The 288,358-nt window shown below is 43.2% G+C and overlaps 1 protein-coding gene, 1 long non-coding RNA gene and 1 other non-coding gene across 6 annotated transcripts; all 3 read left to right on the top strand.

The window, feature by feature from the left end:
- Positions 1–26,346: 26,346 nt before the first annotated feature.
- On the top strand, positions 26,347–35,772 carry LOC122683301. Its single transcript, XR_006337677.1, has 3 exons — positions 26,347–26,469; positions 27,429–27,512; positions 35,664–35,772. It is a non-coding gene; the product is annotated as an uncharacterized LOC122683301 (long non-coding RNA).
- Positions 35,773–92,045: 56,273 nt separating this feature from the next.
- On the top strand, positions 92,046–271,075 carry GADL1 (glutamate decarboxylase like 1). 4 transcript variants are annotated; one of them, XM_043886404.1, is made up of 15 exons: positions 92,046–92,157; positions 127,060–127,232; positions 131,940–132,066; positions 134,794–134,884; positions 138,221–138,327; positions 139,012–139,127; positions 145,524–145,603; positions 145,728–145,782; positions 150,600–150,716; positions 155,626–155,690; positions 155,985–156,066; positions 186,710–186,909; positions 196,852–196,903; positions 205,573–205,662; positions 269,251–271,075. In XM_043886404.1, exons 1-15 carry the CDS (start codon positions 92,061–92,063, stop codon positions 269,422–269,424), a joined length of 1,626 nt encoding a protein of 541 aa, XP_043742339.1. In that variant the 5' UTR covers positions 92,046–92,060; the 3' UTR covers positions 269,425–271,075. The 4 variants fall into 4 exon arrangements, with proteins under 4 accessions (XP_043742339.1, XP_043742338.1, XP_043742340.1 ...); XM_043886403.1 differs by lacking the exon at positions 269,251–271,075 and adding an exon at positions 238,629–239,009; XM_043886405.1 differs by lacking the exon at positions 269,251–271,075 and adding an exon at positions 219,704–219,847.
- On the top strand, positions 202,836–202,938 carry LOC122683356. Its single transcript, XR_006337706.1, has one exon. It is a non-coding gene; the product is annotated as a U6 spliceosomal RNA (small nuclear RNA).
- Positions 271,076–288,358: the final 17,283 nt, after the last annotated feature.

The raw sequence follows: 288,358 nt of genomic DNA, 5'->3' as shown, positions 1-288,358 counted from the left end.
TTCTCAAAATTTAGCTCTGAGCAAACTAGAAGAGAAAGACACTCAGTGTTTTGGAATGAATCAGTGAATTGTCCATTCTTTCTCCAAGTTCAGAGAACCCTATTTATGTCTGTTATTTTAGTTGAGATAATGAACACTTCTAAAAGGATAATTTAGTTTCTCAAGTTTCCTGTAGGTTGTTTTTTTTTAACTTAGGCATTGAAATCAAATCTGTAATAATATTTTAAAGTAATTATCCTCCAATAATTATCCTCATTTAAAAAGTCAAAGTTGTAAAATTTATATAGTGTACTTTATGTGGATGCAAAGCTTATTATTACCTGCTAGTCCTTCTGAGGACTCTGGATCTTCATGCCAGTTTCAAGAACTGTGGTTGTCAGATGAAAATAGCCAGTGCACTCCAAAGGGTTGAGATTTCAACAGAATGCAGGCCTCCGCAGTCTAGATGCTCCTCTGCTTTGGAACCCCAACTTGTCTTTCCGTGAATCACTTAGCTCTTTATCCTGGAAAGCTGCACCAGGGAGACTCTTAATCTTATCTCTGAGGTTGCCTGAGCAACCATCACGCTCCAAGAATTTGCTTGGGCCGCTTCATTAGAGAACAGATCCGAGACGCCCTAACACAGTTGTACAGACACAGTCTTACTGAAGGGTGTGAGCGGTGCCTTGGGGCACAGGCGCCTTTGACCCCACTCCTGTCCCACAGCGAGAACGATGCTGGCGAAGACCTCCGTCTCGTTCTCTGTCTCTTTCCGTACAGACTCATCAGGCAGGTGCTTGTATGCTGATACAGCAGCTCTATGTCTTTGCAAAAAGCTGGTATAGGTAGCATTTTGTTTCCTCAGTCCATCCCTGCTTGCCTCATTTATTACAGTATGTCATTTGTGTATTATGATGATAGGAATTGTAGATGCCGATGGTAGCTTCCATTATGGAGGTCTTGCTCTGAGCACTTTATTTACCCTCCTCCACTGAGGCTGAAAATAAGTTGTAATGTTAATATCCTTGTCCCCATTTGGAGGTTCAGAGACTGGGTTAAAATTTGCCCAAGCGGTTGGAAGCAGCCAGGCTAGGTTCAGACCTTCAGGTGCCCGACTCCCAGGGGCACGAGGGCCCAGCTTCCCTTTAGTTTTGGGTGGTTGGTGGCTGGGGGAGGTCTGTGGCCCGTCCTGAGTACCCTGCCCCTGTGCCCGCAGGCTCCCCTCTGGCCATCGACTGCACTCCTTTCCTGGCCTGTCTCTGTGACCCTCCTGTTGCCTGGAGGAGGAAAGTGGAGTGGCCCCCACCGGGAGCTCGCCCGCTGCTCCCTGCCGTGGATGCTGGCGGCTGATGCTGGCGGAGCTGGTACCTGGAGGCAGGTGGGCGGGGGGTCAACTTGCCCAGTCGCCTCAGAAGTCAGCAGGGCAGATGCAGCCTCTTCAGGCTTAAAGAGCTCATGACCTGGAGAGAGGAGTGTGATCTGAGTCTCCGGAGCTCTGTCTCCTTGTTGGAGGATCCTGAGCACCTCGCGGGGCCCCTCGGAGCCTCGGTTTTCTTGTTGAAAACAGGAGCCAGTGACACCTGACTTGCCTCCCTCTCTGGGTTACTATGAAAATCAAACTCCTTAACTCTAGAGAGAGTGCTTTGTGAATTGTACGGCTGCACCAACCGTGCGTGATGTTTATCACAGCAGGGTGGTCTCCTCACAGAGCACGCTGCCGTGTGGGAGGGGCTGGTGCAAGGTGAAGGACGGGACGTGCCTTCCTGAGGGTGCTGCTGGGGGCGTTTCTCAGAGAGATGTGTGTTCGGGCGCTGTCACTGCTGGGGAGCAGGGAGGGATGGTGGGTGGGTGACGCACCAAAGGTGGAAAGGCGAAGGTGTCAACAGAGGGATTCTCACTAATCGTGTGTGTCTGTGCTTGTGTGCTCGGCCACTCAGTCATGTCCAGCTCTTGGCGACCCCGTAGACTGTTGCCTGCCAGGCTCTCCTGTCCGTGGGATCCTCCTGGCAAGAAGAATACACGAAAAGGGTGTCACAGCACATGTGTCTTTCACGCGTTCCATCATCAGAATGCTTTCGGAGGCCTGCACTGGGCACAGCACACACGTTTTTTCTAAGAAAATGTTTAGATAACTGTTCACATAAAGTAGTTTATTTATATACAAATATCCAGACAGATACTTAGAAAAAAGATAAATGTGTGACGTTCAGTTGGCCAACACCACGATTTCCAAATAGGTTAAATTAATTTAAAGTTAATTGGATGAGTGGGGTTGCAGGACCGCCCTGTGTTGTGAAACCCGGTGACTGGTCTTGGGGGGAGGCCAGCCCTCAACCGTGTCGGCTCCTTCCCGCATTCCTCCTCGGCCTCATGCAACTCCGTCCTCACTAGCCCCCCAGGAAGCTGATTTTCTTTTTGAGCAGGAGCCACGGAGGAGGGTGCCCTTGACTTGTCGCTGAGCTCAGAGCCTCGGCACAGATTCTGTGCTGGTTTGTCCCCCCAGGGGGTTTCTTCCGCACCCTTAGGTGGGTCTGCAGCGCCTAAAGGGCAGTGTGCCCGGAAGGTTTGCTCAGGTCCGTCCTCCTGCTGGAAGGATTGACATAGTGCAGCCAAGGCTAGAGCTCAAGAACCCTCTGCGTTTCTGAGCCCAGGCTTTTCTTGCTCATGAACCAGAGGCCCTGTCTCGGGTCTGCCTCCCTACCATACTTTTGTAACCTCAGGGGCTTTCCCGCTGGCATCTCACTGATTTTTATGAACAAGGTGGTAATCCAGCCGTGTCTTCTGCTACCCACAGATTCCAATATTTAAGCCCTGACTATGGCTGGCTGTCCAGACATCTGTTTTCTCCCCGTATTAGTCAGAGTAGGCTAACTGCTATAACAAACAATCCCCACATTTTGGTGGCCTAGCATAATTGTATATCTGTGAAGTCCAATTGGATGTTCCTGGCCAGTGAGCAGCCTTCTGAGTGGTCTTATCAGGATCCAGGCTACTTCAGTTCTGTGGTTCTGCCTCCTGTAAGGCCTTCATTCAGCCGTGGGGCAGGAAGGAGGTGAGGTGCTGCAAGGGTTTGGGGGGGTAGAGGGGCATCTTCAGGGACCTTGGAGCCTGTATCCCTTGTATGTGTGCGTGTTCAGTCACTCAGTCACATCTGACTCTTTGCGACCCTATGGACTGTAGCCCCCCAGGCTCCTCTGTCCATGGAATTCTCCAGGCAAGAGTGGGTTGCCATGCTCTCCTCTAGGGGATCTTCCTGACCCAGGGATCGAACCAGTGTCTCCTGTATTACAGGTAAATTCTTTACCACTGAGCCTCCAGGGAAACCCCCGTATCCCTTGGGCCCCATCCATATCAGTGCCTGTCAGTCCAATCTCTAGCTGCCAGGACCACCTCTCAAATCTTTCCCAGGGGACAGCAGGTGATGGTGACATGTGGTAAGAATATTGGAAATGTGGGGCGGGGCAGATGAGCCAGAAGGCTGGTGACAGAGGTAGCAGTCCAACCACGAAGGGACATGTGTGACCAGCCAGGGGCAGTGAGCATCAGCCTCTAGGCACCTGGAAAGCCATTAAGGAATTTTGATGATTAAGCATTTAAAGTTTAAGGAACATGCACAATCCTAAGTATGTATGAGAATATACATCATGATATAGATGATATATATATCATCTGTCTTCAGAGAAACTGTTACTCAGAGTTCCCATATGCAGTTTCACATGAGTGAATTTCAGTTAAATCACACAAATTCCAATGGCTTAGCTTGAGCCCAGTGCGGACACTGCCCCAGGCCAACAGCTGATCCGTGATAGCTGGGGTGGACCACCAATCTCTGAGTATCCAACACAGTCACATCTGCCTCCATATTGACTCTTGGGTCGACTAACTGGGGACGGACAAGCCAGCCATACACAGTGAGAATTACACACTTTTGTGCGCTAACCTTTAAACGGTGACCGATAGTGAGAGGCCTCAGAAGTCCTCGAGTAGTGTGGATCCTTCCTTGCTCCTCTGAATCCTGATTCCATTGCATGTGCTTCTGTCTTGCTTCCAGTCAGATCCTAGCTTTTCTCTTGTCCTGATTCACATCTCTCTCTCTCATCCTCAGTGCCAGGTTTTTCTTGTTATTTGTTAGGCTTATCCAGGCTTGTCCTGGCTCTAGAGTTGTACCCTCCTCATACTATTTTGGATGACCTACCCACCTCGGTGCCTTGAGGCGTCCGTCAGCTGACCCAGGCTGCATCCATATTGAATAATTCAGACAGAACTCAAGAACACTTGACCTAGGGCTCAGAGGCAAGTTTTGGCCTGGCTTTGCCATTGAAATTCAGTGATACCGCACAGGATGCTTCAGTTGTCTGGATTCAGTTTTATTTAAAACAACTGTAAAAAAAAAATATAGTGTAGGCTTAATTATCACAAGGGCTTTATATTATTTAGGACTCATATTAATAATTACAAGTGATGTGTGTGTGTATGTGTGTTAGTTGCTCAGTCATGTCTGACTCTTTGTGACCCCATGGACTGTAGCCCGTCAGGCTCCTCTGTTCATGGAATTTTTCAGGTAAGAGTACTGGAGTGGGTTGCTCTGCTCTCCAGGGGATCTTCCCAACCAGGAATTGAACCCAGGTCTCCTGCATTGCAGATGGGTTCTTTACTATCTGAGCTACCAGGGAAGCCCCACAGATGATAGAAAACCCAATCCAAACTGGTTTGAGTGATTAAGTGGACTTCACCAGCTCGTGTGACCAAAAGGCACATGGTTTGAGGTGGTTTCAGACATGGCTGCATTCAGGGTTCAAACAGTGTCTCTTGGGGGTGGTTCCCATCACCCCTTGGCTCTGTTGGCTGATATACTCGCTTTATTTTCAATATCCGAGTGATGGAAGGAGAACTGCAGTGGCTTCAAGCCTAGTATTTTCTCCTTTTCAAGTTGAAAGAGGAGAAGAATGAAATGCTTTCTCAAGTTAAAAAAAAAATCTAGTTGTTTTCTATTATTTCGGAGTGATGTGCTCATCCATGATTCCATCATAGTGGAGTGGTTTTACTGTGGGGATTGGCTTGACCTGGGTCACGTGCTGCACCCCTTAGGCTGGTGGCATGACCCTACGTAACCTCTCGGACTGAAGTAGGTGACCCAGAGGTCTTCAAACAAAAGCAGAGACTGTGGGAAGAAGGGGATGGAAGCTGGAGAGACAAGGAGAAAACATCTCTGCAGGTTCCTTTTTCCTCTGGGAGTCTCTTGGTTTCTAGCTCTGGCTCATGCTTTTGCTGAACTGTTTCTAAAAGGTTTAGATCGGTGATATTGTGGACTCCACATTGGCGTTGGAATCAGAAGCCCAGGGGTCGAGTCCTTTGTGCCCCAGCTATGTGACTGAGCAAGGTACCCCTCTTCCCAGAGCCTCAGCATCCTTACCTACCAAAGGAAGATTCTGGACACAGTCCTCCCAAATACTTTGTCGGCTCTAATATGGTGGTTTCTTTGAAACTCCATATTGTTCATTTAGGGCTTCCCTGGTGGCTCAGATGTTAAAGAATATGCCTATAATACAGGAGCCTAGGCTTGATCCCTGGGTTGGGAAGATCCCCTGGAGAAGGGAATCGCTACCCACTCTACCTGGAGAATTCTATGGACAGAGGAGCCTGGTGGGCTACAGCCCATGGGCTCACAAAGAGCTAGACATGACTGAGTGACTAATGCACACACATTGTTCAATTAAATGCCCATCCAGAAGGGAGAGGCAGTCAAAAATAATTTCCCCACTGGAATGAAAGCTTTAGCAATGAAAGCTGTCAATGTAAATTCCTTCCTGTGTGCTGTTTTCCTTCTTGTACTTAATAGAACACCAAAGCACTATATTTTAACTAGGAGTTTTACTGCTCTCTTGGTTAATCTTGCAGTGAAATTATACTATTGCATTTGGGACCACATCCCATATTCCCATAACAACAGGCTGGATAAGCCTTAAGTACAGAAAAGCGATGATGGTTAATATAAAATTTACTGGAAACCCATTCTTCTAAACACTTTGCCCTTCCTTTAAAAAAAAATTGCTTTACTGAAAAAAATTTAATCCATCTGATCATGATTTAGTTTCTATTGACTCATCATTTTTCCTTTGCAGAAGTGATTTAACTTCCAAAAAGTATTTAAGGAGTAACTTGACCATTTTTTCCTGCCAGCAAATAGAAAATCACATTTTATTTTTCCTGCGAACAAATGGATTTTAAACTTGAAGTTTCTAGTCCAAAGATATGAATGCTTGGGCTGTGGCATTGGGTTTAAACAGAAAAAAATGTCTTCTTCTCTTGGTTCAGCAAGGAAGCAATGGTAAGGCACTGGTACCTCTGTAGTAGTTGTTGTTCATGGCTGTGTGTCCTGAAAGGGGGGTCCCCTGCCACGTTCAGAGCATCACTGCTGGAGGGGACATTCTTGTCCTCCTCACACCTGGGAGACCTTGTGGGATTTCCTTCTGTTTTGTGTCTGGGTGTACACGTGGCCACCATCACCACCAGATAATAAGAGCAAGCACTCCACGTGTTGTTACCCACACACCTGTGCTCGAGAAATGAGCCTGTGAAGGTGGGTGGGGAAGGTGGGTGGGTGGGGAAACTGGCAGGGAAGACACTAGAAAGAGGACCAGCCTGTGGCTCAGAGACCTCGGATCAGGCCGTGCCCCAGCATTGTCCGGCTGTGGGATGCGCTATAGGTCGCTGACCCCATTTGTGGTTTAGTTTCCTCAGATGAGGACACTAGGCTATATCTGTAGTTCTTAGTTCATGAATGGAGAATGAGCCTCAGTTCAGTTCAATTGCTCAGTCATGTCCGACTCTTTATGACCCCATGGACTACAGCTTGCCAGGCCTCCCTGTCCATCACCAACTCCCGGAGTTTACTCAAACTCACGCCCATCGAGTCGGTGATGCCATCCAATCATCTCATCCTCTGTCGTCCCCTTCTCCTCCTGCCCCCAGTTCCTCCCAGCATCAGGGTCTTTTCAAATGAGTCAACTCTTCACATCACGTGGCCAAAGGATTGGAGTTTCAGCTTCAGCATTAGTCCTTCCAATGAACACCCAGGACTGGTCTCCTTTAGGATGGACTGGTTGGATCTCCTTGCAGTCCAAGGGACTCTCAAGAGTCTTCTCCAACACCACAGTTCAAAAGCATCAATTCTTTGGTGCTCAGCTTTCTTTATAGTCCAACTCTCACATCCATGCATGACTACTGGAAAAACCACAGCCTTGACTAGACGGACGTTTGTTGGCAATGTAATGTCTCTGCTTTTTAATATGCTATCTAGGTTGGTCATAACTTTCCTTCCAAGGAGTAAGCGTCTTTTAATTTCATGGCTGCAATCACCATCTGCAGTGATTTTGGAGCCCCCAAAAATAAAGTCAGCCACTGTTTCCACTGTTTCCCCATCTATTTGCCATGAAGTGATGGGACTAGATGCCATGATCTTAGTTTTCTGAATGTGGAGCTTTAAGCCAACTTTTTCACTCTCTTCTTTCACTTTCATCAAGAGGCTCTTCAGTTCTTCTTCACTTTCTGCCATAAGGGTGGTGTCATCTGCATATCTGAGGTTATTGATATTTCTCCCAGCAAACCCTTGTGTTCCTCCAGCCCAGCGTTTCTCATGATGTACTCTGCATATAAGTTAAACAAGCAGGGTGACAATACATACCCTGACGCACTCTTTCCCTATTTGGAACCAGCCTGTTGTTCCACGTGTATGTATATATATATATATATGTATATTCTTTATTAGATTCTTTTCCCTTATAGGTTGTTATAAATATTAAATATAGTTCTCTGTTCTATACAGTAGGACCTTGTTTATCTGTGATGTATATGGTAGTGTGTATATGTTAATTCCAAACTTTTAATTTATCTCTCCCCTTTCTCCCCTTTTGTCAACATGTTTGTTTTCTATGTCTGTGAGTCTATTTCTGTTTTGTAAATAAGTTCACTTGTATAATTTTTTAAGATTCCACATATAAATGATATCACATGATATTTTAATTTGCATTTCTCCACTGATCAGCAGTGTTGATCATCTTTTCGTGTGCTTGTTAGTCATCTATACATCTTTAAAATATATATATATGTTATATATATAACATATATATATAGGTATATTCAGGTCTTCTGCCCATTTTTAAGTTGGGTTATTTCTTTTTTTGATAAGCTGCTTATATATTTTGGATATTAACCCCTTATTGGTCATATTATTTGCAAATATTTTCTCCCATTCAGTAGGTTTTCTTTTTGCTTTGTCAGTGAATAAAGAATATGTGGAATATATGCATGATGAAATATTACCTAGCCATAAAACAGTCAAAATTGTGCCATTTGCAACAACATGTATGGACTTAAAGGGTATTATGCTTAGTGAAATAAGTCCCACAGAGAAAGACAAATACTGCTACCACTTATATGTAGAATCTAAAAACTAAAGCAAATGAATGAATATAACAAAACAGCAACAGACCCACAGAAAAAGAGAACAAATTAGTGATGACCAGTAGGAAGAGGGGAGGAGGAGGAACAGGATAGGGGTAGGGGGTTAGAAGGTAAAAACTACAATGTATAAAATGAATGAGCTACAAGGTGTATTGTACAGCACAGGGAATATAGTCAGTATTTTATAATAACTTTAAGTGGAGTGTAATCTACAAAAATATTGAACCACTATGTTATACATCTGAAACTAATATAATTCTGTAAATCAACTATACTTCGGTTAAAAAAATAAAATTTTCAGTTGGATTCTTAGTTCAATCTCCATGACTTCCTTGACCTTTTGACTGTTATTTATTGATTCAGTATCTCTGAGCCAGATCAGGACTGTTGTCTTCTTACTGTGGATAAGATACACGCAGACAGTATCACACAGATACTACTGAATGGAAACAGTGTCCTGTTGGGTTGGCTCTGGCCTTGCTGGGGACGCTTCTGTATCAGAGTCCTCTTCTCTGAGGCCACTGGGCATGGGCAGGAGACTCATGCAGGAAGCAGATGTTTCAGGGCTGCCCTTGACCCTGAGCAGGACCCTTATGTGTCCACAGCTGACACTTGCCCATCCATATTTCTAGTGACTGCCTACACATTTACTAAATGTCCTTTCTAGTTAGTAAGATGGAATGGTTATTTTTCCAGTTTGGTTGAAGGCATAATCCAGATGATAGAGAGGAGGACTGGTTGGCTGAAGATAGCTGACTTCAGAAGTCCTCTGAGCAGGAATACATCAACGTGGGCTTTGTGTAGATAACACCATAGAAGAAAATGCCTTCCTGTGTCCTGCTGCTTGGCACTTGCCCTTCTCTCCTGGGAAGGCCTGTTCCTGCCTATGTAGACGACAAGGCAGTGAGTCATAACGGTATCTAAACTTGTGTCCAAAGCTGACCACATTGCTGTGTCCAGTACATGAAAAATAACATTTCATTCCCCATCATTGGTCTCTGCCCTAGAATTCAGGTAGTTACTGTCCTTTCTGCGTTCACCTGCGTTCACTGTCGCTCATACTTCCAAGAGTATGTTCATTGGTTTAAATAGCTTTGTCATATATATGGATGCTTTGAGTGAGTACAGTTGTTTAGTAGTTTAAATCCAGTTTCATTTTGATAGAAGGGAATTGTTCAACTATGAAATGAGTAAGTACCCTTTTCATATGCCCTGTGACAAACACATTGAATAAAAAGTGCTGTGTTTATATGGTGTCTGTTTTCCTGAGTAGGAAGCTCATTGTTTCATTGATCATCTCATCAAAGTCCGGTTAATATTGTTCCAAAAATCTCTCCACTTTCTTGAGTAGTTCCTTCCTCTTTTCTCCAGTGGCCTTTCTGCTCATTCCTGACTCCCCTGCAGCCCCCACTTCCCAGCCCTAACTCATAGTTTTCCTCTACTCACTTGCTCCATCCTTCCCTTGTCCTTTTTTCTTTGTAGTGGCTGCCCCTGTAATAGGGTTTGACTTCCTGGGCAAGTGCTTTGCCAGCATGTCAGCTGAAGACCTCTGGGGAAATTGCTCTGGTTTATGGCTGTGTGTGCCAACAAAGGTCTGTCTGGTCAAGGCTATGGTTTTTCCAGTGGTCATGTATGGATGTGAGAGTTGGACTATAAAGAAAGCTGAGCACCGAAAAATTGATGCTTTTGAACTGTGGTGTTGGAGAAGACTCTCAAGAGTCCCTTGGACTGCAAGGAGATCCAACCAGTCCATCCTAAAGGAGATCAATCCTGGGTGTTCATTGGAAGGACTGACGCTGAAGCTGAAACTCCAATCCTTTGGCCACATGATGCGAAGAGTTGACTCATTGGAAAAGACCCTGATGCTGGGAGGGATTGAGGGCAGGAGGAGAAGGGGACGACAGAGGATGAGATGATTGGATGGCATCACCGACTCGATGGGCGTGAGTTTGAGTAAACTCCGGGAGTTGGTGATGGACAGGGAGGCCTGGCGTGCTGTGATTCATGGGGTCGCAAAGAGTCGGACATGACTGAGCGACTGAACTGACTGAACTGATGGCTGTGTGTTGTGTAACTGACATATAGATCAGATAAGGAAGAAGACATCAGTATTGCTTGTTTCCCATAACAAATGTTTAGCATAAGAATCTAAACGTATATTATTGCATTTGTTTTTAGCATCAAAGATTATTACAGTAGAGAACAAGATGTAAAGAAACAGTGCTGGGTTCACAATCCCACTCCTGGGCATACACACCAAGGAAACCAGATCTGAAAGAGACACGTGCACCCCAGTGTTCATCGCAGCACTGTTTATAATAGCCAGGACATGGAAGCAACCTAGATGCCCATCAGCAGACGAATGGATAAGAAAGCTGTGGTACATAAACACAATGGAATATTACTCAGCCATTAAAAAGAATACATTTGGATCAGTTCTAATGAGATGAATAAAACTGGAGCCCATTATACAGAGTGAAGTAAGCCAGAAAGATACACACCAATACAGTATACTAACGCATATATATGGAATTTAGAAAGATGGTAACGATAACCCTATATGCAAGACAGAAAAAGAGACACAGATGTATAGAACAGACATTTGGACTCTATGGGAGAAGGTGAGGGTGGGATGATCTGAGAGAACAGCATTGAAACATGTATATTATCAAGTGTGAAACAGATCACCAGCCCAGGTTGGATGCATGAGACAAGTGCTCGGGGCTGGTGCACTGGGATGACCCAGAGGGATGGGATGGGGAGGGAGGCGGGAGGAGGGATTGGGATGGGGAACACATGTAAATCCATGGCTGATTCATGTCAATGTATGGCAAAAACCACTACAATATTGTAAAGTAATTAGCCTCCAACTAATAAAAATAATTGGGGATAAAAAAAAAAAAGAAACAGTGCTGGGTTCAGACTGACATGGTCTTTCCAAAGACTCACTGTGACTTATTCCTTTCCAACCTGCCTCTGACTGTCTAAATTTACAATGACCTTTCCCCAGTGTTTTCTGTAAGGTTGACCCCTGTCTCTGAACCATTGTGGCTTCTTTAGGATCATCTACAGTGTAGAGACCTGTTGGCCATTTGGGCCCTACCCCTCAAGCTGCAGCTGGGCCCTTCTGGTGACTTCTGGGTGTCGAATCCCTTTCCAGCCACTGCTGTGCTGTGTTAGGGGATGGACTTCAATTTCTGAGAGCTGTAATTGCATCCAGTGACAACAAGGGTGTTTGACTTTCAGAGGAGCCTCTCCCCAAAGCTTCGTGTTTCTGCAGCTTAACAACACATGAGCCATTGTGCTCTGCTTTCCCTTCCCCATGGGTCCGTATTTTCCTGCAACACCATCTCATTATGCAGCTTTATATTTTTCCTATTCAAGAGACTGTTTGCCCTCATCAGCACCAACTTAGTGATGTGTCCACTTTGATTTTAAAATGATTTAGCCCAGTATGGCTGACGTCTGCCCATTTCAGAAAACAACAAAGACATTACTTCTTTTCTCTGATTTCTCAAAGAGGCCCTGCCCCAAAAGAAAACCCACCTAAATTATGGTTTCCTATATACATTTTTAAAAAGAGCAAAAGAAAAATATATGAAGTTATAGGTAATTGGGATAAAAAAAACATAAAATTACAAATATGTGAATCCTTCTTCTCCTTTCCACTACCATCAAAGGGTGAAAGACTCCATCCTGGGACTTCTGCAGTTATGCAGAGACCAGTGTGTTTGTCAGAGCAGCCTTGCTTACAAGTAGGAGAACCCTGACTCAAATGGGCTCAACGAGATCTGTCATCTGACAGCCTGGAGCTCCATGGGCAGGGCGGGCCCGGGGGAGGACACTGGGGTCCAGCCCTGTGCCTCTGGGCTCTTCTGCTCTGCTTCAGGTTGATGCTCACCTGTTACAGGGTAGTTGTCAGTGGCGACTGTGACAGCTGCTGCTGCTTGGAGGTGAGAGGGGGAGATGCCGCTGAACGGAGGAAGGGAGGAGACAGCAGTGGGGAGGTGAGGGGGGCAAAACAAGGACGTGGGTGCGGGAGGAGGGGGCTGCACAGACCGAATTACAGGAGAATTGTCTGGACTTAGGAGGAAGAGGAGAGGCCCTTTAGAACCTTAGCTATGCATGTGAATGATACTGATGGTAGGAGAAATGGGGAAGAACACTTGAAGGAAGTTTATCTTTGGGTTGTGAATACACACTCCTTTGGCATTTTCACAAAGGACTTTAGATTTTCATTGATTTTCAATTACTGTGGTTGCTGGGGTAGGGCAGCTACTCAGGGTTGGTTTGCTCAGCACTTCCACCATCCTCTGTTACAGAAAGGTTAACCGTATCGTTTATCATCCAAACAGGCGCTCGAGGCTGACAGGGGGCCCTGTTAGTGATTGCGCCGGTACTCCCCGTGTAAAGCAGGACTGTCCCAGGCAAACTAAGACATGGTTTGTACCAGTATCTGGTATATGGTTGTCGTTAGGAATGCTGCTATAGTCCTGAGAAGTGAGGTGCTCCAACTCCCAGCCTCCTCTGCGCCCAGTGGGGTCAGGTTTTGTGGCTCTGGTCTGTGAGGAGAGCCGGAATCCCCTGCAGAGGTCTTGCCTCCCTCAGTGAATGAGCAGTAGGGGAAAGCCGTAGTTTCTCTGCCTCCCTCCGGCATGGACCACGTACGTGGTGCCCAAAGCTGCATTTGCATGAGCGTTAGGATGGAAAGCAATGCCAGGACGGTGAAGAGAAAGATGGGAGGAAGGCGGCACTGGTGGCTTCCTGGGCCGGGTGCGCAGGTCTGCTCCACTCACCTCTTCACTTCCTGTGCCAGGAAAAAATGAACTCTTACTTGTCTAAGCCAGTCCACTATGATTTCTGTATCTCATGCCCAACTCAGTTCTGCTGATACATGGGCTCGTGTTTTTTTGGGTTTTGGTTTTTTAATGTCAGGTAAGATGGAGCTATAAGGTAAGGAGGCTTATGTGGCAAACACATAAATGCCATTTCTGTTGTAAAGGAGCTATCCATTAGTTGAGAAGACCACTTAAATCTTTCCCTGCAGTTGTGTTTTATTAAATTGTGGACATTTTCAAACACACACAAAAGTAGAGATAATAGTAGGATGAGCCTCAAAATATCCATAACTGAATTTCAGCGATGATCGTTTAATTATTATTGTGGGTGTTTTTCTAAAGCAAGTTTTAAAGTTATCCACAGCTGGAGAAACAGATAGGGAAAATTTTGAATAATTTGCTGAGGTAACAAGGAACTCTCATCGAAAGTGAAGTTAACTCATAGACTGTTGCCTCTGGGCAATGCTGGGCCGTGTGAATCTCTGCTCAAAACACACATACAAGTAAACACTGTGTCGTGGTCTGCCGTGTAGATGAAGAAAGGAGCAGAGCCCTGGAAGGCCTCACGGTCTTCACCAGGCTTGTGACCCTAGACACCCGCCTTCAGCCCTGTAAGCTCCCGTTGACTCCTTTGTGGATGACAGTCACCTCACGGAGCAGTGGAGAGAGGTGAACAAGGTACTAATTATCAAGTCTGCGTACAGTGACTGACACGCGTGAGTGCTCAGTGTTGCAGTTTAGTTGCATCCAACTCTTTTGTGACCCCATGGACTGTAGCCCACCAGGCTCCTCTGCCCATGGGATTCTCCAGGCAAGACTACTGGAGTGGGTTGCCATTTCCTCCTCCAGGGGATCTGCCTGACCCAGGGATCAAACTTGCGTCTCCTGCTTGTCAGGGGGATACTTTACCACTGAGCCATCTGGGAAGCCCATAAATGCTCAACAGTTGGTCACTATTACTGTTATGCTGTTGACATGACCCTATGGCAGAAAGTGAAGAAGAACTAAAGAGCCTCTTGATGAAAGTGAAAGAGGAGAGTGAAAAAGTTGGCTTAAAGCTCAACATTCAGAAAGCTAAGATCATGGCATCTAGTCCCATCACTTCATGGGAAATAGATGGGGAAAAAGTGGAAACAGTGGCTGACTTTATTTTTTAGGCTCCAAAATCACTGCAGATGGTTACTGTAGCCATGAAATTAAAAGACACTTACTCCTTGGAAGGAAAGTTATGACCACCCTAGACAGCATATTAAAAAGCAGAGACATTACTTTGTCAACAAAGGTCCATCTAGTCAAAGCTATGGTTTTTCCAGTAGTCATGTATGGATGTGAGAGTTGGACTATAAAAAAAACTGAGCGCCGAAGAATTGATGCTTTTGAACTGTGGTGTTGGATAAGACTCTTGAGAGTCCCTTGGACTGCAAGGAGATCCAACCAGTCCATCCTAAAGGAAATCAGTCCTGGGTGTACATTGGAAGGACTGATGTTGAAGCTGAAACTCCAATACTTTGGCCACCTGATGCGAAGAGCTGACTCATTTGAAAAGACCCTAATGCTGGGAAGGATTGGGGGCAGGAGGAGAAGGGGATGACAGAGGATGAGATGGTTGGGTGGCATCACCGACTCAATGGACATGGGCTTGGGTGGACTCTGGGATTTGGTGATGGACAGGGAGGCCTGGTGTGCTGAGTCGGACACGACTGAGCGACTGAACTGAACTGATTGCTGTTATTATAATTAACTTGGTTTTAATTTGCGTGAGTTTCTTCTTTTTTCTTCTAGGCTGAGTGGTGAGTGGGAAAGTCTATAGAACCACCAAAAAATAAGATAGAAAGGTGTCCAGTTGCATAAGCCCCATGAAATGACATGTTATAGAAAGCAGGTTGACAGTCAGGACTCCGCTTCCCATTCTCAGGGACTCAATTTCTTCTCCCAAATAGTAGGGTCCTGGGGGGTAAAGACGGACACCTGGCTGCCAGTCTCTCTCTCTGTTCCAGGCTCCAGAGGTTGTTGAGTTTGCTGCAGCGCTGAGTGCCAGGGGGATGCTAACTTCTCAGATCAGAAGGAAGTTTCTTATAACTGGATCATGAAAAGAAATCATTTGGTTTTGGACATTTAGAACTATTTGAACAGTCATTTTGGTTGTGAAATTCTCACACAGACTGAGTCAGAAGTCCTCAAAGTGAATGTGCTAGAGTTCTGCGGTCCTTAAATCTCAGTTGGGGATATTTTCTAGCATGTTCTGGGGAATGAGATGCGTGTCTCCCCTTCATGGTGATGGGAGGGAGGGGTGTACCACGTCCGCAGAGAGCCCACATGTGTCTGGGCAGCAGGCCTGCCCCAGTGCCAAGTGCATCTTCCATGGATTGGCGGGCATCTGAGTTTGGTTCCCTGGAAACAGACCAAGCAAGACAAGGATGGGCTGCGTGTGAGGGCTGCACTTTGCAGAGAGAGGGGGCAGTGAGGGAAGCGGGGGGAAGAAGGAGAAGACGCTTGGTAAGGATGTGGCGGCACCTGGAGTCTGGTTCCTGCCTGATCCCAGGGGAGCCCCGAAGCAGGGTGTGCACCCCTGACTTGAGCCCATCTCAGGGCGAGAGGACTGGCCTCTTGTACCCCCAGGTCAGCCGGTCAGTGACTCTGGCGTGTCCCCAGTGGGAGGGGCAGGTGTAATCTCTCACGCGCTCCCCTCTGTCTGAGGGCACTTCTCCAGCGAGTTGGTGGGAGGGGGAACTGTGAGCCGTTAGCAGCATTGCTCCCAGCCGCTGGGGAGGGGGTGTACCAGCCTCACCAAGGGGATCTCGGAGGGACCCCAGCAGAGCCCCCACAGGTGACATCTCATGTGATGTCTGCTCTGTGCCCTTCATGCTGCTTGGCCTGAGAATTTACTTTGAACAGAGGGGTTAAACCTCGAAAGATGTTCCTTCTCAAGTTTAATTAGTACGTGGGTACTCTCCTGAGGGGAAAGTTTTCTTAGCTTCCGTGATTGGCTTTAGTTGTTTTTATTATAACTTTACTTAGATATATATAAACCCAATAGTTTCAATAAATGTCTTATGCTTACATTTCCTAAAAAGGCATGAAATCAAAAGAAATTGCAAATGAATTTCTTAAAGTATAAGGCCATTAAAAATCAAATTGAGACTATAAATCCAATGATGGATGGTGGTGTTTGGCTGAAACTAAATTCACTCGTGACTGCTCAATGGCCCAGGTAGTCTCACGTTTCACACGGCCTCTGCTATCGGACGCTGGGCGCAGGGCCCACTTTCCATCACTCTCTGTAACAGAATTCCCCTAAACCCTGGGCTGCGGGGATGGTGAGGTTCTCTACCCTTACCGTGGTGAGAAGGAATTAGTCAGCGTTTCCGTGTAGTTGGTCTCTGTTCTGCCAGCAGTCCACAGTCGTCAGAGGCGTACCTCTTGGCACCACTGTGATCACAAACCCAAATTCAGACAGGTCGTTTGAATGCCGCGGCTGTCCTTTGTCGGTCAGTCATCCATAACGCACTTACACAGCTTTATCAAAATGAAAGTGTGGTATTTTAAAAATCATTTGAAGAGCTCTTGTAGGGCACTTAGCACTTGATATTAAGCAGCAGCTCTTTCCCGTGAAGAGGAACCGTGTACATGTAAGTGTGCCTGTGTGCTGACGCTGGGGACACCCGAGAACGCGCCCTTCAGGGTCCTGCTGCTCGGAACAGGAGGATGGAGATGAGGCCGGTCGGCCGTGGAAAGCGAACAGGCAATAGTCTGCAGGGCCAGTGGGTGTGCCCTGGGCCCTGCATCTCATTACAGCATTGGTGATTTAATGATGCCCCTTGGGCAAACCACTGATGGAACACAGTGAAAACCCAGGGAGCCGTGTGTGCACGAATGCGTAGTTGTTTCAGTCATGTCCGACTGTTTGTGACCCCATGGACTGTAGCCTGCCAGTTTCTTCTGTCCTTGGGATGCTCCAGGCAAGAATACTGGAGTGGGTTGCCACGCCCTCCTCCTGGGGATCTTCCCAACCCAGGGATCGAACCTGAGTCTCTCGTGTCTCCTGCATTCTTTACCACCAGTGCCACCTAGGAAGCCTCAGGGAGCTGTGACCTCCTGCACAGAGAGTCCAACAAGTCTGCTGGGAGACGGGGGCTCCTGGTGCATCCTGGCTGATGGTGAGTGAGCATCACCATGGTGCCTGCAGGCTTGTTCCAACTGCAGAAGCTCAGGGACCCAGAGAGGTTGTGCCACTGCCAAGAAGGGTTCCTGACTCCCTCACCTCCACGTGCTCCCTGACAACAAATCCCATTGCCTGAAGCAATCTGAGCACCACCTGAGCTAGCGGCTTCATGGAGCCAGAAAAGGAAGGTTTCCTGCTGTCATAGCTTCGGTGAAGTCTGCTCCTGGATTCAGGAAGAACTGCACTGAGTCAGAGAGTCGCCTGTGAGCCTTGGGGGTTAAGGAGAGCTTTGGGGGAGGGGACAGGCCTAAAATCCACTCTGTCAGCATGGAGGTCAGAGCACAGAGGAGGCCAAGCGGGCACCTGCAGGGTCCCCCTCTTCCAGATCAGCCTCTAATTTAACTTTGGAGAAAGAGGATTCCAAGAGGGTGACTTGTTCAAGGTCTCACACGTTCACTGAAAGACTATTTAGGGACCAGTGTCCCCTACAGGCTGGATACCTTGCCATGCACCAGATACACAACCGATAGTCATAAGCCCTCAGGAAGCTTGGGGTTTCAAAGGGAGAGGCAGGTGAGCAAGCAGACGGCAGTGGTGCAGTGACCGCGGTGGCTGGGGCGGGGGGCGTGCGTGGGAGGCCCTCAGAGGGAGCTCCCCAGAGGAGGCGGGCAAGCCCCCAGTGAATGCATGGCTCCTGTTGCGTTTCTGTGCTGTCCTCACTGCCCAGAGCTCGGCAGGGAGTGGGAGGCCAGGGGCTTAATGCTCCCCAACAGTGAATGAGCAGCAACTGGAGATCCCAGGAGGAACTCCAGTTTCTTTCAGGAGCATCAACTGAAAGAAGGAAGCTCCTAGCCACATTCTCAGACAGTTTCTTCTACTCCAGTTCCACACCATGACCAGAAGGCCACCTAGCTCTCCCTTCACAAGAATCGGTAACTCTGTGGGTTTCTTCCATGTAAATCCAACCCTCTGCTGATTTTTAAGACCAAGACCACCCCAGCTGTCTTATCTCACAGGGTTTCCCAGTGACTCAGCAGTAAAGAATCCACCTGCCAATGCAGGAGACATGGGTTCAATCCCTGGGTCAGAAGATCCCCTGGAGAAGGGAATGGCTACACACTCCAGTATTCTTGCCTGGAGAATTCCATGGACAGAGGAGCCTGGCAGGCTATAATCCATGGGGCCGCAAAGAGTCAGAGGTGACTTAGCGACTAAGCTCTCCACCCTTACCTCACTGCTCCCAGTAGGACCCTTCCATTCATTCAAATTGCAGGTGTCAAAATGATTCTGCCTGGTACCTAACTCTAACATTTATCTGGAAGTGACTGAATCCACGAGGTGGGATGTGCAGTACCTGAGAAGAACCTTGCTCCTTAAAATGTGGTCCCTGGACCAATAGCATCAACTTCACCTGGGAGTTTCTTAAAAATTGCGAAATGCTAGTCGCTAGCCCAGAATCAGACTGAAGTCCAACAAGATCCTCAGGTGATTCTTGTGCATGTTAAACTTTTAAGAATATTCTAAAGAGAGAGTGTAAGTAGAATTAAATTCTAAGTGTTGTACCAGTGGTTTAGATTCATTCGTAAGATGGCATCACATTGCTCACTTTTATTAATCTTAAATCTTAAAAAACCCCGAAACTTGCACATACAGAGTTTTTTGATCTTTGCCGATTGACAGTTACAGCCTTTTGATAGTTAATTTGAGTAACACAGGCATTATTCCTACCTTTGTAAAAGCATACTCAGGATTCAAAAAATGAATTTTAAAACCAGCAAATAGAAATATATTTTCAACACAAAAGCATGTAAACACATTATAAAATGTTTAGAAAATAATTGATGTATTCAAAATATAAATGCTAAATACACATGAACAGATTACAATTAATAAACACAATATTATCCAAAAGCACATTGCATGAGAAAGGATAATGAATCATGAAAATTTTGAAAATGTCATTTGCTCTTTGTAAACAAATTAAAGAGCTAAGTCTGAAAGCAAAATCAAGGCAACACGTGTTAATCCTGTGGATGGCGGAATTGTGAGCACATCTTTGGACAAATTTCTCTAGCTACTGCCATGGCTCTGGCGTGTTCTTATCAGGAATATATCCCTGGTGGCTCAGCTGGTAAAGAATCCGCCTGCAATGTATGAGACCCCATTTCAATTCCTGGATCGGGAAGATCCCCTGGAGAAGGGAAAGGCTACCAACTCCAGTATTCTTGGGCTTTCTTGGTGGCTCAGTTGATAAAGAATCTGTCTGCAATGCGGGAGACCTGGGTTTGATCCCTGGGTTGGGAAGATCCCCTGGAGAAAGGAAAGGCTACCCACTCCAGTATTCTGGCCTGGAGAATTCCATGGCCTATATAGTCCATGGGGTCACAAAGAGTCGGACACGACTGAGCAACTTTCACTTTCATCTTCAAATAACTTTATAATTGTGTCTCCTGTTTGAGGGAAACTCCTTGGACAGCTTTTGGGAATCAGTCATATATATGTGTAAAATTGATGTTTATTTATATACATATATATTTATATGACTTTGGTTATGTTAAAAACATGTCTAGAGAGACAGAGAAGAGGGTTGAGAGAGAGTTGTATTTTTTTTGTCTCAAAGAAAGCATTTGGGGTTTATCTGTGTTGTCTTTGATTTTATCTTGTACTCCTGATACTCTAAGTAGAGTTAGTTACCTGTTCCAATTTCAAAACTGTCAGATTTATACACCACTTGTTCTGAAAGCGTTTGAACTAGATAAGAATTATTCTTGTGAATGAGGCTTTACTTTATCAATTGTTATTTTCTTCCTCTCCTTGAGGATTCTGGAGCTTTAGCAAAATGCTTTCTAAACAGGAAAGCATTGTTCAACACGAAATTTGAATGCAGCAGAGAACTCTTTCAATATGCAATCAATATGCAAATCACTTTCAGAATTATTTAAATTTTAAAGCAGTGGTGTTACACTAGTAAGAAATGCCAGAATTTTTAGTAGCATATATCAGAACACTGAAATACCAGAACCAGAACGACTGTAATCAACAATATTGACAAATCAGGTGGAGGTCACTGTCAACAGACTTACTGAAATAGAAGAGCAAGAGACCATGGGAGAAAATGACATTGTGGAAACTCTTTCCCCAGCTTTAACTGAGCAGAAATTTTCCATTTATTCACGCTGAATGAAAATAAAGTTTTTGAGACAAATCACTCTAATTTTGAATTCAAGTCTAAGATGCCTAGAGCAATGACATATGCCCATGCTTGCCACAGGGAAATCTGATAGGGAAAGTCATTTATCTTCAGTCCAAAATTTATCAATTCATATTTATAACCAACTTCAACCAGACTAGTACCTGCAGGAACCAAACTTAGGTTAAATGTTTTTTTATCATAGAAAATGTTTATGAAAGTCGCTATTTGTGTTCCTTTCCTATATTCTTCTGATTATCTTGGTATTTTTATGGAGTATAATGGTTTTCTAGAAATGAAACCTTATTGCATTTACCTTTAGGAAATAGTTTAAATTATAATGGTATGACTTATAGCCTTCTTCCAAGGTCAAATTTAGCTGCAAATTGAAGGTCTGGTGAAGGTCGCCAGTGTTGTGGGTGTTGATATACATCTCTACTGTTCTCTTCATAGAGTTATGGGGAAAACCCTTGGGGTGACTAGGAAGAGCCTGTGACTTCTGGGTTTCCTTTCTTCCAGGCTCTGCTGGTCTCTCTGTGTCCCACTGGGGACCACTGGAGGCGGAATTAGTTAAAGCCATCAATCCGGTGACCACATGGTCTGCTTCTGAATCCCGCATCTGCTGTTTACGCTCTGGGTGGCTTGGGGCAAGTTTGTAAACCCTCTACTTGCTCATCTGTCAAGTGAAGAGGACCCCCCCACCCCCGACTTCTCCCCTCAGGGCTGGTTATGGATTGAATGATAACAGTGTAAATCATATGCTAAGTGCCCTATAAGTGGTTGTTACTATTATACAAGCCAGGAGATGGTGATTAGGCCCTTCTTTTCCTTCTCTCTGTCCCCAGGAAGAACTGAGGGAAAAAAGCAACATTTTTCATCCGTATCTTTTCAATATTTATTTCGCTGCGTTGGGTCTTAGTTGTGGCACATAGGATCTTCGATCTTCATTGTGGCATGCATATCTTTAGAAGAAACAGGGTGTGGCAGAAAGGACGCCAGTGTTGGAATCACACAGATGGAAGCTCTACTCCCCTCTCTTATTAGCTGTTAATCAAGAATGTATCATTAATGCCGTCTCAACTTCAGTCTCCTCATTTGGAAGGAACAATAATATCTACCTCAGAAGGACTTGAGGGATATTCAATTAGTTAATAAAGTAATTAGTAAAGAATGTATTAGAAGTAGTCATGTTATTCAGTCATGTCTGAGTTTCTGTGACCCCATGGACTGTAGTCCACCAGGCTTCTCTGTCCATGGGATCTTCCAGGCAAGAATACTGGAGTAAGTTGCCATCCCCCTCTCCAGAGGATCTTCCCTACCCAGGGATCAAACCCAGGCCTCCTGCATTGCAGACAGATTGTTTACCATATGAGCTACAGGGAGGTTGGTGCAAATGTAATTGTGGTTTCAGATCGTGTATTTTAAATCATTATAACTAGGCTCAAACACATCTTTATTAATCAAAATAGGAACTATTACAATCAACACATTTTTGCCAGTGAGAAATAAGTTTGTGTATTCCAGTAGCATAAAGATCCATGCTTGGGGATTCGATTAACTCTTGGAAAGCGTTTTCTGCATTTTGCTGGTTGTGGGAGTGTTTTCCCTGCAAAAAGTTGTTGAGATGCTTGAAGAAGTGGTAGTTGGTTGGCAAGAGGTCATGTGAATATGGCAGATGAGGCAAAACTTTGTAGCCCAGTTTGTTGAGCTTTTGAAGCGTTGGTTGTGCAGTTGGGCATTGTCAGGGAGAAAAACTGGGCCCTTTTTGTTAGCCAATACTGGCTGTAGGGGCTACAGTTTTCAGTGTATCTCATCAATTTGCTGAGCATCCTTCTTGGTTTCACTGGGTTTCAGAAATGGTTTCACTGGGATTCAGAAAGCTGTAGTGGATCAGACAAGCAGCAGACCACCAAACAGGGACTGTGACCCTTTTTTGGTGCAGTCTGGCTTTGGGAAGTGCTTTGGAGCTTCTTGGTCCAACCACTGAGCTGGTCGTCACTGGCTGTCTTTCATCATGTGTCACTGTCCAATCGAGAAATGGTTCATTGTTGTTTCACAGAATAAAAGAAGATGACACTGCAAAATGATGATTTCTTTGATTTTTGATCAGCTCAAGAGGGACCCATTTATTGCACTTTTTCACCTTTCCAGTTTTCTTCAAATGCCACAGGACAGAAAGGTCAAAGTTGAGTTCTTTGGCAACTTCTCATGTAGTTGTAAGAGGATCAGCTCTGATGATCGCTTTTAGTTGGCCATCGTCAACCTCAATAGCCAACCACTGTGCTTCTCATCTTCAAGGCTCTCATCTCCTTTGCAAAACTTCTTGAACCACCACTGCACTGTATATTTGTTAGCAATTCCTGGGCCAAATTCATTGTTCATGTTGGAAGTTGTTTCCTCTGCTTTATGACCCAGTTTGAATTCCAGTAAGAAAATTACTCAGTTTTGCTTTTCGTCTAACATCATTTCCATAGTCTAAAATAAATATAAGATAAACTGCAAGTAATAAATCATTAGCAAAAAATCGTAAAGTGAGAATGTGCATTAAAATGGTGTATAGCATAACCACATTTATTTATTCATAAGAATATATTCCAGTATCAAAGGGAAATTTCAACAATGCAAAAACCACAATTACTCTGCACCCACCTAATAGCACTTACCTGGCTAGTTGGTCAAAATGGTCAACAAAGGTCAATTTTCCTCCTTTTCTGTCCTCACAGACATATTCCATGATTCATTTTGTTCTGGTTTTTGCTTCTGCAGATAACCTTTCATCACTCTCCAGTTTCCTTTTCCTCTATAAACTTACCTACCCTTCATCTATTTCTTTAAATCCCAGCTCTACTCTGGGCCAACATGGGTGTCAATTCAGTTCAGCTGGGGCATTAGCCAGTCTGGAAGTTAGATCTTCCAGCAGAGATCTGCATTCAAGAGAGCGGGAGAGAGGAGGAGCCTCTGGATGTGTGTGTGTGTGGTGTGCGGGGTGTGTGTGTGGCAGAGGGCGGTGTGTGGTGGGTGTGTATGTTTCATCTATCCACACATTGAACCGAAATTCACTGAGGTCTCCCCATTACACTGAAGGCGTGCTTCACGTGGTCTCACCAAACACATGAAGTTTCTAGGAAGAAAGCCAGAACCTAGTCCTGGTCCCTAGCCTGGCAGTATTCATATATACTAATGGTGGGCGTTGGGGGGAGTAGACATTCATAAACAGGTACTTAGAAGGCAATACGATACACATAAAGGGCGTGCAGCAGAATTAGGGAGGGGCTGCTCATCCATATGTTGGAGCAGCTGGTCACATCTTTAGAGGAAGCAGGGCTTTCCTGAGGCTTGCAGGATACACGAGAATTCGCCCAGTGGGAAAGGGGAGGACAAGGACAAGGTAAATTGTAATGTTGGGGCAGCTGGGTCAGCAGGAAGCAGAGCACCAAAGCAAGACACGGCTTCATGGCAGCCTGGCCACCGAAGGAGAGAGAGGAGAAAACCTGGGCCTCTGGAGAGATCAAGGGGCAGAGTGAAGCTGTACCTGGGAAGCCACAGTGTCGGATGTTCATGAGAATGATCTCTCCAGATTTGGACTGTAGAATTCTCTGAGGCTCCCCTTAACTCTCTCACGGTGATCTCTCCCTCTGCCATATTTTCCCTCAGGCTCTTTCTCTTGATATATGATCAGCACAATTTTTAATTGGTATAGAATTTTGCCACCAAAGTCTGAAAACCCATTTTCATCCTTTAAGGGATTTCTACCCTTGGGGCATTAGCTCCCTCCCCCGAGGCAGTTCTAGAAGGCCCTGTACCCTTAATGAAGGCAGGAGAGGAAAGAAAGGGCAGTACTGAAGGGAAAAAAAGATCGATTTTTATATCTTAAAAAATACAATTAAGAGAAAACACCATCAAAAATAAAACAAGCAACGGAATCACAATTTTCATTTCCTCTTTAGGGAAAGCCATTGGTCAAAAAAGAAACAGCAAATGCATACAAAACAAAATGTTTTTGGAGTTAATAAATGTAAATATTAATTAACATTTTATCCTTTGACCTTAATAATTTGCATGTCAGTCTATGTGAGAGAGGGTAAGTTTTGTTTTTATCCCATCCTTAGTTTTGTAGTTTTAAGCATGTATCTTGCAATCTTTCTAAAGGCATCCAACCAGTTGGGCTCACACAGCTGAGAGAAAATGAGATAATAAAATTAGAGTGAATCAAAGACCCGACTAAGGTTAAGTTAGAGATGTCAAGTGATGCTGCCTTTTCTCCAAAAGAAATGAAGGCTGTTTGCACTGCTCTGAGATAGGAAAATAGAGACATTCCTGGCAAGTGATATGTTATGTCACCAAATGTGCGTTTACTGTCTGTGTCTGTTTTATATTTTCACTCAACATTGACATTGTGCCGATTAAGGCCTCAGGTGAGTGTTAACTTCCTCTATGTGGTCTGTTGACCCAAATGCCAGTAGATCAAACATTTCATCCCATCTTGTAAACACTTTGGGCAAGTAGAATTCCAGGACTGAGATTCATGTTTTCTAACTGGAGAGCTGACATTCAGAGAGCTTCTGTGTCTGTGGTCTGATAAGAAGATGAAAAGGTTGGGATTCGTCTCACGTGAGGGTGTGTATGCACTCTGAGCATCACTATGAGGTCACACTGCTGTTCCTACTTGAATGGTACCTCAGAGACCAAGGTTGTGGTTTCACAGGCATCCTTTCACTTCTCTGCCTTCGGTTCCTTCATTTGTACAATGATAAGCCTGGCTTGGGCCAGGGGTTAGAAACACAAGTACCTCCATGGGCAGGACAGATGACAGGACCATAAACATGTATATTACAATGTACCACAGCATCGCTGCTTGTTCTCTTCACACTCACAAAAGCAACAGTGTTGAAATTCCAGTCTCTTTCACAGATCGTTAATCTTTTCATTGGCATCCTTTCCACACGCCAGTCATGGCTCTTCTCGTAGCTTGTTTTCCTAATGGAAGATTAAGTTGTATTCTTTTGCGGCAGACACACTTTGTTGGCGTGTTAAACCCAGGAATCTTTATGTCCTAGAAAAGTCTGTCTTTTTTTGGAAACATGTAACGCTTTGTTTTTTTTCTTTTCCATTCTTGAAAAAGGCATGAATGTGATGATGCATTTTTCTTTTTTTGTTCTACTATAATAAAAGCAGTGATGGCACTGGGATGATACCTGTGAATGACACTGAACCTCAGAATGGGGAGTGATTGGAGGTGTGGGAACTGTGGCCAAAGGAAGTGTGTCCTCTGGACCTTCCTTCCCTCTCTGCCGCAGGTGGCTGCCCCTCAGTATCATTCGATTGTTGACCTCTGCGAATATTAGTCCAGGATGGACGTGTGTGCTCAATTTATTTTCAAGAACTATAAATCCTGATTATTTTACATGGAATTCTCCTGAGTTTTAGAGGTTGGCCACAGAATTTAAATTTAAATAAACATAAATGATAGCAGTGTTTCATGTCAATGACTCAGGCCAAACGTGAGAAGACTATGAACCTGATGCCCATAAAGCTCTGAGAGTTTGGAGCAAAATGATCTTAAAGTTCTTTTACCCCTAGAACTTTTTCTTTTTAGACAGATATTTATATACCCCTTACTGTTCTCTAGGCACACTTAATGCACTTTACATGTCCTAACTCGTTTAATCTTCACAGCAGCTTTGTAAAGTTGGTGCCATTATCTTCGTCTTACAGATAAGGGGCTGAGACAGAGGAGTTGAGTGACTAGCCCAATGTCCCAGAGCAAATAGGTGGTAGCCCCAGAATTCCAGCAGCGGTCCTCCACATCAGAGCCCCAGCTCTCTTCCTTTATCCAGGTAAGCTTCTGTTTTCTAAAATGTCTCCTTAACAAACGTTAGTTTATAAATTTTTTGTGGACAATGAGCGTATTTATTTGGATTTGTATGAAGTGAGAAGTCTGAAATAGTTTTATTTGTATGTGGAAAAAAGATCCATTAGTTTAGGTCAGTTCAATACCCTGCTCACCTTAGTAGGACTGACAAGAATGAGATGCTGGTTAGAATCTTCCAATCGGATCTCATTTGCTAATAAGTGACTGACCTCTGGTTGGCTACTCATGATCCTCAGAGGAAGTGATTAATACTTTGCTTTTCTGCCTGCCTGGGTTTTCAGAGATGTTAATACAAATGGAAATTCAGCCATCTATTTAAGCAATCTGTCATAGCAAACAGATTTCTACAGCTTTTTGGTTAAAGAGGTTTTTGAATGTGTGTATGAGCAATATATGGGCTGACTTTTTATTTCAGCAAATATAAAGATGTATTATCACTTGAGGTTTGTTATTAACCTCTGTTTCACCTCCGTTAATATTTACTCTGAAGGTCAATAAATCTTGATATTCACTTCAACAGAAGCCAATATCTTCAGATTATGAGTTGTTAATCTTGGCCAAACTGAAAAATTGTGTGAATATTTTTCTTTTGCTAGAGAAAATGAGGACATTTTTGGTCTCCTTTTTCTTCAGGCTCTCTTAAAAGGGAAAGTTCTTTTTTATCTGAATCTTCAAACACCTTTCCAGATTTAGCGTTGGGAGTTGAGGGTATGAGTTTTAAGATGAATTTTGTAAGGGTCTCTGTCCCACTGAAAGTACTGCAGGAAGGTAGGGGTTAAACAAATCTTATTTTAAACCCTTCTGTGAAATCCTTTGATATTAGGGGAACTAAGAGAGGACTGTAGCCAAATCATCACTGCCCATCTTTGCGTTGTTTACTGACGTTGCTCAATTTGAGTCCTAACAAGTGTAATGCATTTCTAGATCCTGCCAGCCAAAAACTATGTAGACAAATAGCTGCATCTGCTCCATCTCAGGATACAAAACAGCAAGTGTGAAAAGATACAGGTAAGTGTTTTTGCTTTGCTTTCCAAACCATAAATGCTGGGCTTGAAGTGTACAAGAGAAGCCATTGGTTCACAGTTTCAAGGGAGGGATTTTAGTCTCATAATCTGCAGAATCATGCCTAAGCAACAAAGAAATTCATGACAAAAGGAGATGAAAAATCATGGAAGAAGTTAGAGGTCGTCTTAGCTGATGGCTGGTGGTTGCTGCTCAGGATGATGGGAGAATGTAGCATTTGGAAATAGCTATGCAGAGGGGAAAGGGGCATCTCAGGGGTTGATTTAAGGGGAAAAAATGTCCAAGATTTTCTGAGATGTTTGATTCGGGGATGGAGGGTAGGGGAGACAGGAAGTAAGGATGGGGTGTGTGTGTGTGTGCATGCTAAGTCCTTCAGTCATGTTCGACTCTTTATGACCCTGTGGACCATAGCCTGCCAGGCTCCTCTGTCCAACAGATTCTCCAGGCAAGAATAATGGAGTGGGCTGCTGTGTCCTTCTCCAGGGGGTCTTCCCAACACAGGGATTGAACCTGGGAGAGGAGCCAGGAAGTAAGAGTGGGGATTTGTAACATGTGGTGGGAAACTGGTGAGGCCAAGCCCCTAGAACCTTGTTTCTCAAAGTGTGGTCCTGGGACCAGCGGTATCAGCATCACCCAGGAACTGATTAGAAATGCCCAGTATCGGCCTTTCCGAGAGTTGTGAAACTCTGGGGGTGGGGCTCAGCAAAACATGATTGGATGAGTGGTCCAGTTGAGTGTGAAACACACAGGTTTGAGATCCACTGCTCGAAGGCCCAGATTTATCAGTCTCATCTGTACACTGTAATTCCTTGGGGAGTTTCCAAAATAATGATGCCTGGGTTTTACCCCCAGAGGTTCCCATTTAATTGGTCTGGGGTATGGCCTGGACATCAGCATATTTTATAGCTTCCAGGATGATTTTAATGGGCAGCCAGGAGAATTACTCTAGGGCATGTTCTAGTCCTGAATTACTTCTTCAGATTTAATTCTCTCTTTTTCACATCAAATATTTTATAATGCTTCCTTTACTATCCTGAAATGAAATTTACATGAATATTATTTCTCATGCACATATTTTTAACTGAACATAAAGGAGAAATAACAGAAACATAATTTGTTACAATGTGCATTTTGAACATTTTAATTCATGAATCTGACTACACTTACAGGGAAGGAAGCAGATGTTCAGGTTGAGTTATTATCAAGTGACAGTTGCAAATGCAGATTGATCCAGGTGTGTTGAATTGGCAACTCAAAAATCAAACCATAGGTGACATTACTGCCGGGGTTGGGGGCAGGGAATTTTGAAAGGAACAGACCTTGGTAAAGTTTCTAACAAAAGCATCATCCGTTTTCTATTTCTCTGAGACCATATTCAAAGTGTGTACTTAAAAGAAGGTGGGCTTCCTAGGTGGCTCCAAGTGATATAGAATCTGCCTGCCAATGTGGGAGACACAGGAGAGGGGGGTTTGATCCCTGGATCCGGGGGATCCTCTGGAGTAGGAAACAGCAACCTACTCCAGTGTTCTTGCCTGGGAAGTCCCATGGACAGAGGAGCCTGGTGGGCCACAGTGCCTGGGGCACAAGCGTGGGGCAGGACTGACACGCAGGCCCTGTGTTGCAGTGGATGCCACGGCCCCTCGCTAGGCTGCTCCTCCAGGACTGAAGCACCTGTTTCCCCAGCTGCTGGCAGTGCTGACGGCTGATGGCCTTTAGCTGTGGGTCCTCTTTGGGTCTTGCCCTCAGCTGAAGGAAGCTGCCTAGCTCAAGGCACAGACTCCATTCACAGGCTGGTCAAGGCGGGGCTGTAAGTGGGGCAGCCCCCCACCTCATTCAGGACAGCTCTGAAAGGCCGTCTTGGCTGTAGATCTTCTTGTTGGGTTGACTGAGATCTTTGCTTCAACTGTACTGTATTGCAGCTCAGCTTCTCTCCTGACCATCTCCCCCACCCCACCCCACTCCCACCCTGCCCCACTCCCCTGCGCTCAGCTCCTCAGGGGTGTTGATTTTGAGAACAGTCTGCAATAAACTTGCTGCTGTAGGTCTGTCTCAGAGCCTGCTCCCTTGGGAACTGATAAGTAATACTGTCCTTAGGGGAAAGCTGAGTCCTTTACTAGTCAACTGGGTTACGGTCATCACAAAAAGATTCTTGTTTAGTGTTTTATCCCATGAGAGCAGCTTCACTGAGACAGGCTGGGACAAAACTGGAACTGCATTTGGCAGAGGGATGGTTGGGAGCTCCAGAGCGGGCAGATGGGGGAGGGCGAGGTGGGGAGAATGGATCAGGCATTGGAGCTGTGAGTGCTCAGAACAGATTCCAGGGAACTGATCTGGTAGAGACTCCACTAAATGCAGAGGCAGGGTAGCCTTAAGCAGAGATGTAAATGAGGCAACATTTGTTTTCCTTTTCCCCAGTATTGCTTTTCACTCCACGGAGTCTGAAGCTATCAGAACCTACTCCCTGGAAAAGATCTGATAAGCTATTTACCCCTTAGTGTGAATCTAAGTCAACAGTTTTGTTTTTTCTCTTTCAGAGATATTTGCATTTTAAGTATTGTTATGGAATAACAATTGTGGTCCTTGATTAAAAGGAATTTCAAGAAATAGTGCTTACAGAGAAGGATTGGGGGTGGGGAAAAGGGAGTCTTTCCTCTTCTCACCCACTTAAACCCAGTTCTCATTGTGGGTAACATAAAAGTAAAAATGGGGTACCCTGGCAGAAATGTCCATTAGCTCTTTGGGGATGAGTCATTCATGAATTTTATTTCCCCATCCCCTTGGAATTCGATGTATAATTTCAAAGAAAAGCTCCATCATTTTGATGAATAGAGATAGATTTCTAAAGATAGAACAAGTCTGAGCATCTTCAGTGGTCTGGACATGTTAGAATCATGAGTGTGGGTTTTGAAAAAAGTATAAAAATGTGAGAAAACAGCTGTAAATTTTATTTATTTGCAAAGTTTATACTAGAAGATGTGCTGTCTTGGCCCAGTAATTTTGTGTCTCTGGCCTTTAATTGCTTTGCCATGAAACAGATCATTATTCAGATTCCTCTCATGAAATTCTTTATCGTTCTTCTCTTCAATCATCTTAATGAAATAGAAGGAGAAATGAAAAAGTGAAAGCAATGAGAGCAGCTTTAAGAAGTGTCTGTAAAGGACTCCGTCCTCTTCAGCAGCCCTGTCATTCACTGTTTCATTCAATCCACAGAGACTGCTTTCCTACACAGTGCTAGGCTAGTAGTCCTCACTCTGTCCAGAAGCAGAACAAATAAAGAGACACTAGTTTATGACCTTGCGTAATTCCAGTGGAACAACATCTTTCTTGATCTGCTGACCCTCAGGGCAAGACGTTATTTACTGCTCGAGTTAGTTGTGTCCTTGGCCATGAATTAACTATGACTTTGTGCCTCAAGTGCGGCTTGTGTGCAAAGTCCTCACATGCAGTTGGCCAGTGTTGTTTGCATAATGTATTGACTGTGCATATTTAAGCAACACCTTGGTGGATCATTAATACCAGGTACGGTTACCGAAATGAAACCCTTGAGAATTTCTCCCCATAGTAATCTGAAGTCTTGCCAGCTTTCACGCCTTTCCTGAAAGCAAACTGATGGTGTTCCTTTTACCTCTCTTTTTAAGTTCTTCCAACAGCTTCGATAGTTATAAGTAATTTGGTTAAGCTTTCTGAGCCATGCACACAATATATTTTTTAAATGTTTATTTATTTGGCTGCGCCAGTTCTTAGTTGCGGCATGTAGGATCTTCGTGTTCATTGCAGCATGTAGAATCTTTTAGCTGTGGCCTGTGAACTCTCAGTTGTGATGTACCGGATCTAGTTCCGGATCTAGTTCCTTGACCAGGGATTGAACCCAGGCCCCCATGTATTGGGAGCTCAGTCTTAGCCATTGGACTGCCAGGCAAGTCCCAAACACAACTTTTCTTAGTGAAATGAGGCAAGATCTGAGGGAAGAAATCCCAACAGCAGGACATTATGATTTTCTGAGAATGTTCTTTATCCATAAAACAATTTGATACAGGTGCTTTGACGGTGCAAAGTGACAAGGTTAGTAGGTGTGACTTGCAGGTGTACCCAGCCGAGTTCCCTCCTGTGGGCCCCTCCCCTTCTCTAGGCCGGGCCTGCAAGGAATGAACAGGACACGCGTGGATCCCTGTCTAGGGGAGCTCCCGTTCTGAGTGGGGAGAGAGACTTAATGCAGCAAATAAGGAAACTGTGGGAAGAAGAGAAAAAGGAGAATTGAGGAGAACCTAGGGTGCTGAGGTGGGGAGCGCCTGAGGCGTCAAGAAGCGATGCAGGTCAGTTTCACGGAAGAGGCGACATTTCAGGGAGGGGGATGTACAGGAGGTGAGGGCGAGAGCCAGGGGATCGCGGGCCCAGGGCTCTTTATGCACGTGGCTGATGGCAGCCTGTGGTGTCCGGGAGCTTCAGCTGAGACAGCGGAGAGCAGGGGGAGAGAGGGGGGCGGGAGGAAGGGAGGGAGGGAGCAGGGGGGGAGAGGGGGGGCGGGAGTGGGGGAGAGAGCAGGGGGAGAGAGAGGGGGGCGGGAAGGAGGGAGGGAGCAGGGGGAGAGAGGGGCGGGAGGGGGAGTGGGGAGAGGGGCGGGAGGGAGCAGGGGGAAGGAGAGGGGGGCGGGAGGGGGGAGAGGTGAGGGGAGAGTGGGGAGGGAGCAGGGGGAGGGAGAGGGGGGCGGGAGGGGGGAGAGGGGAGGGAGGAGAGGGGAGGGGGGAGGGAGCAGGGGGAAGGAGAGGGGGCGGGAGGGGGAGGGGGAGGGAGCAGGGGGAGGGTGGGGGGGCGGAGGGGAGGGGGTGGGGGGAGGGGGAGAGAGAGAGGGGCGGGAAGGAGGGAGGGAGCAGGGGGAGAGAGGGGCGGGAGGGGGAGTGGGGAGAGGGGCGGGAGGGAGCAGGGGGAAGGAGAGGGGGGCGGGAGGGGGGAGAGGTGAGGGGAGAGTGGGGAGGGAGCAGGGGGAGGGAGAGGGGGGCGGGAGGGGGGAGAGGGGAGGGAGGAGAGGGGAGGGGGGAGGGAGCAGGGGGAAGGAGAGGGGGCGGGAGGGGGAGGGGGAGGGAGCAGGGGGAGGGTGGGGGGGCGGAGGGGAGGGGGTGGGGGGAGGGGGAGAGAGAGAGGGTGGGGGAGGGGGAGAGAGAGAGGGGCGGGAGGGAGGGGGAGAGAGAGAGGGGCGGGAGGGAGGGGGAGAGAGAGAGGGGCGGGAGGGAGGGAGGGAGCAGGGGGAGAGAGAGGGGCGGGAGGGAGCAGGGGGACGGAGAGAGGCAGCAAGTGGGGAGAGAGAGGGGCGGGAGTAGAGAGAAGGAGCAGGGGGAGGGAGAGAGGGGCGGGAGGGGGAGGGGCGGGCGGGAGGGTGCAGTGGGGTGGAGACGCCTGTGGAGATTGTAGCCACTACTGCGAGGCGCCGGGGAAGCCACTGCTGGCCTTTGAGCAGGGGAAGAACAGGACCCGAGTCACGGTTTGGAAGCGTCCCCTCCATGGTTCTGTTGAGAGCTGGCCGTAGGGGTCTGGCAGAATGGGGACTGTTGCATCAGTGCAGGAGAAGGAAGGTGGCGGCCGGCACCGTGATGGTGGAGGGGGATGTGGTGAGAAGTTGTCAGATCGCGGTGGAACCACAGGGATTTCTGACAGATTGGATGTGGAGCCCCTGGCGGCTCAGACAGTAATAAGAGTTGCCTGCAGTGCCGGAGACCTCGATCCCTGTGTTGGGAAGATCCTTTGGAGAAGGAAATGGCAACCCCCTCCAGTACTCTTGCCTGGAGAATCCCATGAACATGAGATCCCAAAGAGTCGGACATGACTGAGCGACTTCACTTTCACTTTTCACTTTTCATGACAACGTGGGAAGCTTCCCAAAGTGTTGTGCTGTGGAAGAATTGGATAGCTGGAAGGATGAGGTTTCCATCAACTAAGATGTGTAGGTGATGCAGGGTGCAAATATTTTAAGAAATCAGTTTGGACATTTTCAGATTGTCGTGTCTGTTAGACTTCCACATGGAGACAATGAGATATATGAACCAGCTAGAAGTCTGAACTAGAAATGTAAATGTGGGATTTACATTGAAAAGGTTTCTCTCTCATTCCTCATGATTATGACTGTCATTGTTACTCTACTTAATAATAGAAGCAGAGAAAAAGAGAGGAAGAAGCATGGTGTTTTTGACCTCATTTTCCTAAAATTGGCAGTTTGATTTGAAAAGTAACACTATTTTGACAAGGGTTGCTCTGTTATAAAAAGAACTGTCTAGTTGGATCATGGAAAGAAAAATTAGAATTATTGGGTGGCTACAGTTTATGTGACAGATGCTTTACTGAGAGAATCTGATAATTAAAAACTCATGTCTTTCGAGACTCATCCTGGACAAGCATGACAGGTATTTTGATTTACCAGCTAAAGTGGCGGCTCCATATGGCAGTAGCGTCAGCGTGGTTTACGAGCCACGTCGTCCCCATCTGCGTGGAAGGCGCTCTCCTGTGTGTCCCTCACGCACACAAGGCTGCCACACTCACACTCTGACACCGGCCGTGTGGGTTTCTGCCCACACCATGCAGCTCTCTGCCACAGCAGCGGGATGTCCTCAATTCCATTCCATTCTGACACTGATTGGAGTCAGTGTTGGCGCCACAGGTTAAGGGCTCAGTCCTACAGGACCGCCCTCAACCTCAGAGGTCAGCTGTGTGTCCCTGGTTGTCGCTGGGGCTTCTGACCAACTTGCCATAAAGCACAGGTTTCCAGACTCCTTTCTTGGGGTTCTGTCATTTGCTAGAAGAGCTCACAGAATTTTGGGAAACACATACTTACATTTATTGATTTATTACATAATAAAGGCTGTGATGAAGGAAGCAGATGATCAGACGGATAAAGAGAGGTGGGGTGAGGTCTGGAGGGGTCCTAAGCAGAGAGGCTTGTGTCCCCAGTGAGCTGGGATGCACTGGCCTCTGGGCACATGGACGTGCTCAGTAAACTTGGAAGTGTACCAAGCTCAGACTTTGGGGATTTTTATGGGGGCTTCATCGAGGAGGCACAACCATTGGCTCAGTCTCTGATCTCTCGCCCCTTCCCAGAGGAGGAGGGGTAGGGCTGAAAGTTCCAAGCTTCTCACTGTGGCTTGGTCTTTCTGGTGATCAGCCCCCATTATGCAGCCCTCCAGGAGTCGCCTTATTAGGACAAAAGTTTCCTGTCACCCAGGAGACTCCGAAGGACTTAGGAGCTCTATGTTAGGAACTGGGGTGAAAGTCTAAATAAGAGAAGGAAAGGTTCTCCTAGTAGCCTTATCATCTAAGAGATTACAAGGATTTCAGGAGTTCTGTGTTAGGAACGGGGTGCAAAGACCAATGATATACTCTCTATGATTTCACACCATCCTTTGAAATACTGTTTCCTTGCATTCTACATGAAGTAATTAGCATTTGTAAAAATTCACATCCATTGAGATTTTAATCATGTTTTAAAACTCAAATCTATATAAAATAAACTTGTTCCATAAGCATTCACCTGAAGACATTGAGAAGAGATTTAGCCCAACTTTTAGAGCAGAGGAGGTTAAATTCTGCATCTATTTGAAGGATTTTCTAACAAACTGATGTGAGTTATGAGAGAGAGCCCCTGGTATCAATATAGCCCCTGGTAACAGGGCCTATATAGATGTTTACTAATTAGTTATTAAGGAATTTTTTGCATCTAGAATGATTTTACTTCAGTTGTCCAGATATATGTGTATGTGTGTGTGTGTATAAAAGAGAATTATGCATCATCATTGTGCCTTATAATTTAATTTACAGCACTTTGCAAGTGCTCCTGTTTTGCTGAAACACGAGTGGACACTAAGTGGGATGGATTTTTATTACACTCTTGGCACATCCTACATTTTGTAAATTCATTAGTCTGTTTTTCCGTCTCGTTTTTAAGAAGTCACTGTTTGCAGCTGTCTTCTGCAGCAGTGATCTCCCTACTGGAGGCTTCATTGTGATGCTTTTAAAAATGAAACTGACTCCGGAGAGGTCAGATTCTGTTTTCTCACCATTTATCCAACCTAAAGAGATTTCTAAAAGAATCTCTAGCCATTCTTTTATGATCAGAAGGAAACTTGAGTTACCTCTTTCTCCTTTTCACTCCAGAAAGAAGAGCAATTCTGGCTGGGTCATATCACCTCTGGAGCCTTAACTATGGATCAAGTGAATTTAAACAATCTCTTAAATAAATCATGGAGGTGCTACTTACTTTCTTTGGCAACAGTCAAATCCTAGTGCATGTGGAAAACTTACATAATTCATCTAAGACACCCCGCAGTTTGAATCATCACTTTGCAGTTTTGTTCGTTCTTGGCTTCTCCTCATCGTTGATCAGTTGTTTTCTCATTTAGCTTCCCACTGGGAAGGACAAATGTTTTTGTATCACTGTCAAAGTTAATTTCTATGATGGAACTTCTCAAAGCATCCGGGCACGTCATCATCCGAAAGAGTGGAGGATGGTGGGAGAAGAAGCAATGCTGAAGACAGTGCTGGGGCCTCCGGAGAGGCTGCCCCACCGCCATCCACTCTAGGCTTCTCCTGCCTTTCCTGACCATGTTCTGCAAGGTCCAAGCAATCCTTTGTTTCCTCTTATAAATGCCTCTTAAAATAAAGGAATTGACTTCCCTGGCAGTTCGGTGGTTCAGACTCGGTGTTTCCTGTGCTGAGGACGTGTGTTCAGTCCCTGGTCGGGGAACTATGATCCCATAGGCTTCACAGTGCTGCTAAAAAAATTAATAATAATAATTACCACAGTCTGATAGTGTCAGAAGAGCCACGACCCTGGAGTCAAGTAGATCTGCATGGCCATCCGGGTCTTGGGCAAGGGGAATTCATCCTTCTGAGCCTCAGTTGTCTATCTTTAAATTAGAACCATGATAACTAATTCAGTGCTACTCTGAGTATAAAGATAATGATGCCTGTAACGTAGCTACAGCACAGGAGGTTTTCAGTAACCATTAATGAACTCCATGCGTGAGTGTGTGCCCACTTACTTCAGGCGTATCTGACTCTTTGTAACACAGTGGACTGTAGCCCACCAGGCTCCTTTGTCCATGGGATTCTCCAGGCAAGAGTATTGGAGTGGTATTGCCATGCCCTCCTCCAGGGGATCTTCCTGACCCAGGGATTGAACCCAGATCTCCTGCATTACAGGCAGATTCTTTACCGTCTTGAGCCACCAGGGATGCCCGATGACCTCCATAGGTACGAGTATTCTCAGAAGAATTATATTCCAGAAATATTACAAGAGTAAACCTCAGAATGGGTCAATTTAGGAAATACATCATTCTAGAAGAGTATGTGCATCATACATGTACAGTTTTGAGAACAATGGCAGAAAAAACGAGTGCGGCTATGTACTCTTGTGTTTGGCTTCTTCCACTCAACATAATATTTATTGATACTGACTCAACATTGCTTGTGTTGAGTGGATCAGTCAATTCACCAATTGAGTGTTTCTTGATGAAATATTGTAGATATTTACATTAATTTGGCTTTGTAATTGACAGAGCTGGTTGAATGCATTTTTATTGACTTATTTCTCTCCATCAATACTTTTCACATTTGAGAAGAGCATAGGGTTGTTCTTGTCCCCTGTTCTTTTCTCTACCCCTTTGACAGTGTTTATTCTTCTTGGCAAAACTTTCATGACGTTGAATGTTGATAATGTCGTCATCAAGCTTCACCCTTCAACACAGATATCATTACTAGTTTTGCTTTAGGATAGTGGGAGGGCCAGTGTCCTCACAGAAGGTCATCAGTTTAGGGTGAAGCAAGTTTACTGCTGGATTAATGAAACCTCTTCTTGGGTATTTTCCTGCTTTGGCAAATCTTCTCTAAGCAGTGAGAGCAGAAATGCATGTGGGGGTCTGAGTACAAGAATGCAGAAGCTGTGCTTGCATAGGTTTACATTTCATTTTTTTCTTCCTTTTTCCCAAATCTTTTCAAGTGCTGCCCAGAACTTGTCATTATAGAACCAGTTTGTTTTGTTTGCTTCTGCATAGATGATTAATTTCCTTCTTCATAACAATAGGAGTCAGAGTTCTAAAAGTCAAGTGGTGTTTCCACAGTGTTTATCATGAAAAACAGCACTTCTCTCCACCCAGGAGTCCCACTCGCCAGAGGGAACTGGTCTTAATTCTTTCTTTTACTTTTTCTTCTCCTATTTACCTCCTTTTCTAAATCATATGCTTAAACTGATATTTATGAGTTCATTAATTTTAAAAAATTGTTTACTTACGTATAGTTATTTTACAATGTTTTGTTAATTTCTATCATTGTTCAATCACTAAGTTGTGCCTGACTGTGACCCCCTGGACCGTAGCACGCCAGGCCTCCCTGTTGCTTAACCATCTCCCAGAGTTCACCCAAGTTCATGCCTATTGAACCAGTGATGCTACCCAACCGTTATCTTATCCTTTGTGACCCTCTTCTTCTTTTGCCTTTAATCTTTCTCATCATCAGGATCTTTTCCAGTGAATCAGCTCTTTGCACCAGGTGGCCAAAGCATTGGAACTTCATCATCAGTCCTTCGAATGTATGTTCAGGGTTGATTTCTCTTAGGATTGACTGGTTTGATCTCCTTGCTGTCCAAGGGACTCTCACGGTCTTCTTCAGCACCACAGTTCGAAAGCATCAGTTCATCAGCGTTCAGCCTTCTTTATGATCCAACTCTCACATCTGTGTATAACTACCAGAAAGACCATAGCTTTGACTGTATGAATCTTTGTCTGGCAAAATGTTGTCCTTGCTTTTTAATGTGCTGTCTAGGCTTTTCATAGCCTTCCTATGTGTCCCACAGTGTTCGTTCCTACTATACAGCGAAACGAATCAGCTGTGTATATACATAGACTCCCTCTTTTCCAGGTCTCCTCCTCATTTAATTCCCACAGAGCACTGCATAGGGTTCCCTGGCCGTGCAGCGGGTTCCCGTCAGTTCTGTTTTATACAGAGTGATGGATGTATGTCAGTCCCAGGCTCCCCTTCATCCCGCCTTCCTTTTCTCCCCTTGGTGTCCATGGGTTTGTTCTCTATGTCTGTGTCTCTGTTTTGCAAATATGTTCATCTCTACCATTTTTCTAGATTCCACATATATGTGCTAATATATGATGTTTTTTCTCTTTTTGACTTTCTTCACTCTGTGTGATGCTCTCTAGGTCCATTAATTTTATATTCCACATGTACTTTCTAAATTCTCCTCCCCCATCTTTCTTAATATGGTTATATCACAATTCCTGGTTACAGTAGCATTTTGTATTATTAGAGCTTTGTAAACACTGTTCATAAACTAGCTATGAATTATCCTGTATTATATATCTTCTTTCATACAGATTTTCAGGATTTTTTTTAAACAAGATAATAGTTGCTATGATTTTGTTACCTGTAAAGCATTATGGATGTGAACTAATTTTCTTGAAGCATTGTATCAGACATTTGTCAACACTGAGTCACACCTGCCACCCTTCAACCCTCAGTCTTGTAGGATCTTTCTTCAACTGCTGCATACTTGTTACCAACATTACTCAAAAGACCTTAGTGGTACCCACAGACACAAAGGTAAAGGTTTCCCTGTGCAGAACTCCCTCGCTGGTTAGTATCAAATAAGACAGGGCCTCGAGGACTTAACGGCTAACACTTTTCAGTACAGACAAGTTCTTCTCTTTGTTTAAGCTGTGCTCTCATTGCTCAGCCCGAGCATCTGGTCCTGAAGGCCACCTCCCTGCACATCCCTTTTCCAGCCCCCTGCTCTCTCGGCTCTTTTGGCCCTGGGTGGGGTGCAGGTCCAACTCCAGTTTTACCACCCATGACTGAAGTGAGTGGGCTTATGCAGCTCATCTGCCTTGATGACCCCCACAGCCACTGGGCATCTACCATTAAGGGGGTCACGGATGCTTAGATCCCCTGTGAGAGTTGTAGACTCTGACTTAAGCAAAGGAAAATAAAAACAGTAAGTTAATCTTAGGCTTTCTGCTCATCTTTTGGTTTTGGATTTAGCTGGATCCTTAAAGAACGCTTGCATCTGAGTTTTAGTCATATCCTTCCTCTCCCTGTCTATTATCTTGTTTTCTAATGATTTATTCTATTTTAACAACAACTCTCCCTGGCATATGTTTCATGGTGTAAGGGCTGTGTTCTTAGTCTCCCAGGCAGTTACTGCTTGGAAACCACAAATGCTTGCCTGTCTCTACAAACCTGACTCTTGCTGGTAGGAAGCACTGTTGTGCACTGGGTGTGTTCATACCCACTCAGCACATAGACTGAATGATTTTTTTGTTGGTGGTGGTGATGTTCTTGTTGGTGTCTTTATTCTTGTTGGTGTCTTTCTCATCCCTCAGGGCAGTGCTGAGAGCGAGCCATCCCCCTTGACAATGGGAGAAGGTGGTGGATAAAGGATGCTTGACAGGTGTGTTGGTTAGCTGTGATACGACCCAGCACTATACAATGATTATTACTTTTTCAGTCCACAGATACACTTTTGGGCTAAGTCAGATGTCTAAGTTGAACCTGGCTAGGCATGGCTCTCCTCCATGTATTTTTCCTCCTCCTCCTGGGACCAGTTGCTAATATAAGCATGTTCTTCTCATAACTGTGCCAGAGAACTGTAGGGCAAGCCCAAGAATGCAGATGCTTTTCCAGTTATTCTGTGCATGATATCTACTCACTTCACATGGACCAAGACATGTTAAGTGTCTGCACATGGTTAAGTGCAGAAACCAGGTGCATGGAAGGATAGCCTACTACTAAAATGAGGAGGCAGAGGCAGAGCTAGAATTTAAGTCTAATCACTGCCAGAACCTGTGCCCTTGCCACCATACCACTGATGGCAATTCATTTTGAGATTTTAGAAGCGAAATAATGTGAAAGAAAAGACAGCTTAATAGACCTCAGCAAAAATTTAACAGCCTTGTCTGAAATCCCTAAACTCATTACCAGTGGCTTAAGTGCTCAGAAAGTTAAAAAGTGACAGGAGGAAAAAAAAAAAAAAAGGTTCCCAGTCTTTCAGCTCCCACCCAAAATACAAAACAATCTACCAAGATAGCACTCGCTAAAATCTTGTTTAATTATCCAGAAGTTTGATGAGAGAGAATGTTTCATAATTTATAAGTCAATTCTTATTTAGCCAAATTAGGTCTTTAATTCTTGTGTATTATAGCAACTGTAAAATACAATTACGTGTTACATAGGAAACAAACCCATAAAGCAAAATGAACCAATCAATATAGCTCATTCCCCATAGAATTCTATTTGTGGTTTTTAACGAGCCAAACTCCGGAACTAAGAATCGATATCCATTATGATTCTTGTAGGAAGGAATGGTGGTCACATCCTATCACAGCCAGAATTACCAACAGAAAGCTTCCCTTAGCCTGTTTCTCTGAGGCCGAGGCAGCAGCCTGTGGCGATGGTGCTTGACTGATCTTGTTACGGCGACATTTGCTACTATAAATAATTTAACAGGTGCACATTTATCTCTGTCAAAGTCTTTCACTTTGATAGAGAGAAAGGATGTATTTGGTGGAAAGATAGGCTCAACTCTCTGACTCACAAAGCCAGGGCCTCCCAGAGGTGGTATGACAGCATCTCGGGCGCAGAGGCCAGCCGTGACCCTGGGACAGTGAACTCAGAGAGCAGGATATTTTACTAGGCGTATATAACAGCAAAGGCTCAGGTTCCAAATCATGGTAAGGGACCAGGAATCTCTGGTGGTCCTTCTATTGGAGAAAAAGGCAGAAGCAGGGAGAAAGGAAAAGAAGGGAAGGGGGGAGGGAAAAAGTAATGGAAGGAAGAAGAGAAAGAGGGCAGGATGGAGGGAGGGAGAGAGGGAGGAAGGAAGGACGATGAGAGGGAGGAATGGAGGGAAGGAAGAAAGGATGGAAAAGGGAGGGAGGGAGGGAGGGTGGAAGGAAGGATGAAAGAAGTAAGGGAAGGGGTCAGAAACAGGACAAAGAGAAGAGGGCAAAGAGTGACTGAGACCCTATGGTTTGTACTAGACCCCTAGAAGGAGACTGACTGATGAGTTGAGGAGCTAAACAATGAACCTGATCTGTGCAGGCTTTGGGAAAATAAAAACTAGCCCTTATTCAGTACTTGCTGGGTGTTCAGACTGTATAACATCCTGACAATGGAAACATCTCTTCTGTACCATCCAGTATGGTGGCTGCCTGTCATACATGGCTGTTAAGCACTTGAAATATGACTCATACAACCAAAGACCTGAATTTTAATTTCATTTTCATTAATTTTGTGGAAATCAGCACATGTGGCTGATGGCTACTCTATGAGACAGCACAACGGTATATTAAGACTATACATGCATGAATTCACTTCATCCTTACAACAACTATTATCTTCTCCACTTTGCAGATAGAGGGGTGAGGCACAGAGAAGTTAGGACCTTGCCTGAGGTCACACAGCTGGTAAGCCTAGAGCCATGAATCATAGTCCTTGTGCTTTATATTGACCTTTAGTCCCAAACAAAGCAGATTTTTACAGGAAGAGACAAAATATTGTGTTGTGATGACAAAAGTGGAGCCAACAGACGTGTACAAGCTCTTTGGGATTTGAATGGAAGGAGCCATGCGTGTCCTAGGGCACCTTACGTGGGAGACATCTCAGAGCCCCACTGCCCCGGCTGCTGCTTCCTTCTCTGGAACTGACCGCTCTGAATGAATTGGACATGGCTTTTCCCCAGGGTTTCTCTTGGAATCTCAGTCTTGCAAGGGTAACATGAGGATGGTGGAGGAATGGGGAATATGCGGTCAAAAGCATTAGAGAAGAACCACGTTCCTCTCTTTGAGGCTCACATGTGTGTACTCATCTTAGGGGTTCTGGCTGCGTGTTCTCCTCTGTCTAGTGTTCCTCTCACTTATTTGACCTCTAAAACGTTTTAGGAGTGGGTGAGTGGTATATTGATTGGCTGAACACATATTAGAAAAGGTTGAATTATAGCAATTTTGAATTTTGCCCTGGACCTGAGGGTAGGCAGATGTAGGTATATGTGCTTAGGCCTTAGTACGTGGGCTACTGCTGGATGGACCGCTGGCTCTCTGCTGCTGCTGCTGCTGCTGCTAAGTCACATCAGTCGTGTCCGACTCTGTGCGACCCCACAGACGGCAGCCCACCAGGCTGCCCCGTCCCTGGGATTCTCTGGGCAAGAACACCGGAGTGGGGTGCCATTTGGCTCTCTGGGTCTTGCTAATTGCAGACCTTGTCACGTCTCAGCCTCTGTAATCATGTGAGCCAAGGGCCTTATCGTAAAGAGTGGGCTCACGTGATTATGGGCATTGAGACGTCCAAAGATCTACAGTTGGCAAACTGGAGACCAAGGAGAGCCAGTGGTGTAGGTGAAATCCAGCCCAAGCCCAGGGGCCTGAGAACCAGGAAAACTGATGATGTAGGTTGCAGTCTGAGGGCAGGAGAAGACTGACATCACAGCTCAGGCAGGCGGGCAGGAGCAGTCCCTCTTACTCAGCCGTGGTGTTCTCTTCAGGCCTTCCCTTCACCGGGAGAGGCCCACCCACACTGGGGAGGGCCACTCGCTCTACTCTGTAGATTCAGATGCTAATCTATTCCAGAAAGACCCAGAATAGCCTTTGACCAAATGTCTGAGCACCACGTGGTCCAGTCAAGTTGATATGTAAAATCAGTCATCACATGTAAGACAAACTTATTTTTAAACAGTGTGTAAGTTATATTTTCTGCAGCCTGCAGGCATATTTGCAGATGAAATTCCTGTAAATTTAATGCAATATTAATCTGAAAAGGAAAATAAATTGTTTTCTTTGTTTTTCCAGACTTTTTGGGTGTTCCATAGTGCATTCATAATTAAACCCATTGTTTTAAATGTAGACACAGTTTACCTGAAAAGGTATCTAGAGATTGAAGGAGAATATATTGATTTGATTACTTTGCCAACAAAGGTCCGTCTAGTCAAAGCTATGGTTTTTCAGTCATGTATGGATGTGAGAGTTGGACTATAAAGAAAGGTGAGCACTGAAGAATTGATGCTTTTGAACTGTGATGTTGGAGAAAACTCTTGAGAGTCTCTTGGACTGCAAGGAGATCCAACCAGTCCATCCTACAGGAAATCAGTCCTGATTATTCATTGGAAGGACTGATGCTGAAGCTGAAACTCCAATCATTTGGCCACCTGATGTGAAAAGACCCTGGATTGGAAAAGACCCTGATGCAGAAAAATTGAAGGCAGAGGAGAAGGGGACAACAGAGGATGAGATGATTGCATGGCATCACTGATTCTATGGACATGAGTTTGCGTAAACTCTGGGAGTTGGTGATGGACAGGAAGGCCTGGCATGCTGCATTCCATGGGGTCACAAAGAGTCGGACGGGACTGAGTGAACTGAACTCATATGATTTGATGGTAAAGCTAACATATTCTTTAAAGATAAGGTGGTGGTGGTTGTTGTTGTTTTGTATCCTGAGTTTGCACTCTATGGCCTTTTTTCTTTTCTGAACTCCCTTAAGACATTGATAAAAATCACATTCCCTACCCACTAATTTTCTAGTTTTCCTTTCTCCTTAATTTGTCAAAACCTGCTCCTTGGACAGTAATCTGATAACTGCATTAATTTGATCATTTGGACTATTGGCAAATACCTGTTGGAATTTCACTAGTGCCTGGCCCTGGGTCCCACACTGGGATTCAGAGAAAATTGAGACCTTGCCAGTTCTAGTGGCCTTGTAGGGACCCACCTGTGTCGTCATGGAGAAAGTTCTCAGGCAAGGTTACCCCAGAGGATGACACATGGAAAAGAGACAGTGTTCTCAGTGGAGCGGAGGTCAGACAGCTCAGAGGTTTCCCACAGGTATCCGGGGAATGCTGCGTGGCTTTCCCTGTGTGAATGCTTCGGGTCAGCTGGAGACCTGCCTGCCATGCTGGCCTGGGGCTGCGGGCCCCGGAGGCCGGGGCTGGGGGAGGGGAGAGTGACGCTCAGGATGCTGGACAGACCCAGGCCCGCCCCGCGTGCTGGGAAGCTCAGGAGAACTGCCTGATGGGGCCAGAGTGCTGGTGCTCTCTTGGGAGAAACCCAACCCAGTCTGCCCCCTAACACAAGGCGACATGTAACTTATCATCCAAACCAGAACACTGAGAATCAAATGAGGAGCTCACAGAAGCTGTACCGTGAACATAAGCAGTGTCTGTAAACCATGACTTTCCTGGGGAAATTGGGTACCTGGTCCCCCTGCCTTGGCATGAGTTAGACTTTTATGCTAATGGCCGTTCACCACCTACTTGGAGAGGAAGTAGTGTATAAAAAGAGTAGGATTCAACAAAATTCAGAGTCTTAGTCCCCAGCACCAGAGATCCAGATTCAGTATGTCCAGGATGGTATCTAGAACATGCATTTTAATAAGTTTCCCATGTGATGGTCTGAGGATCACACCTTGAGAAATGCTGAGTCTCCTTGGGGTCAGGGTTGAGTATGAATGTGGACCTTTTCATTCCTGTCTGTGTAACTTTGGGAATGTGACTTTTCTAGTCCTTAACTTCCCCAACTGCAAAATGGACTTAATATTGACCTCATAGAGGAGTCTGTGGATTAGAATAATCAGAGTTAAAGCACTTAACACAAAGTTCGGTGCATTAAAAGCCGTTGAAATATATGAAATGGCCATTTCTGTAGTTCAAAAACATGGAGTGTCAGTGATTTCATATGGTTCAGTCGAACAATTGAGAGGGAAATATTCTGAAGGCTTCTTGAAGTTTGTTTCACTGGGAATTTATCCTTAGGTGTTCAGGTAGGCAATACCCAGGGTAGGTTCTTCCATAGAGGCAGAGGGAACTATATACTGCAGAGGGGATGTTTTGTCTCCCGAGCATCTCAGCCTGCTCTGACCCAGGGCAACATTTCCCTAACTGTAGCTCTCAGGCAAGTCACCTGGAGTTCTCGTTGTAATGAAAATTAAAACCCAGGGTTGGCTAGAAAACAAATTCAAACCCAGGTTGGTGGGAAAGGGTGGGAGGTGGGAGGGAGGTTCAAGAGGGAGGGTACACATGACTACTTATGGCTAATTCATGTTGATGTATGGCAGAAATCAAACCAATATTGTAAAGCAGTTATCTGAAAAAAAGCTCAACCTTTTGAGCTTGAACCTGTGCAAATCGAACGAGCACCCAGATTATGCTGCTGCTTCTGCTGGTGGTCCAGGGACCTCACTTTGAGACGTAAGGGTACAGCAAGCTCAAAGGGACATCAATTTTTAAAGCTGTCCCCCCGGGGTCTTAACTCTCCAGTGAACAAAAATGCAGTGCTCCTCTTCCTAAACTGAATGATACGAATGAACATCTCTTAAGGGCATCACGGTGTCCTTAAGTTAATTGCTTTTTTGGAAGTATTTTTAGCAAAATTACTGTGCATCTATCTTAACACAAATCCAGGAATTTGAATATATTCATGTTCTGATAAATGAAGTCTTCCTTTTTAAAGAGTGCCTTTTTTCTTATTACTATGCAGAGAAGTATGGAAATTTAGAGCTTAAGTGCATTTATTCATTCATCAAACATTTCTTTACCCTAACCATGTGCTCTGAACTCTGACAGGTTTTGGAATAAAGAGAGAAAATCAGAAAGGGACTCTAGAGAAGGTTCCAGAGCTAGTGAAGATGCTACTGGGTCCAGATTATAGAATTCCTGACCCATAGTGTTTCTTCCTTAATAGAGCAGTTATTCTGTGGCAGGATTTCAAAAGTAAAATTCTGCAAACCCAAATTCTATTTTTCCCATTCTTTTTCACTGAGTGCATTGTCTAAATGCTCTGTCATAGGAAGAAATGGCCAGGAGATATGTACATTTTCCTTTATGGAATCAGTTTTTCCAACTATAAGATGAGAAATTGGTTTAGATAATTTCTAAGACCACTTCCAACTACAAAATGTATAGTAAAGCAGGGATGGGAGTTTTAGTCTCAATCTATATCTCCTCTTTGAATTTTGGGCCAGTTTTGAGCTTGGGAATTCATTCAGTTTTGCTCACCCACCTGCATCCCAGGAGGGCCAACATCAAGGGGTGGGTGCAGGATAACAGATTCCACCGTCTACCTATGTTGCTCCTGAAAGGTTTTAAGCTGAGGGCATGAATCATACTCCCCACTGACTGACCTGTATCTGAATGTGGACTTAAATTTTATATCCTGTCCTAGATTAATGTTCTGTGTACATCTGAGAGGTCTGGCTCACCGGCCACTCCATAAACAATGGGGAAGGACCAGCCCCTGATGGCCAATGGTGAAGGTCGCAGGCATGATGATGTAGTGTGGCCTGTCTCTCTGAGTACAAAATGGACCTGCTATCTGATTAGTCAGACTGGGTCCTTCTGGGTCTCTGAAAGATCACTACTGTTCCATCTATTTTTTTTTTTTCATCTCCCTCATGAGGTCAGTGACTTACTTGACTCACTGACTTGCCACAAAAGCCAGCCAATGCCTTTGTCCTTTTGAGGACCCAAGATGAAGCTTCCTTTATTGATTCATACCTGCATTCATCACCAGTTTTATCTCAACTTCTTGTCTGTATTATTTTATCATAATGTACCCCCAGTAGCCTGGATGGATGGAGGGATGGATAGATAGATAAATGTGAGGTGATTTCTATGTATCAAACTCAGTTTTACAAAGACCTTTACCAGCCTGCAAGACACATGCTATGGTTCCTTGGTGCTGGGATGTTTATCAGACATGGATTTTAATTATGAAATGAACCTTTTCAAAACCAGGCGGTGAGCTGGTGCTTAAGACCATGGAGCCACACTTCCCTGCGTGAGCGTCATCACAGCCTGTTCATTAGAATTTATCTGAGGGCAGAAACATCAAGACTCATATAGCATGCAGAGGCACATGAGGAGCACTTCTGGTTTTAATTACCTACAGACTGATCGTCCTTTACCACATGACTCCTGGCATGAGAACTAACAGTCTTAGCTTCAGAAGGAGCCTCACTGTTCGCACTAATCTATATCCTTCACTTGATGCTTCAGTGTTTCTGTCAGCTTCCTGTTGGAGACCAGGCTGACTTCTTTCCAGCATCCTCCGCACCCCCAGTACACCCGGTGCCCCGCATACAGTCATCGCGCCAGAGTGAGTTTTTACTGCTGAGGCCTTTCCTGCCATCCTCCACCCGCTCTCCAAACCTTGAGATCCAGCTCTCCATTGCTTTTCTTTATTTCCTATTTTCTGGCTACGAACTCTTTTTTTCCAACCCCCAACTTGGATGTCCATTTCCAGTCTCTGCTAGATTCAGTCAGTCTCCTGGCGTTCTGGGTCTCATGCTCTTTACATTTTTATGAAGTTTTAAATTTTACCTCTGCCCAGTACTCTGGCCTTTCTGGTTCTCATGAAGATTTCCTGCCCTAGCCATTGGTCCATAAGTTGGTCCCCTTAGCAGGTGTCTGGATACACTCAGCCAGAGGGATCAGATATATATATTTTTTAAATTTATTTATTTTTAATGGAAGGACAATTGCATTACAGCATGGTTTCTGCCAAACATCAACATGAATGAGCCACTGGTATACATATGTCCCCTTGCTCTTGAACTTCTCTCCTACATCTCACTCCACCCCACCCTTCTAGGTTGTTACAGAGCCCTGATCTGAGTTCCCTGAGTCATGCGGCAAATTCCCATTGGCTGTCTATTTTACATATGGTGGTGTATGTGCTTCCATGCTACTCTCTCCATCCATCCCACCCTCTTCCTCCTCCCTGCCTTCCATGTCCATATGTCTGTTCTCTCTGTCTGCATCTCCACTGCTGCCCTGCAAGTAGGGCCATCAATGCCACCTTTCTAGATTCCATATATATATGTGTGTGTGTGTGTGTGTTAATATATGATATTTGTTTTTCTGACTTACTTCACTCTGTAGGGTAGCTCAGCTGGTAAAGAATCTGCCCGCATCACAGGAGACTCTGGTCTGACTCCTGGGTCGGGAAGATCCCCTGGAGAAGGGATCGGCTGCCTACTCAGTATTCTTGGGCTTCCCGGGTGGCTCAGACAATAAAGAATCTGCCTGCAATGAGGGAGACCTGGGTTTGATCCTGGGTTGCGGACATCCCCTGGAGAAGGGAATGGCCGCCCACTCCAGTATTCTTGCCTGAAGAATCCCATGGACAGAGGAACTTGGCAGTCCATGGGGTTGCAAAGAGTTGGACACAGAAGAGAGACTTTCACTCTCAGTCTCTAGGTTCAACCACTTCATTAGAATGGACTCAAATGCATTCCTTTTTATGGCTGGGTAAAATTCCATTGTATATATGTTCCATTCATCTGTCGATGGACAGGTTGCTTCCATGTCCTAGCTATTGTAAATAGTGCTGCAGTAAACATTGGGTACATGTGTCTTTTTCAACTTTGGTTTCCTCAGGGTATGTGCCGCGTAGTGTGATTATTGGGTTATATGGTGGTTTTATCCCTTGCTTTTTAAGGAATCTCATACCGTCTTCTATGGTGACTGTATCAATTTACGTTCCCACCAACAGTGCAAGAGGGTTTCCTTTTCTCCACACCCTCTTCAGCTTTTATTGTTTGTGGATTTTTTGGTGATGCCATTCTGACCAGTGATGACTCATTGTAGTTTTGATTTGCATTTCTCTAATAGTGATCAGTGTTGAGCATCTTCTCATGTTTTTATTAGCCATCTGTATGTCTTCTTTGGAGAAATGTCTGTTTAGATATTTTGCCCACTTTTTGATTGGGTTGGTTTTTTTCTGGTATTGAGTTGTATTGGACAAGATAGAAAGCCCAGAGGTAAACCCACACACCTATGGGCACCTTATCTTTGACAAAGAAGGTAAGAATATACAGTGGGGGAAAAGATAGTCTCTTCAATAAGTGGTGCTGGGAGAACTGGGCCGCTACATGTAAAAGAATGAAATTAGAACACTTCCTAACACCACACACAAAGATAAACTCAAAATGGTTTAAAGACCTAAATGTAAGACTGGAAATTATAAAACTCATAGAGGAGAACATGGGCAGAACACTGTATAACATAAATCATTGCAAGATCCTGTATGACCCACCTCCCAAAGTAATGAAAATAAAAAACAGAAACAAGTGGGACCTAATTAAACTTAAAAGCTTTTGCACAACAAAGGAAACTATAAACAAGGTGAAAAGACAACCTTCAGAATGGGAGAAAATAATAGCAAATAACAGTGCAATCAAAAGTGGGCAAAAGACCTAAACAGATAGTTTATCCTATCAATCCCTTGAAAGGTTCTGACAGACCATGCCTGATAACTTCAGTGGCAGAAGTATCATTCCACCTTCAGAGAAACCAGGGCTTCCCAGGTGGTGCTGGTGGTAAGGAATCTTCTTGCCGATAAGGAGACGCAAGATATATTGGTTCGATCCCTGGGTTGGGAATATCCCCTGGAGTAGGAAATGGCAACCCACTTCAGTGTTCTTGCCCGGAAAATCCCTTGGTCAGAGGAGCCTGGTGGGCTACAGTATGTGGGGCCACAAAGAGTTGAACACGGCTGAGTGTAGTGTCTCTAGTAACGAGATAATGTATGTGTAGTCCCTAGCACGATGCCGCACATAGTAAACGTGTTCATCCACTCTTCTGGAAAATCATTTTTCTAATGTATGTTAAAATCAAATTAGCCTTGGCAGCTGCTTAGATTATTGACTCCTATGGAATTTACAGTAAGAGAAAATCTTTAAGTTAGTGTTTCTCCAACCAGGAGAGGAGGACTATAATCATCTGTATCTTACTAGGGCCCTAAGTGCGCCTGGTCCACAGTCATTCTTTCCCTCCCACACATGTGTATCAGCCACAGGCTTTGGCCTTTTCTGCATCTTGACTCTCCTGATTGGTTGTTTGATAATAAACACTATTATGTTTCAGCTTGCTAACATAGCTTCTGTTGTAGCATGTTGAGATGTCTTCCAATAATCACTCTGTCATCAAAGGTATTCAAAGGTGGTCCTTTAGACTTTACGTCCCCTGTCACTTTGACCAGCACAACTTGTATATCTTCATCTGTTGTCCTGAGGAACAGGAGCATCTCGAACAGGAGTCCCTCAGCTTCGGCTGAAGAGCTGCCCCAGCCCAACACAGGCTCCTCCTGCAGCTGGATGTTCAATCTGCTATCAATCCACCCTGCCAAGCTCTCGCCCGAACTACTATTTTCACCTTCTTTACAGAGATCACAAGAGACTTTGACAAATGCTCTGCTGGATCCAGAGGACTTATATCTCGGGGGTCACTGACAGGCCTGTCAGGAAGCCATAATATAGAAGGTGGGGTTTTCAGCAACCCACCCTTAGTGGGGCCTGGCAATCTCAGCTTTTTCCTTTTGTTCTTCTTTATTTTTTTTTTCAGATTTAACTTTCACCATTTCAATAATATGTCCTGGGATCTCACAAATCTTGGTATTGAGATTGGAATTGACAGTTCAATGAATCAACTTATTTTGAAGAGTAGTTGGGTGTGAGGTGTGTCCCTATGAGCACTCTCTCTCTCCTCTAACCTCCTGCCTCTCACTTCTCTCTTTTTCTTTTCTTGCTTATATATGTATTTACATACTTGAAATTGGAAAATTTTAGACAAACAGAAAAATAGAGAAACTAGTATGTAAGATCTCCCAACCTTCTCATTACAAGCTTCAAGGCATATTTCTCTGCCAATCTATTTTTTTCTGTGCCCCAGTACAGTTCTCCCCCAGCCGTCAATGAATGATATCAGATTTTTTCACTGCAGTATTTCAGCAACATCTGTGTCCAAAAACAGAGTTAAAAAAATGTTTTACAGATAAAATGATAATCCTTAGCAGCATCAAATATCTAGCTAGTAGTAAAATTTTCTGGATTTTTTTCAGAAACATTTTTTCTTACACTTCGTTTGAATCAGTATCCACGCAAGGTCCTTACATTACATTAAGTCTCTCAAGAGACATAAAATTCTCTATTCTTCTTTTCCTTGGCATAATATTGTTGAATAAGTCAGGTTTTTGTTCTGTAGAATTTCTCACATTCTGGGTATTTTGTAACTCATGGGTACAAAAACACAAGTTCATGTTCCTCTTTTCCCCTGTATTTTCTCTAAACTGGTTTAGCTCAGTTCAGTTCAGTCACTCAGTTGTATCCGACTCTTTGTGACCTAAAGGACTATAGCATGCTAGGCGTCCCTGTCCACCAGCAGCTCCCGGAGCTTACTCAGACTCATGTACATCGAGTTGGTGTTCATCAAACCATCTCATCCTCTGTCGTCCCCTTCTCCTCCTGCCTTCAATCTTTCCCAGCATCAGGGTCTTTTCCAGTGAGTCAGTTCTTTGCATCAGGTGGCCAAAGGATTGGAGTTTCAACTTCAGCATCAGTCCTTCCAGTGAATATTCAGGACTGATTTCCTTTAGGATGGACTGGTTGGATCTCCTTGCAGTCCAAGGGACTCTCAAGAGTCTTCTCCAACACCACAGTTCAAAAGCATCAATTCTTCAGCACTCAGCTTTCTTTGGAGAAGGAAATGGTAACCCACTACAGTACTCTTGCCTGGAATATCCCAGGGACAGAGGAGCCTGGTAGGCTGCCGTCTATGGGGTCGCACAGAGTCGGACATAATTGAAGTGACTTAGCAGCAGCAGCTTTTTTTATAGTCCAACTCTCACATCTATACATGACCACTGGAAAAACCATAGCTTGGACTAGATGGACCTTTGTTGGTAAAGCAATGTTTCTGCTTTTTACTATGCTGTCTAGGTTGGTCATAACTTTTCTTCCAAGGAGCAAGCGTCTTTTAATTTCATGGCTGCAGTCACCATCTGCAGTGATTTTGGAGCCCCCCAAAATAAAGTCTCTCATCGTTTCCATTGTATCCCCATCTACTTGCCATGAAGTGATGGGACCAGATGCCATGATCTTAGTTTTCTGAATGTTGAGCTTTAAGCCAACTTTTCACTCTCCTCTTTCACTTTCATCAAGAGGCTCTTTAGTTTTTCTTCTCTTTCTGCCATAAGGGTGGTATCATCTACATATCCGAGGTTATTGATACTTTCTTCCGTCAGTCTTGATTCCAGCTTGTGCTTCATCCAGCCTGGCATTTCACATGATGTACTCTGCATATAAGTTAAGTAAGCAGGGTGACAATATATAACCTTGACATACCCCTTTCCCTGATTTGCAACCTGTCTGTTGTTCAATGTCTGGTTCTAACTGTTGCTTCTTGACCTGCATACACATTTCTCAAGAGGCAGGTCAAGTGGTCTGGTATTTCCATCTCTTGAAGGATTTTCCACAGTTTGTTGTGATCCACACAGTCAAAGACTTTGGCTTAGTCAATAAAGCACAAGTAGATGTTTTTCTCAAACTGTCTTCTTGATCCAACGGATGTTGGCAATTTGATCTCTGGTTCCTCTGCCTTTTCTAAATCCAGCTTGAACATTTGGAAGTTCACGGTTCACGTATTATTGAAGCCTGACTTGGAGGATTTTGAGCATTACTTTGCTAGCGTGTGAAATGAGTGCAATTGTGTGGTAGTTTGAACATTGTTTGACATTGCCTCTCTTAGGGGTTGGAATGAAAACTGACGTTTTCCAGTCCTGTGGCCACTGCTGAGTTTTTCAAATTTGCTGGCATATTGAGTGCAGCACTTTCACAGCATCATCTTTTAGGATTTGAAATAGCTCAACTGGAATTCCATCACATCCGCTAGCTTTGTAGTGATGCTAAGGCCCACTTGACTTCACATTCCGGGATGTCTGGCTCTAGGTGAGTGATCACAACATTGTGGTTATCTGGGTCATGAAGATCTTTTTTGTATAGTTCTTCTGTGTATTCTTGCCACCTCTTCCTAATATCTTCTGCTTCTATTAGGACCATACCATTTCTGTCCTTTACTGTGCCCATCTTCGCAGGAAATGTTCCCTTGGTATCTAATTTTTTTGAAGAGATCTCTGTTCTTTCCCATTCTATTGTTTTCCTCTATTTCTTTGCATCAATCACTGAGGAAGCCTTTCTTATCTCTCCTTGCTTTTCTTTGGAACTCTGCATTCAAATGGATATATGTTTCCTTTTCTCCTTTGCTTTTCACTTTTCTTCTTTTCTCAGCTATTTGTAAGGCCTCCTCACACAACCATTTGCCTTTTTGCATTTCTTTTCCATGGGGATGGTCTTGATCCCTGTCTCCTATACAAGGTCATGAACCTCTGTCCATAGTTCTTCAGGCACTCTATCAGATCTAATCCCTTGAATCTATTTCTCACTTCCACTGTATAATCATAAGAGATTTGATTTAGGTCATACCTGAATGGTCTAGTGGTTTTCCCACTTTCTTCAATTTAAGTCTGAATTTGGCAATAAGGACTTCATGATCTGAGCCACAGTCCACTCCTGGTCTTATTTTTGCTGACTGTATAGAGCTTCTCCATCTTTGGCTGCAAGGAATATAATCAGTCGATTTCGGTATTGACCATCTGTTGATGTCCATGTGTAGAGTCTTCTCTTGTGTTGTTGGAAGAGGGTGTTTGCTGTGACCAGTACGTTCTCTTGGCAGAACTCTGTTAGCCTTTGACCTGCTTCATTCTGTACTCCAAGGCCAAATTTCCCTGTTACTCCAGATATCTCTTGACTTCCTACTTTTGCATTCTTGTCCGCTATAATGAAAAGGACATCTATTTGGGTGTTAGTTCTAGAAGGTCCTGTCAGTCTTCATAGAACCACTCAACTTTAGCTTCTTCAGCATTACTGGTTGGGGCATAGACTTGGATTACCGTGATATTGAATGGTTTACCTTGGAAACAGAGATCATTCTGTCATTTTTGAGATTGCACCTAAGTACTGCATTTCAGACTCTTTTGCTGACACTATGATGACTACTCCATTTCTTCTAAGGGATTCTTGCCCACAGTAGTAGACGGTAGTTAGATTTGAACATCTGCTCTGATTCCAGTTGTGATTTTTGGCAAGAATATTCCATAGACAGTGTTGGGTATTTCCTGTTATATGACAGCATAAGGCACATAAAACTGGCTGTCTTTCTTCATGTAATGTTAACAGTCTCTAAGGGTAGTTTTTCCCTCTTTAAAACCTGAATTGTATTTTATAGTGCATATTTTTATTAATATTTATATGAATATATCTCATGCACCTAGATCTCTGAATGACCTCTGATCATAATTAAGGCCTTTACTTTCAGGCTGTCTCAGTCCGTAAATACAGTTTGTCTTCATCAGGACCTTAGATCTTATTTGAAGAATCCAGCTAAGGCTTCTTTTTCACACCTGAGCAGCAGTGGCATCAGCTAGGTGTTTGTGAGAATCCCAAGCCCCATCCAGCACTTCTTAACCAGAATCTGCATTTTCATCAGATGCCCATGTGATTTGTAGACACATTAACACTTGAGAAGCTCTGTACTAGTCCACCAGACCCGTCTACACACACACACACACTAGACAAAAACGTGAGTCCTGGAGACTTCTGGAACCCCAGTAGATTTCAGTCTCTTGAGTGGGACCGAGTTCCGTTGTGATGTGACTGGACTATCTAAGGGCTGCAGATTCTGTCACTTGCGTCCTTCATGTTTCCTTTCTCCTCCCTAGCATTCTCACTATCAGTTTCCACTCCTTCTTGGGTTTGAGATTCAGCGTTCAAAATGTCTCAAAATTCTGAATCCTTTCAAAAATAAAGAAGCCTGTGAAATAGCTCTTCATGTCCTCAGTGTGGTATCGAGGAGAAAACACCAAACTGTGTGTCAGGAGATGTGAATTCTTGTCCAGCCTCTGGTGTGATTCTGAGCTAGTCATGTAAGTCTTGGGCTCCATTTCCACATCTGCAGAAAGAGGGGTTGACCTGAGCGCTTCCTAAAGCCTCTGTGTTCCTGGTGATGACTTTAGGCCAGGCAGTGTGAGGAGATGCCGGTGGGCAGACTTGAGAGCCTTGCTCCTTCTTCTGCCACTTGCTGGCTACTTGTCGTTGGGCAGACTGTGTGATACTGCATGCCTCTGCTCTTCCTGGGAGAGATGTGAATAAAATGCATGCCTACCTCATATGGCTTTTAAGAGAATGAAGTGGCTTCTTATTTATTATGTGGGTAGAACCCTACCACATCATAGGTAGCATAGGAAGCAACCAGAGGAAGCACGATGCAAACATTTCTTAATTTGTCTTAAAGTAGTAGAACTGGACATGGAACAACAGACTTGTTCCAAATCAGGGAAAGGAGCACGTCAAGGGTGTATTTTGTCACCCTGCTTATTTAACTTATATGCAGAGTACGTACATCATGCCAAATGCCGGGCTGGATGAAGCACAAGCTGGAATCAAGACTGCTGGGAGAAATACCAATAACCTCAGATATGCAGATGACCCAACCTTTATGGCAGAAAGTGAAGAAGAACTAAAGAGCCTCTTGATGAAAGAGAAAGAGGAGAGTGAAAAAGTTGGCTTCAAACTGAACATTCAGAAAAGTAAGATCATGGCATCCTATCCCATCACTTCATGACAAATAGATGGGGAAACAGTGAGAGACTTTATTTTTTAAGGCTCCAAAATCACTGTAAATGGTGACTGCAGCCATGAAATTAAGACACTTGCTCCTTGGAAGAAAAGCTATGACCAACCTAGACGGCATATTAAAAAACAGAGATGTTACTTTGCCGACAAAGGTCCATCTAGTCAAAGCTATGGCTTTTCCAGTGGTCATGTATGGATGTGAGAGTTGGACTATAAAGAAAGCTGAGCACTGAAGAACTGATGCTTTTGAACTGTGGTATTAGAGAAGACTCTTGAGAGTCCCTTGGACTGCAAGGAGATCAAACCCAGTCAATCTTAAAGGAAATCAGTCCTGAATGTTCATTGGAAAGACTGATGCTGAAGCTGAAACTCCAATATTTTCATCACCTGACGTGAAGAGCCAACTCACTAGAAAAGACTTTGATGCTGGGAAAGATTGAGGGCAGGAAGAGAAGGGGATGACAGAGGATGAGATGGTTGGATGGCATCACCAACTTGATGGACATGAGTTTGAGCAAGCTCTGGGAGCTGGTGATGGACAGGGGAGCCTGGCTTGCTGTAGTCTGTGGGGTCGCAGAATCAGATAGCACTGAGTGACTGGACTGAACTGAATGGATACTCTGATCATCTGAGTGTGTCTTCTCTGGGAAGGACACCCCTTGCTTCCTGCCTGCTCAGCTGCAGATGCAGAGAGGCAAGTCCAGAAGATGGGCTTGCATGTATTCACTCTGCAGACACTCGTTGAGCTCCTCCAAGGCGTGAGCTTCTGGTGAGCATGGCAGGCACGGTGTCTGCACTTAAAGAGCACGCCCGGCAAATGAGGCAGCTGCTGGGAGTCAGCTTCCTCTGTCATCCATATCATGACCCCCACATGCCCTCAGGAATATTCATTGGTGTTTGGTGTTTACATGCACCTGGATCACATGCACCTGGATATGATCTTGTTTATAGAGCATTCTGAGTTCTGTTCCATAGAAGCTCCAATGTTTACTCCAGAGGCACAGATTTTGAGCCCATAATCACTCTTTGAGTCCAGGTCACAGATTTTGAGCACACAGCCTGGACTCTCCCACTCTCAGTGTTGGGAGGGACAGTTTTCAGGCTTGCTACCCATAGCAGAATGAATTCTGTGATGTTATGTCAGTTAACTATTGTGCATTTAAAAGAAAAAGAAACAATAAACTTAGAGATTTGACACAACAGTCATTTGTTTAACTTATGACTCTATGGGCTGACAGTTTAGTTGAGGCTCAGCTGGGTAGTTCTGGTCTTGGCAGGGCCCCTTCACCTGCCTCCGTGATGAACTGTGGCCAGGTGGATGGGTTTGCTGATGTTGGTTGCGACATTTGGATTCGTGCCGCTCTGGTCCACGTGCTTGCCCATGTCCTGGGTCAGCTGGGGCGTGTTCATATGGCAGAGTCAGGGGCCACGGAAGTGAGTGGCAGGATGCAAACTTCTTGCAGCCTGGGCTCAGACCTGCAGAGTATCACTTTTGCCACATTTTATTGGCCAAAGTCAGACACAGAACTCAACAGGAGGTGAAATAAACTTTATCTCTTGATGGGAGGAACTGCAGAGCCACAAGCCAAGAATCAGTAAAGGGTCCTGGCCGTTTTGGCAAACAATGCCCCATGAATGGCTTAGGTGGATTTCTATCTGAGAACCAGGGACTGGAAATAAATTGTTCCTATGATGTCCTGCTGCCTTCTGCCTGCATCCAAGTAAATAACCTGTCAGCCAGCTAGTGACCAATCACTCTGAGAATGAATCACTTGAGAGTGGAAACCAGTCTGAAATATAACATGTGCAGAACCAAGCCGGAGAGTTTCTGAAGCTGAGCATTCAAAGCTAAAAACTCATCCTTACCTTTCCAGGAGACCAGACATGTTTTAGGGGATAGAAGCAAGACCCGGTCTCTTTGTATTCATCCTTGAATTATTTTAAGCATGTCACAGGGACTGCATAGGATAGGTCCCCAGGGAGCCCACCTCCCTTTGTGTATTATTTCCTCCTAACACAACACGCTTGTCAGCGCAGTGCAGTGTAACCGAGAAATGGCTGTGGGAATGCATGCAAAAGAGCATTTTATATCTTGATGCACCAGGACTCAAAGTGAACGTCATTAAGCCATTTAATTTTGAAACCAACTCTTGCGAAGCTTGTTTCATCACTGTTAAAGTTCCATCGCCCTCCTGTTGAAAGTGCTAATGTTTTCCCCCCACCAAGTGTAAGGGGGCTCTCACATGCACTGTGACTGGAGACAGAAGCCTATCAGGCTGTTGGGGAACTGACTCTGCTCGAGAGCCTCACTGCTGCACTGGTTTTGTTACAGTTGTCTACTTGAGACCTTCATTCTTGATTGGGTGCAATGATCATTTTATTATTTTTTATATCAATTTGGTGGCAAATTGTGCAAAGGATGCTATTTCGTTCTTCCTTCTTTCCTTCTCCCCTCCCACCTCCACTCAAATAAGCAGGCAGATGCCATTCCAGGGGTGACTTTTACTTTGCTCCTATAAGAAAATGTTTATCACATGTTGACTCATTTTTTTGTGGCTTTTTAAAGACCTTTCATTAATCAAAGTTGACAGGTGTCTCTCTTTAGGATCCAGGCTGCTGTTCTGTTCTGTGTGCCTTCTGGACATGAAAATGTACAGAATTTCCTTAGAGACACAGCCTGGTGGGACGGTTAGACTTTTGGCTGGTTAGAGGCCTGATTTAGAATCCCAGCACTGCTTTTACAAGCCATGTGACCTTGGCAAGGTTCTTCACATCTTAAGCTTCAGTTTCCTTATATGGGAACAAGGGTAGTATATGCTCATTGGCTGACTGTGGTGATGAATAAGATAACGCATGGAAGATGCTTAGCTGGTACATTGTTTGATGTCGTTTCTTCTGTGGTGGCCCTGCTGGTGGTGCAGTGAGTCCTCTGTCTTTGAGTGAGGTCACTGGCTGGGAGAGAGGCTCAGCCAGGACCCACCTCGAGCAGTGTTTTTAGAGATATCGCAAATGTCAGATGATAAACTTTAATTCAGATGATGCAATGCCATACAAATGACTGAAAGAGAGACAGAGAACACATTTCCTTCCCCTGTCTTCCTTTCCTCCTCCTCCCATCCCTGCCTTTTCTCTCTTCCCTCCCGCCCTTCCTGCCCAAATGTTAATTAAGTGCCAGGTGTCAAGAGTTGGCAACTGAGCAGGCACGCACCATGAGGCAAGCACTGGGCCCAGGGTGCCTCCCGATGCCAAACAGTCCCTTCAGGGCGCTTCAGACACTCGGTTCCCGTTGGAAAAGTCAGCCAGCACAGCCTGGAGGGTGGGGGGAACCATATCCTTGAGCTGGGCAGGGAGGGGCGTGAGGAAGAATCAATGCTAAAGTGAAAGGTTTAAGATGAGTAGGATCTATCGGATAACGAGTGAAGGGCAGCCTGATGGGCTAGAGCAGAGACACAGGAAAGGAGAAGAAGGGCCTTTGGGAAAGACATGTGACGAGCCCTGTTGCAGGCGAGAGGAGCCGGCCCCGGGAGCTGGCCTGCTTGTGCCCCCCGGGGCGGTGGGGGTCCCCACTTAGAGCAAGCTTATGCCACTGCCTGACTGGGGACGCCCCAGGAGAGGTGGTAAAGGGCCATGGATGTGGCTGCTGGGAGAGCCTGGAGACCGGTCTTAGACGCTCAGATGGAGGAGGGGAGGAGGTAAAGGTCAGAGGAGGGACATGCAGCTGCCAGATGGGTCAGGAGAGCCAGCAGAGCAGGCAGAGACTGAATTCCGAGGCGCAGGGGCCTGCAGGGGGCAGAAAAACTAGGCAAATCCGGTAGAGAGAGTTGCCAAGCAGGAGGTGTTCACAGCAACTCTGGAAAAGATTGCCGCAGGCTTGGATAGAAATTTAAGTTTTTGGAAAAGGCTCAAGGTATAATGAATGGTTAAGGTCATGTAGTTGAGAAAAATATTTTTAATAAAGTATTTTCTTAAGATTATTTTTGACATGGACCATTTTTAAAGTCTTTATTGAATTTGTTATAATATTGTTTCTGTTATTTAAGTTCTGGGATTTTTTTTTTTTGGCTGCGAGGCATGTAGGATCTTAGCTCCTCCACCAGGATCAAACCCTCACCCCCTGCATTGGACACACAGAGTCATAACCAATGGACCCCCAGGGGGGTTCCCAGAACAATGTTTTTAAAACAAAAATTCCTTGATGGCAAGGGCTCCGGGTCTTTTATTTTTATCATAGCATGAGGTGTAGTACCTAAAACATAGTAGATACCCAACTAATGTTGAGGAAAGAATGAAGATCTGAAAAGTTTTATTCTATGCCTATAGGAGATGCCATGGAAAATAGGGGAAAGGCTTTGAATCCACGCATATTTATTTTTCTTTTATGAATTTTTCTTTTTTTTGGCTACACCATGTGGGATCTTAGTTCCCTAACTGGGGATCGAACCCATGCTCCTGGCAGTGGAAGTATGGAGTCTTAACCACTGAACCACCAGGGAATTCCCCACTCATATGGGTTTAAACCTTAGCTGGGCCACATACCACTTAGGTGACACCAGACACCAGAAAATAATTTCACAGCTCTGAGCCTCAGCTTCCTTGTCTCTGAGACAGAGATGATGTTGACCTACAGAGCTCTCCTGAGAATTAAGTGTCATCCTTGTTTGTAGATTGCCAGACACGATGTAGGTAGTTCAAGAGTGACAGCACCGATTTTTAATATTAACCATATATAGTCATATGGCCAAATAGCCAAACCATTAATATATTAATAAAAATCAGAGCTGTCACTCTTGGGGCCGACAACCTTTTTTGCCTTAAATTGAAAACCATTTACTGACTTCAAGAACAACTTTAGAAAAAGAGATTTAACGGGCTTGACCTATTTAAACATCTTTAGAAAAACTCTTCTTCAAAGAACTCACACATTTAGAGAAATTTCCATTTTTAAGATTTAGGTATTTTGTATTCCTTAGTCACTCTATTAGATAGGATCCTATCGGAAGACAGACAAAGAAAGTTTAATATGAAAAATTATGAAAAGGGAAGTGGCTAGAAGAGGGAAGTAAAAGAACTCTTAAGGGCACCCTCGGACTGAGAGAGGTACCCAGGAATGAACAGAATCTGTTGGGTGGCGGGTGTCCTTCACAAGGCTGGGATTCGTACCTTGTCGGCAAGGGTGTGGCTGGAGTCAAGTGGAAGGTGGAAAGTTTGCTGTGTTGTTGTGTCCAGAGTCAGTGAAGTGAGGCTGAGGCTGGCAGGCATACCTAGGAGGGCAGGGAAACTCACCAGACAGCTTCCAAGGAGGGTAAGGGGTGGGTGTCGTTGACTTCCTGGAAAGCCAGCTGATGGATTCACTAGAAAGGTTCTGGGAAGCTACTAAAATTGTGGTGGGATGCTGTTTACACCCTGAGAAGAAGTTGTCATTGGGAAATGACCTGAAAATGAGCTGGGTACCCAGGGAACTTAATATTAGCTGCCCTCAGGAGTGTTTTTTAACACCCCATGAGCAGGTAACTTTTGCTGCCAGGTATGGGGACGTGACCGCAAAAAGCCACCACCCACTTTGCAGGAGCACAACCAGGACACCCCTTCCTTCTCCTCTGTTCTCTCAGTGCTCTCTGCTGACTAAACATCATCCTGGCTGTCTAAGGGGAGGTGCCCATCAGGTCTACCCCTCACCACAAAGCAGGAAGAAAGGGTGGCTTTGGGTCTAATTATCTATTGGTAACTGGCCCAGGCAGGCGGGAGGAGAAGAGATAATAGGAAAATTCAGCACTGTTTGTTCTTCAATAAAGAAAGGATGAGTTTATACAGAGATCATATACCTACATCTTCCTATATCTCCAGACAGATTTCTCAGACACTGCTTATAAAATTCCTTTAACTTTATTAAATAATTCTTACAAAGCAATCAAATGAAGGATGCTGGTACAGAGCACAATCTGAACTGTGTAGGCAGTACTGTGTTAGGTTTATTTATATGATTTTAGCTATAATTTATGGATAAATATTAAATACGCTGTGCATTTAAGCAAATGATTGCAATTGGATTTTTTAGACTTTATGAGCTGTAACAATATTACTTTTCAGAAGCAGTCTAATTTTTAGAAAGGTAATATGAAAACTTCAAGATTATCTTAATGCAGCAGCGTATCTTGAAAAGCTTGTTTTGTTTCATTCAGTTCCAGCAGGTATTTATTACCCGACTGTCAGCATCGATTCCCCAGAAGTATACAGGTAATCTTTAGGGAAGGAGTCTCAATGAAGACCAGTAAGGGAGTCGGGTGGGGGCTTCCCAGGTGGCACCGGTGGTAAAGAACCCACCTGCCAATGCAGGAGACGTAAGAGATGTGGGTTCGATCCCTGGGTTGGGAAGATCCTCTGGAGCAGGACATGGGAACCCACTGCAGTATGCTTGCAGAACCCTCATGCACAGAGGAGCCTGGCGGGCTACAGTCCATGGGGTTGCAAAGAGCACCCAGCTGAAGTAATGAGCACACACACAAGGGAATGGGGGTACTGGATGGGGAAGGGGAGGCAGGCCAGCAGAGTGTGAGCTCCGGGGCATCACAAGGCAGCAGCTTTAGCTCTGGGCCCTCAGTCGTCCTCAAATCTGTCGCTTTCTGAGACGAGGGAGCTGAGGCTTTATGCCCCTGCTCCCATAGCAGAAAGCGCGTTCTTCATTCTTAGGGCTTCGAGCTCTGATCACACAGGCAAAGCGGGTGCCAGTGGGTTCAGAGGAGCAAACAGAACCATTGGAGGCGAAAGCACATCAGTGTCCCCGGATGGGGGTGTGTGTGCACACACACATGCAAAATGCACTCACACCTTGACGATAGTGCTGGTTGTTCTAGACCACTGCAGTAAGTTGAATATTGCAATAAAGCGAGACATGAATTTTTTAGTTCCCAGTGCGTATAAAAATTATGTTCCCATTATACTGTAGTCTATTAAGTGTGCAATAAAGAGCATTATGTCTGAAAAATGTACATACTTTAAAAAAAAATACTTTATTGCTGAAAAATGCTAACCATCATCTGACGATGCAGTGTTGCCTTCTGTTTGGAAAAAACGTGGTATCTGTGAAGTGAAATGAAACTTAGTGCAATAAAACAAGGTCTGCCTGTAACATAAATAAATGCTAAAGGGGGATGTGAGGAGATGGGAAGAGGGTGACATATGCTTGCCACCACTCTATCTTTGCCCTCCACTCCTGCCTTCGGGCTTCCCTAGTGGCTCAATCAATAAAGAATTTGTCTGCAGGAACCGCCCCCCCCCCCGCCCCCCGCCCCTGCAGTGCCGGAGACCAGAGTTCGATCCCTGGATAGGGAAGATCCCCTGGAGAAGGAAATGTCAACCCACTCCAGTATTCTTGCCTGAAAAATCCCATGGACAGAGGAACCTGGGGGGCTGCACTCCTTGGGGTCACAAGAGTCGGACCCAGCTTAGCGACTCAGCCAGGAGCACCACCACCATTCCTGCCTAACTAGCTTTAGCATACGACTGTTGACCTTGAAAAGCTGAAGGGTTTGATAAGGACTTTTAATTCAGTTCAGCATAGGGAATTTTTTTACAAATGTGGTAAAATTTTTTACAAATGTGGAAATATTTACAAATGTGGTAAATAAAATGGGGGCAATCAATGAGAAATCAGTATAAAATGGACTGGAAATTATCTATTGTATACCAAAGGTAGACAGTAATTGTTAGCTTAGGAGAAAGGTTTTTCCATAGAGTGGTTTAACCAGAAAACAGCAGTTGAGAAACTGTAACTGGTTAAATAGAGTTTCAGAGATAGCTGTTTATCTACCCACTATCCAGTCTTCCTTTTTATAAGACAACCCCGATATTATCAGAGGAAACGGAAAGCCCAGATTTAAAAACAAAGGTTTTAGTCTCCTCTGAAACCAAACATGGTCTAATTCTGTCTCCTCTGAAACCAAACATGGTCTAAATTCTGACCAAGAATGGACCATGCTTCTGAAAAAGTTCATTGAAGAAGGGGCTGACTCAGCTGCCAGGGCCTTTCTGTCTCTTGCCCATCCATTGCTGCCTTCCTTCCTCAAACCTGCAGGTGATACTGGAGGAGATTCAACCATTTGAAGATGCTGAGGTACTTAGGAGATCTGAGGATGACCAAGTGGGAAAAGAGAGGACCCTGAGTCCCTGAGGACATTGACAGGAGCTGCCCTGTCAGCCCAGGGATTCATAGCTCCAAAGTTATTATTGCTGAGAAAAAGATAACCCTGAATTTAAGTCATTTTGGGTTCTCTATAGTGGCAAAATGCAACTTCTTCATGGTATGATTATTTTTCAAGAACCTTAGCAGTGAAGGGGTGAGAGGGTGTGTGTGGTCACTAAATGTCAACAGAGAGTCAAAAGGAGGATGTATTGATTTTGGGGGTTCCCAGAAGCTGACTTTGAAACAGATTCAGGTGCAAGAAGTTTATTTGGTGAAGGAATCCCAGGAAATAGAGAAGTATTATAGTGAGACAGGAAAAGAAGGAAGCTTTAAAAAAGAATGTATTTTTAGGCAAGTTACTTTGGGGCAACTGGCACTTAATCCTATTGGAGGACTCTTGGTAAAAATATAGAATATATGCCTTAAAGTTTATCCCACCTGAATGCAAACTAGTACAGCCATTATGGAGAACAGTGTGGAGATTCCTTAAAAAACTGGAAATAGAACTGCCATATGACCCAGCAATCCCACTGCTGGGCATACATACCAAGAAAGCCAGAATTGAAAGAGACACATGCACCTCGATGTTCATCGCAGCACTGTTTACGATAGCTGGGACGTGGGAGCACCCTGGATGTCCATCGGCGGACGAATGGATAAGGAAGCTGTGGTACATATACAGAATGGGATATTATTCAGCTATTAAAAATAATGCATTTGAATCAGTTCTAATGAGGTGGATGAAATTGGAGCCTATTATACAGAGTGAAGTAAGTCAGAAAGAGAAACACACAATGCAGTATATTAACACATATATATGGAATTTAGAAAGATGGTAACGATGACCCTATATGCAAGACAGCAAAAGAGACACAGATGTAAAGAACAGACTTCTTCTATGGGAGAAGGTGAGGGTGGGATGATTTGAGAGAATAACAATGAAACCTGTATATTATCATATGTGAAACAGATCACCAGTCCAGGTTCGATGCATGAGACAGGATGCTCAGGGCTGGTGCACTGGGATGACCCTGAGGGATGGGATGGGGAGGGAGGTTCAAGATGGGGGACACATTTACACCCATGGCTGATTCATGTGGATGTATGGCAAAAATCACCACGATATTGTAAAGTAATTAGCCTCCAATTAAAATAAATTAAAAAAATAAAAGTTTATCCCACCTGATGAGTTAGGGAGCTGGGATATTTATATCCCAATTACTATTAATCACCAACAGAAGGCTACTCTGGAGGTAGTTCATTAATTCCATGGAACTTTTGTTTTGGCCACATTGCATAGTGTGTGACATCTTAGTTTTCCAACAAGGGATCGAACCTTCACCCCCTGTGTTGAAGGCACAGAGTCTTAACCACTGAACGGCCAGGGAAGTCCCTCATGGAAATTTTCAACTTGCTGATTGAAAGGATAATAGGCTCTGGTGGCCAAAGTAGGCCTCGAAAAGAAGAGGCAGGTGTCAGACATTTGAATTGCTGAAATGGAAGGAATTCAGGATATTTTGGTGGTGTTCTCAGTATCTGTTACACAAAGGTGTGTTCAGTTTTGAGCATTAAAAACCTGACTGTGTTTATAAGTGAAAGTGAAGCAGTCCACAGAAAGGGAGAGGTTTAAGATTTAGGAAGGAGCAGGACTGATTCATGTGGCAGAGTGTCAGAGGAGGGCTGCTCTCTTAAACTTCAATAGGAGAAAGAAATAGCTCTGGAAGAGATCACCCACGTTTAAAGGCAGAAAAGGATGGAAGTGGATACAGATAATACTTTAGGTTAAGAGTGACTGAGGTCAACCTTATGTCATGATTTCAAATTGTTAATGCACCATGAAGTCCCCTTTTCTAAAGTTGTGAAGACTTGAAATGACCAGCGAGGGGCATGAGCAGGGATGCTGACCAACAGCAGGGCTGCATGCTAAACCCAAGCTAACATTCACGTGTGCTGTGCAGCGGGACAGTCTGCTGACCAACGAGGAGGTGGTGGTTTGAAAAGGACACAGGCAGCCCAGTTGAAGTTGAATGACCAACATTTTTAGTGGAGCTAAGATTTATATGTGGAGATGTTTGTTGCAGTGGGGTTCTGGTTTAAAACCAGGTTAGTTGGATTGATTCACAATAAAATATTTTTAAGTAAAGTTTAGTAAAAAGACAAAGGAGGAAGAGAGTTTGGCATCTTAGAAGACTGAGTTAAAGGATTGTGAAGTCAGGCAGACTGGTAAGAAAGTGCTCAAGAAATTGGGAGTGTTTCTGAGATGAAAGAATGATGGTGAAAGAGGAGATTTTAGAGATGGAAAAATGGGATGTTAGGGATGGTTCAATCTTGACAGATACGGTCCAGGAAGTGACCATGAGATTGGGTTGACGGACTTGAGGAGCAGTGAAGACTGTGGTCCAAATGGAGAATAGGGACAGATACAGGGGCTGGCACGCTGTGTACCTTGACATGCCCCTCTCCTCACTCGCGGCAGGCATATCCAACCCGTCGTGGCAGTGATGGTGTTATAATCCTTCTCAGACACCTCTGTACGTGGTGTGTCGGCAGCCCAGAACTTGGGTGTTTCATGCAGAAGGTGATAAATGCCGATTTGGACTCTGTGTAGCTCTTGGTACAAAGGTGTGTTCTACTGAAAGCCCCTGGACTATACATCTGGAGGTGTGGATCCTTCCTGAGTCTATTTCTGGTTTAATGACGCTGTGTAGGTGACTTCAGTAATTTGTACACTTGTATTTGGGGGTAATTACACCTACTTTGTTTATTCCACTGGGAAGTTGTCAAAAGACTGCTCTTAGAAAAAGTCGAAGATCTGGTACAGATACTTATCACAGATATCATTAGCCATGTAGAAAGCTACAAGTGACATAAAATGGAGCAAATATGGAACCGATAGAAGGTTACCCATGGACTCAAAATACAAGGTAGATTCTGTGTTATTTTCTGCTAATCTCTACTCCCTGGGTGTTTTTCAGTTCAGACTAAAGCATTCATTCAAAGTGACTCTTTCATAACGATTAAAAGAAAAACAAAACAGGACTTCAGTTATCTAAAGAACTGTTTAAAAGAAAGTTGAAAGTTAGGAATATTACATAGTGTTGCCCCATCACGCAGAACTGGATCACTGCAATATTTCCTGTTTCTTATATTTTTCTACAAGCTTCCCATCTGCCACAGAGACCCAGGAAGTCCTGCCCCATTGCTTATGATCAGGCATAAATCAGACCTGTTGAAGTTCATGGTTTGGCCCTACCTGACCATTCCCATGTCAGCTTGACCACTCTGTTACATTCTTCCAAGGAGAAAGTGACGTGTTATTATTCACAGTATTTTCCGTCATTTGTCTCTCCTGCCAGAACTCACACACAGGCAGAACTTTGTTCCTGTGTGCTGTGAAAGGATTCCCCCTGTGGTCAAAACAAGCTTGTTTGTTTTTTCTCAAATTTATCTGGAAAGGATGTTGTTACAGCTAACCTTCTGCAGTGTACATGTTCAGGGTGTGATTGAATTCCCCAAATGAGCCCCATTGACAACAGCTGCAGAAAGATACGTCAGCTTGTTTATTCTTAAAAAGTTAATGCTGCTTTCTGCTTTCTCTCTCTCTCCTGCTCCCCCACCCCCAAGTAAGTAGGATTTAGTGAGTGACACATTCTTTAGTTAGCTACAACTCCTAATAACTCAAGTAGCTTTGTGGTAACCAAACTGACCTCAGTACCTGACTCTCCTTCCCATTCTGTTTTCCCAGCACATTTCCTGGGATAATGTGTTTAGTCAGGAAGAAGAGTCCCTGTATTTTTCATTGTATTACCAATCTCCTGTGACCTCGCAGGTAAAATTTAGTAGCATTGAGCTCTAGTAGCCACTTATGCTTCTGGAGTATCGTTATTCTTACAAATTGTTCATCATTATGCTTTTATGAGAGAGCTATTATGTGTTGTAAATAGCGCAGGCCCAGCAACGATGGCCTTGTGGCCACAGCGAGGGCACTGCCAGCTGCATGCACAGAGGTTTAGGGGAAAACAAGCTCTCCACCCTGAAGCACCCACGCCTGGCCGCTGAAGGACAGGTGCACATTACTTGGATGGCTTAGCACCCACGTGGAAAAAGCACCGGGGTTTGGAAACCAGCCAGGTATAGTTTGGATCCCAGCATCTTCCTGACTTTCTCTGCACTTCAGTTTAAAATTTTAAAAAGGGAGATAAGGACTTCCCTGGTGGTCCAGTGGTTAAGGCTCCATGCTTCTAGTCCAAGGGGCATGGGTTGATCCCTGGTCAGGGAAGTTCCACATATCTCGTGGTGCAGAGCACCCCCGCCCCCACCAAATATTCCTGCCTTGTGGGGATTTGAAGTGTTAGAGCCAGTTTGGAAACCAACATAGAAATTTTAAAAACTGAATAATTTTTTATTGAAATAAAAAATATATGAGTGTCCTTCAAACCAGAAAGCCCACTTCTGGAATTTATCCTCTAGAAGTAAAAGGATGTGTGTACTCATGTGTCTGAGAGCAGTATTTCCAGTGGCCACGAAGCTGTCAGGGGACAGATGAATGAGTGGGAGCCTCTACACCCTGGAGTTTTGTGTGGCCTCAGGGTGAGGGAGTGAGAAGAAGAAGAAAAATAAAATGCAGAAAGGGTGACTGATAGGTGTTATTTTGTACATTTAAAAACCCTCTGGTGTGTATGCATGTGCGTGAGTGTGTGTGTGTGTTTATAACTGACATGCGTGTGGGAACACAGATGGGAGTGGGCTCCGTCGGGAGAGGAGAGCTCTGTGAGGGTGTGGCAAGGAAAAAGCAGAGCAGGGAATTGACAAAAATGGAGAAAGGAAAGACCACGCTGGCAATGTGTAGGTCTCCTGTGGATTAATTATAAATTCTTGTGTGTTTGTTTTTCTAGGTAGTCTTTTTGCTTTTAAACAGTTTCTTTTTTGGTATTTAGAAAGGGTTTATATTTTTGTTCTAGTCTTGACCTAAGTATTAATAGTTTTCATACATTCTTACTTTCCCTTTTTGTTAGCTTTCTGTTTGATTTGTCATCTTTAAATGATATCCTTTGTACCTCCCCTGTCACCTAGGTGATGATAGATGTGCTTATTTTACTTTCCTTTTTTCCTTCCCATCTCTAATTGTTTAGTTGTACTCTTTCAACTTTATCAAAACAAAACATTTACAAACCATCTCCCACCTTTACCGTAACCTTTGTTTTTGTCTCAGATCCACAAATATGTATGTAATGTATGTCTGTTGTCTATGTGTATTTATAGATATATAACACACATACATTTAAGAGAAGATTGGAAAAATGTCAAAAATTTGAAAATATATACATTGATTCACACATATATTCATACATATATATAGATTTTGAGTGTATATACATATATTCAAAATTTGGACCTTTTTCCAGTCTTCTGTTGGTCATCTTCTAGTAGATTTTTCAAGGATTTATGAATACAGCGTTACTTAAATTCCTACATGTTTAAAATTGTTTTTCAATAGCTTTGATTCTAGAAACATGCCTGATTTAAAAACAGAAAATCCTTGGTCCACTGTTTCTTTCAGTTTTAAGAAAATGTCGATCCAGTTTCTTCTGCTTTTCATGTTGCTGACACAAATCTGAGATTTTATACTTGCCAGTGACTCCATCATTTTGCCAAGAGGCTCATGTAATTTTTTGTTTCTCTCTTAAAGTCTGAAACTTTTCCAAGTTGTGGTTTGGAGCTGATGGTCCTGAACACGTGGTGGACCTTTTCAGTATGTCCATTCCTGAATGCTTTTCTCTTGGAGTTTTTTCTTGGATTAAACTCTTACACATGAGTTAGATCCCCCCCAACTCTGCTTCCTTCCTTCATGTATTTTACTTATTCTTACTCCAAGAATACTTACACTTTTTCTGAGATCCTTTGCTTTTTTCCCCCTTTATTTTAACTTTTTATTCATTTTCTCAATGTTTCTTAATTTATTTTTAAATCAAGTTGATTTTCCTTTGGAGACTTTGTCATTTAGTCTATTTCTACATACTTTTTCTTTTTATTCAGATTATTTCCTGATTTGGTTGTCTTTTGCACATATTCCTATTTCCTGTCCATTCTCTCATAGATTCCATATTTGCGGTGTCCTCCTGTATCTGCAAATAACTGTTAATGGCATATGACTCATGTTGAAATATTATGCAGTTTTATTCTGCTTTTCCTTTCTTTAGAGTATTTTTATCAATTTTTTCCCATTTTCCTTATTCTTATATAGTAACTTTACATGGTGTTGCCTATTTTCTGTTTTTAAACGTCTTAGGTTTAACCAAGTGATTATTTTTAAAAATGTAGCCGAGGGGTTTGAATGGGCCAATAGCTTTCTTAGTTTTAGAGTGCCCTCTTCTGTTAGGGCAAGGAAGTGCATTTTCCTTAATAGGTTGCATCTCTGTGGGAGGACTGAGCCATACCCTGATTCCGTTTTTCTATTCATGACTTGCTTTTCCAAGAGTGAAGGTGCAAGATGCTAGTCACTAATCTACTCTCATCTTTGTCATCTTTTCCTAATTACCTTCCCCAAATAGGGAAATAGGGAGGCACAGAGAAGACAGCAAGTTCACTGCGTGAGCAGCAGTTAAACCTGGGAAGCTGCACTTGGACAGCCTTGCCTAAAGGCCAGCTTTACTTTCTGATGTCATCTTTTAGTGTATCTATTTATTTGACTCCCCCCTCACTCATCCTCCTCTCTATCCTCTGCACCTAGGACACTGTCCAGCACATAATAAGTGGTCAATAAATAGTCGTTAATTGAAGGAACAATGTAGAAGACCCAGGTTCTACCCCTGGGTTGGGAAGATCCCCTGGAGATCTTTTCGAGGCTCCCCACTCCAATATTATTGCCTGGAGAATTCCATGAACAGAGGAGCCTGTCGGCCTACAGTCCTTGGGGTCGCAAAGAGTCTGACATGACTGAACAAGTAACACACACAAAAGCGACTGAACACAGCTAAACAGACGAGGGAAGAGGCAGGGTTAGGGTGTCTTGTGAGAGAAAAGAAACGTCTCAACAGTAGATAAGCGTCAACACTGTCAAATATTGTTGAGAGATGAAGTCAAACCAGCACTTTAGAAGTAGCCGCTGGGCTTGGTAATAAGGAGGTTGCTGGTGACTTGGCAGAAGCAATGTTCAGTGAGGTGTTAGGAGGCCAAGGAGAGAAAGATTCGTGGAAGGAAACAGTGTGTGTGAACAAGTGTCAGCAAGTTCTCTAATGGAAGGAGAGTGAGAAGGGGCGACAGCGGGAGCGGCAGGGCCCGGAGGGTCTCTGCACTCTAATGGGGAGGCGCCAGCAGGGAGGGGCTGTTGGAGGGTGCAGAGAGGATTGGGAAGCTCCTATAGCCAGTTATGAGCCAGCAGCAAAGGCTGTAACCTGGAATACAGGCGGAGGGATTAGCCAGAGACAGATCACCCGTGTCTCTTCCACTGTAACAGGAGGGAAGGGAGAAGGCTGGGTGGGAAGAGCTTTAGGCAGTCTTGGAGGCTGACAGCAGGAGACAGGGGGTTCTCTCTGGTGGATGAATTTTTCTCTCTTATTTTTTAGCTTACTGGCTAGTGGGGATGGGCAGACAGAGATTTGCTCAGCCATATCCGACTCTGCGTGACCCCATGGACTGCAGCCCGCCAGGCTCCTCTGTTCATGGAGTTCTCCAGGCAAGAATACTGGAGTGGGTTGCCATTCACTTCTCCAAAAGCTCTCGTAGTCCTTAACAAACGGTCACGCCCCACACTGTAAAAATACAACCGCACCATGATTGCGAAGAGCTGCGCTGGTCTGCATGGTTTTGCGATTTTGTGTGATTATAGACTCGGCAATCACGGAGAAGCACAGAGAAAAGGAGGGGTGTGGGGAGGGCAGCAGTAAGCTGCCGGTGTGTGCACCAGACCTTCGTAACCTGCAGAGCGGGGATAGCGCTTCCTGGTGTGAGGGTGGGCCCAGCGGGAGCTGAGCCTGAGGCAGGCACTGCTCTGATAGGTCCTGTGGGCGTGTCTGACCCAGCATGGAGTGGAGCTCCCAGACGTTCCCCCAGCCCTGCATCGCCACCACTGTCCTGCCCACAGGAGCTGACTCTGATGGCCAGCTACTCTGGGGTCCACTCTTACCTGATGGAGAGCCTGATTCTGGCCATCTAATTTGTATTTATAAGGTGTGTGTTTGAGAGAGTCATTCAGTTGTGTCTGACTCTTTGCGACCCTATGGACCCTATAGACCCACCAGGCTCCTTTGTCCATGGAATTCTCCAGGCAAGAATCCTGGAGTGGGTAGCCAATCAGAAGAGGCAGTCAGTCAGGTGATAAGCTCCTCAGTTCAGTTCAGTCACTCAGTCGTGTCTGACTCTTTGCGACCCTATGGACTGCATCACACCAGGCCTCCCTGTCCATCACCAGCTCCTGGAGTTTACTCAAACTCATGTCCATTGAGTCGGTGATGCCATCCAGCCATCTCATCCTCTGTCGTCCCCTTCTCCTCCTGCCTTCGGTCTTTCCCAGCATCAGTAAGTCAGTTCTTCACATTAGGTGGCCAAAGGACTGGAGTTTCAGCTTTAGCATCAGTCCTTCCAATGAATATTCAGGACTGATTTACTTTAGGATGGACTGGTTGGATCTCCTTGCAGTCCAAGGGACTCTCAAGAGCGTTCTCCAACACTACAGTTCAACAGCATCAATTCTTTGGTGCTCAGCTTTCTTTATAGTCCAACTCTCACACCATACATGACTACTGAAAAAACCATAGCTTTAACTAGACGGACCTTTGTGGGCAAAGTATTGTCTCTCCTTTTTACTGTGCTGTCTAGGTTGGTCATAACTTTTTTTCCAAGGAGCAAGCATCTTTTAATTTCATGGCTGCAGTCACCATCTGCAGTGATTTTGGAGCCCAAACAAATAAAGTCTGCCACTGTTAGTTCACTGTTCCCCATCTATTTGCCATGAGGTGATGGGACCGGATGCTATGATCTTAGTTTTCTGAATGTTGAGTTTTAAGGCAACTTTTTCACTCTCCTCTTTCACTTTCATCAAGAGGCTCTTTAGTTCTTCTTCTCTTTCTGCCATAAGGGTGGTGTCATCTGCATATCTGAGGTTATTGATATTTCTCCTGGCAATCTTGATTCCAGCATGTGCTTCATCCCGCCCAATATTTCTCATGATGTACTCTGTATATAACTTAAAATAGCAGGGTGACAATATATAGCCTTGACATACTCATTTCCTGGTTTGGAACCAGTCTGTTGTTCCATGTCGAGTTCTATCTGTTGCTTCCTGATCTGCATACAGATTTCTCAGGAGGCAGGTCAGGTGGTCTGGTATTCCCATCTCTTTAACACTTTCCCACACTTTGTTGTGATCCACACAGTCAAAAGCTTTGGCATAGTCAATAAAGCACAAGTAGATGTTCCTCTGGGTCTCTCTTGCTTTTTTGATGATCCAGCGGATATTGGCAATTTGATCTCTGGTTCCTCTGCCTTTTCTAAATCCAGCTTGAACATCTGGAAGTTCACGGTTCATGTACTGTTGAAGCCTGGCTTGGAGAATTTTGAACATTACTTTGCTAGCGTTGTGAGATGAGTACAATTATGTGGTAGTTTGAACATTCTTTGGCATTTCCTTTCTTTGGGATTGGAATGAAAACTGAACTTTTCTTGTCCTGTGGCCACTGCTGAGTTTTCCAAATTTGCTGGCATATTGAGTGCAGCACTTTCACAGCATCATCTTTTAGGATTTGAAATAGCTCAACTGGAATTCCATCACCTCCACTAGCTTTGTTCATAGTTATGCTTCCTAAGGCCCCCTTGACTTCACATCCAGGATGTCTGGCTCTGAGTGAGTGATCAAACCATCATGATATCTGGGTCGTAAAGATCTTTTTTGTATAATTCTTCTGTGTATTCTTGCCACCTCTTCTAATATCTTCTGCTTCTGTTGGGTCCATACCATTTCTGTCCTTTATTGTGCCCATCTTTGCATGAAATATTCCCTTGGTATCTCTAATTTTCTTGACGAGATCTCTTTTCCTTCCCATTCTGTTGTTTTCCTGTATTTCTTTGCACTGATCACTGAGGAAGGCTTTCTTATCTCTCCTTGCTGTTCTTTGGAACTCTGCATTCATATGGATATATCTTTCCTTTTCTCCTTTGCCTTTCGCTTCTCTTCTTTTCACAGCTATTTGTAAGGCCTCCTCAGACAACCATTTTGCCTTTTTGCATTTCTTTTTCTTGGGTATGGTCTTGATCCCTGGCTCCTAATGTCATGAACCTCCATCCATAGTTCTTCAGGTACTCAATCAGATCTAATCCCTTGAATCTATTTTTCACTTCCACAGTATAATTGTCAGGTCATACCTGAATGGTCTAGTGGTTTTCCCTACTTTCTTCAAATAAGTCTGAATTTGGCAATAAGGAGTTCATGATCTGAACCACAGTCGGCTCCTGGTCTTGTTTTTGCTGATACACCCCTGGTAATTAATTACCTGGCTTAGACTTGAGCCCGCCTACCAAGTCTGTGAGAGCTTGCAGCGTCCCACAGGGCATACCCCCCGATGGCAGTGTGGGGCGGAGGACCTTGTTTTACAGTTTTCTCAAGTGGACACTGACCAGGCTAGAAAAGGAGGGGTCCTGCCTGGCGGGACTGAAGTAGTGACTGGTGTGCAGGAAGACCAAGTATTAATAGATTCTGGCTGACTTGGTTACCTTTCTGGAAGGACTGAGGAGTTGGTCTGCTCTCTGGTCTAATCCCTGCCTCACCCTCCCCTCCTTTAGCACACGCCTACACTTAGCTCACACATCAGAACTGGAGATCATTGGCTTGTAGAGGGCAGAGGAGACAGGTTGGCCTCATCCTCATTTGAGAGAGTGATGGAGCTTGGAGAGTCAAGTGGTCTACTTGCCTGATGGCCTTCTAAATACAAACCACCCTTCTGGGTGGATACACCACCCACGGCAAGTGTTTCCTTGACAGCTAAAGAGGAAGCAGGACTTGAATTTTGGACAAGCTGAAGGCTATCTGCCAACCTTAATCAGAGGGATAGGTAATAATCAGCCCCATAGCAGGAATTTATTTATCGCCAAGGTCCAAAGCTGTAATTTTTTGCTGTATTTCATCTATCTACATCTCATTTTTTTTCCCTGAACCATTTTAAAGTAAATCTCACAGTTATATAATTTTACCTCTAAACATTCGTGTATTGTTCTAATTTTTAAACTCTTTTAAAAGTAATCAGAATGTCATCATCATTCTTAAAAGAAAAAACTGATAATATTTTGTTAATATTATCTAATACTTGAGTACATGTTCAACTTTTCCAAATTGTCTCAAATATTTCTTTTCAAACTTGGTTTATTTAGCCCATGGTCCAGACCAGACTTTTATATTGCATTTGGTTGATGTGTCAAAATTTTAACTGAAATGTAGGACTTTTATCTCAGATTTCATTATTTAGAGTATATCAAGGTTCCTTTGAAACTGGATTTCATTTTCCAAATTATTTGTGATTGCTTTCATTACTGAAACAATGTGAAATCATGTGTCTTCATCCAGGTTATTGGTTAAAAAGTAAATGAAGGAAAAGTGACCCAATGTGAATCTCCCTAGGCTGATCATAATACCTGAATTGTCCAATCACAGTGGATCTACCTAACTGCAGTGTTACCTAGCCTTCATCTTGGCTACTAGGATCTTTTGGAAATTTTTGTAGACTTTATCTCCAGAATCTAAGGCGCCATTTGGGGTCATGCTTCCAATTTCTATACCTGAAATTTTAGCAGAAAATCATGAACGTGTCTTAAGAACCATGATGGGGCCTCCCAGGTGGTGCTACTGTGTGAAGAATTTGCCTGTCAATGCAGGAGACACAGGAGATGTGAGTTTGATCCCTGGGTTGGGAAGATCTCCTGGAGAAGAAAATGCAGCCCACTTCCATATCCATGCCTGGGAAATTCCGTGGAGAGAGGAGCCTGGGGGGGCTGTAGATTCTTTACCAACTGAGCTATCAGGAAGCACTGTAGAGACAGCTGAGCCGCTGAACAACGAGAGCATGGTCAGGGGAGGGGGAGACAGGGGTGCGCTCGTGGCCCAAGGCGGTAACGGGACACGGACCCTGAAACACTGTTCTCTTTTTCAGCTGAGAGGGAACGGACATATACCCTGTTAGTTTCAGGTATAGGATGTAATGATTAAATATTTGTATAGATTACAAAGCCATCACCATAATAGTCCAGTCAACATCCATCACTGCATATGGTAAAAAATAAACAAACAAACAAAAACCCGTTTTTTCTTATGATGAAACTTTCAAGCTCCACCCTGCTGGCCACCCCCAAGTGTGCACTGCAGTATTATAACCATAGTCAGCTGGCTGCACGTTAGAGTCCCGTGACTTACTCACTTTGTAACTGGAAATGTACACCTCCTGACCCCCTGCACCCACCCCCTAGTCCCCCCAATCCCACCTCAGACAGCCACCAGTCTGTCTTCTGTATTTATGAGCTTGAGTTTTTTGGTTTGTTTCTTATTTGTTCTTTAAGGTTTCACACATAAGTGAGATCATCCAGTATTTATCATTCCATGTGTTACTTGTTTCATTAAGCAAAATGCCTTCAAGGCCCATTCATGTTGTCACAAATGGAAGGACTGCATTCTTTTTTGTGGCTGTGTAACATTCCATGGTGTATGTATACCACATCGTCTTTATCCCTTCACTGATGGAGCATTTTTTTCTCATTATTTCAAGATAATGGTAGACAAAATTCATGTAGATTAATATTACTATGTTTTAAAGTGTCACCATTCACTAAATAGTCCCTACCTAAATATTGTGATTAGCACATTAGTGAATGTACCCCTTACAGCTGACTGAGCATTCCTTCCCAGATAGTGATGGAGCCAAATCCAATGACGTACCCATAAGGGCATGGTTCAGGAACATGTGAAAGGCCTGTTCTTAAACACAAGCAAGATGTAAGTGGTGATGGATATTATAAAGTAGACAAGTTTATCAGTCAGGGTCCTGGTGAGAAGCCAAGGCCAGCACCATCCACACGGGGACAATTGAGCGTTTACTAGAGGGATGGCTCGCCTCATGCCAGCAGACATTAGGGACCAGTTAAGGATGGAGTAACACCCTTGGGCTGGCGACAGTGAAATCCTTTGTCATCCTTGTCCTGCCTGAAGAAGCAAAGCTGGAAGATGGTTACTGGAACTCAGAGAGACTGGCTGTTTGGAGGGCCATGGGGCGGGAGCCACATGGGTCATTAGTGGGGAGACGCGGCCTGCAGGGAGCCAGCAGGGGTGGGGCTCGGGAAGCTCACACTCCGCACCCCTGCCTGTCTCCCACCAAAGCCCCTGCTTGGTGAATCCAGCTAGATACCGGCAGGCAGGCGGGGAAGCCCAGGAGAACTATCCGCCCAGGCCAGCCCCTGGGCACGCAGCAGGGTAGGGGGAGGGAGGGGGGGATCTGGGAAGAGGGGTGAAAATGCCCAGCGCGGTGAGGTAGGTGACAAAGCAGTGTCACCCCGATGGCCTGCACCTCTTCCCCGAACCTTTCTCTCCGAGAAGGGCTGGCGCGGGGTGGGGGCGGGGGTGGTGTTGCGTTACTCAGGCCCAGGCTCCTTTCATAATATCGATGCCACTAGACTGTTCATACTAGGAATTTTTCAGGATCACAGTCTTATCTTGAATCTTTTATTTACTTTCTTTGGAACATATCCAAGATTGTGTGATGTTTTCTAAGGACTTTTGCTACCCTTTAACACTGGAAAAGACATACACAAAAAGGGAAAATTCCAAAGCTTCAAATTTACACTACAGAGTTTAACAAGAAAGTGTGCTGAGGTCTAGCATGCATTACAGATTTGACCTCTTTATTTCTCTTCCTCAGCAGATTAGTCTTGGTCCTTTCAGATCTTAAATTCGCCATGGTCAGCAATTTTTGGCAGAAAGATACAAACTCCCTTAAACTTCTTTGCTTTCCAGAAATTTCTGTGTCAGTTAACTTTTGTGTAGCTTATAGCAACAGCCACAAATGCAAGTGCATATCAGTTCCTGATAGGAATTTGAATAAATCGGGCTGGGTGGAAACTATACTTGTTACCAGTCAAGTGCTAAGAATTTTACATACATCAGCTCTTTGCTCACCACAGTTCTGTGGGGGCAGGCAGAATTACTAACCCTATTTCTCAGATGAGGAAACTGAGGCACAGGGCAGGTAGTGCAGAAACAAAGAAAGTGGTGGCTACTCATTGTAAACATGTAGGAATCTGGATCATAACCCTGTATTTTTTTTTTAAAGCTTGAAATCTGAATTTAATAGGAGGAACTCTCTCAAGGGGAAAAAAGCAGTTATTTAGAAACATAAAAATATTATGCACAGGCTTCCTGATGGTCCCGTGATTAAGAATCCACCTGCCAATGCAGGGAACACAAGTTCAATCCCTGGTCTGGGAGGATCCCACATGCCGAGGGGCAACTAGGCCTGTGTGCCACAACTATGAAACCTATGCGCTAGAGATCGGGAGCAACACCTCCTGAAGCCCACTCCCTCTCGAGCCCACACTTCGCAAGAAGTGAGGCCATTGCAATGAGAAGTCCATGCACCGCAACTAGAGAAACACCTGCATGCAGCAATGAAGACCCAACACAGCCAAAAATAAAAATAAATAAATATTAAAAACACAAAAACCTTATGCAAGCCCAGGAATGCACCTCTGTGGGCCGGCAATGGCTTCAGACAGCCCAGTTGCCACCTCAGGTCAATGATTCTAGAAGCCACATAATCCAGCAAAGCTCAAATGTTTTTAATCTAGAATACAGAGAACCCTGGGCCTCCCAAGTGGCACCACTGGTAAAGAGCCCGCCTGCCAATGCAGGAAACTTTGGAGCCGCAGGTTCCATCCCTGGGTCAGGAAGATCCCCTGGAGGAGGGCACAGCAACCCACTCCAGTGTTCTTGCCGGGAGAATCCCCATGGATGGTGGGCTACAGTCCATAGGGTCACAAACAGCCAGACACGGCTGAAGCGACTTAGCACAGTGCAGCACGGTGAATCCTGGTAAATTGATATGAAGCCCCTCTGGCTGGGGAAGAGCAGAAACTGACCCACCAGGCCACCCCCTTTCCTCAGCAGAGGATCCCAGGTCTCAGGATAAGTTAACTAAAAGTTGCCCAGAAAAACCCCAGCAAGCAAGGAGCCTCATTTGCATCACACCCTGGAGGCCAGCCACCTGGCCTCTCCTTTTCAATTACCCTCCTTTACGTAGCGTTGCCAGGAGGAATCTAATTTCACCTTCAATCATTCTTTCCATTACTTTTATTTGGAAAAATAAATAACCATCCCTTTGCTGAGTGTTCGGGCTGAAATTGGGGAACCACTACCCAGCTGGAAGGAAATGTTTGGTTTGCCGTGTTCATTTACCTTTCTTAGTTCCTGTTTTTTGTAATGTCAAGTTTGAAGCCAGCAGACACAGGGACAGCTGCGCTATAAATACACCGAAAAACGACTTCATGTCCCTGAGACTCAGTTCCCACACAATCACACCTATCTCTTTTCAAAGCTTCTTTGGCCTCAAAGAAAAAGCCAGTAGTGATTAAAGCAGACAAATGACTAATTTGGGGGAAAGTAGTTTGAGAGACAAGGGCTTTTAAAAGGGAAAGTTGATTCTAAAATCTTCACCATCAACTCTAATTGGCAGCTCTTTCTCTCCTCTCTGTGACTCTTCTGAGGCCGCCTGAGACCTGTGGCTGTCTTGACCCTCCGGTGTGTGGGCCGAGCTGGGAATGGGGGACAGCCAGCCTGCTGGGCAGAGTCCTGTAGAACAGTGATTCGAGGTGTGTGGTCTTGGCGCCCGCTTGCGTCAGAATCGCCAGGGAAGAGGAGGGCCTTGTTTACAAGGCAGAGTTTCAAGCTGCCACCTTAGACCAAGACCAACTCTAATAATCTCTGGAGTCTCAGCAGTGGAATTTTAACAAGCTACCCCAGGTGATTTGTGGGCAAACTATAAACAGAATTATTATGACAGACAGCGTGGAATAAAAACAATAAATGTGCATTCTTGTGCAAGAATGTCGCCTACCTTGTCAGTAAGCAAAGGATGGTGCAGCCATCAAGCCAGCAGCCCACAGGGGACTCAGGATGGAGAACAGGGAACTGGGCCTGGAGGGCTGGGGTGCATATCCTCAGAATCATTTCCATGAGCCCAGACTCTTGAATCTTCCCATACACAGAGAAGCACGAAATTCATTAACTTGAGATGGCCTGCTTTTCTTCAAACAGGAATCTTTTGATATTTTGACTACCTGGTTTTTGACTACCTGCAAAATCCCCTATATGTCTTGGCTCCTCCCTTACCCCTTCAGAGCAGTCCCTCGGAACAACTGAGAGGTTGTCTCCTTGGCTCAAGTCCTCAGTAATTCGGCCAAAGAGAACATAATTCTCAACTCTTGCGTTGAGCATTTTTTTTTCAGCCTACATGCATTTCTTTTTTTTTAAAGTATGTATTAATATTTATTTGGCTGTGCTGGGTCTTGGTTGAGGCACTCTGGATCTTCACTGTGGCAGGCGGGATCTTTAGTTGCAGGATGTGAACTTAGTCCCCGACCAGGCCCCCCGCACTGGGAGCGGGAGTCATAGCCACTGGACTACCAGGGAAGTCCATGACATGCATTTCTTACGTGTTACACGTGACTGTAAATGCTTTCCATAGGCCATCTCATACTCCCCAGCAGTCCCCTGTGAAGTAGGCACTGTCATCCTCACTTTCCAGGGGAGGAAGCAGAGGCACAGAGACCCTTCATAAATTTCCCAAGATCACACAGCTGGTTAGGGGCAGAGATGGGAGCTGGACTCAGGCACTTTGGCTCAGAGACCCCTCTCTCCACCTTCACTCCATGGCCTTCCTCACCCTGTGGCCCCAGGATGGAAGTCAAAGTGTTAGTTGCTCAGTTGTCTCCGACTCTTTGCGACCCCATGGACTGCAGCCCGCCAGGCTCCTCTGTCCAGCGGATTCTCCAGCCAAGAATACTGGAGTGGGTGGCATTCTCTTCTCCAGGGGATTTTTGAGGTCTCCTGCACTACAGGCAGATTCTTTACCATCTGAGCCACCAGGGAAGCCCTCGGGTGCTGGTTTCAAATGTAGGTTCTGGGCTCGTCTCCCGGAGATTCTGACGTGGTGGATCCTTGGGGAGTGCCACCCGCCTTTGGGGGCTTCACAAGTCTGGGGAGGAGCTCACCTGCTCCCCATGCCACCCCTTCCAATATGAGGTTCTCCAGCGACATTCCCTCGGGTCAGCTTCCCTCCAGCGACGCCTCTGAAACCAGCTGTGCTCTGGTCCCTCCCTCAGTCCCAGATGGTGGTCTCACTGGAGCACGACCCAGAGCCCCCTCCCCTGCACTGTCAGGCTGGCTCTTTTCACCAGCTCCTTCCCTCTCCTTGAGAATGTGCTCAGGTCCCCACTCCCCCACCACAGTCTGAAAGCAAGACAAAGGTGAAACCCCATCACCATGCTTCTGACTCTCTGCTCATCTTTAGCATCCAGCTTTCTGGATTACCAGTTCACCTTGGCCATCTCTACCTCTTCAAACCCTTGGGTCATTCCTCAGCCCACTGTGTTCTGGCTCTGGCCACCACCACCCCTGATGAGGCTTTGTCTGCGTCACTCTGTCCCCTGTGGATGTCTTCCGGCTTGGCCTCTGCGAGCAGGTCTGGGTGACTACTCCTGACAGCCCCTCACTGTTCTTTCTGTCGTCTAGACTTGACTGTCCCGCTTCTCCACTGTCTTCTCTTTCTCCTGTTGCTGCCTCCTCCCCTCCTGTCTGCCCCTTACACCCAGGGGCCTCTCTGAGGTTCTGTCCTGGCCTTTCTTTCCTCCTTCTCCTGGTGATAATCAGTCTTGCCTATGTCTTCATCCACCATCCATGAAATCTTTGTCTAGGATCTCCTTCTCATTCTCTTGCTCCTGGAAACGCCCTATTTTAAAGCATTGTTTGCAGACCTCACGGCTCTTTCACATTTACCCCAAACACTTCATTATTGATGCATGTGTGACTATGAGCTCAGTCGCTTCAGTCCTGTCTGATTCGATGCAACCCTGTGGACTGTTGCCTGCCAGACTCCTCTGTCCATGGGGACCCTCCAGGCAAGAATACTGGAGTGGGTTGCTATGCCCTCCTCCAGGGGATCTTCCAGACCCAGGGACTGAACCTGCATCTTCTGTGTCTCCTGCACGGCAGGCAGATTTTTTTACCCACTGAGCCACCTGGGAAGCCCTCATTACTGATGCATCTTACCCCAAACATGATTTTAGCTCTTTGTTATATTTTACTCTCTGTTGACAGCTTCATAATCCACCCAGTCTCCCAAGTCAGAAAGCTGAGTCAATTCTGTCTCTCAGATGCCCACCTTTAATGCACGACTTGAACTTTCTAGAAAATGCCTTCTGACTGCCTTATCCCTTAGTTCTGGTTTAAAAACAGCCTCAGAACCGCTCTGCCCATCTCCAGCTCTTCTTACCTTGTCTGTCTTTAGTATGTTACCAGATTTGACTTCCAAAGAAGCAAAGTTGATAATGTCCCCCGTTGAGTTGACATTCAGTCTACAAGTTCAGATCTGAACGCCTTGACGTGAAGACAGTACTTTGCCCAACCCCTTTCTCAGATCCCCACCGCTCTGTTACTCTCCCTCTCACCACCTCCCCACCCTGTCCTGGCCACCCTGAACTGCTGCTCATTTCAGCGAACCTCTGATTTTGCACAAGCTGATTCTTCTAATAGCTATTTCTTTTCTTCATTTGGTAAACTCTGCCTCATTTTCTAAGCCCAGCTGAATGCTGTCTCCTCTGGGGAGCCCGGTTTTCCCAATCAGGGTCCCGTTAACGCCTGCTCTGGCTGCTGTAGGATTTGACTCACCCCCGAGACAGTGCTTACCCAATGTGTCCTAATTCTTTCTCCACCTCTGTCTGCAGTCCTCCGCGGAGAGTGTCAGCACACAGGCCTCTGGCTGGTCTCATCTGTGTGTAGCCTCAGGGCCTGCCCACGGTAGGTGCTCACGAAGTGGTTCTCTAACCAATGGCAGCTTCTCTCTGGCACCCAGAGTGCAGCCGCCGTCAGTTACTTACTTCCCTGAGGTCCATTAGGTTTGGCTCAAGCACTCACTTGCCAGGTTGCTTAGGCTTTCTCCAGCGGGGGAATCCTGAGGCTTACAAGGCAAAGTAATTGGTACTGGGGGAGGGTCCTGCACCCCAGCTGGCGGGGCTCCTTGTCCTGCAGGCAGACTAGAATCGTCACTCAGACTCCACTGGGACAGGCAGGAAGGTCGGGCCTGTACAATTTGCCTCTCTCTACAGAGGTTCCTGTATTGCCAGTTCCTTCTGCAGCCCACCCACCTCCAACTCCCAGCACCTGGGCCAAGGCTACTTACTGCAGCCTGCCTCCCCCACACTTGTGGCATCCCCAGCCCCATTTCCTTTCACGCCCAGAGATCAAGTTCTCTGCCCTCTTGGTTTCTCCAAATATCAAATTAGTGGCCCTGAAGGCCTGTTCCAGGCACTGCCAATTCACATAAAGGGGGGCTTGTCAGGGGACAGCAGACAAGGGTTAAGGACAGTGGCTGCTCCTCAGTCTCCATGAGGGAAGGCAGGCCCACTGCAGCCAGAAGCTTCTGATTTTTCAAGAGATGCTGAAAATGAGATTTTCATGAGAGACAGTTTTGCTCATGGTAGGAGCCAAAGACAACATTTTTATAGGCCAAATTCAGCTGGTAGCTAGTTCGTTTGTGACCTCTGACCTAGGCCTTTCTGTCAGAATTTTAGGGTCTGTCTCTCTGTTAGTCCGTCCCCTCGTCAGCAAGTTTTCATTGGTCCTGGGAAAGGCAAGAGAGCTACTTACTCCCACCAGAAGATGGTTCTCTCCTTGACGCAGCGCGGTGCTGGGGACTTCTCAAGGTGGCTACAGGAGACAACCATAGCAACAAAGCTTAGTTCATTTCTTCATAAGTCACCTCATAATGTTTGGTTGTTGTAGTGGAGAGATGAAGGGTAGGCCAGGTTGCATCCTTTCTTCTCAGGACCATTGCTGTATTTTAACAGTGAACTATCTGTGGGAAGGACCATGTTTTTAATCTGTCTTAAGTCAATAGTAAAATATGATAATGACAAATCATTAGAAAAGCAAAATAAAAAGATGTAGGCAATGCTAGTCCTGATTTGATTTTCATATTATTTGATACATCAGACATAAAATTAGTCTGTCAAATTGCTTTAAAGCAATGGTTCTCCACAATTGGTCCCATGGGACGCTTGTCAACATCTAGAGACGTTGGCTGTGCAGATTGAGAGAGGGATGCCCCTGACATCTAGTGTGCAGAGGCCAGCGATGCTGCCCCCCAGCCCAGAAGGCACAGCGAGGCTCCCACAGCCACCTCCAGGTCCACGATGTCAGCATTGCTGTTACGTTGTTTCCATTACATTTCCTAAGTTACTCCTTGCTTTTCTCTCTGAACTTACTCCCTGGAATAGTTATGAGTACTTCTCAGACTGGCACTGGTCTTCAGGTGGTGCTTCAAGAAAGAACATTCTAGAGGTATTGCCACTGTCTTTTTGATCAAACCCAACGTGTAAACCAATGGGGAGAGATTTCCAGAAAACTTAGTGTATTAGCCACGGGTCCTAATAGTGGGTAGAGGAAGCCACACTGGTTACAAAAAGAAATTTATTTTTTAAATGACGTAACTAACCATAATGTAAGTCCTCTAGAGTACAGTCATGAGTGGCCAGGATGGAAGAAGGAATCCAATATTCCAGGTCACTTCACAGGACTTCACTGACATACACAGCTGCCTTTTTTCTCTTGGCTAATAATATTTTAATCAGTTTAGCAAGATTTCTCATGATAATCATTAGTTTCTCACCTCTGATCAATAGTGCTTGTTAAGAATATAGATTTCAGGTTCCCATCCAAGACGTAGGAATGGGAGAGGAGGTACGTCTAATTGGAGAGCAAATGCTGAGAGAAGGGAGACCACTGTGGACCTTTCCCCCACCCCCACTTCTGAATCCAGTCACAGCACATATCCTGCTGCTGTGTTCACTCAGCAGTCACTTATCCAGGCCCTGGTCCGTGCCTGATGATGTGCTGGGTTTGAGGCATCAGCAGTGGAGACGGTAGAGAGAGGCCCCTTCTGTGCACGGCTGGTACCTGCTCACTTCTCACTTTCCCCCTCTCCTGCCTGTCTCTCCTCCCAGCTCTCACTGTGCCCACCCCACCCCGTCCAGTGGCAGCACTGTGCCAGCCCTCACCTGGATTATTAGAAAGACTGTTCTCACCTCTGGTTTCACCTTCCATCCATCTTCCATAATGCCACTCCATCTCTCTATCTGTCCCCAGATTAAAACTCTTCCCTGGGTCTCTGTTGCCTCCAGGAGAAAGTCTAAGCTTCTCAACCTGGTCTACAGGGTCTTGAGGACCTTATCTCTGGGCACCCCCATCTCCCCACTTAGCCTTTCTGAGAAGCATTGACCCACTTATTGATGCCAGCACTTTGCACATGTCCGTCCCTCTGCCTGGAAGACTGTCATTCCACCTCATTTCCTAATATGTTGTACTTGCAATCATTTCTCGAAAGGCAGCTCTTCACACCAGTAATGGCTAACATTTATGAGCTGCTTGCATATGTGCGTGCGGAGTCTCTTCAGTCGTGTCCAGCTCTTTGCGACCCTGTGGACTGTAGCTCATCAGGCTCGTCTCAAATGGAATTCTCCAGGCAAGAATACTGGAGTGGGTAGCCATGCCCTCCTCCAGGAGATCTTTCCAGCCCAGGGATTGAACCCTAGTCTCTTATGTGTCCTGTAATGGCAGGTGGGTTCTTTACCACTAGCAGCACCTGGGAAACCCATGAAGTGCTTACTATGTCCTAAAATATCCCAGTATAGTAGGCACTGTGCTAAATATTTGTTTTATTTACTCTTTATAGTGACTCTCAATGAAAAATAAGCTAATTTTTGTGATTTTCCAATGCTTGTGAAGCACGTGGTGGATGTGAAGTTCAAACCAGGTTGATTCTAGAGCCCATCTAGAGTCGCTTCTTATTTCTCATCTCTTGGGAAGCTGTCCCCACGGCTGCCCTATCCCAGGTAACGATATCCTCATTTTCAAACACTCGCTGCCCCTCCCGGAAGGAAGATTATTATTTTCTGGTCCTGTTGGTTTCAGGCTTGGCCATGTGACTCTCTTTGCCCGATAAACCATCAGCAGAGACAGTTGCTGCTGTCCCTCTAACAGAGGCAGAGATATGATTTGCCTGTTAATGGTCCATAAGAGGCTGCTCCAGCATCCCCGGTCCTGGCTGGGTGATGAGGAAAGCTGCTCTAGATGCATGATGGCCATTTAGCAGGAATGAGAGGTAAATCTTAGTCATCATCAACCACAGGGATCTGAGGACTTACTTGTTACCAAACAAAACCAGGTCAATCTGACACAGTTGCTGCCTGCTCACCACTCCTTCTGTAAATGCTTTTGTACCTACTTTTAAAACAAATTCTCTGGATACTGTTACTTATTTAGGACTGTGCTGAGTCTGCGTTGCTGGGCGGGCTTCTCTCTGGTTCCGCTGTGTGGACTTTTTCACCGCAGTACCTGCTGTCTGGTTGCGGAGCGCAGGTTCTGAGGCACTTGGGCTTCAGTAGTTGCGGCCCATGTGCTCATAGTTGCCGCTCCCACGCTCTAGAGCAAGGCTCAAGAGTGGGGCCACACGGGCTTAGTTACCTAGAAGTGTGTGGGATCATCCCGGATCAGGGATGGTGTCTCCTACATTGGAAAGCCCCGGATCAAGGATGGTGTCTCCTGCACTGGAAAGCGGGCTCTTTACCACTGAGCCACCAGGGAAGCCCTATACCTACTTTCGTTGCTGCCTCTAACATGACACATTTTGATTTAACTATTCACACATCTATTTCCCCTGCCAGACAGTGTTGTTTGAGGGACCATGTCTTACTTGTGAGCTGCTTTAACTCAGTGCCTGTTACATCATCAAAACTCAAGAAGAGTTATTTAAATGAATGACTGAAGAGTGGACCGATAATGACTGGTTCATCATCAGTTAGCTGCAGGAACCACGTTCGGTGTCAGATGACTTTTAGTATCCCAATGTCAGTTTCCAAATCCCTTGTCCTAGCTCTAGCAAGGCAGATGTTTTTTTATGAGGATAAAACTGAAGTATGTCACACACTGCAAAAAGAAAGAGCTCTTGAAATCCATGAGTTTGAATCCTAGCTCTGCTTACTAAGTATGTCGCCTTAGACAAAGGCCTGGTTGAAAATTTAGAAAATGGAAGATTTTATAAAACGGAAAATTTATATGTTGAAGAGAAAGAAAACTGTCCTTCTAGGTTCTTCTAACTGATCTAAGAATTAAACCGATATGAGACATGTGAACAAAAGAATGTCAATTTTAATTTCCTATATATGAGAACCCCATGTACATGAGCGTTGCAGACACAGAAAGGTAAAATGCAGTACATATACCATTCTGATCTAAGGAATGGAATAGGAGCCTGAGGCTTCCAGGAGTGTGGTTCACAGGAGGAGCAGAAGAAGAGCAGATACTCGGGGGTTAGTGTTGTCCTGCCATACAGATGAAGCCACTTAGGTAACATTTATCCTCAGTAGAAACTCTTCTCTGGGAAAAATCCCCGATTTAAGTTCTCCAAGGTAGTTAAGGGAGGGGCAGTAGTTTCCTTTGAACTCTCAGGGTCTTAATTGCTTTCAGCTCAAAATAAGTACCTCGCAAACATGGCACATTTGGGGAAGGCTCACTCTGAGCCCTGCAGTTGTTTCCTAGGATCACAGGCCAAGTGCGCAGCACAGCTTGACTCACTAGGATAGGGACATGACATTTTTGGGGGGACTGTCCCGCATCTATCCTTCCCTCCTCTGTGTGTGGGATCACTTTTTTGAGTATGGTAATTGTGGGGGCACTTCAGCACCCAGGGAGGATATCCATCCTGTACCCTCATTGGATCCAGACTGACCAACCCGGGGCACTCATCTGATTGCCGTGATCAAGTGACATTAAGATAAGAAGTTGTATTCTCTCCAGGTGCTTGAGGGAGAGTCTCATGGGGGCAGTGGGTCTTCCAGGGAGGACATGGGCAGATGGACAGAGGAGCCTGGCGGGCTACAGTCTGTGGGGTCACAAAGAGTCAGATACGACTGAATGACTAAGCACAGCGTAAGAGTTCTTTGATTTATCTAAGTCATGTTCCTTAGGTTTCTAGCGCCAAAGTGTGCTGATTGTAATCTAAATGCTGTTTCCTGGCAGTTTTGAAGTCTGCTTGAAATTTATGAAACGAACGAATGCTCTTTCATGAAAAATACCTGCCTGACCCAAGCTCCTCACTGTCGAGTCCAAGATGCACATGCATTCAGATCGTCCTGTTACTGTCTGTCTGGAAGTATTCTTGGCTCTCTAACACAGCTGCTTTCTCTGTCTCTCTTTCTGTATCTCTCTGTGTGTCTCTGTCTCTTTCTCTTTAAGTTTACTTGTGACAGGCACCATGTCAAATGTTCTTACAACCATTTTTGGCACCGTTTTGTGGCTGCCTACCCAGTGTCCACTCTCTGCCTTACCCTGGATAGCAGAATCTCTAAAATGCCCGGGTTAACAGACACGCACACACGCGCGCACACACACACACACACACCCCCGGCTTCTCTTGCAGAAGGAATATATATTGAGTTTTACATGGACATCGTTGGATGAGGCTTCCAAGGAGGTTATTTTGAGGAGCCTGACTCAGCTGTCAGGCTTCCTTCTGCCCTTTCCCCTTCCTTCTCCCTGTTTGGACATGAGTCAGCCTGCAGTTCTGCAAGCCATTTTGTGTCCATGGCAAAGTACTGAGGCTGAAACTTGTGTTAAGGACACTGGAGCGGAAAACGAGAAGGCTTCAGGCCGGAGATGAAAACAGGGAGCTACAATACCAAACATAGGACGTCAAACTCAACTAACCTTCCTGTTAAGGGAGAAAACAATCTGATTTTTTTTTTTCTACTTAATTTGGGCCTCTACTGATAGCAACCGAAAGTAGTTCTTTACCAATACATAGATTATCATGCAAAAATCCTATAGAATTTATACTATTAATCTTGTTTTACAAAATAGAGCCTTAGGCTAGTTGTAAAGCTTACCCAAGTTACTCATTCACTGGACAGTATTGGATTGACCATGTTGGATCATTATTGACCCTGGGTCCGATGGGTCAGCATTTGAATGTAGTGTCTGTTTGACAACGAAGGCTGAATTCCTAATTATTACATTTTACTGCCCCTGAGCTGATCATGCCACCAGAATTGTAGACCAACACAACCCATGGGCCTCCTTGAGTAGGTGTGACTGCTGGAAGTTTTCTCATTGGAAAAGATGCTGTGGATCTTCTTTCTTCTCTCTCACAGCCTCTCCAGCAAAAGGGAAGTTTGTCAATTCTGAGTAAATTATCCCAATGGCCACCCATCTCTGTGTCTAGAGATACTTCCTCTTTCTTTTCCTGAATGTAAACTCCTAATTCCTTGGAGAATTCCTAGGGGGAGATCTGTTGTTAAGATGAAATCAAATTCCAGGAAAAGTGTGTGTCACAGAGTTAGTGCTCAACAATTGATGAATGGATTTGTGAATGAATGAACGCTGTTTTCATGGCAGTCTTTCTTAAGACCAGTTTTGGGCCCTGCCTTGTTATGAGATGTGGATGCTCCTCTGTAAGGAGCCGTGATGGCTGCGGCACAGTCCAGTTTCTTGCAGCACCAACTAGCCTGTCTGTGTACCCTCCAAGGACCCGTTTTCCTAAAAGGTTTTGGTGAGAAACTCTTACCACCGGCTGTGGAAAATACCTTTGCTAATCAGTGCAACTGAGTGTAGACCCTGGGCACAGGCTTCGTAATTATAGAAAGCTGCCTTCCAGTCATGGTTCTGAAATGCTTTCCCTCTGTGTTTCTGGGCAGATTACTAAAGCCGAGCCTCTGTTTGTCCATATGGTACAAGGGAATAATAGTGATTCCCATTCATATAAGGATTATAGAAGGAAATGTATGAGCAGCATTTAGCAGGGTGTCTAGCTCATAGTACATGTTTAAAAATAATAGCTACTATCATCGGAGAAAATGGTCACTACTGGTTGGAAACATTTCTTAATCCTTCAAGTCGAATTAGCCCTCCTCTCAGCTCTGGCTCCTCAGTGCCCACTTCTTTCATAGAACATGAACTAGATGAGAAAAAAATAACTGCTCCTAAGCCTGTCTCTCTCAACTACTCTACAGCATTCTGAGGGCAGGATTTTTCTTGAAATCCCTCGTTACTGGCACAGAGAAAGTGCCAAGTAACTGAAGAATGAAAGCAAGAAGAAATATAACATAATGCCTTTGCTATAGAAATGAATATGGAAGTTTATTTTTGCTCCCAAAGGCATATAGTTTATGCCTTTGCTATAGGAAATAAATATAGGAATTAAAATGGGAGATAATCCATTAAGAGGTGAGTTTAGAGAGCAGTTTTTGACTTTTAATCTGAGAAATCTGAAATGGCATATTCCCTGGTTGGGGCAAGAGGGGAAGAGGGAACAGTTCTATAAATTGGCATTTCTGCAATCCACTGAAGCCCAGTTGGTCCTGGCATGCTTCACACAGAGAGAGATGTAATTTAGCAGAGGCTGACACTGGTCACTGCTCCAAGCTGGGCTAGAGAGGGCCCACTTATTACAAAGCTAAAAAAAGTAAATGAAAAACTTGCCAGAGTGTATACTCCTTTCCATATTTTTTAATAGAGTCACCAAAGGTTAACTCCTGAAATTCTTATTTATGCTTCCATGACTAGCTCTCAGTACTTTTGTCAGTGGAGCTACATACAAAAGAGTAGATGGAGGGAGGGGGTCTCAGAAACTTCATAAAATTTGTCTGCAGGGTCTTAACTTTAATATTTTTAATAACTGTAGTCTTGGGTATATTAGGAATCATCAGTTCTTTTGAGAGAAAAGGGCTGCACTGTCTTCACTGATACAAGCTTTAAATATGCGGCTAGAGGAAATAATTCACCTAAGAAACCACTCTAGGCTCTGTGCAGAAGTAAACCAGGTTTGTTTTTTTTTTTTTTTTTTCTTTAAGGCCCTTGAAGGATCTGGATTATGAATGCAGGTCTGTAATGTAGTTGTCATCAATGTTCTTTGAATTAGCATTAACTGATTGCTCCTATCATCTCAATGGCCTTACTTAAAAGCTCCTAAGGGAATTTAAACATAACACTTGTTGGAGGGATGGCAAAAAAGCAGCCCTCACTGATGAGATTTAAATTTACAATAGGAACGTGGCTGGAGCCCAACTTTCAGGGGCTTGCTGGAAGAATAAGTGTTGTGAACATTTTAGTCTAAACACCAAACAAATAGTGGGCCTTTCGAATCCCCTGCCTTCTTTTGCTCTTTTTAACCCCTGGACAACAAGGTGCAGACTGCCTTTCCTTCTTCAAACTTGGAATGTTGCAGAGGCAAAAGGGTGAAATCCGATCGGGGTAAGGCATTTGCTTATGGAACTCTTAAATGTCAAGGCAGGCCTGAATGAATGAGGAGCGGCTGCCCTAAAATAGGTTCCCTGCGCTGGTGGCCTGGAGTGGTCATCAGATTTAGCTTAGGGCTTCTCTCGCCAGATCGGACCCTACGTGGTGGTGACTCCCAAAAGATGGAAGCTGGGAAGGTCATACTCCAAGGCTCACTCCCTCAGGCCCAATCTCTACCTCGGGGCGGGGGGTGGGGGTCGGGGGTCCGGGCGTGGCGAGCGGGCAAGGTTTGCTGCGGGGTAGGCCCTGCCAGTTCCTGTGCGGGCAAATGCCCCACGCCCCCACACGCGTCCCCCGGCCCTTCCCAGCTCGGGCAGAGAGACCCTGGCCCCGGGTCAAGCAGGCGGCAGGTCGCCAGCAGCTCGGCAAGTATTAATACAGAGGTGCGGGAGCCTCGGGCGGCCGAGCTCAGGCAGCGCGAGCGCGTCCCCGTCCGTCCCGAGCGGTGGCTCGCGCCCAGCAGCGGCTGCGCGCGCCTGCGGGTCCCCACGGGGGGCGCTGCCTCGGCAACTGCGGCCGCCGAGGCCTGGACTGCAGGAGCCGCGCCCGGCCGCCCTGCGCGGAGCAGCCATGAGCCACCTCCCGGACCGAGAGCGCGCCCCGGACGGTAACGACTCGCGAGGTCTGACCTCCCGCTGTCGGTGGATCAGGGGTCCCGGAGGAGGGTTGTTTCCCCGTAAGGCGGCTGGTGTGGGTGTTAAGTCCACGTCTTCCTGGAGTTTTGCCTCCTTTCCTGCTCTTTTGGGAGTTCTCTTCAGAATTCAGAATGAGACAAGTTCACTTTGCTAAAGCTCGCAGAACCGCGCTTGAATAGCCCTGGGCACTGGGCGGGCTTTTGAGATCAAGCGCAGAACAGGTTTCACCGCTGGGTTGCCGCGGGTATCTCTAGATGCAGAGGGTGCCCCTTCCCTTTAAGAAATGACTGTGCTTCTACTTGGGAAGTGCCCGGCATCACCCCTGCACCACCCCCCACCCCCCACCCCCCACCACCCCGCCTCCACAAACAGGCGTTAAAAGAGGCTACCTCATCTTATAGTGAGTGAGCCCTCGTGTTCTTGCGGGTGGGGGACCCCGACTATTAGTTGTTCAAAGAAGGCATCATGAATTGTGCAGCAGAATTCCCCAAACCGATTTTAGAACTCGGGTATCATTTAGTTCGTCTCGTAAAATGATGGTTATATGATTCTGCCAGAGAAGAGTCTCGGGTTGCTATGAACGGATGATGAAATACTCTGAACTTTTTTCCCATCAGAGTTCACCTATTCACCTTTTCGCTTGTTTGCTAAAGGTTTCAAACTTGATCCCTTAACTGCCTCGGTTTACCCCTGGTTCGGAACCCCTGCCCTGAAAGGTCATCTTTACTGCTATTTGCTAGTTAGTTATTGACCTTTTAGGAAGAACGTTCCTCCAGGAATAACTCATCTTTGCATCAATAACCCTTTTGGACTGTACTGAACACTACTTAATGAAGTTGCTTTTTAAGAGGAAACTCTCTAGGGGCTTGGTGAGGCAGGTGCAACAGTGCAGGGTTCCCTGCAGACGAGTCATGAAGGGCGGGGATTTTCACACAGTAATCGGTAAGACAAGAATCACGGTGCTGCAAGAAACATTTCATTCCTCCCTTTCAGAGTCCTGGGCAAAGTTACCAGCATCGCTACCCTGGATCCTCTTTTGAAAATATTTTTTTAAGTTGCATTGTTACTGTTATTCTTACAAAACAGAAACAGACTCACAGACCTCAGGAAGGAATTTAAGGTTGCCCTGGGGAAGAGTGGGAGGAAGGGGTCAGTGAGGGAGTTTGGGATGGACATATGCACACATACCTAAAATGGCTAACCAACAAGGACCTGTTGTATAGCACAGAAAACTTGGCTCAATGTTATGTGGCAGTCTGGATGGAGGAGAGAATGGGGGAGAAGAGATGCATGTATATGTATGGCAGAGTCCCCTTTCACCTGAAACTTTCAGCTCTACTCCAATACAAAATGAGAAGTTTTGTTGTTGTTGTTGCATTATTACTGTTTTCAATAACAGTAACATAAAAACTGTCACTTGGCTGGAACTTTTTTGTAAAATGATTACTTTCATGTTTCTAAGATCAACACACAGTGCAATCTAAGGAAGATAATTATTTTAAAAACGGATTGATACTTTAGGCTGATTTTTAAAAAAATTTCCTAATAATATAGCAGGTTTCTTTATGTGAGGGATGGACACACAGGATAGTTGTATCTGACTGCCTTAGCCCTGCACGCTTTTGTTTGTTTTGTTTGAAACCTTAATTCCTGTTTTAAAGCCACAAGCTCTTTAGACCTCTGATAGAAACTTCTTAAGTATCTAGTCTTCCTAAATTAAGCATATGTACTTATAACCAGGCATGTCTGTACCTTATGAGGACTTCATTGATTGCTATATATGAGTAGTGAAGTGTAGAGTTTGACCTTAAATCTGAATTTCAGAGGATACCAAAAGGCTTTAGGCTGCTGTCAGTCCAGTTATCCTTGAGCAGGTGACAAGGTGGTAACATGTCCAGTAAAGCCTAATTGTCCCAAATGTTTGCCATGACATCTTAAAAGAGGACAGGATATGTATCTGTCAGACTTTGTAAATTTCAAAGTATGTTTGACAAGACTGTGAAAGTGATCTGTGATGAGTATGTTAAATGACATACCTTGTTAAACAGACCGTCTGGTTGAATATCTGTTACAGACACTATACATTATGGAAGAACGTCATAGGGAATCCTGTTACAGATAAATAATTCTTATTCTGCTCCACATGTTTTGATCCAGTTTACAGTCTGCCCATAGTACATCCCAGAGAAATTTAGGCAATTAATTATAACAGATTTGAAGTTTAATTCCAGTAGAAATTAAGAATTCTTTGGACTCAACTCTATTTTCCCTTCTGGTTCGAATTTATAAGACAAACCTCCTACATAATTTAGGTCTGCAAAGTCATAGTTTCTTTCTTATGCAGCTTTTGATTCTTATTTTGATTCTTCACTTTCAAACTGGAAGAAACTTTTAAGTTTTAATAATAAGGGGCAGAAACCTTTTCCATTGAAAATCTGACTTTTATGGAATGTTGTAAGTCTGGTATATTGGAATAAAATTGAAACCATGATATTCAGGAACAAAATTTCTGTGTAATTTTTTTGCCTCTTGTATATTTCTTTGTTTTCTTTCTCTCTATAAACTTTTCACTTTTTATTTATTCCTTTTGATTATAATTTAAATGAAACCCACTGCAGGTAAAATTTATCACCCAGTATCTGATCCCTCCTTTAAGGTAAGAAGTGCTCATATTTATTGAACACTTACCTGCTAGGCTGAACTACAAGCACTAGCTTCTCTAAGCCTCACTAGCAAGGAGAACTATTATTGTCTGCTTTTATTGTAATTATAACTTTTTAAAAATAAAACTGCGGCTCTGGGCGGGTGACTGTCAGCTGTGAGTGTTCAATCCATTCCCCTAACACCTAACCCCGGGTCTGTGCTGCCTCTCCTGCTGGACCACAATGTTGAATGTCCACAGGTGGAACGCTGGCGAGACCCCTGGAAGGTGGCGCTAAGCTCACTGAAGTGACAGGAGCGTTCTTCCCTTTCCCTTTGGGTGGGAAAGATGGGAGGAAACACCGTGGGTATTCAGAGATCTGGCCGCAGCAGCTCCCTCTCTCCCTCTGGCCGGGATCGGGACCTGTGCTTTGCCCCGGGGGCAGAAGCCCTCTGGTTATTGGGAATGTAGGACAGCTGTACCTTTCTGAGGCAGAGGCAGCGCCCCACAGACACTGTACAGCCCTGCTCTGGAGCAGGTGTGGTCGGGGTCCCGCTCTCTCAGGCTGCCCAAGATGGGTCCACGTTACAAGGTGGTGCCCTTGTAACCAGAATGCTCTGCTCAGCATTCTGCAGCAACCTAAATGGGAGAAGAATTTGGAAAGAATAGATACACATATATGTATACCTGAACCACTTTGCTATATACTTGGAACTAACACAACATTGTTAATCGACTGTACCCCAATATAAAATAAAATTTTTAAAAAGACAGCACCCTGGGAGCAGGCGACCTGCACTAGAGCAAAGCCGATCTCTGTGGGGAGCTGTGGGGGCAGAAGAAGAAGGATGCTCAGCGAAGGCTCTGATGTGTAGTGTCTCTCAACCCATGATGCAAACTCTGTATCTCGGTTTCTTCATCTGTAAAATAGGGATGAGGATATCCACTAGTTGAAATTACTCTGAGCATTTCCACTGACTGAATGTCTGGCAGGTAGCAGGCTCTCCATAAACTTATTATATTCAGAAAATTGAATATAGAGTTTAATGAGGTAATTAGAATCTGTTAGCAAAGTGCAACTTTCCAGAAAGATGGGGTTAGTGTGACATCCGTTCAGCTATACAACACTAACAGACACAGTCTACCTACTGATGCGGGGAGTCTGCCAGATGTGTGATCAGCCACACACAGGGTGTGTGCATGTGTGTATGTGTGTGTGTGTGTGTGTGTGTGTGCACGCACGTGCTTTGGATGCTGTGTCTTTGCAACTGGAGCTTTCATTTTGTGCAAAGAGTGAGGAGAAGTTAATTTATATATTAAAACAGAAAAGTGAGTTAGGAGTCCCAGTGAATCATGGGAGAGTACTTTTCAGAAAGCAGGTTGCTCCTGGAGTTACCCTCACAATTAACTTTGAAAACATTGATTCTTGCTCAGTGATTTTTCTATTGTATTGAATAATTTCATAAATTCTGTTTTGTCTGCATTGAAACACTTTACAGAGTTTTTTGTAATTGGTTATATCTCTGTTTCTTACATAAAGTCCATGAGAGCATGGACCACATCTTTCTATTTACTGAATCCCCAGCACCTAGCTTGGAGGCTTCCCTGGTGGCCCAGATGATAATCTACCTGCAATTCAGGAGACCTGGGTTCAATCCCTGGGTCTGGAAGATCCCCTGGAGAAGGAAATGGCAACCCACTCCAGTATTCTTGGCTGAAGAATCCCATGGACAGAGGAGCCTGGCAGGCTACAAAGAGTCGGACATGACTAAGTGACTAACACTTTCACTTTTCACAGCACCTAGCTAAGTGCCTGACAAACTGTAGGTACATATATTCAACATATATCTGTTGAATAAAGAAATGTGTGAGTGAATAAGAAAGTGATGGGTGGTAACAATGTGTGATTCCTGAAATACATCTGTCCTTATTTTTGCATTTAAGCTTGAATTCATACTCACTTTTTCCTCCTCCAGGTTGTTTATAATTGTGAAAATTTGTAAGTATTTACATGCCAAACAATAGGGAGTTAAAAACATAAAAATATCCCTTTGCTGGATGGCATAAATCAATTATGATAGGCTTTAAAATGCTATGTGATGGCATTCTGTTTTTGGAAAATCATTACCTGTTGCAAAAGGATCTAGGTGGAAAGGCAACAGAGGATTAATAGATGTTGCCTCTGAATAGATGGAGTAATAAATATTCCTTAATTCTTTTTCCTTGTTTATGTTTCCGATTCTTATGTAATGAACTTGCTTTCTTTTATAAGGAAGAAACACGATACAAGGACTGTGTACCATAAAACAATTGGGAAGTTAGGTTTGACATAGATACACAACCATGAGTAAAATAGCTAGCTAGTGGGAAGCTGCCGTGTAGCACAGGGGGCTCTGATCGGTGCTCTGTGATGACCTAGGGGATTGGACGGGGGCAGGGAGGCTCAGCAGAGAGAGGATATATGTGTACGTATAGCTGATACACTTTGTTGTAACAGCAGAAACTAATAAAATATTGTAGAGTAATTATACTCCAACAAAAAAATACCATAGACCACTCACACTGCATCACCTCATTCCCTGACACTGGACACTTAAGTTGTTTTCTCAACTGACTTTCCAAATTTGTCTGCCCAACTCTTTTTGAACATTTAAATCAGTTTCTGCCTTTCAGGGTTACAAAGTAGCATAATTGTTTTAAAGAGATGAGCAGTTGAAAAAGAAACTCAAAGTAGGGGAAAAAAAAGCAATTTAATGCCAATGACAAAAGATACTAATTTCCCAGCTTGTGGTATTGACTACATTGCTTTGCTGCAAATCATAGTTAACTTTTGCTCTCCCCTGTGCCCTTGGCTTTCCTTCCTTTGTTGTGTAAAGATTGTGGCAGTTCATGAATACCTAATTAGTCAGTGCTCCCTAGCTGTTTTGTGTCTGTACTTGAGGTGCTTTCATAGTGGCTGCCGTTAAGTATCCTTTCTTTATTTGCAGAGTTAGTTCCAGGAAAAAGAACTTTATAAAGCAGGGAAGGTGGTCTCGTTCCTTTCTTGGGGGGGTGGGGGGAAGTCACCATTCTTTGGGAATAGAGCTGTGAATAAGTAACTTTTAAGCTTACATATTTTTTTCTTTTTAAAATTGAGATAGTTGGTACATAACATAAGTTTCAGGTGTACAACTTAGTGATACATAATTTTTAAAGGTTATGCTCCATTTATAGTTGTTATAAAAATATTGACTATACTCCCTCTGTTGTACAATGTATGTAAGTCCCCAACATATGAACCTTCAAATTCCAAGCTTTCAAAGGTGCAAACCTGCATTCCATCACTCAGACAGGAGTGAAGCTGCAGCCGGCCCTCCCTCTCCTGTTGCCGACGACCCTTCAGCTCCACCATCTCCCACCTCCTCTCCCTCCTCCGGTCAGCAACTCTTCTTGCCCTTTCACTAGATGCCAGCCCGTGAGCCAGCTGCTATACTGTCCTGCTGTACTCTTCAAAGTATTACACTGTGAGACTAAATATGTTTTCTTTACTTTTTGTGTTTGTTTTTTATGTATTATTTGTGTGAAAAGTAGTATAAACCTATTACAGCACAGTACTATATAGCCATTTGTGTTAGTTGCGGACCTAGTCTAAATTTGTTGGAGTTTTGAACAAATTGGACTTATGAACACACTCTCAGAATAGAACTCATTCATCTGTGGGGGACTTATTGTATAGTTGTGGATTATTTATTTTATATATAGCAGGTTGTATCTCTTAATACCCTCCTCCTATAATGCCCCTCCCCCCTTTCCTCTTTCCACTTGTGACCGCCAATTTGTCCTCTGCATTTGTGAGTCTATTTTTTTGTTATATTCACCAGTTTGTTTTATTTTTTGGATTCCACATGTAAGTTATATTATACAGTATTTGTCTTTCTCTGTCTGACTTATTTCACTCAACATAATGTCCTCAAAGCCCATCCATGTTGTTGTATATGTGCCTATTGCAAAATCTCTTTCTTTTTTATGGCTTAATAGTGTTTCATTGTGTGCATGTGGATTATATGTTATAACATCTTTATCTGTTCATCTGTTGATGGACACTTAGGTTGCCTTCATGTTTTTTTAAGTATAAATTCAGACTACTTTTTAAAATATCCTCACCAACATTTGTTTGTGTTCTTTTTGCTTATAGTCATTCTCACAGGTGTGAGGTGATATCTCATGTGTGTTTTTTTTAATGTTTTATTTGGCTGCAGCATGTGGGATCTTCAATCTTTGTTGTGGCATGAGGGATCTTTAGTTGCTCTGTGTGAACTCTTAGTTACAGCATATAGGATCTAGTTCCCTGACCAAGGATTGAACCTGAGCCCCGCATTGAGAGCACAGAGTCTTAGCTACTTGTCCACCAGGGAGGTCCCTAATGTCCTTTTAATTTTCATTTCTTTGATGACTAATGATATTGAACCGTCTCTTTATATTCTTTGAAAAAGTGACTTTGAAAAAGAATGACTGCCCATTCTTTAGATGGGTTGTTTGTTTTTCTGATGTTGAGTTGTAAGAACTGTTTATGTATTTTGGATAATAACCCCTTATTGGGCATACCACTTGCAAATACTTTATTCCATTCAGTTAGGTGTCTTTTTGTTTTCTTGATGGTTTCCTTTGCTATGCAAAAGCTGTTAAGCTTAATTAGGTCTCATTTGTTTATTTTCCCTTTTATTTCCTTTGCTTTAGGAGATAGAGCCAAAAGATATTGTTACAATTTATGTCAAAGAGTGTTCCTCCTATATTTTCTTCTAGGAGTTTTATGGTTTCTGGTCTTATATTTAGCTCTTTTATTCATTTTGAGTTTATTTTTTGTATACAGTGTTAAGAGAATGTTCCAATTTCATTATTTTACATGTGGTTGTCCAGTTTTACCAAAACTACTTATTGAAGAGACTGTCTTTTCCCCATTGTAAATTCTTTCCTCTTTTGTCGTGGATTAACACACGATGGCGGAGAAGGCAATGGCAACCCACTCCAGTACTCTTGCCTGGAAAATCCCATGGATGGAGGAGCCTGGTAGGCTGTAATCCACGGGGTCGCTAAGAGTTGGACCTGACTGAGCGACTTCCCTTTCACTTTTCACTTTCATGCATTGGAGAAGGAAATGCCAACCCACTCCAGTGTTCTTGCCTGGAGAATCCCAGGGATGGGGGAGCCTGGTGGGCTGCTATCTATGGGGTCGCTCAGAGTTGGACACAACTGAAGTGACTTAGCAGCAGCAGCAGCAACCTAGAGCCAGACATCCTGGAATGTGAAGTCAAGTGGGCCTTAGGAAGCATCACCATGAACAAAGCTAGTGGAGGTGATGGAATTCCAGTTGAGCTATTTCAAATCCTGAAAGATGATGCTGTGAAAGTGCTGCACTCAATATGCCAGCAAATATGGAAAACTCAGCAGTGGCCACAGGACTGGAAATGGTCAGTTTTCATTCCAATCCCAAAGAAAGGCAATGCTAAAGAATGTTCAAACTACTACACAATTGCACTTATCTCACATGCTAGCAAAGTAATGCTCAAAATTCTCCAAGCCAGGCTTCAACAGTTTGTGAACTGAGAACTTCCAGATGTTCATGCTGGATTTAGAAAAGGCAGAGGAACTAGAGATCAAATTGCCAACATCTGCTGGATCATAGAAAAAGCAAGAGAATTCCACAAAAACACCTGCTTCATGGACTAGGCTAAAGCCTTTGACTGTGTGGATTACAGCAAACTGTGGAAAATTTTTAAAGAGATGGGAATACCAGACCATCTGACTTGCCTCCTGAGACATCTCTATGCAGGTTAAGAAGCAACAGTTAAAAACGCACATGGAACAATGGACTGGTTCCAAATTGCAAAAGGAGTACATCAAGACTGTATATTGTCACCCTGCTTATTTAAGTTATATGCACAGTACATCATGAGAAACACTGGGCTGGATGAAGCCCAAGATGGAATCAAGATTGCCGGGAGAAATATCAATAACCTCAGATATGCAGGTGACACCACCCTTATGGCAGAAAGTGAAGAGGAATTAAAGAGCCTCTTGATTAAAGGGAAAGAGGAGAGTGAAAAAGCTGGCTCAAGAAACTAAGGTCATGGCATCCGGTTCTATCACTTCATGGCAAATAGATGGGGAAACAATGGAAACAGTGACAGACTTTTATTTTCTTGGGCTCCAAAACCACTGCAGATAGTGACTGCAGGCATGAAGTTAAAAGACACTTGCTCCTTGGAAGAAAAGCTATGACAAACCTAGACAGCATATTAAAAGCAGAGATGTTACTTTGCTGACAAAGGCCCGTATAGTCAAAGCTGTGGTTTCCCAGTAGTCACATGTGGATGTGAGAGTTGGACCATAAAGAAAGTTGAGCACCAAAGAATTGATGAACTATGGTGTTGGAGAAGACTCTTGAAAGGCCCTTGGACAGTAAGGAGACCTAATCTGTCAATCCTAAAGGAAATCAATCCTGAATATTCGTTGGTTGGACTGATGCTGAAGCTGAATACATTGGCCACCTGATGTGAAGAATTGACTCATTGGAAAAGACCCTGATGCTGGGAAAGACTGAAGGCAGGCAAGGAAGAGGACAACAGAGGATGAGATGGTTGGATGGCATCACTGACTTGATAGACATGAGTTTGAGCAAGCTCTGGGAGTTGGTGAAGGACAGGGAAGCCTGGCGTGCTGCAGTCCATGGGGCCACAATGAGTCAGACATGACAGAGTGAGTGAACTGAACTGAACTGACCCTAACTTTTGCATTTCATAATTTAACCAACCAAATATACATTCCTAGACCTAATAATTTAGTCCTATTTTTAAAATTATGATAGGTCTTTTAATTTATAGATTTACTATCCTGACCTTTTCTATTCAAATAATTTATGTGTTGAAGAACTTGGGCCACTTGGTCTACATAATTCTCTGCAATCTAGATTTTACTGCTTGTGTGCTAATAATTTAACATTTTCTTTGAAGATTGCCTTCTTTGAACACTGGCTTGTGCCTCCCTAGCCCTTCCTCTTTCTCAGTCCTTGTGGCTAAATTACACTTTTTAGTCTGATCCTTAAATTCTAGAGACAACCATGAAATCATTTTATCTATTAGGTTTTTTATTATAGTATTAGGCAATAAAGCATTTAATTAAGTTTCTCCTATTCAGCCCCTCAATTCTTTCATGAACTTCATTAAACATTATAATGAGTTGGCTGAAAATTGATGCTCTCATTTACTAATTATTTTAAATAGTAGTAACTTGGGTGTATTACAGGGCAGTTTTTATAAACTCTTGTACACTGTTGTTTGGATTGTAAAATGGTATAACTGCTATGAAAAGCAGTATGGAGGTTTCTTTAAAAATGAAACATGAAACCACCATATAAGTGCTAGTAAAGAGGAGCCTGGCAGGTTACTGTCCATGGTGTCGCAAGAGTCAGACATGACTTAATGAGTAAACCACAAAACCACAATTCCACTTCTGAGTAAATATCCCAAATAATTGAAAACAGAGTCTTAAAGAGATGCCCTTGTTTACAGGAGGAGTATTCATAATAGCCAAACAGGAGGAAGAAAAGCAAATGTGCATTAATGGATAGATGGATATACTAAATACGGTATATGCAGTCAATGGAATATTATTTAGCCTTAAAAATGATAGGTGTACTGTTATGTTCTCCAGCAGGTATGAACCCCAAGGACATTATGCTAAGTGAGAGAAGCTGGGCACAAACAGCCAGTGTACTGTGTAATTCCACTTACATAAAGCTGGGAGTAGAATGCTCGTTATCAGGAGCAGGGGGAATAGAGGGAGTGGAAAGTGTTCAGTGGGTACAGAGTTTGAGTTTTGCAAGGTAAAAATTATGGAGATCTGTTTCATAACAACGTGAATATACTTAACATCGTGAACTGTATTGTTAAAATGGTTAAGGTGGTAAGTTTTATGCTTTGTATTTTTTTTTTTAATCACAATAAAAATGGAACATCCAATTTAAAAACAAGCAAAAAGACTTTTAAAGATAGAAAAATTCATAAAATAATTTAAGAACTCACTTACCTCCGTGAACAGTTTAACCTTCTTTGTGTCTTTGATGTTGCCATTATGAGCACTGAATGTTGTCACATTCTCAGGAGTTGAGAGGTGTCCATCTGTTTCTTTGTTCCTTCATTGAATGATGTCAGATTGCTTCTCTTGAATTCTTTTCTCTTCTGTCCTGTTGCTGTTTCCCTCCTCATGGCGTTTCCGAGTGTCAGCTTTTTTTCTTTCTGCTAATTCTAGTAGCATTTTAAATCACCACTTGCTGCACTTAACTCCAGTTCATTGTTTTTAACAAGTTTGGCAATCATCTCATCTTGCTTCTTTTAGCTTACGAAACTGTTGAAATTGTCCAGGATACAAGGTAGTTTGCCTGTGAATGAGGTGCGAAGAGGACTATGAGTGAAGTTTATAAATACCTGTTACACTGACATTATTGTATATATTTATTTTGCATTCCTAGTATTCTCAGGTACTTCTGGTGGTTGATGTTGCTAGATAAGAAGCTTCCATATAGAATGTTCCTCTATTTGGAAAAATATTTCTGTGTAAACATATGCATGAATAATTATAGTTCATGCTTATAGTTTGAAGAAACTGATAAAATTGCTCAGTAGATAACATATGTAAACAGAGTTGGCAAGTAAGCCTCAGTTTAAGGGAAGATTGTAGCTTGACTCACTGTTCTGCACTGAGAGTGTGACTGACTTGTTTCCCTTAGGGCAATTCCTGCATGTTCTTACCCACTGTTTACACTGCTCCCATCAGCTGTCCCCCTGGTGCTGAGAACTTTTCTTCTGTGCACTAGTACTGAAATTGAACCTCAGAGTCAGAGTTCTGGGTGAAGTAGACAAGAATTGCTTTACTGCTTTGCCAGACAGAGGGGAGACTCAGAGGGCGCCTGTCCCTGACACCCGTCTCCCAGCCCTGGGGTACTTGGTGAGGAGCTGTAAGGCAGTGGCACAAGGGTGGCGTAGCTGGTAGGATTAAGGTACGCAGAGCCTGCACGCCTTTAATCTAGCCTCGGGTGGTCTTCTCTGGAATGAAAAATGCTTATTTCTTTCATCTGTTGGGAGTTGAGTTCCATAAACCAAACTATCAGGGCTTCCCTGGTAGCTCAGACAGTAAAGTGTCTGCCCGCAATGTGGGAGACCCTGAAGATTCTCTGGAAAAGGAAATGGCAACCCACTCCGGTACTCTTGCCTGGAAAATTCCATGGATGGAGGAGCTTGGTAGGCTACAGTCCATGGGGTCGCCAAGAGTCAACATTGAGTTGACTGAGTGACTTGACTTTCTTTCTTTCTTTCTTCTAGTTCTATAAAGAGCTTAAACATGTCTTGTTATGTGTATACCATGAGGCGAATCAGAACCATAACCCAAGGCTGCACTATTGTTTTTTGGTTATTTCCCCCTTTTCTCTGCATCCCCTCCCTTCGCTGATTAACAACTGTTCAGCTCTGTCCTTTGTAACTTACGGAAGGCCATGGAAACTGGAGTCTGTTCTCTACAAACAAGGCACAGGGGAGACCTAGGAAGGTTTCTGTGCCCAGGAACCCCAGAGGGCCCTGTTTGGTTTCGCTACTAAGAGGTCTGTAGCATAGCTTACTGGAGGCTGGGCAATGTGCTTCACTCTGTTTTACACTGCGCATGATTTTGTAAGAGCTTTCTTCAGGTATGATTTATATATCATAAAATTCACCTGTTTGTGCATTTCAGTTCATTCTTAGTAAATGTACAGCATTGTTGCCCAGGTGGCTCAGTGGTAAAGAATCTGCCTGCCAATGCAGGAGACACAGGTTTGATCCCTGGGTGGGGAAGATCCACTGGAAAAGGAAATGGCCACCTGCTCCAGTATTCTTGCTGGGAAATTCCATGGAGAGAGAAGCCTGGCAGTTATGAAGATTGTGTTGGTGGTGGTTTAGTCTGACTCTTGCAACCCCATGGCCTGTAGCCCACCAGGCTTCTCTGTCCATGGGATTTCCCAGGCAAGAATACTGGAGCGGGTTGCCATTTCCTTCTCCAGGGGATCTTCCCAACCCAGGGATTGATCCTGTGTCTTCTGCATTGCAGATGGTCTTCTGCATTGCAGATAGATTCTTTACTGCTGAGCCACTGGGAATTCCCTGCTATGTAGATATTATGGTTAAAGTAAGTGTTTCAAAGCAAAGCAATAGTTTTGCAAGACAGACTATTTCCTTCAGATAGGACTTCCTGAATTTTTTTGTTTCCCTTTGAGCATGTCCTGCTACACCTAGAAGACAAACTCATGGAATTTTGTCCATAGTACAGAGAAGAATTCCTTTGTGCACCTTTAGTGGTTAGCCATAAGTTCAGTTCTGTCGCTCAGTCATATCCGACTCTTTGTGACCCCATGGACTGCAGCACGCCAGGCTTCCCTGTCCAACACCAACTCCCAGAGCTTGCTCAAACTCTTGTCCATCGAGTCGGTGATGCCACCCCACCATCTCATCCTCTGTCATTCCCTTCTTCTCCTGCCTTCAGTATTTCCAAAAAGCTAGGGTCAAATACGAGAATGTTTAGTGTAAAAAATATCAATGAAAGGGAATTCCCTGGCAGTCCAGTGGTTAAAACTCCACGCTTCCAGTGCAGGGAGTATGGGTTCAATCCTTGATTGGGGAACTTGGATCTCACATGCCGAGTGGTGTGGCAAAAAAATTAAAAAATAAAACCCACTGGGAATTTTAAAAAATGTCAATGAAAAGTCTCCACTTCAGACGTGAAAAGATAATGGAGACAGAAAAAGTAATTGAGGCAAGACAGACCAGGACTGAAAAATTTGTCTCCATTTCTCATTGCCTAAGATCAAAGCCAAGGGGTCATGAGGAGCAGTAGCCCATTTACCTGCTAATTTAATGGAAAGTGAAAGTGAAAGTCACTCAGTCATGTCCAACTCTTTGCGATGCCATGGACTATACAGTCCATGGAATTCTCCAGGCCAGAATAGTGGAGTGGGTAACCTTTCCCTTCTCCAGGGGATCTTCCCAACCCAGGGATCAAACCCAGGTCTCCCACATTGCAGGCAGATCTTTACCAGCTGGGTCACAAGGGAAGTCCAATTTAATGGAAGCACTGAAGATAACAACAGCAATCTTTACCAATTCTCTTGGATGAGGCCACCTTGCAGCTTCTTCAGAGCAAAGAAGTGATGGCTCTCTGAAGACAGAGAGAGAGGCTGAACAGGGGATGGAAGTGACTCAGAGACACCCTCTGGTCCTCAGGGGAAGGTAGGTGGATGGCGTGCCCTTGATTCTGGCAAGGATCTCTCTCTGATGAGGATGAAGGCAGAAACCATGGGACAGATAGACCTGCTTTATTAGGGAGCTGATGAAGAACACAGTATAAGTTTGGAGGGGTTAACATCATTGCCCACAGCCAAGATGAACCCACCTTAGTGAGGGAACACCTCTGGTATCTGACCAAGATGAGACAGAAGAGACCACAGTATGCCTCAGCCATGACTGCCAGGTGGGAGCGGAGTCAAGACGTAGATGAGTGAGATAGCCAGAGATGAAGTGCCAGGGGTCACCCCGTGGATGCAAGCACTCCACTACTGTTCCTCCATTCTGAAGTTGAGTAGCGTATGCTTCCTCCCCATGTACCTAGAAGCCTTCAAAAAGGCTTGGAGACTGGGGAGTGGGAATCTGAGCGATCGAGCATTTTTATTGAACATTGTAAAAATGGAGCATTGCCTAAACAGACTGTTTATCATCGCTGACCAAATTTTAATCAGATTGGATTAAGTAATGGAGATTTTGTCACCTCCTTCCATCAGTGGAGATTCATGAGGCGATAACATCAATTAGAGACAAAGATACAAGCAGACTTTGTTTTATTATACTTTGCCTGTTTGCACTTCCCAGATACTGCGTTTTTTACAACTGAAGATTTGGGGCAACCTCCTGTTGAGCAAGTCTGTTGGCACCATTTTTCCAACAGCATTTGCTCACATCACGTCTCCGTGTCACATTTTGGTAACTCTCACAATATTTCAAGTTTTCCTGTTATTGTTGTTATATGTTTTAAGGTGACCTATGGTTAATGGCCTTTGATGTTACTATTGTAATTGTTTTCTGGCACCAGGAACCATGCGCATATAAGATGGCAAATTTAATCAATAAATATGTGAGTTCTGACAGCTCCATCAGCCAGCCGTTCCCCATCTTTCTCCCTCTCCTCAGGCCTTCCTATTCCGAGACAGCATTGTTGAAATTAGACTAGTAGTAACCCTACAATGGCCTCTAAGTGTTCAAGTGAAAGGAAGAGTCCCAAGTCTTTCACTTTAAATCAAAAGCTAAAAATGATCAAGCTTAGTGAGGAAAGCATGCATCAAGATGGGTCCAAAGCTAGGCGTCTTACACCAAACAGCCAAGTTGTGAATGCAAAGGAAATGTTCTTGAAGGAAATTAAAAATGCTATTCAGTGAACAAGAAAGAGAAACAGCCTTTGTGCTGATATGGAGAGGATTTGAATGGTCTGGAAAGAAAATCTGGCCAGACACAACATTCCTTTAAGGCAATACCTAATCCAGAGCCAGGCCCTAACTCTCCTCAATTCTCGGAAGGCTGAGAGAGGCGAGGAGGCTGCAGAAGAAAAGTTTGGAGCCAGCAGAGGTGGGTTCATGAAGTTGAAGGGAAGAAGCCGTCTCCATAGCATCAAAGTGCAAGGTGAGGGAGCAGCTGCTGATGTAGAGGCTGCTGTAACTTACCCAGAAGGTCCACATAGGATAATTAATAAGTGGGTATGCTAAACAATAGATTTTCAATGTAGATGAAACAGCCTTCTATTAGAAGAACTTTCATGACTAGAGAGAAGTCAATGCCTGGCTTCAAGGCTTCAAAGGATGGGCTGATTTCTCTTGTTAGGGGCTAATGCAGCTAACTCGGTGACTTTAAGTTGAAATCAATGCTCATTTACCGTTTTGAAAGTCCTAAGGTCCTTAAGACTCATGCTAAATCTACCCTGCCTGTGCTCTGTAAATGGAACAACAAAGCCTGCATGAGACCACATCTGTTGCCAATATGGTTTACTGAATAGTTTCAACTTACTGTTGATCTACTGCTCAGAAAAAAAAAATTGCTTTCCAAATATTTACCACTTGTTGACAAGGCACCTGGACGCTCAAGAGTGCTGATGGAGATGTATTAATGCAAAGAGGTTAATACTGTTTTAATGCTTGGTAAATAATATAACACCTATTCTGTAGCCCATGGGTCATTTTGACCTTTAAGTTTTATTATTTAAGAAATACACTTAGTAAGGCTATAGCTGGCATAGATAATGACTCCTCTGATAAGTCTGGGGAAAGTCAATTAAAAAAAAAAAACCTCTGGAAAGGATTCGCCACTTCAGATGCCATGAAGAATATTCGTGTTTCATAGAAAGAGGGCAAAATATCAACAGGACTTTGAAAGAAGCTGATTCCAACTCTCATGGATGACTTTGAGGGGTTCAAGCCTTCAGTGGAGGAAGCAACTGCAGATGTGGTAGAAGTACCAGGAGAACCAGAATGAGAAGTGGGACCTGAAGATGAAACCTAATTTTTGCATTCACATGATAAAATTTGGACTGCAAAGAGATCAAACCAGCCAGTCATAAAGGAAATCAGTCCTGAATATTCATTGGAAGGACTGATACTAAAGCTGAAGCCCCAATACTTCGGCCACCTGATGTGAAGAGCTGACTCATTAGAACACCCTGATGCTGGGAAAGATTGAAGGCAAGAGGAGAAGGGGACAACAGAGGATGAGTTGGTTGGGTGGCATCACCAACTCAATGGACATGAGTTTGAGCAGGCTCTGGGAGATGATGAAGGACAGGGAAGTCCCTGCAGTCCACGGGGTTGCAAAGAGTTGGACTTGACTGAGTGACTGAACAGCAATGATAAAACTTGGACAGATAAGAACTTGTTTTTTATGGATGAGCAAAGAAAGTGATTTCTTGAGATGGAGTCTACTGTTGGTGAAGATGCTGTGAAGCTTGTGTAAATGACAAAGGATTTAGAGTAAATTTAATTGGGGGTTTGAGAGGCTTGACTCCAATTTTGAAAGAAGTTCTCCTGAGGGTCAAATGCTATCAAATAGCATTGCATGCTGCTGAGAAATTGTTTGTGAAAGGAAGAGTCAATGAATGTAGCAAGCTTCATTGTTGTCTTATTTTAAGAAATTGCCACAGTCACCCCAACCTTCAGCAATCACCACCCTGATCGGTCAGCAGCCATCAACATCAAGGCCAGCAAAAAAATTATGACTCACTGAAGGCTCAGATGTTGGTTAGCATTTTTTTAGCAATCAAATATTTTTTTTAGTTAAGGTATATGTATTTTTTTTTTTAGAGATGATGCTGTTGAATACTTAACAGCCTAGAGTATAGGGTAAACATGATTTTTGTACACACTGGGAAAGCAAATAATTCACATAACTTGCTTTCTATATTTATTTTATTGTGATGATCTAGAACTGAACCAGCAACATCTCCAAAGTATGTCAGTACTGCATTTTTCTCAGTAACCTGAGTGTCATAAATGTCACTGTGCCACAGACCCTTGAAACTAAATCGGCTGCTTCAGCCACTGCCCTTGACATCAGCGCTGTTTGGGGGGAGTACAGTTGCCAAAGATAAATGTGTGTGAAGCTGAGTCTTGGGTCTGCTGATGAAGAATCCCATGGCAAGAGGCTTAGTAGTTAAGTTCTGCACTTTTTAAAGACAGAAAAGCAATGGCAGTCAAATGTCTTTCAGTCATATTGTAATTTGAAGCCGAAGTGTTCCGTACACTCATGCCTACGAACTCTAAGCAAAACAGTATAGAGAGGCTTTTGAGATAAAACAGGCTCTCCATCAGTTCCTTTCTTGAACCACAACCATGAAGGTCCTGAAACATTATAGGAATTCACAGTTTTGCAGATCATTGATGAGGACTGCTTTTAGAAATGCTGGAATGTGATTTATATTAATTGTGTGAATAAGAATTTAATTTTAAAAAGGGCTTTAGCTATAGAGTTATTGACTATTGTGAACTGTTACTAATAACTGTTATTAACTTGCTTGGTGGCTCAGATGGTAAAGCCTCTGCCTGCAGTGCAGGAGACCTGGGTTTGATCCCTCTTTTGGGAAGATCCCCTGGAGAAGGAAGTGGCAACCCACTCCAGTACTCTTGCCTGGAAAATCTCATGGACGGAGGAGCCTGGTAGGCTACAGTCCACGAGATCACAGAGTCGGACATGACTGAAGGAAATGGAACCCACTCCAGTACTCTTGCCTGGAGAATTCCATAGACAGAGGAGCCTGCAGGCTACAGGGTTGCAAACGAGTTGGACTGAGTGACTAAACAACACCACCAGTCACTTACCCAGAGAAGTTAAAGTCCTATTTCGCAGCCACAGGAACTGGGCAGGGCTAGAGTTGGGTCTGGAACTCCCGCCCCATCTCAAATTCCAGAGTGTTCTTTCTGTGCATAAGAAATCAACCCTGCAAAATACTGACTAAATCAGAGTTAGATTTATGTTTCTTTCCACCAGCATCTGCCATGTCTTGGTGTGGCACTAAGAATTTCAGCATCCAGAAGCTTCTATATTGCAGAGCAACCATCTAAATTCCTTGATGTCAGTGGGCTATTGTTAAATATTAAAATCTGCTTTGGTGATTTAGCTGTAGCATTGACAAATCTTACATTTTCACACTTCAATTTTTGCCTCTTAAATACATGGCTAAATCCTCCCTTTGTTTAAGTGCCTTAGCTGATAAGACTGTTCCCCATTCAGCACTCTGGATGCTGTGTTGTTTGACCTTCTAATACTTTGTATCAATTTACAAAATCAATAGAGCCTTAGTTGATATTTTATGACATATCTGTTCTTTCAGATCCTATATGGGCCAAAAAAATACATGCAAGGAATGTATTTTCCTCATACGCATTTTCCTCATGGTACTTTCTGCTGTGCCATCGACTCAGTTTTATTTCAGTACCTAATTTGTATGAAGCAATGATAGAGGAGAAAGAAAATCTATGAAAAATTGAATTTCCTCATATTCATCCGTGGTCTTATTTTTCAAGTTGATGGCACAACAAAAGAGAACTTTAGAAAGTAATTGTGGAACATACATGTGATGACAGTTTTGCTCAGAAGTGTTCAATACAGGGTGTCAGCTTAGCAGTTAATTGTTCTTTTATTGTTTGACCTGTGTTAGTCCACCCTCCCGGGCAAGGGTGGCCGCATGGTTTAGTGAAAAGAGGAGACACTGCAATCAATCATAGTTTAAATATCAGCTCTGCTATTTACTATGCCAGCTACGTGACCTCCATAAACTTAATTAACCTCTTGGGTTCTCATTTCCATATTTGTAGAATTGGGTGTGATACTTCCCTTATAAGATGTTATGAAGATCCATGCAGAGACGTGTAGTATGAATACCTATTATGGTGTTTGTCTGGTCCACAGGCATTCAAAAGACAGCAGTCATTTGTTTTGATTTGGATTTTCCAGAAGCAGTCCATGAGTCAAGGATTAGAGCGTAAGTAGTATTTTTGGAAGGTGGGTCCCAGGGAGATCAACAGAGAACCCGTTATAAAGTGAGTTATCGCTGCAAGTAACTACAGTTTACTTCTGCTGGGTAACTAGAGCATTGGTGAAGAAGATGCACCCCAGGGTTATCCTATATGAAGGACAGGAGAACTGGATGTCTGCCTGTTAATTTCTATCAGTTGTTGGTTGAGGGATGCTGATATGGGTATTAATTTTTCAGAGCTTTGGGTTTGCCATGTGAGCAGACAGTGTAGAAAGGTCATAGGCAAAGGATGAAAGTGCTAGCACTTGGAAATCTTGGAGGTTTTCCCTGGATGAGACACACCCGAAGAACCACATTACCAGACTTTTGTGAACTGTGATTATGTTTTCTGATTGAGGACCTTTTGTTTTCCTAGATTTCTATCACATAGTGGGTAGAAGTCACCTCATACCAGCTCATGCTTGTGTTAAATATTCAAAAATATTGTAAGCCAATTTGTAAACTACTGGTCTCTTGAAATTAGCTTGATGGAAGTCTTCATACTCTAGAAACAGGCACATGCTTTGAAGCAGGATCTTTTTTTCCCTTAGATATAATTTAAAGTTTTCCTGCTGACTCAGAGGGGCTTCCTTGATAGCTCAGTTGGTAAAGAATCACCTGCAGTGCAGGAGACCTGGGTTCGATTCCTGGGTTGGGAAGATCCACTGGAGAAGGGAAAGGCTACCCACTCCCGTATTCTGGCCTGGAGAATTCCATGGACTGTATTGTCAAAAAGAGTCAGACATGACTGAGAGACTAACACTTTCTCTTTAGTGACTCAGATTGCCTGCAATGCAGAAAGATCTGAGTTCGATCCCTGGCTTGGAAAGATCCCCTGAAGAATGGAATGGCAACCCACTCCAGTATTCTTGCCTGGAGAATCCCGTGGACAGAGGAGCCTGGTGGGCTACAGTCCAGGGGGTCACAGAGTCAGACACAACTGAGCAACTAACACAACACAACAACAATTTTAGCAGCACTCCATTGTCCCCCAACCTTTTCTCCCAGGAGATGCAGAATAGGAATTAAAGAGAGCTGAGGTCAAACCTGAGTCTGACTTCTTTTAGCTGTGAAGCCGTGTCCTAACTTCTCTGAGCCTCAATGTCTTTTTCTGTAAAATGGGCATGTCTATAACTTACACAGCTGTGATGACGATTAAATGCAGTAACATGTTGTCTGTAAGATACACTATGGAACAAGGACTTCACTATTGAAATTAAGCCTTACACCAGTGTGGGAGGAGCTATGAAAGGAAAATTCCACAAGGAGGAGCTGGGAGTCAGAGAAGAATCACTAACCGGCTTCCCAAAGCACCGTCACAAATGGATAGGTTAGATTTTGCGGGACCCGTGAATGCAGGCATACAAAGTTGACAGGGTGTGACTACTGTGAATGAAGCTAAGCAGTTGCTGTTTATCTGTGTGACTGCCATCTCAGGAGGTCCAGAGCCGAGCATCTAGTGAGAGGAGAGGAGAGTGAGACCATGCCACAGAGTGCCGGCAAGTCTGCAACCACCCTTCACAGATACCAGAGAGGCTGCACTGCTTCTTCACGTCTGCCCGAGTGCAGAGCCAAGAGCCACAAGGGATACTGGGTTAGGAAACCGCCCCACAGGCAGAATCAGACCCCGTTCAATATACGCACTGTGCGGCTTGCCAGAGTTCGGAACTGCTTTGGGCCAGCACCTGGCCCTGGGCCTTGCCTTCTTTCCTGGCTGTGTCTGTGGTATTATCCCATCCTTCTCACTATCTTGTATTATGTGTAATGTCTGATAACTTGTGTTTTAGTTTATGGGTCCCTGCACCAAGAGCTGCCTTGTCTGTCTGTAGACTTGGTACAAAATCCTGAGATCCCAGACCGAAGACTGTTTCCATGAGATGAGATTTAGGTTGGTCCTGGGATGGGAAGAGCATATTTTGTGGACGGGAGGAATAGGAATAATTTGTGGCCAGAGGGTAGCCTCTGCTGGGTTCAGATTCCTCCCTTCCTAGAATGCCTCCCACTTGCAATGTGATGTTGCCTTCTGTCATCAAGACATGAGCTTTTCTCCTACATCTTTGAGTATGATTTTCCTTGTGACTTGCTTTGACCAACAGAGTATGGTAAAAGTAAAAACAAAAGGTTGTGTGACGTCCGCCCTGAGATCTCAAGAAGCTTTGCAGCTTTTGCCTTCACTGTCTTTGAACGTGCCTCCGCTTCTGAAGAAGACCTGTCACATCTCTGGGATAATGACAGTGCACAAGGAGAGCAAGCCCCAGCTTTCTTAGTCTTCCCAGCTCTGAGCTTGGCTCTAAGCCCACATACAGGCCGCTCTGGGTGTGTGAGTTAGCCCAGGGAAGACCGGAAAAGCACCCAGCCAAGCCACAGGACCTTAGGAAACAGCACATCCTTGTATTTTTCTAAAGTTTATTTACTTGGCTGTGTTGGGTCTCAGTGGTGCATGCAGGGTCCTTGTTATATCATGTGGGCTGCTTCGTGGTGCCACACTGGCTCTCTAGTTATGGCTGAGCGTTTAGTTGCCCCGTGGCTTGTAGGACCTTTGTTCCCTGCCCAGGGATTGAACCTTCATCCCCTGCATTGCAAGGTGGATTCTTAACCAGCGGACCACCAGGGAAGTCCCCACCCTTGTCCTAACCCACAAAGTTTTAGGTCATTTGTTACACAACTATAGATAACTTGCACACCCATCCAGTCAACTATTCTGTGCTTAACTTAGCCAGAGTGGGTTTTAGTTGTTTGTGTCTCCACAGGGTTGTTGTGTGGGATAAACGTGCTACTATTTGTAAAGGACTTACCAAAATCTGGCCCACAGAAGGGCTAAATGAATGGTCGCTATTATACGTGAAATAGGCTCTGATCGCTTGAGAGGCGTAGTGCGGACAGCCCTCAGGACATCCAGTAGAGTCATGATGAATGTCAGTCTGTGTGCCACTGAATCACAGTTCTCTCAAATTCAAAATGAGGACATTTCCTAAATTATCTCTGAGTGCTTTTCAAGCTCTGAGATCCCATGATCCTGCACAAAATTGGCCCAAAACTCAGCTTGGCACATCCTCTAGATGGCTGTAAGCTCATGCCTCATTGGGTCTCAGCTGTGGACTAGCCCATGCCCATGCCTTTATGGTCTTTTATGCAGTGTTCTCGGAGTGCTTCATTTATCAGCGTAGGAGCAGCAGTGAGATGTGTGCACCTCCAGAGCTGCTGCCTTTGCCACTTCTGGGGCACCATCTTTACTGTAGTTTATGTAACTGTTGCCTCCCAGGTAGCTTAAGCTTTTTGAAATATTTGCTCTAATATTATATGGAGGGGTGGCTGATTCTGTGTAGCATAAAGGATGAGGAGGAAGATGCTAGTGATTGCCTTACCCTCTTCTCTGCTTTACTGAGCAATTCATCTCTGAACCCACATTTGCATCCCCCATTTAGCAATGCATTTGCCCTGCAAATAAGAGCCCTCCCTTCCTAGAAGGCAGTTTAGACAATGTATTTCTTAAAGATGCTTCTTGGAGAGGCCTTCTTGCCATTCCGGGAAGCTTCTCACCGTATCCTTTCCAGTTCCATGTGATAAACTTCACGAAGAGATTTTGGTCAGTGAAGATCTCTGCACTTGAAGGTGGCCACAAGTGAATTAGCATGCATGTTGAGATACTGAGCTGAGAGTAGTTACCCACTTCTGAGCTAGAAGATGACCTTCCGAAGGTCTAGGCAAGGAGGCAGAACCCTGGCACAGATAAGCACCACGTCAGAGTTAATCAACGGATCATGCAAATGAGGCACCCATTTATAGCATTTATTTAAATTTTCATTTAAATTGCTGGTTAAATGGAATCATTTAAAATCCTGCAGTCAACACTTGAGTAAATTGGTTTTAAAACTACATATTACATTGCAGCACATTACAGTTTATACACAGTTCCAAAATAATTGCTTGTTGCTCTCAGAGTACAAAATATGTATCCAAATAGTTTAAAGTGGTTACATGAGAAATAATGTCTTCTTATTTATCTTTTTTGGGGGAAAAAGAATACAGTCCTTATGAATGTGAGATCTGAACTCAGGTTACCTGGCATTGAATTCTGTCTCTGACACTTAAGTTCCCTTTGTCTCTCTGGCTTCAATCCTATCTGTAAAATTGAGTTAATAAATATAATTACTAGGGGAATTAGATGAAATGACATATATAAGATACCTAGCTCAGTACCTGATCCCTTGCAAGTACTGAATGTTAACTACTGTTTTCTAAATGCTAGTTTTGTTCCTTTTCTGCATACTGCTACTGGAAAAGCTACTAGAAAAGATAAAGTCACACAGGTGGCTGGCGTGGTATTTATTTTTGGCCATGGTCTTCTAGGTGATTTTTACTAAGACAGTGATCTACCCACTGGCCACAAACATCCTGACTTGTACGTGAGTGGGACATTTCATAAAGCAGAAGAAATATAATATTTATTTTCTGATGGTAGTAGCTGGGTGACCTCTAAGTTTTGGAGAACACTAAAAATAGATAAGAAGCTCTGAAGGTCCGGAGAATATACTTACTAAACTATGTCTAGTGGGCTTTAACGTTCCTTGATTATAAATGTCTACAGAAGCCAAGTTATTCTGAGTATTAGTTACGGTTCTCTGGTTTTGCAGAACACGGAATGACTTGCTTACTAGAAGGGGGGGTTTACTCGAAGGATTTGGGGGACCTCACAGAATTGGTGAGAAAGCTAAATAATGAGACCTTGGAAGAAACAGGAGCCAAGGCAACTCTGAAGACCTGGAATACTGGGTACTTGAAATACCCACGAAAGGGGTAAATCTAACTGACGGTGCTGCCAAGACCGCATCCTGCGGGGAAGAGCGATTCCAGCTGGGATGCTAGCCAGGCCAAAAATTGCCCAAGCTAACAAGCAAACTCAAAAGGAACGTTCTCCCTACTCAGCCTTAACTCTCAGAACAGGAGGGTCACTGATAAGGCTACAAGTCAAATCTAACGTTTCAGAGATATTATAGGCAAGAAATTAGGTGAAGAGTCAGAGCAGGTACAGAGCCAAGAAGACGGCAGAGGGGAAAGGCCAGCAGGAATGGTGACTGCTGAGGGGAGGAGGCCAATGAAGAAGAGGGCAGTCACGGTGAGAGCGGCTCCCGGGGAACACGTTACTGTTGAGCCAGACCAAAGCACATCATCTGTAGCCAAGTTCTGTAGCCCGGGGCTGAAATTTACTGCATGCACATGCCGATCTAGAGTTCTCACAGAGCCTGGCTTCATCCAAGTCCTTGCAAACTGAAGTTGTATCCATCAGAGAAATTCATAAGGTAGAGAGGGGAATGGTGGGTGAGATGGTCTTGAGAGCTGCCCGTCAGCCTGACAAGACGACACTCTCCATACCAGCATGGAGATCTTGTCAAGTAACCTTTACTCAAGTCACAGGAGTAGACGTCTCGGGAAATCCTACTCTCCTGAAAAATATCAGAAGGTCACCCAGTTTCTGGCCTGGTGCCCTGTGAAAGGTAAACATTTTGAAGTTAAAAATAAATAAATAGAGTTTATGGTGAACCGTGCATGTGTCGGCCATTGGTAGGGCGGTGACAGTGATATTGGAGAGGCAGTTTCAGAGACTCCCTTCTAAGAAGCTTGCCGTCTCAGAGGATGGATGGTGTTAATGGACCTAGCTGTTATGTTAAAGGTCATGGCTTGGTGTTTCCACAGACTCTGAGTCATTTAACTGGCAGCCCAGGTGCTAACACAAGAGGATCTCACAAAATAAAGCTTGGGGCGATGGGAGCATGTCACCACCCAGAAATGTTCTGTGTTCCTACATGCTTTGCAAGAGAGGAGCTGATGTATGGATGCACAACATGACTTTTACCTATCTTATTCTGTCACCTTTTACCCAAAGATCATTTCAGAACATAGACTTCCTGGAGTGCAAAAAAGGTATACTATCCAAGTACAGTTGTAAGGCTTCTTAGAAAAACTTGGGGTTCCTGGCTTCAACTTTGCAGTAATGGTATTATAGGGGAGATCAGATTAGGTATAAGCCTCATCCGGTCTTCCCTTGTGGCTCAGATGGTAAAGAATCAGCCCGCAGTGTGGGAGACCTGGATTCGATCCCTGGGTTGGAAAGATCCCCTGGAGAAGGGAATAGCTACCCACCCCAGTGTTCTTATCTGGAGAATTCCATGGACAGAGGAGCCTGGCGGGCTACAGTCCACGGGGTCGCAAAGAATCAGACATGACTGAACAACTAATTCTTCACTTTCCCATCCCGTCTGTTATGTAATTCATATTCTCGCTCTCCCTGGCCTGGATTATTGCCATCATATTTCCCCAACTTGAGCCCTTGATTTGCCGTCTGAACCCGTCACTGGTACCCACTTCATCTTTCTCAGGCGCTTTTCTTATTTCATCAGAAGTTCTCAACGGCTCCCATTGCCATCAGGTGACATCCGCAGTCCTCAGTCCTCAGTGGCATTCTTGCCACCTCTGAGCCGTCAGTCACTTCTGCCTTTTACAGACCCTGCCCCTTGGATGAAGAGAACTTCTTGAGGTTTCCTGGACACACACACACACACACACACACACACACTCCTTTTTCTGCCTAGCTCAGGTTGTTTTTTGGGCCTGAATGTCTTTTCCATGACCTTTGTTTCCACCCCATCATAACCAGTTTCTACTCATCAGTCAGAAGTCTTGCTATGCCATTCCTACTTTACCACACATTGACCCAGCTGGCCCTTTTCTGGTGGTCCCCACATCTGCCTAGGGCCCTACCATTTCCCTGGTGGCCCAGGTCCCCAACTCAAGAGTCTTCGAGATTCTTCTGTTGTCTTGACCCCCTGAATCCACATCATCAGCCAGTCCTCTTGGCTTTACTGCCGAAGCCTCCCAGATTGCAGCGCTTCGCTGCATCTTCTTTCTACGTCTCCCCCCAGGTCCGAGCACCAGCCTTTACTGCCTGGACTTCACAGTGGCCCCCTGAGCAGCCTCCCTATTTCCACGTCTGCCCTGAGACAGGCCCCGCTCTGCAGGGTGCCAGGGAAGTCTGTCAGAGATATAAACCAGACCATGCTACTCTTCAGTTTAAAACCCTCAAGTGGTTTTCTGCTGCCCTTAGAATAAAACACCTTGCCTGATCTGCTCCCGAACCCGTCTTTCCAAAGCTCGCCCTATTCTCCCTTCCCCTCGTCCTCACACTTGGTCCACACCGATCTCTTTCTTTTCCTTTGAGATAACAATTTATAGATTATTTACATCTTTTGCTTTTTTCTAAACTACTCTCTTTTCATGTCTTCTTACATCTGGAGCTTTCTCCTCATTTGCATCTTAATTCAGATGTTTCTTCATAGGAAATACTTTCCCCTGATCAGATCTGAAATTCCTCCTTGTCTTTGTTCTATCAAGCCATTCAGGTAACTTCCTTTAAAGCATTTGTTAGGGTCTGCAGTTATTTAAATTGTTTGTTTGTTTGTTTTTATTAACTCTCTCTCCCATCCACCCCAAGTAAATTTGTGTCTTCTTGTGCATTGCTCAGCTTCCAGTGCCTCACACATTGTTCTGAACATAACAGGCCCTAAATTAATATTTGCTGAATTCTTGAATGAAGGACCATTCTAAATACCATCTAACCTAAAAGGGCTTTCTGCTTCTCACAGTCAGAAGCCCTTCTCTGGAATTTCAGTGTGTGCTTTATCCGACCTCAAGTATCATACTTGATACCTCTTCTGGATGGGATCCTAGGTACTCACAAATGTGTCTAAGTTTCCTTACTGGACTGTGTGGTTACTGTCTGTATGTCTGACTCCTCTCTGAGTCTCACACAGTGCCTACCCCAGTGTCGTGCAATACCTAGTATTCAATAAATATTTGGGGAAGTATAAATGAAAGAAGTATTAATTTACTGTGAATTTCAACTAAAGTGAGTTTAACCCCCAAAATAAGACCAAAGGAGTGATTTGCATTGTCTTATTGTCTTTTTTTTTTTGCCTTTGGCTGCCATCTCTAGGGCTTCCTGGGTGGCTCAGTGGTAAAAAATCTGCCTGCCCATGCAGGAGACATGAATTCGATCCCTGGGTCAGGAAGATCCCCTAGGGAAGAAAATGGCAATCTACTCCAATATTCTTGCCTGGAAAAATCCCATGGACAGAGGAGTCTGGCAGTCTATAGTCCATTGGGCTGCAAAAGAGTCAGACAGACTACGCAACTAAACCACAAACAACAAAGCCCATCTCTAACTGACTAAAGTTGTGAGTATAGTTTTAGCACTTGCTCCTGTGACTTCATATTTTAGAGCTGTGCTGTGGACATCATTTGATGTCTAAGTCAGGTCTCTGATTAAACCAATTACAGAGCTAGATTCAGACACTTAGCTCCTGAACTTGTTGCTACTATCCACACCTTTGGAGCTTCTGTGGCCACTGCCTTGTATTATTGTTATTTCTTAATATTTATTTATTTCCTATAGTTGTCTTCCTTGTAGGCTGCCCATAGCTACCCTCTCATTGGCATGCTGTATCTAAGACAGCACAAATGGCTTAAAATGGATATGAAACTCTAAAGGGATGCAAAGAGTGGGTAAATCTGACAGTGCCAGGTACATCAACTAAGTTAGGGGTCCACTTTTTCAAGCTTAGAAGAAACACCTGACTTAGAAGACTCCAATACAGAGCACTGTCTCTTCAACTTCTTTACAGCTGTCTTTTTCTCCCTTCCCCCTGGATATTGTCTTTCAAGACTCTAACAACTTGAGAGCAGAGACTGCATTTTTTGCTTTCTGTATTCCCAGGCACCAGGCAGAGGCTCTTATTAATTTATTAATTAATACTACCCTCTTCCCCCCATTTTCTTCTCATGCCTGTCTTGGACTGGCCCACTAGGCTCTCTAGGTCCTGACGCTCTCGCTAGGGCACAGCTTTTCTAAAGTGTTCCTTGGCCTCCCCACCAGATGCCTGGATTCACTTTTGACTCATTGTTCCTCTTTCTACTCCTTGGAAGCGAGTACTTATTTTCCTAGAGCTAATTTTCTCTTAACAATGAAAGAGTCTCGTATGGCAAGCTTGGTTCTTACTGGTTGATTTTCTGACAAAGATCTGACCTTTACCCGAACCAGGATGCAATGTTGGCACCGGAAAAGAGTTCATTAACTCGGCTTTAGTAATGGTCCCTACTCACTGTGTCCTATGCTCTGTTCCTGCCACTCGGCTCTACAGCTTGCAAGGCTGTCTTCCACCCTTCCAATGACCCAGTGTTTTCTCCATTGGCCAGATACGAAGCTGGGTCACATAGATGTTAAGTAGCATGGGTAACACCACAGTGGCACAATTAGAGTTGGGGCCAGCATCTCCCTGGTTTCAAAGCTTAAGCCTGGGGATCAACTCAGACACTAATGGAATTATGCTGACCGGAGAATGGGAAATGCCAATTCACTGTATTTGGAGCTGGTGAGACCACACCTGGGCTATGCCTCCTTTTATTAGAAATAAACTAATTCAGATGAGCAACCATGGATTGTCAGATCCGTGGAAGAAGCTGGAGCAGTTTTAATTGGCAAAATAAGAGATTTAGATGAGAATCGATCAAAGTTTTCACATGTTTGGTATGTGTACTGCCGAAGCTAGCACAAGGTCTTCATGTTTGGACTAGAGCCCCACGGGAGAGAAATGAGAGTTGCTTTGTCTACTCCTCTCCTGTAGAAGCCTGGAGAGATGACACAGGGCAGATTCAGAGTCCCCGTAGGGGAAGCTTTGTGACCCCTCCTGCTGTTTGTCATGGAGTTGCTACTTTAAGAAATGGAGAGGTTTTAAAATTATTATTATTATTAATTACTGCAGAATTTTAGAGAAAAGACAAGTCTTCGAATTCAGAAGTCTTCTCTGACCCCTCAGCTTCTCCTGTAACCCTACGCTGTAACCCTAAATGTCTACATTGTTTGCATTCAGCATGTTATTCATGTCCTTCTCAGGACATGTGACACTCATTATCAATATTGGATTATTCAAACTCTGAGACTCTCAGTTACAGAGGACAGAAAGTGAGTCTAATTCATCTTGCTGTCATTATTAACTCCTTAACACTGCCTTACAAACTGTAGATGTCCATAGCACAGTATCTTGCTGCTCCTTCATAAAGCTTCAGTGTATTATTCACCCCAGTTTCACTGCTTAACCAGCTCTGTGACCCTGGGCAAGCCAATTAAACTCTCTGTGTCTCAACTTCCTCAACTATAGAACTGAATAACCAGCTGGAAATTTTGTGACAATTAAATTTTTTAACTCTGTAAAATTTTGAGAGCAGAGTCTACCCCACATGTCTTGTACTATTGTAAATTTTCAGCACCTAACTCCCCAAAGAGACTTTGAGATCCTTAAGGAGATGATCCAGTTCCTGTCTTTAGCCTCTAGCCTGCTGTGTGGCACTTGGGAGGTGAGTAATCCATGCTTGTTGAAATGAATACATAATCATTAAATGATACGAGAGAAGCCAGGCAGCCAAAGATGTTAGATGCTGGAAGCATCTGAGAGGTCAACAAGAACTGTGGTCCCAAACCCACCTGCATGTTAGTATAAGTGTAAGTAAGTGTTAGTGTAAGTGAGAGCGCAGCCGGCCCAGCGCTTTTCCTGCATTGTCTCCTATTTTATTGATGAGGGAAAGTGAAGCAGAAAGAGAAAGTGTTATTCCAGGATCAGAGAACCTGAGAGACTCAAACTCAGCTCTCCTGTTTTCTCAGCCATGGGGCTGGGGAAGGGGTTTGGGGGCTATGTGAAAGGGTTAGATAAGATGACCTCTAAGATAATGATGCAGCCAGCCAACAGTGCAGAGAGTTGTTGAGTGCTTGCGAACACCAAAAACCCAACTGTTTCCTGGGACGTCCAGAAAATTGAGACATGGATCCCTTCTGTCGTTGTTTCCACTCTGGTACAAGAAATAAAGTCAGTTCAGTTCAGTCGCTCAGTCGTGTCCGACTCTTTGCGACCCCATGAATCGCAGCACTCCAGGCCTCCCTGTCCATCACCAGCTCCCGGAGTTTACTCAAACTCATGCCCATCGAGTCAGTGATGCCATCCAGTCATCTTATCCTCTGTCGTCCCCTTCTCCTCCTGCCCCCAATCCCTCCCAGCATCAGAGTCTTTTCCAGTGAGTCAACTCTTCACATGAGATGGCCAAAGGATTGGAGTTTCAGCTTCAGCATCAGTCCTTCCAATGAACACCCAGGACTGATCTCCTTTAGGATGGACTGGTTGGATCTCCTTGCAGTCCAAGGGACTCTCAAGAGTCTTCTCCAACACCACAGTTCAAAAGCATCAATTTTTTGGCGCTCAGCTTTCTTCACAGTCCAACTCTCACATCCATACATGACCACTGGAAAAACCATAGCCTTGACCAGACAGACCTTTGTTGGCAAAGTAATGTCTCTGCTTTTAAATATGCTATCTAGGTTGGTCATAACTTTCCTTCCCAGGAGTAAGCATCTTTTAATTTCATGGCTGCAATCACTATCTGCAGTGATTTTGGAGCCCCAAAAAATAAACTCTGACACTGTTTCCACTGTCTCCCCATCTATTTCCCATGAGGTGGTGGGACCAGATGCCATGATCTTAGTTTTCTGAATGTTGAGCTTTAAGCCAACTTTTACAAGAAATAAAACCTCTACACAAATAGCCACTTTCCTGCAAAGTGGAAAGTGACAAGGCAGGAAGTCTGGACAGCTGCCCACTCAGGGCGGACTGAGGTGCTTGACCATGGTTGGAAGTTCAGCTCTCTTCATGGGGCAACCCCCTCCCACTGAGGCTCCTTCCTCCGACTGTTCCAGAAGATAACTCACCAGCTGCTTTAGAGTTTGCTACCCTGTCGTCTGATCACTCTGAGATCTCCCTTTCCCCTGTCATAGCTTACTGTCACATGTAATTACTCCTATTTATTTATGTATTTAGTAACTAGTCTTGATTTCCTGCTGCTGTTACCTAACACTTCCTGAGTTAGCTAATATTTCTCATATTTACTGATAGCCCACTATTTGCCAGGCATTGCTTTAGGTCTTCATCTGTATTAATTCATTTAATCCTATTAAAACTCTGAAATAGTATTTGAAGCTGAATTTATCATTTGGGCTTCCCTGGTGGCTCAGACAGTAAAGAATCTGCAGGAGACCCAAGTTTGACCCCTGGGTTAGGAAGATCCCCTAGAGAAGGGAATGGCAACCCACTCCAGTATTCTTGCCAGGAGAACTCCGTGAGTCCTCCACCAGAGGAGCCTGGTGGGCTACAGTCCATGGGGTTGTAAAGAGTTGGACATGACTGAGTGACTAACACTTTCACTTTATGATTTGTTCAGCAAGGAAGAACAGTGCGTCTTTTCAAACAAAACAGAAGTTGAACTAATTATATAGATAGGGGTTTGGAAAGTATGGAGTGGAGGAATTGGTGGAAATAAAGAAGTCAGAATGTTTTGGGATTGACTGGTTTCCACGTTTGGCAGTGTGGTTCCTGGAGTGAGATATTTCATGTACTGACCTTCAGACATCATAAGACTACAAGACAGAGAAGGAGGGAGAAGAGAAAGAAAGTGGCCTTGGTGAAAAGAACACACGACGAGGACAGTGGGAGCCTCTCACCCGTGGTTTCCCTTGGCGACCCAGACTGCAAACTCGGCTTTGCCTCATCGACCCTGTTTCCCGGGTCCTTCTTTCAGCCCCTGCTGGTCCTTTCTAGTCCGTGAATTGAGTTCTGTGTCTGCCCTGTTCCTACCAAAGGCATTTCCTGCTTGGTTAGGGCTGGCAACCTGTGATAGTGTCTCAGAGGAGGGGACATGGTCGCGGCTGGTTGAAGGAACCAGGGTCCCAGACTTCTTTTATCTAGTAACCAAGAAATGTTTATGGAGCTCTTCCAAACTGACAGGCACTTTCGGCTGCCCTGAAACAGACATCCCCTGATAGGAACTGGATCATTCCTGCAGAGCGTAATCTCTGTTGCAAAGACAGTATTTAAACAAGTAAATAAGTAAATATTGTACATATCATATGTCACAGGGTGGTTACCGCTCTGGAGTCAAATAAAGCCGAGAAAAATGTGGGCGAGAGGAGTGGGTGCAGTGTGAAAGGGGGTCACTGGGGACGCCTCGCTGAGAAACGGGTGCTTAAGGAGAGAGTCGCAGAAGAGTGAAGAGGCCACAGTGAGTGGGACGTGGTGAGGCTGGAGGGCAGCAATTAGAGAAGTGGTTTGATGCCCAAGAGATAACGGGGGAAGGAGCTCATTTAAAGCCTTAGACGTCATTATCAGGACTTTGCCTTTCAATTTGACAAGGGGTCACTGAATGGTTGGAACAGAAGAGTCGTGATGTGATCTGACTTAGCTTTTTGCAGAAACGTGGGAGCTGCCTTGCTGAGAATTGCCTTCACAGTACATGGGGCAGGGTGGCAGCTGGAGGGCTCACTGGGAAGTGAACCCAGGCGTTTGATGGTGATAAGAGAGGGGGTGCTGAAGAGCAGACAGATTCTGGGTGTGTGCTTCCTGGAACATTCTTCTCGTAGAAGGCTCGAGTACTTACTGCTGTCGGCTCTAGCAGACAGAGTCCTGATGAGCCTCCCCAGAAGAGCGCAGCTTGACTGTCCAGCCTCCAGAGGGTCTTGTCCAGTCTGGGCCAATGTGACGGTGTGGTGGCGGGAGGAGGAGAGGCATGCAATCGCGTCTTGTTGTAGAATTAAAACATCAACAGAGGATGCATAACCTATACCCAAACCTTCATCGTCTTTAAGTAGGGTTTTCTCCTATTGAATTGTTCAAAATCTATATAGAAATTATAGATTTCTATAATTGATGGCTGTGGAGCAAGAGACAATTTTAATTTCAATTTCTTTGCTAATTTGGTTGCAAGTGGGTGTTTGACATTGTGTGATTATGTGAGACAAACAGAGAGAGAGAGAGAAGGAGAGAGACTCTTAGAGGCCTACAGAGTGGCTGCTATTCCCTGGGCAATAGAAACCTGAAATCCCACTAATGAGGTTAGAAAAAAATCAAACCTTTTCTGTGTGCTTAATAATAGCACTGCCTACTGACATAACCAGGGTTCCCTGAATAATTGCCCTCTTTTCCAATTTATTTTTAGGACCTAAAATTTGGGGGGAGGAAAGTGCCTTGAGTGGTAAGCACTTCCATCCAACAGCTCATTTCCAGGGCTTCACCATTTGGCCCTAAACCATGTTAAACGCATCTTTCCAAGGGGAAGACAAGTTAAAGCTAAGGATGAAGCTGAGATCCATCATGAGAGCTCTGAATGGTTTACCCCTCAGTCTGAGGATAAAAGATCAATCTTTTGCTACAGATTCTGTCATTCTGGAATTGGAGAATCTTCCCGCGACGTTTTTATCTGCCTGTGGACACCATTTCAGTTTGCCGGTCATAGAATTAAAGGCTGTAATAAATGTAAACACTGTTAGAACCCTCAGTAGGTATAAGAATATTTGAAATACATACAGACCCATCAGTGTGTTTAAGGGAGGTACTGTGCTTGGCAAGGCACTGAAAAATATTTAAAAATTGTTTGTGTAACTTTTCACAAGTTATTGAATATCTATAACAAGGAGGAAAGAGATACTGATTAGAAAGAGAGCATATGATCGAATTAGAGCTTGAGGCAGATATTGGTTGAATATCTGGATTAAGTTGCCAGAATTAATTTGGAGGAGAGCTATTTTGGGTAGGCAGTAACCTTTATTCTCAGATATAGATTTCCACATTGACTTTTAACCTTTAGTCCCGGACCCGCAGCTGTCCAGTCCGGAAAGTGTTCTGTTCCATCCTCCTGCCTAAATTGCAAGTTTGAGAAGTTGCAAAGTGTCAGACACGGTTTACAGGAACCTTCACGCTGCTCTGTTTTCCTCCTCCTCCCAATAGGAAATGGCCAAGTATATTTAACGAGGGGCTTTCAGAGACACAGCAAGGGGGGCATTTAATCACAGGCTTAAAATGTAAAATGAGAAGAAGAGACATGTTGACATTTCTTCTTCTTCTCTGGGAATGACTTATGAAAAGGAAACATATAGTCATCCTTAAATTACAAGATAATGTGTACTCATGAGACAGACATGGGCTTGTGGTTGCAAAGATCATTTGCACATGTCTGAAAGATGTCTGTATGAGTGAATAAAATGGGTTGAATTTACATTGCTTGAACTCCTGCATGCTCCCTGATGCTAAACAAAAGATGCTGCAGAATGGAAAATGGAACTTTCCTTCTTTAACTCTGTCGTATCATTGGGTGCCATAAGAAACTATTAGCGTAAGTGCCTCAGATGTATCAAATGATGGATGCCCTTTGAAGGTGGGATCGTGAACCATTTCCTCCATGCTTTGCTTTGTGCTGGAATAAGATTCTCTCTAAAACATGGTTTGATTGTGTGCTTCCAGGAGATATTGGTCCACAAGAGATGGTTCCGAGCAGGAAGAATGTGGTTCTCGTGGATGGAGTCATACTGAATGGCCCCACAACAGATGCAAAAGCAGGAGAAAAATTTGTGGAAGATGCCTGTAGACTAATAATGGAGGAGGTGGTTTTGAAGGCTACAGACATCAGTGAGAAGGTAAATGTAAAAGCCTGTGAGAGACCGCGAGAATGGGTCTGCTAGGTTTTACCCACCCCTGGATGGCTAGATGTAAGGGGAACAGGAATCATGCTTTCATTTCCTGTGTACTTTTGTTTCAAGGGGATGCCCAAATACCAAAGTTGGTACCCACTCTCCCACCCCACCTCAGCTTCCAGACCCCCATCCAGTTTCTGCTTTCCTGGAAAGCAGCCAGCAAGCCTGGGGAGACTGGCCGAGACCCAGAGCGTAACCAGGTAAGGTTGTGAAGCACAGGAGGAGCCTTTCTGTTCCAGATGATGATACAAATTGTAAATCCAATGATGATTTGATTTCTATAGTCTCCAGCATATACCCTGCTTTCCATTGTCTGGTGCATATTCCTTATGTTACTAGTGAAATCAACCAGATGGTAGAAAAAGTGTGAAAAGTTTTAAAATTTATCTGAGGGTCTTTACTAGCAGTTTGTCTGAGCTTAGACTGGAAATCTTGGTTGTTAAGTCTGACTTTTCTGACTGGTACCAGTGACCAGTTCTAACCTTCAAATTCAGACACAAAACGATATTGGAATCACCACTAACGACATCTGTTCTTAATAGTAATTATTTTGTGCCAGTTGATATTCTAAGAACTACTCCATATGTGTTTGTGTATTTAACCCATGTGTTTCTGTATTGAATCTGTAAAGATCCATAAGATGCCAGTACTATTGATCAGCTCCATTTTAGAGATGAGGGGCAAAGTGGGCCTCAAGATGTCAAGGGTGCTGCCCCAAAGCATATGCCAGCGAGTCTCGGAGACGGCGCCAGAATCCAGGCTGGTTGCAGAGTCTGTGCTTTTAATGGCTCCTGCTGTGTCTCTCAGAGTCTCACAATTAATAGCTATCACATTGATCACCTTTCATATTTCAAATCACTGAAGGTATTTCCTAATTTTGTGCTTATGATTGCATTTTCTCCCCTATCTTAGCTGTACCCGGGGAACGTTTTAGACCTGCTTTACTTTGGAGTACACTACTCCCCTGGAAATTTTTTATATTGGCCTTTATTCGGTCATTAAATATTAACTGAGTCTAGCTAAGGATAAAGCGTTATATTCAGCCCTGGGGGATATAAAGTAAAGTAAGATAAAGGCTCAGCTTTGAACAGAATTGGGATGGAAAACAGGGGGTCCCAAGAAGAAGGTGATACATGCCATGTGGTTTGGGCAGACTTTGGGTAGATCTCACTGAGAAGTGGACACCTTGGACTTTGATGCAGAATCTGAGGATGCAGTAGGTGTTTGTTGTTGTTGTTGCTTTTTATTTGGCTGCATCTGGTCTTATCTGCAGCATGAGGGATCTGGTTCCCTGACCAGGGACTGAGCGCAAGCTCCTATTTTGCGAGTACGGAGTCTTAGCCACTGGACCGCCCGGGGAAGTTCCTGGAGTGAGATTTTGATGGGTAAAGAGAAGTGGGCCCAGGTGTATTGCTGAAAGTGGAAGGTAAATGAGGGGGAGAGAGTTATAATAGGGCAAGGTGTTTATTACACCAAGGGGGCCCTTCATGTGAAAAGAAGGGCTCATACAGGGCAGTGATGGAAGACAGGATGAGAAGGGTTGGCTTAAAATCCTAAGTTGTCGACTCAGCGGCTCCAAGCCCACTGCAATATGTTAGTCACGCAGTGGACAGGCATCCACGTGAAGCTGGGTTGTTATGTTGGAGTTGGGAGAGGGAGGTGAGGTTTTTATGCTGCTGACTTAGCCGGCTTGGTCAGAGATCCCACACGTCCCCTTTCAAAGGTGGCCTGAGGATAGGATGAGCCCCCATACTTAGTGATGGGCTTCCCACATGGTGATGGTGGTAAAGAACCTGCATGCCAATGCAGGAGATATAAGAGACTCGAGTTCAGTCCCTGAGTCAGGAAGATTCCCCGGAGGAGGGCACGGCTACCCTCTCCAGTAGTCTTGCCTGGAGAATCCCAAGGACAGAGGAGCCTGGTGGGCTACAGTCCACGGGGTTACAAAGAGTCAGACAAGGCTGAAGCGACTTAGCACACCCACAGCACAGCCATACTCCGTGACATGATTACCTCTGGCCCCCTCTTTTGTAGACACTCTTCCTCAGCCACTTCTTTTCAATTGAACTGTAACTTACTTTCAGTCAAATTTACTGCCTTTGCTGTGCAGTTCTATGAGTTTTGGCAAATCGTGTGACCACCAACAGAATTAAAACACAGAACGGTTCCGTCACCCCACATTTCCCTGTGCCCCTCCGTTGTCAGCTTCTCCCCTCACCCCTGGCCCCTGGCAATCTGATTTGTGTTTGTGGGGTTTTGCTGTCCTTGCAGTTTTTTCATCAACATTACATGAATTCATAGTCCTTCCTTTCCACCGTTACAGCCTGTTTGGTTGACTTCTGCGCATCATGGTTCTAAGCTCAGAGTTTAATTTCATACCTCTCGCATGATTTGGTGTTTCTCCCTGCTTTCCCCAGCCTCCCCAATCCTGGTCTCCCCCTGCCGGAGAGTCCCGTGTCTCTCTCCTCCCCTCCGCAGGGAAACTTTTTAAGGATCATCGACACGGCCCCCTCCCTCCACATCCTCACCTCCCACGTCCTTGCTGCATGCAATCTGGCCTCCACGCCCACTGCCCTCGGTCAGATGCTCTTGCCAAGCACACCTCCCTGTTGATCCACCCCAGGAGCTCTTCCCCGTCTCTGTCTGCTTTGGCATCTCTGCAGGGCATGACGGTGGTGCCCGTCCCCTCCCTCGAGCGTTCCTCTCCCTTTGATGAGTAGCTCTGGACCCTTCCGGGATGCTCCCTGCCTCACCTCCCAAGCGAGCTCCTCTCCCGTCACCCTTTGCTCACGCGCTGGCGCTGCCCAGGTGAAACTCACACCTTCTGCCCTTACTGCAGGTTCCCTCTGAGCTGTGTCCCCTGGGTCGCATCATAATAGATGCCTGCAACTCTGTTTCTGATCTTTCGCAGGAGCTTCAGACCAGCTGTTACACCCCCTTTGGATGTCCTGAAGGTGCCTTGGACTAATGCCCCAAACTCATCATCAGCCCCACCCAACCCCACCCACCATGAAACCACTGCCAGCTGGAAAGCTCAAGATGGCCTTTGGCTGGTCCTTGCCCTCATCCTTCCTGTGTTGCTGCTTTGCGGGTTCTATTGATGGCGCATGTTCAATATCTCCAGATATGCTTCATTCCTGAGGCAGCCAGCCTCATCCAGACCACCACCTTCTCTTGCCTGCTTTATTAGAGTAACCTCTTATTTCCGATTTTACTTGGAATCTTCATATAGCAACCAAAGCCATTGTCTAAAACACTAAGTTGATCACGTGTAATTCCCTTGTCCAAAGCATATCAGTGTTTTTTTAGGGCCAAACTCTATAACATGTCACATGAAGCCCATCACCATCTGAGCCTTGTTTCATCTCTTCATTCATTCATTCAACATGTTGTTGATAACCTCTTGTGTGGCAGGCTCTGTTAGTTCCTTGGGAGCAGTTAGAAAACTGACCGACACCTCTGCTCTCATGATGATTGTGTAGAATGTCACAAATGAATTACACAGCATATCGGAAGGTGACAGGGGCTGTGGAGAAAGGAAGAGAATAAACAGTTGTGGGGGGAGCTGTTGGAGGTAGAGTAACACACAGCTTGCGATTTTAAATAAAGAGTTGGGAATTGCTGACTTGACAGAGGGACGTCCGAGAAGAGTTTTGAATGAAGTGAGGAAGTTAGCTGTGAGGAGATCTGGGTGGTGGTTGCATTCTGGGCCGAGGGCAGAGACCCTACCATGGCAGTGCGTCTGGTATGTATAAGGAGCAGAAAGGAGGCCAGGGTGTGGGGTGGGGGGGCACGTCAGTTGGGAGAAGTCAGTGCCACCAGGGAAACAATTGTACAGGGTCGGTGTAGGTCATTGTGAGAACTTGGGCTTTTACTCTGAAGGAGATGAGAAGCCATCAGAAGTATTTGAGCAGAGGGATGCCTGTGGCTGAGACAGAAGAGGAGCATTCTGGATGCTGACTGCTGGGTTGATTGCAGATTGTGTGGGGCCGGGGGCCAGGACAGAGACAAGTCGGGGAGCTATTCCAGGATCCCAGCTCCACTTTTCCCGACATCCCCCAAGCTCTGAGTTCAAGCCACATCCAACGGACTTCTCCCTTCAGATGGGCCATGGGTGCCCTTGTATCTCAGCCCCTGCTTGTCCTGTTCTTCCTCCTAGAAGGCCCCTTGCATGACCCCATCCTTTATAATCTTTGCTTGGTTCTTTAGTTGTTGTTCAGTCACCATATCATGTCCGACTCTTTGTGACCCCATGGGCTGCAGTACGCCAGGCCTCCCTGTCCCTCACTATCTTTTGGAGTCTGCCCAAGTTCATGTCCATTGAATCGGTGATGCCATCCAACCATCTCATCCTTTGTCGCCCTCTTCTCCTTCTGCCTTCAGTCTTTTGCAGTCTTATTTTGTCCCACTTGGATGTCAGTTCTTTCAGGACTTCTTCCAGGATTGAAGACAGAGCCCCTACTGTTCCAACAGCATCTGCTTTACCAGATGTCAGAGCTCTGGTCCCAGGGAACTGGGGTTGCCCATTTACATCTCTCTCTCTTCCACTTGTCTGGAAGCTTCACGAGGGTGGGGTCCGTGTTTCCTCCATCCTCTTCACACCTGGCTCCAGTGGGTACCCCATTAACTGTGCTGTTGCCAAATCCCCAGGTCTGTGAGTGGCGGCCCCCTGAAGAACTGAAGCGGCTTCTCGACCTGGAGCTGAGGGACACGGGAGAGCCGCACCACCGGCTGCTGGAGCGCTGCCGGGACGTCATACGCTACAGCGTCAAGACCAGTAAGAGCGCCCCCCTCCCTTCATCTGTGCCGCTGACAGTCCTTGCATTTTCTTTAGCGAGTGTTTATCGCACAGTCAGGGGCTTCCCGGGTGGCTCAGCAGTAAAGAATCCACCTGCAGTGCAGGAGACACAGGAGGTGTGGGCTCGATCCCTGGGTGGGGAAGATCCCCTGGAGGAGGGCGTGGCAACCCATTCCAGTGTTCTTGCCTGGAGAATCCCGTGGACAGAGGAGCCTGGCGGGCTACAGTCTGGGGTAGCAAAGAGTCAGACATGACAGAAGCGACTTAGCATACACAGACCTCAGAGTAAAGCTGACTGTGAAATTCTTTATGGGATGAGAAACCTGGATGAAAAACAGTTGTTCTGAGGTTTTGACAACCGTTCCTCTAATCCCTAGTACAGATTTGTTGTCAGGGACAAAGATAGGTTGATAGAAAAACTGATGGTGTTAAGCAGTCTTACATAAATACTATCTGCTCCTCGGCAATCCCCATCCTCCATTTATAACCAACACCAGAAATTATGACTGCTGCTTATCATTTCTTATGTTGGTGCCAACTGACAAATGGTAGTTTGATTATAGAATTGGTGGAGATTTTAAATCTTGACCTCCCAGAATATCACCCCTCAACATGTTCCAGAGACTGTCTTCCTATAAACAGGGATAGATTTATTTGAAGAGTATTCTTAGGGTTGGCAAGAACCAAGTTATTTTATCCCATCTACCAGTATCAAGAGATAAAAACCTTTCAGAAGGTAAAATAACGCTTATCTTTTGTAAATGCAGCAACATGATATTTGTTTTCTACTTAAGTCCTACTCTGACTGACTGCTAATATACTATACACCCAGTGAACAAGTTTCAAAAGTAGGAGAAAACTTTCCAGAATATGCATTTCTCAGTGTGATGTAAAGGTAATCTAGTACTTAAGACCATACAGGCATTATGCTTTGTGAGTTCTGACACTGAACTAAATTTAGTGGAAAGAACATAATAAAATCCTGGCTAAAAAATAATTGGTTTATATTCCCTTAGGAAAGTCTGGTACATGTATCAAAAACCCAGTTAGCATTTCAAAAGCAGAGATACATATCTCATTATTATAGTGCATGTCAGAAGCACAGAATGACATTTAGTGCAGTAGATTTTTCAGTTTACTGGATATTTTCCATAATGTTACCATGGAAATCAATCATAAATTAACACGGAACTAAAAAAAAAAACTTATTAAAATTACTTGTAGCAATGTCGGGTTTCCTTTGCCAGATTAGAGGAAGTTTGCCATGTTTTATACGAAAAGACATTTTCTTTTGAGCCTCTTGTTTTTCATTGAACTAGTTTAGAGAGAAAAAGAAGCCAAATGCTTTGAGTTTCTGTGAGAGGTCAGTAACTAAACTGGTTCCCAAATACCCACATTTCTAAATAGGCCCCCTGCCTCTTTATTCCTCATCATGCTGGGCGTCTTATGATTGAGAATGTCAAGCCAGCTGTTAGCCTGGAGTTTGGTGTGAATATTCACACTGTGTAAAGCCAAGAACCTTTGTGAGACCTTTTATAGGAGGGAAAAAATAGAAAGTTGGAACTAAAGTTTTTCAAGTCTTAAAGGCAAGTGCCTTTGAAGCCGGTTGAATCAGAAAGTTTATGTAAGCTGCGCAATGAGTCACATCTTACTCCATAGACAGGATGCCAGCTGCACCATAAAAAAATGGTCCAATCTGAAAAATTAAAAGGCCACTCACTGCCAAGAGCCTGAAGTGAACCCTGTCGGTGAGTGAAATGTGTTCAAATTAGGGAAATTGACATCGATAATTTCAGAAGGTAAAGGTAGCCACAGGCTTTTTGATATGTGGACAGATTGCTCCAATAATCCCTTTCTCAGGGTTCTGGTTTGGGTCTGGGTTGTATTTAAAAGGAAACAGGTAGGACCTCCCTGGTGATACAGCAGATAGGAATCTGCCTGCCAATGCAGGGGATACGAGTTCGACCTCTGGTTTGGGAAGATCCTACATGTGAAGCAGCTAAGCCTGTACGTCACAACTGCAGAGCCCGTGCACCTCAGCCTGTGTTTCACAACAAGAGACGCCCCCACAGTGAGAAGCCCGTGCACTGCAGAGAGGGGTTCTAGAGAGGACCCCCCACTTGCCGCAACTAGAGAAAGCCTACGTGCAGCCACAGACCCACTGCAGCCAAAAAATAAACAAATGAATAAAAATCATTAAAAGAGAATGACATAAGTAAACCAAAGGTCTCAAAAAAGTGCTCAAGGTTTGCTTAGAAACGTTGTTCAGTAGACAGGCTTATGAGATGGAGCTTCAACATTTGGTTCCCTTGTACATGACTAGATTTAAATTTTTTTTTTTAAATTGAGGTATAATGTGCATTCAGTAAAGTGGACAAATCTCAGGTGGTCAACTCAGTGAATTTGTACATATCTGCATGTAAGTGACCATCACTTATATCAAGGTATAGACCATTCCTGGGACTCCAGAGGCTCCTCCAACCCAGTGCTAATCAGTATCTCCTGCCAGAGGCACCCAGAATTCTCCCCTCTGTCAGCATCAGTCAGCTTTGCCCCACATTGAACATCGTGTAGCTGGAATCATGCACCGTATGCCCTTTGTATAGCTGCTTTCACTGTCTGAGGATTCACTTATGTTACTGCTATATCGATGGTTTTCTTTCTTTTTTATTGTTGTGTGAATTAATATTCTGCTTCAATTTACAGACCATCCAAGATTTTTCAACCAGTTATATGCTGGACTTGATTATTACTCCTTGGTAGCCAGATTTATGACAGAAGCATTAAACCCAAGTGTGTAAGTACATTTTACTGGAATTTTACACTGAATATGGATTAGAGATTTTGTTAAGTAGATGAAGTTTTATTTCATGAACTTCTGTTTAATTGTTTCATTGGTGCAGTGTCATCATAAATAATGGAAGAGTCTTATGACATTAGCAGTGTTTAAAGAGCAGTTTGATCTGATAGTGGTACTGTGGGATGGTGAAGGCAGGAATTCTCTCCACTTAACAGATGAGAAAATCGATTAAGCAACTTTTCATTTATTCCATCATGAAAAACCATATCTGTGCTAAGGTGCTGGAGAGATTCTTTGTGTAAAAGCAGATCTTAGCTTTGCCTTCATGAAGCAAATAATCTAGATATAGAGATACTGCATGCAAATTAATCAAAATGATCTGCACAGATTAATATTTTCAAGTGAAGGAGAGGTACGTGATGCTATAAATATACATGGGACAATTTTTCCTAGTTGTGCACTCAGGGAAGTCTTCTCTAAGCAGGTGATAGCTAAGAGCTGAAGAATGAGTGGAAGTTAGCTGGGTGAGAAGAGGAGGGATGAATTCCAAGCAGAGGAGACAGCATGTACAAATGCCTTGTGGCAGGAGACAGCCTGACATATGCTATGAACTGAAAGTCAGGGTGGTAAAGCTGAGAAAACTGCGAGGGGTGTTGCTGGGCTAAGATTGGAGCCAGACGTGGGGGACCCAGTGGGCCAGGCTCATGAGTCATTCTAAGTACAATGAAAAGACTCTGAAGATTTCCAAGTCACTAAGTGACATTTGCCTACTGAAAAGATCACTGGAAATATGGAAAGTGGATTGGAAGGGACCCATTAGGATGGCATTGCCTTAGTCAGGTCAGAGATGACAGTTGCTTGGATCTAGAGAGAAGTGGTAGGAATAGAAAAAAATGTGTTTGGAAGGTAAAACAGAAAAGCCTGGAGAATATACTGGATCTTGGAAATGGGAACATGAGGGAAGTTTATAAGATGATGCCTAGGTTTCTGGCTTTAATAGTTGGGTTGATGGTCGTGTCAGTCATTGAGATGACAGTTTTCAAGTATACAGTGAAAAAAGCAAGAGCAGTAATTCAGTTTTCAATTGTGAGCATTTGTGTTTGCAGTAATTTCAAAATATCTAAGAGTATGCTCTTGGAGAGTTGTGATATACATGGGCCTGGAATCCTGGTATTTTTATGAAATTCTAAATTTAGATGTTTACCGGTCATGGATGAGATTCCTTAAGTCAGGCATTCTCAACTCCTGCTCTTTAACTCAACCTGGGAGCTTTAAAAAAAAAAAAATATTAAAGGAAAATACCACCCCCACCCCCCACCAAGAAAAGTCCCAATGGAGACCAAGTAAATCTGAATTTCTGTCAGTGTGTCCCAGGCACTGATACATTTTCATAGCCCGACAAGTGATTTTAATGAGCAGGATGGAGACACTTTCAAATAAAAATAAACCAGGAGCGGGAGAAGCACCGCTTGCAGGACAGAACATGGAGGGAGGAGAGCAGAGGGCTCAGCCTGCCTTGAGGGCATCTGACATTCCCTGGTCGGGAGGCGGAGTGCCCACCTGCAAGGGAGGGAGAAGGAGGAGAAAGTCCAGGGGAAGTCCGGGGGCCGTGGAGGAGAGTGTGTCCAGAGTCCCATGTTGTTGAGTGTTTAAGACAAAGAGTGACAAATATCCCCTGGATTAACAATATGGGTGTCATGCGTGACTTCTGTCAGAGAATTTTTGGTAGAATATTCAAGACAATCCCAGATACCAGGTTACAATGGGTAGAAGAGATAAGTGGTAGGAAAGATAGTAAAATTACACAATTCCATGACCCTTTCCTTGTAAGTCCTGGGATTTTTCTAACTCCTCATCTGGGTTCTTTTACTGAAATATTTAGAGGCTTTTTAAGTATTAAATTGCTGAACAGGCCCCTCGAAATCTCACTAAGCCATGAGCACATTCTGTATCACCCCCTCCTCCATCTCCAGGTTTATAGTTGAGCTAGTTTCCAAAGACAAATTTAATAGTATTTTTTTCATACTAAAAAGGAAATGATTATTTCCCTTTTATTTGTAATATTTTTTTTAACATATGTCCCATTTTTCACACTTTTAGTATGTGTTAGTTTCCTAAACATGGTTGAAAATAGAACCTAAATTGTTGAAAAATGATGTAATGTCTGTAGAGTGCTTGACACGTAGGGAGGTGATACACAGTAAGTAGTATTCTTTTTCCCCTCTTTACCAAAGTTTTTTTTTTTTCTTCTTCTTCTAGATGTTAGCATAATTGCATTAAATCCCATGACTATAAATTTAAATGTGTCTGTTTAGCTTACTTTAGCTTACTTATTTAGGGTACACATTTACTCAGATTCAAGTTAGTGTAATCACCTAGCTATTGGAGAAGGAGATGATACATAGTAGTCATCCTCCAACTTTCTGGAGAAAGAAAGAAGCCTTACAAAGTGACCTGGTAACTGTCTCAGGCTGGGGTTCCTGGGCGCTTAGTGAGCAGGGTGTTTATTAAGGGCAACCCCTAGGATCTATATGGGTGCTGGAGGGGAAAGAAACAGCTGGGCAGAGTTAGGAGTCAAGCCCCCATGCAGGCTCTGAGACCCCACCAGCGACTCCATGGATCTCTGGAGCTACCCTGGCTCTGCAGGGTGTTCTGGAGCTGGGCCCACGTGGCCAGGCCTGGTTGGTCCTCCAGATGGACCAGTCATCAGCTGTGGATGACCACAGAACATGCCTAAAGGGGTTAACTTAGCAATGCTCCCTGCTGACAGCATTCCAACTCTCAGGCACGGACCTTCACAACAGGGATCCAGGCAGCGCTTCATAGTAAAACCATCACTCTGTAAGAGATGTCCATAGTGCTCTTGCCGTTTGTACCAACACGTGAGTGTGGTGGAGGGAAGCCAGGCTCTACAGCTGACTGCTAGGGTAGCTCATGGTAGTAGCCTAATAAACCTGGTTGCCACGACAATGGTTTTTCTTTAACCAACCTCCAAAACAGCACCCACAGAGCAAAACGGCCACTGCTCATGGCTAATACAAAGACTACAGATGCACTGCTTTGCTCTCTCCCACTGGAAGCAAAAGTTTTCTGTAAATTAAGACTTCGAAGTAGCTGGTGTCCCTAGCGCACCAGCTACCGGCTTTTGTCCAGCCATGACCAGCACTGTCACGGTCTCTGTGTATTTCTTTATCTCTGATGGATTCGTTTCCAAAGACTCTCCCCACACTTCAGCAGCCACTTGGTTTCATAAAACTGTGTGCATTTCTTGGGACTCCATAGGGATGGTTTGACTCTAGTCATAGAAGTGAAGTGTTTTTTATATCTGTCTAGTTATACGTATGAGGTGTCCCCAGTGTTTCTGTTAGTGGAAGAAGCGGTTCTGAAGAAAATGATTGAATTTATTGGCTGGAAAGAAGGGGATGGAATATTTAACCCAGGTAAGTACAATTAGTTATTGCCTCCATTAAAGCATCTGCAATTTTATTCCTGCCTTAATATGAGGAACAACTCCCTGCAGATTTCCACATGACATGAAGTTAGGTATGAATCATGCTCCTTGGGGAGGATCAAGTTTGTGCCTTCCTCCAGAGTATGATATTTTCTGCAAATGCTACAGAAATGACGTACACGCCAACAAATGAGATGTCTAAAACTTTGGATTTATATCCAACACAAATGAATTTATCTACTGGTGGGAATTTGAAGGGCTATTATATGTTTATCAAGCTTATCAATTCATTTTACTTGAGAAGTTTCCTGAAATGTATTTTGTTTCCCCTACAGTCTTTCTTGGAGACCAGGGAGGAGCATATACTGTCATTTTATTGATTAAAGACAGAAAGAATATTATTACTATTAGCTATGGACACTTGGGTAGCAGCCCTACATCCATAGATGGAAGCTTTGAGTTTAGAAAAACTCTGGAATGAGAGAAGAGACCAAAACTTCTGGAGTTGGAGATGAGGACGTGTGTAAAAGGAACGGGAGGGGGTCGTCCCATGATTTTGACAGTCATTTGTCATTAGACAGGTGTGCCCACAGCCATCCATGCCTCCCACTGTAGCTGGCACTCTGGGGACAATGACGTCATGCTATCCATATTTCCATTTTTGTTTTTGCAGGTGGTTCAGTGTCCAATATGTATGCCATGAATTTAGCCAGATATAAGTACTGTCCTGGTATTAAGGAAAAGGGGCTGTCTGGCTTGCCAAGATTAATCCTTTTCACATCTGCAGAGGTAAAAATAAAATTATTTTTGATATGAGATACAGATTTTCTGAAAATGAACATGTCATGGAAGAGGGCTTGTTTGTTTGGGGGCTCCCGAGGGTGCTTTTTGTCAGTGTGTAAGTCATGTGCTATGTACAGCGTCGTATTTCATTCCAGAAGAAATTCTGATGCATTTGATATTGTAAGCCCTGACCACCCTCTTTTGTATATCACCTTTACTTAAGATGTATAGTCTGTAACGTGTTATTGGAGAAAAGAGAATACTTAATTTCAAAGTGCCACCTCTTTCTGTGAATCTCTGCTTTGAGCGTCTTATTTATTAGAATTTAGGTGATTGCTCCTGATCTCAGCTCTGTCTTCCGCTCCCATCTCCTTGGGAAACTGATTGTGTTGAGTGGCTAACGTGAGGGCCCTCCGAGGAAAGGGAGGAATTCAGTGACAGTGAGTCACACAGACACACGAGGGGGTGTTACCACAACGCCCCACTGCAGTGAGAGGCCGGACTGGGTGAGCACGCAGGCCCGTGCCTAGGCTGCCCGGGGCCAGCTCCTGTCTCCACTGCCTACTCTCTGAGTGACCTGGGTAAGTCGATGCATCCCGCTGAGACTCAGTGTCCTAATTTATAAAGATGACTCTATCAGTTAGCTCTAATATGTAACAGATTCCTCCTAAACCCAGCAGCATGCAGCTATAGCCAGACATGGCCCTCAGGTTTGGGGACAGCCGAGCAGCGCTGGGCTTGCCTGGCCCATGGCTGCTCTGGGCGTGGTTGGGCTGGGCTGACTACAGGGATGCTCCAGCGGGCTGGTCCACTGTTATCCTGGCCGCGGTGCAGGTGAAAAACAACACCGAGACATGCTGGGCCTCTTGAGTTCCGGGCTCAGAACTGGCACGTTGTCGTTTCCCCATCATTTTCTTGGTAAAGTAAGTTACATATAGGAACCCAGATCCAAGAAGTAGGGAAATAGACTTCACCTCTTAAGGAGACTCTCTGCAAAGCTGCCCGGAGAAGGGATTGGATGCAGGGGGCGGTGAACAGCCTGGAGCCACAGAAACGACCCAGGAGTCGTGTGAGCTTAGTTATCACCAGAGATCGAATGAGTTAGAGCATGTAGAGTAGTACCTGGCGCATCCTAGACAGAAATGTTAGATCCTTGTAGTAACAGGAGGAGGAGAGGGCTTTCCAGGTGGCGCTGGTGGTAAAGAACCCGCCTGCCAGCGTAGGAGACACAGGAGACACAGGTTCAATCCCTGGGTCAGGAAGATCCCCTGGAGGAGGAAACGGCAGCCCACTCCAGTATTCTTGCCTGGATAATCCCAGGGACAGAGGAGCCTGGCGGGTACAGTCCATGGGGTCGCAGAGTCAGACACGACGAGCACCTTGGCACACATGCACTCAGGAGGAAGAGAATGACCCAGCTACACTAACATGGGATGCAGCTCAAATACCGTCTTACTTGGAAAGGATGCTTTTTATTTTTTCTGTTTGTGGTTCCAGTGGGGGCCTCTGTCCATCCCACCACTGCTTTTGCCCCACGTCCCCTCCTGTGCCTCCTGCAGTAATCCTAGATCTCCTGTCAAACACATGAGATGGGCAAAATCTGACAGTTTTCTGTTAACTCCAACTGGACTTTCCTGTATCTGTTACTCTCTTCCAAGAGCAGAAGTTATTTTATTACCACAAAAGTATAATCTGTGCGGGAACCTGACCACCCCTATGTGTTTCCTCTGTCCTGCCTGACCATTGGTTAGCTCAGCACCAAGTGCAGAGTGGACATTGAGTTGGGGCAGCTAGGAGGAGGCGTCTCATCTGAGATTCTGAACTTACCTCCCCAGGCCCTTCCTCACAAGATGTTCTTTCTGTAGCAAAAGAGGAATATTTAGGAATGTGGACTTCTAGGGGAAAGGCTGGGTGTCTTGAGATTATGATGGAGTAGAGTTTCCTGCCTGGGTTTCTACCCTCAGTATTTCAGGTGGAGGAACCCTAGGATATCAGAAATGCAGAGTCCCTTCTGCATTTGAATTGCTATGTCCATGCCTGGAAAAGCTGATTAAAAAGGGGCCCTGCTCTCAGCACAGTGCCTTTACTTTTGCCTTTTCTCATTCATCATTTGGTTTAAAAGGTACCAGAGGAACGTCCCTGGCTGTCTCATGGTTAAGTCTCTGTGCTTCCACTGCACAGAACAGGTTCAATCCCTGGTCAGGGAACTAAGATCTTGCATGCCATGTGGTATGGCCAAAAATAAATTAATTAATTAAGAATAAATTTAAAAAAAAAGAATAAATAAATAACATGTACCAGAGTTCTTTTATGGAATAATTGGCCTGGAAGTGGGGAAGAAATTCTGTGGAAGACTAAAATGAAGATGATGCCTGGGGAAGACCAGTAACACAGGTATAGCTGGCAAATTGGGCATGAAAAAAAACTGAAGCCTTGTGGAGTTGTGAAACCAAGAGCTGAGTATTTTTTAAAATCTCTGTTGGAGATGTGTGTGTGAAAAGAGGTGAAATATATGCCTCAGCTGACGTGCCAGCAGGAGATGAAGCCAGAAAGCCACACTCGACCTGCGTCGTAGTTTGCTCAGACTGCTCTAGCAAAATACAGAGTGGGTGGCCCGAACAGCAGACATGGATTTCTCAACAAATCTGGAGGCCGGGCATCCAAGATCGACATGCTGGTAGATTCAGTGTCTGGGCAGAGCCCACTTCTTGGCCTGTGAGCCTCTTTGTGCTCACATGGTTTTTCTTCTGTCCACGTTTCTGGTCAGACTGGGATCTGCCTCCTCCTTCCTACAAGGACACTCATTCCACAGGAACTTTGCCCTAGTGACCATCACACTGGGGACCGGACATTTGAAGGGACCCAAGCATGCTGTCCACAACAAAGTGAACTCCACAGAGCTGTGAACACACGACAGCCTCGAATATATGCATGTCTGCCCCGTCCATCCACGTTCTTCTTTGTAGCTGTTTCTTTGTAGCATCCTTTTTCCTTGCTCTGCCAAAGAGACCCAGGTCACAGCATGTGTATTATTTTAATTCATATTTCAGTGTCCTCTTTACCACTACTTACAACACATCCATTCCTTACTTAGTTTAAAAGGGGAATTAAAGCTGTGTTCCCTAAAAGATCCTAATTACTAATCTTTTTGTTATATTCCCATTGTTTGCTTTCAAGTGCTGACCCATGGTCTCCTGATTATTTCCCCAGACTGTTTTGTTCAGTGGCCTTACTTTTCTAGTTATTGTGCAGCCCTACATGAACCAGGGCAGCTATTCCATCTCTACCTTGCAGAATGTGTGTCCTCACCTCTAAAGGTGTTTTGCATAAGTTCAGGTGTCCATAGTCACTCAGATATTGGTGGAGACTGGGCAGATCATAGCAGAGACCCTATAGCATAGACTGTCAGTGCATCCACACTAGCCCTGCCTTGTCAGAGGGGACCCAAAGAAAAGGGAACTTTTGGAGAGAAATAATTAAAGTAAAAAACATTTGTAGCTTGGTTAGCAGTTAAATATGAACGCTAGTGTTAAAGAATCCACATGCCAATGCAGGAGATGTAAGAGATATGGGTTCGATCCCTGGGTCGGGAAGGTTCCCTGGAGGAGAGCATGGCAACCCACTCCAGTATTCTTGCCTGGAGAATCCCACGGACAGGGAGCCTGGCGGGCTACAGTCCATGGGGTCAGAAAGAGTTGGACACGACTGAAGCAACTTTGCACATGGGAATTCCTTAAATTTAGAGAAATCTTAGTTTTGTCATTCAAATCATTTTGGAAATCAGCATGAAGTAGTGAATATTGTCTGCCACTCAAAAGCGAGGCAGAAGGAAGCCCTTTTCACTCCCAGGCCAGCAACCAGTTGTCCTGGTTCCTTTCCATCAGGGTCCAGGCTGGGGTGAGGCAGTGAGGTGACCAGAGTACATGTCTCAAGGTCACACCTTCTTAACTTTCGCACTGGAGGTACCTCACCCCCTCCACCCACTTTGTGGCCCTGCTCTCTAGTGAGGCTGTCCCAGGTCCAGGACCATCGCAGGCATGGATGGGGTGAGCAGGTGCTTTCCAGGATGTCATGCAGAAAGGCAGTCCATCTGGATCCCGACTCTGCCTCTTTAGGAATCGAACCAGCTGTGTGCTCTTGGAGAAGTCCCTATACTTCCTTTTCCTCGTTTCCTAAGGCATGACAGTCATGATCGTGCTCTCCCCACCACCTGAAGCTCATCTGGGCACTGAACTAGCCAACATGTTAGAAGGACTCCGAGTGTCCACAGCACAAACCTTAAGCATGGAAAACTACAGTGCTCTGAGAAAATCAAGGTCACAGAGGAAAGCTTTTCTGGAACCAGGAATGAAAATTTCCATGCAGTTCTGTCCTTCATGTGGGCATTGGCTGTCTTGTCTTTATAGAAATAAATGCCTGCTGAGAATCGTGCACCTTCTGTGGGACGGTGAAACCCAGCCGGTGAAGGGAGCAGGCATTCTTGTGTCTAAATGCAGCTGTTATTTCTGAACTTGGCTTCTAGGTTTTTCCTTCCCTTGAAGCTACTCAGTATATCTGAAGCATCACCCTTTCTCTTTTTTTCCGCCTTTCCAAGGTTCTTTTCCTCCTCTGATGTTTTCAGATGTTTAGACTTCAGTTTTTCAGACTTTGAAAAAAAAAATCTGTCCTTATGCATTTGACATTGCCATTGGACTCCCAGTTTACCCAGAGATATCCAAAAATAGCTCCAGAAGCTATTCTTATTCTGATAATGAGGGTTTTATTCAGCAGATCCATTGATTGGGGATATGTTGCTATTTTTCAGGGCAAAGCAGTGTGATTTTCCTTACTGGCATATGTCAGTGGGGGTAGGCTGCTATTTATCATTATGAAATCAATAGCTGTTTGGTGCCAGAGGCCCCAGTCTCTGGTGAGAAATAATTCACCTTAGTTGTCACCTTAGCTATGGTGGACTGATGTAGCAAGTAGAGAATTAACTATGTTTTCATGTACATTATTACTCTTCACTATGCATGTGTTCTTGTAACAACCTGAAATGAATGCATCCTAGAGGCATTTTGAATGTGTCCTATTCGATATTTGGAAATTAATTTTTTTTAGGATGATGTCATTTCTCCTGATGGTGTTACTTCGGCGTGTATTTTTATAGAGTTAAAAAAAGAGCTCTCCATAAAACTCTCTTGACAAAAGAGGGAAAAAATTACCACATTTGAGGGAATATATCAAGTTAAGTGTGAAGGCATGACTACTCGTTTAATGTATTCATACCTACAAATTAAATGACTGAGGTTTTTTTTTGGTACAATAATGTCCTTTAGCACCTTCAGTTTTTCTGGCATGAAAAAGAATTAACTGACCGCCTGTCCATGTTGATGTATAAAGAGAAACATCTCCAGTGTTTGAGTGTTAATTATTTTATAGGATTTATGTAGAGAAAAAAGGCCCAACAATCCAGAGTATATAGTACTATTTGCCAGTAAGAAATAGACAAGACCTAATTCCATAGACAGCTCTTAGCCTCATTCCTGCCAGGGCTATGTCTCATAGTATATATGTAAATTAGTGTTACTTCTTAAAATTTTATTTTGTTTATTTACTTTTTGGCTACACCACGTGACATTTGGGATCTTAGTTCTCCAACCAGAGATTGAGCCTGTGTCCCCTGCAGTGGAAGCACAGAGTCTTAACCACTGGACCACCAGGAAATTCCCAAACTATTATTACTTTCGTTATTGTGATTTTAGCCACATTCCCTCATGTCTAATTTCAGTCCTATAGTCAGTATTAAACGAGACTAGTCAAGTATCTGATCAGCATGTATAACTCATTGTTCGCTCTTGAAAATGGCTTCTTCTGTGGTCTGTGATTACAGTTTTTGAGACAGAGTCTTGATCACCCCTTAGAGGGTTTTTGAGTCAGCAGTGGACTAGATTCTGTTTCCATCAATACTGAGTTTTATTGGAAGCATCAAGAGAAACTTTTCCTCAGTGTTATGGAAAACAACAACCTTCAGTGACCAAGTTTGTTCATACACCGGGCTCTGTGCCGGCTGTTTACATGCATGAACCGTTTTAACTGCATAACAAGCAGATGGAGGAGGCACCCACATAGCCACTTTATAGATTAGCAAATCGAGGCTCGGAGAGCATGCGTTCTTTGCTCAAGGGTCCATATCTGTAGGGGAGAACTTGGAATTAGATCTTGGTTTCTCTGATCCCAAGGGAAGGCAGTGTTTTTGACCACCATACTGAAGAGCTCAGTTGAATGAAGACCTTTTATGTTTTAAGGCAATACTACTGCAGCGATTGGGCTCAGCCGTGGGACACACCCATGTGCTAATACGCAGTACCTTTTTCACGCCGTGTATCCGTGTCTCTCTCCCCCTCGCCTCTTTGAATGTAGTGTCATTACTCCATGAAGAAGTCTGCTTCCTTTCTTGGGATCGGTACTGAGAATGTGCGCTTTGTGGAGACAGATGGAAGGTAACGGGGGACAGGATCCAGAAGCCTGGCCGGGGCGGTGGCAGCGGGGATCAGTACCATTTACAAAGCTGTCCCACATCTGTTCTCTGCCGAGTGTGACTGTGTCCCAAATCTGTTCTCTCAGAGGAAAGATGATACCTGAGGAGCTGGAGAAACACGTGCAGGAGGCCAAGAAAGAGGTGCGTGGGCCAGGAGAGGGAGGGAGGGGAGACGTGCGCGTGTCTGGGCCTGAAGGAGAGGATGCGGGAGCGGCCGGGCCCCCTCTGTGTGTCGGGGAGGGAGGAGGTCCTCTCAGGGTGGGCGGAGGGAGCTCATCTGCAGAGCTGCTGGGCCTGGTGCTTGCTCTAAGTGTCCTGTGGAGCTTCTAGAATGTGTTCATTCCCAGGGGGCTGGAGCCTGTTGAAACACGAATGTCAGCCTGTACCAGGTTCTTGCCTAGAATAAGCTTCAGAAGCTTGTTCTGGGCTCTCTTGCTGCTCTATAGCTCCTGACTCTGAGGATGCCTCAGGCCAAACCAGTTACCTCTGGGCTGCATTCAGGATGGTTTCTGACTTCTTGATCACACAATCCTCCTGGGTTGTTTCCCTGTGAAGCCCATCCGTAACTGTCACCCCCGCTGGGTCTGAGCCTAGTATTTCTACTCTGGCAGACTGTCCTCTCTTCTTGGCTTCCAGACTGTTTGAAAGCTGGCCTGCCCATTGCTGGAGGAGGCAAGGCATGGCCCTCCTCACCTGCTCTACTGAGGCAAGGCCTGGCCCCGATATCTGCTTTATTTTTAAGCCTGACATCAGCTATCTTGCTTCTTGGGCCAAACGCCTGATGGATTAGGTCCAGCCACTCCTATGCATCCTTCCCATCCCCTGGAAGCCCCGCGGCCAGTGAAGCTTCAGACCCTTCTCCCATCACTTCCCAATAGGCAGCAACAGCGTCAGGTGTGTTCAGATTTTGAGCTGTGATAGAAGTTTCTCTGTCCTCAGAGGGCTTCACACTGAGGCATGAGTTCTTTTATTTTTATTTTTTAAGTTTTAACATTATATTTCTGTTTTTCTGTTCTTTTACTCTTTATATAATTTTTTAACTTCTCCAGAATTCACCTTGTCTGGAGCATGCTCGATCGCTGTATTTGGTTTGATATTCTCTATTTAAAAGTTCTGCTTTTATTGCAGATGTACCGGCTTCTGGTGTGTGTCCTTAGATCTGTGTTTTTAAAACATTCCATTGACAAATGGATTTGATAGTTGTCTTGTGGTACAGGTTAACCGATTTCTTTATCCTCTTGAGTAAAATTCTGCATTGAAACCTGTTTGTTCTGCTGTGGACTACAGATGTCACCTTTAGCTTTATCTATTTTTTAAAAATCTAATTGTATCTTTTTCTACAGAAGCTCCTATCAAAGAAACTTATGTTGTTAATGCTTGTTGGCGGGGAATATTGACTCCGCTTTTTGTGTGGTTCATATGATTCCTTCCTTCCATCCTCCCTTCACCCTTCCCTTTCTCTCTCTCTCTCTTTTTCTTTCTTAAATTTTAAACTTTTTATTATGGAAAATTTTAAATATATGTAAAACTAATATAGTGAGATTACACATACAAGTCATACAACTTTCACCATCATTAACTTTTGCTCCCATTCCCTCCAAACACCACTGGATCATTCTGAAGCATATCCTACACATTATGACATTTTATCTACAAATAATTCCATATATCTGCCAAAGATACTTACTTTCTCTTTGGAAAAAAAAAAAACCAACCCATAACACACTTCTAAGAAAGAATAAGCTCTTAACATCATCCAGTATTCACTCATTAGATTTTCTCCCATTGTCCTTTATAATAAATAGCAGGTGGTCTGAATAAGGATTCATATAAAGTCCATGTGCTGCGTTCGGTTGATTTATCACATAAATGTTTTCCCACCTACAGCCTTCTTTTCCTTTATCCCCCCTGCAAGTGATCCATTGGAGAAACTAAGTCCTTTGTCCTGTAGAGTTTTCCACATTGTAGATTTTGTCAATTCCATTGAGAATTTGACTTTAAGTGTTCCTTTACCTCCCCGTCTGTTTTCTGTATTTTCTGTTTGGCTGTTAGATATTGACACTTGGGGAGATTCAGGTTGGAATTTTTACCAGGAAGACACCATGGGTGGCATTTTGCCCTTTAGTCAGCAGACGTCTCGGGCCCCCTTCTGTTATAATATTATTAGTCCATCTATCACAGAACTCTGCATCAGCCTCTCACCTCACGGACTTTGCTGCCATTTGTCATCGTTGCCTAGACCCACTATTTCATTAGTGACGTTCTAGCTAATTCTCTCATTCCTTCTTCATTTAGTGGCAGGCCTACTATCATAAACATTTTTGTTCCTTCATCCCTATTTAGTTACCTTAAGGAGCAGTTTGAGCAAGCCAAGACAGAATCAATATTTTATTTTTCCCCTTATTTACCAATTTTCACATTAGTGAGTGAATTACCAAATATCCTGAAAGACAGCCAAACAGTTTTTTCTTTTTAAAGTATCGTGAAGAACTCATCTTCTAACATGCTGGATGGATTTTACTCCACAGCAGTCATTATTATTTTCATCGTCCAAATTTCTGTTTGTTTTGACAATGAAAGTCCATGAAAGGGGCATATCTGAAGCTGAAGACTTGAAAAGGGAAGTGTTTAAAAAGTAAGAATTGCTTTAGGCACATTTTAAAGTAGGGCAGCAGGGTTAGAGTTGGTCTGTCTCGGTTTCCTTTCATCAGTTGAAACTTGAGCTTGGATTCACTGAGGACAGACCTTGCATCCATTCTGAGATCTTCATACCTCATGACTAGTTTCTTTTTCTCAGTTCTTCAGACCTAGTTTTTTTTTTGTTTGTTTGTTTCAAACTTTTAATTTGTGCCTTTACAGAGGTAGCAGATAGTACATCAACTCTGTTTTTCTTCTGGGATTCAATTCCCTGACCAACCACAATCAATTGTTTTAATTGACTGAGCTGTGACCTTTACCCTGATGCCGTTATAAAGATGGTGAAAGCCACAGACGCAGCAGAGGTTCTAAAGTGCTTATTTTAAAAAAAGAAGACTAATATGACCGCTGAATAAGTGGAGGTGTTTTTGTGTATGAGGATTTGAAATGACAAACTTGTTAGAGAATTCAGCTGATTGGCAACACACAATCAATATTATTTCCACCAAGTTTTCTCATTAGCAGCATGAGATATGAGAAAGGGGAAAAAACATGGAAGGTTAAATCCAGATTACAAAAGTTTAATTTCTGGGTCTTATATTTGTAGCTAGATTGTTAAAAGGGTGAGGAAAACTCGTTAATGGGCTATAATAGCTAGCATAGATATTTTTCACAATTGTCAGGATGTCATAGAGTTTATTCGGAAAGCCCCAGCATTAAAGACACCTTCAATGATTTTAGTAAATTGCTTTTTCTGTTGCTTTCAATGACTGATGTAAATTTGGTCACATTTCATTTAGGTCACGGGCATGACAAAGACATAATCCGTTGGTAGTTGATTACAGGACAGAAGCCCTGAAGCCCGTGGTTCCCAGGGGCTCTGTCAGCCATGGGCCCTGCTCCCAAGAGGCTCAGTGGACTGGATTCCACGGGTCACAGCCACCTCCCTAACACGGCAGGTGGATCCACTGTGTACCATCCTGTGATTCCTGTGCATCTCAGCCTGGAGATGTGGGCTGAGCGTCCTTGCTCTAGATGGCCTCCATCTAGAAGCCAAGAAGTCATGTCTTTCTGTCAAAGGTCAGCTAAATTGGAATGAATCTGGTTCAAGCAGAACACCCCTGTTGTTAAATGGGACATAAAATATATTATAAGAACAAGTGTCTTTCAAGATAAAATTGAGGGGGAAAAGGACTCATCCTAAAATGCTTACTTTGACGAGTAAGCATTGTCGTCCCTGACTCCTGGTGCTCTGGATCAGGATTCTACTTTCACTCCCCACCCCCATCTTTGTCTGCAGATTTTCCCCTCAGGGCACACCCCTGCCAGCATGGTGGGATTGCTCTGTCTGGAAATAGCCTCGTGTGCTCTCTTCTGTGGGGCTGCCGTGCCTGCTGGGCTCGCTTGGCGGGAGTTAGCATTCCTGTTCCCACATCCTCCCTTTCCTCCCATTTCTCACGGTACCTGCTCTCTCTGCAAGATGCAGCTGTGGGCTAGATGAGGAGGAATAATCGTGGCAGAAAGACACAGGTCCTCTTCTCCAGCACATTCTAATAATTTTCTCTTATCATGGCTCTCATTTGGGGAGTGCATCCCAGTGAGGTTACTCTATCCCCCCTGTCACCAGGTTTGTCCCCAGCACACCCGTTGCCTTGTAGCTACACTTCCTTCACCAGGAGACGAGCAGACAGGCCTAGGAGGCCTGCCCCTGGGGCTGTGGTCTGTCTCCCAGGCCTGTTCCTTCTTATTTTGGAGGCACTAAGGGGGCCCCCATGAGTCTCCCTGGGAAGGAGTTAGGAATCACACAGCAAGCCATTTTGCCATGGCAGTTGAGCTTATCCACTTTCTTTTTAAAATTTATTTATTTACTTGGCAGCACCAAGTCTTAGTTGCTAGCTTATTCACTTTCTATCTGGGAAAGCTAGAGAAGACTTAAGAAAGAAAATGAGAGTAGAGAGAATAAGGAGGCATGTGGAGCTGGGACAAAGGAGTCTATTATCATTGCATTTTCTATTTTCTTAAGCTATTTGTATGGCAGCCCACTCCAGTATTCTTGTCTGGAGAATCCCATGGACAGAGGAGCTTGGCCGGCTATGGTTTGTAGGGTTGCAAAGAGTCAGACACAACTGAAGTGACTTATCATGTCAGGCAGAGGCCATGTGATGGAAAAATGTAAACACACTCCTGAATGAATGTTTGTCTCCAGAGAAACCAGGTCAATGTCCAGATGTATAACCCCTGTGTTTGCCGACCTTCTGTGGCGCGGATTTTCTGGTGACGGTGATGATTCTTGAAGTCTGACTTGTGGGTGCTTCTCGCAGGGCGCAGCTCCGTTCCTGGTGTGTGCCACGTCCGGCACCACGGTGCTGGGGGCCTTCGACCCTCTGGATGAGATCGCGGACATCTGCGAGAGGCACGGCCTCTGGCTCCATGTAGACGTAAGTTCACCCATGTGCGCACATCTGTTAGCCCTTTAGCCTTTCTGCAGCTTTGGTGGGAAGTTTTTCATGCTCTCAGGAGCTAGATGTGAGCTCTCCAACTATTTGTATCTAAATGTACATATATTTCTAATTGGGACTTCCTAGGTGGCTCAGTGGTAAAAAATCCACCTGCCAATGCAGGAGACACAAGAGATATGTGTCTTCCTGATCCCTGGGTCAGTAAGATCCCCTGGCGAAGGGAAATGGCAACCCAGCCCAGTCCTCTTGCCTGAAAATTCTGTGGAGAGAGGAGCCTGGTGGGCTGCAGTCCATAGGGTCACAAAGAGTCGGGCGCGACTGAGCGATTGAGCGCAAGCACGGTCATTTCTGACTGGGGAGACAGGCATGTCGTATCCTGCTGGGTAATAAGGGAGGGTACCCAAGACTCGATGGGTATTTTGGCTTACTTTTCCAGGTTTCCTCTTATTTCCTCTTCTCTCCTGGATAGTTTCCTTGAATCTACTGTCATTAAGACAACACAGTGTGGGGGACCCCTTCCACACTGCAGCCGAGAGGCTGACTTAGGATTCGACTCTGCCTCCTCTTCATTGTGACCCCAACTCGTTGGGTTTTGGTTTCGTTTGTAAAGAGGGAAATAAATGCCTGATGTGGTCAGTAAAGGATCTTCTAGCTCTAACGTTCTGTGATTCCAGTCAGCTAGAAAATGCCAAAAGCTACATAGCTGCACTGCATGCCGTAATTAAAACAGCTTTTGTCTGGATCTGTCATAGCTAGCTATTGGAGAGTGGTTTATACTTTTCTAACTTAAAGGGTTGGCCTTTCTGTGTGATTTAGTTGTATAGATCCTGGGGTTGCTCATAATATTGTTTTCCTTAATTAAAAGTAACTTAAAATTCTACTTATTCAGGGTTAAAAAATTGAGTTCAGCTGGTTGAGAATGCTTGTTGAGCTTTCTGACTTTCTTTGTGTGTGGATGACACCAGCAGCTAATTAGTTTGATTCAACCTGGTAGAAAGAACCATTGAACCCAAAGATGAGACTTCAGGAACTTTCCTCCAGTGAGTGAATGGTTCATACCTTCCGTATCAGACAAAGAAAGGACAATATTTTTGACTCACTGAACATTTGTTTGGGGCATACACCTACACCTAATGTTATAGTTTGGATGATTAAAAGTAAGTTTTCTATGATATAATATCAAAAGAATTCTTTAGCAACTCAAAGCTTTCATTAAATGTATACTAATATTTGGCAAAAGCAGCAGTAGTCATATGAAGCTCAGCAGAGTTACAGGTTTGATTAGTATGCAAATGGCAATATGTCAGGTAAATTATTTGTGACTTCTTTAAATGAGATTGTAGAATTTGTATCTGTTCACATTTCAACTTATGTGTTATTGATTTTTATAGACTTAGAAGTATAATAATACATTATGTCCTGAAAGGTAATATGAAGTGAGTACTTTTGTGACTGTGGAAATAGGGGCAAAATCAACTATATGAGCAGTTAAACATTCTACTCTCATAAAAGAAACATCAAATATGGATTATATAGTTTATGTAAAACAGAGTAACTGTAGAAGTTTCCAAATTGGAAATGATGTTAAGAGATTTATGGGGCTTAGAAAGAATTGTGATTGATAAGATGTGAATGAAAACCTCTCTAGATTTTTTAAAAATCAGAGGTTGAATTTTTTAAGGAAACCCTTTTATAAGGGAATATTTGAACCACGAAAATTGTTCTGTTTGCATGTTTATAGTATTAGATTAAATTTGACAACTGTTTGTGCGACTTATTAAAGAAATTGGCTCTAACACTGAGACAATACTCACTCACTCTCTAGTATTACAGACGTCATTCTATTAATGAACATTTTAAAAAATTTTATTTAGTTTTGGCTGTGCTGGGTCTTTGCTGCTCCCCATGGGCTTTCTCTAGTTGCGGCAGCTGGGACTCCTCCTCATTGCTCTGTGCAGGCTTCTCATTGCCGTGGCTTCTCCTCTTGCAGAGCACAGCCTGTAGGCACATGGGCTCAATAGCTGTGGCGCACAGGCTGAGCGGTTCCACACATGTGGGATCTTCCCAGACCAGAGATTGAACCCGAGTCCTCTGAATTCTTAACCACTGGACCACCAGGGAAGTCCTGTTGAAAAAATTCTATGCAGGAACATGTAGCTTTTCTTGAAGAAACTTTCTATACCAAGTTTATTAATTTGAAAGATAAAAAATTAATAAAATTACAGTGATAACTTTGGCCTGTTTGAAGTTTTCTAGAGGGTATTTTAAAGGTCCTTTGAAATATTAAAAACTGGCATTTACTTGGGTTTCTTTTTAAAAATGAAATCAGGATTGCTTGTTCTGCATTTTCCTTAAAACCAAGTTGGCCAGCATGTGCACCGTATCTTATTATTTCGAAGATACACATATTTTGTTTACATCATTAATATACCTAAGTGGTATGTTGATGTGATATGTTTTTCTTTCTCAGCAGTCCACATAAAAATGGTTCCCTTGCATCTGATAGTGTCTGAAATTTGGCTAATCACAGTGCATTTTTAAACAACTGAATAAGAAAAACCTTAGTCGTGTTGAAAGTTTTGGCTGTGAGAGCCAGGGTTATTGCAGCCTCTGCCTGAGATGAGGATTTCAGGGTTGGTCCAGCTCTTCTCTGAAGCAGAGGCTGCAGCCACTGCAAATCCTCACCCTCCCAGCCACGCTTCCTGTGGTGTCTCCCCCACGTTCCATCCCAAGTCCTCGTCCTGGAGAAGGTGGCAAACCCTACACTTAAAATCAGAGGCTCTAGGAGCTGCCGTCTTTCCCTTCCACCTGCCTCCACTTCCCTCTCAAGATTAGCCCTCCAATTTAAAATTATTAAGTAGTTACTTAAAGAGAAAAGCATAGTAAAATGGTACCCCTGGTACCTAACTCAGAGGTCCATGATGGCATCCGTTGGTTTGAGGTTGTTGCGAGCTCTGAAATGAGGAAGTTACAGAGTGAGGCCAGTGTAAACATGACACCGGCATCGGGGTGTTGGGTCTCTCCTTAGTTCTTCTGAGGACTGCACTTGTGGCTGAGCTGTTTCTAGCCCTGCCAGTACTGTGCTGGGCTTAGTTGCTCAGCCATGTCCAGCTCTTTGAGACACTATGAACTGCAGCCCGTCAAATCCCTCTGTCCCTGGGGATTCTCCAGGCAAGAATGCTGGAGTGGGTTGCCATGCCCACCTCCAGGGGATCTTCCCAACCCAGGGACTGAACTCAGGTCTCCCACATTGCAAGGGATTCTTTACTGTCTGAGCCCCAGGGAAGCCCCCAACCATGCCTAACCACCCTGTAAACCAGTGAACTGATGCCTTGAAAGAGCTCCTGGGATTTTAAAACTGCAGTCCAGCTCAGTAAGACGGGCAGAACGTTGTCTACTCCTTGAGGAGGACGAAGAGGCAGAGGGCAGTGTGGGAGGCCCCAGGGGGCACAGCTGTGAGTTGGGCAGAAGGGGTGAGAGTGGTGGGTGTGGCCAGTCTTCCTGATCAACCCTTCCCCTAGTTGCCACTGGTAGGTTCTCAAGAAGTTGGAGGATAAGCAAATTGAGAAAAGCAGGCAACTTAGAGTTTAGCGTGTGTAAGAGAAGTAAAAGAACCTAAAATGTAAGTGATGTTCATGTTTGAGAGGGTCAAGTTCTTACAACTCAGGCCTGGGGAACCTCAGTTAGCAGGTTCAGATCAAGTTTTCCCAGAGGCTGAGGGCAGTCGCCTCCACAGCTCAGCTTTGGTCACACGTGGTCCGTCATGAATGACAGTGGGAGACACAGGGCAGAGACAAGAGGTTGACTGACAGTCCTGATCATCGGTCCTCTATCTGGGAATCTTTAGGATGTGCCTGTGCACCAGCTTTGGCCCACAAACCTTTGGGAACTTCTGGGGTCATTGGAGAGTCTAGTCCAGGGAAGCAGGGCTGGAACGTGAGGCAGTTGAGGTTCCTTAGTGTTCATTGGGCAGATAATTGTTTTAAGCAAAGGAGAGGTGAGCTGAGAATAAGGAGAGGAAAGGAACTCCCATAGTCAGTGAGTCTGGAGGAGGGGAGGAAGAATCAGTGTGAGCAATAAGAATGTCAGTTTGGTACTTGACAACCTCGTGAGACATTCACTCCCAGGGCCATGTAAGAGCCCAGCTCTGCAAGTGAGCGCCTCCTCAAGGGTGCACCCTGGGTGACTTGCTGTCTTGCGCCTGGGCCCAGCCCTGAATGGGAAGGCTGTGCTTGAGGCCCCTCTTCGCTGTCCACCAGTGAGCTCAGCTTTTGTGATGCTCTGAGAACCTGGAGACCTCTCATTTCCTTCCTCTTCCCATCTATGGGGCACGCAGTCTTGCCATTTCTTTCCATATGATATTGGGCTCTTTCTTATCTTTTGTTGGAGTTGTCAACATTGAAGGACTATTGTGTACTTTAGATTCTAAGATTTTAGAGTGTGTGGACTGTCTTTTGTCCACAGGCAACTCAATGAGTTACTTACCAGTTTTTTTATAATGTGGGGATTTAATTCCGAAGTGTCAATGGAGACCCATCTATTGCAATGAGGTTCAGACACCTGAGTAGAGTTGGTGATCAAAATTTCCCAGAGTCCATTGGGAACTCAGACCAGGGCTCTGTGACAACCTAGAGGGGTGGGATAGGGTGGGAGGTGGGCGGGAGGCTCAAGAGGGCAGGAACATATGTGTACCTATGGCTGATCCACGTTGATGTATGGCAGAAACCAACACATATTGCAATTATCCTTCAATTAAAAATAAATACATTTTAAAAAATTTCCCAGAGTCCATATTGGTTGATATCGACTTACAGTATCAGATGACAACTGGCTGGTAAACACATAACACTGAAATAACGTGGTTTGGTTTGTATCACTATCTCAACAGGCGTCTTGGGGCGGCTCAGCCTTGATGTCCAGGAAGCACCGCAGGCTCTTGCAGGGTATCCACAGGTAAGCGTGATTTCCCAGGCCCGGGGCCTTTTCTTCAGGCAAGGGGATCTCTCTGGGCTGTGCCCACTTAGGTGACATTTTGATAATAGGCCCCAAACTAAGTAATAGTTTTGCTTTTTAAAAAAAAAATCTCCAAACAACAAACTCCCCAAACCACTCACACCGGGCGTCCTTTGGAGCACTGACTTGGACGTAAATACTGAACATACCGACAGTGGGTCGTAGCATTCTTCCCACCAGAAGAAGCTGAGTCTCCCCTCCTTACCCTGTTTTTTCCTCTGTTTAACGTAACAGAGCTGATTCTGTGGCGTGGAACCCACACAAGATGTTGATGGCTGGGATTCAGTGCTGCGCTTTCCTCGTCAAAGACAAATCTGTGAGTTTTCCTCTTGTGGCCTTTGGGCTTGGAGCGGGGGTGGGTTACCAGATTTGCATTTTTGCCTGTGTTTTGCGCCTTGGGCCAGAGGTAGATGACAATCTTTGGTAAGTGTTGATGGCATCAAATGGAAAGATGAATGGGCCCAGATAAAAGATGGAATACTTCAGCTCAGGTAACCTATGTTTGATTTAGGTGTTATATAATCTCATTAGTTACAGCTAAATGGTCTCTCTTGCCCTCTTTGGGGTTATATTTTAAAGCTCAGTTTTAAACATTGCCAGAATTTTTTTTTCCCCTTGATTAAGTCCGGAATTTAAGTTATCTTGAAACTTCTCCTCCTTGAGAAAGGAGAGCAGATGTGTGTCACATATTAAATTGAATGCTTAATATGCTTAGCTGGGGCTTAACGGCCCATTTTTATGGGAGGACGTTGGTTCAGGGCTGATCTCAAACCCTGATTTACTAGAGGATTGCCTGTCTCAAGCGATTGGTACTTAGCTTCTGTTGGGACACCGGGGAGTGCTGGAGACTGATCTGGATCGCTGTGAGGCAAGCAGGCGGAGGTTCTTCTTGGTTAGAGGTGAAAACCCTCTGCTTTCTTTGGGTTAAATAAGGATCCTTGTGGGCCGTGGCCCAGGCTGGGAAGTGCCGCCTCATTCTTAGAAATGCCTCCTCAGGATCTGCGTGCAGCATGTGGGTGATCTTTCACAGCCATCTGTTTACACCTTTTTCTTAGGGGACTCCCTTTGCCAACGCTAAAGTCATTTTCTCTTTTTAAGGAATTTTATTTCCAACGACAACCGTATTGAAAATCTGAAATCTCGTCTTGTCTGTGTCATAATTTTCTTAAAGAAAATATTTTGTGGTATTTGCATGTCAGTAAGTGCCCTTTGTGTTTTGAAATGACCAGAGAGAATACTCGTCAAAAAATATGAGCAGATTCTGCATCTTGGGAATATGAATCTATTCTTTCATGTTTTATTAGATTGGCTACTCTGGACTGTGTTCAATGCCATTTAATTTTCATTAACTTAAGTTTTTAAATAATAGAGTGAAAAAAAATAAATAATAGAGTGACTGCATGTTATAACTGGAAGGTGGTTTAAGATTACTATACTATTTATGAACCAAAGAATATATTCAACTTGCCTACAATTACTAGATAGGACATTAGAGAGTTAGGAGTAAATCAGGTTTTCCTGTGGTCCAGATATAAGAACAAAAATACTATGCCAAGCATCCTTCAAGTACCAGGCATTTTACATCCGCTTTCTCCCTCAGCTGGTCGTCTGGATGACTTCTTTATCTGTTAGTGTGATGCTCTCAGGAGTGGAAAATTTAGACCCCAAATTTTATGACTCTTCTTTTAAATAACTTTCTAGCTTTTATAAATTTTTCTTGTTGAATGACATTTGGAGTGATTTAGCCAAGTATTGATTTACATTCATGTCCTTGAGGCAATTTAAAATTTTCTGGATCATCTAACTCTATAACAGTGGTTAAAAATTTTTTGCTGAAGAATTCATTCCTGGATCTCAGTGCAAACTAAAGTCCCCATGTTTGCTCACATGGCACGGATTAAGAGGTTAGGAAAATTGCGTTCACGGTGCAGAGAATGCAGCACTTTCAAAAGTTGTTCTTTTTTGATGAAAGACTGTTTTCAAATTAACTGGAATGCAGAGTGGAGCCGTGAGGTATGAGAGACGACCATCAGCTTAAGTTCTGTGCTGGGAGTTTTCTCCCCCTTTTGTACCTGTTTTCTGCCTCTGTTGTTCTCTCATACTTTCATTCACTCTCCCACAACTAGCTGCTTCTTACAGAGATCAGGCACAGTACTGCTGCTGGGTTTAGAAACAGATGTGTTCCCCATAGTCAAAGAGCATATGATCTCACAGAGGAGACAGAGAGCAAAGTGTGCCTGCCTGTTGTTTGATTACTAATTTGGTAAGTGCTCTGAAGGCCATGTGGGAAATAGTTAATTATGTATTCACCAGCCATCATGATTCACCAGCCCTTCTCTCTCCTGATGCTCATCTAACCAGCCCCCCTGACAGGTAAGAGTCACCTTATGACACAGATATGACCTCTATGATGAGGGGAAAATGTGAAACAAGTGTTTTGATTTCTGAGAGAGTTGGTATACACAAGAGGAGAGCCTTCTTTCCCCTTTTCTACCATGAATGCAGAAACAGTGTTGTATCAGACCATGATGTAGGGAGCTCTGACAGCCACTTTGTAGCCATGAGGTTACATGACCCTAAATTAAAAAGTGACAAGCACAGAATAGCAGGACAGAAAAGGGGAAAGTCTTGGATGACATTGTACTCACTTTGAAAGTGCCCACTTCCAGACTTTTTGTGATATGAGGTACAAGTAAGTATCCTTATTGCTATTATTAATAATAAAACTTCTTCCACCAGGTAATCTATTACTTGAAGCTGAATGTTCTGGTATCTGAGACAGAAAACAGTATGTTTACTCAGGCTATAAGCAGACCTGAGAAGTTCCAGATGGAAGGAACAATATGTGCAAAGTCTTTAAGAAATGAGGGTCCTTTTTTTTTTCCTTCTTAATTTTAAAAACTGAAAGGGGTTCACTGAACAATGAATAATGCTAAGATTGGCATGAGATGAGACCAAAAGATTAGGCAGTGGATGGATCATGCAAGGTCTTAGAAGCCATTTTAACAATTTTAGATTCAATGTTTACAACAGTGTAAGAATTTTAAAAACAAGGAGTAATCAGGAAAGATTTCCATTTAAGACAGCAATTTGGAAGGGAACAGAATAGATAACAAGAAGAGAAAAGGCTTGCAGTACCCAAACAAGAGCTGATGGTAGGGTAGATGGGAAAATGTGACAAAATTCAAGACGTATTTCAGCTACCAACTAGATCGGGCTGAACTCCCTGTTACATATGGGACACAAGGAGGAAGCAGGTGTCATGGTTGACTCCCTGATGAGTGACGCAGCCACTAAGTGAATGGTCTTATGTAAGGAGACAGAAATGGCTGAAGGAAGAGAAGATGCTAGAGGGAAATGTCTTAACTTCAGCATGGGCTATGTTACATTTGAGATTCCGGTGAGGGATGCAAAGGAAGGTGTCATGTAGGCAGCTGACATATGGACTCAAAGCTTGGAAAAGAGTTCTGGACTGGAAAACTAAATTAGGGATTTTTGAATGTAGGTGATGCTTGACATCAGAGTGGAAGGGCGTGCCTTAGGGGGAGCTTTGGAGTGCGAAGAGGATGGAGGTCTTAGACCTGGACAACTTCAGAACCTGGGTTTGGGATAGAAGAAGAGGAACCCACAGTGAGAGAAATTTGAGCTGGAATGGCCAGGGAGACAGCAGGAGGACTAGGAAAGGATGATGATAACAGACTCGAGAGAAGCATATTAGGAGGAGCGTAGCTGAAGTGTTACTTCCTTAGAGAAGATTCCCTGACTCACCCTGTCACCTCTCCATTACTCCTTCTCAGACCCCATTCCCTTCCTCTGAAGTGCTTATCACATTTGTGATTATGATTTCTCAAGTCTTAGCATTCCCTCCCCTAGGATATAAGCTGTATGTAGACAGGGACCAGGTCATTGTATTCACTACTGTACCCTGTATGCTGAGCAAGTCCTCCCAGAATGAGGTAAAAATTAAAACTCACTGAAAAAAAAAAGAGTAATTCAGTAAATTTAAAATCCTCAACAATGTCTGCCTTCATGTCAACAGTAACTAGGAGTTTCCAACATCTCCCCTACCCCAAATTATGCCTTCTGAGCGCTTTGAGCTAATGGTGGTTATAATGACAGTTGATGAGCTTTATTGCCTTGGTCCTAACCCAAGGGACTTCCCTTGTAGCTTAATTGGTAAACAATCTGCCTGCAATGCCGGGTTCAATCTCTGGGTTGGGAAGATTCTCTGGAGAAGGAAATGGCAACCCACTCCATTATTCTTGCCTGGAGAATCCCATGGACAGAGGAGTCTGGCAGGCTACAGTCCATGGGGTGGCAAAGAGTCGGACACGACTTAGCGACTGAACCACCACCACCCAACCCAAGGCTTGAGCGTACCTCTAGCAGGTAATTGACGAATAGCGATTTTAATTTGGACTTACTTCTCCAGTTAATGGAAGGGGGTAATTCTAGTTAAAGAAAAGAACAAATTACTTAGTAACATACTCCTGTTAAGGGAAAAACGGATTCCCTGATTTGTACCCTCAGAGCCATAACGTTCACACTGCCAGTTTCCTGACTGACTAGCTTGTAGCGTTTGCATTTTTAATTTCCTGTGTCTGTGAAGGAGGCTGCCCCCAAAACAAAGCAGAGCTGTTGCTATCCAAGGTGTACCGTCACTAGCACTCTGCGTGATAGCGATAAAAAGAAAATCAGGGATTTAAAGAAACCTGTGATTATAAATAAGTTGACTTTAGATGTAAATGCTGGCTCTACACGGTTGTTTCGAATCAAAGACAATTTTGATGCTTTGATCTAAAATAAAAGGCATATTCTAAGAATCAGATGCATAGATGGAGAAAAATCTTGGTATTGGCTTTTTGATTTTTAGGTTTATTGGAAGAACTTTTTAGTGTAAAAAATCCGACAGTTATATGAAGATATGAAACATGATAATCAGAGGACTTTTTCAGTATGAATTATTCCTATCTGTTTCAACTTATCATTGCCATCCAGTACCAACTCACAAGGACTTCCTGTTTAACCTAGCAGCTATAGATGGTTAAAGGGACATTTTTTTTTCTTAAAAAAACCTATGTAGATAATAAGGATTTTTTAAATGTCTATTTCTATGTTTATTTCAGAAGTAATTCACATTTATCATAGACCAGAATCAGAAAATTCAGATAGGGAGAAGGATGAAGAAAAAGATGCCCTTTACAAATATCTGAAGATGCATATTTTGTTATGCATATTTATATACTTAAAAATGGGGCTTCCAGGTGGCACTAGTGGTAAAGAACCTGCCTGCCAAAACCTGAGATGTAAGAAACACAGGTTTGATCCCTAGGTCAAGAAAATCCCCTGGAGAAGGACATGGCAACCCATTCTAGTAGTCTTCCCTGGAGAATCCCGTGGACAGAAAAGCCTGGTGGGCTTCAGTCCATAGGATCTCAGAGAGTTTGACACAACTATAAGTGATTTAACATACACACATATTTAAATATACATTTGTATTTACCTAATATAAAAACATATTTTGATTTTAGCATGCCTGTTCTCTTTCATAAAATTGTAAATATTTCTCCATGTCAATCTGCATTCTGTACATTTTCCATAGCGGCACAGTGTTCTATCATTTTGATATTTGGTAATTAACTGGACTACCTCCTTACCACTGACCAACTAGATTGTTTTGATTTGGAGCTAATGTAGATATGACTGCTATTTTTGAGGCTAAATCTTCGTCCGTATTCTCCATTTTCCCCTAAGAATAGATTCCTAGAAGTCAAAGAGTTGTGATCATCTTTCATGATGTTTTCTTATACTTCATTTCCTAATTTTTCTTCTAAAAAATTGCCTGCTTTCTCCCTAGCAGAGGGTGAGCGGGCATGTGTGTCTGTGTGTGTTAGCCTTTGACATCGCAAGAGGTTTTAGCTTCGTCGATTTGATAGACAAGACATCTCTACACCCATACTTACAGACGCACAACGATTTTCCTCCTCATTTTATCCAGTGATGTGCTGTATCTCCTTCTCAGGGATCTTTAGCTGCAAGTATTGACATGCAGGGCTGGGTTTCCTAGGTCTCAGATGTGGGGCCTTGGAGGCAGGCTTGCAGTTCTTTCCCTTTCATCTTCAGTCTGCAGGAAGTACACGATGATACTAGTTTTTCTTTAGAAAGAGAAGTAGCAGAAAGAAGAGTGGTAGGAAATCCATTCGGAAAACACACTCATTGGCTTCCCAGGTGGTACAGTAGTAAAGACCCGCCTGCCAATGCAGGAGACACAGGAGACATGGGTTCGAGTCCTGGGTCGGGAAGATCCCCTGGAGAAGGGAATGGCAACCCACTCCAGTATTCTTGCCGGGGAAATTCCATGGACAGAGGACCCTGGTGGGCTATGGTCCATGGAGTCTCAAAGAGTCAGACATGACTGAGGGGCTGAGCACACACACTCGTTGAAGGTATGCTGTGGGCCCAGCACTGCTAGGAAGGGAGGAAAAATGGGAAAGGAGACAAATACCACCTACCAGTGTGATGCCCAAGGAAGGCAGGGATTTTTCACTTGATACCACTCCTGAGAAGTGTGTTCCCTTGGACCGATTTCAGTTTCTATCCTGAATGATCTTTGATATTGCAAAGGACTGCTATTATATGCCATTTCAAAAAAATTGTGCAAGAAAAGAAAAAAGGGAGAGAACGTGATTTATCAGAGAAACTAGAAAAAACTGTCTGCCTTTGTGTGGATCTCTTCTTTGGCTCTGATTTTGCTTTGTGGAGTTCCTATGGAAGTGCCTTAAATAGTTTGAAAATACTAAGCAATCTGAGCATCAAATAATTTTTTTTTCTCATGCCAGAGAACACTAACACTTCCCCTACACATGTACATTGTACGTTTCTTTGAAATGACAGCCCCCTAGCTAAGGAAGCAGGAAAGGGGGAAGGTGGGTGCTTAAAACTGATTGGAAACAAAGAAGCATTTGACTGGCAGGAGAGACTTGGGTCTCCTGGGCTTGAGGTTGCTGCGGTCATTCTTCAGATCTGGGAGACTGTTGCCTGAGCTGAGAGAATTCTTCAACTTTTCAGCAAGGTTGAGAATTCCATAAAAGCAGCAGAGTACTTCAAATTCATGGTCGGTAAATAGACCTTTTTCTTTTTAATTGCTGAGTTTTCTTTAATTATAATGAAAAAAGTTAATTTTTTCATGAGGCTTTTGGAAATTTGTGCATACATGTTTATCTATGTATGTACCACATTTTAAAAACCTCACATTGTGTCAATAGTCGTGACAAACACCCTATCATGTTTGCTTCCCTTCCCCACAAAGTCAAGAGAGATAATAATTCATGTTAGAATTGCATGTGTTTAAAATCCATCATATCTTTTTCCATTGAGCAGACCAATAAAATTGGGTTTTAGGATTTATTGGGTTCGAATTGCAATTGTCATTAATTTTAACAAGGGGATTTGTAGCATGTTTCAGGATTATGCCTCAAGGAACCTAATTCCCTGGTGAACCATAGCCCCGAGGGATGTGTTAGTGCCTGACCAGGATTGTACTATCTGATTCCATCCAGAGTTGCCGTCGTGTCATGAACGGGCACAAGTCCCGACAGAGAGCTTATCTCTTGGTCTTGGAATCATCTGTATGGAGTGTGCGTGCTAAGTCGCTTCAGTCATGTCCAACTCTTTGTGACCCCATGGACTGTAGCCCACCAGGCTCCTCTGTCCATGGGGTTCTCCAGGCAAGTATACTGGATTGGGTTGCCATTTCCTTCTCCAGGGGATCTTCCCAACCCAGGGACTGAACCTGCATTTCTTACATCTCTTGCATTGGCAGGCAGGTTCTTTACCGCTAGTGTCACCGGGGACTCTGGAGAGCAGAAGGAGTTTTATTCATTGCTCTTGACACACTACTTAGCACAAAACCTGACACTTGATTCATGCTCAATAAAAAGATTTCCCAAAGTGAGCTTGCTTTGTGTCTTTTCCCAGTACCATCAAATGGTAATGTTTTAAATGTGTTACCTACAGTAGATCCTTTATCATCACAACCTGATCTCTTCAACTCTCAAAGACTGTCCCTTCTTGCTGGTACTTAGAATTTTTCTTTGATGGGATGTAGAAATTATTTGTCTTGTACATATGGTTTGAGATATCCATTATCTCCTTACATCCTCTTTCACAATGATGCTTAGGAAAACTCTCCCCTAAACTGTGCCAACATTTGGCCTTTTGTCTCAATGCCTCAGAGACCAATAATAAATCAGTGACTCATGCTTTCCTCTTTGCAGAAACCATATTGTCTTTCCCCTAGAAAGTTATTTTTGTTTCAGTGTCTAATGATGCTGTACCTCATTGGATATTGGACAAGCGGAAGAGAGACACTTGCTTCCCTAAGGCTCCCAGGTCCTCCCTTGACCCCTTCTAATGAACAGAATGACATTCACAATCTGCCAGGGTGATAGTGGTGCCTGTTTGTAATGTTGGACCCAGCATCTTGGCCAACGGTTTTCCAATTTCATCCTTGAGTTCCTTCAAACCTTTGGGTGGCTGCCACCTCGTCCTGCATTAATTTCATCAGTTTGACTTGAATGAGTTGGGATGCTGCCCATGGCTGAATTTAATATCATCTGCCTGTCTATTTCTGGAGAACCTGAAGAGTGTGGGAATCTCTCTGATATCCTTCCAGGTAAAGAACTTATTCTTCATGACAGCCATCCCATGTCTTTGGGACCGCAACCTTTGCTTCTCTGCCATTCATCACAGATAACTTCAGATTTGCTAAAAAATGACCATGAAGGGAAAAATAGGAAATTCTACCATTGTGTCCTTTTGTCATCTCTAATTTGACAAAAACTAGCAGTTGAAAATGTATCTCAGAAAGAAGATTCTACTTATGGATTGAATTTTTTTTTTTCTATCCTAACTTGTAACAAAACTGATCAGGGTCCCATAATACAGGAAGATTATATGTAAGTTAAAATCTAAGAAAAATGGGAAATATAAGGATTAGGGTATAAAAGGAAACCTGGAAAAACGCTAATGAAAAAATACTTGCCTTAAATAGCAAGCTTCACCTGCCTCAGTGGGGTAGGCTAAAATTTGATTTTAGCACTTTTTAAAAGATTCTAAGCATCTGTCTTTTTGCTTTTATTTTTGTTTCACTATTATCTCACTACACCAAGGCTTTCTCTTCTATTTCTACTCTCTGATATGACACTTGAGGCCCTTTTGACTTCTTGGCATAAATTGTTCCATTTGTTTTCCTTTGCACAATTCTAGCTGTCATATTTGTTGTTTTCCAAGGAAGATAACTAAAAACATATCTGACACTCCTAATTAGGCTTTCTAGCTTTGTTGTTTCAAGGCCAAACAATTTCAGAGAGTCCATTTTTTTGTGTGTATGGGGGTTTTTCTTTCATGGCAATTCAAAATGCTGGTACCAATACATGTGAGTAAGAGAGTATTTTTATTTTGCAGAAAACTCAGAGGTGGTAAATAAAGATTAATATAGATTTTTAGTCATTGTGCTTAAACCCTAATTTGTACAGAAATTGTTACTGGCATATAATAAAGGAATTAATTGTAGACCAAATCAAAAAACAGAAACCCTGAAAAATAATCACCATATTTTCTATATTGAAAGAGCATATGATCCCTGCATGCAAGCACACATGTGTTTACTCAACAAACATACTTACCTGTAGGTCAGTATGATGGTGGTGGAAAACTGTAATTGAGGGAGTTTTGTTAATTGCAAAAGGAACCAGGATCTTCTCTGATAGTTCATTCTGAGGGCTATTTGGGAGGTTAGAGGATACTGATCTTTTTTCAATTAATTATTATGAAATGTAAGGAAAATATAAAACATGCATGATACATATATAAACAGCTTAAATTTATTTTTATGAAGAAGAATAATCAGGTGATTCCATACAGATTAAAACAAAGATCATAAACCCAGGAATTCCCCTGTTCTTGATACCAACTTTTTTTTTTTTTTTTGATACCAACTTTTTAACTTTTTTCTTTAGTTTTGTTTTGCAGTTATATATTCTCAAATAATATATATACATACTTTACTTTTGCCTTTTTGAGATTTATATAAATGCAGTCATGCAGGATGCATTTTTTTGATTTGGTCTTGTTGTTATTACTGAATCTTACCTTATGTCTATAAGAATCACTCCATGTCACATAATTGGAGGATTATTCATTTGCGCTGTTTATACTATTCCTTATGAACATATCACCATTTGTTATCCGTTTTGCTGTTGGTGAATATTTGAGTTAGTCTAATTGGGAGCTTGTACAAAATTATGCTCTGAACATTTTTTGTGCATGTCTTCTATATCCCTGAGATGCTGTCTGGTATAATTTTCTGTTTTCTTGAAGATTATATTTAGGCATTTCTTAATGAATCAAAAGGTAATTTCATTTTTTCTGGCAATAGAATTCTGTCAGCAATTTTCCTTTAGAACTCTAATGTCGTTTTTTTCCTCCTTTGGGTCTTTTGGTGTTGTGTATTAGAAAGTTAACTACTTAATTAATTCTTTTAATGGCAAAATGACTCCTTTTTCTAGCTTTCTTTAAAATTTTCTAACTTTCTTTACTTTCTGCCATTTACCTATAATGTTATTGATATGAATTTTATTTGGTTTTTGTCACTGGGACTTCACTGACATTCATTTGGGCCTCTCAAATGAATGTGCAGAGTAACATATTTCATAGTTTTTTAAGACTCTCCATTTAATTACTGACCCGACCTCCCCTTCTTTCTTTGCGGGCTCTCCAATTAAATGCGTATTATACTCCCTTACCACTTCTTCTCTTACTCTGTTTTCTAAATTTCATAACTTTGTCTTGCCTTGCTCGCTTCATTGTGGAGAACTTTAGGGCCTGTTTGAAATCCAGTAGTCTCTCTTCACCTTTGTCTAATCTACTGTTAACACTGTCCCTTGAGTTCTTCCTTTATTATTGTCTTTCCAGTTTCACAGCATTTAATTGCATCTTTTTCACATATAGACCATCTCTGGGTCCTTGTTGATATTAAGATCATCTTTTATCTTCATGCACATTCTGATCATAGATTCACAGTCTGCCTCTGCTGACTCCAGTATCTGGATTCCCGCAAGCGCTGTACCTATTGTTTCTTCAATCTATGAGACCTGGCTCTTCTAGAGAGGCACCTTATTATATTCTTGATGGTTTACTGAATATTTTATTTAAAAATTTACCTTCAGGAATAATTTGAAACTAGAAGTGAAGCTCTCTTCCTTTATAGAGGGTTTTATTCTCATTTTGTGGGCATCTAGGGAGATTAGCAGTCCAGGACCAAGGCTTAAAGATTCTTGAATCTTCAGAGTATAACTTTGACTTCTCTTTCCAGTGGAGACCTTTGGGTCTTAAACAAGAGAAACAATTGCTTTAGTCCCCTTGTTATACTGACGGCTTTGATTCTCTGTCCTGAAGCCCGTTAACTGGCTGCTGGGGAGAAGTGATGGTGATACCCTGGGTCCCCACACGTGGTGGCCACACTCTCCCTTCCCTCGCCCCCTCCCTCCCCACCTTCTCCCCACACTGCCCCTTCTCCCCTCCCCCCCATCCTCCCCCTCCCCTCCCCTCCCTCCTCCCCTTCTCTCCTTCCCTGTCTCCTTCCCCCTTCCCTCCTCTCTCCCCTCTCCCCTTCCCTCTCCCCTTCCCTCTCCCCTTCCCTCTCCCCTTCCCTCCTCTCTCCCCTTTCCCTTCCCTCCTCTCGCCCCTCTCCCCTTCCCTCTCTTCCTTCTCTTCCTTCTCCCCCCACTTCCCCCTCCCTTTATCTCCCCCTCCTCTCCATTCCCCCTTCCCCCCATTCCTTCTCCCCTCCCCTTTCTCTCTCCCTTCCCTCCCCACCCCTCCTTCCCTCCTCTCTCCCTCCACCCTCCCCTCTCCCCTTCCCTCCTTCTCTTCCCTTCCCCCTTCTCCCCTCCCTTCCCTCCTCTCTCCCCTTTTCCTTCCTCTCCCTTCCCCCTCCCCTTTCCCTCTCCCTTCCTCCCTTCTCTTTCTCCTTCCCCCTCCTCTTCCCTCTCCCCCTTCTCCCCTCCCCTCCCCCCCTTTCCTCTCCCCTCCCCTTCCTCTCCCCTCCCCCTTTCCTCTCCCCTCCCCTCCCTTCCCCCCTTCTCCCCTCCCCTTCTCCCTCCCCTCTCCTCTCCCCTCTCCTCTCCCCTCCCCCTCCTCCCCTCCCCTTTCCTCTCCCCCTCTCCCCTCTCCCCTCTTCCCTCTCCCCCTTCACCCTCCCCTCCCCCCTCTCCCCTTTCCTCTCCCCCTCTCCCCTCTCCCCTCCCCTTCCCTCTCTCCTCCCCTCTTCTCCCCTCTCCCCATTCTGCTCCCGTCACAGCTGCCCTCCTGGATCTGAACCTGTCCCTGTGCTCCAGGCACCTCTGGCTCCCCTCTGAGCTCCACTTCTGCCTCTCCTGTACATCCTACATAAATAAAAGTTTATTTCTGCTTGTGTAGGTCTGCAGTACTTTTATTAGATGCAGTTTTTATATTTTTCCAACCTTTGTGTTATTTTCAGTAGGAACATTTCACGTTCATCTAGTCTTTTATTACTAGAATTGGTATATGTCAGGCTTTGGCTTTTAATAATCAGCTGCACTTCAGTGCTGCCAGTGGGGATGAGCGTTCATTGATTTACTCACCTTTTCATTCAGCCTGCAAATGTGTGCAGCCTCTTTATGTGTTGTCAAGTAAGACATGCTGTGTGCCTTAAGTAAACTCAAGGGATAGTAGGAGAAACAGATTTTAAGCAAATAATTAAAATATATAAAATAAATCAATAAAATATAATATTTTTATTTATGTTACAGAGTAAAAAGCGATTGTTTTGTAAATGTAGATCAAGTGAAAGTATAACCCTCCTGAAGAAGCTGGTTTAGAAAATTTAATTGCAACAGAGGTAACTTTTAAAATGGTATTTTCTGTCCATTTTTAAAGCAAAGATCAAAATAACATTGTGTCAGGCATGATGAGGAATAGAAAAATCATTCGTAACCCACCAACCAAAGTTAAATCATTAAAATTTTTATTGATAGATGAATATTTATATATTATTTTATCTATATTGATGTAGTCATATATTTTGCTTCTATAAGAATATAGAATCTATAGAGTCTGTATTTTGCATCTCCTTTCTTTACCCATTCCTGCCACCATCATGATGGAAAAAACAGGGGTACTTGGGCTTATAAAATCTTGATTTAAATTTACTCATTTGTTAAATGATGACCACCATTATCTTACCAGATTTTGTATTAGTTCTGAGACTTTCCTTGCATTTTCTGAATATATAATACCAGTATATAACTATGACTTGCTTTCTTTCTAATATTCTAATTTATTTTGGTTGCTTGATATAAGTTGCAATTATGATAAAATCTTCAAAACTATGTTCAGTAGTAATAGTAAATAGAAGGCGTTTTTTTCCTTCTTTGTTATTTTATTAAAATTGCCTTAAAATATATATTCTTTATAAATCCTCTTAAGAAATGACTTAGGGATGACTACTGAATTTTACCATGTCCCTTTTTAATATCTGATCAGGTAGTCCTAGGGCTTCCCTGGTGGCTCAGGTGGTAAAGAATCCGCCTGCAATGCAGAAGACATGGTTCGATCCCTGGGTTGGGAAGATCCCCTGAGAAGGAAATGCTTCCCACTCCAGTATTCTTGCGTGGAGAATCCCATGGACAGAGGAACCTGGTGGGCTATGGCCAATAGGGTTGCAGAGAGTCAGACATGACTGAGTGACTAATAGCAAAAGGTAGTTCTGTCATTTTAATCATGAACAAAGTTAGGTGTGTGTTCACTGATTTTCTGCATTCCTGATTAACCTCACTTTGTTGCAGTAAATTGCTTTATTATGTGGATGGGTTTGTATACTTAGATTTTGGCCCGTGGACATACAATTGGGTTTCTCTAATGGCTCAGACAGTAAAGAATCTGCCTGCAATGCAGGAGACCTGGGTTTGCTCCCTGGAGAAGGGAATGGCTATCCACTCCAGTATTCTTGCCTGGAGAATTCCATGGACAGAGGCTACAGTCCATGGGGCCAGAAAGAGTCTGACAAGACTGAGGAACTAATACTTTCACTCTCACTTCATACATATGATTAGTCTCCTCTGTGTGTGTGTGTGTGCACCTGTTATCTTGGTTGGATTATATTTTGACTGTCACCTTTCAACTATTGTTTTTGTTTTAGAATGATTACAAGAGCATAGAGATCATCAGTTTTAAGAAATGGTCAGAAAAGTCAGTCATAAAATGCTTGTTCAGAAATTTAGGGGGAGATAATTCTTTGTTTATATTGTCACTTTTATTCAGCTGTTAAGAATTTTCTGCTCTGCTTGATCAATTTCAAGAACATTTTCTCAAATATTTTAATAAATTTTATTAAGATTGTGTAGAATCTATATCACCTCATCATTTTCATCTAATTTTCACCTTATATCCTTGCCTGAAGTCTTAGTTTTAAAAATACTTTTCTGACCTAATTTGCTTACCTTATCTTCTCTCCATAAGAATCACTGCTTGCATTTATTTTTTCAGTTCACATCTTTATTAAGTTTATTTAACTGTTAGTCATTTACTCCTGCTTCCTTATGTTTTTGTTCTGTAAAAAAATGTTATTTTACATTTGAGGACAGTTTTGGTTCAGCTCCTCATTTTGTTTTGGAGTATTCTCATTTAAATTATTTTCCAATTAATCTTTAATAATAGTGTTGATTTACTCTTCCAGCCAAGGGTGGTTTATAAAAGTAATTTTAACTTCCCAAGTGCTGAAGACATGTTATGAAATTCTGGTTTGTTTTATTGTAGTCGGATAATCAAAATGAATAGCAGATATCAAGAGTGATGAATTTTTACCTTTTAAAGTCAAAAGTTGGAAGGGTATCTTATCCAGAATCCACTTTTAGTTTGCATTTTCTTTCCCAAGGAGACAAACAATCCTCAGGTTTGGGGAGGGAGGAAGGAAGAGTGTTTGAAAGGGAACCAAGCCTTAAATATGAATAAGCAAAGCCAGGGGCATTCCAGAAAAAAACAGAACTTCCCCATAAGTAGAATCTGTGGGTTCTTTCCTCTCCTGATTCAAGTTCTGGGTGAGGCTCAGAGTGTTGGGCTGGCTCCCTCCTTCCCTACCTCTCATGTCAACCTGGAAAATAGAAATTAAGCAGAGATGAGAAGGGAGTGTATTGAGGCATGAGGGTGCCTGAGATAGCCCTGAGTTCTCCTGTAGGCTTCAGAGAGGCTGGTCAGGAGATCAATCGAAAGGGACAGAGAATGGACCAGGGACACCAGGGAGCCTGGAAATAGGGCAAGAAGCAGGGAGCCCGACTCCTGTGAGCTGACAGCTAGAGGCCGTGTGAGGTCTTCAGATGTAAACCGGGAAGACCATCTAGGAGGAGCTAGAGATGGGGCAAGGGGTCAGTACAAGGACAGCGGTGACCACACTGCAGAAACAGACGTCCCTTCCCTGCCTTCAGTCACCAGACTCAGCAATTGAAAACATAAGATGCTCAGTGAAATGTGAGTTTCAGACAAATGGCATATAATATCTTACTTATTTGTTTGGCTGCACTGGGCTGACTTGCAGCGCATGGATCTTCACTGTGACACGCATGCTTAGTTACTTCCCGGCATTTGGGGTCTTAGTTCCCCGATCAGGGATTGGACCTATGTCCCCTGCATTGAAAGGCCCATTCTTAACCACTGGGCTACCAGGGAAGTCCCATATAATATTTTAGTAAAAATATATCCTAAATATTGCATGGATAATACCTTCACTAAAATTTTTCAGTTTTATGAGTTTATATGAAACATATAATTCAAATTCAATAGGTGGTTTTGTATTTTATCTGGCAACCCTCCTCAGTGGCATCTATGAATGTCCCAATAATATCAAACTAAGAGGAAAAGAAAGAGGAAGAATCTCAGTCACCCTTATTTTATGTCTGTATGGTCCAAGAGATCACTCGATTTGAGTTTTGAGTTTTTCTGGAAATGACCCGATTAAATACTTTGCATTAGAAAGAAACATAGCTCCAAATCAGAAATGTTTTCAGCAAAAGAAAAGTGGTGTCATTTTTGCCTGTCCAAAGTGATACCATTTTGAAATTTGTAACAATTTTGTTTTTTGGTTCACGTGACAGGTAAAAGCTGGCACTTCACAGTATGATGTTTACATCATTACCCAAGAGACCAGCACAAGTTAAATTAGGATTTCGCAGTATTTGTTCCAAATAGCTGTGGTCTTCTTCTCTGGTCCAATCAGCTGGGACCAGGGGGATGGGCTGGGGGAAGGTGATACCATTCCTGTGGGAGAGAAGGAGAGCAAGGGGTCGCTGGCAACTGGGCAGAGAGCCTGGATTGTGAGCTATAAACATCTTCCATCTCTTGCTGTGACAACTTACTAATGGATTGCTGAGTTTTAAACCTGGTCCAGAAACAGAAATGGAACAGGGAAGATGGATTGCATCTTGCCCGTTGCTAGCTCACAGCAGTTGTCAGAAAGAAGTTCACGGCTTCTTTTTTATAAAGCGAGTCTCTCCCACAGTATGTTTCATTATGCTCTTGTCACGGAGCAGCACATGTCACTATTATATGTCCTTTGGATCTTATCTTAGCGTATTATTCCTCTGTTTTATTACCAGTTTTAGACAGCACCACAGTGTGGATTAAACCCTTGACACCCAGTCACCAGTCACGGAAATACCAATGCATTCATTTAGAGGATTGTCAGCATCTTTGTGCCATTTCAATATCCAGCTTGCCAGAGATGCAGTGAGATGCAATGAAATACATAGCTTTTTTTCAGAGCTACTGAGGATCAGGAATTTATATATAATAGGAAAAAGATTGTTTTCTACCAGCAAGGTAGCAGCAGCAAGCGTTAGAAGGTTAGTCACTTTAACAGATTGTATTTTCCCATTGTGAGAGCTATAGGCTGCCCTTCACTTAAAGGCTTCAGTTGAAAGCCAAGAGGAAAATCTCCAGGGGAGTGAAGTTCTTTATGTGTCTCCTTAATTTAAAAAGGTTGTGGCTGGGGATGGATTCACTGGTGATGAGCGCTGACATAAACTTTATGAAGCCAGCAATCTTCAGCGTACCGTGGAGTCTGATATTGGCTACGGAGTTTACCAGTGAAGTGGTGGGAACCTGTGGGGATTAACTGTCCCCACCTGGAGATGTCCCCCAAAGCCACCATTGCTTTAGGCACCCTTGAGGCAGGGTGTCACTTCCATTCAGGGCATTTCTCATAATTATTTAGGACCAAAAAAATGTCATTCCTTGGTGCCAAGCTGCAGAAATCATAGAAAAGGAATACTGGAGAATTCCCAGGTGATCCAGTGGTTAAGACTCCATGCTTCCAACGTAGGGGACATGGGTTCGATCCCTGGTTGGGGAATGAAGATCCCACATGCTCAGCAGCATACCCCACCCCCGAAATCGAAAAAAGTAAAGACGTACTATCCTTTATCATTGTACCAGTTCATGGATTTTGAGAGACTGGAAGAAGAAAAATATAGCTGTGGTTTATTTGAAGTTCCTGTGGTTCTGGGCACAGGACCTGTCAGCCCACAGGACCTCCCTAGAGGGTGCTGGACAGAGGGGGCTTGAGGGCTGGAGGATACAGGCTAGGCTTCAGGGTGACATCGTCACCCCAGTTATTCTCAGATTTATGTTCTGAACAGTCCAGTGTAGTCTGGTCCTTTATGTGTCACATAGACTACTCCCAGGCTCTCATCCCAGAGCTAAGCAGCTGTGACAGCAAGCACATGGCTTATGTGTGCTCAGTCACTCAGTTGTGCCCGACTCTGCGACCCCGTGGACTGTAGCCCACCAGGCCCCACTGTTCATGGATGCTCCAGGTAAGAAGACTGGAGTGGGTTGCCATTTCCTCCTCCAGGAGATCTTCAGGAACTGAACCCGCATCTCTTGCATCCCCCGTATTGGCATGTGACTTCTTAACCCCTAGTGCCATCTGGGAAGCCTCTCAAATGTATGAAGCTGAAAATATTTCTGTCTGGCCATTTACAGAAGTTGTTTGCCCATCCCTGATTTAGAACCTCCAGAAGAGAGGGCGTTGTCTTCCCCATGCTCTGGGACCACAGTTTGACTAGGAAACTCTGGCATTAAATACAGTTCATCAGGGGTTCCATCCACGTAGGGCCCTTGATGCCTGGCAAGACTTGTGTTCAAATTCTCCCTCTGTTCTGCACTATGTGACTTTGACAAGTCGCTGAACTTCTCTGATCTGTCATTATTTTATCTGTTAAATGGAGACATTTCCCATTTTGAAGAAATACTCTGACCTTGAATGAGAGAATGTGCAGAAATGCACAGTGCACCGCCGGCCATGTGGTGGGCACCCTGTGCATGTCATTTCTTGTTTCCTTGTTGGCCCACATGGAGGGCACAGGTTCTTCTATGTGGACAAGTGCCCATGTGGATAGTGGGAACATTCTTTGCCTTTTTAGCACATTTCTATATTTTATCATGAGCCTGGGAAAAAATACTTTTGTTCCCAAAATTCTAGGATCTATTCAGAGATTTCTACCAAGTGCTTCCTAAATTACCAAGTGTTATTCAGGCTAGTTTTCTGTGGGATTGACCAGGGTTATGGTAATAACAACCAACCCTTTCATGGGATTTGTACAAAGACAAGCAGGGGGCAGTGTTTCAGAAACGGCCCTCCTGGGTAGCATTTCCCTGTTCAAAGTCGATCTCTCACCTGTGCCCTAGGCCTTAGAGGCCAGGCCTCTCAACGATGTTCAGGCCTCAGAAGTGTAGGCCGGCAGCCTTGCCGCTGGACCTGCCCCCGTGAACAGGATCACGATACGCTGGAGAGATAGTCTGACTTTGTTGCATATTGCATTCTGTTGTGGAATGGCTCTCCTGGCCTCCGTCCAAAGCAGCACTCTTTCAGCGTCTGTTTTCTCCAGTTTGAAAGACCTCATTTCCATCTATGTCTGTCCACCCATCTTGGAGAGAATTAACTGACCATCTACGCTAAAGGAATATGTTCTGAATTAATAAATGTTTTCTTCCAGACATTCACTTCAACAGTGTGCCATGAACACCCGGCCCCCAGAGGTAGGATGCAGCACAGTGTCATTATCTTCACACTACTGATGTGCGAGGAGTGACGCGATGGGCAGCATGATGTAGGTGACAGTTCTCAGTAAAGACTCAACGCTTAGTTGGCTGGATGCTTTTGCTGTGTCCGTGGGACCAGGTGTGCCAAGAACTTGGCAAATAGTCTGTCCCCTTTCATCCTCCTTTTGGCACAGACATCACTTCACATTTCATTATGTTTCCACATCGTCTTCCCCCTCTTCCCCTCCCACCCTACCACCTCACCTCCCTCAACTCTCCTACCTGCCCTGCTCCCCTTCCTCCTTTGCTCTTCTGATTCACCATACTGTATTTTTGTGAGCTTTCTTAAATCCCTTTTGCAACAAAGAAGGTTGGCTGTATATATATAGAATATATATATTGGCTATATATATCAGGTAGAATCTAGAAAGTCAAAGATGGAACTAACGCAAGCTCTCATTTCCTCCCATTGGGTTGAAGGAGTGAGATTTACTCATATCCATGTGGATACGATTAAGCTTCCAAAAACAAATGAATCTTTGTCCTATATCACAAACATCTAGCAAATCAAAAAATGTAATAGATTAGTTCAGTCAGTTTAGTCATTCAGTCGTGTCTGACTCTTTGTGACTCCATGAACTGCAGCACGCCAGGCCTCCCTGTCCAGCACCAACTCCCGGAGCTTACTCAAACTCATGTCCATTGAGTCAGTGATGCCATCCAGCCATCTCATCCTCTGTCTTCCCCTTCTTCTCCCGCCTTCAATCTTTCCCAGCATCAGGGTCTTTTCTAATGAGTCAGTTCTTCGCATCAGGTGGCCAAAGTTTTGGAGCTTCAACTTCAGCATCAGTCCTTCCAAAGAATATCCAGGACTGATTTCCTTTAGGATGGACTGGTTGGATCTCTTTGCAGTCCAAGGGACTCTCCAGAGTCTTCCCCAACACCACAGTTCAAAAGCTTCAATTCTTCGGTGCTCAGCTTTCTTTATAGTCCAACTCTTGCATCCATACATGACTACTGGAAAAATGATAGCTTTGACTAGACAGACCTTTGTTGGCAAAGTAATGTCTCTGCTTTTTAATATGCTGTCTAGATTTGTCATGGCTCTCCTTCTAAGGAACAAGCGTCTTTTAATTTCATGGCTGCAGTCACCATCTACAGTGATTTTTCAGCCCCCCAAAATAGGCTTTCACTGTTTGCATTGTTTCCCCATCTATTTCCCATGAAGTGATGGGACCAGATGCCATGAACTTAGTTTTCTGAATGTTGAGTTTTAAGCCAGTTTTTCCACTTTCCTCTTTCACTTTCATCAAGAGGGTCTTTAGTTCTTTACTTTCTGCCATAAGGGTGGTGTCATCTGCATATCTGAGTTTATTGATATTTCTCCCAGGAATCTTAATTCCAGCTTGTGCTTCATCTATCCCGGCATTTCACATGATGTACTCTGCAAATAAGTTAAATAAGCAGGGTGACAATATACAGCCTTGATGTACTCCTTTCCCGATTTGGAACCAGTGTGTTGTTCCATGTCCAGTTCTAACTGTTGCTTCTTAACCTGCATAGAGATTTCTCAAGAGGCAGGTAAGGTGATCTGGTATTCCCATCTCTTTAAGAATTTTCCACAGTTGTTGTGATCCACATAGTTAAAGGCTTTGGAGTAGTCACTAAAGCAGAAGTAGATGTTTTTCTGGAACTCTGTTGCTTTTTTGTTGATCCAGTGGATGTTGCCAATTTGATCTCTGGTAATAGATTAAGGTATTATTTTTTTGCACATCACATCCACACCAAATCCTTGGTCATATTTTACATAGCTCAGAGCATTTTCCCCACCAGCGAAGACTCCAGCATTATTCATATTGACCCCATAATGTTCTTTATTTAGGTGCATGGATGAAAATCACTCTTCACTTGTACTCACACACAAATAAAACTTTGATGATTGGCCTTCACAGCACAAAAAGAAGGCAGATAATCATCCTGGTTTATGTGCTCTGGTGAAAACTCAGCACTTGAGAGTTTCCTGGATTCAACGTGAATGTAAGGCCTACTGAAATTTCTGGATCAGAATTTTTCAACATAAGGTCAAGATCCCTCAGAGCAGTGGTTTGCAGTCCTGGCTGCACAGTAGGGTTACTTGGGGAACTTGAAAAAAAAAATTACCCCACATCAAAGATTCTGATTTTTTGGTCTGGAGTAAAGGACTCTGAATTGCTATTTTTTAAAAAAAATCTTATCAGATAATTCTAATGTTAACTTGGATTAAGAACCACCATACTAATTAATCTTGAGTTATATAGTCAATTGTAAGTCATGTCAGGGTTTTATTTTCCTTTTTAATGAACAGTGACAATAAAATGGAATAGAAAATATCAGTATGCATTTGATGTAGAAATGACGGCCACTCTCTCAGAAAATTTTTGTTTCCATTTCTTGTAGTTTAGAGTGGATGCTATCACTATTTAAAAGTAAGTTCTTACTGTGGGTCGTAGTCAGATTTTGAAAAACAGTGTTTTAGATTATCTTTAACAGAGAAGGTATGTTGATAGCTGGCCGGGGAAGATCAGAAAATTTCCATCTGTCCTAAGAGAGAGGCCCTGTCGAACTATTTTTAAATGTGTGTGGGGCATGCAGAGGTATTGCCAAGTGAACTCCACACTATCAAATGTTCTTGTCTATTTATAGAAGCCCTCACACGTTCTTTGAGACATTAAGCCTGACTTTCCGCTCCCCATAGGCACCACCACTGCTTTAAAGTATTAAGTTTGCATTTCTTAAAAATGTCTTTTAGCTCAGCCTCCTCATTTCAGAATCTGCTGAGTCTAAGCGTTAGTTCAGGGGTGTTTAAGGAAGATTTACATTTCAGAGGAAAGTATGGGGGTAGTGTGTGCTTTCGTCCCCTTCCACCTTGAACTGGGGCACAGAGTTGTAGGATCTGTTTCATAACTTAGAGAAATACAGTGGAAAAGTGATAATTTTGAAAACTATGTCAAATACATTAAAGGAAGGAGAGATGGAACTCACCTGTTCAAAAGCAGCTTAGGAATTGTGGGGAATAAATAATCTCTGCCCCAAAGAGGAAGACAAAGCAAGTATGTATCATGGAAGTTGGATCCTCATGGATGAAATGATGTTTCATCAAGGAATATATCAATCCCTTCACAGTGCACTGTGTGGTTAAATGTGTTTTATGCATGAACTGAATGAAAAGGGAGACAATATTACATTTTTATGAAAAAGCCCATCTCACAGCACCCAGAAACTTTCTGGAAACAGCTTGAATCAGGCCGTCCATCAAGTAGGTCTGCAAAGAGGGCTAACAGCGCAACTGTATTTTGAGACAACAGAGGCTGATGTGAACTTTACAAAAGGAGATGAGGAAATGGCAGGAAATCACCACATGCCTTCAGAGAGCCAGGTAACCATCCACCAGCTCTTCAGAATTTGAAGCACAAACCCCGTAAATATCAGCACACTTCTAACCCTAACATCTCCTAGAATATACAGGTGATGAGGGGAAGGGGAGGAGGGAAAACTGCAGAATTAACTGAAGATGTGGGCAGAGGCTGACGTGTAGGTGACCCCAGTGGTAGGCACATGCTCGAAGGGAACGGAACAGCACACAGAATCATCCGGTCAGAAAACAACTCCTTGCCGGTCACTGAAGCCTCTTATAACAGAGTGGACGCCTTCCGCAGAAGCCGAAGCGGTCAGTGACTGACCCGGCTGTGCAGATGGCAGAGGAGAACTCAGATGTGGTGATGAGTTGAGGGAGAAACTGTGGCCGTTCATCAAGAACAGATGTTCTCAACCTGGAGGTGACGTGAGATGACTTAATAATTTTCTACTGTAACTGAGAATAGAAAAAACTACAGCAGGAAGAAAACGAATTAGATAAATCCCCCAAATAGGGATTAATGGAAAATGAAAAGCGTCTATGTAAAGAACTCAGGAATGCGGGGACACCCACTCTGAGGTGTCTGTCTGACAGACGGACACATCTGTGTGCGGGGCATGACGCAGACTTACGGTGAGTGCGGGTCCCGGAAGTGGAGGCTTGTAAGGGGGCGGATCCTACAACATAGCTGAGCAGCATGTGAAACACAAGCCACCGTCATCAGTGACTGCATGGGGCGAGGAAACCGGGGTGGGGGGAAGTTTCACGGAGGAACAGAGACAGGAGCACAGGGAAGATTGAAGGCAAATGTTTTTGTTGTTCTAAGTGATTCTGATGACCAACTCTCATTTCTAAGGATTTGTAAAATGTTCCATTTGCATCTGAAAGTCAGAAAGAAAAGAAAGAAGGAAAGAAAGACTTAAGAAATCCCCAAAGAGATAAACTTTGAGCATTTTCGTATCCTTCCGTCCTTCTTTTCTCTTTCTTCTCCTTTATTTTCTTTCCAGACTCTTCATGGCTCTGCCTAATACAGCCACCTTGTCCATGATTCAGTTTGATCTCCTTCCTTTCATGGAAAATGACACTGACATTGTTGTCATTGGCTTGCTCTCTTTTCTCCTCCCCAGCCTGCCCCTCAGCAGTCGGTCAGCACATCCATTGTGCCTCCTCTGCCTAAGGACTGAAGACCCCCAGACCAGCTCCACCTGGCCAGGTTGTTGCAGGAAGGAGGACCCCTTCCAGGGCCTGAAACCAGGCTCTTGTCTAACACTCAGAAATGAATTGTCCAAGGAGACACATGTACTGACAAAGCAAGAGATTTTATTGGGAAAGGGCACCCGGGTGGAGAGCAGGAGGGTAAGGGAACCCAGGAGATCAGCTCTGTCACATGGCTTGCAGGTTTTATGGTGATGGGATTAGTTTCCAGGTTGTCTTTAGCCAATCATTCTGACTCAGAGTCCTTCCTGGTGGTACACGCCTTGTTCAGCCAAGATGAACGCCAGAGAGGATTCTGGGAGGTGGTCGGACATGTGGTGTCTCCTTTTGACCTTTCCCAAACTCTTCCGGTTGGTGGAGGCTTATTAGTTCCGTGTTCCTTACCAGGACCTCCTGTCGTAAGACAACTCATGCAGATGGTTACTATGGTGCCTGGTCAGGGTGGGCGGTTTCAAACAGTGTGCTTCCCCTAACAAGGTGATGGCTCCTGGCCCTCAGCTCCCCTGGTGTGTGCCCTTCCCCACTCTCACCGTGGACTGTACTTGTTGTGTCTTCCATTCTAACTACACTGGGACTTGTAAAGACCCACATCATCTAAGACAGCCATCATCATGATAGCTAAGCAAGGTCAGGCTTACTTCTGCTTGGAGAATGAAGACCGTGGATAAGTCTTCCTATTGCTCTAAGATGTCTTATAATAGCTTTAATATATTCTGTCAACTTGGTCTACTCCTATAGAGTTACTGGCAGATACATCCTGTTACAAAGGGTGAGTGGCTAGGAGGGGTAACAGGCTCATTTCATAAACAGTGAGTTAGTCTAGAGCTGTCAGCATCCTAGTCAGCATCTCGCCTGGGGAGAGCATAAATCAAAGAACGGTGGGAATGTCTGCTTAGGGTCGGGAGTGCGAGGATATGCATGCGAAAGGGAGCAGTGGGCAGGGTGTTGATCACAGACTGAGTGTTCCCAGTAACACCGTTTCCCTAGATTTTCATCACGTTCCCGGATGGAGGCGAGAGCGAGGATCGTTCTCTCCATTAATCAAGGAGGAAAGTGAAAGTCACTCAGTTGTCTCCAACTCTTTGGGACCCCATAGACTATACAGTCCATGGAATTCTCCGGGCAAGAATACTGGAGTGGGTAGCCTTTCCCTTCTCCAGGGGATCTTCCCAACCCAGGGATTGAACCCAGGTCTCCTGCATTGCGGGTGGATTCTTTACCAGCTGAGCCACAAGGGAAGCCCAAGAATACTGGAGTGAGTAGCCTATCCTTCTCCAGGGGATTTTCCTGACCCAGGAATCGAACTGGGGTTTCCTGCATTGCAGGCTGATTCTTTACCAACTGAGCTATCAGGGAAGCCCAAGCCAAGGAGGAAAATGAAGCCCAAACTGCTTAAGTGACTCGCTCTGAGCTCTGACACCAAGGTACAAAACCAGAAGTGGGATCTTCATGTGCTGACTCTAACATTATCCTACCAGATCAGCAATGACGGTAAAGTGTATATCTTTGGGAACTGTAGAGAATTCCACAGCCAGTCACTTTCCCCATGGCATTTGAGATACTCGGTGTCTTGGCTTCTCTTTCTTCCTCTCTGTGGGTGACCACATTAATTAGCCCTGCTCTTACTGAATTAATTCCCTCTCCTATTCAGTTGTTCCTCACCCTTCAGCTCGTAGGTGACACATCTCTGCTTCTGAAGATCCCCATCTAATGCCTCTAAGTTGGTGAAAGATGAACTTCTTTCTTGCTCGTTAGACCTTGTTTTCCCCCCTAATCTTGCTCTGTACTGTAACTGCCTATTTTTCTCGTCCCGTCTCCACCTTAAACTTCTTAAGGATAGTGACTTTCTCATTTACTGCTCCAGCCCCAGTGCCTAGCACAGCTTTTGGCACATAGTCCAGCTCTCAAAATGTTTCCTCAATAAATACATAAAGAAACATCAGAAGCTATGATCATTTTAAAAATTCACTTTTGTATTCTAGACCACAACTAAGCCTTCCTGTTACTCACAGTCTAAATTTAGTTTTGCACATTCAGTCACCAAATATGAGCCTAGATGCTTAGTCCCTCCATGGGGTTATGTCTCTAGGCCCCCAGCGTCATAGTGCTTGTTGTATAAAAGTCCTCAATACCTAATGTGGAATGAATAATTAGTATGAAGGTGATTAATAGACTCATTTTCTAAAGCACTTAGGCAATTTCTCATATGTAAATAAGGGTGATATGGGACAGACTATGTGAGAAGCCATCGGGAAGGATTTTTAGGAGATTTGGTTAAGTTGAAAAACATAACTGCTGGAAGTGGAGACTTCAAGTAGGTCTGGGTAGTCACTGCTCCTGGAAAGGAGCTCGCAGAATCTTGTCTGGCCTGTGGAAATCAAAGACAGCTCAGCTAACCTTGACAATGAAAATATCGCTCAGGATGTAGACTCGTGACTCAGGATGTCTTTTCAGTGATTAAGTATCACCATGTGATAGATTAAGTACGGCCAGTGACACTTATTTAGAAGAATCTCAAAGTGCTTTAGAGAGAAGGTATTATACTTAGTGAGACCGGAAGTCACATTTACAGGAACAGAGCAAGAGGCTGACACAGGATGCGAATGGCTTTGACCTCTAGTGCAGTACGTTCTCCACTGCCGTGTTCAAGAATTCCTCATGAGTTCCCTGAGCTGCACAGTGGGCTCCCATTAGCTCTCTGTTTTATACACGGTATCAGTGGTGTACGTGCGTCTGTCCCTGTCTCCCGGTTCACCCCACCGCCTTCCCTTTCCCTCTGCTTAGTGCTCTGTGGTCAACAAAATGGAAAGGACAGCCGAAGACGGTATGTGTACCTATAGCTGGCTTGCTTGGCTGGGCAGCAGAAACTCACACAACACCTAAAGCAACTCTATTCCGATTAAAAAAATAAACAAAAAACTCCTCATGGATGTTTATAGGGCCCTCTCCTCCACATAACTTCCCTGCTGGCTCAGATGGTAAAGCGTCTGCCTACAATCTGGGAGACCCAGGTTTGATCCCTGGGTGGGGAAGATCTCCTGGAGAAGGCAATGGCACCCCACTCCAGTACTCTTGCCTGGAAAATCCCACGGATGGAGGAGCCTGGTGGGCTGCAGTCCATGGGGTCGCAAAGAGTCGGACACGACTGAACGACTTCACTTTCTTTCTTTTCTTTCTCCTCCACGTGTATTTAAGCCCCAGTGTGGAGAGAGGAGAGTGTCACGGGTAAAGAGAGTTCGCATCCTGAGTCCTAGCAGCCTCAGTTTGAAAGCCAACTGTACCGCTCAGTAGCTACATGATCTTATGTCATTAGCGGAACCTTGCCAGGTTGCAGCTTTCACACACCTGCAGTGGCACTGAAAACATTATAGAACAACCTCTTCAGGCTGTTGTGAGATTTACGAGTTCACCCACACACAGTACCTGGTACACAGTGAGGAACTCTGCAAATGTTAGCTCCACTCATGCCTGCTACCTGCTCGGTGGAAAGGGGAGTAGTGGTTTCTGGACTCTTGTCGTGTGCTTGTCATTTGTCATCTCCCTTGACTGTGTAATTTGTTCCCCAGTTTTCCTCTGCTTTGCCCCGAGAGGTGCCTGACTGCTGGTAACTACATGTCCCACGCTTGCTGGCCCACTGGCTTCAGACAGAGCTTGAGGCTGGAAGGTCACTGGTCTCTCTCTGCATGGGTAGCATCACCAGCCAAGGCTGCCTCCTCTCTGATCTCCTGGCTCTCCACACAGAGCCTTTCTCTGGGCTCACAGGTCCTACTGGGAGCCCCCATTCCAAGGCTTCCTCCCACACATTCTGCTTTAGGAGTGAGGCCAACACATGAAAAAATAGAATAAGAGAGAAAAGATAGATTCCCAGTTCAGTCCTGGATCCAACTGTGCCTGCTATATGACATATGACTGGATTTTAAAATATACATGCCTATAAAAATTCTCCTTTTTGCTTAAGCTGCTGATTTCATTTATTTCCCTTGTCACTGTATGTGTCCTAGCCCAGTGTCTCCTAATTCCTGAGAACTATTTGAGACGCCATCACAATATGGAACAATCGGCATTCTCATTGATTATTTGTCTTTGAAATTTGGATAGCTAGTATTTATTGTCTTGCCAGGGCTAAGAATATAAAGATGAGCAAGACAAACACAGCCCTTCTCTTTAATAGCACAACAGAGGCTAATTATTTTCAAAAACGTTAACTTTTACCACACTTATTCTAAAGTGCTGTTTTTCTCTGGAGCTCTGAACATCCTCTTAGTTGATGTCTGTCTTAAAACTAGAGACATCTCATCCATTTTAGTACAAGGACTGAAGCTAAAATGCAAAGCAGGGACTTTGGGGGGAGAGTTTTCATTTATTTTCAGTAAAGGAAGTCCCAAGCCTCTAGTTGTTCATGAAGCCTTCCCAAGGCAGGAGGATTTTTCAGTGCAGCGAGATCAGCAGTGTCATGACTACAGGGTAATCACTCATCTTGCGACGGACTTTCTTGGCTCTCCGCTCCTCCATTTGCCTACTGTGATGCCATTCGTCTTCCCAGGATGGATGGGTTCCTCTCCCTTTCAATCACTAGCAGCAGGCACTGAACCTTGCCCAGGATGTGTCCAGTGTTCATATGCTTTGGGGATTTTTTTGCATCTTTCATGGTCGATGAAAGTAAATTTGTACTCATGATGCAAGTACAAGTGTGTGTGTGTGTGTGTGTGTGTGTGTGTGTGTGTGTGTGTGTGTGTGTGTGCATTGTCCTTAAGCTGCAGTGGCCTTTTAATGTCATAATATATGGTCAGGCTGTAGTTGCTATGGAAACAATACCCAAATTTCCTGACCTCTGAGAGTAGGGAGATGTGGCGGTGGCAGCTATGATCAGAGTTGAGAGATTGATGATAGAATTAAGCTAAAGATTAAAGAATAAGCGCTTTTTCTACCTTAATGATCACATTGGAGCAATCTCCTCTTCTCCTGTGTCTACCAATATTACCCGTCTGAGCCAGGCTGAAGGCTTATGAGTATTGCTTTGTTATCTTAAAATCAGTTTACTTTTGGATAGTGGCTGAGTGGGACTTGGGAGTTCTTGACTATAGTCGGTATACATTTTTTGCATAGTATTGAATCATACGTTCTGGTGCAAATACCCAAATTAGTGTCCACACAGGCCAATATTGTTATTGAAAGAGCAAATGTGTGCTTTCATTTGGAATATGATACCTTGAAATTTTCTTTTTATTCTTTATATACTTGTTGATCAGTCAGATGGGTACGTGGAATAAATACATTCTCTCATGGAAAAGCATTTTATTTTAAATGTAACAGTGTGTACAAAAGAAAGCTTATTCTCAAAAGTAAATCTTGAAAATAATCATTGAATTATCCTTGCTATTAGAAAATATGTTTTGTGTTTGGTATGCACACTGTAAAGTACAGTGCCCGACTCATCATAAGTAAATTTCTAAATGTTCGTTGAATGAATGAATACGTAGTCTCTAAGGAAAAATAAAATACATATTCCCTCTTTAGGAGGGATCGTTTTTTTCTGGGACCTCTGTGACTCTGGGGAGTTTCTCCAGGGCTTCCTGTCAGCACTGGTGGTTCTGCATTGTTAAAGTCTGGAAGATGTTCCTGTGCCCGTGTTTGTTCTGTTCATATGATATGTCAGGATGATGGGGGAGAGGGACAGCTTAGTGAGGGTCTTTGTGCTCAATACCGTGTTGAGCTCTGTGGGTGTGGACGTGGACAGGAAATGATTCCTGCCATCGAGAAGCCGCTTGGTTCTCGAGGAGGGAATACAAGAGGGCTGCTCGCCGAGTAGGGGGACTCAGAACCAAAGCCAACAAATGCTGTCAAGGGTGAGAGGAGGAAAGGGGTCTAGCCGGAGAGGCGGATAAAAAAAGCTGGAGGGAAGCAGAACCTGAGATGGAACCCAAAGGAAAGGCTGGCCTAGGTAGAGAGGGAAGCCACATTCGATGTTAGTAAACTTCACAGTTTATAAATATGCTGGGTATATTCTTCCGAATGTGCCAAATATATTAAAGCAGAGACAAGGTCAAGCAAACAGTGTGAACATAGATATAGACAGGGCATGATCTTGTGGCTGAGGGACATTGAAGAATTTGATATGCTGGGGAAGCGGAGGTTCTAATAGGTGTTCCCTGGGGGTGAAGATGCTCAGTGAGTTGTGGGGGCTGAGGGGTGGGTTAGGAATCCTGGGGGTTTAGATCCCACATGACTTTGAAGGAAACAGGGCTTAAACACTAATAATTTAAGGTCAAAGTAAAGACTGTAGAATGGAAATAAACAGGCTAAATTGTCACCCAGGGTAAACTGTAGAGGGAAGTAGCTAGTCAGTAAATGTAAATTGAATTTGATTACAGATAAAACCAGTGTGAGACCAAACCCCAAACCCTATGTAACTGTAGGTGCTGTTTAGTCAGTTCTTTTTTTACTCTTCCATTGCTCTTTCCTCAGATTTGGTCTTTTTTTTTTTTCTTTCTCCAATCTCTGGGTTAACTGTTGATTCTGGCCTTTTCATTATGGATATGAATTGAAAAGGGGGATTTTAAAGCCTAGTTGTTATTTTTTTCTTTTTTTTAAATTTATATTTATTTGGCTACACTGGGTCTTAGTTGTGGCACATGGGATCCTTGATCTTCCTTGTGGCATGGGAATTCTTAGTTGCAGTATGTGGGATCTAGTTCCCTGACTAGGGATCAGACCCAGGCCCCTGCACTGGGAGTCTGGAGTCTAGCCACTAGACCACCAGTGAAGTCCCCAAGGCCTAGTTTTTTCACCTGTGAAAGTGTATAAAGTATATATAGAACGTTGGGTTTTTTTCTATTGTGGAACCTTGAGTGAGTTACAGGTAGATTATTTTTTTTTTTTTTTCATCTGGAGAAATTGGCCCATGTTGTTGATGTCATACAGATGATGACATGGTCGGTTAAAGTTTCTTAATACTCACCAATACAAGTGTGAAGATGGACTTAGCATTCTCAACTGTGAGGATTTGGGGTTTTTTTTTGAAAATACAAGGACTCGTCTGTGTCTCAAAGTTAATACACGCCTAGTGTTCCAGACACAGGTCAGTCACAGAGCCAGACCAAATGCCTTTGGCACAAAGCAGTAGGATATTATACAAGGTATCGTTGGTGGGGTGTGTTTTTTGAAATCAAATGTTTTTTTTAAAATGGACAGTATTACAATTTGTCTGTCTTTCTTTTATTTTTTTTCCCAAAAGGACCTTCTTAAGAGGTGCTACTCCGCCAACGCGTCTTACCTCTTCCAGCAGGATAAATTCTATGATGTCAGCTATGACACGGGTGACAAGTCCATCCAATGCAGCAGGAGACCAGATGCATTCAAGTTCTGGATGGCCTGGAAGGCCCTGGGCACATTAGGCCTTGAAGAAAGAGTTAACCGCGCTCTTGCTTTATCTAGGTACTTGCCGTGTGTGTGTGTGTCTGGGTGTTCATGGGTGTCTAATAGACTCACTGAAAGTACCATCTGTAAGATCTGTACATGTTCTCTCATATATGGATCCCTTCTTTCATCTCATAACCGTTTTCTCAGCACCCACTATTTTAGATGTTGAGGACAAAGCAGTTCTCCCCTCTGCTCTGCAGCATCCTAGCCTGGGGAGAGATACATCCAGGTGGCAGAGCAGATAAAATACAGGTGCACCTACATTTTGGTAAGGGGAGGTACACGATGCTCCAGACGCACTCAGGTGGGTTCCCTAGCATGGCCATGAGGGGTGCTGGCAGAGGTTTCCTGGAGGAAGGGACATGCAGCTAAGACCCAGTGAGGAAAGGAGGGACGGTTGATTTCAGGCAGAGGGAGCCCCAGGTCCAATCTCTGGGTGTGGGAGAGATCCCAGTAACTTCAAGGACCCGAAATGTGGCCTGTGAGAATGTGGGGCTGACAGAAGGACAGACAGGCAGAAGTGAACGTGGCAGCACCCTGGTTGTTCGTCTTTTTGTAACATGAGGACAAAGCTTTTGAAACCACTTGCAGTGACACCTAGGGAAGATCTCGAGATGCGCGTGCTGGGCGCTTGTCACCTGAGAGGACTCTGCTGCTGAGACCAGTGGGTGTGGAGGGCAGGCCACGGCCAAGTGTGGCTCTAACAGTGATTTGCCGAGCCTGAGCTCTATAGGGTTAACCTGGGTTGTGTTTTAAAAATTGAACATTCAAACATTCCAAGCAGTTTTAAATAGGGAAATTGTAAACAGTCTAGACTCCTGGCTTCTTTCAGAAGGTGGTGACGAGGCAGTGAACACAGTGGTGCCCTCCACACCCCCTGGGTTTCCTCCAGCCTGTTTTACTGTGTACAGAGAGCCAAGAGCCAGGGGAAGCAGGGGCCACCATTGACAAGCTTCATGACCGGGGCAAGCTGCTAAAACTTTCTGTCCTGTTCCATCTCAGGGTCCTGAAGATAGCAACTTTGAACTCAGATAACTGTTAGGATTCAGTGAGTTGATACTTGTAAAACACCCAGGACAGTGCCTGGCAAATGCCACATGCTATGTTTTAATTATTTTTTAAAAATTATTTTCTTACCTGCTTGGCCACTAGAAGCATCAGCGTTTGTGATCTCTGGTTTGGAAAACCTCTCGTTCTTTATACTCCTGGTTCATATTTCACTGGCAAAAGCCTACAGGGTCTCCCTGAGATTTAATCAGCCTCCTCCTTCTTTAGGGGGAGTGGTGTAGGTGCTCTGCATGCTGCTCTGTGACGAGGGTGCTCTGAGTACCAGTGAGGACTGTCTGAAAACCCAGGATCTTTCTCGTTTTAACTGGAATATAATTGCCTTACAGTGTTATGTTACTTTCTTCTGCACAGTGAGGTAAATTAGCCGTAGGTATACATATATCCCCGCCCTCGTGGCCCGCCCTCCCCTCTCCCCATCCCACCCCTCTAGATCATCACAGCACCGAGCTGAGCTCCCCGTGCTAGACAGCAGCTTCCCACTAGCTAGCTCTTTTACGTATGGTAGTGTGTATACATCAGTGCCACTGTCCAAATTCATCCCACCCGCCTCCTTCCCCACTCTGTCCACATGTCCATTCTCTATGTCTGCGTCTGTATTCCTGCCTTGGAAACAGTGAAAACCCAGGATCTTAAACCGACAGTTGTTTATTCTAAGATGTCTGCAAGCTGGCTGGAGTGGCTCCATCTTGTTCTCTGGTGGCCGTGGGGGTGGGGGAAGGCCTGGGTCCACTGCTGGCACGACTTGTAACTTCCTTGAGCCAGAGCCTGTTCTTGTGATGGTGGTGACAGAAGCCCAAGACGGCAAGCCTGCTTTAAACTCCTGATAGCATGCATCATGCCCCTTAGCATTCCAGTGGCCCGGGAAGATCAGATGGCCAAGGTCAGTATCAAGAGGTAGGAAGACCTGCAAGGTTACATGCCGAAAGGCTTGGAAATAAAGACAGGAAAAGAGACGGCTTGGCACTTTCAGAAGCCTATTAGAAGTCAGCATTTCTGGGGATTTAGGTTTAAAAAGTAGTTTGAAAAATCTATAAATATTGTATAAATTAGGACTCTTTTGGTGGTGAGCAACAGAAACCATCAAAGTATTATAAACAAAATTAATTTATTTGCTCATGTAACTTTTAAGTCAGTGTCGTGATGACCATGGAATGGCTTGTTCTAAGTGCTTAAGCAAGTTCACCAGGCCTTAATTTCTGTTCGTCGGTCAGATCTGCTTTCCTTCATGTTGGGTTTACTCCCCTGTAGGAAGGTAGTTCCCAAGAGGGTCAGATCTGTAGCCTCCCAGGTTCAACTTCAAGGTCAAAAGGAGAGAGTGCTCCTTTCTCAACAATCCCGAGAAGGTTTTAATTCTTTCTGACAGATGTCGTCTTCAGAAGTTGGGAGATGACTACCCAGTGGTGAAAACATGAAACTGTCAACCATAAATATTCATAGCTGCCCATTGAACTAAAAGGCTCAGAGAGTTCTATTGCCCTGTTTGTGTTTTTCTCATACTATGTAGGTACGGTAGACCCTGCATTATTTTATCTAAGCCACTAAGTAATTCAATGGCAGGTGTCTTGAAACAGGCTAGATATAAATATTTGATGATCATATTTATTACAAAGTTAACATTCATCTCAGGGTGGAATTTAATTTACAGTCTAAGGATACCTCCTAATTTTTGCAGAGAAATATCACAGGAGAATAAATGTTAACATTTCAATTCAATTCAACAACACTTATTGTTTGTAAATGTTTGTCATGTTGAATTGAATTGAATTAACATTTCAGTGAGCATCACCACAGGCTCTGTGACCTACATTTAAATATTTGAAAAATGATCCCTTTTCTGTCATGCTGTTAGTCACAATGGTTCTCTTGCCTTAACTTCCCACGTTCTCTCCTGGAGTGGGCAAAAGCTATCCACGTCCCCCATCCCCAGTGCCAAGGCAGAGTCCTCTTAGGCATGTCACTTAAAACAAATGTGAAATTATCCACTTGGAGAAAGTTTCTCTGGGAATAACAGTTATTTTAAGTTAGCAACGTTAGTGCTTTATTTTCATGATTTTATTTTTTCCAAACGAAGTGTGGTCTGCGCTTCAGAAAAGAGGAAACGTTTTCTGAATTCTGAAGCTTATTCTATTTGCTGTTGTGCATGTGCGGTTGTGCACTAGTAAACTGGATCTCAGGAGGAAGAAAGGCCACGATTTGTAATGTCTGCCAATTTCCATGGTATAAATACTCCCACTGTGGAAAATTTCAAGCTGCCGACAGCCATGGCTTGTAAATGCTTGTATATTTAACAGTTGGATCTCACTAACCAGGACAAACCAGCTCTAGACCACCATTGATTATATGAGCCAATATCGTCCATTCCAACCGCTGGCTGGTAGGAGTTAAAGTACCACTTCTCATCAAGCCTACTGACCTTCAGCCACTTGTTTTAGAGTTTACCTAGTAAAAATTCTCACCCATGGTCAGAAGACTGTATTTGGCTAATTTCTAGGTCACAGCAGCGTCATTTTGTTTCCAAGAAGTATGACTTTCTTCAGTGGATAACTTTAGCAAAGGAAAGCTGCAGATGACAGTTGTGTTGCTGTTAGGGGTGCACGTCTGTCATCAGTAGCCGAGGTAGGTAAGCTATCCGTTCCCACAGGCCTGCCTCAGTCAGGTCTCTTAAACACGGGGAAGGCTGTGCAAGTCTTTTCCCCTGGCCCACTGCAGTGAGGACTGCGCTGACTCCATGGACGCAGTACTTGCATGTTCTTGAACCAGAATGCAGCTTAGTTTGAAAATGTGTATACTGGGGGCTTCCCTGGTGGTCCACTGGCCAGAACCCCGAGCTCCTAATGAAGTGGTGGTTGTTGTTTTCCCATCACTAAGTTGTCTCTGACTCTTTGTGACCCCATGGACTGTAGGCCGCCTGGTCCCTCTGTCCATGAGATTACCCAGGCAAGAATACTGGAGTGGGTTGCCATTTCCTACTCCTTGGGACCTTCTCGATCCAGGGATCAAACCTTCATCTCCTGCATCTCCTGCATTGGCAGGCGGGTTCTTTACCACTAGCACCAGCTCGGAAGTCCCCCAATTCAGGGGACCCAGATTCAACCCCTGGTCTGAGAACTAGATCCCACATGCCACAACCAAGAGTTTGCACACCATGACAAAAGATCCCACATGCCACTATAATGATGAAAGATTCCGTGTGCTGCAACTAAGATCTGGCATAGCCAAAATAAATAAATAAATAAACATAAATAATTTAAAAATTTGTATGTTGACCTTAAGATGTAAGGACCAGGTTTTGATGGACCAGTGGACAGCATCACTCTGGTCAGATGCTCCCTCTTCCCTCGGGGAAGCAAGAACAGACCTTCTCAAGAGGACAACCACCCCTGTTTTATGAGCTGTCAAATCCAGAAAGAAGGAACTAATTAGTTCCTAGAAGATCTCTGAGGCATTTCCTAATTTCCATTTGACCCTTGTCATCTCACTGGGTGAGAGAACATTGCTTTCAAGAAATACTAATGACTAAAAACTTGCCTTTTTCTTCGGTTGTTTGAAAACCAGTGACATTGTGAACCTAAAAGCAGCATGTGATTATTAAGCATAATTGAAACTCAGAAGCCTGAAGTTTAAAATCGCCATTTCTGGCAGAAGGCAGGCAGTTGTGATCTCTGATACCTGCTCAGGAAAGTTGAGAATGTGTTACGATACTCAGGGCTTCTGGTTGCTGAGGGCACCTTGTAGGCTGTTGTTTCGACACTCTAGTTAAATGGATATTCGCTGAGGGGCAATTTTTAAAGCAAATCCAGAAGAGTCATGTGCGTAAGTCTTTTCAACAACAACAAACAGCTCAGGAACTCCCATTCTGCTGCTTTGCTGGGTCTCCCGTGTACCATTTATCTGTTCCCTTGACACACAATCTCTGTAATCTCTCAGATGGAATTCATTTCATTGACTTGCATGAATACTGAGGGATTTATTGGTACCAGTATGGAAAAGGTAAGCAGTTATACAATGGCACCTTTGTGCCTGTACATTTCTCTAGGTGAGAAGAGGAAGAGAGTGTTGAAGACTATAGAAGGGCCAGCGTTTGCACTTTTTCTTTGTATATTTTTAAAAACAACACGGTGCAGTAGAATGGACCATGCAGGTGTCTGTGATGAATCACACAGGCCATGCAATATGTTCTCATGTATGCAGAGCAGGCACAAACCAGATGGAAAAAAATCTCAGAAGCTCAGGGAGGCTCCATTGCATCAGAAGAAATTTCCCATGAGGAGATGAGACCAGAAGAAGTGCTTGGTCCAGAGCGCTCCAGGGAGACTCCAGGAGGCTGGTGAATTGAGAAAGGGACTGGAAAAGCTATTTCCGGAAAGGAATGCATGCCCTTCCAAAAGGGCGAGTGAAATACACAAGTATTAGATGGACACATGGAACGAAGGACAGGAAATGTTTCAGAGCAAGATTTCATTTTTGTACACTTCAAAACTAAGCCAGAATCTTAATAGAATGAGTTTTTTTACCCAGTAGGATTGGTGAAAACTCTTACTAATGTATAATATTTCTCTCTATTTGCTAAGCTTAGTGGAAAGGACAGTGAATTTTATGAAGTTATTGATGCTTTCTCAACAATACCTGGATGGCTTTTGGTAGGAGTGGTTTGTGGTTCCTGAGTTTTATCCAAAAACTCAGTGTACATCTTTTCTTTTTTTATGGCTTGCATCAGATAAGAATAGTTTTTTTTCACATATTTTATCTTTAGACTGTTTTTATATATTGAAAAGTTGTGAGAAATAAGTCACCTATGAACATAGGCAGAATTTGTTTGGATTTTCTCCCCAAAACTCAACTTATTTAAGCATTTATTTAAGAAGAGGATAGGTACCCTATAGAAGAGGCGCTAGTTTAGAAACTAGCATTTTTGAACCTACACTCTGTGGGGTCATAGGCTTTCAGAAGATCTTAATAGATGTTGCTCCAAAAAATGTCTCCACAGTTAAGTATGTTTGAGAAATGCTAACCAATATATTAGTCCTCTCTTGGAGGTTCAGAGCACATTGAAGTCTCTGAAAGGCTTGTAATATAGGTACAATTTTAACTTTACTTTAGCCAGTAGGCAAACATGGTTGACTGTTCATCCAAATACCATTCTTCCTTTTTCCCTGCCAACAGAGCCTCCATTTTATATAGATAGCAGTATTCCAACTGGGAGCATTGGTCTAAGTCTACCCTCTTTGCCAGTCATTACTTTAGGGGTGGATATATGACTCAGATTCAGTCAATAAGATACAGGAAGGATTCTGTGAAGGCTTCTGGGGAAAATATTCTTACCTAAATAGAGTGAAACTAAGAGAAAATACTTTCTAACCTCTTCTCTTCCTGGGACACTGTCATATATGGATGTGATGGGCAGAGCTGTGGCTGCCGTCTTGTGACCAGGAGAGAATTCAATCACACTACAAACATGGCAGGCTGAAATAATTGAAAAAGCCTGGTTCTCGGTGACATTGTTGAACCATCCAAACAGTTCAGTAAATGTTCTTGTGAATTAAGCCAAGTATACACCTAGTTTCAGACAAAAATAATCTAATTGATAAGCCTAACATTGATCAAATTTATTTGAATGGATAAGTGGGAAACCTATTAGCACTGTGTATCATGGAAAAATAGTTTGGGAACTCTGGTATAAACCTTTTATTATTGCTATAACTCTTTATGCAGATCTCCTCTACCCTCAGTTCAGTAACCTCCTCTACCAAGTGTTACACCTGGTTTTATAGATTCTGAGAGGGACTGAATGGGGACATTGACCTTGACTCAAAATCCAGGTCCTCACGGTTAGCGCGGAGCAGAGTTTTAACTGAAATGACTCAGATGTGCTCTAGCATACCTTTTTCCCTGGAGCAGTGTTCACTAGTTTGACAGATATTTTAAATCAAGACTCTATGCAGCGTGTCATGCAGTCATAATCTACTGGGGAAGAGTTTTGCCAACCTAGTTCCTTCTCCATTTCGTGCTTGAGGAAGCTGAGGCAGGCTCAGGGAGGCTGAGGATTTTGCCTAGAGTCACAGAGTCAATCAGTTACACATCTAGAATCTTCTAGAGTCATTCCCCAGATTCTATAGTCTGGGGGGTGTTCAGAGTTAGTGCAGGCCTCCTCAGGATGGAATCCTGGCATTGAGTTTGCAGATTGCCTTTACATTTGTGCCTGAGAAGGTAAGGCAAAAATAGGTTTCACAAAGCTGGTCCTTGTATAGATAAAGATTGTATGTGTGTTTTATTTTGCTTTATAATTTATATTTTTTCTTTTATTAATTTCCTTTTCAAAAATTGTAAGTAACCACACCCATGAAACTTTGCAGAGAGTGAATAGTCCCTTTCTCCCCATTGCATCCGGTTTTTCTCTTTCTCGGGTACATCAAGGATTTATGATTGTTCATCCATGCTTTATTCAGTGCTCATGTATACATGTGGAGAGGGATCACTTATGCTTTCTTTTTTAGAGCTTCTTAAAAAGTGGAATCACATTATCTATATTTCTCAGTCCCCTGCTTTCATGTCTAGTGCATCATGAGCATTTTTGGGGTTTAATTGAAGTGGATATAATCCATCCTCTTTAATAGCTGCATCATAGAACATGTGTTGCTATATAGTACATTTTATTTTACCTTTGTCAATTTCTGGATATTAATTTTGTTTCTAATTATTCTATATGGAATACATACACATACACATGTAATGTAGATGCAGTAACATATGTGTATGCATCTATTATCTGTCTGTCTGTCTCTATTTCTGTCTCTATCTATATTTCTATCTCTGTCTACCTACCTACCTGTCCATCTATCCAACAACCCATCTATCTACTTACCTACCTATCCACCCATCCACCCAACAATCCACCCATCTCCCTACCTATCTACCTACTTACCTATCCATCAATTCATCCATCCATCCATCCATTCAGCAGTCTATCTGCTTACCTACCTACCTATCCATCCATCCATCCATCCATCCATCCATCCATCCAACGATCCATCTACCTACCAACCTATCCATCCATCCGTGCAATAAGCCACCTATCTACCTACCTTAGTGTTGATGAGATTTTCCTGGTAGACTAGCATCTCATAAGTGGTTTGCAGTATCAGAATATGTGAGTATTATTAATTTTGAAAGGTTTGTAGCAGCTCCCTGTCACATACACTAGCACCGAATGCTGTCGCTATATAAATTTGTTTCCAGTGTCGTGTGGGCAACATGGTTTAGTATTTTTATTTCAATTTGCACTTCTCTGATTACCAGTGATCTTGAGCATGTTTCTGATGTTTATTGACCATCAGAATTGCTTTTATTGAAAGTTAGGCAGTGTGCTAAGGGTGTAAAAACTTTACAACTACATAACATCTCCTGAAAAATTATTCAGGGAAAGGAGTTTGTGGAAAGAACATCAGATACTTTGTGAGTCTGTGTGTGTGTGGTATCACAGCATTATTGCTCAATATAAAAGACTCATTTTTATCCATTTAATACTGATAGGATTTTTATAAGATTCTTTAATATTTTAAAATTAAAGTGTATATTAATTTTTTGTAAATTAAAGATTATTTTTATAATCTTCATGTTAAACACTAATATTTAACCTATTCAAGAAAACTAAAAAAAAAGTGTTTTGGAAAAAAGAACTGCATCCCATTAACTGATGTATTCGATACCCACATTCTGGGATAAGTAAATAAACATAGTAATAATCCTCCATTTTCACAGTTTATATTCTATTTAATTTTTTTTACAACATCCATTTTAGGTTAGAAAATCAGCATAGTTTATTCCAGTATTACAGGTAAGGGAACTGAGATCCAAAGGGAAGCATTTCTTTGTTGTCCTTAAATGTTAATTGAATGTATGTAATTCAGTTACATGATCATGTTCCAGGTCATGGTATCATAGTTCCATGTCATGGTATCATAATTCCATATAATATGGACAGGATTTTCAAAACTAGTCCTCATTCTATCCCTTCTTTCCTTCCTTCCTTCCTTTTTGGCTATTATATATATAAAAAATTCCTTGGCAAGTACATTTTTGTCATCATCTCTCATTGTTTCCTTACATTTGACCTCCCAATTTGAAATTCTGAGTCAACAAAGCTCATGATCAAATCCCTAGTTTTCAAGACTAGTTGTTCAAAAGATTTATCTTTTCATATAGACAATAACAAAGCCCAGGAGGGCAGAGTCAGTGTTAATTTACTCTACATTTTCAACGTCATTTTAGTCTTTTCTCCATAATATTGCATATTTTGTATAGCTGCAGCCTTTGCTTATGGCATGATAATTCTCTTTTCCCTGATATTTGTGATAATTTCACAGGCATTCTACCAGTGTCTACAGTCCACTTACTTTTAGCATGATGTCAGGAATCAGTCGTTACTCCCTGTGGCCCGGCCTTGGGAAAGAGGGTGTTACACTTCCTTGATCTAAAAGGAACACACAAGCAAAACTACACTGAAAACCCTTCCCACTACGCCAGCGAGAGGATTTAAGTACCTATGCTGAATCCCCATCTAGAAAATGAATGTGAAATCCCACATGGTCAGAGATATATATCCAGTCTGCTCTGAGTGGCTTTCACACAAAATCTGATGCTAACACGTGAGATAGACATCATCTCGTGAAAAAGATGTACCTTTTTACTCAGGCCCAGTGGATTGCAGTAAGTGATCTACATTTAGATAGATGTATCTATCTAAATCCAATCCTGTATCTGTGTATGGACCCTTACTTATTTCCAAGCCTGTCTCTACATTGGAAATTATACAATAGTTTCATTGTATGTCAGTCAGGTTCATGGAATGTTTAGACTGCAGTTTATAAATATTATTGTGACTTTTTTTAGGTACCTAGTAGAAGAAATCAAGAAAAGAGAAGGATTCAAGTTACTGATGGAAGTAAGTGATTACATAATTGTACTTGTGATTTTGTCAGTCAATAGTGATGAAGGTGGTAATTTTCTAATCTGTTATATTTCATTGGTTTTTGTGTTGCAGACTTAAAAGCAAGTCATTAGCTTAATTCATAGAGTCCATTATGTTAATTTATTCTATTAGTGAGTATTTTCCTTTGTTGGACTCGCAGAGAACACTTGCCTTTGAGTACTGAAAATTAAAATGCTCGATAATAATTACCAAGGATAATATGGACTAAATTATGACCTCTATCTTGATATATTAAGTTGCATAATGATTGTACTGAAAATACTGAAGTGTGTTATAGTGGGGCCTGTCAGTGAAAAATCAGTTAAAGTGAATGTACAATAGTGCAGATAGTTTTCTCTTTTCATGGGATAATGAGAGCTTATTAGCTGTGAAACAATGGGAAAATAAATCATTTTGTTGTTGGACTGTTTGTTATAAATAGGAAACTAAGTGGTTACAAAGAGAATATTGTTTTTTTCTAAAATATTAATGTGTGGCTAAAATGATAAAATATTATTGAAATCTGATTTTAAGAAAAATGAAATGTGTGGTTCAGGTAGACCTTCTTATAGTGTGTACTTTGTAGCAACTTTTAAGATAATGTAAAAATCACCTAGAGGCTATAGCCTAGGAATCTATCCTATGTATAAGCAGTCGGTATATATTTTTTGGTATGTATTCATTCAGCAAGATTTATTGAGCAATTGCTATGTGGTGGAGATGCAACACACGGATGCTCCCTGCTCTGATGGTGCTTACATTCAAAGGGAAAGTGACAGGCAATTAAGCAAGCAAATTGTTAAATGGGGGACATCAGGGTGGGGAAAGTCTTAAGGAAATAATAAAAGAGATACATGAGAGATAATAAATAATTATGAATAATGAATAGCTAATTGGACAGTTCCAGATGTGGGAATAAATGGAGTGATAAATAAACATGCTGAAATGGCGGTGGGGGTGGGGTGGCCTGTTTGGTTTGGGTGCAGGGAGGGCCCCCGGGGGCTTTCTTGGTGCTGAGACCTGCTGTGCTTTGGTGAGAAGCATGCCATGCAGAGGTTCAAGGGAAAGGTGTTCCAGGTGGAATCCACAAACAACTGCAAGGCATGAAACTGAAAAAGTTCTGCCCACTTGAGGAGCCAAAGGAAGGTATAGTAGGTGCTGGTGTGGAGAGGTTGGCAGAGACTGAGTCTGCTGGCATCATGTAGGTGAAGACCATTGGCTTTTGTAATATCCCCTTGAAGTGCAATTGCCCTTGAAGAAATTTTAAGCAAAAGGGAGTCTGATTTCCATTTGAAAGACGGTGGTGGATGTCAGGAGAAAGAGTGGGGTGATGGTGAGGGGAGGACAAGAAAAGAATAAGTGAGATACGTTGGAAGACCAATGGAGTAACTCCAGTGGGGTATGAGGATGGCCCTCAGACAACTTTGGGAGGCACTGCTCTGGAGACTCCTGGCCGTGGATTTCCTCACTGTCTGCCAAGGGGACATCAGATCAGAAGGTTCTAAGAATTCAAACCCCTTGAAAACTAGAGATAGAAAGGGACTTGCAAAAATAGCAGAAGAATCCATATTTAAATGACTTTCTAATAACACTAGAAAGAAGTCAGAAGACATTTAGAATGTGGAACATTCCACAGGACAGCTGACTTGATTTTAGCAGGTCGGTGGCATGAAGAAAAATAAAGGAGAGAGTAACGATAATCATTTTCAGGGTCAAAGAAACCTGAGAGACAGGACAACCAAAGGCAACGGGTAGACACTGGAATCGTAGTTTAAAGGAGTCAATTATAAATAGTAAATTTTGAAACAGTTGGGGAATTTCTCTTGTGAACTGGTAGGAATTATCAGTAACTTCGTTAGACATGACGGTGGCATTGTATCTGAGGAAGAAAATGTCTGGTATTTCCTAGAGATACATACTTATCATGTAAGGATGAAGCAACAACTGCATGATTGGCTTGAGTCTGAGTCTGAACCACCTTTTTGATTTTCTTGAGTTTGAGTTACCATCTTGCATTTTCTTAAGATTGAATTACCTCTTTATTTTCTCAAGTTTGAAGTGCTTTCTTTATTTATCTGGTTGTGAGAGCTAAAAGGTTTACGAAAAGTGCTGTACACCTCAGAATTGCATGGACTTTTGATAGAGCTGAGAGGAAAAGTGATGAGAAAAATTATGAACTGATTTAAAAGTTGTTTATATATCCTTCCTAAAGGCTTAAAATTTGAGGGAGGAACCTCTTGCCATCAGCTTTAGGGAAACGCAAGCATTCACATCCTTGTAATGAAAGTTAAGGTGGATTGTAATCATTAGGCAGCCTCCTGCCCTGGTTATTTTATCTCTGGGAGCCAGATGGCCCCAAAGCAGGAAAGATGGTTTCTTCAGTGGTCCTCCAGAGTTCCTACTTACAAGGGATTCTGTATGTGATCTGCATGTACCTCTTTTCTCTGTATCCATTTAGAGAAATAAAGTAAATTTAGACCTTGACTGTCACATATAAGAGTCAAGTTGATTAGCCCATTTTTATTAAAAAAAAAAGTCTTCCTTGGATTGATTAAATATAACTCGAGTGCATCCTTAAGAGAAGAGATAACACAGGTCTGATGGGAACCCAGGTCTGTAAAACTGCAAGACTGTCAATTTATGAAAAACCAAAGCCTATCATGGCATATATATTTTTCACTGTGAAACAGATGGCAGTGAGAGTGTTAAGTGGAACATTAAAAACTGTAAATGAACACAACCAAACAGCGTATCCAGTACTTGAATATCTTTTCCTAAAAAGAATAAAAATAACGTATATGTTCTTGAAGATGATTGAAACTTATCATTTCAAATGAATTCTGCATTATTCATAGGCCCCTGAAAATTTTATTTTTCTACGTTGGACCTAAGATCTAATAGATGGTTTCCTAGAGGTATATACTATCATTCACATATTTTATTTTGATCCCTTGGGAGAGTCCTAATTATTCAACTTTTTGTTTTTCTCTTCCTGAGTTCTGCCGTGGAAAGAGTTATTTAGGTTTCATCGACTTTCTGAGTTACAAAGGATCTTCAAGGACATCTAGTCAACTGCCTGTTCACTGCAGGAAACCTCTCTTGATAGTTCTTGTAACAGGAAGTCAACTTCTGCCTGAACACTTCCTATGTAAGAGAATTCAGTTTATTCCTCTTCCAGGGAGCTCTAATTATTTGTATTCTAATACTTATTGAATCCTACTCTTGGGATTCAATATGTATCAAGCATATTGCAACTTATGGGTTTTTTTTCCCATTTATTTTTATTAGTTGGAGGCTAATTACTTTACAATAATGTAGTGGTTTTTGTCATACATTGACATGAATCAGCCATGGATTTACATGTATTCCCCATCCCGATCCCCGCTCCCGCCTCCCTTTCCACCCGATTCCTCTGGGTCTTCCCAGTACACCAGGCCCGAGCACTTGTCTCACGCATCCAACCTAGGCTGGTGATCTGTTTCATCCTTGATAGTATACATGTTTCAATGCTATTCTCTCAGAACATCCCACCCTCGCCTTCTCCCACAGAGTCCAAAACTCTGTTCTGTACATCTGTGTCTCTTTTTCTGTTTTGCATATAGGGTTATCGTTACCATCTTTTTAAATTCCATATATATGCGTTAGTATACTGTATTGGTCTTTATCTTTCTGGCTTACTTCACTCTGTATAATGGGCTCCAGTTTCATCCATCTCATTAGAACTGATTCAAATGAATTCTTTAAAATGCTCATCCCATTGCAATTTGATCACCTGCATCTTTAATAGCTTTGTTACTATTGTCTGAGTTCCTGGAGATAAGCATTAAGAATAAGTCATTTTTCTCTACATTTTATATCTAGAACATAGAAAAATTTTGAGTTCTGTTCTGTGTTTCTTATTATATTGAACATTTAGGTTGCCCTTCTTCTGACAAGCTATAATTTTTTCATGGTCCCCTTCTAATATATGGGCAGAAATTAGCACAATGATGTGTCTCACCTGGTAGAGACTTTAATGGTGCTGTTCATCCACTTGAAGAAGACTTATTTTCCTACCAGTAGTTCCAGATAAGAGTCGGGACGTAGGAGAGTGCCTTCTGTGTGCCATATACGATGGTAAATATTGGAAATAATCCCTTTACTCATCAAGCCAATTCTGTGGGGTAGACAATGCAATCTCCATTTGATAGATTAGGAAGCTAAAGCTTAGAGAACTTGGACAGATACCTGTCCAAGCAAAGATCTGGTGAAGCTGGGATTCATACTGCATCCATGTGACTCCAAAAACGCAGGCTCTCTGTGCTACCAAGTGCTGTCTTTGGAATTTTTCAGTAGTGTAATCAGTTACTTAAAATTTGTGAGCTTGAAGTCAAGTAAAATCCATCATGACCCCCTTGTCCATTCTATATTTGCATGATTGATCATTTCAGTCTATGTGCTAGATTCTACATTTATACTTATTAAAACCTAATGATATTGCAGAAAGGGAGAAGAATTTCTTTTGACAAAACTCAGTTTTAGAGAATGTGAACCACTACAGCTTGGTGACCATTGACCTTTTTTCCCCCAAGAGTTTCATATTATTTGCTCAGTAATCCTTGCTGGAATTGACATCAAAGCACTGGCTTTATTTTTTAGAATATATCTCCTTTCTTTATCTGTGAAAATCAGAGTAGAATGAACCCATCTTTTCTTTTGTGACACATCTTTATGTCTTACTGATTTTTTTTAAATGATGACAACACTTTTACTACTACAGACTTTTTGTGCCGTTTTCCATCACCTGCCTGGTCTAGACACTTGGATTCCTTCTTATGCCTTCTCAACGTTATGATGCTAGACAACATGGACTAAATGTGGTCCTAAGACACCCAAGACGTCAGCTTTCATATATGTAGGCAATTAAGTGGCATGTGAATAATTCTACTCTGAAAATACAGTTTAGTGCTTTGAAGGCACTTGAAGAAAGTCTATATGAAATAAAAGCTACATAGGCAAAGAGACAGGAAAACTCAACATGAACATTCTTTGTTAATATTCAAGGTTTATTGTTTATTTTTTTAAAAAAACTTATTTTTTTCAAGTTTTAATAATTTGAGGAATGATTATCTTAAAGGTATTCCACCAAATGGCACATCAGATTTCCTCCAATGAAATGAAATGTCAAAAAGGCCTCACCAGTTTTCAAATGTCATAGCACTGAAGCCACACCATTCTCAACGAGATCACAGATTTGTTACTTCTGAAGTATCTAAACTGAGAACTGATTGAAGGAAGAAAGCTTAAAACATGATTCAAAAGGCATAAGTCCCAAATTATAAAATATTGAGCAGATGTGATAGCAGATAGAAATGATTGCAAAATGATTCACAGTATGCAAATAAAAGAGAATGGCTAATTTAATAATGTATTAGTCACTCAGTCGTGTCTACGACCCCATGGATTTGTAGCCCACCAGGCTCCTCTGTCCATGGAACTCTCCAGGCAAGAATACTGGAGTGGGTGCCATTCCCTTCTCCAGGGAATCTTCCTGACCCAGGGATCGAACCCAGGTCTCCTGCATTCCAGGCAGATTCTTTACCATCTAAACCACCAGGGAATCAGATAGAAGCTATGGCAGAATGATTCATAATGTTGCCCTGCAAATGAAAGAGAATGGCTAATTTAATGATGTATTAGGGTCTAGTAAGAAGACAAAAACTGCACAATAATTTGAAGTGGGAACATGAAATGTAAAGAATTATAGTGCTCGGGACTTCCCTGGTGGTCCAGTGGCTAAAACTCTGCAGTCGCAATGCAGTGGGCCTGGGTTGGATCCCTGGTCTGGGAACTAGATCAGAACCTACTAAGACCCAGTGTAGCCAAGTAAATAAATTAAAAAAAAAAAAAAAAAGAATGATCATGCTTGCTTTAACAGCACATATGTTAAAACTGGAGTGATATAGAAAAGATTAGCATGGTCCCAGTACAAGGATGATGTGTAGATTTGTGAAGAGTTCCATAAAAAAAGAATTATTAACAGGGGATTGGAGTCATGGGAGATGGCCTCATAAGAGAGAAAAAGACCTTAAAAAATACAGAAATAGCAGATGATGTAGAGAACAGCCGTCACTTCTAGAACTGAGATGGAGCATCAGACAAGAAGCCGCCCCCACCCAGATCTGAGATCCAGACTTTGTTGGAAAGGGTGTGTGTGACTCACAGGATGGCAGGCACATCCCCTAAGGTGTCAGGCCGGTGGGGTCTCTAGGAATCCACCAGCTGGAGTGCTGCAGGGCAGGACACTGGCTTCAGGGCGCTGCTGAATCTTGGACTCACTCAAGCCATCCAAGGCAAGTTCGCCTAGCTGGCAGCCTTCCCTATGAAATCCTTGGTGGAGGGTGTGCAAGGGAAAACCATTATGGGCGCCCACCTGCGGCCAGGCCGTGGTGAAGCCACCCCAGGGTGTGCTGCTGGGGGAAGCTGTTGGGGCCCCTTGGTGCTGGTCACCAAAACTGCTGGCGAGAGCCCCACCCACTGCAGGAGCCCCGGTGGGATGAGCCAGGAGACCAGGAGGAGGCAGCTCTTCCTTCTCCGGGCCCCTCCAGCACCCTCTGCTGATCAAGTCTCTGATCGGACCAGACGGCAAGGAGAAATATTTATAGTGTCCACCTCCATTATTGCAGGGCATACAGAGAGGGTGGATTTGGAGCTGAGAGGCAATAAATTGATAACTGACATAAATGGTATCTGGAAAAAAAACCCTTCATTTATATAAAGACACAAATTCCTAGAATCTAGTGACAGATAATAACTCCATTTTTTTCTACTTTCTAATCAACCATAGTGACTTTATTTATTCAACAACAGATTTGTTCACGTTAGATGATTAAATAATTTGAAGGCCAGGACATTCTAGTCTAGAAAAACCAAATTAATCATAAATTAGAAAACCAAGTATAAATTGTGTAGATTTGTAAACACTGTTATAGTCTCATGATAAATATTTCTGGAAATTGACTAGAATTACAAAGTACTCCATTTTGAACTACTCTCTGTTTTGAAGATTTGTAGCTCCTTTTTTTTCTTTTTTTTTTTTAAATGTTTTGACTTTTTTTTGGTCAAATTCAATAAACCCGTTACAGACTTCAAGGGTGAAAGGATGATCAGATCAAGAGCTTATCTTGTTGAGCTGGGAATGTTTCTGGGCTATCACTTGTAATTTAAAATCCACTAAAATCCAAACTCTCTATAGTACCAGTTTTGATTTTAGGAGATGAGATGATAGCCGTTTCCTCTCTCTCTGAAATACTTTGAAACTTTATGCTGACACTGGTTATTACCTACAAACTGTGTTTGTGGTGGGAAAATGGAAGTCATTTCCAAAACTATCAGCATGAAGAATCAGTTGAGGAAGGTGCCAGGTAGGTGGGCATGACCCGTGGTCTTTTCTGAGTACAACTTGGTGTGTCTGAATTGTCAGCCCCCAAGGTAATGTCTGTTATCACCTGGTCATTGAGTACAAGTCTGTGATTGCCCCTAGCAGGCCCTGTGTTTATGTCTCTGTGAAAACAGCTGCCCAAAGCCTATTGTGAGACCTTATTCCACATTTAACCAAAGCATTTCTGGTAGAAAACCAGATTAATGGAGAAAATAACTGGGCCAATTCAGACCAGAAGTTCTCAAACATAGATCATGTACAGCTCACTTGAGATCACCTGAGATGCTTCTTCTTAAAAGTTAATGCATTAACTAATTTATTTATCTGGCTGCATCGGGTCTTAGTTGAGGCACGTGGGGTCTTTCGTTGTGGGCGTGGGCCCAGTAGTTGCAGCGCTCGGGCTTAGTTGCTCCAAGGCATGTAGGATCTCTCCAACCATGGATCGAACCCACGTTCCCTGCACTGGAAAGTGGATTCTTAACCACTGAACCACCACTGAAGTCTCCTGAAAGGCTTCTGAAAATGCCAGTTCTTCAGCCATTTCTGTGATGGACTGAAGTGCAATCTGGGGGTTCTGAGCCCAGGGGCTAAAGTGCACTGTGAGCAAGGTCTCGAGTGGACTTACACCCTTCCCGATACTGATACTTGAGAGTCAGGAGTCAAGGTGATGCTCTGATTGTTTTTCTTCTTCTGACGCGATATCGATCAGGGTCACGGCAAGGCTGGCTAAGTGAAGCCCGAGTATGTCATATGTTATCAACTCACAGGTGATCGGTAATTTTGCATTTGTCAAGTATAGCAGGTAATAGAAGACAACTTTGGCTACCTTAAGTAGAGAAGGAGTTGTTGGAAGGAGATGTGAGAGATAACTTAACCATCAGGATTGAAGAGGGGCAAGTGAGGGCACCTCTGAGTGTCTGCGTGTCAGGCACTGTAACTAATGCTTAGTTAGAGCTGTGCTGGGTCAGCTTCTAACTTCACTGTGTTTATTCTTGATCTTGTGCTCACCCCGTACCCAGAGGAAATAGCACTCTCTGGATACACCAGTGGAGAAGAAAATTTCCCACTAAGCTGTTACCGAAAGTAAGGCAGGATGGATGTCTAACCTATCAGATTCTGGTGTTACCAACGTAAGACACATGTGATGACTCAGAGAAACTAGCTGAAAGTTGAACTGCATTCTAAGATTAATTAACAGCTTTCAAACTTTCTTCCTCTTCAGCCTGAATATGCCAATATTTGCTTTTGGTACATTCCACCGAGCCTCAGACAGATGGAGGAAGGACCTGAGTTCTGGGCAAAACTTCATTTGGTGAGTAATAAGCACATCACATCTTTCCTTCCGATGAAATAGATCCAATGTCCATTGTCTATTGAGCCTGTGAATAATTCCAGACTGGCAAGATCTTCTTGAAGTTCTAGAGAGGTGGTTCTGAGTACATTAAAAGCTAAGCACATGCCAAACAAACATTTGTAAACATTGTTTACATTTAACCAGCCAACACACTTGACACACACACACACACACACACACAAATTCAAAATAATTGTGCTGTTTGCAGAATGGTTGTAGGATTTATGAGAAGTTCTAGTTCACGGTGCGCTTCAGAGCATGTGATATGGCAGTGGCTAACATCATACAAGGAATGGCTTCTTTCTTCATCTCCACTGGTGCTTGTCTGTGACTCTTTGCATCACCTCACTGGAAGGTAACCTTTAAGTCTAAATCTGGTCCCCTTTGTGAATGTGAGACTTTCTGTTCTTTCTGTCAACAAAGACCCTGCATCTTTTGCCCAAGGGACTAACGTGATAAAAAAGAAAGAGATGCCAGCAATGAATTTCAGCTCACCATCGAATATGCTGAATATGCTGCAGGGAACCTTCACACACAGCTGGGGAGGGCTGGCCATCCAGAGTGAGGAGAAGCCTTGGGCGCTCTTGTGGCCCTCCTGAACCTCCCCAGCATGGCCCTGCCAGGGAGCATCCTCCTCCTAACCCACGTTTCCAAGAACTCTGAAATCTCCCAAGTCGACCGCCCGTGACCCCACCTCCCCGCTGCACGGACGGAGTGCAGAGTGAATTGAGTGAGCATCCCCTGAGCAGTCTGTGTGCATCATGTAAAGGGCAGGTTCTTGGGTACCGTCACGTCAGGAGCCCTGTATCCCTTGCCTACTCCCTGTCCAGCACAGTGAGCGAGCTCTATGGAGCCTGACAGTAACAGCTCCTGTTTGCAAACCCCTCTCTGTCCTCAGTGGGGACATCAATGATAGTTTTAACAGTGTCGATGGATGATACGCCTTCTCCTTGCCCTCTAGAAGAAAAGGAAAAACTTTCCAGTCAGGTGCACACTATGCCTGGCCTGGGAGATACACACGTGAGGGACTTGGTCCCCGTCCTGGGAATCTCGTATTCTAGGACACAGACGAGTGAAGAGATCATCACAAGGGAACTCATAGGTGCCTAGACGGAGAGAAACACTATAAAGGCAGAGAGAGAGGCTATCACCCTAGTGTGTGTGACAGTAGATTGGAATCTTGACTAGTAAGTAGCTGCCAATCAGGTGGATTCCAGGAAGAATCACAGCATGATGGCCCAGAGGATCAAGAGAGGAGGGCATGGTGGAAGACCAGCAGAGTGGGGTGGGGGGCAGTGCTGAAGGCAGGATGAGAGCAGCAGGTGAGAGGCGTGTGCAGATGGAGGCCCATCTCCCACGACGAAGTGCTTGGAATTTGTGCCTAGTTAGCTGGAGGTGGGAAGATCATGTCCTTTAAGCCATAGCCACCTGGAGCCTTACCTGCTGCATCTTCTTTTGCCTCGGGTCACTTTCTGTTTATTCGTGGCTCATTTAGTCTCCTGCAAGGTATCACAGTACATACCCAATATATAAATACTCGACCTCTCACTGAACCTGCGATCAGGTAGCAGAGATGGGGAGGGATGGACAGACTTAACCTGTGCCTCTGCCTAGACAAGCCCTCCATGGGCCATTTCAGGCAGGATCTGGCTTGCCTTTCATACATCACACAATGCAAATGAGAAAGTACTAAAGAATGCATTTCAGATGGTAAGTGACTCAAAAAGAAGCAAGAGCTAAATGGTGTGAGAATTTAATCATGATATTTCCAGGGACATTGTTTGCTTTGATGGAACGCATCAGGCATTGTTTGGTGATGTGGGGGATAATTGCTAACAGCTGAGAAAAATATGGTGGCCATTCTTCTCTCTTTCTGATTGTTAAGAAAAGCACACGAGAAGGTGATGTTCATCTTTTATGGACCATTGCACCGACATGGATCAGGACAACTAGATAGCCCGTTTTATGTTTGGGGATACTGTAGACTCACTCTTCCTTTGTTTAAAGAAATATTTACATGATCTAGTCTCAGAAAATTTGAAATCAAGATGGGTATATAAGTTAAAATCAGATAAAACAGCACATGATACAGTTTTCATCTTAATGAATCAGGGCCGTCTCTTCTCGCTGCAGTTTTTGCCAACATTTGTGTTCTCGTGATTAACATCCGTCAATCTCCATCCTTTCGTTTTGGAAATGCTTTTCTGCCAGTTAGAACCTTGGGGCCCTTGCCCAGTCTAGTATCCGATTTTAATTGTTCTGGTTTCTTCTAATTCATAAACACGTATGCTGCAGACGAATCATCATGGGTGCTCAGTCTTAGTCTCCTTTTAGCCCTCTCTTGGCGTGGATGTGTGTGCGTGAATTTGGCAAGGCAGGGAGGCATATATATATATATATATCTATTGATGATCTATGTGATTTCCTGCTTACTGTAGTATGAGAATGCAAGCGTGTGATTTATAACCTGGAGTGTACTTAAAGCACACTTGAAATTTGTTTCGGGGTTTATCTTGGTTGGAGAATCACAAACAAATAAATAAACCAAATAAGGCTTTGCCCCTCCGCTTCAGACTCGTGTCAGACGGAGCTGTCAGATTTCGGAATCAATGGCGTGAGAAGTCTTCCCTCTGGCAGGAGGAGGGGGGAGGATTATTTGGTAATGAATCTGGAGTTTGAGTGTGTGGGGGTGTAAGTGTGTGTGTATCTGTGTACACTCATGTGCACATGTGAGACAGTTTTTGAGAACACAGTCACTCTCCTGCTGCTGTGACAGCCTCTGTCTGACACTGTGTGCATCCACTGAGTTCCAGACTCCTTTTTATTTTTTTTTCATTTATTTTTATTAGTTGGAAGCTAATTACTTTACAATAATGTAGTGGTTTTTCTCACACATTGACATGAATCAGCCATGGATTTACATGTATTTCCCATCCCGATCCCCTCCCACCTCCCTCTCCACCCGATCCCTCTGGGTCTTCCCAGTGCACCAGGCCCGAGCACTTGTCTCACGCATCCAACCTGGGCTGGTGATCTGTTTCACCCTAGATAATATACATGTTTCAATGCTGTTCTCTCGAAACATCCCACCCTCGCCTTCTCCCACAGAGTCCAAAAGTTTGTTCTGTACATCTGTGTCTCTTTTTCTGTTTTGCATATAGGGTTAACATTACCATCTTTCTAAATTCCATATATATGTGTTAGTATGCTGTAATGGTCTTTATCTTTCTGGCTTACTTCACTCTGTATAATGGGCTCCAGTTTCATCCATCTCATTAGAACTGATGCAAATGAATTCTTTTTAACAGCTGAGTAAGATTCCATGGTGTATTTGTACCATAGCTTCTTTATCCATTTGTCTAACACCATACACAAAAATAAACTCAAAATGGATTAAAGATCTAAATGTAAGACCAGAGACTATAAAACTCCTAGAGGAGAACATAGGCAAAACACTCTGTGACATAAATCACAGCAGGATCCTCTATGACCCACCTCCCAGAATATTGGAAATAAAAGCAAAAATAAACAAATGGGACCTACTGAAACTTAAAAGCTTTTGCACAACAAAGGAAATTATAAGCAAGGTGAAAAGACAGCCCTCAGATTGGGAGAAAATAATAGCAAACGAAGCAACAGACAAAGGATTAATCTCAAAAATATACGAGCAACTCGTGCAGCTCAATTCCAGAAAAGTAAATGACCCAATCAAAAAATGGGCCAAAGAACTAAACAGACATTTCTCCAAAGAAGACATACAGATGGCTAACAAACACATGAAAAGATGCTCAACATCACTCATTATCAGAGAAATGTAAATCAAAACCACAATGAGGTACCATTACATGCCAGTCAGGATGGCTGCTATCCAAAAGTCTACAAGCAATAAATGCTGGAGAGGGTGTGGAGAAAAGGGAACCCTCTTACACTGTTGGTGGGAATGCAAACTAGTACAGCCACTATGGAAAACAGTGTGGAGATTTCTTAAAAAACTGGAAATAGAACTGCCATATGACCCAGCAATCCCACTTCTGGGCATACACACTGAGGAAACCAGATCTGAAAGAGACACGTGCACCCCAATGTTCATCGCAGCACTGTTTATAATAGCCAGGACATGGAAGCAACCTAGATGCCCATCAGCAGACTCCTTTTCAAGTTATCCTCCATTAGAGCTCTTCTTTTTGGTTTTTTTCAGGCATTGTGACATTCTAGGTCTTCATTAGTTCCCTGAGCAGATTGTTCTTGCATCTTTTCTGGTCTCTGTCTCCTGTTTATTTTTTCTTCTCTCCACACAGTCATACCTGCTGCCCTGTTTTACCTCCTCATTTTCCCACTGAAGGCCTCTGAATGCTTTCCTTGTTCTTCCAGTCATAGCTTTTCACCCAATTGACCACCACTGCTGTTTATAATAAATTCTGTTAATGTTCTCTTTATTTTCTGAAGATGAAGACCTACCTACATGGAATTTTGTAAAAGGTAGCAGAAGGCCTTACTGGTCATATGAAGAAATAATAATCTTTAAAGATATGTGTTTTATTACATAAACATTTGGCACAACAATATTAGAAACAAGGAAGTGATAAGATCCTTACACATCCTCTTAGAATCACCATGAATATGACTCTTAAAAGTTGGTGATGTTGCTGATGCAAATAATAGGAATGGGGTGATGATATTAGTGACATAATTTTCTTTTCTTTTTTTTTAATTTTTACTTTTTGGCTGTGCTGTGCAGCATGTGGGATCTTAGTTCCCTGATCAGGGATTGAACCCATGCCCACTGCACTGGAAGCACAGTCTCAACCACTGGACCACCAGGGAAGGCCCCATAATTTTCAAAAAAAGGCACACAACTCTTGGTAAAGCATTGAAGAAAACATTTCTCCTTGATTTACATGACAGTAGAAAACTTGGTGTTTATTTTAAATGGGCATAGAATAGTTTGCATTTGCTTGTGAAACAGGGTTCTGATAACGGTAATCGGGCTCCTCCTGCATTGCCAGCAGGAAATTTGAAAGTCCTGCAGGACGTGGGGCAGCTCTTTCTGGCTCAGGACTGCTCTGCACATGGCAGGCAGCTGGCATCTGAGTGCCCAAGCTACTGAACACCAGTAGCAACCCCCAAACATCAAGAAAACCAAAAGCATCTGCCTGAATTCCTGGAATAGTCTCTGGAGGTGTAGTACCATTCCCCTAAGAATGACTGATCCACAGGATACAATCTAGTCCATTCTGCTTGGCATCCAAAGGCCTCCATGTCTGATCCGCAGGCATTAAAATAGCAAGGCATTTTTAAAAACTTCAATATTCAGCTATAGAGAATTGGTTCAAATATAGTACACAATTTATATGCAAATTTTTAGTGTATAGACAAAATTTTGTTCCAGAATAACATATTCATAATTTATTATTAACTGGAAAGATACAGAACAGTCACTATAGCATGATGCGAATTTTGAAAAATTACTGTTTGCATGTGCGTGTGCTCACTCAGTTGTGTCTGACTCTTTGCAACCCCCATGGATCGTAGCCCACCAGGCTTCTCAATCCATGGAATTTTCCAGGTGAGAATACTGGAATGGGTTGGCATTTCTTCCTCCAGGGGATCTTCCTGACCCAGGAATCAAACTTGCGTCTCCTGCGTCTCCTGCTTTGGCAGGTGGATTCTTTACCACTAGTGCCACCAGGAAAGCTCATAATTTGTTACATAGATATTCATGTACATGTGAAATATTGTTTATGTGGTTAGGACAGTGACAGACAACAGACAGCAAGCTATTTTAGAAATAGTTACAGGTGATTTTTCCCTTTCTTTTCTATTCCTCTGTAGTATCTTAATTTCTATAATCAATATATATTGCTTTTGTGAAGGTGATAGTAATGACAGCAACAATAATAGTAAACCAAAGTACAGACCCAATGAAGGCATAGAGTTTCTTGAGTGTTTATCCAGACAAAGGCTATCCAAGTTTTGACCACAGTCTTGTAACAGTTAGAAAAAAATTTTAATTGAGTATTTACCCCAATATGTGTTTGTTATTTTTAAACTATCTGCATGTATTAATTTTTTAAATTTCCTTTTATTTATTTGGCCACATCAGGTCTTAGTTGCAGCCCTTGCGATCTTCTGGCAAGTGGACTTTCTAGTTGTGGAGTGTGGGCTTAATTGGCCTACGGCACGTGGCACCTTAGTTCCCGACCAGCGATCAAACCCACATCCCCTGCATTGCAAGGCGGACCACCAGGAAAGTCCCCTACATGTAATAATTTTAAAAATAGTATGTACATTTAAACAATATACAAAGTGAGTATTGGGCTTCCCTGGTGGCTCAGCTGGTGAAGAATCCACCTGCAATGTGGGAGACCTGGGTTCGATCCCTGGGTTGGGAAGATCCCCTGGAGAAGGGAAAGGCTATACACTCCAGTATTCTGGCCTGGAGAATTCCATCGACTATATATCTGTGGGGTTCCAAAGAGTCGGACACAGCTGAGTGACTTTCACAATTGTCAGAGAACAAATAAGTGTTTTTAGGAGTGGATTTAAAATGTTTAATTACTCAGAGATGCTCTAATCTTGTCTTCTAATACCAAAGGGATTGTCTTGTTTGGAGACCATGACTGTACCACAGTCAATCAATTAGTTTGCAAACATCTGAGTTCCCTTCCCACTTCTCTTTTTTTCCCTCTCCTATCTCCTTGCTGAAACACTCACACTATCTGCATGGATTTCAGGTTCAGAGACAGTGACCCTGGGTCCAGAGGAGAGCTTTAGCAGGCCTCCCAGGCTTCTAAAGGCTGCTGTGGTCAAGAATACATCACTACCTAAGGTGACTTCGCTTCTTCTCTCTCAGTGACTAGGTAGGAAGGGCAGGGGAGCTGGGGAGAGGGGACAGAGATAAAGCTGAAACCATAAGACCCAGGGAATGTAACTGAAAGTTTGTTTTATTGCATCATCACTCAGTGTTCTGATGCAGAAGATTTCCTCTTCTGTCGATGTTTCTTCAATAGTTCTGCATTCCACCAACATAATCTACATTCTTAAAAAGAATGAATAAAGTGTTTTTTGTAATCAGGCAGGTCATTTCAACTCTTTTTTCCATTCACGGACCTGCAGATTTTTAACTAATGTTGGACATTAATAACAGGCTCCTTTCTCCTCAACAGTCAGATCCTTCGGTCAGTCACGTCCTACTCTTGCAACCCCATGAACCGCAGCACGCCAGGCCTCCCTGTCCATCACCAACCCCCAGAGTTCACCCAAACCCATGTCCATTGAGTCAGTGAGGCCATCCAACCATCTCATCCTCTGTCGTCCCCTTCTACTCCTGCCCTCAATCTTTCCCAGCATCAGGGTCTTTTCAAATGAGTCAGCTCTTCGCATCAGGTGGCCAAAGGATTGGAGTCTCAGCTTCAACATCAGTCCTTCCAATGAACTCTCAGAACTGATTTCCTTTAGGATGGACTGGTTGGATCTCCTTGCAGTCCAAGGAACTCTCAAGAGTCTTCTCCAACACCACAGTTCAAAAGCATCAATTCTTTGGTGCTCAGCTTTCTTCACAGTCCAATTCTCACATCCATACATGAGTGCTGGAAAAACCACAGCCTTGACTAGACAGACCTTTGTTGACAAAGTAATGTCTCTGCTTTTTAATATGCTGTCTAGGTTGGTTATAACTTTCCTTCCAAGGAGTAAGCATCTTTTAATTTCATGGCTGCAATCACCATCTGCAGTGATTTGGGAGCCCGAAAGAATCAAGTCAGCCACTGTTTCCCTGTCTATTTGCCCTGAAGTGATGGGACCAGATGCCATGATCTTAGTTTTCTGAATGTTGAGCTTTAAGCCAACTTTCTCACTCTCCTCTTTCACTTTCATCAAGAGGCTCTTTAGTTCTTCTTCACTTTCTGCCATAATGGTGGTGTCATCTGCATATCTGAGGTTACTGATATTTCTCCTGGCAATCTTAATTCCAGCTTGTGCTTCTTCCAACCCAGCGTTTCTCATGATGTACTCTGTATATAAGTTAAAAAATCAGGGTGACAATATACAGCCTTGACATACTCCTTTCCTGATTTGGAACCAGTCTGTTGTTCCATGTCCAGTTCTAACTGTTGCTTCCTGACCTGCATACAGGTTTCTCAAGAGGCAGGTCAGGTGGTCTGGTCTTTCAGGTCTTTCAGATGGTCTTCCCATCTCTTTCAGAATTTTCCACAGTTTATTCTGATCCACACAGTCAAAGGCTTTGGCATAGTCGATAAAGCAAAAATAGATGTTTTTCTGGAACTCTCTTGCTTTTTCAATGATCCAGTGGATGTTGGCAATTTGATCTCTGGTTGAGGACTAAATCTTTTAGAACCTGCTTGATGGGTTTGTTGTTTTATTGCTTATTTGGTGGTATAACTTGCTACAGCACTCTGGGTATTTTTGGAGGGAATCTCCTGTTCTCCCTGGTGGGTTTCCAATGAACAGCATTTGAGACAGTGAACACTGGGGAGGGTCGTGTGCTCCCAAGGACACCCACTCCCTGGGTCTGCGGCAGGGAGGGCCTCAGTGTGCCGGCTGTGCCTCGCTTGTCTCCTCTGTGTGTGCATTCACATGAGCGCATGTGAGTCCGTGCACATTTTGAAGTCTTCTGTGTATTTTGAGGATTTAATTTTGATTTTCTTTTCCTCATCATCTGTGACACTGGCTTATCAATCACTCATTTTTTGACTGTGAGCAAAAAGCCCCTATTTCTTTAAAGGCATGACAATGTTTGTTTGTTTAATTTTCAAACATGAGTTTCTTTTTTAACCCTGTGATATAAAATTTACAACATCTTCAAAAATCCTGTTTGCTAGTGGATATCCTACATTTTAAAGCCAAACTTTAAAAATTATATTTAAGAATATTCTAACATAGAAGTGTCTTGAAAAGAAAGTGAAAGTCGCTCAGTCATGTCTGACTCTGCGACCACACGGACTATACAGTCCATGGAATTCTCCAGGCCAGAATATTGGAGTGGGTAGCCTTTCCCTTCTCTGGGGGATCTTCCCAACACAGAGATCAAACCCAGTTCTCCCACATTGCAGGCAGATTCTTTACCAGCTGAGCCATGAGGGAAGCCCAAAATATTTCTAAGTGTAACTTGAGATGCTGTCCTCCTGATAATGGCTGGGATGTCAATTTTGAAAATACTCTATTATGTCTTGCCTGCGTGCCTGCTTAGTTGCTCAGTCATGTCTGAGTATTTGTGACCCTTTGGACTATAGATCACCGGGCTCCTCTGTCCATGGAATTTTCCAGGCAAGCACCCTGGAGCAGGATGCCATTTCCTGACCCAGGGATTGAATTTACATCTCCCGTGTCTTTTGCATTGGTAGGTGGGTTTACATGCTGAGCCATCGGGGACAGATACTATACCCTCTTTCCCCAAACTATTAAGACCAGGGATAAAATGCTGTTCTCTTAGGTATTCTCTCAGGGAAAGATGTTGTTTTATACAATCTGTCAGATACTCTGTTAGTTGTAAGCAGTTTCTTCTCTGTTATCAGAGGTCAAGGAGCCACTTAGTCCCTGCATACAACTGTCCCTGTGGGTGTCCCTTCAGCTGAAGGAGGTGGGGTCCTTTGTCTCACAGCTTTTATGCCTGTCTCTCTTCCCTGTTGTTTCCTCACGGTCTTTCTAAGTAGTTCTCCTTTGTTGGGTCAGTACAGTTTCAAGCAGGTAAAGATTCACACAGCTCCATGCTGGGGATGTGTGTGTAAAGGGGAGGTTCACATGAGTTGTCCTTTGTATTCAGCAGCACTTTTCAACATGTAGAATGCATTTGTCAAATTGGCGTTGTTACTTTATTTCATATGTTGCTTTCTGGTCTTTAAGCATTATTTTCAGACATATAGAGAAGAGTTTCCACAGATTGTTACTTGAACCACACCCCTCCCCCAAGAAAGCCAGACAAGTCTAGATGTTCTCAATAAAATATTATTTTTTTCTTTCCTTTATTTTTCTCACCTAAGTTTAACAGTTTCTCATATTTCTGTTAGACTTTTCTAACTGGCTGTGCAAGCAGTTCTGAAATTGTAACGATCTGTTGAAAATTTAAGTTCAGAAAAATGAAGCCGGTGTCTCTAAAGGCTGGGGCTGAGCCCGTGGACCCGAGGTCAGGACAGGACTGTGTCTGAGAGAAGAATGTCCGTGGGCGTGGCCTCTGGCAGCTCACTCACTCCAGAACACACTTGTCTACTTGTGACTGGCCGATCCATGGGGTACTCAGGATAGCAGTAACAGGAAATGAGAGCAAAGAACACAGCCGCAGATGCATTTCCCAAATCCCTGTTCGTGCCTTGGCTTTGGTCTTCAGCACACAGTCATGCATATACTCTGTGTGATGCTGGGAGGATGACCAGCCTGGTCTGTAACATGTGCAGATGAACCAAACTGATCACTTAAATATGGCAGTTTCTTTAGTGTCTGCTCAGATCTTCAGGCTTGTCTGAAGTAATTCTGAATCTCCAGATCCATCACAGTGAGCACGGAAGAACTGAAGAAGCTGTTAGTTTCATGGACCGCTTACCACTGTGTCCTGAGTATAATTTTATTTAGCTCACTCAGTCAAGAGTTGCAAACCTAAAACCTATAGCGGTGAGCCAGTAGCATACAGGGAAGAAGTAGGTGGGGCATGGCACAGTAGGGAGTGGTGGGGATTGTGACCAGCTTGCGGGGAGCGGTGGTTCCAGGCACCAAGAGCAGCCTCTACTCAGCCCCTAGCGATGGCTGCCATGTGGGGAATGCAAACCTGGCTTTCCAGGTCTCATTTTTTTTTTAAGAGATTCTAGATTTACAGAAACTTATGTAACCTGTCCTTTGCTTTTAAATGTTTTAAATGTTGGCAAATGAAAAATGTGCTAAGGCCAGTGGGATCTGGCCTTCAGGCTTTTAATATGCAACTCTTCCTAAATCCACTAGTACCCGATCCCATGTTTCCACATATGTGTCACCAGAAGCTCCTTGAGATGAGGATGTGCCCTGCCCTTGTCTTTGTTCCCCCAGGGCAGCTAATCTGATGGCCAGTCCCGGCCGGCCATCAACTCTGAGGGATATCTGAGTTCTGTGTCATCTGCCAGAAAAAGAAAACTCACTGTCCCTTGCAGTCGGACTTGTAAGCAGGGGTTTTTAAGAGCTGTGCACGCTTAGGATATCGGTGTGTTTGCTGCTGTTGTGTTTTCCACCTTCCCTGTCCTGAGGACTAGACCTGGCCTCTGGACTCCACACTTCTCTTAAGGCTTCTGTAGTTTTGAAGACGTCTGTCTTCCTAGATTTTCTGCAAGCCTCAGCTGGCCAGAGACAAAACCCACAGAGGAAGGTGAGGTGTGTGGAGGCAGAGTGGCGGGCACAGTGAGGAGGAGCAGAGAGGGGCGTGGTGTGCTGGAGATGAGGGCTCTGCAGAGAAGGAGGACTTGGTCCCCAGCTTCCCTCCCTGAGTGCTCTGAGGAGGTGCGTGTGTGTGTGCGTGCGTGTGTATGTGTGTGCACGTGCATGCATATGTGTGTGTTTCAGGTGGCTGGCTGCTCATTCCTAAAAAGTCACAGCCTATCAAGGGATCATATTGGTTCAAACCATAAGCCTTTCACATATTGAACCAAAGACCAAATGTTAGCCCTGACTGTGACCACCCCCCCAAGAATCTCCGCTGGACCCTGTGAGGCTGCAGGAGCCATGATGATGACTGAATTGACTTTTAACCTGAACTAGTAGGATGACAGCTCGAGGTTGGATTTAATTTTATTTAAAGGATATAAAGCACTGTGACATTTCTTGCACACCTGAGTGAAATTCATACCCACTACACACCCATTAAGGAAATTGCTCTGGACTTGATGCAGTATTTATTGTTGCAAAACAACGAATGGACCCTGTGCTGAAAGGAAAAAAAAAAAATATATATATATATATATATAGGGTTTGTTTTTTTTTTTTGCATATTCTGTTTGAAGTCCTTTTGCCAGTACCAAACTTGCCCCCTGGTGGCACTTCTGTGCATTTTTCCTTTCCTAGCTGGGAAGTGACACTAAAAGCTGACTGTTAAAAGGTTACAGAATTATAGCACCGCTGATATTGAGGGTACAGGGTCCTGCCAAATCAAGAACAGCTTACCTAAGTGAGGAATTCTCGAAGATAACACTGACCCTTGAGCCTTCGCTTCACGCATGTTTCTGTTGCTCTTTGTTCGTCTCCCTATCTGTGCTTCCCTTGGCAGATTTCTGCTGTCTGGACTTCAGCCCCCCGGAACTCTCACCACGCGCTCCCCTCTCCTCTGCTCCCATCCTTCCTCTCCTCGCTTCTCTCTCTCTCCTTCTCACATGTTCCTTCTTCTTTTTTCTCTAACACATTACTCCCCTCCAATGCTAAGCTCATCCAGGCTCTAATAACCTTAAAGGAAATCATTTTATGATTTGCTTTTCATACCCTTTCCCTCTCAGTATAGCTACCTGTCTCTCTCCATCCTTTTGGACTACAATTCTGAAAAGCTTAAAGTGTCTCACCATGTTTAGTGGTGTGTGTCATAGTTTTTAAAACCATTCCCATAATCTGTGATGTTCAGGTGGTTTACAGCATTTCCCTCTTGTGAGCGAAAATGAATGACCATCTCCAGGCTCAATCCACTTTTGCTTTTATTATTTCCAGAAGATAAAAGGGCTCAGTATGTAATTGCTGATAATGGAAATCACTGTGGTCTGGAGCCTGACTCCAGCTGTGTGTTGTGATGCTGAGTTTTAAGGTCGCACCCACCAGTAAGCAACCAGCCTTCCACCTGAGTGTGGCAACCCCGCGTGTTGTCTGCTTGGGGGGAATGTTACTTAGGAAGGTAAAGACTCCCATCTTAAGTTTGTTTTCCTTTTATTGTATTAATTGTTGGTGGACTGAGCCATTTTCTATTTTTTCTTTACCTATGGTGCTTCTCTGTGTATCTATTATTTTTTCCTTATATTACATATTTATATTTGGAGATCTGATGTTTTCCTTATAAATTTGAATGAGGGTATATAGAGTTTGAGTTTAAAAGCCCTTTTTGTCAGACGGAATGCAAATAATGCCTCAGTATAATGTCCTTTTTATTTTAGTCTTGCTGTTTTCTCATTGTAGAGAAGTTTTAAATTTTTTATGTATTCAAATCTGTCAGTCCTTCCCTTCATGATTTATTCCACTGCTTCAAGGCTGAAGTTACTGTTCTTTCACAAATCTGATAAATATTCTATTCCATCTCCTGCTGGTTTTTCTGTCATTCATTTTTTTTTATTTGTATTTAACTCCTTAATCCATGCAGAGGCTATTTTTGTATACAGTATAAAATATGTATATAACCTGATCAGTTCCCCAAATTACTATCTAGTTATTTCAATTTGATTTATTAAATAATTCTTTCTATCACGTTTTGTTATGGGAAGCTTGTGTTATCATGTGTTACATTTTTTAAAAACAATTTTTCTATTTCTGGATCTTCCAATCTGTTCTATTGATCTGTGTTTCTGTTTTTGTTCCAGGAACAAAAGGTTTTAAATGGTGTTGCTTTATAATGAGTTCTCAAGGCTGCTAAAATGCTACCCTTTGGGTGTTTATAAAAGAACAGTCTTTAATATAATATTTTAAACTGTGTGTACCTCTTATAGAAATTTTTTTTAGTTAAAAAGGTATCATGTTAAGATTTTTATTGGAGTTTAAAATCACTGGGTCTGGAGTTAAATAAATAACACCCGTGTTGCCCGTTGGCTGTGTAACCAGAGACAAGCTACTTAAAGCCCCTTTGCTTCCTCTTTTCCTTCAGTAGCATATGGGGATAAGGAAAAGCACATACCATAGAGGGTTTTGATAGGGTTGGCATAACTCAGGTACAGTGTCTGGCACAGAGTCAGTGTTCATTAAATACTGCCTTTCATTGTTATTAATCCTGTTTCCCTGTTTGAAGGGCTGTATGAGCCTTAAACGTTTTCTTCATGTCTTTTTTCTTGTTCCCCTCCAGATTACTTTCAATATCATTATAACAGTGAACTTTCTAAAATGCAACCTGATCATGTCACTCCTTACATTTCCCTTCGTCCCAGAGGAGAGAGTCCCACAGTCATTCAGGACCTGCGGAGATCTAATTTAACTCAGCCTCCTGCTAACCATCTTCACGTGCGATCTCCTCCTGGAGGCTCCAGAGATACCGTACCTGTTTCCTCCTCTGAAGGAACATGGCTATGACCTAGTCTTCTCCAAGCCTCAATGTAGCTTTCAACCTAGTATATAGGGAATTTGGGGGTCTGAGTCAACCTCCAATTAAGCTGTCAAACTCCAACTTGCCCTGAGAGCACTTCCTGAGTGTGCTCAAGCCCTTTAGTTGAGCATGAGTAGGGGCTTCCTTGGTGGCTCAGTCGGTAAAGAGGAGGAGACACAGCTTTGATTTCTGGGTCAAGAAGATCCCCTGGAGAAGGGAATGGCAACCCACTCCAGTATTCTTGGCAGGTGACAGTCCATGCGGTTGCGTGAGTCGGACATGATTTCACAACTAAACCACCACTACCAGCCTTTCCATACATTCCTGTGATGTCTTTGCTACCCTCTCTTGGCAGTTACTGTAAGATAGCAACATTTGGGGCAGGGAGTGGAAAAGATGGCCACAAGCCAGGCAAGAGGGGAGCAGCCAATCAGGAGTCACCTGTTGGAGGAAACAGCTGATGGATTTTAGCATAAGGAAGGAAGATGCATTGATAATCCCTGTGATCAGCAAAAATTCACTTATTTGTATTGATGACACTGTTGATGGAAAGGGAGATGAAGAAAGGGGGAGGGTGTCCCACTGGGGTTAGCCATATTTGAGCTTTCACATCCTATGCCAGGCTTGTATAGAGCCCAGCCAAAAACAAAAATACAGAGCCCTTTGTTCCAAAATTATCAAGAATTTCGAGATAGTGGCAGCAGAACATTAAACCAAGCACAAGGCTCTTCCACACCCAGGGTCTCTTGCAGCTGCATGTTGCACACTTACAAACCCATCGTAGTGATCACCTACACTTGTATGGTGTGTTCAATAAGGGGCAGCTGCTAGTGTTACTCCTTTGCATTTTCTCACAATGCTGCTAACGTGCACCAGATGCTCAGTAAATGAATGAGTCGGTGAGTGAAGACATGGCCTAGTAGGTTGCCCTGTGGGTGACTGGCTCACATGCCTACAGTGCTTTCCTAGAGACATTAGTTGTTTTTATCTTTCTTGCCCTTCAGCTCACCCACAGGAATTTTAAAACCTGTGACTGCTCTTTCTCAACTGATTTGGTTGGTCCAGAGTGAAGCTCTGGGATCATCTATTCTATCTGGCTTCTGATATGCAGGAAGGTCTGGGAACCATCACATCTCACAAATGATCCCTGTGGGATATTCTCGGGACAAGGGCAGCTTGATAAGGAAGACATTTGAGGAATCGGAGGAGGCCACCGCTTCTGTCTCCATGTGAATCTAGCAGGCTGGTGTTGTGGTTGTCTAGTTGTGTTCTTGGCCAAATCATAATTAGTTCAGAATGCAAAAAAAAAAACATTTTTTGGAAGTCATAATGTTGAAAGTGTGACTTCAGATGGCTCTCTTAATTTTAGTTCAGACTTTTCCTACTACCTCTCTTTGAATCATGCTCCGCTTCCTATGAAAATACCCCCTTATCTAGGCCTTAAAAATGATAGCACTCTGCTGTTTGGGGGCGGGGCAGGGGTAGTTCAAATGCTAGCAGCACGGCAGCTGAGCTGGCTTTAGTGATTGCAATGCCCCGTCTGACTCAGGATGGAGGCTTTCAGCCTATAGCCTGGGCAGCTGCTTTTTCAGGTGGTGCTACAGCGGACCGGAATCTTGTCAGTCGTGAGCTGGGTCTTCCTCATGTCTTTCATGTGCGTTAACAGTGCTTCAGTGCAAAAAGACAATCAGGGGTCAGAATTCGCTTTGCAATCTGCCCACTCACTCAAGAAGCATATCGGGCACTACCCTGTGGCCGACGCGCTTCCAGGTGCTCGGACTGCATCTCTGCTGTTGAGTAATTTCTCTAATGCAGTGTTGACCAGAGCTTGGGAACATCACAACTAGAGGCTGAGTTTTTAATGAAGGATAACAGGAAAGATTTTAAAAACTAAAAACCCCTCAGTTTTTACAAATAAAGGTTCAGCTTGGTTTTTAGTTTATAATGCAGTGGTCCTACAGTTCTGTTGTTCTGACAGGCATACGTTACGTTGTAAGTATAATCTAACACAAATTTTGCAAAGCTGAGTTATGATTTCTATTATACGCTGAACATCAGAATCTACCAGCTCATGTCTTGGAAACTATTTTCCAAGATAGATACTGTGTATCTTCTTATAGTCTGAGCAAAGAAAATAACTTGAATCTAAAATCTTATACTATAATTCTATTAAGAGATTTTCTCTCCTTTCATATCTTCAGTTATTATTTAAGAGAACTAAATTTTGAAAATTTCTTAAAGCAGTTTATTTATGTTTTGGTATGAAGTTTAAATATAAAATAGCTTCACTATGTAAAATGCAAACTTATGTCTTTGTAAAATACTGTTATTAAATTTTTCTATGCTATTATCATAAAATTCATATTAAATAAAACATTTTATGGCCTGAGAGCCTCATTCAGATATTTAAAGTTAGATAATGAGAACACCCTATGATAGTTTGGTTCTTTTTGTTACAAAGAAAAAAATCAATGGAAAGATAGTTTCTTTTGTATTACAAAGCCATATTTTCCAAATTTAGATTGCCATATTCTCCATCATTTCAAAAAAAAGGTATTTTCTGATACTTGTACATTTTTTTACTTCATAGATATATTAACTTTGTTACATAATTTTAAAATTTCTGGTCAAAAGCTGACTAAAACTTTTATATGTATATATATACAGATAAAGGAGGCTTCCCCAGTAGCTCAGTGATAACGAATCCACTTGCAATGCAGGAGATGTGGGTTCTATCCCTGGACCAGGAAGATTCCTGGAGGAGGGCATGGCAACCCACTCCAGTATTCTTGCCTGGAGAATCCCATGGACAGAGGAGCCTAGTGGGCTACAGTCCATAGAGTTGTAAAGAGTTGGACACTACTGAACAACTTAGCACACACTCATACACATAAACACCCATATAAATATACATATACAGACATAGATATATATGTTTAATATATATATTTATATATAATTTTAATGTGTGTTTATACATTTATTTATATATGCACACTTAGATTTTTAATAGAAGTCAGAGTGTGGAAAGTATGTTTAAAAAACCATTTATAAAAATATTTTTGTTAAATTTCTAATCTCTGATTTTGGAGGTAAGCTTGTTACACTAGAGAACTCAGCTCTATATCTTGTATATTTTTTCAAGTAATGGCAGTTGAGAAAACTCACATGGAAGCTTTGACTGTAGCCTTCCAAAGGGACATGGTATTGAAGTGATGAGTGAACCAGAAGCTGTTTCAGGCCTGTTTCCTCACTCCTCTTTTCCTGCATAGATTATCACCCCAAAGCCTCCAGCTACCTTCTGCTTCCAGCACCGACTCTGCTCCGAGCCTCTGTCCTTAGACCGTTGAGGGCCATGTTTAAATGGACATTGAATCTCTGTGTTCCATCCAGCTAAAGGCCTTCCCACCACCTTCTCTAGAAAATGCAGGTGCCTGAGCAGGGCCACTGGGATGTTTGGAGACGTGGCTTCACCTCCTCGCGCATCGGTATCTCGCACCTGTCCAGGCCACATGAGTTCCTTTCAGACCCCAGAACTCCGAGCTCAAGGCCTCCGCTCTCCCTTCGGCACCTCAGTTCTGGTGCCCCCTTTCCTTAGAATCTCACTGCACCCATGGCCCCATCTTCCTGAAATGCACATGCACATACATGTGTGCACACATGTATACGCTTCTCATATATAAGACCAAAGATAACACACTGATGTGGTATTCTATTTCAGCACTGTCTTAAAATACTCATCCTTAGGTTTGGCCCCAGTTGGTGTGTGTGTTTGGGTGCTTGATTGTGCGTATGGTGTAGAATAAGAGTTCCAATGTGCTGTTTTGACTTAATGTTGGTCCACTAAATTCATTTTCCCTCTGTCTCTCTCTCCCCCTGCACACCTCTGAAAATCTCGTCCCAGCCCCGTTTGTGATCACTGCAGTCTGCTAAATACTGATATTTTCAGTTTGGATAAAGTTTAGGCTAGACTCAGAGACTTTTTTCAGGTGAAGAACAAGGATCAGCTAGAGTCAGGGAAGGAAGTTTACCCAATTTCCATCTGTATAAAACTTCTTGGCCAGCACAGGAGCTAAAATAGACCATGAAATAAAAATAAACATATACAACCTCAGGTTCTGCAGTTAATGGGATGTGAAAATGTGTTTGCTGCAGACACTGGGTGTCTGGGAGAAGCCTTAGCCACTTGTTTTGTTCATAAGCCCCACACATACTTAGTAAACAGTTGTTATTCATTCCTAGAATCCACCAGATAAATATCCTCTGAGTCAGTTTTAACTCAGCCGTTGGTAAGGGGCTGTCATAGGCTCTCGTGGCCTCCCCCCGAAAGGCTGTGCCCAGAATTCCCAGGACTTTCCCTGACAGTACTTTCCCCAGTGACAGACATCTCTCAGCAACAGTGTGATGGCAAGTCAGCCAGACTGGAAGAAAAGCTGGGGCTATATAAGACAAGGTAGATAAAGCATCCAGTATGTGATTTATGCCCAGGGTCTGTTCAGAGGTTGTTTGTTAAATGCCTATCTAAAAACTGAGAGTGTGATATCCTTTTAGAATGGCCAAAGAAAAAAATCTACTTGCAAAATTTTTATGGGCTGTGTTCCGCATGGTAAATTTTAATCCCTATTTTGTCAGCCTGAGTTAATATTGTGTACATTTTTATTAGCCATTGATTTTTATAGTTATTTTTAAAGTTTTATTTACTTTATTTATTTTGCTATTTTTGAATAGCAAAATAGGGTCTTCACTGTTGTGCGTGGATTCTCGCTAGTTGTGGCCAGTGGGGGCTTTGTTGCGGTATACAGGCTTCTCTCTGAAGAGAAGCTTCTTTGAGCTTCTCTCATTGTGCTGGCTTCTCTGAGCATAGGCTTCAGTAGTAGCAACAGGCTTAATTGCTCTGTGACATGTGAGATTTTCCAGGACCAGGGATTGAACTCATGTCCCCTGCATTGGCAGGCGGATTCTCAACCACTAGACCACTAAGAAAGTTTCAGTCATTGATTTTTGAATAAGACAGTACAGGATATCAGCCTTTAATTTTGAAGATCAAAGTAGGCATGGCCATGGTCTCCCTATGTCCCTTCTCTCCCACCAAAACCCTCACTGGTTCCTGCAGTCTTTTTACAGGTGAGGCTCTGTCTTTTGTCCTTCACCACCTGTCCCCAGTTCAAGGAAAGTGTGTACAGTAAAAATCCTGAAAGTAGGAAACACATTCATGGCAAAGTCACATTGCCACAGTCACTCCGCTTCTAAAAAGTGTTGTCCATGAACCTAAGCAACTCCCTCCGCATGCTTCTGAAAGCCACATCAGTTCACCTGCACGGTATTCGGCAGGTGCGTGGTGACAGGAAGAGAACTGTTTAATCCTGAGGCTTTGGCGGTCAGGTGACCTGGAAGATGGTCAGTCAAAGCAAGAGGAGACAGAAGGATGAGTTAGAAGAAGTTGCTGGGCATGGTCTGGGAGCTCTGTGTGAGATCCCAGAGGAATGCCAGCTGTAGAGAGGCCCTGGGCACCTGGAACCCAGTGGTTGTGACTTAAGGACAACTTAGGGACAGGGGCTAGCATCTGGGCATTTTCCACAGAGAGTGATGCAAGTCCTGGGAGATGATAGAGAGAGGAAAGAAGATGACTCAGTGAAGAGAATCCACAATCTACTGAGAAGCGCGGCAGGCTGAGGCAGGCAGGGCAGAGAGCAGCCCCAGCCCCCGCAGTGCATGGTGTGTGGAGATGAAGGAGCTGAGCCAAGGCGGGGCTGGAAGAGGGAAGGGGTTTAAGGAGGGTATTAAACTTCAGGGGGCACCTTCTCTTTCTAACACACCCACTTCTTTGAAAGGGAGAGTTTCCCTCTTCGTCTCTCCAGGAATGTGATTATGGTTACAACAGCACCGTGTAACCAGCAGTCACAAACCTCAGTGATCGGCAACCAGAAACAGATGAGAGGGGAAGGGAAAGGGAGCGCGATTTAGATTGGACTCGTGGGGAGCTTTCTGCTCCACTGGCCCCTTCTCCTCCTCCTCGAGCCAGTGGACTCCCTGGGCCTGATGTTGGGACAGTGGCAGAGACCCGTGAGCACAAACCTGCTGCATAAGAGCTTTTCAGGAGTCCCCATCATAGCTTGTCTGCTAATAGATGATTGGCCAAAGGAAATCGCATAAGTGAACCCAACGTGAAAAGATGTGGAGAGATGTCCCTCCCCAGTGTGAGGGCAAATCGAGCCATATGGCCAAAATCAATATAGGACTCCCTTAGAAGAGAGGCAGTCAGAAGAAATATTTCTGAAGAGTTACCTAACCTACCACAAATAAAGATGGCCACTTTGAAGTCTTGCATTTAGGCATGATTTAATAAAGAGCTCAGACATGGAATAATAAAACCTCGTGATAATTCAAAATCAGTCTTTTGCCAGTCACACCGCTGCTGTGGAAATCTGTCTGCATTCCATTCAGCACATGCATTGTTCTGAGCACTGTGGGGAAAATCAAAGATGAAAATGATGTCTTCTATCAAGCAACTTTCAAATGGAAGGAGAGACAATCGTCTATAAAAAAAAGTTACTGTAATGAAAAGTCAAATGTCACAAGAATTATGGGCAGGAACAAAGCGCGATGCATACAAAAAGGCAGTCAGGAAGAATTCCTCTTCTAAGTGACCGCTTAGAGATCAAGTACCGAAAACAGAGCACACTGGGGCTAATTTAAGAAGAAAGGGATTTCTAGGAAATTAAAGACTCACATAATCATTGAAGGGCTGAAAAGACACGTGTTTCAAAGTGCTGCCCCAGAACTGGGCCACGCAGGGTACTGCTGCTCCTGCCTGAGCCTGAAGCGGCCTGTTTAATTGTGAGTCTGCCACGAGAGATGCCAACACCAGAACCAGTTGTCCCACCATGAGCTTCCCAGCAAAAGTGGATCCCTACCATTATGCCTCTTCTCCCGGTCAGTTCTGAAATGATGGCTTATACACATGCCTCTGATTGGCAGTCACACCAGACACCCTGGCTGCAAGGAAGTCTTGGAAATGTACAAGCATCTTCAGTATAGGAGTGGACTTAATTGAGAAGGAGGTTGGGTGATGCTAAATGAATCCTGAATGTCTTCTACAGGAAGTTCAAGGCAGACGTCATTGAGAGGGTGACAATGGTACCAGGTCTTAGAAAGTGCTGCTTGTAGCAAGCATTCTGTTTATTGAAGTACTTTATAAATTGTAAAGCAACAAACAAATATAAAGAAGACTTGCTTTATGGACTCCCAATGGAATCCTCTCGAATGGGGTCCATGGAGACCTTTTTCTTAGTAATGAGAATCTGGAATCTAGGTTTGACTTCTCCCACCAAATCTGCATGTAAATAGAAGTCCTGTGTTTATTTTTCCATAACATTTTTTGAGCATTTACACTTTTTTATCTTTAATAATAAAGATTGAGAGAAATAAATAAAATGCAGATTAAAAAAACACTAGAAAAAATCAGTAAAACCTGATCTCTGATCTTTATTATTTCCTTCCTTCTGCTGCCCTTAGGGGGTTATTTTGTTCTTTTTCTAATTCTTTTAGGTGGTAGGTTAGGTTGTTTATTTGAGACTTTTCTTTGTTTCTTAAGGAAGGCCTGTATCACCATAAACTTCCCTCTTAGGCTTGTTTTTGCTATGTATGGGTGTTTTCATTGTCATTCGTCTCAAACTAATTTTAAATTTCTTCTTTGATTTCATTGTTGACCCACAGTTTTTTAGTAACAAATTGCTCAGTCCTCATGTAATTGTTTCTTTCTTCTTTTTCTTTCCGTGATTAATTTCTAGTTTCATGCAGTTGTGATCAGAACACATGTTTGAAATAGTTTCTGTCCTCTTAAATTTGTTGAGAGTTGTTTGGGGCCCTATTTATTTTAGTCTTTTTTATGAAGGAGATTCTATTGTTACCCTCAGAGAAGTTAAGTTACATCTGGGACATCACGTGTTAATTAATTAGTCTCTTAGTTAGCAACAGAGCTAGTCTAACCCTAAAGTTCTTAAGTCCAGGCACCGTGGCTCTCAGAAAAAGGAAGGAAGCAAAACAAACGAAGGTACAAAAGTGTAGGTAATGAAGCTCAGGCAAAAGGCAGATCTGGAAGAGGTTGCAAAGAGTGGTCCCCAAGGAAAATCAGCCAGAAGGGACTCTGCCGGGAGCTGGACCAAGTTCGGCCGAGGAAAGGGCTGCATTCAGAAACGTTTGGTGCAGGCAGCTGACAACGCTTGATAGTTGTAACGTGTTGAATAAGCATAACTTTAAAATGCAAAGAATTTTGGCTGGAGTCAAAGCTTGAGGTTCAAGTGGTTGTTGGGAGGGAAGTGCTTTGGTGTCACCTTCAGACTTAGCTTTGCTCTCGGTTCTGCCAGTAATGAGCTATGAGACTTTGGGATAAGCCACTGCATCTTGCCAAGTCTCACCTGTAAAGTGGGCTTAATAATACTGACTCGTGGAATTGTTAAGAAGACAAATTTGAGATGATGGATGAGCAGGTGGTCCTCAGTACCTCGTACACGTTCATGTTCAGTTGCTCAGTTGCATCTGACTCTCTGCGGCCCCATGGACTATATAGCCCACCAGGCTCCTCTGTCCATGGGCTTTTCCCAGCAAGAATACTGGAGTAGGTTGCTATTTCCTACTCCAGGGAATCCTTAGGGATTAAACCATTGTCCCTCATAGCTCAGTCAGTAAAGAATCTGCGATGCAGGAGACCTGGGTTCGATTCCTGGGTTGGGAAGATCCCCTGGAGACGGAAACGGCAATCCACTCCAGTATTCTTGCCGGGAAAATCCCATGGACAGAGGAGCCTGGTGGGCTACAGCCCATGGAGCCTCAAGAGTCAGACACGACTTAGCAACTAAACCACCACCCCTGCATTGCAGGTGGATTCTTTACTTCTGAGCCACCTGGGCTCCCTCAGTACATCGTAAAGGACTTGGTAAATGTTATCTGCAGTCACTGGTGATAGGTCCCTGGCCTTCTCATTTTAAGCTCAGTGGCTTTTTCTGTTTTTGCTGACTTGCTGGTAGTTTGAACAGCTTTCCTGCTGGTATATTTTGATAATAAAGAAGAAAGAGGGAAGGCTGGGTATCCAGAAGTTACAATATAAAAAGAAAACCCTTCAAGCCAGGGTGGGGAGATATTTGTAGGCGTTGTAGAATTCCTTCAAGTCCTCATAGCTTTGTGAACCTAATCTATTAATCCTGAGACATACTTGGATGACTGGAGTCCTGGGCCCTCATCCCAGGCTTATATACACTCTGTGGGAAAGTTAAGTCCTAGGAAATAAACAAAACACTAACAGTAAGATAGAAATACAGAGAAACATTAACCCCTGGGCCTGTGATTATCCTCAGAATGTTCACAAAGGGCATCACGTTAGCTGTGGCTATGGTGGCCAGACCTCTGTGAGTGAAGACACAGTTGCTCATCAAGAAGACTAAATGGTTTTTACCTTTCCCTTATTTCTTAAGTAGCTTTCCATCCCCCAGTGCAGATTGCCCTGAGCATTTATGGTTTTTACAGGCTTCGGATGGTCTAGCCTCTGGTCTTCTGCCTTTTCCACTTTTGTCAACGAGGCCCTTCCTGCCTTCCTGTATCAGCTGATTTTTAAATGTCAGTCTGAGCAGGTTGATTTCAGAAGCTATATTTAAAAAGAGACCTGCCTGCATCTTTGGCTCTTTCCTGAGACAGCATACTTCAAGAGGGATGAGATCCAGGAGGCCGTTTCTTATTTTCCTTTTAGATCGCGTCTTGGAAGCAAAACCACAGCTGCTCTCATGGTGTGTTGTGAACTCAGGGCAGGCTTTCTGCTGAGGTCAGAAGCTCTCAGCCTTAGTCCTGAGGTCAGCCAGAAATTGTGGTTGAAACCACCCGGGAAATGCTGAAGGGAGCTGAAGGGGAAAGCTGTCCCGTACAGTTGCCACTGACTCACCCAGTTTCTGACCACATGAGCCCTCTGCTCTGGACATGTTCCCAAGGGCTCTGGTAGGAAGCTGTGATGCTGGGTCAGTTAGTGATGGCTGCATAGCAGACGACCCCAAACCCTGTGGTTTCAAGCAGGACGCTGTTCTCAGTCCTGATGAATTGTCAGATGGTCTGTGTGGTTCTGCTCACCATGGCTTTATTTGCTGGCCCAAGAACGGCCTCGGCGGGGACAACTGAGCTCACCTTCCAACAATGCTCACCCTCACCAGGCTGTTCTGGGCACATCGTCCCGGGAGCGGTAGGGTTCTAAGAGAGCAGATGAAAGTTGGCAGGACTTCTTGGCATCAGTACGGGCACACCATCTTCTGCTGTGTTTTTTATAGACCAGAGCAAATGGCAAAGCCAGCCAGATTAGAGAGGAGTATCATGGAGGAAGAGACGCCACCACTGCTGATGAGGACTTAAAAGTCACACTGCAAAGCGTGGCAGAGGGATCGAAAATTAGCATTCTGCCACACAGACTGTTTTCTCTATAACTGTGTACAGCGGACCATGTTCTGTGGCTTGGCAAGTGTTTCCACATCCACAATCTCACCCAACTTGCCTAAGCATCCTGTAAAGTCAGTTTAATTCTGATGGTCATTCCCCATCTTCCATGTGAAGAAACTGAGGCCCAGATTGGCTCATTCAGTAGATAACTCGGTGGAGCGGAGGTGGGGCCAGGACTTACGTTTGGTTCTCACTGTAACGGTGCTCATGTTGTGTTCATGGCGCGTGAGAAGACAATTATGTCACGGGATGAAGGGGAAAGCAGTGCTCTTGGCGTAGCTCCATCGTGTGTGTCCGGCGAGGCTGAGTGATTCTGTCGCTGCTTCTGCCGGCTCCACGCCGCCCAGGCATCTCAGGCAGCTCCTTGGTCTCGGTGAGTGCCACCTGCACGGTACGGGTCTGCTGCCAGGTCATCACACCACCCGGGTGGTGGTGCCAGGGCCCCAGGGCAGCGCCCCGTGAGGCTGACTTGGGGTTGCCGGGATGAAGCTTGGGTGTACAGATGAGTACCTCACACTTTCTTTAGGAGGAAAAGAGAGAGTACTTTTGTACATGTTTGAATCATTTTCTGTCATAACATACGTTTCTGGACATTCAGCTTTTTTTTTTTTTTCATTTATTTTTATTAGTTGGAGGCTAATTACTTTACAGTATTGTAGTGGTTTTTGTCATACATTGACATGAATTAGCCATGGATTTACATGTATTCCCCATCCCGATCCCCCCTCCCATGGACATTCAGTTTTTATTTTATTCACTCATTTAATAAATGCTTAGTGAGCATTTCCCATATGTCAAGCACTGTTCTCAGCTTAAGGTCTAATGGGAGATACAGACAACATGTAAATATACTATATATTAATATACTATACTATAATATATAAACTATACATATATGTTTACATGTGTATACATGTGTATGTATGTGTATACATATGTGTATATAGTATATGAGTATAACATACAGATGAAGAAATAACATTACATTAGTGTATCTAAGTATATACCACATATACATGTGTATGTGCATATGTATAAAATATATATATTAATACATATAAATATACAGGGGCTTCCGTGGTGGCTCAGCTGGTAAAGAATCCACCTGCAATGTGGGAGACCTGACTTCAATCCCTGGGTTAGGAAGATCCCCTGGAGAAGGGAACAGTTACCCACTCCAGTATTCTGGCCTGGAGAATTCCATGGGCTGTATAGTCCACAGGGTCACAAAGAGTCAGACACAACTGAGAGACTTTCACTTTCTTGAATATACAGACAGACATATAAGTAACTATAATTTTATCATCATTCAGCAAGTATATATTTTCTCCAAAGGCACACCCTAACAAAAGACCCTGAGAATTTTCTGTCTTAACAGTATTGCAAAGAAGGTAACCCTTCTAGGAGAGGCTCAAGAAAGGCCCTACAGAGAGGAAGAATCTTCACAAAGGGTTTAGCTTAATATATGTTTTAATGTGTGACTAATCATGTTTCTATTTACTTCAGTATTGGCTAAGAGAAAATTTGACTTATTAAGCATTTCACCATATAGAAAACTTTAATTATTTACAGTGGTTCTCGTTTTTTAAGAACTAGATTGGAAGTATCCTCTTTGAATGCTGCTATTTAATAGCGAAAAAAAATCCAATTTCTTTAATAAATCAGGTTTATGGTTTTGTAATGTAAACATCTCTGTGTTTATACCTCCCAGTCAATAAATAATTACCTCCTATTACATACAAGACATAACTAGTTGCAATATAATTTACAGGAAGGGAAAGGTTAGTCCTTGGTAGTAATGTGAATCCTCTGGATTTCTTGCTAGCCCAAATGATAGTCTTCACCAAGGAAATCCTCTTCAGAGAGGCTGTCATGCTTTGTTAGGGAAAGGCTCAGGTTTTTTTCAGTATTTGACCATCTTTTTAGTTTCTAAAGAAAAATTTTAAAACTTTTCCCAAGCACCTGAGATGATTTTTCAGGAAGGAAGAAAAAGAGGAAAATAAACCATGGCCCAGAGTTACGATTCATTTTTAGGAAAACATGCCGGGTAATTACATCTTTCACATGCTCCGGTTTATCTCTGTTAACTGTAGTAAACATCTCACTACTTAATTTGTTCTGTCAACCACAGCTTTTAAAAAACGGGGGCTCTGGGGCAGTTGAGGATTTATATCTGCAGTATAATTTCACAGGCAGTTTTTTCCTTCTAATTTTGTATTCTTGGCTCCTTTACAGTCAAATGTCTTCCACTCCATGCAGCTTAAATCTTTAGCCATTGAGGTAATACACTCTTTATCTTCTGTCAGCCCAGCTGGAGAAGCTGGACCCCACACTCCTGACACTCTCAGGCTCCTGCGGCTTCAGAAGCTTGTCACCAGCATCCTGTGATGTTCCCTCTCTCTGGATCCCTTTAGGAGTTAGGTTTCATAATGTTTACCGTCACCACTGCGTCGTGGCTCTCAAAATGCAGTCACAATAGACTCCACTTTTCTTTCTGAAGGAATCCATAAGGTGGTACTGCCGCCTGTTAAGTTGCTTCTGTCATGTCCGACTCTTTGCAGCCCCATGGACTGCAGCCCGCCAGGCCCCACTGTCCATGGGATTCTCCAGGCAAGAATACTGGAGTGGGTTGCCATGCCCTCCTCCAGGGGATCTTCCCAACCCAGAGACTGAGCCCACGTCTTACATCTCCTGCATTGGCAGGCAAGTTCTTTACCGCTAGCACCACCTGGAAAGCCCACGGTGATATTACTGATCGCTCTCATTTCATTCGTTGTTTAAGATGATCGTTTGCAAGCTTGTGCATAGCACCGTTTTTATATATCTTGGAAAAATACGGACTTCTCTGGTGGTTCTGTGGCTCAGACTCCAAGCTCCCAATGCAAAGGGCCCGAATATGATCCCTAGTTACGAAATTAATCCCACATGCTGCAAGTAAGACCTGGCACAGCCAAATAAGTAAATACTTTTTAAAAAATAAAAATAAATGGTGGGCTTGCTGCCCACCCCCCCAACACACACTGGACTTGTGACCCATGGAGGAAGTTAAAAGGATGGAATCACATGTCAAAGGCAAACTAATACATTTCCATTTCACTTTTTATTAAAAGGGCTTTTAATCATATAGAGACCACATATCTATCAGGTACATTTTTTTTTTTTACAGGAGGCTGTGTCACTAGTTGAGTTTATCACTTGAAGGTTGGGGACATAGAATAAAATCTGTGATGCAAGTGGCCCTAAGCATCCTCGGGAAAGTCTTGTACGTGGCCATGACTTTTAGTGTGCTCCTAGCCAACAGATGATATGCTTTAGTCAAGTTTCTTGTTACCTATTTTTGCAGAGGCTGCTAAAACTAAGGTACTGAGTCAGCCCATGAGTGAGTTAAGGGGTCAAGTAGACTCACCTGTTTTCTTGCAGTTTATTATAATTAGCTAAAGTTTACCTAGAAATCCATGCTTTCCAAGTTTAATAGTTAAGAATCAAATGAGATTGTCAACGTTTATTTTTTGTGGCAGTTCATATTTGGGCTACTCAATTCACATTGGTTCCCTCATATGATTACACGCATGTCAGTGAGACCTACTGGAGGCCCCATCCTTCAGGTAAACATGAGGTTAGGAGGGTGGATTTAAATATCAGTCAGGAGGGGGACTAACTGGTTATCCTGTAACATCTGTGGACTTTGGTTTTGTTGGATGAGCTCAGTGGTAGTATGTGGAGAAAGAATTTCCCGTTAATTACCTTCAATGGAGATATCAAGGGAACATCTCATTCAAGGACGGGCATGATGAAGGACAGAAATGGTAAGGGCATAACAGAAGCAGAAGAGATAAATAAGACGTGGCAAGAATACACAGAAGAACTATAGCAAAAAAAAAAGGTCTTAATGAACGGGGTAACCACGATGGTGTGATCACTCACCTAGAGCCAGACATCCTGGAGTGTGAAGTCAAGTGGGCCTTGGGAACCATTACTACAAACAAAGCTAGTGGAGGTGATGGAAGTCCAGCCGAGCTATTTAAAATCCTGAAAGATGATGCTGTTAAGTGCTGCGCTCAGTATGTCAGCAAATTTGGAAAACTTAGCAGTGGCCGCAGGACTGGAAAAGGTCAGTTTTCATTCCAATCCTAAAGAAGAGCTATGCCAAAGAATGTTCAAACTACTGCCCAACAGTGCTCATTTCACCTGCTAGTAAGGTTACACTCAAAATCCTTCAAGCTAGGCTATAGCAGCACGTGAACCAAGAACTTCCAGTTGAAGGTGGGTTTCAAAGAGGCAGAGGAATCAGATAACAAATTGCCAACATTCATTGGATCATGGAGAAAGCAAAGGAATTCCAGAAAAACATTTACTTCTGCTTCATTGACTATGCTAAAGCCCTTGACTGTGTGGATCATAACAAACTGTGGAAAATTCTTAAAGAGATAGAAATACTTACCTGTCTCCTGAGAAACCTGTATGCAGATCAAGAAGCAACAGTTAGAACTGAACATGGAACAACAGACTGGTTCAAAATTGGGAGAGGAATATGCAAGGATGTATTCTGTCACCCTGGTTATTTAACTTATATAGAGAGTACATCTTGTGACATGCTGGGCTGGTTGTATCACAAGCTGGAATATAGATTGCCAGAAAAAAAAAACATTAATAACCTCAGATATGCAGATGATACCACTCCAAGGGTGAAAAGAGGAACCTCTTGTTGAGGGTAAAAGAAGAGAGTGAAAAAGCTGGCTTAAAACTTAACATTCAAAAAACTAAGATCATGGCCACCTGGTCCCATCACTTCATGGCAAATAGAAGGGGTAAAAGTGGAAGCAATGACAGATTTTATTTTCTTGGTCTCCAAAATCACAGCAGACGGTAAACTGCAGCCATGAAATCAAAAGACACTTGCTCCTTGGAAGGAACGCTGTGACAAACCTAGACACCATATTAAGAAGCAGAGACACCACTTCGCTGACAAAGGTCCATATGGTTTTTCAGTGTTATGTATGGATGTGAGAGTTGAACCATAAAGAGAGCTGAACACAGAAGAACTGATTTTGAAATGTGGTGCTGGAGAAAACTTCTGAGAGCCTCTTGGACAGCAAGGAAATCAACCCAGTCAATCCTAAAGGAAATCAACCCTGAATATTCTTTGGAAGGACTATTGCTGAAGCTCCAATATTTTGGCCACCTGATGTGAAGAGCATCAGGAAAAACCCTGATGCTGGGAATGATCAAAGCCAAAAGGAAAGGGGGTGACAGAAGATGAGATGGGTAGATAACATCCCTGACTCAATGAACATGAGTTTGAGTAAACTTCAGGAGTTAGTGGAGGATAGGAGAGCCTGGGATTGCAGTTCATGGGGTCACAATGAGTTGGACACGACTTAATGACTGAACAACAACAAGAAAGCACTCTTACTTAACAGAAGTAGTTTGCTTTCTTTTTAAAAAAATTTTGTTGAAATATAATTGATTTACGGTCTTATGTTCAATTTTTGCAGTTTGGTTTCTTTTTAAATTGAAAAAAATGACTACTTAGAGTATTATATTCTGCTTCCCCTAAATGTTAAAATTAAGAAAATATAAAAATAGACAATAAGCAGGATTCCCAATTAAACAAACTAAATAAGCAAAGTGCATATTGTATGCAAACCTGTCCCTGGTGTCCTTAAAGATGCATTTGGATCTATGGAAGCTGCTTTGGAGGAAAGCCTTCTGAATCGAAGGAATGACTGTCGGAGAAAAAAATGCTATTCTGGACACACAGTGTCCTGTCAGTTGGAACCATCCCCACACATGCAGTCTGAAGGCAGGTCCCCCACATGCCTGCAGCTGTGGGTGGGGGTTTCTAAAGTATGGTTAATATTTCACAAGCCTCCTTAGCAGATTGAGATCACAGAGGCCGTAAATCGCTGTCTCATTAGTGAGGGAAAACATTGCATTTGTCTGCTGGCAGTGATTGTTCTGTTTTAAAGAGAAGTTGGTTTATGAAGGTGCCTCTTTGGACTCTTTTCTACGAACTGAATGTACTTGAAGTGTAATTTAAGATTACATCAGGGGAGGGGTGGAGTAGGAGTTTGGGATTGGCAGATGCAAGGTATACAGGATGGATAAACAAGGTCCTCCTGTAGGGCACAGGGAACTATATTCAGGGCTCTATGATAAACCATAATGGAAAAGAGTGTGTGCATATGTAACTGAATCACTTTGCTACACAGCAGAAATTAAAACAATACTGTATAAAACAGCCATGCTTCAATAAGATAATTAAAAAAAAAAGACAGGCTTCATTGATACTGATAGTAGAGTGTCCTATGCTGATGAAAGTTGGTGAGGATGAAGAGTCTCTGCCTTCTCAGCTGACTTCAAAGGTCTTACCTGTTTGCTGTCATCCATTTATACTGGCTTGACTTCCATCCACCTTTTGTAGCATTTATTTTTGAGACTTTAAGAAACAGTGGTCCTATTAATTTAAATAAAACAGACACCGATCTCCCAACAATTGTGTTGTTTTAATAGGTGATTAGCATCTCTCAGATGCTAACGAACAAATCTTTGGACTCCAGCACTTTCTAGAAACCCACAGGTGAACTAGGACATGGGGAAATTGCTTCTAGAACAATCCATGCTGCCCTCCAGCTCCTGCCGTCTGCTGTGGAGTGAGCTCTAACCACAGTTTCCTGGCAGCCCTCAGATGGTTAAGGGGGAGAGGTGAGGGGACAAAGAACAAGGGAAGAGTCACTTGAAGCTCCTTGAGACGGGGGTCTCAGAGTGGTTCTGGTGATTCAAAGAAGCAAATAGAGTTCCATGTCACCCTCATCTCCAGGGCTATGGAGATGCACCATAACTGCACAGTAACTATGGTGACCGTGAAATGCAGGGCATTATCTGAAGCTGAGGTTGGCGTGGTGCACACTCTGCTATTCCCATCATCCTGGACCAAGAATTCTTCACCTCTGTGCACAGCAGACCACTTACATGGATTTATGCTCAAACCGTGCCTGTAACTGTCAGATCGGAGGAGCCGGCCCCAAGGGGTCTGAAACAAGAGGACGGCAGGCTTTGTCTCTTGCCAGCCTGCGCCTGCCTTGGTAATGGCCCTGAAATTACCCGAGGAAACCCAGGAAGCAGGCCTCAGCTCCAGTGTGTCGGTGAAGGTCCCTTTGTGTATGTGGACTGAGAACCCTCAGCAGCATTTGGAACTTGGATGAAAGGTTTCAGCCGTCAGGTCAGGCAGTCTTTGGAAGATTCAGCCTGCTGGGTTTAATTTCAGAACCTCAGCCTGCTTTATTCAGACAGCCGTCCATCCACTGACACATCTTTTTTCTCTTTTTTTGGTCCTTTTCATTTTTGGCCTCATTACCCTTTGCCGTTCATTTGTTGGAAAGAGAGAGGAAGGTAATTGGCTAGGGGTGAAGAGGAAAGCTGGATTAACTTTGCTGTTTAAATCCTGCGGCACACTGTGACAAAGACCTGTGAAAAACTTCCGAAGGGCTTTCCTCTGAAACTGTGAGCAGAGCGGTGAGGTGGTGAGACCAGTGGGGGGTGCCAGTGCGGCAGAAATCTGATTGTCCATTGTCTCTGGGACCAGCTGTGGTGCATCTAGATTGGGGCAGGTGAGATCACCCCTCCAGTCATTTGTCTTTGAATTTATATATTAGCCTGTATTCCACAGATGCCACCATTCAGAACCTGGAGGGCTTTTTTCTGCTCTGCTTGTTTATATTCAGTTTGCCTAAGAAATGACTCCTTACTTCTTTCTTTACCAAATACACTCTTTTAGCTTTGCTACAAAAGTTGACCTTGGAATACAGATGAAGTCCTGTGTCTTCCAGACTACGTAGACTATAGCATGTTCTATTGCTTAGTTGCTTTATCAGGGCCTGATGTTCATTGTAAATAAAAAATGAGCCAAGTCAAGCTCATGAATTAGCACTTATTTGGAGTGCAGCTGAAAATAAATTAATTTGAAAAAGATACTAATTTAAATCAAGCAATATGAAACCATAGAACAAACCACATATACGCGCACGCTTCTGTGTGTGTGTGTGGTGTATGTATGTATGTGTTGCTAATATCGGCAATTAGTTGTAGCACTTACGGCAAAAGATTGGCACGCGGGAAGAAGGGAGAGATGTAAATTTGTACTTGCTTTATACTCTCCAACATCTGAAAGCATACAGTGGTGCTCTCTCAATGGCCACCACGTCGTTTCTTACAGCCTCACAATTTGGAATGTTGTTTGGATGTCTTGGGAGACCCAGCGTTTCAGAAACCTTGGCAGAGGGGAAACCAACAGGCTCCCGGGGCCAGTAGGTGCTGTCAGTGCATCCTGCCCATGCGGGCAACTCCATACCCTTACGCGGCGTCCACAAGTCAGGCTCTCAGAGTGTGTCCGGTGACCGAGAATGTATGCTCAACGCAAGACGCTTCTGAAAGTAAAGTGAATGGTGTTAATAATTACACCAGAAAAACACAGCTTGGCGCAAGCCAGCATTCCTGGTTATATGCTCTTTTGTTGTTCTTGCTCATGATTATTCCTCTGATGAGTTCCAAAAACAGAAAGCATGTTTTTATTCTGTTTTGATATATGTGTTTGATTAAACCAGAATCCTCTTAGAAAAAGAGACCTTTGTAGTGAGAATGATACACACTCATTGTGAAAACAAATTGAAAAACCCAACAATACAGAAAGTGCAAGACGAGTAAAAGTCCGTCGCAGTGCCAGAACCCAGAGGTAACTACTGTTCACAGTTTGGTAAACATCCTTCTGGTCTTCTCTAAATATGCGTATACAGGCACAGAAACACAAATATACTCTTACACAAATGGGATCAAATGATGTATAATGTTCTACAAATCTGCTTGCCTTCAGTAAACACTTAGGCATCTTTCCATGGTGTCCAGCATGGGTCTGCATAATTTTAACGGCTATATACACAAGAAAATGCATGTACCATATCATTTTACACAACTCAGCCTTGCATTATTAACATTTGGTTTCTACATTTTTAAATTTAATTTTTGTTTTATATTGGAGTGTAGTTGGCCTCCTAGGTGTCACTAGTGGTAAAGAACTCACTGGCCAGCTCAGGAGACTTAGGAGACCTGGGTTCAATCCCTGGGTTGGGAAGATCCCCTGGAGAAGGGCATGGCACCCCACTCCAGGATTCTTGCCTGGAGAATCCCATGGACAGAGGAGACTGGTAGGCTACGGTCCACAGGGTCGCACACAGTGGGACACGACTGAAGTGACTTAGCACACAGCTGATTTACAATGTTGTGTTAGTTTCAGGCATACAGCAGAGTGATTCAGTTATACACACACACATATATATATTCTTTTTCAGATTCTTTTCCCATGTTGGTTATTACAGAATAGAGTTCCCTGTGCTGTAATAATAACTAACTAATAATGATATAATAACAACTCTATTATTTAGCAGAGTTCCCTGTGCTATACAGTAGGTCCTTGTTGGTTATCTATCTTATATATAGCAGTGTGTTTATGTTAGTCCCAAGCTACTTTGTCCCTCCCATCTACATTTTTAACATTAGAAGTAACAGAGGTGAATGCTCTGGTTTACATTCTTTTGATTGTAATTTTGACTCCGTCTCTCTCTTTCACAAAAGCATGTCAGAGGAATGAGAGAGATGTTCCATGGGGAATAATCTGAAATGCTTTTAACTTTAAAGAAAGAGGAGGAAGAGGAGGTATTACCTGCAAATTCCTATAATATAACTTGATTAGTAACAAGTTGTCCACACACCACACACCTTTTGAGTGCCAGCAGCATCTCTGGAACCTTCTCTGAAGTCCAAGCTCTCCTGCCCAAAGCATCCTTTTCCACCACCCCTGGTCTCTGCCTGTAGGCCACTGAGTCTTAAGTCTCCATCACATTTGGTTCTTCAGATCTGATGTTGAACCAGCTTCATTTCCTGCGGTAGTCATTTTCATGTTTTCTCACCCTTCTGTGAGGAGTGATGTGCTTTTCCTGCTCATTCCCTGCCGGCGCCCTCAGCGCTGGCTTATGTGAGGTGCCGAGGGCGGGCAGATGCCGTGGGCAGGGGGACTCAAGCCACTAAAGCGGCAGCCTCCGCTCCTCTGCCTGCCTCCAGGCGCCCTTCACAGTGCCTGGCAGACTGAGGGTGTACTGCCAGGGAAAGGCTGCCCTCCTTCTTAGTTACAGGACCACCAGTAAATACACGGAAAGCATAGTTGAAATGTTTGAAAACTGCTGTATTCTCTTAAGTTCAAAGTAAGTCCAGTTGGTTTAAAGTATTGGCTTCTTGAGGACGTCCCCGCTGGCTCAGATGGTAAAGAACTGCCTACAGTGTGGGAGGCCTGGGTTCAGTCCCCAGGTTGACAAGACCCCCTGGAGAAGGCAATGGCTCCCCGCTCCAGTATGCTTGCCTGGAGAATTCCATGGACAGATGAGCCTGGTGGGCTACAGTCCATGGGGTCACAGAGAGTCAGACATGAGTGAGCAACTAACATATATATATATATTGGCTTCTTGAAGAAATTTCCCAAGAGTCACTTGTTGCTAAAAAATAAGCAGGGCGGGATTACTATAATGATGGGTAATATACCATTTGGGGCTTCCCAGGTGGCGCAGTGGTAAAGAATCTGCCTGCCAGTTCAGGAGATGAAAGAGACATGGCTTTAATCCCTTGGGTCAAGAAGATCCCTGGAGGAGGAAATGGCAACTCACTCCCGTATTCTTGGCTGGGAAATCCCATGGACAGAGAAGCCTAGCAGGCTACGGTCCATGGGGTCACAGAGTCGCGTATGACTGAGCGACTGAGTACACACACACATATGCCATTTGTCAAACAACGGGAGAGTTCAAGGAGGAAGCAAGACAGCCACCCAGCATCTGGCTGCTCCTCTTCCCTTCTGATTAGAGACAGACCAAGGGTAAGATGGAACGTCACTGTCTCCCCGGGGGCCACTGATCCAGGCTGGGAGACCTGATGGAGGCTTTCTTCACCTGAACCAGAAAACTCAGCAACAGGAGAAACATGAATACAGCATTTACTTCCATTTAGAATAGCTAGAATCAGTTATCCCAGAAACGGTGATGCCCCAGATGGCAAATGGAGAGTGTAACTTCTGAGCAACAGCTAGAAATGACAAGGCAAGCTTCCGATCCAGAAAGTGAAGCCAGGTTTTTTTTAAAGTCAGAATTAGGTGAATGAAGATTTGTTAGAAACTATTGATAGTTAATCACAGTCAGAGTAATACTGGGTTTCCCCAGTGGTGCTAGTGGTAAAGAACCCACCTGTCAATGCAGGAGATGCAGGTTCGAACCCTGGGCTGGGAAGATCCCCTGAAGAAGGGCATGGCAACCCACAACAGTATTCACGCCTGGGAAATCTTATGGACAGAGGAGTCTGGTGGGCTACAGTCCATGGGGTCACAAAGAGTCGGACACACCTGAAGTGACTTTGCACGCACACATGCACACACCACGCGGTGGGGGGGGGCTTGTTGTTTGCTCTATTTCCTCCTCTTGAACTTGAGAGGAGTCACATGACATTTATTCAATGCCAAGAGCATGCAGATGCAACGCATGAGGGGTGTGACTTTGAAATGCAGAGCTGAGAAGTTATAGGTAATTGAATGAATGAATAAGTGAATAAATAAACAACACAGCTTTATATAGGAGAATTTAAAATGTAATAGTTGAATTAAATTCAACATTCCTCCCCAGTTAAAAATTCTTACACCCACCCTCGTTATTGAACAATCTTGTATTTATTGGGCACTTTTTGTGTGCAGCTCACTGTGAAAAAGGTGCTGTTGGTACTCATTTTCTGCCAATAAAAGCAATTGAGTTCTAGAAATTTTTTTAAACGTTTTGGTAGCTAAGCCTCTGACACGTGTACTATTCAACTGAAAGCATGACAGTTGATAGATGCGTGTTTGAAAATCTGGCGCCCTAGCCTCATTCTTCCCGACTCGTCAGTGTTGTTCCCAGATGTGACCTCTGGCTGGGTGGGCTGTTGGTTGGGGTGACTCCTGAGGTGTCCCTTCCATTCCTACCATGATCCATGGGAAGGTGCTATGGGAGCCTCGCCGTCCTGTCCCAGGAGGTGGACAGGTAACTAGCTGCAGCTGGTCTTGGCTGGAGTACACGCGGGTCATCCTGTTTGGCTTCTGCCCTCACTTTAAAAATCACACCATCATCATTTCAGACACACTTGAGAGTCCAAAAGAATTGAATCCGAACTGGGCTTGGGATTTCCTCCCTGTTCCTGCACTTCCTCAGATCCTTCACTAGATGGTGTTCCACGTCAATCCTTAGTCTACGTGGTTGCTTTGGTCCAGGAAAATGGGGGAAACACACAGCCATCCCTCTGTGACCGGCCACGGTCCTCCCTCTGGCTTCAAGAGTGGCTGGGCCCTTCCCCACTAGCCGGTGAGTAGGTGTGCAGGGGTGCGTACTGTTGGGCTATTTCACAGGCCATGCTCTTCAGTATCTGTGCGCGGAGGGGGTTCTGCCAGGAGGCGTTTCTGTGTGATCGGCAGGAAGCTTTGCTAGACCCATCAGCGGCAGTCCCTTGACTCTGGCTGGTGCTGGAAATCACAAACAGATTCATTCTAACTCCCTGGTGAAGACGGCCCATTTAAACCACAGGCCACTGTTGCGACAGGAACTGAAACTCAAGGGTGGTGAGTGAGGTAGACAGATGAGTAATGAATAGAAATATTTACAGAAGGTGACAGACCCCAGAAATATACACACTTGTGCCCACATGTGTAAATCTTGGATCCGTGTTTCTTAGCACTTTGGGTCTAGGGTCTTTATTTCAAAGGAAATGATGAATTACTGTTGTTTTTCTTAAATACTGAAAAATTCACTTGATTCACAAAAGATGTTGGAGTCCATCTTTCAAAAACAAACTGGAAAAACAAAAACAAAAACTGGATTTTAGGATGCTCTGAAAACAACAGTCCAATGAGATGAATGAATAGATATGAACTTGTCCTACTTAGTTCCACAGTTCCTCACTCCTTCCTGCCCCGGCTGCTCGATTATTCAGATAGCTAAACATGCCATCACTTTGACAGCTGTATATGCATTTGATTCATTACTGTCAGTAGCCAAGGAGACTGAATTTTTTCATGACACGTTTGAGTCTGGAGGCAGCTTCATGAAAAAAAAAACAAAAAACAACTTTTAGACAACCCAGCAGGTTGGGTCTGAAATCCCTGGGCGGGAACAATGGCCTGGTTCCACTTGAGATGACTCTGCTATCACCTTCGACAGAGCAGAGCCCAATTCTGTTGGGCTGGTCTGAGGATATGCTTCGTGTGCAAGGCTTAGTCTGGGCCAAGGGCAATGAAAATTATCTGAGCAACAAAGAGAAACATGCCATCGTATACAAGTGCTTTGGTTTCCCAAGGGACCAAGAGGGCCTGTGAGGATAAAGGATGGGAGTTCCTGGTCTCGATTGTATTCATTCATGAAGGGATCTTTGAGTGGTCCCCTGCTCTGTAATGCTCAAACTCACACTAGCTCATCTCTACTCTCCTTCATAGCCAGCCTAAATGCTCAGAGACAACACTGAATCCATAGAAAATTATTTTTGTACATGTGATCTATCCGGTTCATTTTTTCAGGCATGCAAATGGCAATTTTAGTTGACAGTTATTTTAACAATTTTTTTCTTGCATCCCCAAATTATATTTCATTTTTATTTGTTGATGTTCCTGAGTGTGAGATGCCCAATGGCCTAGAAAACAGTACAAAGGAGGAAGAGAAAGATGATTCTCACAGAAATGTTAGCCCACCTGTCAGCCTGCTGCCCAGCGGGACAGACTCCAGTACCACTCTTCACGTCGCCGTGGAAACACTGATGGGGATGCCTGTTTGCCTCTCTCCTGATGTTCATTCGCCTTTAATAAGGAGGTTCCCGTCCTTGACTTCACCTCAGAATCACAGGGCAGTTATGGTAAAAATCAGACTTCCCGGCTCAATTTCTTATAGAATGAAGATTCAGGAGGTCTGCGGTGGGTGGTACCCTAATGTCCGTATTTTTATCAAGCATCTCCAGACAGTTCAGAGGCATGGTGTGTAAACTCCAGAAATACTAGACAGGTGCTTCAGGGCCTCGTGTAAATGCTACAGTCTTCACCCACCACTACACTTGAAGTATCTTGATGTCAGGATTAAACAAATATTAAGTCACTTTCCTGTTCTTTACTCCCTTCTCCACATGTTTTTTAAAACACACAACAATACCATCATCTCAGAGCAATTTCACTTACTTTAAAAATCTCCCCTACCCTGTGAATAAGTAGAAGCTTCCTTAAGTATATCTGCAGAATTTATACAAGAATATTTCTCCCTCCCTCTGTACACTATGCCGGGAGGCAGGCATTCAGACCTGCCTTGTGTCTTCTGAGGGAACAGTGATAGATAAGGTGCAAGTCAGATCATCCATTTCTGAGACAGAAAAGACACTGTGTGGTTGCTAATGATGTTGGTCGTTAGTTTGGCAGTTTGACGTGAGAAGGATGGAGGGGAGGGGATCTTTGAATTCAGGGATGCAGTGAATCCAGAAGAAGTCCTGGAAGATAAATGTAAAATGCTAAATCAGTCCAGAAAATGTATCAGAAAACTAAATGTATTTTTCTCCGGTGGCTTTTACATTTATGGGGAGAAAAAAGTTGGTTCAGTTATCTCAACAATTGTCTCTGGTTCATGTGCCAAAGATGGTGGATACAGGTGGAGAGGTCCTAAGCACATTTGATGCTCATGGTTGATGTTAGAAGACAGAAGCGACAAGACATAGAACAACATGGTATTGAGATTCACTGTCTTTTAAAAGAAAGCTTGACTTCCCAGTCTGAGTTCAATAAGTCACAAAACTGACTTCTGTGTGCCTGAGCAGATGGCACTGAAATCTTGTTTTCTATCCCTTGTCCATTCAGGACAAGCTCTAACCCAAGGCTTCAGGAATTTCTTAACTTTGCTATAGAACACAGAATTATGATCTGTTGTTCAGTATACACCCCTGAATTGAAAATAAAGCACTTCCATGTCAGGGCAATATAATTAAGACTCTAATTAATGGACATGTAAATCATGACAGATATTAATATCTATTCTCAGTTACCCTGTTTGTCGTATCAAACCAATTGTTTAGCAGATGTTGACCTAAAGGATTCTCTGCTTCATCGCATTACTGTTTGATCTCATGTGTTAACTCTCGTGTGTTAAATAGGTCTTCACTGAGAATCCGCCCTGAGTCTGCAGAGCAGGACAAAGATGGATGCAGGGAGTGAAATTCATTGAGTGCTTACTCATTGACACTTTATATTTATCTTAAAAATTTCTAAAAGCCTTATGAATTGGCTTTTATTATTTCTATGGCAAAACTGAGGGACTACCCATGTCCTTCCATGACCACGGGGTAGCTTGTAATGTTAAAACACTATAAACGTGGTTGTAAAACTTTAGGCTTCTTGGCTGTGTGTCTTTTAAATTTTCTTATGTTATAGCGGTGTCAGCCCACAGACCAAATCCAGCCCATTGTTTGTTCTTATAAATTCAGTTTTATTGGAACACAACCACAGTCTTGTGTTCTTTATTATCTACAGTTGCTTTCACTTACTGAGTAGTTGGAGCAGAAGTTATAATGGCCTTCAAAGCCTAAGGTATTTACTGTCTGGTACTTTACAGAAAAACCTAGCCAACCCTTGCGCTACAGGTCAACGCCGTTTCTGAATGACTAAACTACTTTCAGGATGGCAGATACTCATCAAGTAATAGTTTAGGTGTTTTTTTTTTTAATGTTTCTATTGTATCTTAACCTAGGTAACCTTAATACAGGTCCTCAATGAATCTTGTGGTTCTTGTTTAGTCACTAAGTCGTGTCTGACTCTTTGCAACTTCATGGACTGTACCCTGCCAGGCTGCTCTGTCTGTGGCATTTTCCAGGCAAGAATACTGGAGTGGGTTGCCATTCCCTTCTCCAAGGCATCTTCCAGACCTAGGGATCAAACCCACATTTCTTGCTTTGGGAGGCAGGTTCTTTACCACTGAGCTGCCAGGGAAGCACTGAATAATAGTTTTGAATCTGCAGATTGTGGCCTTGATTCTGCCTGTGGAAATCTAAGTGTGTGAGGTCCTCAGAGCCTGAGGGTGATAGTCTCCCCTGTCTAATGCGAGGAGAATTAGTTACAGCCAAACTTCCAGACTGGGCACGCAGGTGGCTCAGTGGTAAGGAATCCCCCTACCAGTGCAAGAGCCGCAGGAGATGCAGGTTTGGTTCCTGGGTTGGGAAGATCCCCTGGAGAAGGAAATGGCAACTTGTTCCAGTATTCTGGACAGAGGAGCTTGGCGAGTGACGGTCCTTGGGGTCTCAAAGAGTCGGATATGACTGAGCATGCACACACGCATGCACAAACTTCCAGACAAAGGGGAATTACCTGGATTCTTCTAAAATGGTACTCAGGGGCTTCCCTGGTGGTCCAGTGGTTAAGAATCCACCTTGCAATGCAGGGGACATGGGTTCATCAGTGGTTTGGGAACTAAGATCCTACATACCCTGGAGCCACTAAGACCCCACACAGCCAAATAAATAACTAAATGTTTAAAAAATAAAGTTTAGATAAAGTGGGGCTCACTTGATTTTGTGAGTCCTGGATCTAAGCTTCTCCACCTTGGTTTGAATCCCATTCAATAGATTTCATGTCGTAATACAGAGCAAAGGAGCTCCCCCACCCCAATTGCACGTCTGTTTCTTGACCACATTTCACGGTCTGCTGAGGGTTAGTCGCTGCTCTCCTCTGCCGCAGGGCCCTCATCCTCGAAGCCCGACTGAAGGAGGGCCCCATCTCAGATACGCCATCCTCACAGTAACAGGAAAGGAAAGAGCTGACAGGAACACACAAGGGCTCTTAAAGTTTCAGCGCGCACGTGGCCATGTGCCAGTGGGAGGATGTTACACATTCCTGCTGCAGAGAGGCCCCGCAGGCTACAGGCAAGGGCAGGGATGCACAGCGAGAAGGGCCTGTGGATAACTGAGGACAGTAAGGGAATCTCCCGCAGGCCCAAAATCCCCCGTCCACCACTAGAGGACCCCTAACCTCCTAAGCATCCCATAGATAACCAGGGTGTGTTGTGAAATCTCAGAGCTATCCTTCCCGTAAGCAGGTCACAATCCCCCTCTTCTTCAGGGTAGGTTATTGTCTGTGTCCTGTTCTAACCCCCTAGCCTTACCTCACCTTCCACACCACATGTTCCTGTTTTTCTTTCTGGGGCGAGTGCCTGTGACTCGACAGACAATCAGTGGTGAGGTTAAGCAGGTCGCCCCGGCCGCTCCTGACTCACTTCCATCAGCGGGTGGGCGCATTCTGAGCACTTCAGTCATTTCAGGTCTCTGCTTTCCATCTGTCAGGGTCATAGCAGAGAAAGTCAGATCGCCTAGGAAGACACCTTGTGGTATAAGTTTTAAGAAAGCTGACGGCTTTGTGAGCCTGAAGATGAAAGTTGCCAGTTAAATGCAGCTATTTCTGGCTAGTCTGCCTCAAGGTCGGGGAAGCAGAAGAAGATATTAAAGATCCTTCCCCAAACTAGGTCAGAACTGCAGTAAAAGATGAGAGGCTGATTTCAGGAAGCCGCACAATAACCCACTCACACAAGTTGACCAACGTAATTTGTACAGTGTTTTTGGACTCCACGAAATGGTCCAAGGAGATGGATTAGTTAGCCACGTGGCTGACGGTCCATTTTCTTTGCTCCTCTCCGCCTTACTCCATTATTTCCAAAGCTAAGCCAAAGCAGGTTTGAAAAAGCAATTTCATCATTTTAAACCTATCACTGAACAAGTAAATCAAGAAAGTAGTCCAAAAGTATTTCTCCCACTTAAAATGCTGAGAAATCCTTAGAAATTGAAAAATGAAATACACATGTTGACTGACCTTCAAAATTAATATTAGGACTTTGGGATTAACAGATACACACTACTATACATAAAATAAATGAGAAGGACCTACTATATAGCACAGGGAGCTATACTCTGTATCTTATAATAACCAAAATGGAAAAAAATCTGAAAAATATTTATATGTATATACATGTGTGTGTAACGGAATCACTACAAACATGGCAACACAACTTTAAACTAATACAACATTGTAAATTAACTATACCTCAATTTAAAAAAAAACAAAAAATAAGGTTTATAAGGTTATCTCATGGTTATACCATTTTGTTTGCTTATATGATATACTAGATTAATAAGTATTAAACACAAAATTCTTCCCATTAAACTGAGGAACAAATGAGGTACATCTGCCCATGCTGCTGTGCATTAATGTTGTTTAATGAGCACTACCATTTAATGGTCAGAAGAAGGCATGGGTTTTAAAATATTTAAAAGGAGATGATCCAAATACATTTATTTTAGATTGTATGACTATAAACCTGTAAGACCCAAGAGCAGCAGATAAAAAAACCTTTAGAAATTTTTCATAGTAGATCAAAGATGAATACCTAAAAACAGTTTCCTTACATACAGAGTAAGAAATTAGGAGCTTGAAAATTAAAACATATCACAAGACAGATTTTTAGTCAAAATAATTTCATTACCACAATAGCAAAAAATACTTGAAAAATAAATAAGAGTTAAATGAAGTATATAGTACCTTCAGAAGAAAACTATAAAACTTGGGAGGACCAAAAACCTACCCTTAATGTTCTGGGAACAATGTCTGTTTTATAAATTATTTCAAGTGTAGCAGCTTTAGACAGCCTTTTTATTATGCTCCCAGATTTTTGTGGGTAGGAATTTGGACAGCACAAAGCAAATGGGATCACAAGACCAGGGGTGATGCAATGGCTGGGTTTGGAATATTCTGGAAGCATCTCATGCTTGTGTCTGATGGTTGGCCCTGGTCAGGAACCCCATCTGGGGCTTTCAACCAGGGCACCTGCTTGAGAACTCTCCAGGGGGCTGGGATTCAGCACAGCTTGGGGGCCCAGGACAGTTGGACCTCAAAAGGTGAGAGTCCCTGAGAACCAGCTGGACTCTGCCCCACTCTCCTGACCTCACCTTGAGGCCATACAGCATCCATCGATTTCTACTGCTCACTAACCTGCCACAGATCCTCTTCAGTTCAGGAAATCTCTGAGAACAGTGCCAAAGAATTTGCAGCCATATTTTAAAAATCACCTCATTAGGAAACACCATAATTTTAGATTGCTGCTGCTGCTGCTAAGTCACTTCAGTCTTGTCCGACTCTGTGCGACCCCATGGACAGCAGCCCACCAGGCTCCCCCATCCCTGGGATTCTCCAGGCAAGAACACTGGAGTGGGTTGCCATTTCCTTCTCCAGTGCGGGAGAGTAGAAGATCAATTTTCCCTAATTAATATATAGGCCTAATATAATTCTAATCTTATCAATGGAAGGGTTTTTTTTTTTTAATCCTCTTTGTATCCCTTCTTTTTTAATTGAAATATACTTAGTTTATAGTGTTGTATTAGTTTCAGGTGTACAACAAAGTGGTTTAGCTATATATATATATATATATTTTTCAGTTTTTCATTTTGGTTATTACTGGATATTAAATATAGTCCCCTATGCTATATAGAAGGTATTTGTTGTTTTTATAAATAGTAGAATATATCTGTTACTGCTGCTGCTGCTAAGTCACTTCAGTCGTGTCCGACTCTGTGCGACCCTATAGACGTCAGCCCACCAGGCTTCCCCGTCCCTGGGATTCTCCAGACAAGAACACTGGAGTGGGTTGGCATTTCCTTCTCCAATACATGAAAGTGAAGGTGAAGTCGCTCAGTCGTGTCTGACTCTTAGCAACCCCATGGACTGCAGCCTACCAGGCTCCTCCGTCCATTGGATTTTCCAGGCAAGAGTACTGGAGTGGGGTGCCATTGTCTTCTCCGTCTGTTACTGCTAAACTCCTTATTTATCCATCCTCCACTTTCCCCTTTGGTAACCACAAGTTTGATTTTTGTATCTGTGAGTTTGCTTCTGTTTTGTCAATAAAATCATTTGTATCAATTTTTTCGATTCCACATATAAGTGGTATGTGGTATTTGTCTTTCTTAGTACGATCATCTCTAGGTCCATCTGAAATGGAGCAGGACCCTATGGGTCCTTGACCCCATGTTTTCTGCCTGCCTTTTGTCTGGGCAAAAACCTTAGCCAAACAATAAGTATAATCAGGGAAGTGAGAAAATGCAGAAAAAAAGGAAAACAGTCCAACAAGACTAATAATAGTTTAGTCAGTAAGCAAAGTCAATGCTTTAGTTCCTTCTCAAGGGCTACAGATAATATTCTGAGCCATGGCCCGTGAGCTCTCTTACAGAGACCAAAACACCCACCAGCGGGAAAAAGTTAACTACATAATGACCAGACTGTAGTCATGGCATAAGATGCTGCAATTCCGGTAATTGGCCTCAAGGAAATGGTAACAAACCAAACCTGGAACTAAAGACTAAATGTACTTAAAACAATCAGGAGGACGTTGGTCAGAGTACTGATGACCAATTTCAAGATGACCATCAGAGCTGACTGTGCTGTTTCTGCATGTAGCCCCCTCCTTTAAAAGTTCTTGCGCCCTGATCGGTGGGTGGAGGAGGGGATTGCCCTCTGGACAGAAGTCCAGGTCCTTCCCTCAGCCCAAGATGCTGGGCTTTTAAATAAAGCAAACTTTCGTTTCCACCAGCCTTTTCTTTACTGGCTTTGGAGCCAGGAGCGCCTGGACCCACTTTAACTAACATATTGGCGCCCACATGAGGCTGCGCTCTCGCGATATCTGACTCCCCGCTCTCTCGATATCTGGCTCCCCAGGGTTTTTCCCCAGCTAGACCGCCGCCATGATGATGCAGCTGGAACGCCTGAAGGAGCCGCTGCTCGTGCCTCGCTGGCCCATCTGAAAGGGACTGGGGGGACGTTCCTAGGACTGCCTATGCCATTTGTTTCAGGGATCCTCCCTGTTTCTCCCCTGCTCGGCACTGACTCCTAGCTATGCTTTTCTTTGATGGAACAGAAAGACGCCTCTGGACAATTTGACGAGCTCCAAGACTCAGTCTATCGGTGTGTACCCAGCTAACTTTTCTTTTGAGCGCGAAGAGCTATTTGGGTGTTTTGCCAATTGGTTCTGATGTGTGTCTGCCATTGAGGACCCTTTGTGAACACTGAGGGTCTTTTGGATGTCTTGCCAGCTGGTTCTGACGTGTATCTGATGTCAAGGCTCACTTGTGTTGGGAAGTGTGTGGGACTCTGTATTGGTCTTCCTTGTTGAAGGGTTTGTGACAGTTCTATCTTCTGGTGTGTGGGTGTGTATGCCATTTGTGTGATTGGTATTCTTGTTGCCATTTGTAAAATGGGAAATTCAGGTTCAGTTCATTAGAAAATTTTAGCTATGATATTATGGTTAAAGAAAAGAAATAATTTTTTAACAATATATGACAATGGTATTTTTTAGATTCTAGAAAAAAATGGTGAAGATGAAACTCTCGAAATTCCAAAATTGGATCTTTTTGCATATGCAGTTAGAGAAAGCTAGCTTTATAAAAATATTGTTTTCAGAATTCTGACCAGTTGTACTAAGCTGGTACAAGACTGGAATTTGATTTTCTTTGTTTTACTGGTCCCCAGGTAATAGTCTTCCTGTTAAGAGAGCAAAATTTTCCTGGAATATTGAGCTGCTTTTGATAACAAATTGCAAGTTTCTTTCTCTGGCTAACTTTGAGCATTCCAAAAGGCTCCTGGGCATCTCAGAAGGAAATATTTAAGTAACTAGGATTATCTGGTATACTAAATTATATGGAAGACATTTGATAACTTTCAGACTGCCAAACTAGTAAGAAATCTAAAGGATTCTAATGGAAATGTTGTTTTGCTTCAAACCATATTTTTGACCCTAATGTTGGATGGAATTTGACCCTAACGTTGTTGGAATTAGGAATTTCCATCCTAATGGGATGGAAAAAGTTGTCTAGCAACGTTAAAAAAGTTTAGAAAAAAAGTTGTCTAGCAATGTTATCAGAATATACTTACTTATGATGTGTTGGCTTTAAGTTCACTGCCAAAAGCACATGTACAATGCTTATGTGACAATAATGGTATAAGTGCTAAAAGTATGGCCCAAGAAATGTTTCTCCATCAATATACCTCTCTGTCCTTGTTTGTTATGTCTGATTGGTTTTCCCCCAATATGGATTAACTAGGCAGATAGATAAACAAAATGTAGGCCTAACATCAAGAGACATGAATGGACCCAGAGCAGGCAACTGAGCTACTCTGGCAATGATGGAAAAATATATTGATTATTAATGCTTTCTATGGAAAGATTTGCAATTAAAAGGGAGAAATGATGGAAGAAATTTTCACATATTGAGGTATGGGAAAGTCATTCTGGCTTATACATGGTTTAATTTGAACTTTTAATGTATCTACCCTATCTGCTTCATTTATCTGTTGATGGCCATTTAGGTTGCTTCCATGTCTTGGCTGTTGTGAGTAGTGCTGCTATGAATATTGCATCCATGTATCTTTTTGAATTAGAGTTTTCATCTTTTCTAGATATATGCCCAGAAGTGGGACTGTTGGATCATATGGTAATTTTATTTTGAGATTTTATTTTTTTTTAAGGGTAAACTCCATAATGTTCTCCATAGTAGCTGCACCAGTTAAGATTCTGACCAACAGTGTAGGAGGGTTAGAGGGTCTCTTTAAACTTGTTTCTATCTAGATACCTATTATCTAAAGGAATAGATGGATAATAATACATAAGAACATTTTGAGAAGGATGAATATTACAAGAGGAGTCCCTTTGCAAGCAGTTTAATGCTTCATAGACGACAGTGAATAAAAGCACTTGATTATTCTAAGAATATACATATCAATCTTATAGAATTGAAAACTCAGACTGGAGTAATCCAAGTTTTCCAAGTAGGAATGTAGCAATCATGCGCGTTCCCATTATGTGCTGGGGAAAGGAGGGCTTATTCCATCAGTGGTACTGACATTGCTGGTTAAATGTGAGAGTGTGGGGAGTGCGTCTCCAATTTACACAGGGTGCAAATGGAATGTTCAGATGCATTCAAAGTTTTAAGGGTCAGAATCAAATCAGAAAAAAACCCCAATTTTTTTTTAATCGTAGTGTGGATCAGGCTTTCTAACAGCAGTATTAGAAAACTATATATGTATAGTTGACAGGTCTGATTATATAAATATTAAAATTGTACTTGAAGTAGCTAAAAACAAAATTAAAAACAGATAAATCACTTGCAACATGTAAAGCCTTTGGATACTGTTCTTACCAACAAAGAGTTCTTCCAAATCAAAAAGAAAAAGATGACCACCTAAAATGGGGAAAGAACATGAATGAGCATTTTTTAAAAGGAGGACATTTGAGTAGCCAGCAGCTGAGTTTAAACCCTGGGGCACTTGTGGGGGAGTAGGAGCCCGGGAATGGAATGGTGATTACCTGCCGGAGGCAGCAGAGCCCCTCGGAAGTTGATGTGGTTTTGTTACCTCGCTGTAAGTGGGATGTAGTTGAAGTCCAGTTATGTCAGATGGCCACTGATTACTTGTCATTATTAAACTTAAATGTGACTTGATGACGTATGGCTTATTCTTAACTCTTAAACAAAAGAAATTTGGTTTTAGCAAAGAGACATGTTTCTCTGTGACTTTTCTTAGCTTCCCCAACCCAGTTCAGAATGTCAGACCCTAGGTTCCGCTCTTTGCCCTTAGACTCTGCATCTAGGGACCATTCCTTGGCCAAAATCTTGAGGGCTATTTTGCAGGTATCCCAAAATGATGGATCTTAAATTAATAATAATAAACATGTGCGTGCATGTTCAGTCTCTTGCAATCACATGGACTGTAGCCCACCAGATTCCTCTGTCCATGGGATTTCCCAGGCAAGAATACTGGAGTGGGTTGCCATTTCCTCCTCCAGGGGCTCTTCCAGACCCAGAGGTTGAACCCATGTCTCCTGTGTCTCCTGCATTGGCAGGCGAGTTCTTTACCACTGAGCCCCCTGGGATTCCCCAATAATAAACACGTTGCCAATCAGATTTAAAGTTGGTCTTTTTAAGCGGCAGATCTCTTTCTGTCAAATTCTTACATAGAACCCAAACATGTAGTAAGACAGGTGAAGTGGAGGGTTGAGGCCACAAAGGCCCCTGTCTGCTTTGCCTCCTTCTTGCTGGTTGTGGCAGTCCCTGTCCCCCAGGGCAGCCCCCTGGAACACAACTGGACTTTAAGGAAAAAGTGTTGCCAAATCTGGCCTCTGTACACCAGTGCCAGATTAAATCTTGGAGACAGAGTTTTGGGTGAAGTAGAAAGAAATAGCTTTATTGCTTTGCCGGGCAAAGGGGGACACAGCAGGTTCATGCCCTCAGGCCTGTGTGTCCCACTCTGGAGGGAGTAGTAAGGAGGTTTATAGGAATGCTTCAAAGACCAGGGCATTATCAGCTTGCGGACATTTTTCTGATTGGTTGGTGGTGAGGTAATTGGGAGTCAGAATCATCAACCTTCTGGTTCCAACCAGTCTAGGGTCTATGTGCTTTTGGTCAGCAGTTTTCATCTGGTGGAAGTCTGCTTCCTGTAAAAACAATTTTGATATATGTGTCAAGTCTTTAAAAAAAATCTTTCAGGGAACTTCGTGATTCTGCTATGTGGTGGATTTATAGTCTAAATCGTTACCAGTTCCCCAGCCCAATAGCTATTCTTTGTTTCTGCATCTTCACATTCCCCAGTCGTTAAATCTTGAATCAGCCTTTTACTTCAAAAGACAAGGGGTCTTGTATGTAGTTTCAAAAGCAACTTCTAAGTTTAAGCAGTGGGTTCAGCAGTATTGAGTGAGCTCCATAAGGTAGAATGTATAATCACATTTGTTAATTGCTCAAAATGTGCAAACCTAAAGCATTTTGTTACTTAAGTGTATATCAAAACATCATGTCAGACACTTAGAAATACATACCATTCTTATGTCTCAAATTGACCTCATAAAGCTGGAAAAAAATGAAATTAAAGTGAAGCATTAAAAAAGAATCTTAGGCAAATAACAAAATACTAGGTGTGTGTGTTTTTTTTTTTTTTTGTCCTCGAGGATTCCATTTACTTGACTGACCATCAGTCTAGTCACCTGTTCTGACTCAAAGCAAGGTCAGTAACTCGCAGGAGAATCTGAAAGGACCAAGAGGTGTCACGACCAAGTGTTGAAGGTGTTCCTGGAGCCCACATGGCTCCTGACCAGCCTTTCTCAGCAGGGCATCATAGGCATTCGGGGCCACATGCTTCTTCCTTGGGCCAGTTGAGTCTGAGCTTCAAGAAGCATCTGGCATCCTTGACCTCAGACATCAAGTGCGAGAAGCATGCAGCCGTCATTGCAGTGACCCAGGATGCTTGCACGCCTCTCCAAATATTGGCCCCCGAGAGGTGGTGTCAGCCCTAGCTGGGTATTCGCACAGCCCTTGACACTGTAAGGGCCAGTGTAGGGATCTCCCAGTATGGACTGCTGTTTGTGGGGTGGCCCGCAGCAGTTACCGAGGAGCTGTGAGCTCAGGTGTGACACCGCTGAGCATGAAGGCTTTGCTTTATAGAGGGTGTAAAACGTTTATTGTGTCCATCCTTCAGTTAAAGCTTTCAGTTCAGTTTGGTTTCTTTTTATGACCGTTCATTTCGGCTGCCTTGAATATATGACTGACATTAACTTTATTGAAGATGCCGTCCTGGTCGTTTCTGCGTTGTAAACACCACATGTGAAGCTAACTGTGCTCCTCACTCTTCCTGGAGGTCTGAGCTCTCCACTTCTGTGGCTCTGCTCATCTGTATTGGAGGCGTATGGACAGGGCAGTGCTTTTAAGTGGAAGCACTTTTTAATACTGTGCTGATTTTGAGATATACTCCGGAGGAGCATAAGGATAAAAATCCATACTTGTGAAAAGGTATGCCCCGAGCGTGGTCGGTTCCTCCATGTCTGCCAGGCTGGAATTACCTCTTAGATGTAAATGATTTCATGGCCTTTACACACTCAAGTTTACATAATGTAGGCTTGGGAGGCGCACCAGTGCCGCTCACCGGTATATGATGGTAGCAGGCAGGGCTTCAGTGGAAATGAGTGAAGGCATAGTAGCAGGAGCATTGATGAGGTAAGGAATGGCAGGAAATATATGGTGAGAGGCAAATTGATCTTTTAAGCGTCAGTGCCAAGAATGTCACTGTTTCCTAGGCCATAATTAAATGTCTTGAACACTTTTTCATGTTTAACAGTTAACAGAAAAGTTGGCTCACAACTTCTTTTGAAGGTCACTTGTTTATTGTGAAATTGACATAAGCAATTCATTCCCAATCTCACATCCTTCCCTTCTCAAAATTGTTTTTCCTGTCCAATACCTCACCACACCCTCTGTCTCCAGCATCCTAGTTAAAGGACTGCCATTGTTCCGGTTCCCAGACTTGCATCATGGTAGCAAGAACTTGAGTGCCTGGTCAGTAAACAGACTGACCACCAGCCTATCCTGTCAAAATTCAAATTAAGTTGCTGTGGACTGGGGTCTGGATCCAGGTGCCCTGTATCATCAGGCACATTTGGGAAGCACCTAACACAGTTCTTTGATCATCCTTTGATGAAAATGTATGTGGCAGGACAACACAAAGACACTAAAGTTTGGACAGAGCTCATGAATATGAATGACCTTTTCATGTGTCCAAAAAAGAAGTAACTTCTTTACTTAGAAAATGATTCTGTAATTTGCAAAATTATATAACACATAGAAATTTCCAGCATACAATGGGAACCCATCCCCATTCACAAAATGTTTCAATGAAAATTTCTCTCCCCACTGCCAGACTGCCAAGATAATCAACAACTGCTTTACATTTTAAAGGAAAAAAAGAGTTTACTTTGTTATTTTCTGTCTGATTTGAAAAAAAACCTAGAACATAAGTAGAAGGTTAATATAGAAGCAGCATGCATAAGGTGTAAGATTCTAAACTTACTAAAACTGCTAACTCACAGAATTATTTAATACAGTTTAGATGCTTTGGGGAGAAAGAATAAATTACAAGTCATGTTTTCACAACACTTTCAAATTATTGTCTTGAGAGATAATGAAATGGAGTAGTAAAAGGCCAAGTGTGACTGTAAATCAATTAAAAGCAAATTCATTTTAAGAAATCAATAATACAAGTTCATACTGAGTGCCTAGCAGATGCCAGTTCTATGCTTGGTTTTTTATGTATATTATTTCATTTAGTCCACATAACAGTCCTACAAGGACTATCATTTTTCACAGGAGAAAACTATAAGTCCGAGAGGAATTAAATGCTTGTCCAGAGTCATGTGGAATTTCAGGAGTCGGATCCCTGGTCCATAAACTAGTCTCTCGGTCTGTTTATGGTTAATTTAAACCATACAACTTAGCATCTAGACTCAGACACTCTTCCAAGTGAAAAGGAGTGCTGTTGATAATGACAGGCAGAGAACACTGGGTGTTTGGCCACGGTAATGTGGATAGAGCTAGTTTATTTAGTCATCAGGCAAATTAAGTGTGGGGAGGGGACATAGAAATTGAATGAGGGCATTGAAAAATACTTGCTAGCTTCTAAAGATGGCTCCAACATACAAAAGAAAAACTGCAAATTCAAACATAATGAAAGATTATGTTAACCCAGTCACAGCTCAGCTGAAATCCTCTATAATTTTATGTGAATTCTAGTCAATCAGTATAGCGGTATTGTTACTAAAGTCTGTGTGCCTGCCATGCAATGAGGCTAAACGAACCAAAACATTGGAGTTTGGAGCAGAGAAAAGATTTATCACAGGGACATGTAAGGTGACGGATGGCCCGTGCCCAAAGAAACCCCAGACTACCCAAAGGGTGTCAGCCAGCACTTTTAAAGGCAAACTTGTGAGAAAGGGGTCTGGTTAGCTGTTACAAATTTCTGGAATTCTTCATTCTTGCAGCTGTCACATAGGGCAGATCACGATGCTCCTGTAAACCTCCAACAAAACACATGTCATTCTGTGTTCTGTATGTGAACAGATTCTTAAAGTTCAGAATCTTGAGAATGGGTTCTCCTGTATGTTTCAGGCTGTAGGCAACATCCTGTAACAAAATGTGCAGAGTCACTGTGAGTAAGCACCAGCAACAGAGCACAAAGGTTAAAGCAAAAGGGACAGATCTAACATAAAGTCAGGTTTGTTCTTCCTTGTTCAAGTCCATTTGATCTTATGTGCTGCAGAGCCTCCAGAAAGCCTCAGGCCACAGTTTCCAATAGTCTCCACTGTCCACCATGAAGAAAAGCTTCAAGTACTACCATGTCCAAAATGCCCTTTACAGCACGTAAGGGTGGTCAGCATGACCTTTCAAACCTACAGAGAATGTAAGTGGTTTGCATTGGGACAAGCAACTCGTGGTAGAACTAGAAAGAAACATCCTGATTCAGGCTCCATTTCCTTTCCAGATTTTGTTCTCTAGGCTCTCTTTTTTTTTTCTTCTGAGTCTTAATATCTTTTTATTGAAGTATAGTTGATTTACAATGCTGTGTTATTAATTTCTGCAGTACAGCAAAGTGATTCAGTTTTATATATATATATGTATATATATATATATATATATATAATATACACACATACATGTATGTTCTTTTTATATTCATTTCCATTATGGTTTATCACAAAATTTTAAATATAGTTCTTTGTGCTATGCAGCAGGACCTGTTTTCTATCCGTTCTACATATAAAAGCTTAAATCTACTGACCTCAGCCTCCCACTCCCTCCTTCCCCAGCCCCTCCCCTTGGCAGCCACAAGTCTGTTATCTGTGTCCATGTTTCTGTTTCATCAGTAAGTTCATTGGTGCCATATTTTAGATTCCCCATGTAAGTGATATCACATGGTACTTGTCTTTCTCTTTCTGACTGCACTTACTATAATAATCTCTGCTTGCATCCATGTTGCTGCAGTGGTGTTATTTCATTCTTTTTATGACTGAGTGGTGTTCCGTTGTATAGATGTTCCACATCTTTATCCATTCATCTGCTGATGGACATGTAGGTTGTTTCCATGTCTTGGCTACTGTGAATAGTTCTGCTCTGAACAAAGGAGTGTGTGGATCATTTTGAATTAAAATTTTGTCTGCATATATGCCCAAGAGTGGGATTGCTGGATCATATGGTAGTTTTAGTTTTAGTTTCTTAAGAAATCTCCATACTATTCTTCACAATTGGCTGTACCAATTTACATTCCCTTCAGCTGTGCAGGAGGGTTCCCTTTTCTCCACACCCTCTCCAGCATTTATTGTTTGTAAACTTTGTGATGATGGCCATTCTGACCCTTGTGAGGTGGTACCCCCATTGTGGGTTTTATTTGTATTTCCAGACTCTTCTTGAGTGAGAATATTAATCTCCATCGCAGACTGCCTGTTCACAGCATTAAGCACTTCACCCACAATATCATACTCCATATTTTATCAATCCTAGGAAAAGGTCTGTACTATTATTATCATCTCCTGCCTAGAGGTAAGGAGATTGGAGCACCAGAAACGGAAGTTATTTGCCTCATCTCACATATCTGTGTGCTCTCTCTTAATTATTTATTCATTTCTAAATTTACAAGCTTTAGGTAAAGTTCACCTTTTAAGGTGTGCAGTTCTGTGAGTTTTGACAAGTGTATAGCATTATTTCCTGGCAAGGATTTGCATTAGCTTTTGAGGGATATAAAGAAAAATAAAGTGAAGACCCAGCTTTGAACAGAGTTTGTAGACCCGTGATCATGTATCCAGCACTATAATATCATGGTTTTCCACCTTTGAGTCAGAAACGCTCTTAGAAATGTGGAAGTGCATTAATGTTCTGGCAGATACTGTTTTTTTCCTTGATGGGGGTCGGGGGGAGGTGGAAACTGCTTTTGGGATCAGCCATAAACAATATTTCTGCAGTTTAAGGTTGTGAGCTCAGAACAGTTTTATAGACAAAAGCAAACTATGTTAGGAGGGCAAATGCCTATGCTATATAGAATATCACATTTGGGGCAAATTACTCCAGCGTGCTTGGAAATACAATGGAACAGTTTCTATATTGTGAGGTAGCAACTATTACTTTAGTAATGGATAAGAGATTCCTTTTACTCCATTTAAAAGATGTAAAGCTAACCAGTACCACAAGGAACTTTTTGTACAAGACTGAAAAATCACTTTCTCCTTTGGACTGTAGCATGTTTAGATTGTAAGGAAATGCTTTCTTTCAATAGCTGCTCATTTAGCAACAACTTCCCTGTGTAATATAGAGGTTGCAAACTGGAGAATTTATATTTAGTTTTAATTCAAAATCCGTTTCAATATGTTTTGAACTGCATGTGTAAAGGAAAAGCCAGTTCTCTTTTTTCTTTGATTGAAAGTTTCACTGCTATAATAGTGTTCATTTATAAATATTTCACATATATCCAAACAGCAGAAATGTGTTAAACCCATGAAAATGAAAATGTTTTTTCAATTTTATTGGTGTATAGTTGATTTGCAATGTTGTGTTAGTTTCAGGTGATAGCAAAACCACTGAGTTATACAAACATAGATACACACACACACACACACACACACACACACACATATATATTCTTTTTAAGATTCTTTCCCATATAGGTTATTACAGAATATTGAGTTCCCTGTGCTATACACAGTAGTACCCGGTAGGTCCTTGTTGGTTATCTGTTTTATGTATAGTAGTATGTATCTTAATCCCAAGCTCCTAATTTATGCCTCCCCCTGACCTTTTCCTTTTGATAACCATGAATTTGTTTATTGTAAATAAATTCATCTGGATTATTTTTTAGATTCCACACAGAAGTGCTATCATAAGACATGTGTCTTTCTCTGTCTGCCTTAGTATAATAGCCTCTAGGTCCATCCGTGTTGCTGCAGATGGCATCGTTTCAGTTTTCTGTGGCTGAGTAGTATTCCATTGTGAGTATACACCACATCTTTATCCACTCATCTGCTGGTGGACATCTAAGTTGTTTCCATGTCTTGGCCATTGTAAATAGTGTGGCAGTGAACATAGGGGTGCATAATATGTTCGAAATGTGGTTTTCTCAAGATATATGCCCAGGAGTAGGATTTCTGGGTCATATGGTTAGTTTATTAAGTAACCTCCATACTGTTCTCCAGTCTCATTCTTTTTTTAAAATTTTTGTTTTTATTTTCATTACTCTAGGAGGTGGATCAAAAATGATACAGCTGCAATTTATGTCACAGAGTGTTCTGTTTATATTTTTTTTCTGAGCTTTATAGTGTAAATGTATGTAAATAATATGTAAATAACCTTAAATTTAGGTCTTTGATCCATTTGCAGTTTGTTTTTCTGTATGGTTAGAGAATGTTCTAATTTCCTTCTTTTACAATAGTTGTCCAATTTTCCTAACATCACTTATTAAAGAGACTTTTTTGTCCATTATGTATTCTTGCCTACTTTGTCATAAATGAATAGATCATAGGTCCATGGGTTGATTTCTGGACTCTCTATTCTGTTCTAGTGATCTGTATTTCTGTTTTGGAGCCAGTTCCATTCTGTTTTGATTACTATAGCTCCGTAGTATAGTCTGAAGTCAGGGAGCCTGATAGCTCCAGCTGTGTTTTTCTTTCTCAGGACAGCCTTGGTTATTTGCAGTCTTCTGTGTTTTCATACAAATTTTAAAATGTGGAAAAGCCAGTTCTTGTGTACAGTCAGAAGAAATCAAGATAAAAATGTTCACTTAAGTTTTAGAAAGTGTTTATATGTTTGAGCTCTTTCATGATCAAAAATTGATGGAACACTTTTCCACTGAAGAATACATCTCATTTCTTAATAGATGCTGAGAGGAAAATGAGATGCAAATCTGTGTTTAGACTATAATTCAGTTATAGGTGTTCTGATAACCTTCCATTTACTGGCTCATGTAAGGACCATCATGATGCTTTAGTTATGGAGACAGAGTTCTGAGAAATTCATGCACAAATTCAGGAGCTACTCCTTTTCTCACATCTTATTTTCTATCAACAGCAAAACAGGGCATTCAGGACTGCCTGGGGAATCTCTTCAGGGTAGCTTTTCCCAAATGACTGGTTGGCCTTCGGCTTATGTGCACTGGGGATGCTCTGTGTGCCTCCTAGATCGTCACTGGGCTGGCCTGCACTTACCTCGGAAGGAAGGCACCTGGAAAGCCCGCTCAAGCTCTCTGAATGGTTTAGTCATGCTAGTTCTCCTCAGGACTAGAATTCTGGCCCCAACTTTGATCTGCACTGCATCTCTGTCTGCTCAGCAAATCTTGGATGTCCCCAGACTATACCCAAAAAGTGACTTAAAGGGGAAAGGAGTTATATAGCTTATTATAGGTTTTGTAAACATTTTTGTGTTAGGTACCAGGTATCAAGTGTGGACATTTTGTACCAACCCTTTTCATGAGCTAAATGTTAATATCCTACTCAGAAGAACTCACCTCAGGTTCATAACCCAGATGATTTGGGAAGACAATATAAAGCAAGCTACTTGTTAATGATGGTTCAAGAATAACTGTGGCCACCCTGCCCACCTGTCTGTGGCTCTGGGTTAATGCTTTGCCGGAGAAAAAGGGCCAGGAAGAGCTTCTTCATTTCCTGGCTCAATTCAAAATTTCTGAAAGAAGCCCAGGGAACCTAATTTTCATTCACTTTTTCCTTATAAGGGATAGATTTTACATATCATGATACATTTTTTCCATTTTGACCAGGGAATTAGTAAATTATGTCCAAAACGAACTCTAGCTTATCACTTCTTTATGTACAGCGTAGGAGCTACAAATGGCTTAATATTTTTAAGAAGTTGAAAAATAATGAAAAGCAATTACTATTTCATGACATTTGAAAATCATATGATATTAAATTTCATTGCCCCTAAATCAAGTTCCTAAATAGCCATGCTCATTTGTTTATATATTGTCCAGAGCTGCTTTCATGATACAGTGGCAGAGTGGAGTGCTTGCAACAGAGCGTGTATGACTTTACAAAGCCCCAAATATTTACTGTCTGGCATTTTACAGAAAAAAAGAAAACTTGTCACCCTAGAGCTAGAACAGCTAACATTCAACATAGCAGCTGAATAAGCACCCACTATAAAGTTTTCTTGGTGTTAATTTCCTTAACCCTGTGTTGTAATGAGTGGCTTTGGCATGGCTATTAACTCTGTTCTGGGAAATACAGAAGAGGCCAAAGATGTGTGAAATTTAATATAAACATTAATACAAAGAAATAAAAAACTCTTTCAAGTGACTTTCATAGAAAAAAATGTAGATAATTTTCTGCATTCAATATAACTAGCTCTCTTTTAGACAAGATAATCCTAAAGTATCAATTACAATAAAACTCTTAGAATTTATTCTCCAATTTTTTAGTCCACCTTTCCACTCCAAGTTATTATGAGTTTAGCCTCCTACTCCTTAAAGAATCTTTGGAGATTAGCGAATGAAGATCTAATTAAAATGAAGTTGAGAAAACAGCTCTAAAATTGAGGCGGAAGAACATCAATTCAGGGGGAAATTTAACAAACACAGATCTCGCTAGACTTATTAGAAGCTGGGAATGATGCTGCTGTCTCAGAGTCGCAGCAGACATGTCTGTAGTCTTCGTCCCTTGTATTTGCTGAAAAGGATCACTTCCTTTCATCACGGGCTTATCTTCTCAGTCACTCTGGGTGTTGTACAACCCATGTCTATCAGGTGAAAATGTGACTATCTTACTCCTATAGCAAATGATGGGGAAAGTTGTATAAAGATCCTGAAGTCTAGAAGCTTTTGAGACATTTACTCTTATAATCTCTGAACCAGACTTTTAAGAACTGATTTAGAGGTTTCACAGTTAGGCTCATGGTTTCATGGAAATGCCATTTAAACTGGAGCAGCTCCAAGATTCAACAAGTGGGACATATTTAGATAAGCTGTAGCACAGTGGCTTAGTGGAAAACAGAAACATGTCTCAAAATGGTATGGAGGTTATGTGAATATGCAGAAGTAAGTATGCAAAAACACCAAGATTCATAACTAAAATGATGTACACCCCTAAGGAACTGAGGGAGGTAAAACAGAGCTTCAGTCCTCAAAATGTGGTCTCTAGCCCCCTGCAGATCAGCGAGCTGGGTGTTACCAGTCTGAGACAAGAAAAGTATGGGAATCCAGAGTAACTGTTCAGAAACTTTTGTAATAGCAATAACTTTACTGTTGATTTTTAAAACTAATTTAGCTTGTATTTTTATCTTTTTTTTTCTTTTTACCTTCTTACTTTTCTTTTTGTGTCTTTTAAAAATTTTTAAAATTCATTTTATTGGAGTATGGTTGATTTACAATGTTAATTTCTGGTATATAGCAAAATGACTCAGTTATATGTATATGTTATTTTTCATATTCTATTATGGTTTATCACAGGGTATTAAGTATAGTTCCCTGTGCTATACAATAGGACCTTGTTGTTTTTATGTCTTTTTTCATTTTTATTTAGTAATTCACTTTTATTGTATTTCACAAATGTCTGTCTGTAACGGACTGGAAAAAATGAACTTCCTTACAGAGAGTCTAATAAACACTGTATGTTGGGAAAAAAACGTGTTGCTTAACATTAAATAAATTACACATTCTCAAGAAGAAATGTCATTTTACAGACATGAGAATTTTATTTTAATAAAAGGCTGTGGTAACACCTGGTCAGTTATTTGCTATCAAATTACTGTGCTTGACCAGAAGGAGAGAGTTGTCTTTTTTTTTTTTCCCCTTGGGTTTAAACAACTTTTAAATACCAGATGCTGCTTTATGTGGCAGGGGTGTGACAACAGAATTCTATTTAAATGGCTAAATCACTGCTGAAACATAGTTTAAGGTAGGGGTGGGGGTGGGGGGGGAGGACAGAAATCCTACAGAAATGTGTCGATTAAGTTCCTGTGCAACCAAATAGAAATGTCAGGATCTTCCTCCACTTAAGATGCAGGGACAAGTGCACTGAGGCATGAGAAAAGAATTTGATTTACAATTTGAAGGAAAACCAGCAGTAAGATAATTGAGAGCTGGAAAGCAATCTTATTCCAACCAAATTGCTTTCCTCCATGTGTGCTCCATTTAGAGGCGAGATTCGAATGCTTACATTTAGTTTGTGCATATTTTCTTTTCCCTTGTGAATATTCCATCCTGTCGGATTAGGACTGTTTCTCTGCTGTGATCAGCAAAGGAGAATATTCCGAGTTGCCCAGTGCTGGATTATGACTGAAGCTCTATGAATAGGAAGTGTTTTTTTTTTTTTTTTTCTTTTTTAAGTTCAAAGGTGACAAGCTGGCTGTTAAGGAGAACATTCTTGGTCTCTAAATTGCTAAAGTGTGGATTCTTTTTTAATTTGGGTTCATGAGAATGAGATGTGAAAGCACCTTCAGGTTTTAGAGTTGGTAAAATGTTTAACAGTAACACCACCCACAACAGCAGTAACAATCAGTACTACTGTCGCCCATTCAGTTTGTTGCAGGTTTAATGAATACCAGCCTTGGTGTTGCTTACAGCTTACTTTTTCCATTTTTTATTCATGAACAAAGATAGTTTTCCCCTCCTGACCTATTGCAATTAAGCTTATATTCATGGGTACAAAGATAAGATGTGTGCTGTTACTGCCAAACCCTTACTAGGCTGGTTCTCTGACTCACAGAGATAGTCATTTCTTTATAATTTTTGAACATCTTTGACAGAATTTGTCTCAGAAGTTTGGTCCTTGGGCCATGTGTTCTGCCCATGAAAGCACATTTTTATGTCTTGCAAAGAATAAGAATTTAAAGATCAAAAATATTTTTACATTAAAACATCCGAGTGGCCCTCTTAGTTTTATCTTCTTGCTCACGTTAGAAGGTGTTTTGGGTTTGCTTACAAGAAATGCAGACCTGATAAGCGTCTCCTGTGAGCCCCTGATAACATTAGGGGCCAGAATCAGAATTCTACTGCTCTCCAAAGGTAAGGCATGAGTTATCATTTGGTTAAGAAAAATAGAGGAAAAGTAAATAGGAGTAGACAATGCAAATTAAGTTTGAGCCAAGAACATGCCTGTTTGAAATTTAAAATTGGCTATAAGCCAGAGCAGGTCATACCCTGGGTGCCTAGAGGAAGATGGAGGTAAATACAAGGGATATTTTTATTTAAATAAAAAATCTACAGAACCACAAGCTGTTAGCTCTAGAACTGATAGTCTATGCCTCTCCTGGGCAGACCTTTGTCCACATGGACCAGGTCTTCCTGGGGTTGGTGAGCACAGGCTCTGTGGTCATGCCTTCTCATACCTAAACCTCACACCTGCAGGTTACAGGCAAGAGCCCACTCAGTCTGGGAATTAGAAACAAATGTGCCTTTGGCGTGAGCCTGAGTCAGCCCCCCAGTTCTGCACTGCCCTGTGACTGAATAGGAAGGATTGTAAGAGCTGTAAATGACAGAGGGGGCTTGGAAGTTTAAATTACATGTGGTTATGCATGCACACGCACACACACACACATGCACACAATGCATACAAACACATGCACACCCACGGGTACACACATACACACAAGTGCACATGCATACACATACATGAATACACACATGCATGCCCATACATGCACATTCGCATCCCCAGCTGCACTAGAAGCCTACCTACCTAAGGGAACGAGGATTGATCAAGTTAAAGCAAATAATCCTAGGGAAAAAATGTGATGCATACATAACTTAAATATTTTAACTTAAAACACATCTATGTGCATTTCAATTTCTACATCTTTTGATAGAACTTTTTTTTTCCCATCAAGTAAAGATTTCCAAAAGCCAATGAGACTTGTCTTGAGCAGAAGTCTGATGCTCAGAGGGCATCTACGGTTCTTGTATAAACTGCACTCTTCAGAAATCATCTGTCATTTCCAGCTCAGGCGTCTATACGGAGAGCGTGCTCAGCACCTACGCAGCCAGCTGTGTGCAGACTTGGCCTGGACTCTCAAAGCTTTGTTGTAAAGCTTTAATTGTTCTTCCATCAGACCTAACTTGATAGCAGTAATGTTTGGCAGTACCCTCTTTCCCCTTATCTGGTCTTTCCAAAGGATTCAACTTAGTTTTTATGGAAAACACTTCTTCACTTTCATTTGCTTATGTATTATTTCACTAGATTTTATAGTCTAATAAGACATGGTACTTGCATAAACAACTTTGGAAGAAAATAGATACTAAGAGCTGAAGGGTTTCAAATGGACATGCATAGAGTTACCTACCAGCGTCATAATCCACTGGACTTTTGCCTCTAAGTTTTGCAAAGAGGATGGAGGTGATACTAATTCACCTGTTTGCCTCATCTCTAAAAAGTTCAAGATAAAATTTTTGACATATTTCCCAAAATTTATAGAATCTGATGGTCTGTATTTTTTCACTTACATGACCTCTGGCTTCATCTTCTTTCTCTACAGTCACTTTTTGTTAAAACTCATGTATTTTCTGTGTTCCTCATACCATATGACACATTCAGTCCTTCACTGAAATGGCAGTGTGACTGAGCTTAGTAGGTCTTTGCTTTTGCTGTTTTAAGCAGGTCATGGTCCATGTGTTATAAGATTTAGATTCTAAAATGAGCACATGATGAAAAAATCCTTTAGGGAAAAGAACCGTTGGACATCCATTGATAAGATTCTAGTTGAGTCCAACATAGATCTCCAGAGGTCTGAAGCATTGATCTTCCCAGAAGCTTTGAACAGATCCCTAAGTTGAGAGCTGGATGAAGCAGTGTGGCCTGTCTTTAGGGAAGTACCTGACAAATCATAGGTGTGGTTGAAACCAGCGTGGTGCTGGGTGGGGTGGGGTGGGGTGGTCACACCCTGAGAAGCGTCCTGGGAATGGAGGTTCGTGCCCCTCACCTCAGGCATCTTACACCATACTGCGTCTGACTTTAGCTACGTATGTGTTTCTCCCTGTCTATCAGCTAACCCCACGTCCTGACAAGAGAGAACACACACTCCTTCCAGTCTCTCTCCCCATATTCACTTAGGACACGCTCAGCAGTTGTGAGTTAAAATGGAATTGGAGAAGTAGAAAAATATGTGCCTTTGGACGTTCATGGCCTGTTCTCCCTGTGTTCACCAGAAGTCCTTCAAATATGTAGCTCCTATTTTATTACCAACCGTACACTCTTAATAAAGGACACAATGTTTCTATTTACTATTAATAAACCAATATGTCCTATGAATAAGCTAGTAAACTGGTAGTCTTCAAAATAGAACTGCACATAGCACCTGTTTTAGTGTTTTCCTTGGTAGACTGTCAAGGCATGGCTGTTATTTTGGGTGATTTTTATCCATCTCTGACTGATCTTTATTTGAGTTCCCTAAACTGATGTATTTTTTAGTTCTGACAAATTTGGTATGTAACATTTGACACCTTTGAAAGTGTGACCCTTGCGGACACTGGTTTGTTTTTAATGCGACAGTGTTGCATCGTGATTTAAGGTTCTGAGCAAGGACTTGGGTGGGACTATCTGGTTTTAAATCTCAGCTCTCCCCCTTACTAAACATAGGACCTCAGGCTATTTATTTAACCTCCATGCACCTCAATTTCCTCACCTAGAAAGGGCATGTTAATAGTATCTCTCGCGTGGACTTACTGTGAAGATTAAGTGAATTCATCTATCTAAGGTGCCTGACTCATGTGCTGGAAGTTCTCAGCTGCTGGTTGTTACTAATGCCAACCTCGCTGTGTGCGTGTGGCTTCCACACCAGTGGCCGCGCTGTGAGCCGCCAGCGCCTGGGTGCGACGCAGTCGTGACAGTTAGTGTTCCGGTCTTTCACTGTCTCCCTCCTCTCCCGTGCAGGTGGCCCCGGCCATTAAGGAGCGGATGATGAAGAAGGGGAGCCTCATGCTGGGCTACCAGCCCCACCGGGGGAAGGTCAACTTCTTCCGGCAGGTCGTGATCAGCCCTCAAGTCAGCCGGGAGGACATGGACTTCCTGCTGGATGAGATAGACCTCCTGGGGAGGGACATGTAGCTGTGGCTTTGGGTCCCCCAGAGGCGCGGGTCCTGCCCTGAGGGTAAGGGTCCAGGGCATCCGGGGACACACAGACTGCAGCCCTTCTGGGGAGAGTAGGAAACATGCGCCATCCCTGTCCAGCAAAACCGAAATGCTAAGCAAGTAGTGTTAAGGACTCTCTAGTTGCCAGGGGGCTACTGCTGCAATATAGGAGGTAGCGAGAGGTGGGTCTCCTCTCGGACAACCCCTGGGACAGAGCCCCGGAGAGTTTAGTACCACGTGGGCTCTGGGCTCATGGCTCCTGAAAGAGCACCTGGATTAGCAGGTGGACGAGTGGTTTACAAGGTCTGACCCAGAGACCAGCAGCCCTGGAATCCTGTTAGAAATGCCTGGCCTCAGCCTTGCCCCGGACCCACTGAATCAGAAACTCTGGGGGTGGGGGAGCTGAGTGCTCTGAACTTCACGGAGCCTTCCAGGTGCTTCTTAGGCAAGGTAAAATCTGAGAGCCAGCAGTTCAACGCAGCTTTGAATTAACTGAGTACTACTCACTCTGATGTGTTTGCCCGCAAAGGGATATCTGATACTTCAGTGGCTCTGAAAATGCAGCTGTGGCCTCTTAACACTAACGTTTAGGGGCATCAGAAGGGTAGCAGAGCTGTTTTTAAAAGAGAAACTGTAATATATATAAGATGTTTACTTTATGGAAAGGTATCTCTTATGCAGGCTAAATGTTTACTCTCAAAAGTTAAAATTAACCACTATCTATTGTAAAGTATCTGAATTAGAGCTAAGGATAAAAGACACAGACTTTGTAGTGTAGCCTTTTAATCAAAGCAACGTCCCTAATTCATTTCCCAAAATCATTCATGTCATTAATTGGTAGTACATGTTAGGTATACATGTCTCTAATTAGATGCCTCTTGGCTTGAGGGACCCCTTTCTTATCTTGCTCTCTGCTTGTAGGAAATATGAGAATGAAGTCCAGGGTTATACGACATTCCCTTTCGCAAGCTTTAAAATGGCAGTGTACACTTATTAAAGGGTTTGTATTGGGCAGAGAATCAGGGAATTAGAGGTCTTTTGGGGCAAACATCTCCACCATTTATCCTGGGAGTGGATAATAGTAATTCTGTCTCTAATCCTGGTCCTAGATCTCTAGCAGAATTTCCTTTGACTAAGAAATAAACAGAATTCAGAGGTGTGGGAGTAGAGGTCAACAAGGTGCAATTATGACTGTAATTAGAGCTCCCCTCTGGAAGGCAAGGGACTGAGAGTGTTCAGGTATTAGATGGGAGCAGAGGCCAGCAGGGTACAGTTAGGCCTCTGGTTAGAGCTCCGCTTTGGAAGGCATGTGACCGAGTGTTCAGACGTTAGACTTAGCGTTTTCAGTACCCATCTCGTACGCTTTCGCTAACCTGCACCGTTTAAATTTTGAAGAGTTAAAAAGCAGATATGTACTATTTGCTTGTATTCGCTATTTTCATTTCAGACTGTGTGGTTTCTCAGTATCTCCATCAGTCAAAGAATATTTTAAACTTTCTCTGAACTACTTTAATCTGTGGTATGTGTATTACATCTCTTGTTGCCTTTTTGTTTAAACATCTCCCTAAAATGTTCTGAAACTGATGTTTGCAATAATTTGGGTTTAATGAAATAAAAAGCAATGTGAGCATACAGTGTGTTTGGCTTTTCTTTTCCTATCCTTCCCTCTTCACTGGATTATACCAATATATGTTATTTATTTATTTTGTAAGCAATACATAATCATTTCAATTTTTTAGGTGTTAAAATCTTTAAAAACTTTTTTTATTTTATATTGGAGTATAGTTGATTTACAGTGTTGTTTGTGGTAGGTTGATTGATTCAGCAGCTTGATTTCATTTTATATATGTATATATAAATAATCTTTTTTGGATTCTTTTCCCATATAGGTTATTAAAGTGTTGAGCACAGTTGATTATCTGTTTTTAAATATATGTGTGTGTATGTATGTATATTAGTGTGTGTATGTTAATCCCAAACTCCTCATTTCTGCTTCCCCCACCTTTCCCCTTTGGTAACCTTAAGTTCGTTTTCTATGTAAGTCTCTGAGTCTGTTTCTCTTTCGTAAATTAGTTTATTTGGTGCCAATACATTGTATAACACTCTGTTGGTGTTTTACTTAAATAATTGAGAGCAGGTTGGAAGTGGTCTGTTTCTTAGTTAACACCTTACATGAAGTAGAGAAACCAGTTATAACCAGTATGGGCTTGCCTGTCATTCAGTCTGTCTTCATCTGGGCGGGCGGTGGGAGACCCCACAGCCCCAGTTCAACTCCTGTCAGGCCTTCTTTTGTGAGGAGACAGTTTCTTGGTCAGTGGGGAAGAATGATGCTACCAGGTACTTCAAACATCCCACTTCTTTCTCCTTAAAATATACAGACATACCATCCCCCAATCAGATATTTGACTGAATGATCAAGAAACATTTTTTGATAAAAGTGAAAGTGAACGTCGCTCAGTCGTGTCAGACTCTTTGTGACCCCATGGTATGTACAATCCATGGAATTCTGTAGATCAGAATACCAGAGTGGGAAGCCGTTCCCTTCTGCGGCAGATCTTCCTGACCCAGGAATCAAACCAGGGTCTCCTGCATTGCAGGTGGATGTTTTTACCAGCTGAGCTACCAGGGAAGCCCTTTTGATGAAAGGTTAATTGTCATTCGTTTGACCTTTAAGCATATTGCTAGTGGACCTGCTGTCCCAGGCCATTATCTAGGTGTGGGGGGATGCACAGTGAGGGAAGCAGACAAAAGTCCCTTCATGTGAAGAGCAGTCAGTCAGCAAGACAGGCTGTTGTTGCTGATCAGTCACTCAGTTGTGTCCTAGTCTTTGTGACCCCATAGACTGTAGCACGTCAGGCTTCCCTGTCCTTCACTGTCTCCTGGAGCCTGCTCAAACTCATGTCCATTGAGTCGGTGATGCCATGCAACCACTTCATCCTCTGTCGTCCCCTTCTCCTCCTGCCCTCAATCTTTTCCAGCATCAGGGTCTTTTCCAGTGAGTCAGCTCTTCACATCAGGTGGCCAAAGTATTGAAGCTTCAGCTTCAGCATCAGTCCTTCCAATAGATATTCAAGGTTGATTTCCTTTAGAATGGACTGGTTTGATCTCCTTGCAGTCCAGGGCACTCGAGTCTTCTCCAGCACCACAGTTTGAAAGCATCAACTCTTTGGTACTCAGCCTTCTCTATGGTCCAGCTCTCACATCCATACACAACTACTGGAAAAACCATAGCTCTTGACTATACAGATCTTTGTCAGCAAAGTGATGTCTCTGCTTTTTGATACAAGGCAGGTGGCAATGTATATTTTTAAGAAAAAGTGAGGGGGTGGAGCGTGGTGTCACTGAGGATGGACTTGGCTGCTGGAGAGAAGTCTGCTAGGCAGAGCCTCTTTGACGAGGGAACCTCTGCACAGAGGTCAGGGAAGTGGGGAGAGCCCTGTGGCTATCTGGGGACAGGGTATTCCAGGTGGAGGGCTTGGTCAGCTGAAGGCTGAGGAGCCATACTTGTGGTCCGTCCGAGGACCAGCGTGAAGGCAGTGTGGCTGGATTGGCAGGAACAGTGGGGTGAGTGGTAGTCAGGATGGGGCAAAGGAGTCAGGGACGCCTCTGGGGGTCAGGGCATTGGGCTGTGTAGGCGGGACTCAGACGGATCCGCATTGGAGCACCTGAGCAGGGTATTGACGTGATTCAGCTTATATTTTCAGAGGATCACTCTGACCACTCTTTGAAGAACAGGGTGTGTGTGGGCAGGGGTGGACTCAGGGAGTTCAAATAGGGGGCAGTTGCAATAGTGCAAGCAAGGAATCCTGGTCGTTTATGCTAGAGGAGTAGCGAGGGAAGTGGTGGAAAGCGCTCTACTCCTGGAGGTGTTGAAAGGTGGAGTCCATAGGCTTGGCTAGTGGAGTTGAGTATTTTAAAAAGGGGGCAGAAATCAAGAATAGTTTTACTTATCTTTGGCCTGGACAACTTTAAGAAAGGACTTGCCAGCTCCTGGGATGAGGGCTGTAGGAAGAGAAGCTCTGCCTGGTGTTAAGTCACATACAATATGAGCTGTCTGTACGTCAGCCAACCAGGTACATACAAGAAATTACTTACAAGTCGCAGCTTCTGGGGGCCATCAGGCTGAACCAGGGAAGCACTGGACACCAAGACCCTTAAAATAAATGCCTGTGGGGTGGGGGGAGCATGTGGGGTGCCATAGCCGAAAGGAGGAAAATGATACAGGTTTTCTGTTTCTTTACTGTATTAGTCCTGCAGGTGTGGTGTTTCTCATGGCAAGTTCCACAAGTTTGAGCCTCCTCTAATGCAGAAAACCAAGGATGGTGACAGTCACTAACATTTACTGAGTCCATTAGCACGTCTTATTCACATCTCCCAAAACTCCATCAAGGTGGAGTCTTATCTTCATTTTTCATTCGAGGAAACTGGCATTCAAACTGTGAGAAATTTCTCCCAAGATTATCAGACTACTGAGTGGTAGACTGTGGGGTCAAGCCTAAGTCCACCTCTCCCCAGAGCCCAGGCTGTAAACGTCTTCACTTTGCTGCTGAAAATGTATGGACAGAAGAGGGTCACCCTGGACTAATCTTGCCACCTGACTCTGCCTGACGTCCCACAGTCACCAGGCAAACAAAGCATCGAGAACTGGATTTTCATTATTGCCTTCTGATGCTGAAGCTGAAACTCCAATACTAGGGTCATTTGATGTGAAGAACTGACTCAATGGAAAAGACCCTGATACTGGGAAAGATTGAAGGTGGGAGGAGAAGGGGACGACAGAGGATGAGATGGTTGGATGGCATCACCGACTCAATGGACATGAGTTTGAGTAAACTCCGGGAGTTGTTGATGGATAGGGAGGCCTGGCGTGCTGCGGTTCATGGGGTTGCAAAGAGTCAGACACAACTGAGCAATGAACTGAAGAGGGAATAATTATATCATACTGTCATGTCCCATTTTTCAAACCAGAAGATAGGAATTTTCCTGTTTGGTTTTTGCCACTGAAGTTGGAGGGTAACAGTTCTTTTGGTTTGAAACAGTAATTTTTTTACTGGGACCCCAGTGGAGGTGAGAATATTTTGAGTATTCAGCTGTTGCTTTCTTCCCAGACCTTTGTGAGTTCCATGTCTACGTGGGCACATGCTTACTTGACAACATCACTCAGTGGTCTCACCTAAACTCAAAACTGACTCAAGGTTTTCTATCCCCAACCCCACGTCCCTCCTCAAACAAGTTCCTTAGTCCAGGTTTCCATCTCAGTGAATGACATTGTTTTCTATCTAGTTTGGCAAATCAACATTTATAAATGACACCTTATATCTCTGTCTCTGTCTTTCCCCACTGTCTAGCCTATTAGCAGACCTTGTTGGATTCACCTGCAAAACATGTCTCCAGCCCATCCACTTATCCCAGCCCCATTGTCATGGCCAAATCCCAAACTCTTCTCACTTCTCCTCTGGACTATAGTTGTAGCCTGCTTACTGCCTCTATGCATTGATTCTGGACTGTGTCCCATCTGCTCACCATACTACAGCCAGATTAAAACACAGACTGATCCCGTCTCTCGCTTTGTTTGCTATTAGGGTTGACAACGACAAACTCTGCAAAAGACCCTTAGGAAAGCTCTTGGTCAAGGAATGCTAATTAAAAATTTATTAGCCCGACTGAGTAGGGGCCAACACTGCCCTGAACGAGCCTCAGTGGGGTCTCGGGATCAGGGGCTGGAGACGCCTGTTTACAGGCTTCAGATGTGTGCACTCAGGTGGCTGAAGGTGGGTCTGTCAAAGCAAACTGGTTGGGACATAGTGTGGGGTTGGTGGGCACAGCGAGGGGAGCATCTTGGCACAGGTCTCGATACATAAATTGTTGTGTGTGATAAGCAGGCTGAGCCCTCCTATCCTGGTGGAAGAGATGAGTCAGGTGTTTGTCTGGATGAGTGGGTTGACAGGCATTTTCTGAAGCAAACAGTAAAGTCACTCGCTGATTTACAACATGAACTTTCTGAGTGAAAGTCTCCTGGGACAAAACTAAATCATGTTGATGTAAGTGACTGCAGTCCTGATAGTTAAGCTATACGAAGGCAAGTGGTTTTAATCCCCAGGATAAAGATCAACTTCTGGAAGTGGCTGCCAAGGCGCTGTGTCCTTCCAGTCCCATAGAGGTTGTGTTGCACTGTCTCTGCCCTGGTGGGAGCCAGAAGTTGGGCTGTTTTCAGATCCCACCGCTCCTCTTTACACCAGCTGTTGAAAGTCTTGGGATGTGGTCCTGCCTCTTCCTGCAATGCTGCCCGCCCCCCACCCCCAAGCCCCCAGCAAAATTTCTGCCTACATTTCAGATCTCAGCTTGATTCTTTGTTTCTTAGGGATGTTCTCTGCCTTCCTTCCACCGACCCAAAAGGGGGTCTGCCCCAATATAAGCTCTCTATAACTTTTCTCAAAATACATGTATCACTATTTGTAATTATCTATCTCTATGCATTAAAAAATTGAACTGTAATATCTGGGCTTATAAATAATCATGGCAGGAGGGTTGGCAGGTAGGTACGCTAGTTTGCCTTTGGATATAACTTCTTTATTTAGGGAACTTCTGGATACACACATGTAAAATAACTAATTCATGTCTTTGAGAAAGCCCTTAAATCACCTTCTTAAAGCACATGCTATAAACTGAAACGTCACTTGTTCTGGTTGGTATATGTGCTCCTGCAGGAAAGAGAATGGTTTCCCCCTGCATATTAATGTAGGCTGGCTTATCTGAGAAAACTGTTCTATGTTCCTATTTTCCATTACGGTGTATCACAGGAGATTGAATGTAGTTCCCTGTGCCCTACAGTGGGACCTTGTTGTGTATCCATCCTGTGTATAAAAGCTTACGTCTGCTAACCCCAGCCTCCCACTCCAGCCCTCCCCCATGGCAAACACAGGTCTGCTCTCTACATCCGTGAGTCTGTTTCTGTTTCTGTGAGCCCTACATCCATAGGGCTCATTTGTGTCATATTTTAGGTTCCATGTGTAAGTGATATCAGATGTTATTTGTCTTTCTCTTTCTGACTGACTTTACTTAGTATGATCATTTCTGTGTTGCTGCAAATGGTATTATTTTGTTCTTTTTTATGGCTGAGTAATATTCCATTGTATATATGTACCATATCCTCTGTAGCCTTCCAGTTGTTGAAGGGACATTTAGGTTGCTTTCATGTCTCAGTTGTTGAAAATAGTGCTGCTGTGAACGTGTATCTTTTTGAATTATAGTTTTATCTGGATATATGCCCAGGAGTGGGATTGTTGGATCATATGGCAACTCTATTTTTAGTTTCTTGAGGAACCTCCAAATTGTTCTCCACAGTGGTCCAGTTTACATTCCCACCAGCAGTGTAGGAGGGTTCCTGTTTGTCCACACCCTCTCCAGCATTTGTTACTTGTAGACATTTTAATGATGGGCATTCTGACTGGTGTGAGGTAGTACCTCAGTGTAGTTTTGATTTGCATTTCTGTAACAATTAGTGATGTTGAGCATCTTTTTCATGTGTCTGTTGGCTGCCTGTATGTCTTTGGAGAAATGTCTATTTAGGTCTTATGCCCATTTTCCAATTGGGCTTTTTGTTTTATTGTTGAGTTATATGAGCTGTTTGTATATTTTGGAAATTAAGCTCCTGTGAGTCACATTGTTTGCAAATATTTTCTCCTGTTCCATAGGTTGGGTTTTTGTTTATGGTTTCCTTTGCTTTGCAAAAGCTTCTAAGTTTGATTAGGTCCTATTTGTTTATTTTTGTTTTAATTTTCTGTTGCCTTGAGAGACTGACCTAAGAAAACATTGGTACAATTTCTGTCAGAGAATGTTTCACCTATGATCTCTTCTAGGAGTTTTATGGTGTCGTGCCTTAGGCTTCAGTTGTTATGCCGTTTTGAGTTTATTTTTGTGTTTGATGTGTTCTAACCTCATTGATTTACATGCAGCTGTACTGCTTTTCCAGAACCACCTGCTGCAGAGACAATCTTTTCCATTTTATATTCTTGCCTCCTCTGTTGAAGGTTAACTGACCACAGGGGTGTGGTTTTTTTTTCTCAAGTCTCTGTTCTGGCCAGTTGATCAGTATGTCTGTGTTTGTGCCAATACTACACTGTTTTGATTACTATAGCTTTATAGTATTGTCTTTAGTCTGGGAGGTTAGGCCTCCTGCTCTGTTGTTTTTCCTCAGGATTGCTTTGGCAATGCTGGATCTCTCATGGTTCCATATACATTTTAGGATTATTTGTTTCAGTTCTGTGAAAAATGTCATGGGTAATTTGATAGGAATCACATTAAATCTGCAGACTGCTTTGGGTACTATTGCCACTTTAACAATATTAATTTTTCCAATCCAAGAGCATGGGATATGTTTCCATTTCTTTGAATCAACTTTAATTTTCTTTATTAATGTTTTGTAGTTATCAGCATATAAGTCTTTTATCACCTTGGTGCGGTTTATTTCTAAGTATGTTTTATGTGTTTCAAAAGGGATTGTTTACATTCCCTTTTTGATGTTTCATTGTTAAAGAAATGAAATCAGTTTGTGTATGTTAATCTTATATCTTGCTACCTTGAAGAATTTGTTTATCAGTTCTAGTAGTTTCTGTGTGGAGTGTTTAGGATTTTCTCTATCTAGTATTTTGTCATCTGTGTATAATAACAATTTTACTTCTTATGAATTTGAATACCTTTTATTTCTTTTTCTTGTCTGATTGCTCTGATTAAGAATTCCAATACTCTGTTGAAGAGAAGTGGTGAGTGTGGGTATCCTTGTCTTGTTCCACATTTCAGTAGGAAGGCTTTCAGCTTATTATCATTGAGTATTATATTGGCTGTGGGTTTGTCATAAATGGCTTTTATTATGTTGAGATAATGTTCCCTCTATATCCATTTTCACAAGGGTTTTATCATGAATGGATGTTGAATTTTGTCAAGTGCTTTTTCTGCATCTGTGGAGTTGACCATATGGTTTTTCTCATTTCATTTGTTGATACTGTGTATCACATAGATTGTTTGCATATGTTGACCCAACGTTGTGGTGCTGGGATGAATCCAACTTGGTTGTGGTGTATGACCTTTTTTATGTGCTGCTAATTCATTGGAAGGACTGATGCTGAAGATGAAACTCCAGTACTTTGGCCACCTCATGTGAAGAGTTGAATCATTGGAAAAGACCCTGATGGTGGGAGGGATTGAGGGCAGGAGGAGAAGGGGATGTCTTCTGAGGTGACTGGATGGCATCACCGACTCGATGGACATGACTTTGAGTAAACTCTGGGAGTTGGTGATGGACAGGGAGGCCTGGCGTGCTGCGATTCATGGGGTCGCAAAGAGTCGGACATGACTGAGCGACTGAACTGAACTGAATATTTTATTGAGAATTCTTATGTCTATATTCAACAAAGATATTGGCTTGTATTTTCCTTTTTCATGGTTTCTCTGTCTGATTTTGGTGTCAGGGTGATGGTGGCTTCATAGAATGTCTTTGGGAGTGTTCTTTTATCTTCAGTCTTTTGGAAGAGTTTGAGAAGGATCAGTGTAAGTTCTTTGTATGTTTGGTAGAATTCCCCAGTGAAGCCATGTGGTCCTGGACTTTCATTTGAAGGGAGGGTTTTTTAAATTTATTTTTTAATTATTGATTCTATTTCATTTCTAATGATTGACCTACTCAAGTTATCTGTTTATTCCTGACTCAATTTTGGTGGGCTTGTATGTGTCTAGAAAATTGTCCATTTCTTCTAGGTTGTCAAATTTGTTGGCATGTAACTGTTCATGGTATTCTCTTATGGATCTTTTTTTTTTTCCCTGTGGTATCAGTTGTCATTTCTCCTCTTTCATTTCCTATTTTGTTTATTTGGATCTTATCTCTTTTCTTCTTGGCGAGCCTGGCCAGAGGTTTGTCGATTTTGTTTACCCTTTCAAAGAACCATCTCTTAGTTTTATTTCTTCTATTGCTTTTTCAATATGTATTTTCTTTATTTCCTCTCTGATCTTTGTTATCTCCTTCTTTCTTCTGACTTTAGGTTTTGTTTGTTCTTCTCTTTCTGATTCTTCTGGATGGTAGGTTAGTGTACTTGAGATTTTTCTTGTTTCTTAAAGGAGACCCATATCTCTATAAACTTCTCTGTAAGAACTGCTTTTGTTGCATCCTATATATTTTGTATGGTTGTGTTTTCATTGTCTTTTGTCTCAAGGTATTAATGTTTTTAAATTTCCTCTTTTATATCATTGTTGACCCATTGGTTTTTAGTAGCATATTGTTTAGTTTCCATGTAAATTTTTTCTTGTTTTTCTGTGGTTGAGCACTAGCATCATGCTATTGTGGGTCAGAAAAGATGCTTGAAATGTTTTCTATAACCTTAAATTTGTTGAGGTTTGTTTTGTGCTTGAAACCTACACATAGAAAATCCTAGAGAATGTTTGCTTTTTGAAAATGTTTCCACTTGAAAAGAATGGGTATTCTGCCTTTCTTGAGTATCATATCCTGAAGATATCAATTAAGTCTAACTGTTCTGTTGTATCATTTAGGATCTCTGTTGCCCTATTGATTTACTGTCTTGAATCTGGACTCTTTATTCTGATGATGATAGCCATCAACATTAATAAACAAGAACATCAATTAAAATAAAGCAAAAAAATAAAATAAAGCCAAAAGACCAAAAGAGTGAGCTCTCACGTCCTATGACCATAGCAGAGTCCAGAAGAAGACTATTTCTTTATGCCTGGCAAGGAGTCAACCAATGAGAGCCTGTCAAAACTCAGCCAGTAAAAAGCCACAGTTATTAAAAAATCTTAATTTCTCCAGTGGACTCCTTGTTTATTATAGCTCCTTTAACTGCCTTTTCTCTCTTTTATTTTTTAATTAAAATTATAGCTTGTATAGATAGCTTTTTAAAAATTATTACAGAATGTTGACTGCATTCCCTGTGTTGTATCCTTGAGCCTATCCTACACCTAATAGATTATATCTCCCACTTTCTCTTCCCCCTTTCCCCCTTTGAAAGAGTTCTCCTCTCCTTGCTGTGCAGGGGACTTGCATGTGGCTTGCCATGGTTGCAGACTCCAAATTGCAAATTCTTATTTTTTTAAATTTATTTTAATTGGAGGCTAATTACCTTACAATATTGTAGTGGTTTTTTGCCATACATTCACATGAATCAGCCATGGGTGTACATGTGTTCCCCATCCTGAACCCCCCTCCCACCTCCCTCCCCATCCCATCCCTCAGGGTCATCCCAGTGCACCAGCCCTGAGCGCCCTGTCTCATGCATTGAACCTGGACTGGCGATCTGTTTCACATATGATAATATACATGTTTCAATGCTATTCTCTCAAGTCATCCCACCCTCGCCATCTTTCACAGAGTCCAAAAGTCTGTTCTTTACACCTGTGTCTCTTTTGCTATCTCACATGTAGGGTCATCATTACCATCTTTCTAAATTCCATATATATGTGTTAATGTGCTGTATTGGTGTTTTTCTTTCTGACTTACTTCACTCTGTATAATAGGCTCCAGTTTCATCCACCTCATTAGAACTGATTCAAATGCATTCTTCTTAATAGCTGAGTAATATTCCATTGTGTATATGTACCACAGCTTTCTTATCCATTCGTCTGCCAATGAACATCTAGGTTGCTTCCATGTCCTGGCTATTGTAAACAGTGCTGTGATGAACATTGGGGTATACGTGTCTCTTTCTATTCTGATTTCCTCAGTGTGTATGCCCAGCAGCAGGATTGCTGGGTCATATGGCAGTTCTGTTTCCAGTTTTTTGAGGAATTTCCACACTGTTCTCCATAGTGGCTGTACTAGTTTGCATTCCCACCAAGAGTGTAAGAGGGTTCCCTTTTCTCCACACCCTCTGCAGCATTTATTGTTTGTAGACTTTTTGATAGTAGCCATTCTGATCAGCATGAAATGGTACCTCATTGTGGTTTTGATTTGCATTTCTCTGATAATGAGTGATGTTGAGCATCTTTTCATGTGTTTGTTAGCCATCTGTATGTCTTTGGAGAAATGTCTTTTTAGTTTTTTGGCCCATTTTTTGATTGGGTTGTTTATTTTTCTGGAATTGAGCTGCAGGAGCTGTGTCTATATTTTTGAGATTAATTAGTTGTCAGTTGCTTCGTTTGCTATTATTTTCTCCCATTATGAAGGCTGTCTTTTCACCTTGCTTATAGTTTCCTTCATTGTGCAAAAGCTTTTAAGTTTAATTAGGTCCCATTTGTTTACTTTTGCTTTTATTTTCATTACTATGGGAGGTGGGTTATAGAGGATCCTGCTGTGATTTATGTCAGAGAGTGTTTTGCCTATGTTTTCCTCTAGGAGTTTTATAGCTTCTGGTCTTACCTTTAGATCTTTAATCCATTTTGAGTTTATTTTTGTGTATGATGTTAGAAAGTGTTCTAGTTTCATTCTTTTACAAGTGGTTGACCAGTTTTCCCAGCATCACTTGTTAAAGAGGTTGTCTTTTTTCCATTGTATATTCTTGCCTCCTTGTCTATCTTGTCAAAGATAAGGTGTCCATAGGTGCGTGGATTTATCTCTGGGCTTTCTGTTTTGTTCCATTGATCTATTTTCCTGTCTTTGTGCCAGTACCATATTGTCTTGATGACTGTGGCTTTGTAGTATAGTCTGAAGTCAGGCAGGTTGATTCTTCCAGTTCCATTCTTCTTTCTCAAGATTGCTTTGGCTATTCGAGGTTTTTTGTATTTCCATACAAATTGTGAAATTATTTGTTCTAGTTCTCTGAAAAATACCGTTGGTAGCTTGATAGGGATTGCAATGAATCTACAAATTGCTTTGGATAGTATACTCATTTTCACCATATTGATTCTTCCAATCCATGAACACAGTATATTTCTCCATCTATTTGTGTCATCTTTGATTTCTTTTTTTTTTTATCTTTGATTTCTTTCATCAGTGTTTTATAGTTTTCTATATATAGATTTTTTGTTTCTTAGGTAGATTTATTCCTAAGTATTTTATTCTTTTCGTTGCAATGGTAAATGGAATTGTTTCCTTAATTTCTCTTTCTGTTCTCTCATTGTTAGTGTATAGGAATGCAAGGGATTTCTGTGTGTTAATTTTATATCCTGCAACTTTGCTATATTCTTTGATTAGCTCTAGTAATTTTCTGGTGGAGTCTTTATGGATTTCTATGTATAGGATCATGTCATCTGCAAACAGTGAGAGTTTTACTTCTTCTTTTCCAGTCTGGATTCCTTTTATTTCTTTTTCTGCTCTGATTGCTTTTGCTAAAAATACCAAAACTATGTTGAATAGTAGCGGTGAGAGTGGGCATCCTTGTCTTGTTCCTGACTTTAGGGGAAATGCTTTCAGTTTTTCACCATTGAGGATAATGTTTGCCATGGGTTTATCATATATGGCTTTTATTATGTTGAGGTATGTTCTTTCTATGACTGCTTTCTGGAAGGTTTTTATCATAAATGGATGTTGAATTTTGTCAAAGGCTTTCTCTGCATCTATTGAGATAATCATATGGTTTTTATCTTTCAATTTGTTAATGTGGTGCATCACATTGATTGATCTGCGAATGTTGAAGAATCCTTGCATCCCTGGGATAAAGTCCACTTTATCCAGCAAAATTCATAGCAAAATTCTGTTTGCTAGAATTTTGTTAAGGATTTTTGCATCTGTGTTCATCAGTGATACTGGCCTGTAGTTTTTTTTGTGTGTGTGTGTGTGTGGCATCTTTGTCTGATTTTGGTATTAGGGTGATGGTGGCCTCATAGAATGAGTTTGGAATTACCCTTCCTCTGCAATTTTCTGGAAGAGTTTGAGTAGCATAGGTGTTAGCTCTTCTCTAAATTTTTGGTAGAATTCAACTGTGAAGCCGTCTGGTCCTGGGCTTTTGTTTTTTGGGAAGATTTCTGATTATAGTTTCTACTTCCATGCTCGTGATGGGTCTGTTAAGATTTTCTATTTCTTCCTGGTTCAGTTTTAGAAAGTTATACTTTTCTAAGGATTTGTCCATTTCTTCCAAGTTGTCCATTTTATTGGCATATAGTTGCTGATAGTAGTCTCTTATGATCCTTTGTATTTCTGTGTTGTCTGTTGTGATTTCTCCATTTTCATTTCTAATTTTGTTGATTTGATTCTTCTCCCTTTTTTTCTTGATGATTCTGGATAATGGTTTGTCTATATTATTTATTTCTCAAAGATCCAGCTTTTAGCTTTGTTGATTTTTGCTATGGTCTCCTTTGCCTCTTTTTCATTTATTTCTGCCCGAATTTTTATGATTTCTTTCCTTCTACTAATGCTGGGGTTCTTCATTTCTTCTGTTTCTAGTTGCTTTAGGTATAGAGTTAGGTTATTTATTTTATTTTTCTCTTGTTTCTTGAGGTAAACTTGTATTGCTATTAACCTTCCCCTTAGCACTGCTTTTACTAAATCCCATAGGTTTTGGGTTGTTGTGTTTTCATTTTCATTCATTTCTATGCATATTTTGATTCCTTTTTTTATTTCTTCTGTGATTTGTTGGTTATTCAGAAGCGTGTTGTTTAGCCTCCATATGTTTGTATTTTTAATAGTTTTTTCCCTTAGTTGACATCTAATCTTACCTCATTGTGATCAAGAAAGATGCTTGAATTGATTTCAACTTTTTTGAATTTCCCAAGGCTAGATTTATGGTCCAGGATGTGATCTACCTTGGAGAAGGTTCCATGTGCACTTGAGAAAAAGGTGAAATTCATTGTTTTGGGGTGAAATGTCCTATAGATATCAACTAGGTCTGACTGGCCCATTGTATCATTTAAAGTTTGTGTTTCCTTGCTAATTTTCTGTTTAGTTGATCTATCAACTAAGTGGGGTATTAAACTGAGTGGGGTATTAAACTCTCCCACTATTATTGTGTTACTGTTAATTTCCCCTTTCATACTTGTTAGCGTTTGCCTTACATATTGCAGTGCTTCTATGTTGGGTGCATATATATTTGTAATTGTTATATCTTCTTCTTGGATTGATCCTTTGATCATTATGTAGTGTCCTTCTTTGTCTCTTTTCTTAGCCTTTATTTCAAAGTCTATTTTACTTGATATGAGTATTGTGACTCCTGCTTTCTTTTGGTCTCCATTTGCATGAAATATCTTTTTCCAGCCCTTCACTTTCAGTCTGTATGTGTCCCTTGTTTTGAGGTGGGTCTCTTGTAGACAACATATATATAGGGGTCTTGTTTTTGTATCCATTCAGCCAGTCTTGGTCTTTTGGTTGGGGCATTCAACCCATTTACATTTAATGTAATTATTGATAAGTATGATCCTGTTGCCATTTACTTTGTTGTTCTGGGTCTGAGTTTATAAACCTTTTCTGTATTTCCTGTCTAGAGAAGATCCTTTAGCATTTGTTGAAGAGCTAGTTGGTTGATGCTGAATTCTGAGCTTTTGCTTGTCTGTAAAGCTTTTGAATTCTCCTTCATATTTGAATGAGATCCTTGCTGGGTACAGTAATCTGGGTTGTAGGTTTTTCTTTTTCATCACTTTAAGTATGTCCTGCCATTCCATTCTGGCCTGAAGAGTTTCTATTGAAAGATCAGCTGTTATCCTTATTGGATTCCCTTTGTGTGTTATTTGTTGTTTTTCCCCTGCTGCTTTTAATATTTGTTCTTTGCGTTTGATTTTTGTTAATTTGATTAATATGTGTCTTGGGGTGTTTTGCCTTCGTTTATTCTTTTTGGGACTCTGGGTTTCTTGGACTTGGGTGGCTATTTCCTTCCCCATTTTAGGGAAGTTTTAAACTATTACCTACTCAAGTATTTTCTCATGGCCTTTCTTTCTGTCTTCTTTTTCTGGAACTCCTATGATTCGAATGTTGGGGCATTTGACATTGTCCCAGAGGTCTCTGAGGTTGTCCTCATTTCTTTTAATTCTTTTTCCTTTTCCCCTCTCTCCTTTATTTCCACCATTCTATCTTCCACCTCACTTATCCTATCTTCTGCCTCAGTTAGTCTACTGTTGGTTCCCTCCAGAGTGTTTTTGATCTCAGTTATTGCATTATTCATTATTGATTGACTCTTTAATTTCTTCTAAGTCCTTGTTAAACATTTCTTACATCTTCTCAATCCTTGTCTCCAGACTATTTATCTGTAACTCCATTTTGTTTTCAAGATTTTGGATCATTTTTGCTATCATTATTCTGAATTCTTTTTCAGGTAGACTCCCTATCTCCTCCTCTTTTGTTTGGTTTGGTGGGCATTTATCATGTTCCTTTACCTGCTGAATATTTCTCTGCCTTTTCATCTTGTTTAAGTTGCTGTGTTTGGGGTGGCCTTTCTGTATGCTGGTAGTTTGTGGTTCCTTTTCATTGTTGAGGTTCCTCCCTGTGGGTGGGGTTGGACGAGTGGCTTGTCAAGGTTTCCTGGTTGGGGAAACGAGTGTTGGTGTTCAGGTGGGTGGAGCTGAATCTCCTCTCTCTGGAGTGCAATGGAGTGTCCAGTAGTGAGTTTTGAGGTGTCTGTGGGTTTGGTGTGACTTTTGGCCGCCTGTATTGTAATGCTCTGGGTTATGTTCCTGCATTGTTGGAGAATTAACTTGGTATGTCTGGCTCTGAAACTTGTTGGCTCTTGGGTGGAGCTTGGCTTTGGTGTAGGTATGGCGGCTTTTGGATGAGCTCTCGTTGATTAATGTTCCCTGGAGTCTTTTGGAGTTCTCAAGTTTTGGATTTAAACCTCCTGCCTCTGGCTTTCAGTCTTATTCTTACAGTAGTCTCAAGACTTCTCCATCCATGCAGCACCGATGATAAAACATCTAGGTTAATGGTGAAAAGATTCTCTACAGTGAGGGACACCCAGAGAGGTTCACAGAGTTACATGGAGAAGAGGAGGGAGATAGAGGTGACCAGGAGAAGAGGAGAAATTGAAAAGGGAGAGAGCAATCTAGCCAGTAATCAATTCCCTATGTGCTCTCCACAGTCTGGAACACTCAAGAGATGTCCAAAGAGTTACATAGAGAAGAGAAGAGGGAGGAAGGAGATAGAGGTGACCAGGAGAAGAGGGGGAGCCAAAAGGAGAGAGAGATCTGGCCAGTAATCAGTTCCCTAAGTGTTCTCCAAAGCCCAGGACACCCAAAAAGATTCACAGAGTTGGGTAGAGAAGAGAAGGGGGAGGGAGGAGATAGAGGTGACCTGGGGGAGAAAAAGGAGAGTCAAAAGGGAGAGAGCAATCAAGCCAGTAATCACACCCCTAAGTAAAATTGGGCACTGAAGATTGGATTCTTAAAGGTACAAAATTGATAACAAAAACCAAAAAACAAATATTAAAAATCTAGAATAGAGGTTAGACTTTCAAAAATACAATATTATAAAAAAACAAAATCAGAAAAATTATAAAAAATATATATGTGAAATTTGCTTTAAAAATAGGGTCTTTTTTTGCAAAGTAATCGGTTATAAAAATGAAAATTAAAGGAGTAATAAAGAACTTAAAAATAATAAAAATTGAAAAAATTAAAAAATGATAATAGTAAACTGTATCTAGGAATTTTTCTGGAGCTGTTGCAGGCAGTGTGGGGTCAGTTGAGTTTCAGGTAGTTCCTTGTTCCAGCTTATGCTTCTTCTCAAGGTCTATAGGCCCCTTCCAATGTAGTCAGTGCTAACTACAGGGCTTTAATCTGTTGCACCTGTCACTTCCAGAGCAGTTCCATCTTCTTTGGTTATTTTGGCTTCCCCTGTTTGCAGGACTCTTCAGTTTCTAATTTCCAGCCTGACACAAGGGGGCGAAGGTGGTCACTTATTTAGGCTCACGTGTTCAGTCCTGCTGTGGGGAGGGAGGAAGCCTGCAGACAGATCTCACTGGTGTGTGTGGGAGCTCGCAGTGCCTGGGCCACACTGGGTTTGCCCCCGCTCACGGTGTGTGTGCTTTCCGGGTCTACACTGCTCAGGCTCCAGGTTGCTCTGCAGGGGAACTGTCCAAAGCAGGCCCTGGGTTGCGTGCACTTCCCAGGTCTACACCGCTCAGGTTCGGTTCTCGGGTACCCCACAAAGGCACAGACTCGGTTGGGCCTGCGTTTTGTGCCCTTCCCAGGTCTAAGCCTCTCAGGTTCAGGTTCTCGGGTGCCCCACAAAGGCGCAGACTCGGTTGGGCCTGCGTTTTGTGCCCTTCCCAGGTCTAAGCCTCTCAGGTTCAGGTTCTCGGGTGCCCCACAAAGGCACAGACTCGGTTGGGCCTGCGTTTTGTGCCCTTCCCAGGTCCTAGTGGCTCAGGCGACCAGGTGCTTGGTGAGCACACTCTCCCAGCTGGGTGGAGAGTCTTATCACCTCCCCGTCCCAGCCCCTCGGTTTCCCGAGTGCACCACAAGAGTGCCGTCTCAGATGTGCCGTGGGCCTCCTCTGGGAAGCTGATCTCTGGCTGTGACCCTCCTGGCAGATGTCAGCCATCCAGGATCCCAGGAAGACTTGGTTAACAACTGGGAGCCTGCTCACAGTTTGGTGGTGGATGTCGTCTCTGAGGCTGAGATTGCCCCTCGCCTTCCGGCTCTGGCTGCCGCCCGCCTGCCTCTTTGCCTCCAGTGGCGGGAGGACCCTGTCCGCAGCCAGCTAGCTCTCTTCTGGTATTCACTCAATCCTTTGTTCTGTGAGTGGGCCAGGCTGTGCCTCAGAGCTTTTCACAGGAAAGTTCTCTCTCTCTTTTTTTTTTCCTCTCTGGCTATCCCACAGTTGGGTTACTATTTCACGTTAGCTCCCTCAGATTGTTCTCAGGGCATTCAGGCCCGGTCCTCACCCTGTGCATGCAGCCCATGTCTCCCTGTTCAGCCCCCACTGCTGCTGGCAGACGCAAGTGTCTAGGCTACCTCTCCACTGGGAGTTGTGGCTAATCACATAATCTGGGGTCTTTTTTTTTTTTCCTCCTGGTTATGTTGCCCTCTGAGATTCCAGAACTCCTCATAG

The sequence above is a fragment of the Cervus elaphus genome, chromosome 24 (assembly GCF_910594005.1).
Source record: "Cervus elaphus chromosome 24, mCerEla1.1, whole genome shotgun sequence".
Lineage (NCBI taxonomy): Eukaryota > Metazoa > Chordata > Mammalia > Artiodactyla > Cervidae > Cervus > Cervus elaphus.
The sequence above is the reverse complement of the archived record's forward strand: the minus strand, read 5'-3'. Positions and strand labels throughout refer to the sequence as shown.

Coding starts and splice junctions, on each gene's coding strand:
- GADL1 (XM_043886403.1), top strand. CDS start 92,061: ATGCCCCACGCCCCCACACGCGTCCCCCGGCCCTTCCCAGCTCGGGCA. Junction 145,604..145,727: donor TTTGTGGAGACAGATGGAAG/GTAACGGGGGAC, acceptor CTGTTCTCTCAG/AGGAAAGATGATACCTGAGG. Junction 150,717..155,625: donor GCCTCTGGCTCCATGTAGAC/GTAAGTTCACCC, acceptor CTATCTCAACAG/GCGTCTTGGGGCGGCTCAGC.